At 38.7% G+C, this 288,358-nt stretch overlaps 3 protein-coding genes across 4 annotated transcripts; 1 reads left to right on the top strand and 2 right to left on the bottom strand.

Annotated features, from left to right (window-relative positions):
* Nucleotides 1-107,808: 107,808 nt before the first annotated feature.
* On the top strand, nt 107,809-133,482 carry LOC308052070 (oncostatin-M-specific receptor subunit beta-like; the record flags this gene model as incomplete). Its single annotated transcript, XM_080362833.1, has 17 exons — nt 107,809-107,893; nt 111,772-111,935; nt 114,461-114,620; nt 117,111-117,392; nt 118,037-118,166; nt 119,346-119,503; nt 121,763-121,899; nt 123,129-123,288; nt 123,829-123,905; nt 124,503-124,719; nt 125,334-125,534; nt 126,528-126,629; nt 127,080-127,259; nt 128,967-129,131; nt 131,795-131,873; nt 132,160-132,232; nt 133,036-133,482. The coding sequence occupies exons 1-17, from the start codon at nt 107,821-107,823 to the stop codon at nt 133,480-133,482; spliced, it is 2,805 nt and encodes a 934-aa protein (XP_080218959.1). The 5' UTR covers nt 107,809-107,820.
* Nucleotides 133,483-137,832: 4,350 nt separating this feature from the next.
* On the bottom strand, nt 137,833-224,459 carry RICTOR (RPTOR independent companion of MTOR complex 2). Of its 2 annotated transcripts, XM_080362156.1 has the most exons (38): nt 224,366-224,459; nt 224,157-224,204; nt 206,689-206,786; nt 197,637-197,701; nt 191,883-192,014; nt 190,797-190,860; nt 187,304-187,430; nt 186,171-186,340; nt 185,847-185,914; nt 184,695-184,762; nt 183,301-183,383; nt 182,560-182,647; nt 181,481-181,571; nt 181,279-181,345; nt 181,093-181,173; nt 179,189-179,289; nt 176,556-176,718; nt 176,059-176,160; nt 173,723-173,769; nt 171,425-171,560; nt 170,647-170,846; nt 169,764-169,890; nt 161,219-161,383; nt 160,691-160,767; nt 160,495-160,573; nt 159,510-159,619; nt 156,295-156,382; nt 155,420-155,512; nt 154,429-154,535; nt 153,551-153,780; nt 151,863-152,892; nt 148,207-148,384; nt 146,840-146,924; nt 145,222-145,455; nt 143,606-143,758; nt 142,743-142,866; nt 141,668-141,806; nt 137,833-141,499 (listed from the first exon to the last, which is right to left on the bottom strand). In XM_080362156.1, the coding sequence occupies exons 1-38, from the start codon at nt 224,412-224,414 to the stop codon at nt 141,425-141,427; spliced, it is 5,142 nt and encodes a 1,713-aa protein (XP_080218282.1). In that variant the 5' UTR covers nt 224,415-224,459; the 3' UTR covers nt 137,833-141,424. The 2 variants fall into 2 exon arrangements, with proteins under 2 accessions (XP_080218282.1, XP_080218283.1); XM_080362157.1 differs by lacking the exons at nt 197,637-197,701; nt 224,157-224,204; nt 224,366-224,459 and having other exon boundaries at nt 206,689-206,788.
* Nucleotides 224,460-236,531: 12,072 nt separating this feature from the next.
* On the bottom strand, nt 236,532-282,737 carry FYB1 (FYN binding protein 1). The gene is made up of 18 exons (XM_080362434.1): nt 281,603-282,737; nt 261,281-261,461; nt 259,456-259,505; nt 258,316-258,335; nt 257,404-257,450; nt 255,954-256,071; nt 254,167-254,323; nt 251,930-252,074; nt 249,188-249,216; nt 247,973-248,042; nt 247,291-247,431; nt 246,574-246,605; nt 244,946-245,054; nt 243,226-243,331; nt 242,739-242,901; nt 238,311-238,344; nt 237,154-237,185; nt 236,532-237,038 (listed from the first exon to the last, which is right to left on the bottom strand). Exons 1-18 carry the CDS (start codon nt 282,720-282,722, stop codon nt 237,016-237,018), a joined length of 2,577 nt encoding a protein of 858 aa, XP_080218560.1. The 5' UTR covers nt 282,723-282,737; the 3' UTR covers nt 236,532-237,015.
* Nucleotides 282,738-288,358: the final 5,621 nt, after the last annotated feature.

The raw sequence follows: 288,358 nt of genomic DNA, 5'->3' as shown, positions 1-288,358 counted from the left end.
ACAATCAAACATACTGCCTTGCTCTGTGCAACTTTCAGCTGTGCTCCTTATTTAGTAATTCTTGTCACTGTGGTGTTGGCTCTGTTTCCAATGCAGTGCTATTCCCGTTAGTCCTATCTTTATGCTCACCAATTTATCAGCTAAATATTGCTATGCTTTCTCTATTTCTATGAATCCCACAAAGAAATATACCCTGTACTACAAAGCTTAGGAAGTTGATGCTTCAGATTTTCTGTGCTCTGGTACATGGCCTGAACATGTCTGATGAATGTCAGATGAATTTGAAGCACCCTAAGCTGTTATGAACTTTACATGCACTCCAGAGTTGATCTCTACATCAACAGGAGCCATTCAACCAGAATTCATGTAGCTCAGCTGAGCTGCTAGCTTCAGCGAACCCTGAATAAGTGGCTAGAATTTTCAAATTCTCCCTTCACAAAGTTTCCAGGCAGCAACACCCTCTCCCTCTGCTGAACCATATCCAGGGAAATGAGTATGCCTTCTCCCATACTGTCCTTGGACTGAGCTGTAAGCCCATTCACTGCTTGGAACAAAATTTCTATGCATCAGCATGAAGTAGCAAGACAAAGACAGTTCTGCCAGAGAGGAGGTGGGGATATGTAACAAATGCTTTTCAGGAGAGTATGAAGATCTATATTTGCATGGTTCATGGCAATCATCTTGTCAGTCTTTCCATGTAATTTTTCAGATGTGGGTTTCAGTACTGCTCAGCACAGTGTGTCAGAGTTTGGGATACTATAGCATTAAATAATGTGCAAATACCTTAAGGTATATACTGAAGACACAACAGCAAAATCAATGTATTAGAAGCAATTTTATCCTTTCTGGGCCTGACTTCAGAAATATTATTGTTTAATGTGTCTCAGCTGCCCTGGTTAAACACAGTTCTCTTGCAGGCTATTAAGAGATTTGTATTTGTACATAAACAGAAATTCTAATTCTAGTGAAGAAGACAATCCCCCCACATTTGAAAGTCGGGCTGAAAGATGTTTTCATAAAAGTAGATGGTTACACTACGTTAAATATTGTGGCAAATTCTGTAACTGTTCCAGGAGTTTCCATCAAGGGGGATCTATTTCTGTCCTCCGTTGTGTTTTTCTTTTTATACAAAAACATCTCTACCAATGATGTAAGATCCTAACCTAGTACTCACTTAATTACATATCTGCGTACATCCTTAGGTCCTCCCTTCTGGTATAACAAGCACCGTTGCTTTCACTAGTTTGCAGACTGGCTGCAATCTCCATCTGCCTCTGCACATCCCTAGTAAAGCAAAGGAGCTGCCCACCCAGGGAATGATTTGTTGTAGCATCAAGGCTGTAAGATTAAGCTTATTCAGGCAGAAAAGTATTTTCTTTAGAACACTTCTTAGAACATGTGCAGACAGCACTGGGGATACCAGAAATGTATAATACATACATGCTGAAAATTGTGCGACTGAGCATGCTCTGTCCTGTTCCCCATCTTTGTCAAGCTGGATGTCTGGGCAACTTCCTTCCCCGCTTGGGTCACCTAAGATGTGGAGAAAAACCATCCCTGTGTTATAGAACCCCATTTGTCAGCAATGAGCTACAACTGATTCACATTTATCTGTGTTTGGTGCTCCCTGTTCTGAAGCATAGCTCACCAGGGAGGCTGCAAAGCACGTTCTTGAGGCAGTCACTGTGAAGGCAGGAGGCACAGGCTGAGTTAACACATCTATGGGCCTAGATTAGGGTTTGGCAGTTACTTTTTCTGACAGCAGCATGAACTCCAGCATCCATTGTATTGCTTCCCCTATGATCCTCTACTGCATTGTAGCATAAATCTTTGCATACCTCCACACAGTAATACAGATCAAAGAAACAATTACTTTTTTTTTTTTTAATTAAAATTCCCTCAATGTATTTTTAACTGAATAGTTCTCCTGCTGTGAATTACACTGAAGACAAATATTGAGCCACTGGAAGGGTGGTAGGAGGTAGGAATAAACAGGAATAAACAGCCAAGGGCAAAAGTTGAAGGACTATAGGTCTGGAATAAATAGCTGAGGGCAAAAGTTGAAGGAGCACTCCTGCTGTGTGTCAAACTACAATCCTGGGCTCTAGGCTATCCTTAGACTGGGAGAAGTGATGAGTTCAGCCTTCAGTTATGTGCCTTAGCCACTAGACTGGAGTATTTCAGGCATGGCCAGGGACTCAAGCACACTTGCAATAGCCGGGATGAACTTACAGTAGGGACCTGGGGAAAACAGGGAACTTGCCTTTTGTCCGTTGTCTGAAGCAACATAGACACAATTGAGGGAGCAGAGCTGTGCCCATAATTGCAAAGACTGGACTCTGCTCTTTGTGACCCCATATCTCAGCACTAGAGTAATGTTCATCTTCCACAAACCTCTATAACCAAGTAATTTGGGTACCCCCTGGAACACAGAAACTACCTTTCCTGGGAGGAGTACCTGCCTTTAGGACAACATATATCCAGGAAGCCTTTTTTAGGGTCCTAGTTCCAATTTTAGAGGTACTTCAGTGAAGCCCCAGTAAAGGTGTTTGGTTCTGGCATGCTGGCTTTTGCAAGTTTCAAGTGCTGAATGCCTCTTCAGCCTGTGCCTCTTCCCTGTTTTATGCATGGTGCTGCTGTGGAATGCAGCCTGGAGAGGAACATGTGCAAGTTATGGGCATTGCAGCACTCACACTTTGGTTAGGTTGCTAGTTCTCCTTCATTTAAAGGAAAATTGAGAACTCAAAAAATCAAAACCCAGACACAGTCTTTGCTGAACTTAAAATATATAATTATGCATCCTTACAGACATCTAGTGAACAGGGGAAAAGGCTCACAGGAAGCAACCTGCTGAGCACAGGGCACTTGTTCTAGCCAAAAGGAAATTCCTGTTGTCCTATTTCTTTTTTCAGTTTTGCTTTCCTACACAGCTCTGTAAACCGAGGTATTGTTGTCTCCCATCTTTTAATACACAGGCACAAGTTTCACCATGCCTTGTTCCAGACCCATGGCCTTACATGTAGTCTTTCTTCTTATGTATGTAATTAGCAAGACTGATGCCAAGGAAAACTCTCTTGACCTTTAAAATGTAGAATATACACACTGTGTAGAGTCGCATTTAGATGGAGTCTCTCCTGGCTTTGAAGATGATGACACTAACATCAGTCTTTTGTGTTACATCTTGTGCTACCTAGTCACAGTCCTCAGGCCTCCTCAAATGGCCTTTGTGGCCTGAAATCCTCTTTTGGATGTAAACACCAGAGAACTTTCTCCCTCTGAAGTCACATGAGAGAAACAACAGATGCCATCAGATGTTGGTGAAAATATCACCTGCAGCTACAATGGCGGTTAAAGACTTGCTTGGGAAGTGGAAGAGCTTGGGTGCAATGAGTAAGGGTGCTCCGGAGTACGTTCCCCATTTCCACAGGGTGCTCTGACCACCTCATCAGGCTAGAGGGCACTGTCCACTCTGCTTTTGAAGCATGGACATCTGGTAAAAAACCACAAAAGTGAAACTAGAGGGGCAGAAAAAGCTGCAGCAGAAGTGAAGGTGATTGTGCAAACAATAGTGCCTGGGCAGGGAGGGGGAAGTTCAAACTTCTGGTCCCCATTCCAGACTATGCATTTTTTTGTGTATTCAGGTGCAGAAGCCATGTATTTTTCACACAGAATACTTAGACTTGTTGAAGAAGTTGGAAAGACACTTGTATTTACCTATGACAGTCACACAATGATTCACCCTGTGCCTTATTACAGGCAGCAGACTTGACCCATCTTGTGCAATCCTATCACTTTCCCAGACTTCAGAGGAACACAACTCGTTATGTTGATCTATTCCAGAATGGCCTGATCTCTGCCACAGAGAAACCCACACAAGAAAGCCTCGACAGAAAGACTTGCTGAAGTTTCCACTCCTTCTACAGTTGAACATCAGCTATGCCAGTGACAGGTTTTTATTTAGTGTCCAAGTGGTAAAAATTTACCCCAAACCTTCCATATCTGAAGGAGGCAGGAGCTACAGTAGCCATTAGTGAGTGCCAACCAGAGCTCAGCAGCAGTGAGAAAATGCGACTCTTGGGAAGCAGGGACTGAGGCTACTGGTTTGAGCTGGGAGTACAGAGCAGCACTGCCCCGCAGTGATACGAAAGCAGGTATCTCACTGCCTCCATGTCCACAGCTCCAGAGTGAGAATCTCAGATTAGCTTATACGCTCCACAGGTGGTTGCATAAATGACTGTTTTTTTCCAATAAGTGGTTGCCAGAGAGACTGCAGGCTGGGTGTTACTATTTCACATGGATGTGAAGTCTGTCCTGGTAGTGCAGCTGGCTCTGGCTACAGAAAGAGAGAGTTTACCAAAGGCTTCAGGGGGAATTTGTACCAGCTCACCTGTGGGATGGGTTCCCAGAGAAAGAACAAGAATAAGGTGTGCTTCCAATAGGAACTACTCAGCACAGTCTGAGATCAACCCAGAAGCAAGCACTTCAGTTTAAGAAGAGAAAGTTTGGGGTACAGTATTACCTCAAACACCAAAAAATGTCTCACTATGGCTCTACAAATGCTGTTGCTTCTTTCTCTCTTTCTCTCTCCTTGTTTTTGCTTTTTCCTTTTTGTTCTTCCCCTTTCTATTGCTCTTTCCTTTTATTATTCTGAAGCTGGCTAAAGGGCTACTCATGCACTTTATTGCAGAGGATTACCCTCTGGGGCCCCAAGTGTCACAGAAATTTCTGGAGAGCTAGCCCTCATTTCATATTGTGGCAGTCACTGACTGAACGTGACACTGCTCCTACCTTTTGAGATAAACCACAAGCTGCAGAACCAACCCGATAAATATCCTCGCAGGGATGCCTTAAATTTTCCCCTCTAATTGCAGCTCTGTACAGAGAAATATCTTTCACAGGAAATCTCTGTACTGGAAACAAATGGGAAGCATGGGACTCTCAAGATTAGAGAGGAAGGGTTATCTTTGTGTTTAGCTAGTCATTTGCTGCTTCCAGCAATCTGGAAAGATAAAGCTATGTAACTGTTAAATTTTGTTAAGGGACATAAAACAGCTACATATTTACTAGCATAAATGTTTAATATGAAACCTGGCTCAGCAAAGTGAGTATGAATCCCTTGTCTTTGATGGATGCAGGAACAGATCAAGTCTATGCAAACATGTGCTGTCAGTTTTAGTGAGAAAAGAATTGAACTCTCTATAGTATGACCTATGCCCTCACAAAGCTTCTCCTGAAAAAAGATGAATGGAGCTGAGGGGACAACTTTAATGACATTATCATTAGAAAGATTGGTTCTTTACCACTATGACTCATTCTTCCCCCCATAATTTTATTTCTAAAAGCCAATTAATGATGTTTAAAAGATGTGTGTTAATGCTTGCTCTTGCAAACAGATGTAATTAATACATAATTTGTGATTTTACAATTTTACTTTTGAAATTAATGGAGCACTGAATAATTTTTTCAAGTTTCAAGGTCAATGTATTTTGCTTTTTCTGAAGGAAGGATTTTGTCCTTGAAATCCTCATTTTTAGGCAAAAGAGAAACAACATTGGGCATCTCTTGAATAATCTTAGTACATTAGTATTAATTGCTGACCAATCTGTGAACAATCACTATCTAAATTGTGCGTGTTCCTTTATTTACAAAGTTAGCTTTCCTTTAGTTCAAGCCTGGTACATTTTCCATATTTTTTAAAATTATTATAATAAAAGTATTCAATTTGGTTCTACAGTCCTCAGAAAGTGAGGTAATAATTAACTCTGTCAAGGGACTATATTCCACAAAATTTTACCTTTACAGTCTGTGGTTTTTGTGACCTTCACAATCTCCTGTTTGAGCTTAATTGGTTCAGAAGAATGAATATACGGCATCTAAAATAATACAAAATTACTTAGATAGTGAAGAATCTGTGATGTTCCATGAGCAGAAGAGGACCTCCATTACGCTTTTTTTGTGTGACTCATTCACCCAGCAAAACCTGAGGTGCTGATGGCTTGTGAAAAGCAAGAGACGATGTGCAGATTCAGACCTAGAGAAAAGAAAGTGTGTAGAGCTACCTTAGCCATCAGCAGTCTCTGCTTCTTCAATGCTCTTTTGAGTGTGATTATATTGACATGATTTTGATGACAAGAGCTTGGAATCCCTACAAAGCACATCCTTCAGCACTGATCTCACAGATTTACAAAAGGCATATAAAGACGTAATAGGCTATGCTGTTTCCAGCTGAAGCCACAGCACTGTCTTGGGGTGTTCCAGCATCTCTAAGACATTTGTCTAGCTTCCCACTACTTCAGAATAGCACAACTGAAAACAAAAATAGTCCAGGGAAAGTGTGAGTCTACTGTTATTTTGTAGAAAAGAGCAGAAACTGACTTCAACTAAGATATGTTTTCCTACCCCAAAGGTTTGTAGGAGGACTCTTCTAGTATATATTTGCGAAGGTCTGTATAGCCAATAGACAAATAAATGAGTGGGAAGAGAAAGTAGCATGGAAAAAACAGATGTCCGTGCAGAAGCACTTGTGACGAGCACCTGAGAAAGTTTGATGGCAGCTCCTGAGAGTGTTGGCTGAAAGAGGGAATTATGAGTAGTGAAAGAGATTCCAGCTCTTAGAGCCCAGAGTACCCAAGGTTACAGGGTTATTAGGTTCTTTGCCAGTAAACTAAAATACTTCACAAAAGGTCTGACTCTGTCACTGCTGCATTCTCTGAATAGGAGTCCTCTACAATAGCCTGCATTTTGTTAGTTGCTCAAGTGAAATGGGGGTAGGAGAAGAAATACTGGTTGGAAGGTTCCTATAAAACTACCCAAAATGACAGGAGACATGCATCTTAGAAATATCCTAGATATAAAGTATAACTACTGAGTACTGAACAGTTGCTCAGCATCCAAGGTGATGTTTCACTTTAATACTGAATGGTTACCACTACAGCCTAAAGAGGAGGCAACAAACCTGAAAATGTAGATATCAGTATCTGGTGTGCATTTCCAAATAAATCTTGCATAAGTATGCATTTTTGAAGAGGTTAGAGTTTGGGGTTTTTTTGTTCTTCACTCAAACAATTTAGAAGTGTCAGTATATATGGCATGAGAAATAATTTTCACAGGCAATTTCTTTATTGGAGGACTACTCTGAGGACAATGGACAGGGCTTTGCAAACCCAGTAGTTCCCAGATTTTGGCATAAAATATTACTGTGTTCTTGTCACTGAGCATAACCCAACAGGCATAGTCAGTGTAAAGTCAAGGAGATGAATTTTAAAGGTAAAGGCCATTCATATTTGTTTCTGCAAGCGCAAACCAACAGTTCAGAGTACAGATCCCGCCTCCGAAATTACGTGGAAGTGCTTGCACAAGAAAACTAAGTGAGAAGAAACAGACAGGGAAAAAGAGAGGGGTAAAAATACACAAATGTATACCACTAACAAATATACACAAACACTTTCATATTAGAATAAGTGAAATTTTTAAATAATTTAAAAAATCAACGTCCAAATTCTGTTACAGAAACTGTGCAGATCTTAATGTACCTCTGGAAATATCAGTGCCGAATGAGGGCTAAAAATAATTTATAATAATGAGCTGAGGTGCTTTGCTCAGTTAACTTTTTCAGCAATAATCATACTCTTCATGTTGCCTGCATATGAACTTATAAGAAGAATTTACCATTGACTTCTGAGAGGTGTAACTTGATCATGATAGACTTGATGCTTTCATCATTCAGGGGTGTCCATATACTTTCCATTAGAGTCAAGAAAAGAGTTACACTGGTGGTTTTCATAGATGAAAGCTTAGAATGAGAAAGGAAGTTTTGAATTATTTTAGATTTAATGATATAGACAGATGCCACCTTGGATGTCTGAAAATCCACACATGGATATATGCACAAAGGTGAACTGTGGCCTTGCAAAGATACTCATATTATACATTAGGATTATCAGCAAGATTGTTATGGTCAAAGGTTAATTAATTTATATTTATGCTATTTCTTTCCTATAAAAACATAGAAGTATAGGCCATATTTTTAAAAGCCTACCAACTCACATAGAAACCACTACGATGACTATGAACTTCTAAAGGGGTGAAAAACCTTTTCTGAAGTCCAAAATCTTGAGTTGTTCAAAGTTCATTTGTTTGACTGATGATGCCTGCAGCAACATATCTAACACGGAGGGAACCTCCCAAGGAAACCTGAGTATATTCAAAAGCTTCTGAACAATTCCAGTAAAAGTCTTTGTACAGAAAGTTCCAGCTCACTTCTTGTTTACTTGGTTAGCTGCTGTAGAAGAGTCACATAGGATTTCCCTAACAAATCACATGTTCTCATATTGCAGCATCCTTGAGCCAAATGCATAGAAAACCTTGGGTAACCTCTTCTTTGTCAATATACACAGGGAAAAATAATCTGTTTTCAACATTTTTGGCCCCTGCATTACATAGATAATAGCCAAATAATGAGCTATTTCAGCATATTTCCTCTCGTGCTCTAAACAGCATCTGTATCTTTTTCAGTCTTATCCTTAACACACAGTACTTTACAAGCAAGAAGGCCATACATGTAGTAACATTACATGAATGGAGGTTTACAATTTTGAATATTAGTTTGCAGGAAATTACTCTGTTCCAGATGCTGTAAGCTATTTTCAGATGCCTACTGAGATAAACAGACCTGAGGCTAGAAAAGTCTTTGAACAAATTTTTTGAAAGCCTGGCTTCCAATATCTGCTTCTTTGTTAGGTACTTCAAAGTCACACATTGCCTCGCCCTTGTGCATTTGGCTTTCATAACTGATTCTCTGATCTTCAGGTGCATGGAACTGCCTTACATCAGTGTTCTCATTACAAAAGATGTCTAGAGAGAGCAAATACAAAATACGAATGACACAGATTAATCCAGATTCCTACTAAAACAGGGGAAGATTATAAGAATGACATTTTAAATATGTTAAGTTGGGTACTTTTGAAGAGAAGGGGAGATCTGAATTCTAACCCTTGCTCCAAGGACTGAATCCAGGTACTCTTTCACATAAATGGACCTTTAAACAGGACCAGAACCTGAGTTTCCATTAGTCCATGAAAGTGCGTCAATTACTGCATTAAGGATTCAGGCTCCTACAGTCTTTTTGCTGCTGGATAAGACTTGAAGCCTTTCTACAAAGTGACTTGGCTTTCACAGACAGGTGAAAAAGACATTTACTGCCTCTGTCACACACACTACTTAAGGAATTATTTGCCTCAAGTATGCAGAGTTCTGAGCCAAATGCATAGGACACTTTAAGTAACAATTTTTCAGTCTATACAGAAGAGAGATACTATTAGACTTTTAACTACCTGTGGCAATGAAAACACAATACATATTCAGAATATTCTCAATACAAAATGCTGAAACATAAGCTGCAGTTCACTCTGTCATTGTGAGTTGTTGAGAAAAATTTATACAGACTTTCCACTTGTGAAAGAGGCATGATATGTTCTCAGTAGGTAAAAAAAGTTGCATGAAGAGAAATTTTAGTGATTTCTTGAAGATAACAGTCTAGATAGCAAGCCTGTGGCCACACTAGAGCTCAGCATTATGTGGCAAAAACTAGGATCCTAATTTTTATGAAATTAATAAAATTGTATCTTCTCTGTCATACTGTATCTTGAAATCCATCCAGAAGAGATTTTCTGAACTATAAAAGCAGCTGTACCAAAAAGTATTATTTCTCTTCAACTAATAATTTTCAGGCCAGGTTCATGGTTCAGATACTCATTTCCAGGGTGACCTGTGTGTAAGCTTTTCAAAAGTATATACCCTTCCCACAGTTGTTATGATTACAGCACCGAAGAATTATTGTCTTCAGTAATCTTTTCATTTTTGCAAAGCATGAACTTTGTAAAAATATAACGTTTTGTTTAAAGGATGTGTTTAGTTCCCCTAAACCAACAAAAATTGAAGGTTTTAGAAACCATGTCACTCTCACTGTATAGACTGTGCACAAACTTTGTGGTTACTTTTGCCTCTCCAGTGACTCACTCAAAGTTGTTTTTGTATTCTTAAAATACAGATTTAGCTTCAAATTCATTTCAGCTTGTATGGTCACATTTGCTGTACTCTGTCTTCAAATCTGGAGGGTATTTGTAAAATAATTTCTCTTCTCTCTGTGCTACCAAATCTTCCCAGAAGGCATTGATGTATCTTTTATTTCTGTTATCAGTTGTAGATAGAACTTAGAAGAAAACTGCTAGTTAAAAATAATTTTTTTCATAAAATCACTCACAGAAGGAAAACACCCTTCTCTCCATTTCCAAGTCCAAAGGTGGTGCTCCCTTTGTGGTTCCATGAAATCACACGGAATAAGAGTTTGGGAATTGCTGGTGGTTAGCTGTGTTAGAGTAGACAACAACAACTTATGTGTACCTGCTTTGGATACATTGGGGAGCATCCTCAAGCATGAGCATCCAGGACTTAGACACACTCTTCAAGGAAAAAAAAAACCCTGTATGTCCTGATTTCGGGAATGTGGCGTTGTTGTATGAGGAAAGCCACAATGTAACTGCTTCTGTAATAGTTCAAATTGCTGCAGAGGTATCGTTTGGCTCCAGGGATAATGTTTTAAATGCAAGAACCAGGAGCATTATTATTCACAACTGTGCATTCCAGGGCAGCAGTGGGTGCATTTTCAAATACTTAGGAAAAAAAGATAGAGTTTCCAGAAAATAAGTGGGAAAGATTTTTCTTTCATAATGGCCATTAAATCTGTCTTGCAATCCACAGCCTGCTTGATAATTCTGGGCATATTATCTCCTTGTGCAGCTTCTGCACCATATTATAAATGAGCAGTAAGCTACACTTCAGTTTTTGTTGTTACTTTCAATATTGTGTGTGGCCAGTCCTGCAGTACAGTGTGTATCATAAGCACCTACAACCTAACTTCACTGTCACCTCAGAGGCACTGGCATCAGTGGCAGCTGGACATTCTCCACATCTTTTTGGACTTGACGAATATGTTCAAACTTTTGCTTAAGCTGAAGTTGAACCTCTTACAATATGATGGTCATCTTTTGTTTATTTTGAGATCCAGATGAATGAACTCAGGAATGTTGTAAATGGTGATAATGGCTTAAAATTTGGTTTGCTTATCATTTGGCAGACCATAATAATGATGTCTCTATCTGTTATATGACTGTCTCTTACTATGTGTGGCTATGCCTGCAAAGCACCAGTCTCTGCTGATGGTCCATTCATTCCTATTTACTTGCTTCGTCCACCGTTTCAGAGATCATAAGGACCCATTGTTTCTCAGTTTACCCAAAACCCTTTCTGTTAGAGCGTGGGTTTTTTTTTTTTTTTGGATAGCTCATCACAGACATTAAGAACATAGTTTCAACTTACTGTTTCCACTTCATTTTGATTGACCAGCCTCAAGCAGCAGTGGAAGGGCTTTTCCCACATGCCTCTTGGGCTGTCTTGTATCACTCTGAAGACACACTTAGCCCTCAGAAGCTATGGGGATTAAACAATTACTCATGTTCTTTATTGACCCCTCATCATTCCTGATTAAATCTTACCCACATATCCTTTAGCAGCATTTTATTTCTGAAGTTATTTAGTTTCTTTCTCTGTCTTTTTAGTAAGTGACCAAGTGTCACTTCTGCAAAAAACAAAATACAATGGTCTAGTATGTCCTAAACTCTGTTTTTCTGATTTTAAAATAAAGGAACACACATTTACCTCCTCAGATTTGCCTTAATATCAGTGTTCTCACTGATATTCTGATTGTCAATGCTCTGAATTACTTCAGTGACCAAAGTTTTGATATTTACAGTTAACAGCTGCTAGAGAAGCTGGTCTAAAATCCTCTTCTCAGGTTAAAGCCCATAGTTGGTTTTATCTTTATCTCAAGTCCCATTTTTCTTTCTACTTCCTTCAAGTCTCCAATTATCCTGTGTATCATATTTTCTTTCTTCTGTAGTCACCAAAATTATTAGTCACATCAGAAGGACTGGTGAAGATCATCTAATTTCAGTCTCTCCAGCAAATTTTATAAGTGTGCTATGACTCCCAGGACACATTAAGAAGACATGGAGTCAATCTTTCTGTCTACTCCCACTCCTATTTTCCAGCAACTACATCACTATTCAGCTGTTATCTCTTCTGTGTAAGGGCTGGGTATAAAAAATGTCACAAACGGGAATTTATAAACTGTAATGAGCAGGAAGTTTTGTGATACTTATTACTGTCTACTTCAATGCTTCTTTAAAAATGCTGGAGAAATGCTATTCTCAGTCCAACACAGTCAGTTTGCACAGTCTTTAAGCTATCTTATCCCACCATCCCACAAAGTCCTTTCCATCATTTTTCTGGTTTCAATAAGCCAGTTCTAAAATTCCCAACACTTTGTTTTTCATTGTTGCTGAGAGTTCAAAATGCCTCTTAAATCTCTTATAAATTTCTCTCCTACAAACAGCTCAGCTATCTGTAACATTAGCTCAAAGATCTCCCTTCCTCCGTCCTTAACTGCATTCTTGCATTTTCTCTTTTATCACATTTACAGTTGGTCTTCTTGTCTCCCTGTGTTGTAGCTTTCATAAAATACTCCCACATATATGCATTTTCCTCTTGCTCCATTTGGTCCACCAAATTCTGCATGGTCCTACAATCTTTCAGGTCTTTTTTTGACCTTATCACACGCAGCATGAGACCAGCTTGGAAGCTATATTCTCCCTGTTGCATGTCCGTCTCCATTTACATTCCCATGAACTGTTCCTCCTACCTGGAATTATCCTAAATTATGTTGTTTCAGTCTGTCATGATGTCTCCTGAAGCCTACTTATTCTAGCCTATTTTTCATATACGTCCAGAATGCTGTGTTGTATCTGTAACTTGTCTATTGAATTTTCTTATCACTTTCATGCTGTCGCTCTATGATCAGCTCTTATGCTTCCAATCTTTGGTTTGCATCTTGAGACAAAACATGGAATCTCATTAGTAGGATCCACTTCTGTAGACAAGTGGATACGTTTGAGAACATTTTTGTTAAGAAACTTTCTGTGTTATCAACTGTATCCTTACCTTTGACAAAACCAATTAATCTCAGGTAGCGTTGTTAATTGTTACATGATAAACATTAAGATGCCTCTCACTGTCTTCCACATCTTCCTTTTCTACTTCAGTATTGCAGCCATCCACCACTACTTTGCTGCTACACTTCGCAGGATTCTTGGAAACTACTATCACAACCAGCACAGAGTTAATCTTTTATGTTGTTAAGTATTTCTTTGCTGGGAGCACATTTCTTTATTCCTAATGTATTGGATGTTCTACCAGCTTGAGATTCAGACAATACGCTCCTGTTTGCTTTCAAACCTTATAAAATCTGAGAATATCGTTTCAGTGGGTTGACAATATATCAGTGGAGATACAACATCCTCTTCCTTGACCTTCTTCCAGCACCCTTGCTGGTACGATAAGCCCTTATAGACCACCTGGGTATAATACCTCTCTTTCCATGGCCATGGCACCACTCACTATGAAGTTTATTTCCATGACACTGTTGATTTCCTTGTCTGAGTAAACCAGCATAGATTTCACAAACTTTATTAGCAAGGTTATCATGTGCATGTCATTCTGTATTTGTCTGGAGTGCTCCTAGCCTGGGTAACAGTGTTACTTATATGTCTAGCAAAGATTACTATTCAGCAAAGAGTATTTCTTGCAGCAAATGTTATGTCTAAGCTTCAAAGGCACCTAAAGAACAAAGGCCCCAACTCACACAGAATGTGAGTACCTACATCCTTGCACTCTTTTGAAAATCACAGCCCAAATACAGCACTGAATGCAGCTGTCAGAGACTTTGAGACATCTCACAGAAGATATACATCTATGCTCTTTTCTGTCAGCACTTATTATGTCAGAATAAGAAAGAAATTATCTTTTAAAGCAGATGTTATTCCAAGATTTCTTTTTCTTAATAAAATCAGTTGAAATTGTTTAGGCAAGAGACAGTCTCATCAATGTCGCGTCTAGAAGTCTGTGGGAATTCCCGTAAAGCAAAAAAAACCCCTATGTGTCCTTTTAAGTAATAACAGCATGAATGCCATTTCTCTGGGTGTATCTATGTCTGTGCATATCTGCAGGATGGTATTGCCACTGCAGGTCCAGTTTAACTATTAAAAGGAAACCATGACTTAGAATTTCTCCTGACAATGTTTTTATCTCAAATTCCATTGTTTGTAATACTAGGGCACAGCCTCAGGGCCATACTTTCCTGCTGTTGAGATACCAGGATCACAGCTACAATGAAGTAGGAAGTAAAACACTGTGAATAAAAAGAAGGCTGCCTGTAGAGGACTGATTCAGCAAATTATATAAGCAAGTTTTAATTCAAGTGTATAATTAGGTTTTTTTTGTTGTTGAACACAGGTGGATTTGAGAATAGAATTAAAACATAACTCTATTCTGAAACATTCTGTTGAGTCATCATCTCAAAACCAGTAATGATTCTGTGGGGTAGAGAAGACTTTACGAAGTCCCCCTACAGAGCTCTCAGCAGCCTAAACCAAGTTGTACCCCAAAGTTGCACACAGAGAGTATCTCTATGTGTTTGTCTCCCAGGCTTGAATTCGAGAGGATATATAAGTGTTTCCTTGTCTCCTTCCCCAGTCTGCCCAACTGTGCAGAGTTTTGCAAGACTCCTACAGGTACAAGTGAACAGACACGAGATAAACAGGCTGGCATTAGCAAGAGGCCAGCAGAAGGAAGAGCAGCTGTCTGAAAAAGCCTTTACCTCACATGCCAACATCCTGAAGTACCCAGGGAATATTCTCTGATGACGCTCTGCACTTCAAAAGCTCTCAGATTTTAAAGGGGAGAAACGAGCAAAACTGAGAAAAATTTTGAAATGGGTAAGTACTTGGGACACTTCCTGTGCCATTTTAATAGATGCATTTCTAATGGATTCTTATTGTAAATTATTACACATTAATACAACCACAGGATATACTTGATTGCAAATCTGTTACCTCTAGCTTAAGAATCATTTCCATAGGGCCAGAGATGAGTAGAGAAAAAGAGACCTTTAAAGTGCAAGACACTAGTGTGGAAATCAGGTCTGGGCTCAGTTTTACATACATCCGAAGCTGTTAATCTCTGAGAACATCACTGATGGTGAATACTACAAGTCTCATAATTGAGAATGTGTAACTTCTTCACTTAGACAGAAATAACAGGCTTTGATTGAACATTCAATGTATTTTGCCTATGACAGACCTAAGAACTGGAGGCCCAGAAGCCAACACACAGACCTAGGAGTAGTGAACCTGCTTAGAGCTGACCAAGAGGGAAACAATAAGAGGATGTGTACTTACTGAGTGGGTCACAATCTCCCTTCTCCCCACACCGGTACCATCTAGCAGGACATGTTTCCCATCACATGATGGAGGAGTCTGTGTATGTGTTCCTTCTGTTTCTGCTTGTCAGCTTCTCAGCTGGATCCATTTGTAGCCAGATCAGCTGTTCTCAAGGAAAAATGGCCTCCATTAATAACTTAATAGCCTGTTAGTTAAAGCACACAGCCTGTGACCTGACATCTTCTCTGGTTCAACTTTGAGAGCAGATCTTTCTTATGTCAAATGAGGCAAAATTCCTCCATGTTATCGCTCTTCATATAAATTATTGAAATAGTCTTTGGGCTATAAAAATAGAACTGTTTCTGTCTCTTGATGTTTAGGACACTATTCTGGAGCACTGGGATTCCTGTCTGTGCTCCAAGCAGTATTTCAGCATTTTATGAGAAGCAGAAAAACTTGAATAGCTTAAAATATCTAGCAGCCTAAATTATTTGCTTTCAAGTGCAGTGACTAGAGTGCTCAAATAGGAGATAGCAGAACTAGATTTAAATTCTTTCTTCTTTAAATAATTTGGAGTAAGGTTTTAAAACAAATTCTTCCACTTACAGGGACCCACTCTTGCTGTCTGACTTCTGAATGAAGCCAAATGCAGAGGCCTAACAGTAGAAACTTCAGAAATGTTAAATGCAGGAAGTCAAGCACAAAGATTTTAAGCAGCTAGACAGCTGCATGGCAACTGACTCTGCTGTGGAAGTTCTTACTGGTGAATTTGTACTGAAATATGGGCCCTAATACACAGGCACTTAATGGCCCTCGTAAGTTACTGTGACTTTGGAGGCTATGCTGAGACCTTTTCTCTTCTCTCTCAGTGAGATTCTGCATTGTTGCAATTGGATGATCTTTCCTATTTAGACTGAAAATTTTCCTGGTGAGGATTGTGTGTTCAGTAGATCCTGATTAAAGCCTCAAGATATTTCTGCCTGCAAAATAATCATAAGGAATAAACAACACTCATTGCCTTGCATGTCAGCTCTGAGCAGGGGATCTTGAGATACTGTTTAATAACAAAACTGCAGCTTGTATAACTAGGCTGAAATTATTTTCTCATGACCAACATGCCTAAAACATACATAGTGTTAAAGCTGTAAGTAGTCTTATATCACACTTTTTGGTCAAAAAGTTTGAAGGTAAGATTTTTTGAGTGGTACTATTCTTATTAAATGCCCCAAAATCTTATCTACTTTTTTCTGGGCTGAATCAAAATGGAGCAGTTCTTTCCCCAATAATTCTTTCCCCGTTTAGTGTAGATGAAGAATTACAGTATAACTAGCTATATTATAGATGTTACAATTGTATGAAAGAAGTCTTAGGGAATTTGTGAGCCTTCATTACCTCCAAAATCTGTTGTGCTAAACAGGGTGTACTGAAATATCTTCTTTACTTTTGAAAATCATAATTCCAGAATAAGAATATCTGATTAAAATAATCTCAGGAATCATAGAATGTCATAGAATCATGGAATGTCCTAAGCTGAAAGGGACTCACAAGGATGTCCAGCTCCTGTTCCTGATTAGCACAACCCCAAACACTTTCATAAATACTTTGAATATCTACCTTTATTAGTTTGGTCATATGCAGCCAAGCATAATGGTAAATCTGTGCATTCTGCATTCTAAATCCTCTGTCTAAACCCAAACACAATGGTGAGTGAAACTTGTTTTCTCTCAAGTATGCAAAATGGTTTTCAAGAACAAGAGATACCATCTGCAAAACAGATGCATTACACAAGAAAAGTATGTTATAAATCCTAAAATAACAAACAGTGTTACTTTTCAGATTTTCTATATTTACAACATCATATTTGGTCTATTTCTATTAGTGTATTTTTCAACATGAAAAGAACTCAGAACTACTTAATCCTGTTCCCTGTGTAAAATGGGCAACAACTTCTGCAGCTGCACGTTTACCCAGCTCGTAGGTGATCAAGACTGGAGAAAAAAAAAAAGAGTGTTGCTATTGCAGAAGATGCTCACCTACCTCCAGTACTTCTGTATTGGAACTGTCAAACAATTTCAAAGACTTCAGTGGAAGACCAGATAATTTATTGCCTGACCAAATGAAAGTTTCTTCAGAAAGATTCTGTCTGTTGTCTCTACTGGTTTTATATTCTTGAGATAAATACAACTCAATATTAATGAATAAAAAAGTGCAGTTTTGTTGAGTGGGCCAGAAAACCTGAGCAGATAGTATAAGCTTTTACTGTTGAAAGGCACAAGAGCGATGATAAATATGAAGAGGAGTCAACAAGTCCTACTAGCTTCAACTAGAAAAGTAGATAAAACACTGACACCTCAAAATGTTAAATTTCCTGGTTTGCCAGTCCTGGGTAATAAACATTATCACAGGCATGCTGCCAACAGAGGTGACAGCATGTTGTTTCATCACAGGGCAGGTAACAACTATGAGGTTAATGCTAAAAGCACTAACTTAGGGAAAAGGCAGGTAAGTCTGTCTCCTGTTAGCTGTTATCTAAGACATCTTGCTCCTCACATGCAGAGAAGAAGAGCTGCTGAACAGTGCAGGGACGCAAGTATTATATTCAGACCTTTCCTGAAGGATATTTTGGTTTGTCTTAGCCTGGAAATACTGTCTGATGTAACTGCAGGGGAAGCGTGGGGTTTATTCACTGTCTTATTTTATTTTATTTTATTTTATTTTATTTTATTTTATTTTATTTTATTTTATTTTATTTTATTTTATTCACTGCCTAGGTCATACAAAAAGTCATGAAGTCTTAATTTTCTTTAGCATATTTCACAAGCACTAAATACAAAGTGTATCTATGCAAATCCACATCAAATCAGATATGCTATTGTTGAATACAATGAGCACTTAAGAAGGTAAATAGGTAGATGTGGTTTTGCTTCTCACCTTTCTTTACTGTGTGTATGGTTCTAATTCTTGTATTCTCCTCAACAACCCTTAGTTGCTTTTAGTAACCTCATCAAGAGCTGCTGGTCACCAAAATATACTTGTGATTAGTAATGCTTTAGAAACATCCAGGATTAAGTGAATCTACCTTATTAAGCATCTTAACATCCAGTTACCAAAAATATATTCAGTTTTATGAGTCTTCTTTACTTTGTTGCCCCAAAAGAAGCCTTGTAATGGATATCACTTTTCAAAGGCCTAAAAGATAATATGTAAACCCAAAATGTCATTTGAGAAGCTTTAATTGCTTCAGAATAGTGCAGTTACGTGAACTGAACATGAAAGAGCTACAGCTAATATTCATATGCTGTTTGGCTCAAAGAAAATATCTATTGAAAGGGATAGGGCAGAGAGGTGAATTTGATTAGGCTGGAATTATAGCTAGTAAACAGGATAAACATTCACCCTGAAAGTCCATGTGTTCTAGAGAACGTCTCTGAAAATAAATAAGGGAAAAGAGAAATAGGAGGAAAAGGGAGCTCTGCCAGTCATGGCAAGATTGTTTTGCAGAAGGAGCAAACAGGATTAGCTATAATGAGATTATCAGCTAATTCTGTGAGGCAACACCCACATAAATCAACAGACAAAGGAGAGGGATCTGGACTCTGCAGTCATTAATAGCAACAATGTACTACTAATAAGAATAAGGCTTTTTCCCCCCATAATATGGAATACTGTTCTAGTTGTAGGACTATAAATAAAACTATAATTAAACATGGTGTCTGATAGCAAGTGTTTTTCTACCCAGCATAAGAAGGACATTGGAGCTCAAAGCTCTGAGTTTGTAAAGGAAACTTAGTAGCCAGAATTATCTTTTTAACAAGTTTTATTTTGTCAGTATGTTCATGTAAGACAGCAGGACAAACAATGTTCCTGTGTTGTCCGTTTCCTACAAATCCCTGTTCATTTTCTTCTTCTCTCTCTGGAAATATACTATTAAAGATGCACATGCAGTAAGCCATCAAAACCAAGGTAAATGTGGTTTCTATCTGTTACCACAGAAACAGCTCCATATTAGAAGAGCGTAACTCATCAAGGTAGAATCTCCTCTTTATTAGTGAGAGTCTACCTGTATGAGAGTCAAGCATGTGATAACCTCTGCAAAAATAAATTATCCCACCATCATTCCTGCTACCAGTCTTATTTAATCTCTGGCTTTCCTCTTCCTGTGTTGTCACTGGCAGACTCAGAGTTCATCATACTTCCTGAGCTATTTAAAGAACTTCTTGAGCGGCTACATTATTTTAAGGCTGCCTCCGTGTGCTTTAAAATACCATCAGGAAGCATTTACCCTACACAAACCCCAGTAGTTTACAGTTCTCAGTTCATACAGAGAGACCATATTTGCCATGTTCTGTATATAAAAAAGATTGAGTTTGAAAACAGAGGACTCTGTACCATATAACATTTTCATTTCACAGGCTGCCCATGGCGGTTGTGGAGTTTCCTTCTCTGGAGACATTCAAAACCCGTCTGGACACAATCCTGTGTAACCTCATCTAAGTGTTCCTGCTCCAGCAGGGGGACTGGACTAGATGATCTTTTGAGGTCCCTTCCAATCCCTGACATTCTGTGATTCTGTGATTTTCTGCCTACTCTTTAAACAGCCTTTCTGTATTAGGGAGCCCTACCACAACTGTTCGTGTAGATTTTTGGATACAACTTAGGATGTGGCATTTGTATCATGCAGGAAAGATCCTGTTATTGCAAGAGATGTAGACCATAGAATCATCTTAGCTGGAAGAGACCCTCAGCATCATTGAGTCCAAACATAACCTAACTCTAGCACTAAACCATGTCCCTAAAAACCTCATCTAAAAACTTTTTAAACACCTGTAGGGATAGTGACTCCACCACTTACCTGGGCCGCCTGTTCCAATGCCTGACAAAAGCCATGATTGAGATGCACAAAAACTCTAGCTTCTGAGAGCAACTGACTGCAAAAGTGCAGTTGTGTTTTGCCAGGACTGTTTGGGTCCAACACTTCTAGAATTATTTCATCCATATGCATGAGATCTTTTACCACATTTATTCTGCTTCTGCTCAGTAAGAAAACTGTTGCTCTCTCATACAAGGGTCCCAAAAATGATTTAGCCCTAGGTCATTTTCACATGACCTCTTTTCTCCTGTTGAGTCTAAACAAATAGAATCTCAACTTATTTGAAAGTTTTATGAAAACTTTTTCCCATCAAATAAGCAGAATTATGGCTTATTTATCTGATGAATTTGCAAGGGAAAGGCTATGGAAAGGATCTAGGGTACTTTGCAAAAGCCAGCAGGACTCCTTAGTGGTACGTGTCCTGGATCACAGCCGCCTTCTTTTGAGAAAGAGGAGCAGCACAGGATTTCTTTCAAGCATGGTGTAATAGGAGGATATAGGCCAGGTGTTTACCAAACACACTTCGTTATGAACATCCCACATATGAAAGAAATTCTTATTCTACTTAACTGTTATGAATCATTGCTATTAAATTTGTTTTCTCCTTCACGTTTTTTAACCTTCTGGGTCTGCAACATTTAAAATAAAAAGAAAACAAATGATCTGCAGAACCCAAACCAGCTTGCTGGCAGCTGGGTCCCAGAGTTGGAAAGAAGCCAAAGCAAGCTGGCTCATGGCAGTGCAAACAAATAACCCAACATTGGTAACAGTGAAACAATTTTTCTCAGATATTCCTCTTATGTAGCAGGCATATGGCTCGACTTGGTCCACAGATCCCACCTCCTGCAAGAGCTAGTGCTACCGTGTGTGATAACAAGAATTTGCAAGGACAGCGGCATCCAAGGATAAGCTGGAAGTTATCTCTTCCCCACTAACATACAATAACAGAATCACAGAATGTCCTGAGTTGGAAAGGATCCACTAGGATTGAGTCCAACTCCTGTCCCCGCACAGGACAACCCCACAGTTCACACCATGTGTCTGAGGGTGTTGTCCAGTCTCTTCTTCAATGCTGTCGGGCTTGAGACCGTGACACCTCCGTGGAGAGCCTGTTCCAGTGCTCCACCACTCTCTGGGGGAAGAACCTTTTCCTAATGTCCAACCTAAACCTCCCCTGGCACATCTTCCTGCCATTCCGTCAGGTTCTGTCACTGGTCACTGAAGAGAAGAGATCAGTGCCTGCCTGTCCTCCTCCCTTGTGAGGAAGCTGTAGCCACCATGAGGTCTCCTCTTAGTCTCCTCTTCCCCAGGCTGAAGTGACTTTAGCTGCTTCTCATACGGCTTCCTCTACAAACCCTTCACCAACATCATGGCCTTCCTCTGGACACTCTGCAGTAGCTTTATATTCTTTTGATGCTGTGGCACCCAGAACTGCACACAGTGTTCCATGTGAGGCCATACCAGTGCAGAGCAGAGAGGGACAATCACCTCCCTGCCCGGCTGGCAATGCTGTGCTGGATGCACCCAGGATGCAGTTACCCTCTTGGCTGCCATGACACACTGTTGGCTCATGTTCAACTTGCCGTTGACCAGAGACCCCAGATCACTCTCTGCAGAGCTGCTTTCCAGCATCTTGTCCACCAGTCTGTATGTACAGCCAGGGTTACCATGTCCCAGCTGTCAATCTCTCACACGTGCAAGGGCAGCTTCCTTCCCTTGAGCTTTGACAATTACAGATCCATAGATGCTCTCCAGGCCCACATACACAGAATTTCAGAATGGCTGAGCTTGGAAAGGACCTCTGAAGGCCAACTGGTTCAACCTTCTGCTCAAGCAGGTCACCAGATACCCAGGACCATGTCCAGATGGCTATTAACGTCTCCAAGGTTGGAGACTTTACCACCCCTCTCGGGAACCTGTTCCTTAGCTCAGTCACTAGCACAGTAAAACACTTCACTGTTTCCTCATGTTCTGATGGAACCTCCTGTGTTTCAGTTTGTGCCCATTGCCTCTGGTCCTGTCACTGGGTGACTCTGGAAGGAGCCTGGCTCCATCTTCTTTACATCCTCCCTTCAGATTTTTATAGACATCAGTGAGATCACTCCCTGAGCATTCTCTTCTCCAGCCTTAACAGCCCCAGCTCTCAGCCTTTCCTCATAGAAGAGATGCTCTAATCCCTTAATCACCTTCATGGCCCTTCTCTGAACTTTCTCCAGTAGCTCCATGTAGGTTCTACTACCTACTGCACAAGGCTTCTTTTTATTTTCAACAATAGCAAAGAGCACCCTGTGTGGTCAGTGAAATACTATTTCCCATCACAAACATGCTAGATGAGGAAAGGTTTCTAGAAGTCCCTCTTAGTTCAACTGAATGGTGGAAAAGAGGGTGATAGTGCCTTCCAGTCCCTGATGGAGTGGCCTGCTCTCCAGCACTTCAGATCCCCTTTAAGAAATAAACAAACCAACACCTCCACTCAAACAACCCCATCAAAAAAACCCTCAAAAAATTACCTCTGAGAATATTTATGCTATGAAAAGGCTGTTTTGCAGAAATTTCACATACTTCCTCATTATAAATGTTCCTTACAAAATCTCTAAGAATAACAGAGAAAACATAGTGCATGTTTCCAAGCAGGATACCTTAGCCTTTTGTTTGACACTGGTTATAGCATTTATCAAAAGGGGAAAAACATGTTCCTAGGGCCAACATATTAGGTATGACAATATACCATGTTTCATTAGTCAGTCTGGTAGATGTGACAGAATCTTCATTTGTTCTTTGCAACGTTATCCAGGGCAGCATTATTTTTGGTTTTTTTGCATTGCATCATCAAAACTAGAAGCAAAAAACCAGGATCCTGCAGCCTTGATCTACACATTCCCAGTGTTACACTTTCAAATTTTCTGTAGTACCTCCATCAGGTTTGGTCTGGTTAGCTGGATATCTTGGGCTTTTTTTCAGAGGACAGTGTACTTGCATGTCATGTTATTTCTGTCTAGGATGAATCCATTCCTGCCTCCTAGCAACCACTTGCCATAACAACTCCATCCAAGACAGCCAGTAAACATCCTCTGTGTAAATACCTAATGCAAGTGGAGTTAATAAACTGTTTGTAAGTACTGTTCTCTCTAGCTAGTACAGCCTGAAAATCTACACCACGTACTCCTCTGTCAGCACTGTCAGGAAAGAGGTCTTGAGATTATCAGCAAACACAGAGACATGCTGCTGACTGATATATCAGTGCTTGAGTAACTAGGCAAAAATATGCTGTTCCCTTGAAATACCAAATGCAGAGCTGAATCTAGACTTGTTGTGGATCCTACAAATATCGTGACTACTAGGACGCTGACAGAAATAGCATCTATATTCATCCGTTTAACCAGAGCATCTACATTTGGTGCTCAGTTATTCTAGAATCCTTCTATAGTCAGTGTAGAGAGGGACCTATTGAGAGCAATTTAAATCCAAATCTGAATTGGTCTCTGGGGGTTCCTCCTTCCCTCTCTCCACTAACTCCACAGTGAGTTAAGACAGCTAGACTTGTGACTTGGGCATCTGAGCATCTGAAGCTAGGTAGGGTGAATCTGGGTATCCTCAGGAAATCTCTGTGTTTCACCTGTGTCCCTATCTGTGTGTATAAATAAGCAGAAGATGTGTAACCAGGCTCGTGTCATCAGACATTTTCTCTGCATTATTTCAACCCAAACTGTGCTAAGAATCTCAGACATGCGCCTTTTGTTATGCAAAACTGTGGTCAGTGAGATACTACTGAAATGTGAACATTTACATTACATAGATTGTTTAGCTCCTCATGGGAAATGCCCTCTAACATTCTAGCCAGTTGTGTATGCAGCAGATGGGCATCTACTCTGCTTATTTTACTGATGAAGTAAATTCATTCAGCTTGTAAAAGCTGTATGCCAAACCAGTCCTTCACGCTTTCTCTCGTAACACAAATTTTAGCAGAAATATTTGCTTAACAGATTCCTGTCCCTTGCCCCATGCCATGACACAGAGCTCTCCTTATTGTGCTGACCCTACTGTCTCTGCAATCTATGTTGATCTACGTTGTAATGTAGATTAATAAACAAACGTAATTTGAGAAAAAAAGCCTCCAAAAACTGAAGATCCCTTAGACTGAAGACTACATTTGAGAAAGCACTACCCATTGAAATAAATACTGGGGTTGTCGTGTGGAGAAATCTGTTAAAATTCTCAGCAGGATTCAGGTCAGGTTTACCCATTGGCTTTTGGCAAGTGAGCACTCAGGTCACACAAAGAGCATTGTAAGAAACACATAATATGGTAAACTGTATGTGGAATACTCTGGAGAGCTCAGACAAGAAAGATGGGATTAGTTTCACTTCATGTTACACCTCTGCAACATGGATCTCTGCTGCCAAAAAGGTTGTCCTGTGCTCCTTTACAGATGATAGACAGAAACAACCTTTTAAAAATGTGATTAATTTTGGATTATAAGATGAATTATGCTCTGCTAAGTGCCTGTTTCTTACCATTGACTGTAAGGAAGTGTGGAGTGACTAGCTCAGCTGTGGATGCCTGTATTGTAGACTGCTATTAATTCCTTCCTGCTTTTCCTCGTGGAAACATATTCACACTGTTGCTTTTATGTGTATGTATATACACAATGATGCATATATGTACATAATATACACACACACGCTGACTTTAATTCCAAGATAATATGCATGTCTGCATGTGTTAATCCCCAGGTATATGCCTATTCCCCTCTATCTTCCTGCCAAAGAAGACTGCTCTTTTTAAAGTAAACATAATATGTGCTGGAAGTCATGTGGGCTCTTCAAAGCTGAGAAGAAAGGCAACAAATCTGACTTTCCCTTGCCCAAGCCCTCCTGCATCCTTCCAGCTAAGAAGTGGCAGAAAATCAAACTGCTAGCACCTGGTCTCTCCTCACATGTAATAGCTGGGACTGGCTAAGTGCAAAAATCAAAGCTGCTCCAAGTGTTTGAATTAGCACAAAAACCAGCCATTTCTTTTAGGTCCGTACTCTATAGGCAGTTTAAGCACACCTCCTTCTAAGCCCCATAAAATGATGAAAGAATGTGCAAACTCCAAAATTCCAATGTTCTCCGTTTAACCAAGAGGAAATTTTAAGTTAAAGAAGTTAGCTAATAACCATATAATGAGTCAGAGGTTGTTCTCTGTGGCCACTGCGTTTGACATGTATTCTCCTTGCACAAACATTCATATCTCCTCTGCTGTACATACTACAGTGAACGAAGTATCCTTTCCTATCCCTTGTGAATTAATCCACTTGTTGCAGTCACATATATCTAAAGAGGTGAGGTGCTAGGACTTAGGCACCATTTATACCTAGAGGCATACCTTCAATCTGCCTTGTTCAGCCTGAACTTCACTGTTGCCTCTCTCTCAGCTTACAGCCACTGAATGTGTCAGACCTGCAAGAGCCAACGACAAGCGAAAAATTCCAATACAGTTTCAAAACCAGCAGCTAAGCATATTCACATGTTGTTCAACATATGGAGATTTCTGGGCCTGTTTAGCTGCATTCTATACAAATTCAGAAATACAGGGGATTGAATAAAATTCTGGCCTCCTTCTGGCTGCTTTTCTGTCTCTTTGGACTAAAACCAAATTCTGCAGCACACGATATATTGCTTGACAGAGTGCTTTCCTGCCAGAGCAATTTGCAAACTCAAATATGCATCACAACACTCTTGCAAGGTGAAAAGGAAATTAGAAAGCTGGCAAGAAACCATCACTTGTTGGAGCAATCTCCTGTAGGTCAAAATTTACCTTTAGGCCTAGGGATTTTAAATAACAGGTTGTGGGAACATGGACACAGAGAACCGGACCTCCATACCTCTACCAGTGTGAAAGGGAACGGAGCCTGCTCAGTGTTTACACAATATTGGGCATCCCTCAAATTTTATTGTTTCATCCCTCAGTGTAGCCAAGTGCTTTTGAGAAACCATTCTAAAAATGTCATACTGTTACAGTATTTAAAGCAGCAGCATGGTGACTAACAAGATCTCAAAAACATCTACATCCCGTGCTCCCATCTGAAATCACACAGATACCAAACTGACTCTTCAGATACTTAAATGCTTTTTAAAACATGGCCTTAAATAAGGCACATCAAATAATCTCAGAGGCTGCGATTCTCCATCCCCTCCTCAAACACACTGCCCCCAAACCCTTTTCTATCCCCTTTGAATTGTCTCCTATTGTGTCCCTGCAATGTCTACAGACATTGTGGCACCAGTTTGGGCAGTCTCTAGTGGTAGTCTTCTCTGCCAGTTCAGTGTTTGTAATTTCTGTTTCTTCCTGTTTTTGAAGTGGCTTATCTGGCACAATGTTATTACAACGTTATTATTTGCTGGCCCAATTAAAGTATGAATACAAACAGGCTTTGGAAAAAGATGTAATTTAAATCCTTGCTGATTAGTTTCATTCCTTTGTAAACTACCACTGAGTTTAGAGTGAGAGGTGTGCCTCAGTCAACTTTAACATAAATTCACAACAGTTCCTGTCTTTACAACAAAACACTCACTTCTTTAACCCTAAACTTCCCAGAAATTGGTATTCAGATGCCAGTGAGAACTGTGAAGAAAAACTCCATCTCTGTATCAATGAAGAGACTGGCTTTACCTCCTGAGAGGACCTTGGGTGATGATGCTTCCCAAAGTTACAGAGCACATCAGAGGGGCAGCCAGGAATTGCCTGCTGGTGAAGATAAAGTGTAAAATACGAAATTCATCTCTCCCTTTTAACAAGAGAGTTCGAAGCAGAAGGAAAAACTTGGAGCTTACTGAATACAGTCCTCCAGAAGCTACTGAGTTTGTTCAGTGGTAATTATTCTCAGCTGCCCTTCCTGGGAGGAGCAGGAGGGAAGAACCTATAAGCTTTCTGTAATTGATTTGTGATGAATTGGATTCACAGAGCATAAAAGAAAGAGCCTTCTATTAGGCTAAAAAAACCCAGTCACTAGTGCAAGGAAAAGCAAACAAAAAGCTTCCCTTAGCTCAAACACTGTGGTATTCTCAGCCTGTGAACATTGTCTGACTTGATATTATGCACATATAGCCAAGCTCTGGCCTTCCCCGCATTTGCCCTTTCAGTAGCCACATCCTGGCTAGCCTGCAATGTACAAACCCAACAAGGCCACCCAGAATGGCAGATGCAGGAGGGAGAACAACAGCTGTGGGCAACATGGAGAAGGACACACTGCAAACAGCACAAAGTGCTGAACAAAAGATGCAGGCATGGGGAGGCTGGAATCCTCCAGGTCGAGGGAATTCTCTCCCCACCAGCTTGGCTTGGAGCCACATTCCTACATTCCTGGCCCTGCCATGTAACAAGGCAGTGTTGTAGAGGCAAAGGCTGAATGCTTTGTTGTGGGTAATGTATGTTAGGACAGCTTGAATAGAAAGCCAAAGTTTTACAGTTCCTTTGCTGGCCATATCTTGGGACCTGAGCTTAAAAAACACTTAACAGATTATTACTAGATGAAGTTATTCTGTAGTCTCTTTTGATGTAACCCGCTGAATTTTAAACAGTTCCTCTTAGACTGAACTGAATTTGCTTGAATTAAACTTCAGCCTTCCTTCTTGAAATGTTTCTGACTTGATTTAGCAATGCCAAGACACTGAAGCTTCAAGAATACTTTTCTGCTGAGACTGCTAAAGAGATTTTACCTTGCAAACCAAACTCTGAGAATCACAATTGCTTCACACAAAATATGACCAGAGACTCACACTTCCATTAACAGTTTATATGCCATTAAAGTCTGTTTCTTTTGTGTGCTGAAACAGCTAAACAGATAAGAAACAGGAACAGACATAGTGTTCTGGTATTTACTATATTTTAACCAACCATGTCTCAGGTCAATTACTCACCCACCTGTTTTCCAAGGGGTGAGAGATATGGGAGTTTGACATTGGGGAAAGATGTTCTCATGTGCTGATGTGGTGGTTCAGACACAGAGGCAGGGGAAAAAAATTGGAATCTGGATGTCTTGCTTCCCTATCTTCCCTGAAAAAGTCCTTTTCCTCTTCCTTTATAAGCCACACATGTCTTAGTGAATACAGAGCTTGCAGCTACGCCTGCCAGCATCCTACCACACGGGTCCTTCCCTGGTTAGGTATGTGTAGGAGGAAGAGGAGGTATATCAGAGTGTCAAGATTAAGCTTTGTGATTAACAGAGATCCTTGAACTCAGGTTATTTTATAATTTGAACTTTTGTTGCACTTTTTATTTTGGTATAGTGTCCACAGTTGTTACAGTCCAGGGGACAATCAGGCTGTGTTTATACTAGTAAACTACATAGTGCCAGGAAACCTGTGTGCACATTGAAAATCAACTGCCTTCAGTGTTCAGCTGTCAAAATAGTTGAATGTTGGGGTATGGCTTTGGCTAAGGCAAAGTAGGGCTCTCTCAAACAATGCCCAGGCATGCTTCCAGGAATCAGTCCCAACTGGCAGTCTGTATACATCCAACCTGTTTGGGAGGGCAAAATAGCTTAACAGCATAGACACAGTTAAACTCAGTGCCAAAGAATGATTTTTGTTTCTTAGTATGGGAATTTCCTAGTATACGTTTAGCTTGAGAAGTGTAGCTTTGCCACACTGAAGACAAGTGATAGAAATGGCATATTAAAAAGTTTGGTTTTCAGCTGTGTTTTTTGTGGTTTTTTGTTGTTGTTGTTGTTGGGTTTTTTTCCCAATTGTTTCTGTCCTTCTTTCTCCCTGCAAAATCTATCTATGTACTTCTGTAGTGGTCCCAAATATGCTAAAATCTGTGTCTTATAAAGAGAGAGAGAGAGAACTGTTGAACATGGCAATTTTGAAAGAGCATGAGTAACAAACAAAAAGAATCAGAATGGATGTTTCTGGGTGTGTGAGTAGTACAACTGTGGTTTCTCTTTAGAAATAAATCCATCAGAGGCTCGTTTACCATTAGCTGAGCCAGTCAATTGGAAATCTCTATAATAATTCATTTTTGTTTTTCTCATGAAGTGGACAATACAAGACAACTCCAAACTTACATTTTTCAACTGGTTTCTCTTCAGTTTTTCAGTCTGAGGTGACTGGATCACAACTTTTGAAGAAAGTTTGTTTTCTGAAACAAGATCTGAAGCAAAGGCCATTCAGAATCCTTTTCTTCATGGAAACTGTTCTATTTCTGTTAAATTTGATAACAGCTTGTTTTTACAAAATAAGACATCAATGCCAAATTGGAGCTGGCAACGTAATTTAAAGAAGTGTCACTCTGGATATAAACAGGAAATGTTTAGAGTGCTGATCCCGTGATTAATGAGTGTTTCCACATCTATATAGCAGCCAATTTTCCCTTTCCTTGGAGATTACTCCATTACATAAGCTACAGAAGGGCCAAAACTTTGGTCCCACATATTGAAGTATACAAAAAATAGCATTTCTGTGCAAATGCTGGCATGATCTCTCTCTTTGAAATCAATTGCAGGCATTCTCAATCCAGTGGGAGTGTGAAGCAAGCCAGTGTCTGAAAGCTTTTTGTGCTCACACCTCTTTTTTAAGGCCAAAGCAGTTTTCATTTGTAGGACTTCTTCAGCCTTCCCTCAGTTCATTCATAGTTACCACTTCTTAATAGTCTGGCTACAGCTTAGTGAGAAACTCCTCACTTTCTTCTTTCTTAGACACCCTGGCATTTTTATCGGCTGGGAGAAAAAAGAGAATTTGACTGAGTAGCTCTGAGCCCTTTAGTATGGATCTAGCCAGACACCCACAGTAGTCTTTTCAGGCTGCCCATAACCTAAATACACATTAAAAGAGAACCTAACAACAAAGCCCTCTAATTGCCTGATCTAATTGTCTGACCAAAAAGTAGCAATTTAGGATAACAATAGTACAGGGCAGAACTTGTTAGCTAGTACATGCTGTCCCTAGACCAGCAAACCAGTGAAAACAGAAAAATAAAGGAGAGTGTATTTATGTAGTCTTCTCTATTCTTTTTGCAAGGACATAGAAACCTCAGGCACCCAAGGGAGCCCAAGACCTTCAGGACAGCTGCTTAACTTGGCACTTTAAGTTGCAAGCCAAGCGTATCAGCGTTTGTTTGGTGGAATTTCTGAGAAGCTGAAACTGCACTGACCAGAGCCTCTCTAGGCAAACTTAAAGAAAAATCATGTGGAAAAAGAAAAACATGCTAGTGCTTTTCTAGTGAACTCATAGACAAGTTTAGACTTACCCTTGAGAGCCAGCCAGGTGTTTCAGAGCTTCTGCAAGGTGTCAAGAGATCTCTGCTTTTGCTGGAAGCAGCAGGAGTGAGGAGGACTCCACAGGAGACAGGATCACCATTCAGTATTTGGCTTCCTTTCTCTGCTCTTTTTGGAAATGTTTTTCTTCAATTTTATCAAGCACAAGACTGCCTTTTTCCTGGTTTTGCCATATGCTTGGCATCTGCACTCTCCAGCAGCCCTTTGTTGTCTGAGGAGGAGAAATCTCTGTATAAACATTCACCTACACCATAAAGACCATCTGAGGTAATAACTTGGCAGAAAAACTCTGTTATGTAAGAAGAGTTGCCCCAACCTAAAATGTCTCCACCACATAGTTTTCAGGAATCAAGGGTGTTTAAAGTTAATAACTCACTGCGTAATAGTTAACTTGCAAAAAACGGATTGTTCATTTCTGAAAAAGGTCGTCTTAAGGAAAAAAAAAAAAAAAGAAGAGAAAAGAAAAGAAAAGAGATGTGGTATACTTAACCTTCTTTACTAATGTTTAGTAGATCTGGAAAAGCTGTATGTAATATATAGCTTTATTCTGTAGAAATACATGCATCGTGTATATATTGTGTATTTTTTATGTATATGTACATAGCAACTAAATACTCTCTTGAAGGACATGATCTCAAGTTTGCTGAAGTCCATGAAACTGCTACTGACCTAAATGACTTTGGATAATTACTAGACTCAAATACTTAAATTTAGAAGTCTCCAGTAATGCCATAATAATAGAGACTTAATTAAGGCTTCAGGCTTAAGTAGGACATAAATGAGGCACAAGCACTCTGAAAGTCTGGCACATTCTTTGAGGCACATTGTCTCAAACCAGTACTTCTCTTCTAGTTCTAAGCAAAGACTGCCTCACCTCTTCGAAAAATAATTCAAGGCCCATGTTGTGACTGACTGCCACAGTGACTTTCATTCACAACCAAGTAAATAAACGGAACTCAGTGTTTATCCCTTTCTATTTTTCCCTGTTCTGCTTGAATGTGTGGGAATGTGTGTATTTTTATTTCTTTATTTTCTGCTCACTTTGTGCTTCCTGAAGCCACAGCTTTCAGAGTCAAACCAGAGTATTCCCAGAATAGTCAGACATTATTCAGGGAGCAGGCAAGCTTTTGCTTTCCCCGTTCAAAGAGATTAGCCATGTTGTCATGTTTCTGTATCATAATTTCTTTTTCAAGTACAGACAGTAGTTTGCTCAACCACTTGCCTGTAGACAGCTGTCAGTTTAATCTCCCCCATCTCATCTGAGCAACTTGTGCCATCCTGCCAGCACAGTTCTTGGTATCACACATGTAGGAAAGACCACAGCTGTATGAGTCTGACTATACCAATGGGGCTGCCTTACTTATATACAGGCACATACAGAGTTATATATTTGGAAAAAAGAAAAAAAAAATGCTATTAATCTGTGCAAAATTTACAGCCAAGCCCCAACTTCTCAATATATTTAGGTATTTATACACCAGTTACTTCCTTAATAATGCCAAATATGAATAAAGGATGTATTTATATTAAAACTGGACACTTTTATTTGGATCCTTTCATAGCCTGATTTTAGCACAATGGAACTTGAATTATAGACTGTAGAGGAATGGCACAGATTGTAGTTAAACCCATTTTACTTTTGAAAAAAAACCCAAAGCACTACAAACTGTCTGCAGTCCAGGAGTTTGTCTGAGATCTAACAAAACTTAAGAAGGTCTTCAATATTTCATTCATTCCTTAAAACAATACTAAGCTGTTTTTTGTTTTGCTCAGGCCTCTGATTCAACTATTTAACTTTCCTTCCTTCTAGGAGGTTTTGGAAGTCTTTTACCATTAACAGATACAACTTTTAACATGAACAGAGGACAAATTATCTCTAAAGTTACATTCTTAGGGAGAAATGAATACAATTTTAAATCAGTCATGAGGAATGAATAAGGATCATCCATTCACAATCCACACTTTATGAAAATCTATATTCTTCTCTGCAGGAAACACTCATTCATGGACAACTCTTTCCATCAGATCTGTTAGTTCCATCAGCAAGTCCTCCCCGTGACAGCCTTTGGTAAACACACACATAATGTAACTACATAGAGAGATCTTCACACTAAAATATTTATATGACACTTACATCCATTAGTAATATGGAAAACTTGGGATGTCAGGTTTGCACAACACAACATATTGCTAGAGACCTTAGCTAGTTCCATTGAGCTGATACATTAAGTCTATGTAAAGTCATTTTGGGAAACAGATTTTTCATTTTCGTATCTCCTAGAAGTGTACTCAGCCTAAGAATTAGGATGCACTGGTTATAGCTCCATATGAGCTAATAAGAATACAGAGGTATTCCGTATTGGAGTATTTTAATGCATTACCAAGCATTGAAATATTACACAATAAACTCTGTACAATACATAGATTGCAGAGATGCAGAAAAGAGATTGAAATTACATCCTTTTAGAGGGTCTTGGAAATGTAGCATAAATATTTTAAACTTTCCTGTAATCTAACAGAGTACTTTGGAGAAGCAACACGGGTAACTGTGCTTTGGACAGATCTTTCAGGATACAGTGAGGGCTGGCTGCTCCCTAAGGGAAGGGGACTCAGGACCTGAACATGATAAAAGGCCAACAGAAGTCTGGACCCCACACTGCCCAAGCAAGGTATGCAGGACAGACTGAGAGGTGGTAGCCAAGTTCAAAAAAGCATCCAGATTATCAGATGAGTTCATGGTGAAACAGTGGCTCCGAGGTCAAGCCAGAAGGTAAATCCATAGCTCACGACCAGGATCAGATTTGACCAGGGCAACCCAAGGCAAGACACAGCTGAGTGATCATGGGGCAGGTTCACAGTGATGAGACAGACCTGAGAACAAGCAAGCAAGTGGATCTGCAGGTCAGGATGAATGGGATCCACTGATAGGCTGGGCTGTGTCTGAGTTAGAGATCAGTATTCCTACAGCATACCTCCATCAGGGAATAAACCCCTGACATGAGCTTAAAAAAGGCACCTGGCTCCAAGAGTAGAGTGTGGGTGGAGGCCTCTGGTGAGGCTTGTCAAGGCAATGAAGGCCTATGGATACACACAAAGAACTGACAAGATCTAGTCTTAGCAGCCACAGTCTTTAAGACTAATGCAGTCTCTTACTTTGGAATCTGTGTGTATGAGGAGATAGTTCGTCCTAAATCCACAATCTTCTAGTATGATATTTTATATATAATAATATTAGAAATCTCTGTATTATAAGTTCTTATATAATGAAATTAGCATGTAATTTTAATACAATAAAGGTGTGATCTAATTTTTCCTTAACTAGTTTTGTACTGCAGCTTTACTCACTACTGTGCTATCTGCCTTCTCCTCAGCTTTCATTCACTCTCATACTGACATTATTGGAAGACAATTCATTTTCAGTAGCAACACTTATTTTTCTCTATGCCCTCATAACACTGTTCTTAGACTATACTGCTTTTTTCAGTGCACTGAGCTTATCTGATGTATTACTGTTCATGGTCAACCAGCCATGTGTCATACAAGAAGGCTTTTCACCTAGTGAATATTTGGATGGAGGATCCAGCCAAAAACTATTTCAGAAATAGAGATGTTATAAGTGGTCACAGATATTGCGTGCTCTAGTTTTGCCATATGTTCTAAAGTATGGCGTTATGAAGGTATTCAACCATGACCCTGAAAATGAAACAGACTCTCTGTGGCACCACAAGTAACACTGCAGCACAGACAGGCAGAGAGAAGTAAATGCTCAGAAGGAAAGAAATGCAATGAAAGACTATTTTATCTTTCTCTAAAGTTCACAGAATTTTAGACCAGGTTTTGTGTCTCTATAGCTTTGTAAGCCTTGATCCTGTGTTCTTTTTAGCATGTCTGGTTTGAGTGTCCAAATAATTAAACACCTGATACTTCACAGTCGCAGTTACAGTCAGCACTCTCATTTCAGGTTCCCATTCAGATTTAAGCGGAGAATCAAGAATGTGGAGTACTACTTTGGAATTGTTACAAAGATCCCATACTTACACAGGAACACTCCAAGATGCTTCCAATTATACCAAGCACTGTCTCTCTTTAGGTCATGTCTTTCTGTGATACACACACTGTATGTCTGGCATTGGTCTAGGAGACTGTGCCATGCCGGTATGTATACAGCCTGAAGGTTAAAGGAACTTGGATTACTTGTAGATTTACTGTAGTCAAAAGTGTAAAAACAAAACAAAACAGGAGGCTGAGGGGAGACCTTACTGCTCTCTACAAGTACCCAAAAGGACGTTGTAGCATGGAGGGTGTCAGTCTCTTCTCCCAAATAACAAGCAATAGGACAAGATGAAGTGGACACAAGTTGTGCCAGGAGAAGTTTGTGTATTAGGAGAAACATCTTTACCAAAAAGGTTGTCAGACACTGGAACAGACTGCCCAGGGAAGTGGTTAAGCCCTGGAGGCATTTTAAAAATGTGTAGATGTGGTGTTTAGGGACATGGTTTAGCAGTGGACTTGGCAGTGTTAGGTTAATGGTTGGACGTTATGACCTTAAAGGTCTTCTCCAACCTAAATAATGAGTATTCTATTCTATTCTATTCTATTCTATTCTATTCTATTCTATTCTATTCTATTCTATTCTATTCTATTCTATTCCTAATATTTTTGTCACAAGATAAATGGTGGGCTTGAAGAGTTACTATATTCTTCAGTATTAACTTGCTGCTAAACCACTCAGAAGGGGCACTGTGGAAAGGATACTGACCTAAATCCCTATAAAACACCACACACAGCGGCAGAAAGATAAGCTGAATAGGATAAGTGCTCCTCGTTTGGCTGTAGTCATGCATTTTCTCTGCTGAACAGGACCATCATTCTCACTAGATTATTTCAACTCTGGAAGCTTGTGGCATTTTGTATGACCGGGAGATCATTAGTTCAGCAGGCTTCTATTGTTAATACATCCTTGAAGTAAAATGATATCCCTGATTCTGTGTTGGGAAATGATCCAGAAAGCTTGTTTGTTCTGGCAGTGCTTTGCATGCAAGTTAAAACTTAGCTACCCATCTCCTCACCTTCCTGTCTCAGCAGATTCTGTATCTGGAAAGAACAATAGCCTGTCAGCTACTACTGTCTGACACTCTTCTAATCTGGAGACATTTGACTTGAAACCATCAGCAGAATGCTTTTGCCACAGCCATGCCTTTTATTTCTATACTTAGTTAGCCTGGTGATTACATTTTGAGCATGCTGGTTCTTATTAAGAACTGTTAGTCATGCTTTGTCTATGCTTAGTATCCCAAAGTTAGGTGAATGGTTTCACTATGTATTTATCTCAGTATCTCATCAGCATAAAATTAACGAGGAGTTATGTTAGTGGTGCACAGATAGACAAGGACAGATCATCAGGTAACACACATACTTGACATAGAGGTTAAAAAAATATCAGATAGTCATGCTTCTTTGCACTTTGCTGAAATAAGGGGAGGGGGGAAAAGTGAAGTATTTTCCTGTATGTGCTGTTGAGAAAACCACTACTGTTCCACACCCAGAGAGTAGAAGACTACGTAAGGTGCAATAATGGACTTTAAATTGCAGCCACAACAGAGAAACTTAAATCTTAATGAATTCTTTCTTCTAAAAAATAGTGAAGCTCTAGCCTGGCTTGTTTACAGAATCCAAAGGGGAATCTCCACCTTTGGAGGCTTTAAAGAACAGACTGTGTTCTTTGTGTTCTGTGTTCATCTGTTAAGAATGACAAACTTTTTGTCTTGAGGAAGGAGGTGATCTTACCCTGGGAAAGGAGAGTGACAAAACAACCTCTAAGGGTCTTTTGCAGGATTCTTTTCTAATCCTTTGCATTTCACCAGAGATGCTTCATGGTCTGGAAAATATGGCTTATTAATGGATGTTAAAAATAAATTGATCTACTAAGTTTGTGGAAGAGATTAGAAACTGTGGAGTCACTGCTTTCTGGTATATACCACAAGGAGGGGAGTTCTCATTTACCTAACTGGCAATTTAATCTACCAAGGATCCAGGCAAGTGTTAGTGGTGGGAAGCCATACTTAAAAAAAAAAATTAAAAATAAAATGTGATATGTGTTATTTATTAGAGGTGATGCCATATGTCCACACTAGCACTTGGGATGGCATCTACTTTTCCATTATTGCTTGTGAAAATCTGTCATCAGCTACTTGTCTAGGTTCCCTCTGTAGTGAGTGGGGACAGAGAGACATCTTTTGGAGGTGATAGAGCCCATCATTCTTACATGTCAGACTGCAATACCTGTTTCTGTGTTGACTGCAGAGAGAACCTACACAAACACTAGAGACTAAAGCTGAAATAATGTAAGACAAATTTCATCCTTTAAGTCTTTACATTGTTATGTTTTCTGAAAAATAGGCTGTATTTCAACTGCAAGGAAGACTGTTTGTCCTTCTTACTTAACTGCATGAATGAAAATAAATTCCCTCTGGTCTTGGAGAACACCATGTATCAGTCAGTCTTCAGTAAAATATCAGATTAACTAATTAACATGATCCCACAAAGACTTGAATTCTATTACTCAAAAAAATTTGCTGAGGCCAATTAGATCTCATTGTTTCTACAAATGGGAACTAATACACAGATATATTAAAGATCAGATTTTCAAATGTAAGGGCTTACATTGCCAGTAAAATTTTTTTCATAAGCCTAGAGTTTGTTTATGGTAATAGGCACTAACATACACAAAAAAAATGATGGTATTTTCAAATTTCATGGGGTTGATCTAAATAACACATTATTTGAAAGACTCATTATTCATATTGCCTTCTTGTACAGATGAGGATGCAAGATATTGTAACTTATAAGAAGAACTCAAAGTGGCTAAAAATGTCCAAAAGGCTAAATTTAAAGAATATAAAGCATTCATATTAAATAAATTGTAATTAGAAACAAGCAAGGAAGCAAACAAACAAACAATACAGAACACCATGGAAAAAACAAGTAATCAAACAAAAACCCACTTTGAAATAAACTCATGAGGACACATCTTAGTTTTTTTCATTAAATAAATTATCTTAAAGGCATATAGGGAAAAGCTGCCATATTGGTTCTGACTTATAAACATATGAACATTAGCCTAAACTTTGCATGTTCATCTATTTACTTCAGTTTCTTCCATTTTGCTTGTTTCTTTCATTGTGGGTATCGATATGTATGCTTGGAAACAAATGCTTTTAAAGTACACTTTTGTCATTTGTTTTATGGACCATAGTCCATAGCATTAGAAGGAGGATAGGAAGAACTAAAACAGTGCAAGTTCCACACAGAAAGCTGCTAAGCAATCCTGTGTGATTGTGAGCTCCAGCACCTTTGGCTTCCTCATTCTGTATTAATGAGTTATATAAAATTATGAGCATAGCCAGTGCCTGTACACCAACAGTAAGCTGCCAGTGAATCCTCTCTCACCATTGCTCTCAGTTCTGCCTCACAAATGCACTAGCTAATGACTTATCAGATTAAATTAGCTGAGACTGGTGAGATGGTGTCAAAGGTTTTGATTGCAGGGTGACAATAAAACAGTGGCAGATGTATTGTTAACTCCCTCTCCTCCTGCTTTTCTCTTCAGCCCCTCCCTCTCCCCCATTCCCACTAAAGACAGGTGATTGGGAGGGAAAGAAGGACAGAGAGAAGACAGTTGGAAAAATTAAAAATGTTTTACTGATGCTATCAATAAGAATAGAGAAAAGAATACAAAATATACAAAACCAATCTTGAAAGTCCCAGCAACTGCAGAGCCGGCACCCAAAGTCCTGGACTGGATTTTGCAGCCAACAGGAGCTGGATTCAGTCTCTCACTAGGCCTCAGTTCACAGGGACGACTCACAAGGTCCTCTCCTAATTTGGCCATAAGCAAAAAAGGGGACGAGATCCTTGTGATCTCCCATTTTTACATGAAGTATTCACGTGAATGGAATGTTATACTCTCACGAGAGGTGCATCGATTTGTTATCAATAACTTCGCATTCCATTGCCATGTTTACCAAAACATGTATCTGGTTCTCCAGGAAAATGCAGCTAACATGAAGGCTTTAGCTGACAGGCAAAATTAACTAAAAGAGAAACTTGTTTTTTTAACAAAACCAGGACAGATGGTTACTCTCAGGAAGAACCTAGCAAGTATTCGGCTAAAGTTAGTATCACCAGGTTGACTGTCCAGAATGTGTCTGTTTAAAAGTGTATTTGAAAAGACCTCATACACAGCTCACCATTTTGGAGAATCTGAATGAAAAAGACTTTATACACTATATTTTGTCCTCTCAGAGCCAGATATGCTGTAGTAATGGTTAAAACCCATCTGGAGTTAAATGCTATGTGAGACAATATGCCAGTGACACAGAGACGAATGCCTTTGTAAAAGCCTGCTGCAACACTGCTCCTACATTCTAAGCAATGCCTCTGAGGTCACAAACACTTTTGGCTGTAGAATGGTATTGTCTACAGATTTCCTAACCTTGAAGATGCAGGCATCTGGACAGGGAGTACAGGGCCATGGAGACTGTGGGCATATGGCCAGAGTGGAGGAAGCTTCCCAACGTTTCCCAGCCAGCAAACCTCGGTTGACATTTCCAGTGCCAGGCCACAACACTGTCTTTCATTCACCCTATGAGCAATAGTTTGTTCAGAGAACAGCTTCCTTGTTGCGCTGTTTGAGGCCAGCATAGGACAGAATTGGCAGAAAGCACTGTCTGTATTGGTGGACAGGCCTCCTTCACAACCTGTCTACCCCAAGGACACTGAGAATAACCAGAAACAGCAAGGCACAAAGTGCTAGGGCCTGCCAGGAGTTCAAGAGCGGTTCACATGGTGCAATACAGAAACAGGGCAGATTTCATGTGAATCATGCCTTCATTTCCCTTCATGGTGAGGCACATGCCTTACTAGAATGTGGACTGCATCCCTTCCAGCAACCAAAGCTTCTTAAGACTTGCTGATGAGAGCGAATTTCTTTTGCTTTGGAAGAAATCAGTTAGAAAGATGACAAGGAGACCTGTTTAAGTCAAACGTTCGGAGATGAACATAAAATGAAAATAAAGTGCGTTGCTGGTACTCTTTTTTTTTTTTTTTTTTTTTTTTCTTTTTTTTGCAGTTGCAGAGTCTCAAGAGAGCTGTGCTGCAGACAGAAACCAGCTAGCAAAGGGCAGAGACAGCAATCAGGAATGATTGCACCATACAAAAATGTCAGTGGCATAACATGACTTAACTGTGATTCCACAAATTATAGATGAATGCAGAGGCAGAAAAATCAAAAACAAAAAACACACTGTACCCTTTATATTCCAATCCCCCAAATTTTACCAAATTCCTCGGACCAGTTCCAGACATTTACAGAAATTCACTACTGCTTTTTGCACTTAATCCCCTGAGAAATGGGTTTAGAGTAGAAAAGCTGACTGGAGAACTTGAGAATAAACATATAGTCGTCTTAAAAGTTTGGATAGGTCATATTTACTGAGACTCAGAGAGATTACTACATCACATGTGCTGATGGAAACAGGTTAGAAGCTGTATGTAATGAAGAACAGAATGTTTCAAAAGATGTACAGAACATTGAGGTTCAAAGGGCTGGAACAACGACCTCTAAAACTCTGCTCGTACCAGAAAGAGCCATGTGTGCATGGAGGAGAAAAAGGGAAAAGTGGAAGCTTACTTTCAGTGTTTTATTAACTGCTTCTTCTTAGTGGTAGATTATTAGCATGTGCCAAGGACGGCACTGCGTGTCCTGCTCTCGCATGCAAACAGATCAACTGAAACACTGGTGAATATGTTTCAGCTTCTCACTTTGCTTTAATTCTCCTGATAGGGTTGCTTTATCTTAGTTATGTGAGCAAAGCAAGAATGTGCCTGGCCATCACACAGCCTGGGGTGAGGTGCTGAGGTGGGAGCCTGCAGTGCTCTCCCATAGTCAGAGTCAGGCAAGACAAGCAAATGCTCTCTCAGGCTTTCTCCTGTTTCAGGTTAGGACTGTGTCTCTCTTCATCCTGGACTATGGCAAAAGTTTTGTTGGTTTAGATAGATAGCAATCTTTGCCTTTAAACCCTGCTATTGCCCATCCAAAACAGTTTACTACTGCTTGAGAGAGACAAAAATCAATCCTTTTTTAACATTTTCTCAGGAGTTTGCAAGTATTTCTACAGAAGGAATAGATACTATTCATACTCATGATACTATTAAAAGGTAGAAAAGCATTGCAATATTTTGTGTACAGACTGGGGTGTCTCGGGTACTAGCAGAAACATCACCTCTGGAGTCTATACACTAGATACTATGAGAAGCTTAGAAATCTTGCCCTGCAGACAGTCAGATCCTGCTGCTGCTTTTTCTTCTTATACACCCTCTCTTGTGAGCACTGACACACAGAGATATATTGCTACCTTCATCTTTTCCACATCCTACTGAAACCAGGCTAAGTACAAATTCATGTCCTTGCCAGAAAACTCTCCAAGCTCAAAGGCTTGAGGTTCACAGGTAAAGGACAAATTTCAGACAATTCTGGCCCTTGGAAGATATTTACAGGTTTCCTTCAGCTGTGTTTTGTAACGGAAAAAAAATGGTAAGGAACATAACATGAACAGGTATTATGATTACACAGCTAGGCATGACAGGGCCATAGTTTCATAACCAAGCTATTAAAATTGTAAGCTCATTGTGTGTCTCTTCATCCTGTCATGCTGTTCTTACACTACAGTGTTTTGCCAACGGAGCTTTTATTTCTCTTGAATAATCTTATTGAAAATAAAAAGCATGAAATCTAGGTGTAGCCTTAAGAAAACCTTTGAAAAGGTTACAGAATCATATCTCATTAAGAAATGCATGAAGTATCAAGACCAAAAAGCCTTGGCTAGCCCAACAAACCCTGCAAACAAGGGTGATACCACCAGCCAGGAAATATGTAGTGACCCATCAGGTTGCTGTTGTTAACAGTTGGATTTTTTTAGCACTTGGCTCCCATACTTTTTTCAAAACCACCACTGCAACTGCAGGACACTGTGAATCTCTCCAGTGATACATAATCTTGTCTCAGTCAGCAAATCCTGCAGTTTTTCCTCAGGGGTTCAGAGCTGATTGTAACTGGGCTCCTTCATCAGCTGCAGGGTGTGTGATAGACAAATGGCCTAATTCTCACTTGTACCAAAGTGCTTATGCTGATAAAGCCCCTAATATAAGCATGATGATAAGGCTACTTACAACAGTACAACATAGTCTCCTTCTAATACAGAAACAAACCTTAACGGTACAACTGCGTTTACACTACACCCGGTCTAAACTTGGAAGTTTTACTGGCAGAGGCACGCTTGTTAAGAGAGTGGGGAAAAAACATCACACACATCTCTGACAACTGTGCTGGCAGACACCCCAGAGGTGTCCCTAGATAGACAAAACAAGTTTCTTCAGGATAACTGTAACTGTCTGTGTATGTTCTGCCCACATGAGAAGCAAGGTATTTTGCTGACACTGACGCAAGGTCTAAAGCCATAGTCGTACCAGCCTAAAAGTCAGTAAAGCTATTGAATTCCAGGAACTGGTAAAGGCAGTAACCACAAAACAACTTTTTTGCCAGTGTACATGTCTTTTCCCCAAGGAAGGAAGTGCATCACTATAACTACTATAAATAAGACCTGAAGAGCCTGGGTTATACCTCTTCAAATATAACAGGGAAGTTAAAATAGTCCAGAAGTTGAGATAGTCTGAAGCCACTTTATTCTCTGAGTAAAGGTGATTGCAGTAAGGCATGCAGTAAGAGGTGCTTTAGGAGAACATATCAAAACAGTTGTTAAGCAGATCACATAGAAATACTAAGCCATGGGGACTTATTAGGTGATGGTAATAACACTTTTGTAGGAGAGAGTAAAATTGCAGGCTCAGGCAATAACAGGGAAGGTGTACTCAAACAAGAAAGGGGATTCCAAAGAACAACAGATTTAGACATCTCATGTGTGACTCAGAAGCCTGGGAAGCTGCAAAGCCTTCTTATTGCCTCCTGTACAATACTCTGTCATGTACATTTTTCCTCCCATTGTTTTACAGGGCTAAAATTAGTGCAGAGAGTGACTGTGGAAAATACGTATGGAAACAAGGAAACTTCAATGAACATGGCTTTGTTTTTCAACTTGTGTGTTATGCTCTCAATGAAACAAAATCAAAACCCATTAACTTTACTTCAGACCTTTATCATCCTACTAGACACTCTGTGTTTCTATAGCACCTCCTGGAACAGAAGATATAACCTTTTCAGACTGAAGCACAGCAAAATAAGATTTCCAGTGTGAAACAGCTATAAACTTTATGGTGGTGCTTCATTTAGTATTTCACTGATGCTTTTTTGTAACAAGAAGTTGAGCAATCGAAGATTGTAATCTCTCAGTATGAGGTTACGTCTTCCATCCAGATATCCCCTTTTCCTCTACTGCCTGCGTCCCACAGCATTTCCAAAACATGTTGCTTTCCTTCCTCCCAACTCCCTCTTTGCCTTCATTGCTGCAACAGTCTCATATGGTTCCTTTCTCCTCAGCAGCGATCATCACTACTACCCTAACATTTCTAGACGGCTGTCAGGGCCAAGTGCACCAATAGGCCTTAATTAGCCTGGTCAAGATTTTATTCACTTCCTAACAAACATATTCTTCCCTTCCACTCCACCTTTTCAGTTCCTTCTATCCCAGGATCCTCAAATTCAATGTTACCTTCTTCTTCCCAATCCCAGAGCAGCCAAAAGTTGAAAAGCCATGTTTGTCCCATAAATGTATGCAGCTTAGATTGGCCATCCTTGGGCTAAAGCTAAGACTCTTTTGGGGACCTCAGAAGCACTGCTCTGGCAGACACTTGCTGTCACATATCCCTGCTGTAACGCCTCTGCTAGCACTTGCTTCTCTTTTTCTCTGCCTTAGCAGATCTCATAAAACCTGCAGACAGGAGCAGCTTAGGTCTTCCTACTTACTTTTTCTCACATACATTAGGATGACAATAGAATGGGCCTCCTTCCTTTCCACTGCCTCTAGTTTTAAATATGATAGCTATTTATGAAAGTGTTCATAATTGAAGACACCTGTGCAGCTAGAAACAGATGAGAAACAAGTGTAAATGGGCAGCAATCACAGAGGACAGGAAACCTGCCTTCCTGAAGTGCCTGGACTATGCACAGTGTGGTCTACCTTGCCTTCCAGTAAAACAGAGCAGAAAATAATTTTCAGATCAAAAACAAACAAAAACTGAGAAGTATCTTTTCAACAAACATTTTCATTTTTGAGATTTTTCAGGTCTAAAGCTTCCAAACTGATTATTTTTCAAAAACTTGGAGGGTTAGAGGAGGGGGTACTGTTACCAAAATGCCCTCTGGCACTAGCAAAAGAGGGGGAGATGCTTGCACTGTTGGTATCACTATCTTCCTCTTCAGTCAGTTCCTTCTTGCTCTTCACAAGGAAAAACAATGTTATCTATTTGATGCCCTCTAATCAAGACTGGCTTAAAAACTAGAACTGAGGGATCTAAGTAACACACTGCAAGCCTTTCTTGGATAATCTAGGTGTGGCAGTCCAAGAATGGCTCATGATATACTGGTTCTTGGGAACAACTTTACAGTTCACAGGAAAGCATCTGGTCGATGCTCTTACTGATATGATTTAATTTTAGGTAGCCCTGCAAGAAGCAAGGAGTTGGACTCAATATTCCTTATGGGTGCCTTCCAACATGAGATCCTGTATGATTCTATGAAATATAGGAGCCTAGGAGTAGACACTCCATTACAGAAACCACATAGGCTAAAAGGCTTTGTGCAGCCTCTTATCAGTGCTGGTACGTGTGGATTGGGAAAATAAAAGGAGGAAATTAATGACTGCACAATCAATCAAAAGGTGCCAGACAAGCTTTCAGGGCAAATACAAGTCTGTGTTACAGCTCTGTGCACACAAACCAGTGGAGACAGAATGGTTTGTGCAGGGTTTCACTCCCCACAGCCCACAGCTCCCAAAGGCAAGCTTCACTGGGCAAAATTTGTCTGAGGAAGGATGCAGGGCTTCACCCTGTTTCAGTACAGATTTCTATGAAACTGTCTGCAGTAGACAGAAAAAAACCCCCAAAACATGCAAGACAGAAGCCTAGGAGAAGAATGCAAAGTCAACATGTGGGTTAATTGGCTGGTGTGGGGGGTGGAGATAGGTGGTTTTTGAAGTCCCAATATACTAAAGTCTGAACATAACTGCTCAACAAACACAGCAGTGCAGTGCTTTTGCATGCCTATTTGCCAGTAAGTGTGACAACCAGGATGCCATGTCTCAGAAGAGAAGCTGAATATATGTTATTTTCTTTATATCTAGCTGATGGCTCTCCTGCAAATTACGAGAAATGTGGCACTTTCCTTTAACAGCAAAATTGAAATGGGCTTCTTGTTAGCAGAGAGACACTAGAACTCCCATTAATCTCACTTTCTTGCCACTAAAAAGCAGAGTTCAAACATCCTGCAACCTCTACTGATAGCTAATAACTTAGCTCTCAGAGACCTAAGAATAAAAAACCCAGAATTCTTACCGGAAAAATCAATGTGGCCATTCCTCTTAACTGTAGCTTCTGTACAGTGCATATATTAAATGTAAAGATTTGCACCCTGTTTTGACAGGACTCCATAAAGTAAAAAGCCCACTGTAGTCAGCTGCAGTATCTGCTGCCGGGTAAATATAGAAGAGATTCTATTTCTTGTGTACTGCATGTTCCTAAAGAGCGTCTCACTGCTATTTTATGTGCCTGTCCAGTTGTTCAACATTAGTCGTTCAAAATGAGCATTTGCAAAACTGATCCAGTGACAAATGAAAGTTGAGGACCCTGTGTGAAGGAAGCAGGACAATAAGTAGGACTAAAACGATGGACTTCAGCAGGGTAAAGTTTTGCCTCCTCAACTTCCTGCTTGGAAGAATCCCATGGCTTAGGGCTCTAGAAGGTAGGGGGGTCCGAGAGAGCTGGCTAATATTCAAACATCACTCAAGCTCAAGACTGATGCATCGCTGTGAACAATAAATCAATTAAAGGGAGTAAGAGGCCAGCATGAATGCGTAAGGAGCTCCTATCAAAACTCAGGTGGAAGAAGGTTGTTTATGGAATGAGGAAAAAGGGACAGACCACCTGGGCGGAATACAAGGAAGCTGTTAGAATATGCAGAGATGTGGTGAGGAAGCCCAAGCTCCACTTGGAATTAAATCTGGCCAAGGATATCGAGGACAACAGAAAGGGCTTCTTCAAGTACATCAGCAGCGAATGGAAGGTTAGGGAAAATGTCCACTGCTGAATGTGGTGGGTGTCCTGGTGACAGAGGATACAGCGAAGGCAGAGTTACTGAATGCCTTCTTCGCTTCCATCTTTACCACTAAAACTGGCCCTCAGGAATGCCAGACTTCAGAAGGAGGAGAGAAGATCTGGCGAAAGGAAGACTTGCCCTTAATTGAGGAGGACCAGGTTGGAGATTGTTTAGGCAAACTGGACATCCACAGATCCATGGACCCTTATGGGATGCACCCACAATTGCAGAGAGAGTTGGCAGATGTTATTGGTAAGCCACTCTTCATCACCTCTGAAATATCTTGGAGAACAGGAGAGGTGACTGAGGACTGGAGGAAAGCCAACGTCACCCCGGTCTTCAAAAAGGGCAAGAAGGAGGACCCAGGAAACTATAGGCCAGTCAGCTTCACCTCGATCCCTGGAAAGGTGATGGAACAACTCATTCTGGAGGTCATCTCCAAGCATGTGGAGGAAAAGAAGGTTATCAGGAGTAGTCAGCATGGATTGACTGAGGGAAAATCATGTTTGACCAACCTGATAGCCTCCTGTGATGGTATGACTGGCTGCATAGATGAGTGGAGAGCAGTGGATGTTGTCTACCTTGAATTCAGCAAGGCTTTTGACACTGTCTCTTAGAACATCCTCATAGGCAAGCTCAGGAAGTGTGGGTTGAAGGAGTGCATGGTGAGATGGATCGAGAATAGGTTGCATGACAGAGGTCAGAGGGTTGTGATCAACGATGCAGAGTCTTGTTGGTGTTGCTGATGTAACTGTAGTTAGTGAGGTTGTCCAGGGGTCTGTGTTCGGTCAAGTCCTGTTCAAGATGTTCATCAATGACCTGGATGAAGAGACAGAGTGCACTCTCAGCACATTTGCTGATGATATGAAACTAGGAAGAGTGGTTGATACACCAGAAGGCTGTGCTGCCATTCAGCGAGGCCTGGATAGGCTGGAGGACTGGGCAGGGAAGAACCTAATGAAGTTCAACAAGGGCAAGTGTAGGGTCCTGCACAAGGGGATAAATAACCCCAGGCACCAGTACAGGTTAGGGGTGGACCTGCTGCAAATCAGCATTGAGGAGAAGGACCTGGGAGTTCTGGTCGACAACAGGTTGACCATGAGTCAGCAATGTGCCCTTGTGGCCAAGAAAGCAAACAGTATGCTGGGGTGCATTAGGAGAAGTGTGAGGTCTAGGGAGGCTGTCCTTCCCCTCTATTCTGTCCTGGTGAGGCCGCATCTGGAGTACTGCATTCAGTTCTGGGCTCCCCAGTTTAAGAAACACAAGGAATTACTGGAGGGAGTCCAGTGGAGAGCTGCAAAGGTGATGAGGCATCTGGAGCAGCTTTCTTATGAAGAAAGACTGAGAGACCTGGGTCTGTTCAGCCTGGAGATGAGAAGGCTGAGATGGAATCTCATCAATATTTAAAAATATCTGAAGGGTGGTTGTGAAGAAGATGGGACCAGACTCCTTTCAGTGGTGCCCAATGACAGGATGAGGGGCAATGGGCACAGGCTGAAAGCACAGGAGGTTCCATCTGAATATGAGGAGAATCTTCTTTACTTTGAGGGTGCCAGAGCACTGGAACAGACTGCCCAGAGGGGTTCTGGAGTCTCCTTCTCTGGAGACATTCAACCCTCCCCCTGGACACATTCCTGTGTGGTCTGCTCTAGGTCAACCTGCTTTAGCAGGTAGCTTGGACAAGGTCATCTCCAGAGGTCCCTTCCAACCCCATCCATTATGTGATTCTGGGAAAATTCTTCAGTTCCACTATTAAAACTTTTCCTTATTTCTTCTGTATGTACTTTCTTTAATACAAAATCATTTTGGTTTACCTGGAAAGTGCGCATCTCTTCTAAGTATGCAGGAAGACAAACAATACCAGTAATGACTTACGATTCAGACAGTATGTTTACCTTTACAAGCATAACACAGCATTCTAAATACACACATAATTGTTCAAAGAATAGTAAGATCAAAGGATCATGGTGATACCTGAGTACAATAATAAATGTAAATGTTGATAACTGCTTCCATAAAAAAATGTGATCAAGTATTCGTAGGAAACAGGCATCAAAATTATGGGAAAGTACTTTGACCAAAGCAAAATCATCATAACCTAGAAAGCTTTGACTTTTTATTAATTACTCTTTAAACCTTATTGTCAGTTCAGAAAAGGTCGGGTTTTTTTGTTGTTTGTTTTTGGTTTTTATTCTTTTTGTTTGTTTGTTTGTTGTTGTTGTTGTTGTTTGGTGTTTTGTTGTTGTTGTTTCTGTTGTTGTTGTTGTTTTGTTGTGGGTTTTTTTTTTCCTGATGGCATGATTTGTAATGTGTGCCATGACCCACAGGATAAACATTGATTTGTAACTCTGGCTTGCCTTCAAGTTTGCTAGCCCTTCACATAAGAAGACATCTGACTGCCACTAGTGGGACAAAGTCCTTGAATTAGGAATGTCTCCAAAAAGGTCTGTACACCCAGCACATCAAATCCACTGATTTGTGTGTGTTAGCTTTCAATTTCTGACAGATGGCAATAAAGTGCATTTGCTGAACAGGACCAGTAATCTTGCAAGCACACATCCATATATGCTTACACGCATTTACCATGCTCTCCTCTAGGTATCAAATCTAAGCCTTGAAATGAAGGCAGGTACCAGGAACCAAAATAAACAATTAGAAATAAAATTGATGGCATTTATGTGAAAGCATTAACACCTCTGGCCCAGACCCCACTCAGCCTCCCGTGCTACACAATCTGCCCTTTCCATATGATGTCCCACAGCCCCTGTGCTGCCTGGTCCATTAGCTATGTATGCTGTTTCCCATCTCACAGCCACTCATCACAGGGTCTTTCTGGAGGAGCAACATTTGCATCTGCTCTGCATTTGACCTGGATTTAAGAAGTGCTAAACAGACAGGGCTAAATCCTTTTGACCTCCTGGCTGTCACCCATGCAGCTTGAGAGGATGCCTTAGTTAGAAGCACACCCTGGAAATCTCACCCTGCCACAAACTGCCAAAGCAGGTCCCAGCCTCTCAGTGAGAAAAGCAGGGCTGGGCTGGGCCAACTTGTTCAGGTCTCTAGAAGGTACACTGTGGCCCTTTGGAGGCTCACAGAACAATTCCTCATTTGGAACATATTTCATAAATACTAGGAAAACAAAATTGTCTTATTTTTAGGCTGCTGGAGTATCTTATGCATCCTCTTGCCAGTGTACACTGAGCTGCCCCACCTGACTGCTCTCTTTCCCAGATTATGTAAGAATTATGCAAATTCTTAGTCTGTACCATTACCTCACCTTCCCTCTAAAACTGGGGTTTGAAGTTTTCTCCTTTTAGCCAGATGTACTTGCCTAAAAATTAAAGTCATGCTAGGGCAAGTTTGATATTGAAAACCTGCCTTATTATCAGGCATCTCTTTCATGAAGACAGCTGTAAACTTTAATGTAAATGTCAATGAAAATCACGTTCCAGTGCATACTTTACTTGTTTCATCTACTTTTCATTTTATTTACCTATAAAAAGTTCATATTTTCCTCTGTATGTTCAAGAAAAAGGTGTTTCCTTGTTTCTGTCCCTTCACATGAAATTATTCTTGTATAAATGACTTTTTTATAATAGCAGTTCTTCTCCTATCAAGTTCAATGATTTCCACTTTAAAATAAGAAAAAAAACCACTGAAAGCAAGCTTTAAAATATTTTGAAATAAATTATTCTTTTATTATGTAAAAGCATTAGAGTGTCTCCAAGGTACTACAAATAAAATAGTTTATAGTAAATGAGATTATTATTTCTGGGAAAAGGACCACTTAATGCCAGTTTTCTGTGGGAAAAACCAAATCAGAGTAACCCAATAGGGGTGCTCAGAAACATACAGCAATTACTTCAAAGCTTCAAGGATCCAAAGCAATAAGTGAAAAATATATGCTGAGGCAGCAATTTGGAACAGAATATGTCTGTTCATCCTTATCTTAGGGAGATAGTCTTAGTGTCCTGAAAATGTCAATAGGAAGTCTATTTTATCATTGTGTTCTTCCAGTTTTATACCAACTTGTTCAAAGGAGTTCTACCAGCATAAATGTGAAATAATGCAGTGTTAAGCCTTGCCTGGATGCCTGGACCTGAAACAGAAAGTGTTCAGCACTGTGAGGATGTGAATTACTGTCTGCAAATCCCATAAAGAGACCTGTTGAGCAGATCAGTCATGTCAGGGTAAATTTAGCTCAACATACTGATTGCTACAAAAATCAGCTATTAATGTCTCACCTTCCAAAGACAGCACTACTACAAAATTAGTAATTCAGCTATACAGCCACATAGCTGAACTGTTAAAAATTCAAAACCAGCCTTGGAAATTACAAATAGGTGCATAATATTAGCTAGATATAGACATCAAGGGATGCATTAGAGGTTGATCTGTATTCCCTACCCTTTTTCCTTTCAAAGTATGACAGTTTCCTCTTCTCCCTCAGACACCCTCAATGCCCTGCATATGTCTCAGTTGCAATACTCAGGTCAAAAGGGATGATGACATTTGGAATTTGCAAGATCAATGGTGCGATAGGTTCTGTCCCCATGACTTTGAAGACCTGTCCCTATCCATTACAAAGTACATTCAATCTGAATTCAGTCTCATCTCATACTTGCACTCTCGTGTGCTTTGTTCTGTCTCTCTTGAGTGATTCGTGAGGCACCATGGATGTTCAAGATATTTATTATCAAAAAGTATGGATCTGTCGAGCTTTGCACATCTGACGTTCATGGTTCCTTGCCATTGCTCCTCTGTCTCACCTACTGAGGCACTGCAAGGAAACTTCCCTCGTGTTGACTTTCCACATGCTTGTTAGCGCAGAACAAACAGATTAAACACAAGCACAAGGAGGTGGAGGAATCCAAATGAGTTCTACTGGATCTATCATTCAGCTTATATGGTGTGAATATCCATTCTGATGTCAGGATTAACAGGTAAAGTAACCCTTAGCATAACAGTTTGTGTTTTGTATAAGTTTTTGTTCTCACATGCAATACAAATGTGAACTAATTAATCTTCATGAGAATGCTGTCTTAAAGAAAACAAAGCTAGGAGACAGAGAGATTAAAGCTTAAATGCAATACAAACATTTGCTGACTGAATAAGTTGCTTACTGACCTCAAGGATGTGCTTGAAAGCTTCATGCAGGTTTTTGAAGACAATTAAACAGCTCATTGGATTCTATTTTTGAACTAGGTAGGAATTAGATGAAAAAGCAGAAAAAGAAGAAGCACTAAGCTTCTAAGCACTAAGAAATTAATCCAAGACCACACTGTCAGGACTTTGAGTGTACCAACAGGTCTTAATTGCTCTGACCCACCTCACCTGGGATCTCTACCCTCTGCCCATGACCCAGGAGCTACATGTACCTCTCAGACCTGAGCCTTTCACTCCTTGCTTGAGCTATGCTGTCAGTCCACCTGCCTTCAGCTCTATCTCCTAGATGACTCCTAGACCTATGCTCTAGCCTGGTTTACAGTCCTGCCTCTGGTCCCATCTCTTGGTGCTCCTCACTAGACTCCTTGGATGGACCCTGAACCTCATTTGCCACCTCCTCTTGTGTGCAGCTGTTGATGGAACCAGTTACCATCAGCCTTATTCTGTCCAGTCTGTTCAGCTGTGATGGGGCTGTGCTCTGGTAAGAGCACAGGCTATGTTGTGGTTGCTCTTGGTTCGTCCTACCTTGTAGACTGGCCTGCTCTTGTTCCTTCATGACACACATGACAAAGACAGATTTTAGGGATCCTTCACCAACTAGAGTGAGTTCATGTAAGATCAAATACTAAACTAGCAGTCTTTTTTCATAAATACTTGCACATTTCTATTCAATGCATTTGGCCAAGCTGCAATCTCAGCATATCCATTGTAAAGACCAAGATATTTCCTGAAGTTTTCCTGTACATAATGATACTTAAATGAAATCGGAGTTTGTCCAGAACAGTATATAATCTTATGTAAATGATTAAAAGAACAGGGGAAATGTCACTGACAAAATAAAAAGTAACAGCTCTGTTTTGAAGACCTGTGATGTTGCTTCCTTACATGTTTTTTCAGGTGAAAAGATCTGCTAAAAGCTTTGGAAACATGTAGGCCATTAATATATAATGAGAAAATACTCTCTGTTCATTATACAGTTGAGAAGAAAATCAAGAGACTAGGTAAAAAAGAGGGAAAAGAAAAGCACTTACAGAAAAATAAGATGCAAAACAAGACCAAAAAAACTGAAGGCAGTCAGTAAATTAATAGAACCTACCATAAATGAGCAAAGTCAGGATCTCATTTGGCAGGTGGAGATAGTAGTACAGATCAATGCAGTATGTCAACACTTCATGCCCTGTCCCTTAAAGCATGAAGAGTAACTCTGTTGAAATTCAGCTAATGAGGAAAATACATGATTATGACATAAAATCACAGAATGATAGAATCATTTTGGTTGGAAGACACCCTTAAGATCATTGAGTCCAATCATTAACCTAACTGGCACTAAACAATGTCCCTAAGAACCTCATCTACACATCTCTTAAACCCCTTCAGGGATGATGACTCAACCACTTCCCTGGGCAGCCTGTTCCAATGCCTGACAACCCTTTCTGTGAAGAAATTTTTCCTAATATCCAATCTAAACCTCCCCTGGCACAACTTGAGGCCATTTCTTCTTGTCCTATCTCTTGCTACTTGGCAGAAGAGACCAACACGCTCCATACTACAACCTGCTTTCATATAGTCGTAGACAGTGACAAGGTCTCCCCTCAGCCTCCTTTTCTCCAGGCTGAAGAGCCCCAGATCCCTCAGCTGCTCCTCATCAGACTTGTGCTCCAGACCCTTCACCAGCTTTGTTGTCCTTCTCTGAACTCTCTCCAGAATCTCAATGTCTTTCCTGTAGTGGGAGACTCACAACTGAGACAGGATTTGAGCTGTGGCCTCACCAGTGCCGCTATATCACATATGGACATAGTGACTGCAGAACATGCAAACTGTGCTGCAATTCTTAAAGACGTAGAATGTAAAAAACTTACAGAGAAAAACTCATAAAGCAAAACAAGCTCAAACACCATCAAAAGTGTGTTTTCAGCTAAGGGCATGTGGGAATTCAGCTGAAGAACCTTCATCAATTTTAATAGGTATAATGTTCTCAAGTGTCTGTGCATCAAGTTGCTGAGGTACAGAGCAGACATGCTTCTGAATGTGTATTGAGGAAGAGAATGAAAACAATGAATTCACTATATTGAGTTGAGAGTGTATGGGTCAGGATCAAGGGGCAGGCTGGCAGAGGTGACACTGTTGTAGGTGTCTATTACAGACCACCAGATCAGGCTGAGGAAGTTGACGAGGCCTTCTATGGGCAGCTGAGAGTGGCCTCACAGTCTCAGGCCCTGGTTGTTGTGGGAGACTTTAACTTCCCTGATGTTTGCTGGAAGGACCATTCAGCCAGCCAGCCACAGTCCAGGAGGTTCCTCCAGTGCATTGATGAGAACTTCCTCATGCAGATGGTGGAGGAACCGACTAGGAGAGGAGCACTGCTCAATCTCATCCTCACTAACAAGGAGGGTCTGGTGAAAGCAGTAAAGGTTGAGGGTTGCCTGGGTTGCAGAGACCACAGGATGGTGGAGTTCAACATCTTGTGTGGCAGGAACAGAATAGCAAGTAGAATTGCAACCCTGGACTTTAGCAGGGCTAACTTTGGCCTTTTCAAGCAATTGCAGGGGGGAATCCCATGGGCTGTTTGAAGGAAAAGGGGCCTAAGACAAGTGGATTGCATTCAGAGATTGCTTCTTCCACGCTCAGGATCAGAGCATCCCCACACATAGGAAGTCAAGGAAGGGAGCCAGGAGGCCTGTGTGGTTGAGTAGGGGTCTGTTGGGTATGCTCAAGCAGAAGAGGAGAGTTTACAGTTCATGGAAGCAGGGGCTGGCCACTTGGGAGGAATATAAGGCTGCTGTTAGAGGATGTAGGAAGGCAGCTGGGAAGCCAAGGCCTCCTTAGAATTACAGCTGTCGAGAGGGGTCAAGGACAGCAAAAAGAACTTTTTCAAATACATAGCAGATAAAACTAATACCAGAGGCAATGTAGGCCCACAGATGAATGGGGTGGGTGCCCTGGTGGCAGAAGATAAAGAGAAGGCAGAATTACTGAATGCCTTCTTTGTCTCTGTCTACTCTGCCGAAGGCTGTCCTGGGGAGCCCTGTACCCCTGAGACCCCGGATGAAGCCAGGTCAATGGAGGAGTTTGCTTTAGTCGATGAGGACTAGGTTAGGGAGCAATTAAATAGTCTGGACATCCATAATCCATGGGTCCAGCTGGGATGCATCTGCGGGTGCTGAGGGAGCTGGCTGAAGTCATTGCTAGACCACTCTCCATCATCTTTGCCAAGTCTTGGGAAATGGGAGAGATGCCCGAGGATCGGAGGAAAGCAAATGTCACTCCAGTCTTCAAAAAGGGCAAGAAGGAAGACCCGGGTAATTATAGACCGGTCAGCCTCACCTCTGTCCCTGGGAAAGTAATGGAACAGCTTATCCTTGGTGCCATCTCAAGGCATATCAAGGATAAGAGGGTTATTAGGGGCAGTCAGCATGGCTTTACCAAGGGTAAGTCATGCTTGACCAAACTCATAGCCTATTATGAGAATGTAACAAGGTGGATGGATGATGGCAGAGCGGTGGATGTGGTCTACCTTGACTTCTTAAAGCCTTTGACACAGTCTCCCACAGCATCCTCACAGCTAAGTTGAGGAGATGTGGTCTAGACAATAGAGTAGTGAGGTGCGTTGCAAACTGGCTTAAGGAGAGAAGCCAGAGAGTGGTAGTCAATGGTGCAGAGTCTAGTTGGAAGCCAGTATCTAGTGGAGTGCCTCAGGGGTCAGTACTGGGGCCAATATTATTCAATATATTCATTGACGATTTGGACGAGCAAATTGAGAGCACTATCAGCAAGTTTGCTGATGACACTAAGCTGGAAGGAGTGGCTGACACGCCAGAAGGCTGTGCTGCCATCCAGCGGGACCTGGACAGGCTGGAGAGTTGGGCGGGGAATAACCTGATGAAAATTAACAAGGGCAAGTGTAGAGTCCTGCATCTGGGCAGGAATAACCCCAGGTTCCAGTATAGGTTGTGAAATTACATATTAGAGAACAGTGTAGGGGAAAGGGACCTGTGGGTCCTGGTGGACAACAGGATGACCATGAGCCAGCACTGTACCCTTGTGGCCAGGAAGGCCAATGGCATCCTAGGGTGTATTAGAAGGGGGGTGGTGAGTAGATTGAGAGAGATCCTCCTTCCCCTCTAGTCTGCCCTGGTGAGACCACACCTGGAATATTGTGTCCAGTTCTGGGCACCTCAGTTCAAGAAGGACAGGGAACTGCTGGAGAGGGTCCAGCATAGGGCAACAAAGATGATTAAGGGAGTGGAGCATCTCCCTTATGAAGAAAGGCTGAGGGAGCTGGGTTTCTTTAGTTTGGAGAAGAGGAGACTGAGGGGTGACCTTATTAATGTTTATAAATATATAAAGGGTGAGTGCCACGAGGATGGAGCCAGGCTCTTCTTGGTGGCAAACAATGATAGGACAAGGGGTAATGGGATCAAGCTGGAACACAAGAGGTTCCACTTAAATTTGAGAATAAACTTCTCAGTGAGGGTGACAGACACTGGAACAGGCTGCCCAGGGGGGTTGTGGAGTCTCCTACTCCGGAGACATTCAAAACCCGCCTGGACGTGTTCCTGTGTGACCTCACCTAGGCATTCCTGCTCCAGCAGGGGGATTGGACTAGATGATCTTTTGAGGTCCCTTCCAATCCCAAACATACCGTGATACTGTGATATTATGGGCTCTGAACACCTAAAACTTTTTTTTCAGTCATCTTCAACCTACATTTTAGCAAATGCAATTTGCAGCACAGAAAAATAATCTGTATGTTGTTACTGTGCTGAACCAGGGAATGAGTCAATAAGAAAATACTTCTACTTTTGCCCTTTTCATTTTTTTTACTCAAGAGATTGTTTTTGCCTTTTCTCATCATGCTTATGAATTTTATTGATATTCTCTCTATAAATATTCCTCCTGTCAAACAATAGCTCAGCTGAGCACTTTTCAAATAAGGGCCCACTTTGTCCAGCTAAGTTCAATATGTTGGTTTCTCAGCTGTGACAGGGGGTTAGTGATTTGCTGGCACCAGAGAATGCCAGTGGAAAAACAGAACTTTCTCAAGTTAGCATTCTATTTTGTTCTCCACAACAAATTGATGAAGTGTTGGAAAGCACTCTGACAGTCTTGTGTATTCAGACATAGAGGCATCAAAAGTGATTTATAGGGTGAATAAATTCAGCACTATTAAGATTTAATTTTTTTCTCAGGTTACACATCTGTCTTTATCCTGGCTGTCTTCCTCTTTCCTTTGCAGGAATGAAGTGGTCACTGTAAACGTGAACAAGAAAGTGTTAATATTTCTTACATGTATGCCAAACATGCTGTTATTTCAGCAAATGTTTCTTCTCCTTTTAAATGCTTTTACATTTTTTTGTGCTTTCTTCGTGATCAGAATATTTCTTTTTAAAGAGCTGAGAAATCAACTTTTGTGAGATCAATTATGAAGCAAAATATGTAAATTCAATGACAGAAGACAGGAATTTATGTCTGCTGATAGATAACTTTTCAATTTCCAGAAATAACATATTCAGATTTCTGAAAACAAGAAACAGAAAGAACCAATGTGATTTTAACCACACGTAGCTAGTGCTAGCCAGTAGGAACAAACTGGAAAAGATGTAGTTAAATTCATCGTGTCAGATTGACTTGTCTGAAAATGGTGCCTGGCACAGCTTGGTTGAATCAGTATCATGATAAGAGATAATTGGAAAGGCTATTGCCCTTTGGAGGAGAAATTTATGTCAGGCCCTTTATGGGTGCTATACCTGTGATTAAAGAGTTACTTACATCTCTTGTCCATTAGCCTTTCAGGACTGCATTACCTAGGTTGTGTGGCAGAGGCCCTACTCCCAAGCACTGTGCTATATAAGTTTAATGATCACTAAAAGGAAGTAGTATAGAGGACAGCTTACCCAGGAGTGACTGTAGAATATTACCCATATTTTTTTTCTGTGGAACAAGGCAAATGTTCTGTTCGGGACAGCTGAAAGGTACAGCTCATGTCAGTGATTTATGAGTGTGCCAGAGCATGGGTCTAATGGAGACTTCAGGGTGCTTCTATGAAGGCGTTAATAGTTCGAATTTGGCTAAGCTTTAGTATTTTTGAGATGAGAGGAAATAAATGAGGAGAACAAACTTGTTCCAAAGTAGAGAAGCTCATATGGAAGCAGAATAGATGTTAAGAAGGTCTTTAAGAATCCTGATTATCCTGCTGTTGGACTCAGGCTTATTCTTGCTCCAGCATGTAGTGGACTTCCGACATGCAAAGAGTTGCACACAACTCCTCAGGTTCATTAAAAAAACACTCTACCACCTCTGAGATCTGGCTGGGGGTATGTTTCCCAGTGTTCTCGTCAGTTTCCCAGTGTCTCTGGATCCATTCCTTCTGTTAAGTGACCCAAGGGCAGGGACTGCTCCCATGTCCTAGGCCAAATGGCAGTATCCACACAGCACAGGGATGGCTCCAGGTCTCCTTTGTGTTCCCTGTGGTGATTATGTGGCTCTCAAACATGTTTTACTTGTTTTTTTCTTTCAATTTAAGGTATGAAAGGAAAAAAAAAAAAAAAGGGGCTGTGTTCAGGGATAGGGCTTCAGCATATGAATGTCTATTGGGAATGACCTGGCACATGCTATTGCCTGAACCATATTCGGGCAGTATATTCAGAAAGTGCTAGCTGGCACAAGCCAGAATGTACTTAGTTTTAGTAACTAAGCAGCAGCTCAGTGTTTGAGGTCTTCTCCTAAGCCTGTCTCTTTTAGGAACAGATGTAACACCTTTGTGTCTCTCTTCTGCCTGCTCCACACTGAACTGAGGAAATTGCTGTTTCCCCACCTTTCTGTCCTGCTCCTGGTAAGCACATTCAGGTGCTCTTGGAGGGAGGACCATCAGAAGCAAATGTCCTCTCTGTTACCTGACCTACTTCTCCCAGGAGAATGCACAGACAAGACGCAGTAAAATGCAATGCTTGCACGCACAAGAAAGAAATGAAGAGTATTACGCTGAATCTGTTAGTGGCTGTTAGGCAGTGTCCAGATGCAACCACAGGCTCAGGAGGTCATTAAGCTGCCAAAGACTGACAATTAAGACAGCATACCAGGCAGCAGGTCACACTGTTCCAGCTCCTGCTAGGGATCTATTGCTGGCCCCTGTCAGAGACAGGATATAGGGCAAGAGATCTTGTCTGCTTAACAGGCTTGTCAGCATGACAGTTCTTATAAACAGTAAGACTAATGATTGAACCTTCAAGAGTTGAAGGGGAAAATATATTATTTTCTTGCCTACCATGTTGTTTTTAGGTAGCAGCATGCTGAAGAGGTCTCCTAACAAATACCAAACTTACATGTAGTCTTGTTATCCAGCATATTCTGGGGATTTTCCTGTGTTTATAAACACTGACTTCTTAGGAAGAAAAAGGATTTTAAAAACACGAAATCTGTAATCTTAAATTATGTCTTATAATCTTATTATTTCTAGCTGCTTTGCATGCAAAGGATGACTCAAGTTTAGAAAATCATAACCTTTTTACAGATAATCCCTGCCCAAAGGCAAAACACACCAAAAAAATTACCTGTAATAAATTTTCACTTGCATGCACTCATGCAATGATTCTATGATATTTACTTGGCATTGGGGCACAGCAAAAACATGTCCATAAAATCATCTTCCAGCATTTAATAATGCATGAATTTATTTTTATGCAGTGATAATCCACCTTTGTTTCACCTGATATATTTTTTGAAAATTGTCACTTAAAAAAAAGGATGAGATCCACCCAAAATGACATATTACTATCAGTTTGTAATAATTTTGCCAATATAGGCTTAAGAAAACCTACAGCAATGCAAACTGAGGTTTATTTCTTCTTTGCTATGTAGTTGTACTCTTTAGCTGCATAACATGGGGCTGTAGGAGTCACAAGTAAAACCTATTGCTGACATGGCCCATGAAGCTCATGTTTAACACAGGAACTTAGCACAATACACAACTGACTAAAGAGAGGACTCAATGTTTAAGAAAATCAGCTGTTCACCACAGGACATTTGCAGACCTTGCCAGTGACTTTCACTTTGATATTGACAGACAGAGGCATGCTAGGACACATGATGGGGAGTATTTCCTTTAAAAACAGGGGTCAACATGTGACACAGTGGGGCTGGGACTGTGCCATTTTGGCATGTGCCTCTGGAAGCATTCTGTTGTTTGAAAGGCAATTCTATGAGGTACAGACAAATTCTCCTTTCTTATCATGGCTGCAATATTGTAGAATGACCACTACCCTGCTCAGGGCCACTTGTGCAGATGCCATTGACTAAGTGAAGCTAATTAACTGCATCTGGTATGCGGAGCAGGAGACAAGCAATAGTGTTCAGTTCTATGAGAATCTATTATATAAAACACATGTGCCCATGTGTATTTCTGTAGTTGGGGAAGAGACAGCTAATTTTGTTCTTGAAGGCACAGGATAGCCTTGATACTGCAGAGTACTGTGAAAATGGAAGTCACTGGGGCTAGGTTTTTAAAAACATTTTGGTGACTCACTCTCCTGGTCTTCTGTATTTTCCAGAAGAAGGCCATACACCTACCACGCTCCAATTTTCCTACATTCTCAGAGTCCAGCCACAGATGTCACCATCCCTTTGGTTTGCCTTCTCTCCTTCTCTCCTCTCTCTGAGTCATATGGTCATAGGAGTTGGTTTAGGTTTAGGTTTCAGGTTCGCAAGCTGCACAAAAGGTAAAAGGAATTGCACTTAACCTTTTCCTTGAACCTTTCATCTAAAATTCTTAATCAGGCTAATGACTAGAAAGGAATAAAAAGCAAAAGTTAGAATCACAAATAGTGTAGGCAGGTCTCCAATATCTCCAGCTCCCCTGCTCTTGTCCCCAGATTATCTTAACCAGAGGCATCCAACTGTGCCAGCTATTTACCTCTCTAAGAAGGTATGCAGGAGAGAGCCAACTGATAACATAGTGCATGCCACTTGTCAGCCCAGAGCTGGAATAGAATTTCAAATACTTCATTATTAATAACTTTGGGTTACCTGGCTCTTATAAGAAATGCAAAGGTCATGCCACATTCAAAGCTTAGTTTTCAATGAAGCAAGGTATAAACTTCAAGATAAAAGTTATCGACTCTAAGAATCAGAAATCAATTGATTGATCATTTTTTTTTTCTCTATAAAAATACAGATCTGACCATAAACAAGACAGTTGGCAACATTAAGTGTTTTGTTTCAATTACACCGTTACATACCTTAATTTTCTTTTGCCAAACTTTAACTATTCAAAGAAGTGTTGATACACTGCTCTGTTTTTTTCCTAGTTTTGGTAAAACACCACTTCCATTCCCAATGGTAAAATAAGAAGAAAATAGGTTTTATTAAATTTATTCATTCTTTTCAAAAACTTCAAGATTTGGACTAAATCTTGCAATATGATAATCGGATAGTCTGACAATATGAGACCTTGTATTGATAGCATGGAGATCTGTCCAGGTTTGGTCAAATCACAAACTAATAGAAATACCATTTATAGGAATGTTTAGGGACACCTGAACTAGGTCTGAGCACAACAGAGTGCCCTGCAAACACGGTTATTTGAATTTGAGTCCAGTGTCTCTGAGTGGCATTGATATTTGCACCCTTAGATTATTGCTGCCTAAATTTCTGGACAAGCTAAGTAAAGCAAGCAAACACCATTCTGTTGTATTCTTTCATGCATTTCCCCTCTCAGAGATCCTTATACTCAAGCAAAAAGTCACACCATCGACTTAAGAAGTTTCATGAATGTTCATCATGGAGTCTGAAGGGAAACAGAGACATAATGTTATTTCAAAGACCAGCTTAGAAATGGCGCAGGAAAAGACTGCAGTGAACGGTTGAGAGAGCTATTTCTCTCTACTAAAATACTAACAAGTAGTGAAAAGTAACCTGTTAGTTCTGTGCTCTTGGTGTGTTACTTTACTGCAGAATTAGACAGATCCTTGGCTCCCTGATCACTCTACTCCCTGTGAATCTCTACACATTTGGACTAGCTACTGTTGTTTAGGCATAGAAGAGTCTTGACTATAGCTAATAGCATGTTTGTTTATACATATCATATACAATCCTGAGAATCAGAAAGAAACCCTTAGAAACTGAAATCAGTGATATGGTATGATGAACCACTGTCAATGTTTTACAAAGTTTGCTCCAACTCTACCTTTTCTGCTTTGAACCTGGTGACAATGCAACTTGGCCAAAAAAAAAAAAAAAAATAAAATCAAGAGATGGCAAACACAAGGAGGGAAACAAAACAATAAACCTCTTTATCACACAGGTACTAAAATGGCAAAGAGATGCTCATATTCCACTCAAATATGGGATGCTGAAAAAAAGTTAAGAGGAAAAGAAATCCTGGTTTTCTGTGCAAAATGTTCTGCGCAACCCTAAATCAAGCAGCCCTAAAGATTAGGAAAGGCCCTTCATGACCAGCTTCTAAAGTACACAGCCTTTTGTATTTTATATTAAGAACACAGAAATACCATAAAAACTACTGAAATGACTGCTAGAAGAAAGTGTGAGGTCATCTAGGTCATCTCCCTGCCCATCTATAGTATCAATGCCACCCTCAGTGATCCTTGTCTAATTGATTATTGGTTTCAGTGATGGGGATTCAGCAATATCCTAATTAATTTAACCCAGAGACAGACCAACTAAACTTCACATTAATACTTCCAGTACTCTGTTGTTGCAATACATACCCGCTACTTCTTGTCCTCTCTGCAACATTTTATTCCTTTCCTCTTTTCCACAGCATATAACATATTTGAAACTGTAGCACACCTCCCCACAGTTTTCTTGTCCTCCAGACTAAACAACCAACTTTCCATCATTCCTAACAGGTCATGTTTCAGACCTTTTGACCTGTAACTTTATTGCAGTACAAATCAATCTATGACAATATTCCCTGAAATGATGCAACTCAGTTGGACCAAGGTTAGGCAGTTTGCCCAGTGGAGGCAGCTAGTCATTAGATTAAAACTGTGCTCATGTGCTGCTGATTTTTCATCTCCAGCCCATTCAGTTTGTTTATTTTAAATCATCTGTTGCATCTCATCATAAATGTCTTAATCCTTTTCTCAATACATGTGAGCAGCATGTCATACAGTGAGGCCACACGTCTCCTACTGCAACTTGCCATGGTCCTTTGTGTGGACATCTGAAGGCACTGAGTTACAGCTGAAACACTTTGCAGACTTGCCAGCTGCCAAATTCATCTTGACCTCCAATGGACCTGAATTCACATACTGTTGGTGTAATAGTGCTCAGCAACAGTCAGGTGTAAAACCCAATCAAAGGATCTGGGTTTTTTATAATTTCTCCCTGGCATCTTTCCATCTCTCCAGGAGAAGAGTTGAACCTCACTGCTGTGGTTTGTCAAGTTCAACAGCTTTTCCTGCAATCCTGGTCCTTTTCCATATTAGTACACTGGCATTAGTCGCTGCTTACCAGGCACTGAGAGGTGCGACCTGCGTGTGAAGCAAGTGAGGACCACCCACAATATGCTGCAGCAGTGGGTGTGGTAGCTCGTGCAGCAGGGTTCAGAGATTGTACCTCCTTGTTTGTTAGACCATCCCACCTATTGCCAGTGTCCCAGACTGCAGCTGACCATGGTCTTCTCCAAACAGAGCTTGTCATAAAAAGACTGTGGTGACCCATACAGAGGGCCTTCCTCGAACTGTTGCTGTTCAAGTCTCTGCAGGGAGTGCCAGAGTCTGCTGCTGCCAAGGGAGGAAGGCAGGCATTCCACCTACGTGAGGTGTGAGCAGGTGGAAGATCTGCTCAGCATGGTAGTGAAACTTAAGGAGAAGGTTGAGAGACTGAGGATCATCAGGGAGTGTGAGAAGGAGACTGACTGGTGAAGTAACTCCCTGGTGTGCCAGTCAAGGAGGCCCCAGGGGGATACCCTCCAAAAGCTAATGGACCCCCTAGCCTGTCGGGCAAAGGGGGAAGACCTGGGACAGTCCCTGCCCTGTTGCTGTTGAGCAGAGGTAGGTGACCAAAAAGATGAGGAGGGTTGGAAGCAAGTTCCAGTTCAGTGTCATGGGCAACCCTCCTCCCTTCCTGCTTTGCTTCTCCAGGTGCCCCTCTGTAATAGGTTTGAGGCCTTGGATCTTGATGGAGAAGTGGGTGAGGATGTGGTGCAAGACCCACCTACAAGGTCACGTAGGAAGAGGTGGTTGACTCCACACCTCAAGACTGCCTCCAATAAGAAAGAAACAAGCATAGTTGTAGTAGGCAATTCCCTTCTGAGAGGAATAGAGGGCCCAATATGCAGAGTTGACCCTCATCATAGGGAAGTATGTAGCCTACCAGGAGCTCGGATCAGGGATATTACCAGGACATTCCCCAGCCTGGTGCACTCAACAGACTACTACCCACTGCTGATCTTCCAGACAGGTGAGGAGGAAGCTGCATCCCGCAGTCTGAGGGGAATGAAGAAAGATCTTAAGGCCTTGAGATGGTTGGTGAAAGAGTCTGGGGAACAAGTTATTCTCTCTTCCCTCCTTCTATTTTCAGATGCTGATGTGGGATGGAATAGAATAATTCAGTCCATAAATGATTGGCTACAAGACTGGTGCTACAGGCAGGGCTTTGGATTCTTTGGTAATGACTGGTTTTATAAGAACCATTCCAGACAGTGATATGTGCAAAAGATTTATCTCACCAGGGCAAAAGGACAGGAATTAGCAGAGCTCATTTGGAGAGCTTTAAACTAGATTTGAAGTGGGATGGGGCTGTAGCTGGGCTTGCACTGGTGGGGCAGCACTCTAGAACTGATGAAGACTGGGAGGCCTCCTATCCCCCTAGGGTGAAATCAGTGTGCTCAGCTCGCTCCCTGAAATGCCTGTACACTAATGCACGCAGCATGGGGAATGAGCAGGAGGAGTTAGAAACCTGTGTTCAGGCAGGAGATTATGACCTGGTGGCAATTACAGAAACATGGTGGGACAGCTCACATGATTGGAATGTGGTCATGGATAGCTATGTCCTTTTCAGGAAAGACAGGCCAGCAAAGCAAGGTGGTAGAGTTGCCCTTTACGTGAGAGAGCAACTACAATGTATTGGGTACTGTCCAGGCATGGATGAGGAGTGAGTTAAGAGTCTATGGGTGAGAATTAAGGGGCAGGCTGGCAGGGGTGATACTGTTGTGGATGTCTATTACAGGCCACCAAATCAAGGTAAGAAAGTTGATGAGGCCTTCTACAGACAGCCGAGAGCAGCCTCACAGTCTCAGGCCCTGGCTGTCATGGGGACAACCCTGATGTTTGCTGGAAGGGCTGGCTACTCAGCCAGCCCGCCACAGTCCAGGAGGTTCCTCCAGTGCCTTGGTGATAACTTTCTGATGCAAATGTTGAATGAGCCAACTAGAAGAGGAGCACTGCTGGACCTCATCCTCACTAATAAGGAGGGTCTGGTTGAAGCAGTAAATGCTGAGGGCTGCATTGGTTGCATCAACTATGAGATGGTGGAGTTCAGGATCTCATGTGACAGAAAGAGAATACCAAGCAGAATCACAACCCTGGACTTCAGTAGGGCCAACTACGGCCTTTTCAAGCAATTGCTAGGGGAAATCCCATGGGAAAGGGTACTTGAAGGTAATGGTATCCAAGATAGTTTGCTAGCATTCAGGGACTCCTTCTTCCAAGCTCAAGATCAGAGCATCCCCACACAAAGGAAGTCAAGGAAGGGAGCCAGGAGTCCTACTTGGTTAAACAGGGAGCTGCGGGGCAAGCTCAAGTGGAAGAGGAGAGTTTACAGATCATGGAAGGAAGGGGTGGCCACTTGAGAAGAATATAAGGCAGTTGTCAGAGGATGTAGGAAGGCAACTAGGAAAGCTAAGGCCTACTTAAAACTAAACCTTGCAAGAGGGTTCAAGGACAACAGAAAGAGCTTCTTCAAATACATGGCAGATAAAACTAACACCAGGGGCAATGTAGGCCCACTGATGAATGAGGTGAGTGCCCTGGTGACATAAGATACAGAGAAGGCAGAGTTACTGAATGCCTTCTTTCTCTCTGTCTACACTGTTGGAGGCTGCCCTGAGGAGCCTTGTACCCCTGAGGCCCCAGAGGAAGTTGGGACAATGGAGGAGTTTGCCTCCATTGATGAGGACTGGGCTAGGGAGTAATTAAGCAATCTGGACATCCATAAATCCATGGGTTCAGATGGGATGCACCCACAGGTAGTGATGACACTGGCTGAAGTCAATCTTAGGCCACTCTCCATCATCTTTGCTAAGTCTTGGGAAATGGGAGAGGTGCCTGAGGACTGGAGGAAAGTCAGCGTCACTCCATTCTTCAAAAAGGGCAAGAAGGAGGACCTGTGTAACTATAGACTCATCAGCCTCACCTCCATCCCTGGAAAGGTGATGGAACAACTTATCCTTGATGCCGTGTCAAGGCATATCAAGGATAAGATGTTCACTAGGGGCAGTCAATATGGCTTCACCAAGGGGAAGTTGTACTCGACCAACCTCATTGCCTTTTATGTGGACATAACCATGTAGATAGATTATGGCAAAGCAGGGGATGTGGTCTATCTTGATTTGACACAGTCTCCCACAGCATCCTCGCTGCTGAACTGAGGAAGTGTGGACTGGATAATTGGGTAGTGAGGTAGACTGGGAACTGGCTGAAGGAAAGGAGCCAGAGAGTTGTGGTCAATGGGACAGAGTCTAGCTGGAGGCCTGTATCTAGTGGAGTGCCTCAAGGGTCGGTACTGGGTCCAGTATTATTCAATATATTCATCAATGACTTGGATAAGGGAATAGAGTGTACTATCAGCAAGTTTGCTGATGACATGAAGCTGGGAGGAGTGGCTGACACAGCAGAAGTCTGTGCTGCCACCCAGCAAGACCTGGACAGGCTGGAGAGTTGGGTGGAGAAAAATTTAATGAAATATAACAAGGGCAAGTGTAGAGTCTTGCATCTGGGCAGGAACAATCCCAGCTTCCAGTATAAGTTGGGGAACAACCTATTAGAGAGCAGCGTAGGGGAAAGGGACCTGGGGTTCCTGGTAGACAGCAGGATGACCATGAGCCAGTACTGTGCCCTTGTGGCCAGGAAGGCCAATGGCATCCTGGGGTGTATTAGAAGGGGATGGTTAGTAGGTCAAGAGAGGTTCTCCTCCTCCTCTACTCTGCCCTGGTGAGACCACATCTAGAATATTGTGTCCAGTTCTGGGCACCTCAGTTCAAGAAGTATAGGGAACTGCTGGAGAGAGTCCAGCACAGGGCAACGAAGATGATTAAGGGAGTGAAGCATCTCCCTTATGAAGAAAGACTGAGGGAGCTGGGTCTTTTTAGCTTGGAGAAGAGGAGACTGAGGGGTGACCTTATTAATGTTTATAAATATATAAAGGGTGAGTGCCACAAGGATGGAGCCAGGCTCTTCTTGGTGACAACCAATGATAAGACAAGGGGCAGTGTGTATAAGCTGGAATACAGGAGGTTTCATTTAAATTTGAGAAGAAACTTCTTCTTAGTGTGGGTGACAGAACACTGGAACAGGCTGCCCAGGGGTGTTGTGGAGACTCCTTCTCTGGAGACATTCAAAACCCACCTGGGCACATTCCTGTGTAACCTCATCTAGGTGTTTCTGCTACAACAGGGGGATTGGACTAGATGATCTTTCGAGTTCCCTTCCAATTCCTAACATTCTGTGATTCTGTGATTTCTCAACATGGGTAGAGATCAGGGTTGATCACTGCTGTCAGTGCTAGGTAGTTCCAGTCATGCATGCAGTGAGTTCAAAGGAGCTGAAGAGTGAAAAGAGAAAAATAGAGTTATGAGGATGAAGCATAGGTAGTGCTGCATGATAATGAAATCAATGCGTTTGCAGAGAAGGTTGGATTTAGCCCTTTGGCTGCTCTAACAGAAGAAATATTAAAAACTATGTGCATGGGACCAAGACGTGGTAGCTTTATGTTGTTTCAAGCACCACCTTCTCATTCATGTACTTTAGGCTATCTGTGCAGTCAGAAAATGGGAAAACTTCTCCTGACTTTAGTATTGGAAGATCATTGCGAGAGTAAGTGGATAGACGATATTTTCACCTCTATTGCACAGCTGAGATCTTACTTGTGCACTTCTGTGGTCTAGTACATAACTGCAATACAAAGCCCAGTAGAACTGCTCTGAGACAGTCAGCTTCTTTCCCTTACCACTCAGCTACACTTTAACATTTTGTAGATGGAAGCCAGGCCAAAGGAAAGGAAACATGTTATTATGCATTAAAACGGTGTTTGATTTCAGTGGCTGGAACAAGTCTTCCCCAGGAGACCTTCCCACAAGATCTCTTACAACACTGATGGACTCATGACTTTCACTTGCTTTGTCTTGGAATTTCTAAGTAAATTGTTACTTTCAAGTTTTCAAAAATAAAGTTTTGTTCCAAAGGTGATACTACTGAAACCCTTGGACTCAGCTCTCTGCTAGGCCAGATGCAGAACAAACTTAGATAAAACTCTAGTTATCATAAAGGCAAATGAAGATGTTCCCATATGGTGGCTACACTATATTAAACATACTTAATAATGTATTTTAAGATTTCTCTACAGCAGAAGATACCTACCACTTTTAACTGGCAGTTCTGAATCTCTCCTAGAAAAACAGTATCCTGTATCTTTGAGCTTTCCAGAGAAAGGAAAAGGTATTGAAAAGCTCTAGATATCTTGTCGGCAAAGTTCATCCTAGCTTTACTGGGTAATAGTTCTGACAATCTTGCTTGAGAGCAGTTTGCATGTTTAGGAAAACACCTGAATATTTGTGCTTTTGGAGGGAGGAATATGCTTATGGAATTGAAACAATTTTGAAGAACTGTGCGATTCTCTGATATTTTTGAAGCTTTCTTTTGTTTAAGGGCAAGAAAGGCTTTTGCTGGGAGTTAGTGGTCTTCTAAGCATGCTCTGACTCTCTCGGTTATGATCAGAAGTGCTAAATTTAATGTCCAAGTTGGGACAATGCAGTGATGCTGAAGGACATTCCATTTGGGAAACAAAGCAGAGGTCAGAAATAGATCAAGAATCAAATAAAGCTCAGAATTAGTACTGGAAACTGCTGGAATTCAATGCATATTCTTACTTCTGAAATAAAAATGGAAATATTTCAGGGTTAACTTTTTTTTCACCATGTAGCTTCCTACAATCTTACTACTCAGAGTCTATATGAAAAGAATTTGCTGTTCTCAGAGAATCAACCCCTTTGTCTTTACCCACCAAGTGGAAAAAAAAAGCAAGAAATATGGCTTATGGAAAACATCAGGACAAGGAAGATAAACCCATATTAGTAGCTGATGTAGGGCTCTGAACCTTGAAATGCTAACTTTCTGCAGGAGTTTCCCAGAAACCTTCAACTGCTCCTAGGTGAGTTGGGGCATGGAGAGAAGCCTGTAGGGATAAAAGCTATGCAGGTACCTGCAATGTGAGGACATGGTTCTATTATAGTTATTCCACTTCCTTGAATTTCTATGCAGGCTAGCATCACTAGTGTTAGCTTGTCTGTTGTGTCTCTCCTATTCTGCACTGGAATGGGAAGTGGAATCCAATAGAAGACAAAATAGGCTCTGTTCCGTGTGTCTCCCTGGAGTAAGTCATCATGATCTCCAAACTTTTCTGAAAACAAGGAAGTCCTTTAAACAAAGGAATCTCCAAACAACAGCAAGGGGCTTTGATTCCTCATTGTGACCAATATCCTGGGGTGAGTCAGTTAATGTTAGTGCCAGATCAGTAAGAAAAAGAAAAAGTGGGGGGTGCCTGCACTTACCAGCTGTAGTTTAGTAAGCTGCAACAATACTTGGAGAGCCACTGATTATCTACAGCCAAAAAGTTGTCCAAGAGATAAGTATCATTATTTGATGTTTCTGCCAACCTCTTTCACTTTTCAAAGACAATATGTAGAGGCTTGCATTAGTTGTGCTTTAACATGGAATCAGTGCTGTCATCCTAGAACAGGGTGCTCAGAAGTACTTAAGAATTGCCTAATTATATTTCAGATGTTTGGAAAATAGAAGCGGTAGTTATCCCTAAACTTTGCATTATGAAACTATCATTTGGCAAATTAAATGTCCTCCTTCTCTCACCAAATATTTAGAGAGGGATTAAGACACTGTCATTTCAGTGTGTCAATGGTAACATTACTGTTAGTCATGGCAGTGAAAAAGAGATTATTAAAAGTCTCCAAAGATACCTAAAACTACTTAACAGTCTCTCAGAAACTGAATATTGTGTACAATTTCTTCCCTAGATTGTCCTGGTCAGCCATAAATTAGAAGTTCTAGAAAACAGAGACCCATGAAAAGTCATGAGCTGAGCTCTAAGGAGTTTTGGAAGGTAAGCTGCATGGCAAGCTCTTGACTGAACAGTCAGACAGCAGTCATGACCTTGAATGTGTGGCTTCCTTCCTGGCAGAATACCACAAGGATGGACTTCATCCCTAGAAACATTATATGAGAAGACAGAAAGCATTCTTAAGCCACCAGCCCAAAAGAAAAGACTCAGTTCAACTCTAGAACAAAATGAAATATAGATCTCGGTGTTTGTTCTAGTAGGAGTCTGTGGATGTGGCCTCTCAATGTATATTCAGTGGCTGATATACCCAGGCTGGTACAGCAGTTTTTGCAGTTCTGTGCAGGAAAAATCAGACTTGAGAAGTCATTCACGTGGATATTTCTTCAGTGTGCTTCACAGAACTGTGGAGCTGCTGAATGCCCACAGAAATTACATGTTTGTGTTGAACAGCTGCTCAATCTGTAAAATGTTCACTGAAGCAAATGAGACAAAATGGCTCCCATGGCACTCTAGCATCCTCACAGATGACATTAATTCCCCCTATTTATAGGGAAGGCCTTCTGTATTTCAGATGGGCATCAATGGATACAGATTGTATAAACTTGGATGTAATAGAATTGCAAGTATCTTCAAATCTTCTCAAAGCTCTAAATGAGGCTCAGGGATTTTAAGAAAACATTTGATCCCATGTTAAAAGTCTGAACTCCACCTTCTCTAACCAGCTAGGGAAATAATTGACATTCATACACTGAATGACTCCCTTCAAATCCTTTCATTATTAGTCCAAAAACAGGTGGGGGATTTCAGCAGGTCCCACAGCCATAATCCTCCCTTCACTTCTCTGGTCTTCTTGGGAAAATGTAGCTAAGCTTCTCCACATTCACCAGATTATTTGTTTGTTTGTTTGTTTGTTTGTTTTAATACTTATCCTCAAATGCTCAATTGCTCCTGAAACAATTGTGTAATTTTACACTGAAAGCTTAAATTGAAATATTATCCCCTTGTGAAGGCCCCATTTAAAGCACAAACCACTGGTCAACTGCACCCAAAAGGCTGTGTCACATCTGCTCTCATTCACAACTCTGAGGCTGATGACACTACCTCAATCACCAAGGACAGCCACAGCCTACAACAAAAGGCCAAGAAAAAGACCATTTTCTTCAACACTAAATAAATTGTACACAAATAAAGATAATTCTTATCTTTATGGACAAGAATTTTTTTGCTTCCGGATGCCAAGGCCCAATGATGAGACATCAGATTGCCTGCAAAAGTAAAACTCCAATCACTATCACTTGCAGCCTAGCTTCTGTATCAGAAGTAAGCTGTTGTATCTTCCAGATTGTGTTCCTTTGTTTCCTTTTCCATATCATGTCCCGTTCAATACCCTTCAGTTGAATATATACCATCTTCAGAGAGTATCGGTAGGACTGGCTATTTCAAGTAGCATTTCTTCAGTGCATGCAGGCTGAGCTGAAGATCTGAAGTGTGATATGATTACTGGCATTCAGCTAAGGTCCTATGAAAGTGGTATATGTCATAGAATAATGGAATGGTTCAGCTTGGAAGGGATCTTAAACATCATTGAGTTCCAACTACCCTGTCACAGGCAGAGACACCTTCCACTAGACCAGGTTGCTCAAAGCTCCATCCAGCCTGGCCTTGAACACTTCCAGGGATCCACGAGTATCCACAACTGCTCTTGGCTGTCTGTTCCAGTGCTTCACCACCCACATGGGGAAGAATTTCTTCCTTATATCTAAGACAAATCTACTCTCTTTCAGTTTGAAGCCACTACACCTTGTTCTATCACTACATGGTTTTGTAAAAGTCCCTCTCCAGCTTCCTTGCAGGTCCCCGTTAGGTACTGGAAGGCTGCTAGAAGGTCTCCCTGGAGCCTTCTATTCTCCAGGCAGAACAATCACAACTTCCTCAGCCTGTCTTCATAGGACAGCTGCTCCATCCCTCTGATCATCTACGGGGCCCTATTCTTTACTTTCTCGACCAGGTCCATGTTCTTCTCAGGTTTGGGGCCCCAGAGCTGAAAACAATACTCTAGGTGGGGTCTCACCAGAGTGGAGTAAAGGGCCAGAATTACCTCCCTCAATTTGGTAGCCACGCTTCTTTTGATGCAGCCCAGGATACGGTTGTTTTTTGGGGTTGCAAGTGCATGTTGCTGGCTTATGTTGAACTCCCCCCAAGTCCTTCTCCTCAGAGCTGCTTTCAATTAATTCTCCACTCAGCCTGTATCTGTGCTTGGGACTTCCCTGACCCACATGCAGGATCTTGCACATGACTTTGTTGAACTTCATGAGATTCAGATGGGCCCACATCTCAAGCCTGTCAAGGTCCCTCCAAATGGCATGCCTTGCCTCCAGCATGCCAACCTCACCACTCAGCTTGGTGTCATTGGCACACATGCTGAGTCTGCACTTAGTCCCATGGTCTATGTCTTATTTTCTGAGCAGCTAATCACTCAGAACCAATGGCAAGGATTCAAACAATTTCTGGCAGGAAAGGCACTTAGAGAATGCCTCGTTCTATCTCAACTCTTTGCTGTATATGTGTGGTACAAGCAGACTGCTCCCAGGTCCTGGAGAAGCTATACACCCTGCATACAGCCCTTGCTCAGAGAAACCTTTTTACTCCTTTCCCAGGGAATCCACTGAGTTTTTACCATCTCTCCACAGGTCATCAATTCCTAATCACCTGTAGAGAAATCTGTCCTCAGTACAAGGCAGCGGTTTTACTTCTGTTTAGGTCCAGTCAGGATTCTCACCATCCCATCCCATCCCATCCCATCCCATCCCATCCCATCCCATCCCATCCCATCCCATCCATTTCCTACACCAGTTCCCTCTTTTTCTCTTACGTAATTGTAAGCTCTTTCTCCTTTGTTCCCTCCTTATTTGTCATCCTTTCTTCAGAATCTACAGGTTGTCTATAGTAGTCTCCATAGATCTTGGTCAATATTCAGATCAGTATTCTGAGCTTACATATGCAACCATACAAATCTGTTCCTTCAACCTCACGAATTCTTTTTTCAAGGTCATCTGCTGATGATGTGCTGTGATTACTCTTCACCAGTATGAGAGAGCTTTTCAAGGGATAAGAAATCACCCCAAACAATTGTGTTAGCTTACTTTACTGCTGAAAATTATATTTAATTGTCAGCAGAGCGTAACTAGTACAGCTATAGAAAACAACACTGAATTCTGTTCTGCCTCATATGTCATCAATAAAGCTGTCATCTAAAGCTTCCCTTTTATACTTTAGTCCCTGGAGATCATGACTGACCTAGAAGGAACTTAGCTTGGCTTTTAGAAATACTGGTATGTTTGAAGTCATGAAGAAGGGCAGATGGAATGAAAATAAAATCCCACAGAGTGAGTCTATTCTATAAAGAAGATTTTATTGTTAAGGAATGTTATAAAGGAAGATGAGATTTTGTTTAAAATCTCCTTTCTCAACATTCATTTATAGACACTTGCCCACTCCCATACAGGCACCTTTCCTGCTGCTTTCAGCTGCAAGGAATAAGGCTTGGGTTTTTAGTCAGGCAATTTATGAACTTTTATTTTCTTTTGGAATAACAAGCATTCTTAATCTCTTCAAACTTGACTGGCTCCTTCTTTGGAGCTATTTTATCTCCTCTTCCCTACCACTGAATGTCCTCCTGCTTTCTGTCCTGTTAATATTTTTTTTTTCAGGCCTCTTCTCCTCTCTTTGCTTTCTTATCAGAATGCAATGCATAAGTCTGCCTTACCATCTACTACAATTTAAATTCAGCCACAATTTGGGTCTTCTTTGAACCTTTTGGGGTTTTTTTTTGGTGGTTATTGTTTTTTGTTTGTTTGTTTGTTTTGTTTTCTTTCTTCAATAAGGACTTTTCTCAAGGACTTTCTTACAAAAAAAAAAAACAGAATGTAGAATGAGGAAGTACTAGGATCAATGCTGCTGCCCCTGAGTTTCATTGACTCTTTATCCTTTGCTTGAGCCTTGTGTGTTGCTCTTCAAGAAAGTGCTGTTTTCTTGAAATCAGTCCAAACCTAGAGATACAAGAATACTATCAGAGTGGCTGCAAAAAGCTATTTTGTCAGGATCTTTGTATAAACTTTATTTTCATTAAATTATTTAGATGTTCTGAGTGTTATGAAAGATTTTTCAAAAACCTAAGAAACTAAAGAACCTCATTTGTTTCCATCAGGTTTCTCCTGACCCTCTCTTCAGATATTTGGAGTGATTTTGTGGTTCCATGGAAAGTTCATTAGCCATTTAAAGGTATTTCCACATTTATTTTTTTTCAATTACACTGACGACTAAGAAAGGCCACCTCCTTCACCTAGCAGTCTGAGAAAAACAGAGCTATGACATAGTCTGAACAAATCTGCCTGGTTCCAGTTAACAGCAACCTGAATGGTGCTCATTATATCAAGAATAAATTGGAAAGACTACAGCAACGTAGTTCCATTAATGAGTTTATCCTTATGATACAGTTAAGCTTCTGGAATGTGCAGTTGCGTTATGTTGCCAAAACAAATTACGCTGTGGAACAAAAGACACTATTGTATTTTTCCGGTACTGTACTTCAGAGCTTAATGTCCTTTTCAGATAAACCTGTCTCACTATGGGGGAGAGAGAGACAACTAGATTGTTGGTCAGAGAAAAGGCCTAGAAAAAGGTAAGGTATGATGACTTCACTCCAGATCAACCAACAATTGTTTCTGCAACTTGTACTAAGTAATTTGATCTCTTTTCCAGTGTGTTTGACTGCAAACAAGAAACAGCTTAAGTCTGACATTTAGAACATTTCTAAATCCTGCCTGCTCCAGTATAGCAAAGTTGATTGGGTGTAATTAGAAAATTAATTTGTAAATTCTTAAGAATTAGAAACTGGAGGCTATTTATCAGGGCAAAATAAACATTTCTCATGCTGAGAAGAACATGACTGAGTCTTCATAACACAGACAGCCAGTGAAGGATCGCTGAAAAAAACATAACTTGCAGAGACGTACGTTTGATGGAAGCTCACCATCAGGTCTTGCTGTAAAACCTATGCTCAATGCTTGTCAGACCTGATATCAATGTTATTTTCCAAGAACCTTCAGCTCCTGCAGACCTAAGTACTTTACAGAGCTTTTGTTGGTTAGAATCACATTACAAAAAGTTCTTGTCTACAAAGATAGGGAAATAAACTTGTCCGGGGTCATGTAAGAAAGACAACCCATATCTCCTAATTAGAGTTAAAGCAAATCCAAAAATGGTCAATTCTTAAATATAACCCTGATTTCTCCCTCTATCCATATGAAAACACAGACAGTGGGGAGGAAATAAAAATATCTGCAACAAGATAACTGAAATCTGACTGTATTTGCTTATTCAAATACCAGAAAGTTATTGTGTATAGTAGTCAGCACTCAAAAAGTTTTAAGGATACTTTAAAGGAATAGATAGAATTATTTGATGAATGAGGACCACAATTCCACCACAGATCGGTTTGTGCTGCATACTCAAGTGTTTTATTTTCATGTTGATTCAGGCAAGAAAATTAAGACCTAGGAAAAAGAAAAGTTTAGTAATGCCAGCTACCAAAAAAAAAGGTTATACCTGTATAGTCAAAAATAATACGTGAAAGAAGTGCTTTTAGAATGAAGATACAAAGAAAATAATGTTTCTGAGGGAAAAAATGGAAAATAAACAAGACAGCCATAGGTGCATTTTTATAATAGCATGAGAAGTTACCTGAGTACATAATATGTAGGACTTACTGCACAGAAATATTGTCTGCCTAATACTGTAAAATTAGAAATAAACTTCAAGTCCATTTCTTACAGGAAGCATTTAAAGATATTAATCCTGCAGTAGCATTTAAAAAATAGCCTACCATCTACCTTCTGCTATAAATGAAAATATTTCCTATATGTATTTGCCATTTTTTGAGGAAAAAACATGAAAAGAAAACCAAGCAGTCATCAGCAGTATGTTTCCACTTTCCTCATTCAAGTCCCATGTACTAGTCCTGAGTCTCCCATCCGAGTGCCCACGTGCTGCCCTTCAGGAGTGCTGACTTAGGACTGGCTTAGAAGTACTAGTGCAAAAACAGGAAATTCACTCATCCTAACAGGGTCTGAGACCCAAAGGACTTTCCTTTTTTTTTCTTTAAAAATCTCAGACCTACTCTTTTAACAAGCTTTAAGAGGCTCATAGCATCATAGACCTCTTCTCCTGAATGGCAAGAGGGGAGAGTGGCTAGTGGAAGGATTTTGTGACTAATTAAACAAAAGCAGATCATGAGCGTGTCAGCTAAGGTTTATGGTCTTGTGATCTGCTATTTTAAAAATGGCCCGCAGTTACAACAAGGGACACTTCAAAAGGCAGGCTGCATTTCTCAAATAGTGGCACTGACTCATGCTGAAAAAAAATCCCCATTCTCAGCTCACCCTCAAAAGAGACAACAATGGTGTGATCTCACAACCACTCACAGCAAGAAACCATGCATCTTAGAGCACAGCGTGCTTAGGAGGAAAAGCAAGCTCAGTAACTATAATGCTGCCACCACAACAGGGCTGTGAGAAGACTTTGCCCCACTGCAACCTCAGATTTGACATGCAAGTCCCAATCATTACATGCATTTTTCCTCCACACACTCCTAAAAGACAACTCCAGGTACTACAGTGAACAAAAACAATCTTCACAAAAATAATGATTTTCAAAGCCGTTTTCCAAGCATAAAGATTGGACTAAGTAAGCACAACACAAAACTGGGTCTACGCCACATGCAGCTTTGAGAACCTGAGCAGTGTCTCCCTGTTCCACCCTAACTATCCCCTGAACTAGCAATATCTAATTAAGTAGAAAGAGGCTGCAACCACTTCTAGTGCTGAAGACAGATGACAGCAGATACGCCTTTCATGTCTGCATGTTGGTCTTCTATCTCTGGCTTTCCTTTCTGCCTGTGACTAAATCTTGTAAGGAAAAATTCTGGAGGCTTCTGCCTATTGCTGGAGAGTTTTGTGCTGCCCTACACATGAAACCATGATTTCATGTATGCAAATGTATTTTGTCACAAAGCTGAAGTTCTAAATTCTGAGTGGATCTAGGTAGCCAAAAAGACAGTGTGAAGGTGCAAAATATGAGAGTTACTGAGGAAACCATATTACAGGGGGCCAGGGATCCATTCCTGCCTGTTCTTGATTCTTGGGTGACTGCACTGAGTTGAATTTTTCTTAGCTAAAGGGATAGTCCCTATTGGACTGAGATAAAGACCAAGACCCATCTGCCAGCAGTCTCCAAAAACTTGGTCAAATACAAAGGAATCCTGCTGACACTGGACAACTTGTGATGAGTCTGCTGAGTACACAAATGTCACACAAGATCCACGACTTTTGGCAGCATTGCTGTTCTATCTTAATGTTTTCAATTTAGAAACAGATAGTAATATCCTGTAGCATCTTTAGGTTCATTTTTGTCTCTCCTACTCACACACGCACACACAAATACAGATGAGTCCAGGCAAGTTTTACTGTAAATGAAAAAGTCAATCATTTCTGGCAGGCCTTACCATTCCAGACTTTTCATAAGATTTGCAGGTGACCTGTTACACTTCCTTCAGCCTTACTGCAGCAAATAAACTGATGCAATACTTCCCACTTTAGCCCGGGATAATTAAATGCTTGCAGCACTGATTTCTGGAGACAGACCTGTCTTTATTAAATTCAAATTAATATCTTATTTGAGAAGAACAGTCAAGATGCTCTCTGTATAGGTGTGGATTTTCAAGTCTTGAAGAAAGCAGATCAGCTCTAATATAATTTTCCTTCACTATTACCAAGCTGCCTATGTGTCAAAGTACAATAAAACCCATGGAAAACTCTGTTTACATTGTCACTGCATCTTTGTACTAATAAAAAGAGGAAAATACAGTGTTTCTTTCAATTTAGCATCTCTAATCTTGTACGATACAATCAGACTATTGTTGATATGGATCTGACTGTGGATATTTTTTGTTTGTGTTTGAGTTTACGACTACAGGCAGAACCTGGCTTTTCTGTGCTTGAATGTTCCAGATGTCTTCACTGAAATCCAAGCACAGCATGTTCCAGTGTTCTTCATAAAAATCCTTCTGGTCCAATATTTTGGTAGCACCTAATACATTTGGTAAGCAATGAAAAGGGCAGAGATATGGAAAATGAGGAAAACAAATCAAGTGTTGTACAAGCTAAGAATATAACTAAGAGTGAAACTGAATCTACATGGCAAATGATACAAAATTCTTAATTGCTTACATGCTAAAACAGGGACTCCAGGTAACTAATAAACAGGGCCAGAAATTCCCCTGGACGAGAGGGAACAGTCCAGTCTCTCTTGTTAATTTGTATAACTGAAACATAAAACCACCCTGTAACTGGTAGGGCCAATGTAAAAGGTCTGTGCGGAAGAAATCAACCACTCTGGAATCACTGAAACCTCACACACCAAGGAATACACATATGAATCAGTTCACTAATATAACACTGTAGAAGGTAATAGCGAAGGTCGATAGGGAGTGGTCATCCTGGAAAATTATAACTAAACACTTAATAAACATTCAGCTTAGTAAGAAACAATATTAATGGTTAGGCATGCATGCTGCATTAGAAGATACAAGTTGGATGCCTTCTGCAGATGTAGAGAAAATATTATTAGAATTTCCCAAACTTACATCAAACTGTTTTCATCATGAGCTAAGGGTTTGGGTTTTTTTTCAACAATAGTGAAGAGCAATCATGGAATTAGAAGCTGAGACTTGAAAACTTTATTGGACCTGATTCTGTTCCAGTATGGCAAGCACTTTTTAAATCAAGATGAGTTTTAAATCTATAGATGTACATAGAGCCATATATCACAAGTACTATTTTAGCCAAGCTTAAATAAATTATTATTAGAAGAAAAATAGAAGATTAAAGAATAGGAAAACAAATTATAAAGTTTCCAGGTGGTATGTATTATGTAACAACAACAAAAAAATCTCAAACCATGCTCCCATAATCAAAAAGATGAAATATTTTTCTAGAAGTCTGGGTTAGCATAAGAAATAAATGAAGAATGAAAATAAGCATTAAAAGAAGACTAATTAATATAAATTAGAAGTGAACAAATATGTACAGCTGACAAGGAAAGCAGAAGATTATAGAGAAATCTGTAACTATCAGGATAACAAACATGGAAAAAAAAATTGTAATTGTATCTGAAACAGAAGAAACCCTCTCAGTGTAATAGTTATGCTTCTGGGTGGGTAAATCCTTCTAGAAGACTGGCTGAGCAGAAATTCTGCCTGCTGATACTTGTTTCTAATAAAGCTTGGAAGAACAGAGAAATTTCAGAAACTAGAAGAGAGAGGGTATTGAGCCAAAACTCACTTTAAAAGTATATACTCAGCAGGGATAAAAACAAGTCACTTCCTAGATTTCTAAAAGCTGCAGTCACTAGGAATCATAACTGGTTGAGGCCTTTTCAAGGGAAAATCATCAGTCATCAGTTTCCAGGATTGGATACTATCCCACATTTTCAGAAATAGTTTTCATTTGAGAATAAATATAAAATCACCTTTGTGGATGACACAAACTCAGCTATGTGGCAAGTAAAAATTAAGGTAAGCAGAGAACAACCACAAATCACTTGGTTGAGCTGGGTTTAGAAGAAGAAAAGGAGGGAGAGTTCCCTAGAAACAAAATTTGCAATGGACATGGGGCCAAGTGGACAAGGAACTCCACAGATATGTCAGAGTGATATGGTGACTGAACAGTAAAGCTGATGTGACATGGAGGAAGAATTCAAATAGAGGGAAGTAGTAGTATTGCTAGGGGTAAACCACTGAGGTCAATGTCAAAATGATACAGTGTCACACAGTCCACATTTTCAAGAGATTTTGAGGAACTGACAGGCTGTAGAAAGGTACAACAAAAAGTCTTTGACTAGTGGTAGAAATACCTTACATTGAGGGAGATACTACATCTTCACAGGGCCATTCAAAGCAGCCCAGAAAATGGATCCACTCACCTCTTACCCCTCAAGGATCTGAATGTAACCTGCAAGCCATTTACAGATGGCTAGGGTATGAATTGTGGTAAGAACAACCTAATGGTTTATTCACACTGTGCTAACCAGAAGGGGATTCAAATGACACACAAAAAGCAGCACAGACCAGATCCTTTGATACCCTTAGATTGTGACTGGTGATTGTTACAGATTAAGACATATTATAGCTGAAATACTAACCATGCACCAGTGAAATCTGGATCACACCAATTCAAGAAATTTAAGAGTTTTTAGCCCATTAAGTCATATATACTTCGAAGTTTGAACATAATGTTGCAGATCAAAAACTTTCCAGAAATAATATATCCTTACAATTGTTAGTTCAAATACTGCAGATGTTTTTCTCACTGTTTGCTGGTCATCTTAAAACATCTTTATTTTCTCCTCTCATCTATGGTTTCCTCCTTGACCAACATTCAGACAACTACACTCCATTTTCACTGCTATGTGAGATGTCTACCATTAGGTAAGCCATGGGTCAAATTTCATAGTAGCTTTCAAGGCATTCTATTATTGCACGTTACCAGAAAGAAAACATGCAGCTATGGGCAATCACAACAGAGTTAATCATGATCCCTTCCTCTGAGTCAAAATGAACCAAGCCCAGTGCAACCACAAACTCTTCAAAGTACATCTAAGCATTCACTGAACACTCAAAGGATTAACAACCATGTCAGCTACAGAAGAAAGAGATAACTTGTCTCCCACCATTCCTTTTCTCCTGAGGGGAGGTGAAACAAGAGCATCTTCCACACAGTTGTGTCATCAGTGAGTAAGACTTGGTATTTCAATGATGTCAATGGGTTTAACAGGTAAATTTGAGTTATAAACCATGGCAGCAAACCTCCACTAATATTTAGTTGCCTGGCATAATCTTAATGCTACCATGTACCATAGAATATGAAGAACAATTCCAGAAGAGGCAGAGGATGAGCCAAGGCCCACTAACAAGTCAGTACAAACAAGCTCACTGTGTGACCCATTCAGCAGAATAAACCCAGATATACTAATACTTTGTCCAGTTCTTTTCATTTATCACCATATTACTCATAGATTTTTCCAACTTTAAACTATTTGCTTAAACTGTAAATTTGACGGCACTCTGAATCTTCTCAGAAAGAAACTACACTTCTGATGCTGTCCTTTTATGAGATAACACCACTTAGTCTTCCAAGTCAATAACCCAGGAAATATCCCTGACTATGCTCTCTCATGGCTTTACCTGAAGGTTACATCCAAATTTTTAGCGTCCTTTCCACATATAATTTCTACTTCTTACCCTCTTTTATCTATATAGCTAGCTAAAACTTTTCTGAAGACTGCTTTATCCCTTGTCAGCCACTAAGAAATTCCCCTCTCCAGCCTTGCTTAGCTTGACCTGCTCATATCTATCCAGTATACTATCGCCAGCATTTTGTCTTTGTCTCTCATTTTCACTGGTTACCTTTCTTTCTGTAACACACTACCGATTCCCCTTCTTTGTGATATCAGATACCTTTTCTTTCAAGGCCTTTTGTGGACTAACCCAAGCACAGACAACCTTGTTGACCCTTAAAACAGAGAGCTAGGAACCACAAGACACTCACCATATCCCTCAGAGAGCTGAGTGGAGAAAGCATAGTCCTACAAAGATTAAAGTGGCTCCACCCCGGGAGACCCACAATTCTATCTGTGGTTTGGGGTTAAGCTGGGTCCTGGCATTATCTCACAGTGCCAGCTTCAGAAGCCTTTGTTGGCTTACTTTCTCCCACAGAGAGGAGCTGAGAACACTCAGCAAGCCCAGCCCCGGTGGCATGGCATAGATCTAAAATGGAACTTGAGCAGCCTGAGAAGTGCATGAAGTGTGTTTGCTTCCCCAGAACAGCTTCACACTCAGTGTCATAAGGCTGTTGAAATTTCAACCATAGCTAGACTGTCATATAATCCTAGTACTGCTACTTATCACATATCAAATATTGATTCTTTGTGCTTCCCTTTCTGCATCTAATCATCAGCTGTCCCTTGCTTTCAATTTGCACAACAGTTTGGAGTTTACATGCACTTTGTTCAATATTTGTGAAGGACCTGGCATAGAGGAGACTGAGGTTCCAGGAGAGAGCTTTCTCTGATTTAAACACTTGCCTATGGCTGGCTTTTTCATTAGGGTGTCTTAACACTCAAACTCCAGAATATTTCCCTCATGCAGTTTTCTGCAGGTATCTCTTATGATTACACAGTACAAGGTGTGTGGACACTGGTTCGGTAAAACTGACTCAAAAAAAATGCTAGAATAGGAGTTATTTGCTGTTATAAAGCAGCATCGCCTTGATTCACATTTCTATATCCACCTGGATTCTTTCAGTTGCCGTTGCTTTCCTATGGAATACTACTGTTACTTTTCTTTTGGTCTATAACTGCCAGAAACAGTTTTGTAGTGGTTGAAAACACCACAGAAAGCTGGCAAAGCTCTGGCAATTTTAAGAACGCTAGCACAATTTGGGAACCCTAACAGAACACTATCAAAGTGGATCGAAACCAGCTCCTTCCTTAACCCCATGATGGGACAAGTAGATTACCCTGGAACAAGTTAAAAATACGAGCTGTGAGTGCTGGTATGAGCTGTGTGCTGTGATTCTTGGGGTTTATGCAGAAGTAGCTTGTCTAGCAATTGCATTTCTAGCTCAGGGCAGAGCCTGGCAGCAGAGAGCTAACACCAATGTGTCTGCATACAAAGGACTAGGCCACATGACACTGAGATGCCTGAAGCTGCCTTATGCTGCAGAAATAGATTCTAGCGAAGGGCTTAAATCTGCCACACAAAGATTTTCCTGACCTCTTGCTCTCTTCAGTTTCCCTCTGTTGTCTTCAGCTTTTGTGCTTACCCTGTGCCTCAGAGCAGACAGAAAATATTTTGCTTTCAGGCACTCAGCTCTCAGCTTGGTGTTTACAGAGCGTTGGTAGCTTCTGCAGGTCATTTCAGAAGTAGAAATCTAAAAAAAAAAATAAAAAAAAATAAATAATTGAAAGAAGGAAATGGATTTTTCCTACTATCCATTACCGCCTGGGTGCTAATAGCTTTATCTTGCCAGGGGTTGAAAATCTCCTGAAAGGAAGTGAGTTCCCTCATTATTTTAATGTAATTTGAATGCACTCAGTACCTTACAAAGGCACTTGACACCTCACAGGAGCAGATGCTAAATGCTCAGTACATTAACCATCTGACTGTTACCCTCAACCTTTTTGATAATTGGGGTTATTTAAAATGCCACATACTGATGCTCAAATATTGATAACTCCTACCCTGACCTCTTCTAAAGAATATAAATAACTCATTAATCATCACTTAGTTATCTTCTGCAAATAACAATACAAGAGACGGACACTTATCTTGATCTTTTTATGTAAACAATATTCTTTATCTGAGAAACTAGCAGTCTGCTACAATCTAATTTGGCAACAAAAGTTATTCATTCGAAGCTTACTAAGTAGCTTCACAAAATTGCCCAGGTAGTTGTTCTGAGTTTTTCCAAGCAACACAGCATTTTTTTACTACTAGACTCAGTCTGCTTTTTTATGGTAGATGAAAGAAGCATTGAGGGCACACTAATAATGTATTTTCAGAAATTGTTCCTTTTTGGTGAGGGAAAAAGCTGACGTTGAGGATTTCTTTAATGTTTGGTAAGTATTTGGAGACAGTGGTTTATTGGTATACAAAACATCTATAAACACACCCCTGTGGTATGCAAGAGGGCAGTAAGAATGAAATAAACTCTAATTTTCCCAAATTAGAAGCAGCCAAACTCTGTTTACCCTTAGCTATACTTCTGTTTGGAAGGCAATGTACAAAAAGTGAGAAAAGTATTTATGTTGTTTTGTACAGAAAGTACCTTGGAAGCTTTTCTTTGTGGATTTTTACTTGGATGAAAATGAAAAATCATGAATCAGAAAAGCCACAAAAAGCAAGGAAGTTCTCCCACATTAATCAATGCATCAATGTGTCAATAAACATGTGAGGCTGTGGAAATTTACAGGAATCTGAAGACCTTAAAACGTCTGAAAAACTTCAACGCATTAACCTACTGCGCCATCTAGCCTTGCCTGGAGGACATCTCCCCCTCACATCTGTTACAATGGAACAATGTATAAATCAAGAAGCGTATTTAAATACTGAGTACACACTGAAATACTTCCCTGGGTAACACTCTAGTATGAGGGTGATATTTTTCTAGCTTATGTTTCTTGTGTTGGAAATCTTTATAGCTAGATCAGAAAAGCTACCCTTTTAGAAAAAGACTTGATCTGCAAGCTGCTATAGTATGTCAGCACAGAAAAAATGTCATACTGCTTAATGATAGAAGACTAGCCACATGTGTGGCCTACAGTCAGTGCAAACACACCCTACATCAGCAGAAAAGCCACTGCTAGCAGCACTTCTTTTTTTGAGGGCAGCAGTGAGAGTGAAGACAACAGAACTTTTCTCTAGTATAAGTTGTATCACCAGCAGAGGCTTGCTGATATAACACTAGGGCTGAAATCATAGAATCACAGAATACCAGGTTGGAAGGGACAACAAGGATTTCCTGGTCCAACCTTTCTTGGCAAAATACACATTCTAAACAAGATGGCCCAGAACCCTGTCTGGCTGGATCTTAAAAGTGTCCAATATCGGGGAATCCACCATTTCCCTGTGGAGATTCTTTCAGTGCCTGATTGTTCTCATTGTGAAAACTTTCCCTCTTGTGTCCAATCAGAATGTCCCCTACAGTAGCTTGTATCCACTACCCCTTGTCTTTTCCATCTGATTCCTTTTATAAAGGCAGTCTCCATCTTCTTTGTAGCCACCCTTGAAATACTGGATCATGGTGATGTCGTCTCCCCTAAGCCCTCTTTTCTCGAGGCTGAACAAGCCCAGTTCTCTCAGCCTTTACTCACATAGCAACTTCCCAGCCCTTTGATCATCTTTGTGGCCCTTCTCTGGATCCTTTCCAGCCTGCCCACTTATTTTCTATACAGTGGGAACCAAAACTGAACACAGGATTGTAGGTGTGGCCTGACAAGCACTAAGTAGAGTGGGACAACGACTTCTTTGTCTCTGCTGGTGATGCCTTTGCTAATGCAGCCCAGTGTCTTGTTGGCCTTTTTTGCCACAGCAGCCCACTGTTCACCCATATTGATCTTGCTGTCCACCAGGACCCTCAGGTCCCTTTCTACAGAGCTGCTCCCCAGCTGGGTATATCCCAGCCTCTGCTGCACTCCTGGATTATGTTTGCCCAGGTGCAAGACCTTACACTTGCCCTTGTTGAACCTCATAAGGTTCTTGTTAACCCACTCTTCCAGCCTATCCAAGTCTTCCTGCAGGGTGGTTCTCCCTTTGGAAGTGTCCACTTCCCCACTCAGTTTGTTGTCATCAGCAAGCTTCATCAGGGTACACTTGATACCATTATGCAGATCACTTATGAAGATGTCAAACAGCATTGGTCCCAGTATCAATCCCTGAGGAACCGCACTCATGACAAGTTGCCAGTTAGAAAAGGAGCAATTTACCACCACCTTCTGCATGTGGTCTGTCAGCCAGTTCCACACCCACCGCAGAGACTACCTGTCTCAACCGTAACACGTCAGTGTCCTTAGGAGGAGGCTGTGGGAAACCATATTGAAAGCCTTAGAGAAATCCAGGTAAACTACAGCCACTGTTTGCCTCATGTCAGCTGAGTAGGTTACTTTGTCATAGAAGGAGATCAGGTTTGTCAAGCCTGACTTGCCTCTGGTGAATCCATGCTGGCTATTCCACATCATGTGCTTCAACTGACTTGTGATAGCCCCCAGGAGGATTTGTTCCAGAACTTCCCCAGGGACTAAAGTAAGACTGATGGACCTCTAACTTCCTGGGTCTTCCTCTAAGCTCTTATTGTAGATAGGCATGACATTAGCTTTCTTCCAGTCTTCTGGGACATCTGGTCTCTACAGCTTCTCAAAGATTATGGAGAACAGCTTTGCAGTGCTGTCAGGCAGCTCTCAACACTGTTAGGCAGATATTGTCAGGGTCCAATGACTTGTAAGAGTTGAGCTCCTGTCTTAGTTCCCTTACCAACTCTTGCTTTGCTGACAGTGGGTCTGTATTTGCTTCAACCAAGATTTCTGTTCCCAAGGCCTGGGACCCAACAGTGCTGGTAAAGACAGAGGTGAAGAAAGTGTTGAGAAACCTCTGCCTTTTCAGCAGTGCTGGTGACTACTTCACCTCTACTGTTTAACAACAGGCCAATATTTTCCTTCTGGTTCTGCTTGTTGTTTATGTACCTGAAGGACACTTTCTTGTGTTTTTTTGACATCACTGGCCAATTTCAATTCAAGTTGAGCTTTTGCTTTTCTAATGGCATTCCTGCATACCCTGGCAGTGCCTTTGTAGTTCTCAATAGTTATTTGTCTACTTCTCCACCTCTGATACACTTCTCTTAGGTTTTGGGCAGACTCAGAAGCTTACACTTAAGCCAAGGGGGTGTCTTGCTCTGCCTACTTCCCTTACCTTTAAAGGGGATGAACAGGTTTTCTGCTTCCAGGAGAGCATTCTTGAAAAACTCCCAGCCCTCATCAGCTCCTTTATCTTCCATGTAAGCTTCCCCCTCTCAACTGAGACCTGGGCGAGCTGAAGTTTACTTTTCTAAAATCTAAAACCTTTGTTTCAGTACTAACCTTAAACGTGCTCAAAAAGATGCCGAACTCCACAATATTGTGATCACTGCAGCCAAGGCTAATACTAACTGAGACGTTACCAAGCAGGTTTTCTTGGTTTGTGAGTAGCATGTCCATTAGTGCCTCTTCCTGGTTGCACATCTAATGCTTACGTGAGGAAGCAGTCCTCTATGCATTCCAGGAAACTTATGGATGACATTTGAGCTGCTCTGTTGTTCTTCCAACAAATGTCTGGGTAGTCAAAGTTACCCATCAGAACCAAGTTCTGTTGCTCTGAAACTTGCTTACATGACTCAAATTTTCCTTCATCAGCCTTACCATCTTGGTTTAGTGGTTGGTAGCAGATGCCTACTGTAAGATCCCACTTGGAGATGACCCTTTTTATCTTGACCCAGAGACATTCAACAGGACTTCCACAATCTCCGTAGTTGGCTTCTATACATTCCAGGTTCCCCTTAACATAGAGCATGACCCCTCCACCTCTTTTTCCCTGCTTATCTTTACAAAACTGCTTATAACAAACCACTGTGATCCTCCAGTCATGTGAGTCATCCCACTATGTTTCAGTTATTCTTACGATATCATGGTTTGCTGACTGTGCATGGAGCTCCAGTTCTTCCTGTTTGTTCTCCAGGCTGTGTGCATTGGTATTTATACACTTGAGGTGGCTGGTCTTCTGGTTATCCTCTTGGAAGGCAGCTAAGAAACATTTGTTGCTGCTCTAGTTGGCCTGACTTATTCCTCAGTTGGCTGCATTGTCATGGGTGTCACTACTACGAATCCCGAGCCCCAAGTCCTTCAGTTTAAATCCCACCTTACCAAGGTGGTCAGCCTGCTGGCAAAGATTTGCTTGGATGTGAGGTCAATCTGGCTGTTACATCTGTCACCCTATTGATTGCCAGGATTGATTTGTCTGATCTGGTTGGCTAGACGGCTGCCCCCTTCCTCCCTCACCATTCCAAGTGCATCCCTCCTGAAGCTTGGCAGAAGGGGATGACCTTTCCTGATTGAGGCCTACCGTTAATTAGTCAAGGGTATACGGTAGCTGCACTCTCCCGCTAGAACCTCCAAACAAATAAACAAACAAAGAGTAGCTGGTGTAGAAATGCCCATAATGGACAATACTTGTCAGTATGTTCACAACCAGCTCTAATGACATATTCTTTGGACTGCTCCTTCCAAAATCTGCCTCCTCCCTAGTTGATGGTCATTAACTGGCACTCCACTCAGTGTCTGGTTGCCTTGTGCTCTCAGCTGCCTGCTCCAGGATCTGCTTCTAATGCTTCCTCTTCCACAAGCTAGACTTCCTCAGCCTTGCCTATATGCACTGCTCAACACAACACTGGTTTTGCCACAGAGATTCTTTTATTGGGCATGGCAGATAGGAAACACTGAACTAACTGTCAGCCACTAAACCTCTGAGCCTAACTATCCAAAGAATCCAAGTTGCAATTGTATTTAATTAATATAGCTGGCCTTTTATACATTGCACCATGTATTTACATTGTATCAGCTTCTATTGTGAATTTATAATGAATTTCTAATTGATTAATTATCTTATTCACTAAACACACATTCAAGTTTCAACCAGTAGTTGCAATGTTCATGGTGTGCAAGTTAAATATCTGAGAATCTCAGCTTACTGAAGAAATAGTACATGATATTAACGTACCTAAAATTGTAAGACTTACAATGTTTCAATTTGTTCTTTCTTTAAATCTCATGCATCCTAAGCCAGACTCCGAATTTCAGGGGAAGAGGGAAGAGATAACTCATTAAATGTCAGGGGCAGGAGTTTGGATTTTCCATTTTTCATTTATTCCATGAAATGTTTTAATTTTGTCAACAAGGCTGCTTCAAAACATTATAAAAAAAGGATTCTGATTGTTGCTGAGGTATTTTGAGCTATACGGTATCTTAAAAAGCTTACCTCCTCTTCTAGACCTTGATTTTGCTTCCCATAGACTTTTTACTGAACTAGATTTTCCAGGAACAAGACTGCTGAGTACAGCAATCCAAAACTTACAAAGCCCATTTCCAATTAATTTAATTGACCATTGTGAACTGTCATATAGGCAAGTATATAAAGGTTAGCGTTATCATTTGAATGTGCTATTGCCAAAATTTTATTCAGTAAAATAATTCAGGCTGGAATTTCTATGCCAGTTGTCTGTTGCAGGCCAATATGTTTTTTTGAACCTCAGTTCAAATGACTTATCAGCTTCTGAAAATGGTATTTATAGGAAATCTGGAGACTGTTTAGTGCTGTTCCACTCTCACTAGTGCTTGATACATTGAAAATCCAGCTCATTTTAAATAACTAGCAGACAGTCCTGACAGTATCTGTCTGCAGCAAGCCCATTTAGCTTGCTAGTTAAGATTTCTCAGTTTGGTCTACAGTAGACATACCATCAAACTGTTTGTAAACCAAATAATTCTCTTATGGGTTACAATAGCATAGTATTAATTTGAGAAAGTGGAACACCTATGGAAACAACTGGGTTTTTTTGTAGGAAATCAACACTAACCCTGTGGGAAACAGTCCTTTGCCTCAGTCTCATTTGTGTAACTGTCAGAGAAGCATGCCTGTAACTCCAGCATGTCCTGTCAGTGACTTGTTGTGTCCCAGAACTCAGAAACGGCCTTATGCTAGTCCCATGCCACCAGAGGGACTTTTGCAGAGAAGTAGCCTTTGCATAATTTCTTGCTAACTGCTATCTCCAATTGGAATGTGAGATTTTTCATCTGGAAGCATTACCGTGAATACACTGATCTGGCCACAGAGCATTCATTCTTACATCCCTGATTTTTGCTCTGCAAATGCTCAGCAAAATGGATCTCATCCTACTCCATTACTGCCTTCTTGCCGCAATACCATGTCTGGTTCTCCTCTGGTTACCCCAACTTGACTTGCCTGGTAATCCACTGATTACTTCATCTGTGCTGAATGAAAATAGGTATCAACTAGAGCTCCTCTACTGTTATTGGCTTCAGTGGGAAATACTCATGATTTCTCCATCACATACTGGGCAGAAGAATTCATATCTCTTCTTGCATCAGAGTGAAGGTCCATAGTACAGCAAGAATCCACAGGGAACCTTCTTCTCTTCCTTCTGAATATGCCCAGCTTCACTATACAATTACTCAAAATGTGCTGTTGTACCTGGACATGAGACAGTGCTGTATATGTGACTTCAATGTAACCGTAACGGTCATCAGGTAGCCTTGTTAGCACTACAATTAATGTTCTTATCACACAGACAGAAATCCTGGGCCCATTTTTCATCCTAGTGCATTTGCTCACAAAACTAACAAACAAACAAACAAACAACAAAAAAACCCCACAAACAGACACCCACCCCCACATACTGCCCCTCAGCAAAAAAAACCCAAACAACAACAACAAAGTATCCAGAATATTTGAGCACACAATCTCAATATATGACAGTGGAACAAATACTGTTTCCAGCACACTGTTCTATTTACCCTCCTATTGTCGAGTGTTCCATCACATGCTCTATATTTCATTAGTCCAATGCTCAAAATACAGAATGAATTTTAACCAGGGGTTCCCATGCAAGTTAAAATGTTTACTTTTGGTGTCTCTTCCTCTACTTTACCAGAAGATGGTAGCAGAGAGTTTCTCCTAAGAAAAACTGACCTGAAAATACCGTGTCTGGAATGAGAAGCTAATTCCCCCTCTGGAATCCCAGCTAGCTATCCATTAACCCTCGAGTCTGAATACACTTGGCATTTCTTAATTCAAATTTCCCCAGCGCCTAGACTTTATAAGCACAGAATCGTTTCAGTGTGAGGAGCATACAGCCTGTACAAATGTTTCTGGTGTCAAAAACTATGCGGAGGAATTCCCAGAAAGTTAATCTCTCAGGGTATGTTGCACATACTTGGCCCTCAGCAAAATGTTGAGGACACCCTCTCTTAAAATCGGAAGTCACACACTCCTTTCGTAATAGCCTACTGACCAGAATTCCTAACCTGGAAGTAAACAGAGGGATTCAATTCTCTCTTCAGTTGAAACAACTTCAAATACATGCTTGAAACAACCCCAAAGAATGACTGGAAGCACAGATTTAAGGATGGTACAAATGGAGTCAGCACAGCCCTCCTCTTAAGGCTATGTCATTGTTGAGCTCGTTGGAGTTGGAAAGGCAGTCTACTTGTGCCTTGTGCAATCTAATGGGAAACAATAATTCTGGGACATGAGCAGGTCAGAATTTACCTACTCAGAGGAGAAACCAGGACTTTTAGAGGAACTTGGAAGATGCATGTCTCTAAGCCTTAAACACCTGAGGGGTAAATAAGTGCCTAAATGGTGTAAGTGCTCATTAGTGATTAATTTATTACTGTGCTCAGCTGAAGCCAACTGCATTTCTAATACCACTAGAAAATTTGTGCAGCTTTGGCAATTTTAGATTCCAAGTAAGTTAAGTGGGGAAAAGATGGGAGATTGTTATTAGATTAAATTATTCCAGTATTTAAAGGATGGCTACAAAGAAGATGGAGACTCCTCTTTTACAAGAAGTCACATGTAAAAGATCAGAGGTAATGGGTACAAGTTACTGCCTGGGGAGATTTCAATCGGACACAAGAGAGAAAATTTTCACAATAAAAACAATCAAGCATTGGAAGAATCTCCACAGGGGAATGGTGGATTCCCCAATATTGGACACTTTCAAGATTCAGCTGGACAGGGTGCTGGGCCATCTTGTTTAGCCTGTGTATTTTGCCAAGAAAGGTCGGACCAGGATGTGGTCCCTTCCAACCTGGTATTCTACGATTCTATGATTAAACTGATGTACATAAATTTGGATTATATGACATCATGGACAAGGACTATACATTAAAAGATCATAGAGAATAAAGTTTTTGTCTTCTGAGCTGGGATTGAGCGTAACTAATCTGCAGCCTTTCCACCTAACAACTGGGAAAAAAAACACATGGAAGATCTACAGAAGACGTGAAGTTCTTGTATGTCTGTGTTCCTGGGGAAACAGGCCCTGTGAATAAAACCAGAACTGAAATAATTAAACACTATAAAACCATAAATGTGCATTAAAAAGTGATTCGAAGTTACATATTGATTCTAATGTTGGCTTTTCCTTACATTTCACTGATTTTCATCTCAATAACAATTGTTCAACATAAGGGGTTTGTGCAATTATTAGTTAATGGCAAATAACCAATCTTTTTTAGTTAATTAATTCCATAACTTATTTATGCTACTGTTTTTAGAACAAACCTACACTTGTTACATATTAGCTGAGATCATATAAGTTTATACATACATAACTTCTGCACCATCTCTTGTTAGGAACCACAATTATTGTTTGATCAAAGAGACATGCTTGGAGGAGAGACTGTTGCTGGAACCACACAAGTTTGTATACAATAGGCTGCAATTCAATACAAGCTCAAGCCTTGCCCTTTACAGTGACCTGCCACAGGCACAATGGAAATGTCTGCAGAAAGCTCAAAGCTTATTTGCATAGGTCACTCAGGATGCACCTGCTAAACAAGTGCAGACAATTATACCATTCCTACCTCCTACATTTCATGCAACAGTTCAGGCTGGCAGCAAGGGATTCTAGTTTGGATCAAAGTTGAAAAGTCTATTAAGAAGCAAGTAATATTAGTTCAGTCCAGCATTAATATGGCTGCACAGTTTCAGTGACTTTCCCCAGCAGCTGTGGGATGACGAAAATTACTCTCAGAGGAACTCCACCTCTTGTCTTCCTGGCTTCACTAAAAAGCACACCTGAAACTATTCAGTGCTCAAGAACACTTCACTGTCCTTTGCACTGAAAAAGCATTTCTGCAACTACTGACTCTAAATAGTAACTGTTCCCGGCTAGATATTAAATCTTGCACGTGCAACACTGTTTCTGGAAAACAATGGTTTGCTTTACTTTGGGTTTGGAAGTTGCCACTGTGCAGTCAGAAAGCAGTAAGCAGTGGGTCACTGTTAAGAAGGAACAATGTCTTGAGGGGAGCTGGAAAGAGAGTCCTGGCTGTTACTCACTGATAGCTGGCTGTTAGCTGATAACTGGTTGATAACTGGCTGTTAGCAGTCAACAATCTGTCTGATAAAACAGAAGATGCCTAGGATTTCCAAATAAGATGAAGCTATGAGGGATCGTATCAGAAAACAGGATTAAGATTCAAAAGCATCTTGGCAAATTAGAGTAACGATGTCTCAATAGGGAACACGCAAAGTTGTAGTCTTAAGCAGAAATAATTGAACAAGCAGGAAAGAGAAGAGTTGGCAAGATAAAATGATCTGTGGCTTACAGAACATTGCAAGTTGATCTAATTATAAATAAACAACGTTCTGTTTCTAAGGAAACAGCAAATACAGAGACAGGTAGGAAGAGAACTGTAAGGGAATGCGGTGCTGGTAAAACCCCTGTTGGGAGTTCTGTGTCCTGCATTTCTTCTTTTGGAACTGGACTTCAAGAGAGATGTGAATAGCAGTGATCACTATCAGCGTCCTTTAAACCACTGAAAGAAGTGAACTTGTTTACCCTGAAGAGGTCTGAAGGGATCTTGTTATTAATCTTCAATGTTTCAAAGCCTGCTGCAAAACAGAAAATAATTACTTTGTCTCTTTTAGTTTCTAGGCAGACAGTGGTGGGTACAAAGAGCTAGTAAGTATTTTTGGTTTATGTACTAGAGAACTTTCTACTGCTAAGGATAGTTAGATTCTAGCCAGAGGCTGCCTTCGAAGGCAATGGAGTACCTGGCAGTGGAGATTTTTAAGAAAACGTTCTGTGGATCAGGATAAGTTTCTAGTAAAAACTGCCCAGAATCTCATGCATATGATCATTAATTACCTGGATTCAGAAAATCTCAAAATACAGGCTATTTTTTCTGCTAAATAACATAGTAAATAGTTTCCTGTTAAATAACATAGTAAACGAAAGTCTTTCACTGCATTAATTAATGAGGAACTATTAACTACCCCATTTCTCTCATTTCAAGTCTTTAATTCAGTGCCTAACAAAGGGAATTATCTTTTGTACATTCTGTTTGCAAATTTTTTTGTTTGTTTTCCTTTGAAATAGTCCAGTTAATGTAGGTAGCATTGTTCCAATAGCTTGCTTTCTTCCTGAAGAAGCTGGAAATCAGAAAATTACTTTTTTATTACTCATAAGGGGTAAAAAGCTAAAACTATTAGTGTACCAACATTAGTGGTAGATCTTGGAAATGCTGAAAGTAAGTAATGTAACATCACAAGCACATCATTGAACACAGATCTCAATAGAGAAAAACTAGTTTTAGATGCTGAGAAGCTAGAAAAACCTGAGGTATGAAATAGGAAATATTTTGGTTATGTTCAGTTTACACTAAAATATTAAAAATATGTAATTTAAATAAAGCCTTTCTAAAATTTATATTACTAAAATTAAGAAAATTATAATGGAAATTCAAGCTTAACACCACCAGCAGCAGCTTCTCTTTTCTCTGCTAATGAATACACATAGTTTTTCATTCATTAATTTATCCCTTATTTATTTGTGTGTTTATTTTAAAGTTAGGAATAAAATATACTCCTAGGGTTCATGTGCACTTATATTTTATAGCACAGCAGCAAAATCCATAGATAGTCTTTGGTCTGAAACCTGACAAGAGAAGTAAACAAAAGTGAAAAGGAAATACTATTACTTCCAATTAAAAAAGGAAAACTGACCTCTGGAGATTAAATGGCATGACTATTTTTCTATTCAGAACACTCACCAAGATATTCCTTCCTCTTAGGCTAGGTTGTTTTCTCTGTCTAGCCAGATATCAGCAAACAGGATTTGCAGAATATGCAAAAAATACGGATATTATTCTTCTGACTTGTTTAATGTTTTTACCTCAGAGTTCTCCACAAGTGTCTTCTTAGTGAGTACAGGCCTCCATTGCCTGAATTGTAGGCAATGTGGAGTATTGCTAGCACATTTATATTACTAACAGCACCCACTATCTGAAGGAAGACACTAAGATGTGTGCACACGCACATCGCCCCCTGCCTACCTTTCTTTATGTTCCATGCTAATTTATCTGACACATTTCATCTTCCAAACAACATTGCTGTGGATTTTCTAGTGTTATATATTCTGTGCACTTGCTGTTTAAAATCACAGGTTTGGTTGTGTTGCCAGTTAAGATTTCTTAGACAAGTCCAATAGGTTGCTGTAGTTTCCTGAATGGTACTTTAGGAAGTACCTAAGGCACTTGCCTTCCTAAAGCAAAAGCTCAAAACACTACACCCAAGTGTTCTTACTAATGAAACTTGCAAATAATTGTATCCAGAGAATACAAAGAAAAAAAAAATACATGACTAAATTATGATAGCTAGTGCAAGCAGCTAATGGAGACAGCAGTCTGAACAGCAGTTTCCAGGGTCTGCCCGTAGATTTTCTAGATCTTATGGGAACTTCTGGGTCACTGAAGAACAACTGGGAACTCTTTCAGGAACTTCAGGGTGTCTACCGATGCCAGGAAAAGATAGCTTCAGAAGACCTTGACTTCTAGCAAGGTCTAGTAACTCCTAATGAGTATTGTCAGCCATTCAGGATAAAAGAGTGCTTTGAGCTCTTCTGGCACCAAGAGGATGTCTCCTTCTCTGCCTGCAGATCTGCTGCTACAGAACAGGCTCTGTGTCATGGAAGCAGATGAGGGCCTGGGAACTATTTAACAAAGCATGGGAAGAGCTGGCTGAGCCTAAGCATACAGAGTGTGAGTCATAATGGGAGGGTCCCTGCTGTGGGGGACAAAGGCTCTTATATGATGACCTAATCTACTGTCTAGTGAGTCTTCTGCTTGCTGGGGGCTTGGATCCAGGCCATTGTGGAGAAACTGCTTAGGGTTGACTGGCACTGGTATTAGTATCCCACGCTGATCTTCCACACACTGAAACTAGCATCCTGGGCTGATCTTCCATGTAGGCACCAATGATACTGTGAGGGGAAAACCTGAGTGTACTGAGTGTGACCACTTGGCTTTGGAGGTTGAATCCAAGGGCAAGGTAGCTCAGGTGGTATCTCCTCAGTCCTGCCAGTGAAGGGGAATTGTGCCTTCAGCGAGCAGAGAATTCTGTGGATATATACAGGTTTGCATAGCTGGTGTTGACAGTAAGGAATCAACTTTTATAACCAATGGATGGTTTCTAAGTATTGAGGACTGCTAGAAGGAAATGAGAGCAACCTGACTAAGTGGGGCAAAAGAATCTTTGTGAACAGGCTTGACAACCTGACAAGAGCTTTAAACTAGGAATGATGAGGAGAAAGGTGATGACCGACAATAAAGTGAGGGAAGGTGGATTGGGTTGGTAATCAAAGGGTGTCCATCCCAAGCTTATGCACGCAAATAGGAAAGCTGAAAGGACACCATTATGGGGGAAGCTCTCATGCTTTGGGGGGAGTTATCACACTTGTGTACTTGCCTGAAGTGATGCTATGCTAATGAACAAACTGGAGCCATTAAAGAGCCCTTTGTGCTGATGTAAGGCTATGAAACTGCTTTTAATTAGCAATAAGGAGACTGTCATATTGTGTCCAGTTTTGGGCACCCCAGTTCAAGAGAGATGTTGAGAAACAGAAGATACAGCATAGGGGTACCAAGATGGTCAGTGGCCTAGAGAACATGAACTAGATACCTGGTTAGTGTCCCAAACAGGAGGCTAAGGGATCACCTAAAAGCAACCTGCAACTACTTAAGACAGCTACAGAATGGACAGACAACTCTTCTTGGTGGTGGCAGATGGCACAAGACAGCAAGAGGTAACTGTCACAAATTTTGTGTGAGATGCTCAGGTTGGATATTACAAAAACTTTGCCCCTATGAATGAAGTGCAGCAATGCAACAGGTTACCTAGGAAGGCTGTGAAATTGTCTTTCTTGTAGGTTTCAAGACTTACTAGACAGGTGACATTCTTTCAATGGGAAATCTGTTATGGCCCCTCTTGGTGTCACAGATGGGTGATTCAGACTGCTTAAAGAATCACTGACAAAAGTATCAGCAAAAGTGGTTTTATTGAAATACGATGTTGCAGAAATGTGACTTCACAAAATTCAGTGGTACGGTTCCCTCTGTTACTTACTGTGCAAAGGATATAACAATGATTCAAAGTTACCAAGACAGAATTAAAGTTACCAAAACAAAAACCAGGTTATGCATGGTATCAGTCAGTTACCAAAGACCTATAGTTTGTGGGAGGTCTCTCTGCCTAAAAGACCAAACTTGAGAGGTGTCCCAGCTCAAGAGGAGATCACCACCATGCAGCTAGGTGCTCAGCAGGAAGCGCTCAAAGAAAGCTCCCTTAGGATGTCATATTTATGGAATAAATAGGTTGGCTTGTAGTCAAATTACACACAATGGAAAAGGTTTGCATGAGACTTCTTGTACCCACAACTTTATTTGTTCCTTAACAAACAAGCCTTGGAAAAGCCACCTGTTATTCGGGTGTTAATTACATGATCAGCATTCCAACCTCATATGCATTGATGCTCACTGTGTCACTCTGCTCCTTTGTGGGTCTTCAAATAACAGATTAGAACTACAGAGGTTTGTGGCCTGACTATGGCTTAAGCCTTCACCTCTTTTGGAGCATGTACCAAACTACAGCTAGTTTGGTTAAAAAGTTGAGTGCATCCATCACATTTGGTGAGTTTTAGCCAGGCATAGAGACCCTGAAAGAAGAATATATATAATTCAAAATAAAGCAGTTAGTTACTGGTTAACACACAGAAAAGCTAGCTAGGGTTTAATGAACTATTGGACTAAGCATTACTATACTTGCCACTCGTGTTAAGGTACCAAATAAGTCTTTGCTGAGCCAGCAGACATGAGTCAAAAGGGGAAGGGTCACTTCACATGGCTCTCTGGAAAGGATTCCCAGCATGACCATGTTGCCATCTTCCACCAGCTCCATCAACACTGATATCATGACACAATGAGTCCCAGCTAGTCCCCAACTAGAGTGATTAGCTTGCCCAGGCTTCCCCAGGTGATTTTTCCATTTAGAATTTTATACCTTTTCATGCTAGTACCTTCCCTGCGAAATCCTTGAACTACCAACCATCTCATGTCAACAGCTCTAATTCTGTCTGCACTTTCAACTTTCTTGTTTCTCTCCAGTTGTTCTCATAGCTCTCCCATAGCAGCCTGGATGAAGGTTATGAAGCTATGCTGTATCATATCAGGTTTTGCATACATGTACACAGGCAAGTAAGCATCTGGGAGAGGTGGGAGGAAATTCAGAGCTGTGGTTACAGAGAAGGAGGTTTTGGTGTTGTCTTCTAGGCTTTTCCAAAGAACATTGCTATGATATGATATATAATGAAATTTGGCACCTGACTTGGGACTTTAGATTCTGTAGTCACTGTGAAAACACATTACAGTGTCAAGTTCTTTTGTGGATTTACCTTTCTTCTTTTCTTTCTCTTTCAGTTCTCCCACCTCAAAGATGAGAAAACTGATAACTTGTTTTTTCAAACACTTTCTGACTGAACATCATTCAATAACCGGTCTGGTTTTTGGGTACTAATTAGTACCTTGAACATAATTTCTAGATAACAGTGAGTTCATATGTTCATAAGTCTGGAGTGTTCCAGGGATAAGCAATTACACTGTTCATTCTGGAACTTTTAGATCATGTGGATCAGTCTGAAAAAGCAGCATCAGAGATTATTGCTGCTATCCAAATGGAGAGGCAAGAGCAGGCTGAACCTCTGTCATCCACAGCAGAGTTAAAATGATACAGAAAATGTTAAATATATTGACAGATTTTAACAGATATCTCCAATAGAGGTATACAAGGAGAAACATTTTCAAACACAGATGATGGGGCTCAAAGCAGCAAAATATTCCATTTCTACATGGCAAGACTAAAAGGAGTGCAATGATACCAAATCAAAATTTAAAGTGCTAGAACTAAGCTCTCTTACTTTATTCCCTTTAGTTTTCATTCCATTATTATATGCCATTTTCCCATCGGATCCTTACTGTACAAAAAGACTGTTTCATTTATTGCATATTATTAAAATACAACTTTCAAATGTAGAACTGATAAATTTCCAGTAAGCTTTTCTAATTACACTGTCTAAAAAATTAGAGGAAATAGCTTCTTAGCATGTTACAGGGGGTTGTTAATAAGTGCAGGAGAAAAAAACAGGGAAAAAAAAAAAAGCCAAAATTTTGGCATCCAATTTTAGACAGTTGTGATTTGCCTTTTCAGTAAAACTAAGCAATCAGATGACCTTCCATGTACATACTCCTCTGCATTCTGATGCAACAGTAAATGTCTGGTTCTAGTGCCTTCATGAAAAATGAGTATCCAGGGACCTTCTGTGAAAAGTTCTGTTTGCATGACTCACACCGCATGCACAGAGCTCTGTAGAAGATATAGATATAATTCTCCATAGTAAGGTTCTGAACAATAAAACCATAGTTTGACTAGAAGTCATTTTCTTTACTAGAAAGCAAAAGCTTAATGAGAAAATGGAAAACCTGACTGAAGAAGCAGGATGTTACTCAGCAGAGGGAAGTGCGAGATATCACTGCAATACAAAGAGGCAGAGAGTGAAAGCTAGACAGCAATTCAGAAGAAATGGATCAAGGTGCTGAAGTGGACCACAAGTGAAGTGTAAGCTGGCAACACTATGCTGTTACAAAAAAAGGCAAACTGTGTATCAGCGGGTATAAAAACCAATGTAGTCTGTAAGGCAAAACACTTCCCAGACCACATCCTTCCAAGGAAAAGCAAACAAGCTTCAAGAATTTGTGGCAACCCAAAGGAGAGCAAGGAAAATGGTGCCTTAATAGGTATGTTACATTTAACCTACAAACATAGCTTCAGAAAAGTAAGAGACAGAAGATCTCTTATATGTTAAAGTGCTACAAGCAGGAGAAATCTCCATCACAGACACCCTGAAAAGGACAAGTAACAGGTTTAAACAAAATTTTCTCATGGCTACATCTTCTGATGGAAGCAGTGACCCATGCAGCTGGTGGCACCATGTACCTCTCTGTCACCTGTCACATTGGACCCACAGGTGAAGGGCAGGACAACAGACACAGTGAACTCCAGATCTCCCTTCCTGCCTTATGGTCGTGTGATTCTGGGAGCGGAGAGTTTGACTTTGTGAGCCACAAACTTTCTTAATGTGGTTTCTGAGTGGGATTTCATGGGACAGCTGCACGCGGCACGGCAGCGCAGCACTGGGCTTGGTTATGGCTTTGACCCTGAGCCCTGCTGCAAGCACCAGGCCACCTTCTCACCCTGTGTGCCTTGGTGGCCACAGTGATCGGTCCCAAGGGACACAGGTAGACATCACTCCTACCTGCGGTTTCTGACGAGCGCGGGAGTGGGAGGATGGGGAAAGTGTTGGTTTGAGCAAAGTGCCCCTTCTCTGCTCCTCACGGTCCTCTCAAGCTGCGCCCGCCTGTCCTCCTCTCCCTGCATGGACACCCGAGGGTCGGCCCCTGTCCCCGGCTGATCCCACGCTCTGCAGCCCCTCCTCACCCTGGGGGCACCGGAGCCGCTCGGCCTCCGCCGTCCGCCCCCTCCTCAGTGGGACCCGGCTCCCTCCAAGAAGAGGGAGTTCGCGGCGGGCAGGAGGAGGGCCGGCCTTCGGGAGGGCAGCCAAGGCAACCAGCCGCCCTTCCCGGAGGCGGGGGGAAATTCCCGAAGAGCTGCTCACCCGGGCTCCCGGCGGCGGGCGGAGGCGCCGCCCGTCCTGCCCGGGGGCGGAACGGCCGGTAGCTCTTCCCGGCACTGACCCGAGGAGGCCGGCGAGTCCCGCTGGTGTGGGCTTTTCTCCTCCCTGTTCCTGAGGGAGGTGTTCGGCGGCTGTAGGTGAGTTACGCCGGTCTGTCTCCGTCGCGGCAGCCTCTTGTTCCCCCAGCGATCTCCTCCTTCCCTTCTGGTGCCCGTTAAAACGTCTTCACCTTGATCCTGCCTGCCCCTTGATTCCCGTTTTTCCAGGCATCCCTGGGCACGGCGGGTGCGGAGCCTCGGCACCGCCGTCCCCGCACTGCTTCTCTGTCCTCCAGAAACTGCTTGCCCCCGCAGCACCATAGCTTGCCGCTCAATTTATGGCGTTTATCGACGCCTCCAACCTTCTCTTCTTTCAATATGCCACTATTTAACTACATCATTAAAGCTACTGATTTGACCTGAGCAAGAACTACTGAGGTGAGGTACGTGGTGGGATGAGTACGCTGCAAGCTGTTAGGTTCGGTTTTAACGTCTCCAGTTCCTACTACTTTGAGAAGGTGTTACCTTGCTCAGAAATGCAAGGCCAGACCTTTAAATCCAGCATCATACAGAGAAAAAGTGTTGCTCTTGTGTTCTTTTAAACAGCTGAAATCTGTTCTTTAATCTCAAAACTGTCAGAGTAAATGAGAAAAGGTCATAAATTCCAGGGTGGTTCCTGCATTATTTGGAAATTGACTATTTTTTGGCATAACCTTTTTATCTCTTTTTTATCTAAATATTGCATGCCCAGACTGGTCCTTACTCCAGCAGGTTAAGCCAGATCCTAGCAGCATTAAAAGTAAATCGTGCCTGAAAACGTGATAAAATTCTTCCTCTTGCTATGAGTCATAACTCCATGTTATGTGATTCCTTCCCTACAATTGTTAGCATTTTCGTTCTGATAGGGTAGGAGTAGTCTTACACTGTTGAGCACTTTCAACTATTAGATCCCATTTTTTTTGCTATTTAATTGCTTTTTTTGTTTGGATTCCAGCCTTCATGGGAACATGGAATATATAATGTTTTCCTGCTTTGGCAAACTCTTCAGAAAACCAACAGCATGCATCAAAGAGCTTTCTGTTGTCAAAAAAAACAGGATATAAAGCTGTCCCTAAGTGATCAGATGATTACATGCCTATCAGACCTTAATTGTAGAAATTCTTTCCTTCCATGTACAGCTTTTTAAACTTGTTGCTCACCCATTAGATCACGAAGGCTTATTAGAAGCTTTCAGTGTCTTATATACAGTGGTATTTTGTTTGTGCTAAGTGTAATTGAAGCCATCTTTAAAATTGCTTGGGAGAAGAAAGCCTGAGTACAAGGACTAAAGGAAGGGTTCATCTGCTTTAGGATATGGTGTCTCAGGTATTAATTTCTTTTTTTTTTTTTTTTAAGAATTGTTGAAAATTAGATTTTCTAGAAACTGTGAAAAGGGATCTATTTAGCAGTAGAATGCTTTGGCAGATGCTACTTTTCCAACGCTCGGTAGGTTTCTGATAGATTGACACTGCTCCCTGTTTCAATTAAACTGCCTCAGCTGGATGTCAGCTCTGCACTGCTGATTTTACAAGGGATATAATATTGGTAATTGCAGGAATCAGGAGAGCTGAGGCACACTTCAGTGCCGTCTTTATAGAAATCTTTGACTTAGAGTGTTCTAGCTCATTTTGGCACTCACCTAGTTGTCTGTTTAAGAGGCAAAAAACACCTCCAGAGGACAAGTTAGCCTACTCACAGCCTGGCTTACTTTCTAGGGTACCTGTTTTTCTTTGGTGGCTCTGAAGGAGGTCATTAGGTTTTGTCACTAAACACGTCAGTTCTGTTAGCGACCTTGTATGACGTGGTATGGACTTGAACTGTGACTCCTATCTTCAGTCTGTCTGTCTATGAAGTAGGGGGAGTGAGAACATAGGATGAAAAACGTGATATAAGTCTGAAGTAGTATTATTTCTGCATTTGCTTCACTGACAGTCCTCTTCCACCTCTGGTTTAGGAGAATTTGTCCAATCAATAGTGTTTATGATTTGGTGTCCCTATCTAATACTCTCCTTCAAATGGATAGTTTTCTAGATCATAGCAGCTGAAATTTTGTTTTTCTTCCCAGTCTGTGTATACACTCTGGTTAATTTTAGGATGTTGGTTTCAACTGGCAGCTGTTCAAACAAATCAAAGGCCACTGAGAGAGGAAAGTTGTATGAAGTATGATGTGAAATATGCAGTTTTAGAAAGATTGATACAAAGCAGATTGATTCTATGGTGAACTAATATTAGAAGTTCATAGCAGGGACTTAGTTTTCTTACACACATGGGTATTCCAGGTACTGCAGCAATATGTGCATTGTATAGCTCCAGCTCCCTGCCAATGAGTCCCAAATACTCTGAGCCTGATCTTGAAAGACGTTTCAGCTGAATTTTGGTGCTCTAATGCCTTCAAAGACAGGCCTGACAAAACATTTGTCTTAGGCTTTTTTACCAGATGGATAGTGGGAATTTCTTTTTTGTCTCATCAATGGCATCACAAAAGCATTGGCTTGGATGCGACTTGGGGATCATCTAAGACAGCTTTTTGCTCTGAATAGGTGACAGTTGTTTAGACTTTTCTCAAACTACCTACTGAAAGCTGATTTCATCTTTTCCCAAGGTAATACACTCCTGTGCTTTCTTCACTTCTTGAGTGATCGCTCCTTAATTGTCAGGTCTCTGAGCAATTCTTGTTGCTGCTGAATATTATTGCAATTGCCACCAGGTTTCCAAAATCGTTCAGTTCTATTGAGGTATCTGTCTGTACTGACTGATTTGAAATTAGGCTGGGGAATCCTCGATCCATTTGTATCTGTTTTGTCACAGCCCAGTTTACATTTTTCCAACAGGAAGAATTACAAATAGTCTAAAAAATCTATCAGTGTTTTGGGCTACAGACTAACAAGAATAAGCAAGTCTCCTCTACTTCCCCCCACAGATGTTGTATTTTTGTGAGTGTGAAGAATATAGAGTAAAACAAAAAAATCCTTGCTCAGTTAACTTTTATAGCTCTGACAGATCGTTTTGTGCCCAATCATTCTCAACTTTCAGCTTAGTATTATCTCCCATTTTATAGATAATTTCACAGTGTGTCCCAATAACCAGATTTACCACAGAAATTAGAAGAGTAACTGCTGTTGTTAATGATGGCAAAGAATTAGATCTCAGAGGAGTGATTATTTCCTTCTATTTGGCATTTATGAGGCCATGTCTAAATTACTTGGTCCAATTCTGGGCTCACAGTACAAAGAAGACTGACAGACTGGACTGAGTCCAGTAGAGAGACACCAGCAGGCTGGTGGAGGCTGGAGGCTGGAACACAACTAAGAGTCACTGAAGGAGCTGAGTTTGCCTAGTCTTGAGAAGAGAAAGATCAGGGCAGTTTTAACTGCAGGCCTTCCCTGCAGTAACTAATGGGAAGTTACTGACAAATTTTCTGTGATTCTGTGATAGACTAAAGAAATGTCATTGCAAAATCATTGTAATGACAAAAGCAGCAAAAAAAGAAGAATTCAAATTATGTCTCTATATTCAAAATCACTGGCAGAAGACCTTTTTGTTCTTACCTGCAGTAACAAAGTACACAGGCATTCCAGGTTGAAGCATGGTGACAAAACATGACTTCTCTGAGGCTTAAAAAACCTTAGCAGTAATTCATTCTCAGATGAGGAACTGTGGCATACTAGTGTGGTATTCATATCTTTTCAGATTGACAAATCTGAACAAAGCTATTTACCAGAACAGTGGTTGTGATTGTTACTTTTCTTATGGCATTTGATAGTTGTTCATGATTTTTCAGAGGTAGTACTTTGCCTCTTCCAAGGTGATGAATTATTTAGGTACCTAAAAACCTTCCCTGGCCATCTGTCTTCATTCACTTTGTTGTTCAATTGTTTTCACTTTTGGTAAGGATGTAGTTAATCTACTGTCATCTTTTTCAGTTTCTTGTTGGTTTGTGTTTGTTTGTTTGTTTGTGAAATTGTTAATGTATTTTGTACAACTGTTTTGATTCTTTTAGTCTTTGTAACCAAGACTCAGATTTTTAAATGATGATTTAAAAAATGTACTTCATTATTGATAATACAAGAAAAATGCTGAACATTAGTTGGTAGTAGTTGCTGTATGTGATTAATTTGTTAGTCATAGGCAAAAGTTTCTGCATAAAGATGATTTAAGTAAAAATATTACTTGTATATTAAGGACTGTATTTCCTTTTCCTCAACTAGTGTTTCACTGGTTTAAATTTACTCCATATTCTCTGTTGTTAGAGAATTCGAGAACTTTTCCTGTGAACACTGGTTTGAAACCTACAGTTGCACATATTTCCCTGGGAAACTGATGGAACGACTCATCCTTGGTGCCATCTCAAGGCATATCAGGGATAAGAGGGTCATTAGGGGCAGTCAACATAGCTTCACCAAAGGCAAGTCATGCTTGACCAACCTCATTGACTTTTATGAGGACATAACAAGATGGATGGATGATGGCAGAGCGGTGGATGTGGTCTACCTTGACTTGAGTAAAACATTTGACAAAGTCTCCCACAGCATCCTCACAGCTAAATTGAGGGAGTGCGGTCTGCATGATCGGGTAGTGAGGTTGACTGTGAACTGGCTGAAGGGAAGAAGCCAGAGAGTCGTGGTCAATGGGGTGGAGTCCAGTTGGAGGCCTGTATCTAGTGGAGTGCCTCAAGGGTCAGTACTGGGGCCGGTATCATTCAATATATTCATTAACGATTTGGATGAGGGAATAGAGTGCACTGTCAGCAAGTTTGCTGATGACACCAAGCTAGGAGGAGTGGCTGACACGCCAGAAGGCTGTGCTGCCATCCAGAGAGACCTGGACAGGCTGGAGAGTTGGGCAAGGAAAAATCTAATGAAATATAACAAGGGAAAGTGTAGAGTCTTACATCTGGGTAGGAATAACCCCAGGGTCCAGTGTAAGTTGGGGAATAACCTATTAGAGAGCAGCATAGGGGAAAGGGACCTGGGGGTCCTGGTTGACAGCAGGATGACCATGAGCCAGTACTGTGCCCTTGTGGCCAGGAAGGCCAATGGCATCCTGGGGTGTATTAGAAGGGGGGTGGTTAGTAGGTCAAGAGAGGTTCTCCTCCGCCTCTACTCTGCCCTGGTGAGACCCCATCTGCAATATTGTGTCCAGTTCTGGGCACCTCAGTTCAAGAAGTACAGGGAACTGCTGGAGAGAGTCCAGCACAGAGCAACGAAGATGGTTAAGGGAGTGGAGCATCTCCCTTATGAAGAAAGACTGAGGGAGCTGGGTCTCTTTAGCTTGGAGAAGAGGAGACTGCGGGATGACCACATTAATGTTTACAGGTATATAAAGGATGAGTGTCATGAGGATGGAGCCAGGCTCTTCTTGGTGACAATCAATGATAGGACAAGGGGTAATGGATACAAACTGGAATGCAAAAGGTTCCATTTAAATTTGAGAAGAAACTTCTTCTTAATGTAGGTGACAGAACACTGGAACAGGCTGCCCAGGGAGGTAGTGGAGTCTCCTACTCTAGAGGCATTCAAGACATGCCTGGACGCCTTCCTGTGTGACCTCATCTGGGTGTTTCTGCTACGACAGGGCGATTGGACTAGGTGATCTTTCCAGGTCCCTTCCAATCCCTAACATTCTCTGATTCTGTGATTATCACAATCCATTATACAGTATTAAACTAGATTATTGGCATATTGAATAGTGAAAAGCATTGTAGCTGTGCAAAATATGTTTATATTCTAATGATCATTTATTATGTTACACTGCCCTTTAGTGGAACATAGACAAAAATAAACTAATAAAAATGATCTAGGCTGTGTCATTAGTGAACTGGAAGTGTAAATGACTGGAGAGATACTTAGATTAGACATTCATTTCAATACAATAGTTGAGAATGCCTCCTAAGAGCAGAAAAGAGTTTGGTTTTACTTCCCAAATGGGATGTAATTTAAACAAATAGTCTAATACTTCATGACTTCCACAATACTTTCCCACTGTATTTGATGTTGAATTTAAGTGATACACAACAAAGAGGGTAAATAGCTTTGTGTCCAGCCCCAAAGATATTTACAGAATCAGGAGTCCTGTGGGGCCATGTTTACATTGGGCTGATATAGTTAAGTCAGGAGTTATGCTGTTGAACCTAACTGACCATCCTTGTATTAAACTGGTCTTCAAGCAGACAGTCAACTCCCTTGACTTTATGGGCAGCTTTATTGTCACTTTTTTTTTTTTTCCTGAAAAAAAGGCATGCAAGATTTAGCTTTGTGTGTCACTATTAATTTTGTATCATTCAGAAGAAGAACAACTTAGTGGAGAGTTACTGGAAGTTTTAATATAATTTATGTTGGAAAGACTTCTTTTGTATCACTTACTTTCCACTCGCTGCTTTATAATAGTCATTCTATCATGTTTGTTCCAGACAAAACATATCAAATTATTTTCCCTTTTAGATATTAAATTTGATCAGGTGATTAAAAAAGGCTAAACTTAGAAAATATAGGAAGAAGCAGGTTTCCCTAAGTCAGTTGTTGGAACTCTTTATTAGTTGCATGTGAATCAGGCCTAGGTTCTCAAAAATATTTAGGTTCTTTATTCGTGTTGATTTTAGTGTTGTCCAAATACTTTTGAGAATATTGGTATAATGTCAAGAAAGACTGCAGAAGCAACACTAACCTTTCAAATACAGTGGCCTTCGTGGGAAGCATTTGTGCTTGCAGGAAAGAATTTGGGGCACCCTGGAGTAAGGGTGCTTGTGAGTGTTGAGCCCTGGGTTGCAGTGCTGCTCACAGGGCTCTTCTAAATTTTCTCTGTGACCTTTAGAAACACACACACACACAAAAGGTTGAAATATTTTCTTCTGACCCTATGGACAAATTCAGAGCTTTTTAAAACCATTGGCAGTCATTAAACTTCAGTGTCTGTAGCTCTGATATATTAAATTGGAAGCTTTCTGTTAGAAAGAAATTCTGGAGTGAATTTCTGGACCATCTGAAGTTGTTAAATGTCCTGTTCTTGGCTTTAGTGGAGACAGAAGGTCATCCTGGTTATCTGCCCTGCTAAGCAGTTTCATCTTCTGTCATGGAAGCAGTGGTAGAAGACTTTATCAGTATTCTACACAGCTCCAGAAATGTAAAATGTGGAAATTAAAGATAGCTGTATCCATAGTCCTGTTCCTTTTGTTTGTACTCCTGTACCCTTTTGTGCCTGAGTGTTTTTAACCATACTGCTGCTGAATGTCTCCCTCTCCCTTCTAGACAGGGAATTTGCAAGTGATTCATGTGTTATGAGACCTGACATACGATCAGTCCCTCAGGACTGGGTTTTACAAGTCGAAAAGAATTTCATCCTGTCACAGCGTGAGTGTAAAAGCTGTAAAAAGAAAGTTAGATAGAGCTGTGTGGTGCTTGAGATGACAGTCCTTATAGGAATGGAACTTGCTGAGACTTTGATCTTTGTATTTCAACTCCAGTCTGACTAAAGCTCTCCATGTAGTCTCCTGGGTGCTGGCAAAGGGCAAGACCATGCTTGCCAAAGTCTGCTGGGTTCATCAGTCAGGTTATATGTGGAGAAGAAGCCAGAAGGCCTTTCACACTTTTGAGACTCTTACTTTTCCTTCTTGTTAGGATGGATATCTTGTCATTTGTGCTGGAGAAAACCCAAAAATGTATCAGAACAAACTTCTGTTTTAATATTCCTTGGAAATAAGTGGAGGGAAATCTTTGAAGATATTGTGTATTTTATTTGTTTATATTAAACTGAATTTTTTGAGTGTGTTGTATTTTTCCCTATTCTACAACTAGATCCTAAGAACAAGGGAGTTTTTTTGTTCTTTATCTTTCTTTCTTCATTCTTCCTGAATTTCCCTTAAATTGCCTGGAGTCTATGTGGTTGGGTTTTTACTTAATCATTCTTAAATACAGTCATATTATATGGAATATTATCTGGCATGAATTTCTCTAAAAGAAAAAACTAAATAGAAATGTCTTGTTTCCTGATAAGTCTTGTGCAGGAAAGGGCGGATGAATGATGAATCACTTCATAGTTCTGGCAGTACTGCTCCCCCTGAGGACTTGCTACACTACACATTCACAGCAAGGTAAATATCTGAACATTCACTTTTTTATTCAGAAGCAACTGTAACAACAGAAGCCTTGGGATTGCTCATATTTAAGTCTCCTATGATTAAGCAAGATGTTCCACACTTAATCAAAGTATTCTCTTCGCTAAGGTAATTATATAACTTGTATAATTACTTTTTATGACCCCATCATGCAAAATTGCCTGTTGAATAAATAATTTGCAATGACGTGTCTTTATTTATCTGCACCCTCTCTGTCTCATGTGCTTTTGATCTGTACTCTGTCATCTTCAAATAATTTGTGTCCTTTTAGACAACTTTTCTGATTTTCTACCTCTTCTGTTTACATTGTCTTTCTTGTTTGTCTGATCTATGAAAACTTTAGCACTTCTGTTGGCTCTTTTCATCTTGTGCCACAATATTCCAGAACCAGATTTTTATTTCTTATGATTCGGATGTGTCGAATACAAAGAAAAAATGCAAATATGCATATTCAGAGGGATGAAGGACAAAGGACAAAGCTGTGTATGTTAAGGTAAAAGTACTGCTTGCACACCTGCTGCTGGCAATGGCATTAGGCCATCCCTCCATTAAAAACAAAACAAAACAAAACACAACGAAACAAGAAAAACTGAATTAATATTTTTATTTGAATTTTCTGTGACCACCAGTAGGAAGGCAGAACTTATCAGGCTTTAGTTTGCTTTATAGAAGTTGAATTGCCTTGATTAAGTTGGTGAAGGAGACAGAGGAGTGCTTTTTGTATAAATGTACTTGATGTCATAGTGAACATAGTGTATCTGTTCCAGACTTCTTTGCCTCTCTTCAACCTTGAAATTCATGTGTTCACACACCATTCACCCAAGGTGCCAGTTCCTCAGTTTTGAGACTCTATTACCAATGCCCCTAGAGAGGCAGAACTTTGTAACACAGGCAAGTCCAAACAGTTACTGCATTACAGTAACTTGGTCACTTGTTTTCACATGCAGTTGTTCAGGAATAAAAGTACCCTATGTTGTTAATCATAAAACTATTATATAATCTTGAGTCAGCTTTCAAGTTGAAACAAGTTTTAAGATGCCTCAGTTGTTGAACTTTACTAGAAGAGGAACTTTGCTCTGTGAATGCTACAAATATTTCTTACATGTGTAAATTATACTACAAAAGCCTTTGAGTCCCACATTGTAATTCAGTGGCTTTCAAGATCTCTGGATATATCCTTAGCAATATAGTTTCTTCTGTTTGCTGGTACTGTGTAAAATCCCTGATTGGTGACCTAGACTCTTATGCTAGGCTTTGAGGAAAACATAAAAAGTGATATATTGTCTAACTAAAAGAAGAAAGTGGAGGGACACTCATGCAGATGGAGAAAAAACAGGAACTAATGAGACCTTCAAGTTTTTTGTCAAGTTAATGAAATATAGCAGGTAAACCTGTTCTCTGTGGTAAGAAAGGGGATGAGATTTTAGCTTGAACAAAAAGAGACAGATATAGAGAAGAGAGGCAAGGTCATAATCAATGCAGTAGGCATAGTACTGACAGTTGCAATTAGAATTGGCTAGAAAAGCAGCAGAAAAGAGGGCAGGGCAATTCAGAAGATACACACAGAATTGTTTCAATGGTGCACCCTGAAAAAGGAAAGGGTTTCTGTCAACTGGCTGGCTTTTCTTTCAGTCACATTTGTTTCCTTTCCCTGGGAGTCTTACTTTGCACCTGTGAGTTCCATTGAGAGACTAGCCAGGTTTCTTGCTTTTGGTGGGGTTTTTTTGTTTGTTTTTATTTGCGCTGGGCCCATCTGTCTCCCCTGGGTTGCTTCAGCACTGCAGAAGGAAAACCTAAGAACTAAGAACGGCAAGGCTCCAGAGCTTTAGATCAGCCATCGATTTGCATTTGTGAAATGAGATCCCCTCACAGGCATTCCCTCTGGTAACAGGGTGATGAACTTACAGATAAGGCTGACAAAAAGGTGAGCAGCTAACACTACATACTGGAGAGGAATAACATTGCAGTCAATTCCTTAGCATAAGTGAGATTTTAACAGCCTTTACCTTGTTTTGATGTTGGAAGTCTGTATAATTCGGGGAGCTAAAATGTGTCTTATCATCTCAAAATATCATAAGGTACTCTGCTTCCACAGTTAATTTTATGTCTCACTTTGTCGCTTTGTTTTTTCTGGCTCCTTATCTGGTCAGTCTTTGGTGGTGAAGCTAACAATATTACTGTTTTCCAGTAAAATCTAAAATTGCTGCTCCCTCATCATTTAGGCAAGTGAAAGTTATCCCCAGGCCTTCTGCTTTGTTTATTCAGTACCAGATATCTACTAATTGTCATAGGTTTCCTTATTGTAGTATAAAACTGATCGCCATTATTTTTGAAAAGTAACTTTCAAGCAGCAGGTATGTTTTTAAGGACCACGCCATAACCATAGCCAAAAAAGAAATTTTACTTCTGCACTTGAAACATTTTTTTGCATTTAGAACACAGAAAACACAAATGCTGTCAAATTCCACTTGCATGTACTTTACTCATCTTGATTTCTCCCTCCAAGCATATCTGAAGAAGCCCATGACAGTAGTTTCCTCTAGATTGAATGCATATGGCTTTGGTTTTGCTTTGACTTCTAGTACTTTTCAAAATAGAATGGATTAAAAGTATACCAATGGAGACTGTAGATGATTTTCTAAGAGAAACAATCCTTTCTTTTAGCAGTTTTTTGTAAGCTATTACTTATGGTATAATACATACTTTCCTCCACTTATTATTTAATTATAGGCTGGACTTGTATAAGCCACTAAGCTGTGTCAGTGCCTATATTCTCATAGTTAATAAATATGCCTACAAAGTGTTATTTGCTTCCTTTGATTGATCAGGGTTGTTATAACCAACTGCATCTCTTGAGCCTTTCATTTTCTACAGTTAATGTAAAGATCCATATGCAGGGAAACTGCTGCACAGACATTAGTATAGAGCAGGCACCACAGGATAAATTGCAAACCAGTTCGGATATTTGATTGCTACCAGGAGCATCTATCAAAATGTAGATTCTTAAGCTAAATTTCCTGAATTCTTGCCTTTCTGCCAGTAGTCATTGTGTGGGTGGGTGAAGCACATCTGGGAGAAATGACTGAGGTGGCTGTTGTATGAGAAGAAGCTGCTGAGGCCTCTCAACCCAGCATGTCCCTGAAAACTGTGGCTGTAGTAGGGCAGGAATACCCAGAATTAGTTCTATTTTGTTAAAATATACAGTTATTTCTGTGTTTTCTTTTCTTGTCTTGATCAGTACAAACATTCTGACCCTGTCATTTGTAACAAGCAGAAGCGTCTTGGAAAGCAACTATGGCAAAGGAAAAGGCCTAGTTACCTGACCATTTCAGTTCCTTGGCTTCATTAATAATCAGATAAAGCTTAGGGGTTTTTTTTGTTTGTTTTGTTTTATTTCTTTGTTTTTCAGGAAGGAGAAAAGATACAGATCAGTGAACACCATATTTAATCTCTTCCTAATTGTGAGAAGGATTGTTCGACTTTGGGACCTCTTGGGATTCAGTCCCTGTTAATGCATTATGTTATGACTCTTCATAAGACTATGAAGGGATGGGTCAATATGCCCATAAAGTAGCTAGTAAATTGAGGTCATATAGAAATTAAATAGCATACCTAATGTCATGGTAGGGGGCTATTGAGTAGATTCAGGAACCTCACTGTAGCCTGCTGATGCCTTAAGACGAAAGATTGTCTTCGCTTTTGATATCAACAGCATGGGTCTTGATCACTTTTTTTAAATTGTAATTCAGAACCATCTGGTGTGGAACCTATCATACCCCTAGCCACTGTTGTTTCGAGTTTGCTTTGTGACTTAGGTAAACATGAATATTTTTGTGTCCTTTTTGTGCTCCTAGAATCCACTGTGTTTCCAGTAACGTACCTTAATGTTTCCAAGGAACTGGCTTTTCAGCGGCTGCTGGTGGAATGGGATGTTGGCAAGTCAGCACATGATGCTGAGCTGGCAATGTCGTTTGAAATACAAGTCCGTCGAATAGGTGAAACTACTACTGTGTGGACAGTAAGTGTGTTTTTAAAAAGGCATATTGCCTATTTGCAATATAAAGGAAGCTAAAGGAAAATCAAATGTTTAGATGTGCATGCAGATAGCCTTGCTGTATACGTTTACAATTTACAATATAGTAATAACCAAACTGTTCTAGAAATACCTCCGTATTTCACTAGGTGCCAGACTTGGCCTAATGTTACACCCAGGTTTTGTGGAAAAAAAAAAAAAAAAGAGTCATGTGAAGAAGTCATTTCCATCTGTGCGGAATATAGATATGCCTTGCATACCCTTATTGAGGGATTGTGGTGGGCAGACTTAGGAGATCTGTTTTTGAAGGCCTCTGTTTTCCTTTCAAGGTGCAGGTCCCCCAAGCGGCCTCCCAGAAAAATCCCTTCCATTGTTCCTAAAGGCAATCCTTTTTGTTGCTTGATTACTACCCTTCACTGGCAACTAAATGAACATGATTCACGTTGCTGCAACTCCTCTCACCTTATGAACCAAATGATAGTCTCAGTGTGAGTGAAGCCTTATAAGAATTGTGCTTGATCCTGTTAGCAGTTACCTTATATCCGCCTCTCCAGCTAAGGAAGAAGCAGTGATGTCTCTTTTCTGAAGTACCTATACTGCTAGTTTTCCTTAATACCTAAACCAGCCAAATTTTCTGAAGAGGCAGAGATCACCCAAATCATAGGCTTAAGCCTGCTCCCAATATTTTCCCCAGTTTGTGACTTCAAAATGAGAACTTTTGTCTCCAAAGAAAATTTCCTCTCCTTTGAATATGACAAAAAATTTTCATGCATTTTATTGGATATTATAATCCATTATGTCATCTGCTGATTCAGCTATGGAAGAATATGAAATGCACGTATTAAAACTTAGGAAAACTGGAAAACTGCTCTAGCTCTTTTAAAGCTGCTGTCGTCACTGCAGATGAGGTATATGCAGTTCAGAAGATTTTGACCACTTTGATCCATGGGGTAGGATTTTTAGCACCCATCGTAGAGATCTAACCCTGAAGTCAGAAACTGGGACCATGTAGCTACAAACAATTACAAAGTTTTTTTTTTTTTAGTACCCTTGCAACAAACTCTTATTAACTTGCTGGAAGAAAGAGTTTTTTGAATCCAAGGATGTGGTCTGTTCTGTCACTCATAATAAATATGACAAGGAAAATAAACAGGGTGTTTTGGATGTCACTACCACACAGGAATGTATTTGCTTCCATGTTTTTCTGAAGAATGTGTACTAATAAAGACACACTGTGAGTCTACTCATAGCAGAGCACAGACAGTCTATGTAACTTCCAAAGCAGTAACTACATTTACCAGTGCTACAAATGAGGAATTAAATTGTAAACTGGCTGCAGAGTTTTTCTCAGAGTGGTGGTATTAGGAAAGTGCAGGTGTTGCTGATGGAGAGCAGTTGTGGAGAGTGGTTCTCTAGTTGTCAGCATGAACCAGGACTCTGGTACAGCTCATATGAGCAGCATGGATCTATATGCTAAGAATCTAGTATGGTTGCTTTATTAAGAAGAACTGAAATATACGTTCTGTTCTAAAATGTATCCTTAACTACAGGTGATTAATAGAATTCTTTGAGCCATTGTTTCCTGCTACTTATGGATTCTCATGCCAGGAGAGATCCACAGTTTGGATACATTTTAATCTGCTTGGCTGTGTGACTACATGGTGTCCTGGTTAGTTTGAGTTGCTGTGCCATGCATTGCTGCAGCTCATTTAGTGCCCAGGTGGGCCTTAAGGATATAATCTTTTAGAAAGCAGCATAACATTTTATATTCTTTGCTGGTTTTCTGCATTTATATAATTCAATATGAAAATATTTGTGAAATTACAGAGCATTTAGGTCTCATGATTTTTGAACTCCATTTTATATCTTAGGTTATACTTCTCCTGTTACCATCATGGAGCTCTAGCTGTTTGAGATGTATTTTTTCAAGTTCTTTGCATGTGCTTATTACAGCAGTGAACTATTTCAGGGAAATCAGCAGATATCTTCTTACTCTGTCTGTCACAGATGGTATTGTACTGTCCTTAGATGCTGTGCCTCAGAACTACAATGAGATATCTGCATAAATCCTTACTGGCCAGTGCAGATTCCTGCTGTACCTCCGAACCAGGGATATGTAACCCAGAACTTCAGCCAAGGTGTACTTGCAGGGAGCAGCATCTGTGCATGTTATTACTCATGTAGCAGCAGGCACAAATAACATACTGAAAGTCTCTGAGGGTGAATCCATTTAATGACAAGCAGGGCTGACTCACAACTATGCTGTCAGAATGAAGTAGTCTTCTTGCCAGCACATCCGTCACTCCACCACTGCTAGTGTAGATTTGTAAGAAGTTACTTAGCTTACTAGTTACTTAGCATGAGATCAGGTGTAATGAGTGGGATTTCAGAGATGCCCTTTTCAAAAGCATTTTCTTCCTTTAAGCCTTCTCTCTCACTGATTTTGATTGTACTTTCAAAATGTCTACATGTTGCTGTTTTTTCAAGACCTTACTGGCCTTTGTTTCTAGGAGTTTCATAATGTCACACTAGATAAATCAGGAGACCCTCTTCATTGGATGTGGGATTCAGACTTACCTTTGGAGTGTATGTCACACTCGGTTAGAATCAGGAGCAAAGCAGAAGCATCAAAAATCTGGAGTGAGTGGAGTCCGTGGAAGACTGTCTTGGGTAAATAGAACAAGATGTTGCAGTATTGTTATTGATGTGGATTTTTTTGTGTGGTTTAGGGAGGGAGGTTGGTTGGTTTGTTTTGTTGTTTTTTTTCAGTACAAAGTTAGATTGTAATTCACCAGTGACTTTTATAGTAAAGTCCAGTTCACGAGAGATGGCACGGATTTATTTTGAGCTCTTTTGTGTCTAAGCACTAACAACTCTCTTTTTTTTTTTCTCACAATGATACCAATGCTTCAGCTGTTGTTTTAATTTGCAGACTATCTTCCTAAGCTAGTAGACCAAAAGTTTTAGAGCTTTTCTTGCTCATACATTAAAACAATGCAGTACATACAGTGGCATGGGATCTTGGGTAGACTCTAGTATAGCTAATCACCAGGTCAGACACAGCCCTGGCCCAGACTGGGAGAGAGGAAAGTGGAAGGAGAGGAAGCAAATAGCTATGGCTACATCATCTGGTGTACCTGTTGCTCTTATCTGAGGATCATAAGTTTGTTTGGTGTTAAAGAAGCAGTGAGACAGGAGCAAGCGAGCTCCTTATGCCACTTGGAATGAACTTCTGTGAATCATATAACAGTAAGCAAGGAGAGAACCAACAATGTAATTAATGCCTTCACAAAATCCTTTCTTTTCAGATTATGATGTCTCACTAGTACAGCTTGGTATCCAGAGAATTTGGTTTAAACAAAATATGTAACTGCTTTAAGAAAAATTACTACAGTGATTTTGTAAAGAAACACTACTCTTGCTTGGAACAGCAAGGGCTTTTAGTTATGAGAGACATCACGGGTAGCAGAAGCATCACAGGGACCTTCAAAGGTCACCTAGTCCAACCCCACTGCAATGGGCAGGGACATCTTCAGTGAGATCAGGTTGCTCAGAGCCCCATACAGCCTGACCTTGAATGTTTCCAGGGATGAGGCATCAACCACCGCCCTGGGCAATCTGGGCCAGTGTTTCACCGCCCTCAGTGTAAAAAAATTCTTCCTTATATTTAGTCTGAAGCAGAAAGTTCAAAAGCTCACACCTTGCAGAAGTTATTCGAATCTAACTTAGTTATGCTAAGCAAATTATATATAAGCAGTTTCTAAAAGAGTTCTATCAGAAGCAGTATACTGAACAATCCAACAAAGTACGGCAGTCTATTCCCTAACACCTCTTTAAAAGTGTGTGCAATGTTTCCCTTTTTCCAGTCTCCAGGGACTCCACCTAACTGCCATGACTTCTCAAATATCATGGAGAGTGGATTGGCAACATCAGCCAATTCCCTCAGGACTCTGGGATGCATCTTGTTAGGTCCAATGGACTTCTGTATATTTAGGTTCCTCAGGTGGTCATGAACCAGAACTTCTCTTACAGTGGGAGGGACTTTCGTCCCCCACTTCCTGTCTTGAGGTCCATCTACTTGAGACGTGTGGGAAGAGAGTTTTCCAGTGAAGACTGAGGTAAAAAAGTTGTTGAGTACCTCAGCCTTCTCATCATCTATTGTTACCAGTTTGCCAGTCATGTTCATCAGGGGGAGTATACTTTTTTTGACCTTCCTTTTGTGGCTGACAAGTATAGAAGTCCTTCTTACTATTCTTTGAATCTCTTGCCAAGTTCATCTCCAGCTGCACCTTGGCCTTCCTGACCCCATCTCTGCACAACTGTACTCTTCTCAGGTGTTCTTCTCAGTGTTCCTGTACTCTTCTCAGGACACCTGTCCCTGCTTCCACTGCCTGTGCATGGGCATAAATTGTTCTTCTCCCTCACCTTATGTCACGGGAAACAGGATGCAAGACTCTCCTTTCTCACTGACCTCAAGCCTGGAGAATTTATTTTTTCAACTGAAACTGGATAGGGATCAAAAATTCTATTTCTTTGTCACAAACTGATCCTGCATTACAGGCCTGATTTAGAGCTTTCAAAGTGACCATAGACTTCATTAAATTTTTGGAGAGCAGATTTTGTCTCCGACCTGTGCAAAAGCCTGTGAGTCACTTAAATCCCACTAATTTTTGCATCCAGCAAGGAGTCCAATATTGAAAGCAACACGAGTCTCATTCCATGTTTAGTACCTCCTTACTGATCTGGTTCATTCAAGTGCTGACTACTCTTAGCTGAGTTCTGCATGTTTTTCTAGCCCCCTGCTCACAGGAATTTTCACTGTAAGCATCAGCCGGTTCGTAACTTGCAGGAGGTAGTGTTCATCTGTAAAGGCAGTTCTTGAATGCACACTTTTTGTTTTCCCTAAGTGAAACGCAGTGAGATGGATTCAGTCTCTTAGGTTGCTGGTTGGACTACATTATATGTTTATGGGCTTAAGAAAAATATAGGTATGATTACATGTGAAGTTGATCTCTGTCTGGGGAAGAATACTGAATAAAAGTCTGTGAATGGATAATGTAACATTAACAGATCCTTGTGTTAATGCTCAGTTATCTGTTCTGGTGGAAGGCTGCTGCCACATGCAGATTTGGAAATGGTTTATTATGTATTAATTTGCAGGCCTGGACACTTCGAATAACAGTGGACCACAAATCTTTCCAAATGAAAAAATCATAGAGGAAGGCTCTGATATCACTCTTTGCTGCATTGGAAGGAAAGGGCATATCATTGAAGAATTCTCTCTATACCGAGCTCCCCATGTTTTCAACCACACAAACAGTCAAATTGGACTTCTCACTTTGAAAAATGTGGCACATCAAGCAGTACCTCACATCACAGTCTACTGTCGTGAGTCTTGCACTGAAGAAGAATGCTATGACCATGCAGTTTTATTTGTGGGCAGTAAGTGAATGCTTTATTACAGTTCTATTTTCCTGTTGTTATTAAGTCAAGAATGCCTGTGGGAATGGGTGGAGAAACAAAAAAGCTTGCTTTAAGTTTTCATTATCCTATCATGTCCAGCTGAACTCTGTTTAATGTCTGACTTCAAATCTGTCCACTTGCATATAGAAAATATCAAAGAATAGCAGAAAATATGTTCAGATTAATCTCATTGATTGATCCTAGGACAGGTGACTGATTTTTAAACGTGTCTACTCATTTAGGAGTTCAGCTTCATTGTCTGTGTGCATGTGGGAAGAACTCAGCACAGTCCGCCTTTCGAAGGCTGGTAGCAATTTTTACAGATATAAAGCAATACAGATTAAATTAATGAATGTATTTATATAATAAAAATAATAACACAGAGAAGCTTTTAGAATTAGTTTCAGAATTAGTTTTAGAAGATTTTGCAATTAGTTTATGCTGTTATCCTGATTGTGCTCTGCAGTGTGGTAATTGAATAGCTATAATTGAAATAACATATGTAGTAAACCAGACCTTGCACATACCCAATATTTCTAGTTTGTTAATATAGTAAAAAAGTTGATGACTTTTGCCTTAACTGCCATGCTGTTGGTGTTTTTTTTATTATTTCCTCTGACAAGAACCACCCAATACACCAAATGATTTTTCCTGTGAAACTCAAGACATGAGGACAGTAACATGTACTTGGAGCCAAGGAGGAGACACCTACCTTTATGGAAATCATTCACCAAAATATACCTTGTCTGAAGAGTAAGTCTCCTTATTGTTATATTAAATCTGCCCTGTGCTATACAGAATTATCACATTTTTTGCTTTATAATCTGTGAAAATTTTTTTTATCCTTGTTGCAATTAGCTGCCTGCCTCTTTACAGCTCCCTGATCAGCTTGTTTAACAAAGTTTGAGGAGTGTAGAACTGCTCGGTGTTAGACTACCTGTAACAAAGTTGTAGGTCCATCAGACCCAGTTCTACTTGATAAAGCTTGTCATTACCATTCTTTTGGGTTAATTTGTTTGGATATCTTTGAGCAGGTATGTGAACACTCTGCGATAAGGATATAGATAAATTTAAATATAGTATAATCATTGGGTAACACACAGGACAGATAACTAGGATTTAATCAGTTGGTAGGCTGAGCATTAGGGAGTTCACAATCCATTAACACTAGTGCTGACTTGAACTGGTGATTGACAGCTAAACCTGTTAGCCCAATTAGCCTCTCTGGTTCTTTTTCTTTACGATTTTAAAACATTACATGCTGTTGTTTTCCTTCTTGAGTCCTTGAGCTACTGACAATTCTCTCTCAAATATCCTACTTATGTCTATAATTTCAGCTTTTGGGTTTTGTTTTGGCTTTTTTTTTTTGGACAGATGCCTCATCATTACAACAAACTTTCATCGAAAGATCTCAGCAGAAGGTCACCATTGCATATACCTTCATAGTCTCTGCATCATTCGCTTCCATTAAGATACTACGATGGGTTATATAAAAATGGGAATTTTGAAGATGTATTTGAAATTACTGCTCCATTTAAAAGCATAATTGTAGATATCTGAATGGTTTAGTTGTTGGCAAATAAGTCCCTAGTTTAGAATTTCCATGAGGAAATCACTAAAAGCAATTGAACTATGTCTTATAGCGAAGTTTGCTTTACCCTTTTATCTTAAAATGATAGCAATTTAGCTGGATCTTAAAAGGATTAAGTAAACTTAAGCTTTGCAGAAAACTTTCTTCCAATTGTAAGAATACTTCTGTTCATCCTACTTCAGGCTAGAGGAAAGAACTGGTTGCATTCTTTTAGTTCCCCTCAGTCTTATTTTTTTATGATGCTGTATTCTATTAGAGCATCAAAAATTTAAATGTCTACATTGATCCTACATAACGGAAAAATGTTTTTGTCTCTTCTCCCCGCTCCTTTTCTTTGATAGGTTTTCCCAAAATCCGATTCCATGCACAGTAACTTGTTCTGAGCAGTGCTCATGTTCTTGGGATATAGGCCAGCAGAGGATCTATAATATCACAATGACTGTGGAAAACCCACTAGGCAAGAAAACTGCCACGGATGTTTTTGATGTAACCCACAGAAGTAAGGACTTTTCTGTGTCTTTGTTGACCTTTTTTTTTTTTGTTGCAGGCCTTGTCCTCCTTCTGTTCTTAATACTTGAGTGCCCCAGTTTAAAGTATGGAAGCCCTTGATTTTTGTCTTCACGGTTTTTATTAGTTATATGTTCCTGTGCTATAGTTATGTGCTGTCACTTCAGTTTCAGCTTTGCGGGGTTCTGATAATGGTAGAAAATAGCTTCACTCCAAAAGTAGATTTGGTTATTGAAATGACCCCTTAATGCTTCAAAATCTGCTGCTTTGGTGAAGCTGGTTCATAGTATGAGAAGCATAGAATCGTAGACTTATAGAATCATTTTGGTTGGAAGAGACCCTCAGGATCATCGAGTCTAACCATAACCTAACTCTAGCACTAAGCCATGTCCCTAAGAACCTCATCTAAACGCTTTTTAAACACCTCCAGGGATGGTGACTCCACCACTTCCTTGGGCAGCCTGTTCCAGTGCCTGAGAAGCAACATGATACAAGAATATCAAATGGGGAGTTCAAGAAAAATATCTGTGAAGGTTACTCAGGAATTCAGTCCTTTGTCCAAAATATTTTTGCTGATGTTACTGTCTTTCCAAAATAAAATTGATATGCACATTTTGAAAAGCAGGTAAATAAAATGACTAGCACCTCTGGTACAGGTGTAAGCAGCTATTGCCAGGAAAGACGTGATGGTGCTAATATGAGACAGTAACATCTGCTGTGTTGCTGTATGGGAGGAAGAGTAGTTCATCAGTGAAACGAAACAGCTTATTCTGTGTGCAATAACTGATGGCTCTGGTTCCTTCTTCCCTATTAGTCGTGTCCTTTATGGCAGTATACCCCAGGCCCCATAAGTTCTACCTACTTCTGCCTCAAAACACCTGAGTATTTTCTGCATCTCCAGTAGTATTTCCAGTTCTGCTTGTGTCCTCTAGCCCCACCACATCCACCTCTGTGTTCCCAAGGTCCTGTGGCCACCTGACCTGTTGCAAGAAGCAGGAGGCAACTCGTGCTTCACTTGGTTCTCAGGTTGACAGGCTGATGGATGGGAAGGCTGCTGGTGTATCTACTGTGTTCTGGCAGCACTTCCTTCCTCACAGGCACTGATTTCAGTTTTGCTAGACACACTTTTTCATAGGACTGGTAGGAACATGTGTTAAATGCCTGTCTCTGTTATATTTGTCTCAGAGAGGCATGAGAGTCCTAAGAGTTGATTATTTGATTGTGTGTGGGTGGAAGAAATAGAGTGGGAGGAAAGCGGAGGAGTAAACTGACAGGTTGTAGTGAGAAAACGCAATATTATAAACTAAGTTTTCATGGGACATCAGGCTAAAATGGGTTTCATTCAATGTGATAAGTACATTAAAGTTTTACTACAATTTTCTTTTTTCAACTTCTAGTGATTGTTACAAGTTAAAGGAATTATATATAATTTATTATGAGATAACTGTTTAAATACTGATTGCTGTGAAGTCCTGTATGTTTTCTCTGATCCTGGACATATTTACAGCAGAATTTTCCTTACTTACAGTACGTCAGCAAGTAAAGGAGAACTGAAGTCCATTGTTTCCAATTTTGTGTGTGGTAGCTGGGACCTTCTGTATCAAATACAATCTCCTTTGAGTCTGGAAGTCCTCAAATTGTAATTCATGTTCCATGAATTCCTAGGATAATGACCAAAGCTGTAAACATAGCACTCACTCACATTGCCGTGTCTTATTCCTTATAACTGGACTGATAATATGGGATAGTTTGAGATCTGCTGCTTTCACTGAGTGCTGCTTACATACCAGCAAAGGATCTCAGAAATCTTTGGAAAAAGTAGCACTGGCACTGTTTACCAGAGGGTAACTGCTGGCAGGAGTCAATGTAAGTGTTATGAATAAAATTTCTGGAGAAGAGGCTGAACTCTGAGGTGTAAAAATGTGGCAAATGTTACTTACTCACCATGCTGCATCAGGAGTCCCTGACAGGCCCTGGATTACTGAATTTTACTGGATTTGCACTAGAAGTCTCTGATTCTTTCCTTTGTTCATAAAGTTCTAAAATATTTCCAAGTCAGCACAACAGGCTTTTTAAAATCTTGTATAACATTTACATTCTGAAATTAATTTTTACTAATTTATGTCTGCTTCTCCTAGACTGGCTGTAAAACCTGTATCTTTTTGTTTTTACTACTTAGCTAAAATACCTTAAAATACTTTTGCATATATTTTATGTTTTACAATAGCTAACTCAGATTTTCCATTGGCAGTTTATCCTGCTGCACCTTTCCAGCTGTGGGAAGAATGCAGAGATACAGAAATCACATTATATTGGAAATATCAAAACAAAGGATTTGAACTCTTTTGTCAGACTGAAGTGGTCCAACCCGATGGGAAAGTAGAACTGGTATGAAACCTGAATTCCACACACAAAAACATAGCAAGTATCTTTTTGACATGAGATTAAATAATAATTCCCCAGTAATATGAATACAGTCTAAATCTTCTGAGTGCATTGATGTGTCTGTTTTCTGGCTTTGTTTGCTCTGAAACTGTAGAGTGACTATACGGCCCACATGGGCAGCCATTGTTGGCACTAATTCATACTGCCCAGACTGCTGGCTGAAATGTACAGTGCAGCGTGTCTGCATGTGTGTCTCTGTCCTCTGCTGGATGAGTTCTGAGATTTTGAACTAAATGAAAATAATGATGGGACTTACAATTGATGTTAGCTTTTGCTAATCTTGATTTGTCACGTTTTTATGACTCCTTATCTTACAAGTGGTGGAGAGGTGTGTTGAAGGCTTTTTTATATTAGTCCAGAAGCTTTCTGTCTACTGTTGAGTGTACTTGATGAAGTGTGTCTGTTTTCTAGTTACGGAACACCACAAGAGTTTTTTTCCCATCCTCTTCCATGTCCTTGAAGATTATTTGAGTAGAGTCCTTGTCTTGTTCCACCTCTTTCACAAGCAATGGTGTTGATTGACTCATTGCATACGCACTGTGGTTTCTCTGTAGCCCTTTTCTTGTGAGGGCAGCTTGCCTCTAGCACATTAAAAGGCATTAGGAAGATCAGGAGCAAACTGTGTTCTGTCTTCAGTATTGCTCAAGCTGTTAGATCAAGTGTCTGCCGCAGCTGGCCATTGCAGAAAACAGTTTAGAGGAGAGGCTTAAAGCATGCTCCATTTTCAACTCCTACTGGAACTCGCCCTGCCTCTTAAGAAGGAGTTGGGGAGAAGGCTGGGGAAAAAATGGGAAGAAAAGGGAGCTGTAGTTGCTGTGCATAGAGCTGGAACAGCATTCTGCTTACATGAACTGACTAAGAGACTCAGACTTGGTGAGGGTAAGATCACACTAAATTCCCTTCTTGATGTAAAGAGTAGTGATTTGGCAGGCTGTTAGTGACTCCTACTCAGACAGTTACACAGAGACAGCTTGCAGACCTCTCTTTGGATCTCCCAGGCTTTGGGTCTTGTGCTTTTTAAATTTCTTTTCTGTTGTTCCATGGTTATCTTTTCCAATTCAAACTTAACTGGCTGTCACAGGATCTAGAGGAAGAACTATTTTTTTCAGACAAAAATCTCTTGCTAATTAGGTTGAACTGAGCTCTGACTGTTCATTTTTTGTGTCTTGCAGCATAATAGCTCAGACTCACACCTCCATTATGCCAGCATCACCCTGAGAGGACTGCAGCCATACACTGAATACACAGCTAGAGTACACTGTGCGGCAGCTCAGCATTTCTGGAGGTGGAGTGAATGGAGTGAAGCCCAAACCATCAGAACAATGGAAGCAAGTATGTCTAGCCTATCAAGAAGGCTCACTTGTTTGCTGCTTGCTACTCTTCTGCCGTGTAGCTAGAGCCTGTTGCATGCATAAAATTAGGAGCACGCTAAGCGAACTCTGGGAAGGTGGCTTGTTAAACAGCTCTCATCCTACCTGCCCATCTCTGCCATTTCATCCAGTGCAGTGGGAAATGCAGATGACTGGGAGGATGGACAGACTGAGTCACAGTGTTCTACAAGTGCTGGAGGAACTGTGCAGAGGTGGGAACAAGCACCTGGGAACTGCAAGCAAAGAAAGACTTTTCTAGGGAAATGAACCAGACACTCATTCAGGAAAAAAAAAAAAAAAAAAAAAAAAAAAAAAAAAAAAAAAAAAAAAAGAAGAAAGAAAGAATAAAGGGAGCAAGAAGTTAAAGAATATTTTGGCAAGACCTGGGAATGATGGGGAAAGAGAGCTCTTGGGGATGAGATTTCTTCAAATGAGAGGAAGCAATTAAACAGTTTACCCTTTGCGCACCTAGAGTATTTTTGTTTTGTTTTATTTATTGCAGCTCCATCAGGGAAACTGGACATTTGGAGAGAAATAACACAAGTTCAGGGGGGGCGGAATGTGACCTTGTTCTGGAAGGTGAGACATGGGTACAGAAATGGAAGCAAAACCCTTCAAAAAGGAGCTGGAAACTTCTCCCATGAACTTTAACAAGTTTGTGTGCACTTAATAACAATTCAGTATGAAAATGTATTTTAAAAATCTAAGACAAATGTTACATATAACATATTTCAGAATGTATGTAGCTGTATGATGGTATGGTATGATGGTATGATGGTATTTTAAAAATCTAAGACAAATGTTACATATAACATATTTCAGAATGTATGTAGCTGTATGATAGTATGGTATGATGGTATGATGGTATTTTAAAAATCTAAGACAAATGTTACATATAACATATTTCAGAATGTATGTAGCTGTATGATGGTATGCCGTCCTGGCATTTCAGACGTATACATCTGTTTTTCTAAGCATTATAACATGACAAATCCCACTACTGAGATTTCTGTTTCCATTTCAACCAGTATGTATATGCATGTTTGGAAACAAATATTTATACTCTAACAGAAATAGTACATCCAATTGGTTGTTTAAAGTTCTAATTGCTTCTCTCATATATTTTCACCAAAATCTACTGAGTAATTGGTGGCTACTCACATAATTTTTCCTCAGCAAGCACCAGGTTTTCGAGCAAATGGAGGAAGTATTTCATATGAAGTAACCTGGGAAAAAGAAGAAGGTGACTCTAAGCTTGAACGCATGTCCTTTTCATCAGCCTGCAATAGCACAAGGATTTCGATTGATAACCATTCCTACAGAGTCAGTATCATGGCAAAGAATGATGTTAATTATTCACTTCCTTCAGTATTGATCATCCCTAGAGGTACAGGTAACAGTGGGAGTATTTTCAGTTAAACTTAGACACCCATTATGAGAATTTTGTTTCCACTTATTGTAAATGGAGTGAGAATTTATCACCTTGGGGGAACCAATTAACCTGGCCTGTTATTGCACATCACTGCTATCTGGAAATTATTGCTGTATTTTTGTATATAGGGTGGTAACTGTATGTCTATTAAATGCCTTGATCCATCAAGGCATTTAATCCATCCAACAAAGTCTGTTTTCCATGGAGAGCATCCACAGAGCAAAACACATTTAGCCTTAAACTAGGACTTCAGACCTCTGGTGGGTACCATGAAGGTGCAGCCAGGGATCTCTTTGTGTGTGATTAACCTTTTGCAACTTTCTGCTTATGACTCCAGGTTTCTTCAGTTGAGATATTTTTATTAACATATAGTAATAATTACTGGATGTTTTTTGAGTTGTCAGATTCAGCATACAAAGAGATCAGCTTTCAGCATGTGAAAGAGCCCATACATCTTATAGCGAGGGAATAAAACTATTTTATTATTGTTTTAATAGCTTAGGATAGAAACTATATTGATCTTCATCTGAGGTCTCATGCAGGAAAGTAATAGAAACTGTTTTGTTTGTTCCCAGGCACTGAAAAAGAGCTCAGTGGTTCAGAGCTTCAAGAAGAACAGATTAATGGTACAGATTATGGCATTTTTATTTCCTGGGAGCCCAGACATATGTATGACAGTTACATTATTGATTGGTGTAACTTTCCGACGTTGCAGCCTTGTGATTTGCAGTGGAAGAGATTCGGGCCCAACACCTCCAGTGCTCTGATCAACTCAGGTGAAAGCCAAACAGCTTTTCTTTGTGATGTCTGTGCTGCAATCATTTATGCTGTGGACATGAATTGAATTTAGAAAACAGATACTGTGGGATATTGAAGTCTGTGTAGTGCAGGTGTAATTCTTCAAAGGCATGTGGCATCATGTTTTGCCTAGTAAATTACTTAGACACCACAAACGTGCCAGCACCATTAAGTCTTGGAAGTCAGCATAGTATTTTAGAAAAACACTCTTCTGAGTAGTTTGTAGAAACATCGTTAAGGAGCATGGCTGGGTTAAGGAAGGAGTTAAAAAATCTTTTAGCAGGACAGATGCACAATGGAGATTTGCCTTGTCTGTAACATGGGTCAGAAGTTTAGATTTGGGCAATTTAACACCCACTGCATAGTGAGAGTTTAGTGCTGACAGTGTGCCACAAATAATGTGTCTCAGCATCTGTCCTTGCTTAAGACCAGTTGTGTTTTTGTCCCAGTGGTGGCCAGTAGACCTAAGTCCTTTCTGACTGTGTGAAAGTTGCTCTGATATGCTTCCAGAGCTGCAAGAATATAGTCTTCCTTCGGTCTTCTTCAGTTGGTTGCAGTTGGTTAATCCAAATGTGAGTGGATGGCAGTGACAATAACATGGAATCCTGATGTGTCTGCATTAAATGGTCTGAAACACAACCTTTGCCAGTGCCAGGAGCAGAAATTAAATTATCTTGCTCTTTGATGCCTTCAGTATATTGTGCACTCATTTTGAATACTCTAGAGCAACAAAAATGTATTCAAGCACCCCCTCAATTCTCTCTTTCAGACAGAATAAATATGTACAATTAAAATTATGCATCCTAAGATGCATAATTTTGGTCTGTGTCTCCTTCAGTGGCTTTAATAGCACAATAGCAATAAAAAAGACTTCTAATGCATTATAGACCTTTGTAGAAAGCAATTAAGTAAAAGTAAAAGCAAAAGACAAACCACAACCTATTTTTCTAATCAATTCCACTATTTTCTAGCTGCTTTTGTTCCAGGGGTGAGATACAACTTCCACATCTATGGATCTGTTGGTAATAGAGTCTCCTTACTGAAGAAGAAGACTGGTTATCTCAGGGAGCTACGTAAGTTGGCAGCATATTTAGGGTTCGTGTATTTGCTAAATTCATCTGTCACAAACAGACGAATTCCATAGCCTTCCTCCTGCAACTAGATAAACATGTACTTGCCATCTTCTTTCTGTATCAGCAGTGGAGCATTTAAAAGTCATACAACAATGTACGTGGCCCTACATCAAGGATATTTGACTAGTGCACTGGCGGGATAGAGATAATTCAGTCCATGTTAATTAGAACAGCTAAACAAAGCTGTGATTAGAAGTCACTGCTTTGTGTACAACGTGGACTGTGTGAAGGCTCTGTGAAGTTGACAGTTTTGCTTTGGTTTTGTTCAGATTTAAATAAAACCAAGATGTAAACAGAAATACCATATGGGAATTTACACATTTTTCAAGTGAGAAGATAAACATTCTTGAAGTATAATGGCAAATTTAACTTTAATTTCCTTTCTTTCAGCTCCTCTGTTTGACCCTAAGGTGGAAAAAGTTGAACTGACTTTCAATGCAGTGACATTATCTTGGGATTCTTATCCCACAAATGAGTCACAGTCTGGTTTTGTAAGAGGCTACCATGTTTACGTGTCACCTATACAAGAGGTCTGCAGTTTGCAAGGATCCAAAAAGCATGTTCTTCCAGGTAACTGAGCTCTGGGATTTAGAAAGTTGTGTTGTTGATATAGGTAGAAGACTTAGTGGGGGTTGCTGATATTGCAGCTTCCTAGAAAGTTCACAGTAGACAGGCAAATCATGCTCATTAGGCAATACACAGATTTCAACACCTGCTGGTTTTGACTCCCCTCTCATGCTTGAAGTGCTAGTGGGTAGAAGTGGGTTGTGGCTTTATATAGATTTATAGCCCCTGTCCTATTGTCCATAGCTCCTTTTAACTCCAGTGTAAGATCCAGAAAGGATTCTTGCATTACTCTAAGGTGGAGTCAAGTTTCTGCCTCTTGTGATCTGAGTTCTGGATGAATTTTGAAAACATCTGTTTGCGGTCTACTTGGATGAGAGTCACAGGAAGTGTGTTAGTTTTACTAGAATTTGGGGTATTTTCGAAACAGATGGGATATGATTTATTTCTTTCAGAATTGGAGGACTGTGTAAATTCCGTGTTTAAATTCTTTCGTAGTGAAAGTATTTGTGGCTGTGCTCTACAGTGGAGTTCCTTCAGCAGAACTGAGCTGTGGGGTGGCACAAAGCCACATTTAATCTTTTGTGTCTGATTGTCCTGGTCTGCACTCAAAACTGCTCCAGATGACTTTGCTCCATTATAATCTTCAGATGTTTCCAGTATGTTTAAGGATATTTTTTTCCCCTGCCTCTTCTTCCAGTTGGGTTATGCCCTGTGTCAGATCGTTATGCTGATTAGATTAGTACTAGGCTAAAAAGCTTAGTTTGGACTGAAGGAGGCTTATTTACAAGGTTCTGTCAGAACTAAACTAACCATAGAAGTACCATAATTCTGCAAGTAATCCCAGTTAGGCTTTAAAAGGCTTAAAGCGAAGACTTCCTGCTTTCCAGTTTGTCTGAGCTAGCAGACAAGGGGTGTGACCGAGAAGGAATAAGCTAACCCTTTTCTCTCTGGGGTCTGGAAGTTGCACAATAGCAAGGAGGCAAAATACTTTTTTTTTAGGCAGACATTTCTTGCTTTCAATTATCTTCAAAAAACTTGACCTCAGCTTAAGGGCTAAGTGATTCTGGAGAAAAAGGAAATGGCAAAACCCAAATGACTCTTTTAAAAACCTCTAAAATAAACAGTTGCAGGTTTTGGCAGCAAGTTATTAGGTGACCTGCCAAAGGATGGGCAATGCTGTGGACAGTGCAGTGAGAAGGGATGTGAGTTCAGCCCAGTGGTAATGAGTCAGGATGCATCATCCTTCTCAGAAGAAAGTGTGCAAATTACAAAGAAAGTGGGTTGCAACTGGTCTGTCATTTCAGTGGTCTAGTGATCTCGGTTAAGCTGATTTGTAAGATTTTGAGGAGACCTTACTGCAACCTTTCATGTTGAAAGGGGGCTTATAAGAAAGATGCAGAGATATTTTTTTACCAGAACCTATAGTGATAAGAAAAGGGGTAACAGTTTTAAACTAAATGAAGGGAGATTTAGATTATATGTAGGGAAGACATTTTATTCCTGTGGGAGTGGTGAGGCACTGGAACAGGCTGCCCAAAGAAGCTGCAGATGCCCCATCCCTGGCAGTGTTCAAGGCCAGGTTGGACTTTGGGTAACCTGGTCTAGCGGAAAGTGTTCTGACCCATGGCAGGGGAGCTGGAACGAGATGGTCTTTAATGTTCCTTCCAACCCAAATGGTTCTGTGATGCTGTCTTACCTGTTTCATTTTAGATAATTCAGTGCTATGTAAATACACAATTGAAAACCCAGAAGAAAAGAGATACACCGTGGAGCACCTCTTGTCAAACACAAAATACAAACTAGCAGTTAAAGCATATACAGGTGGAGGAGAGACTCCCATTGTGAACTTCATATACATAGATACACCATTCAACTGTGAGTATTTGCTGTGGAAAATTTGTCTTCTGGCAGAAGGATGAGATGATTTCAGAGGTTAGAATCATCTTCCTTTCTCAAGGGAAAACATTTAAATCAATGCAGCTGTCACGGGGGAGTAATACAAGGTTCTGCTTGCTGCAGAACAATGTTTAGATTTCTTAAAGAGAAGTGCGACTTAAAAGAGTTCAGTGTCAGGTTCACTCTGTTATTTACTGCATGGGGGAGATATGCCAAGCCAAATGATGCTCACCTTCTTTCCAGGCGCCTGTGTCCATTCATGAAGCAAACTTTCAGGCGTCTTCCCTCCCTGATAACCGTTCACTCTGGAGACTATGTTTAAAGTTCCAGTGGCAAACTTTCAGGCAAGGTCCGTTACCGTATGCAGAGCAGACTTTCAGGAAACAAAATTCCCAGGAGAAAAAAAAAAAAAGTAATTTTAATGGAGTAGAATAGCAGGAGGGCTGGCTTGAGCTGGGTACCTGCGCAGAGGTCCAACCGAGTGTAGAAAACCATAGACTTCTATATCTTTACAAACCATTCATACAATGATTCAGTCCAATAGCAATATTTAAATTTGAGGTCTTCTTGCTTCTCATTGGATCTTTTTCTCTGATTCCACATGGGCCATTGTTTTGTTCAGCTGTAGACATTGTTTATTGTTCATAACCTTGCAGATACTGTTTTGTCTGAATAAATCCTTTCTTCTCAGCAAAGTGAAAAATAAGCCTTATAAGTGTTCAGTGTAGTTTGTAGTTGCTTTTGGTAAGCATGAGCAGAACTTTACAGCTTAAAATTTTAGCAAATCCAGCTTACTAAGTAACATGAAGCAAAGAATATACTGAAAATCATACAACCTTACATCTCTAAAAAATTAATTACATTTAGTATGCATCTACTTAAACTAAATTATTAATATTGAACTTGAATTGGGCTCATCCACTGACCTGTGAGTAATAAAACCACTGTAATACAGCTCACTTATTTAGCAGGAAGATCTCAAAGTGGGCTCATCCAGGCTGCCTTATTTATAGAATGAAGTTGATAACTCGTAGTCAAATTGCACAGTAGGAAAAGTATGCACGAGACTCCCTGTACCCACAAGTTACTGGTGTCCAGTGTGCAGTTCTGCTTCCCTGTGGGTCTCCTGGAAGGAGTTTTTGGCCTGGCTGCGGCTCAGGCCCTTCCCTCCTCTGGAGCCTGGAACAAAATGATGCTGGTTTGGCTTGGGGAGGGGTTGAGTGCATTTGCCACAGCAGCACACACTTGAGAAAGGACCCCACTGAGAAACAAAATGTGCATACCAACATGATCTTTTGATAATTTTAAGTAGCTATGGTTTTTATTTTAGAATGAAAATAATTCTACATCCTGTTTAAGTCTTACATCTTTCTGGGAAGTAGCTTATTACATGCATATTTGCATGACTAGTGAGTCCTGTTTGCTAGGATATATGAAGAATTGCATTAGGATTCAACTGGTTTTCTGATATGGGAAAAACTACAGACCTGTGTGCAAACAGGTGATTTCTGTATGGACTCTTGAACTTCTAATGTTGATTCATATTCTCGTCAGTCTTTAAATTCATTGTCAAGTTAACCCCTTTGTATGTCAATAGGAAATGTTGTTGGCTTGAGCATTGTAGTTTGCTAACTGGGTGGATTTGATCTTCAAATCAGAAGAGGAAATCGCTTGTAGTTCTGTTCCCTTGAAAATACTTCTCAGTAGGCATGGTTGTGAAACTTACAATACGAAACACAGATGCCTGGTTTTGAAAAATTTCTTGGGGGTGGAGGTGGAGAGTGAGAGGTAGAAAGAGTGAAGAATTGGCTCATGCAAGAAGACTTCATGTTTTAGGCTAACTAGCAGAACAGTGTCTAAACCCTCATGGTACCTCATGGTTCTGCCTCTTGCACCTGTGTTCCAGCTCTTGTGTTCCAGCCTCCTCTTGCGCAGGCACAGGCATTTGTACAGCCATGCAGGGAACCAAAATGGGGGCTTAACTGACGCAGAAAACATAAAAGGAGAATGTAACATGTACCCATTCTCTGCTGTGGTGTGTGGTGGGGACACACAAACTCACTGGCGTAGGGCAGGGGGGAAAGTGAGTGCTAACCACTGCTCCCCCTGTGCCTCAACTGTTCATGAAAAATGTAGCCCAAGGCTGCACTTTCCAACCAGAAAGAACTAACGAGATTCTTATGTCAGCATAAATCCTAGGAGAGCATGAACACTTGTGTAGTGTCTGTCTTGCTATAGTCCATCCATGTTGGAGGTACAGATGTTCTCTCAATACCTCATGACAAAAAACTGTCTTTGGGGACCTGAGAGAAAACCTAACATAAATAGTTGAGTGAGGTTATAATTGTCTTAACTTTTGGAAATTTACGCCTGTAGTTAAGATGCCAACATGAGGGCAAATTAAAAGCAATCTAGTAATAATGCAATTTTGGTAAAGGAAATCAAGATCCAAAGTTTTACAGCTGTATCCTAGAACTTCCAGCATAACTATCCTGCAATCACCAAGCACACAGTTTTACTGCTGAGTTAGTGGCAGGTATTCCATGTGTTTTGATGTTATTTTTGTCCCAGAAACTCAGGCCATATTGACTTCAACAGGTTCAAAGTTGAAAACAAATTTTTAAAGTATTTTTCTTTTACAGCAAACATGCTGTACCTTCTAGTCTTGCTAGTGATAGTTCCATCACTAGTAGCAGCTATATGCCGCTGGAAATTGAATTGGTAAGTTATTGTAATGCATTTTTCTGTTGTAGACAGAGAATGTACCCAGCGTAATTCACAAACCACAGCTGCAGCTTGTTGCTTCCAGCCTGTTGTAAGGCCTCATTCACTTTTTTCCTTTGGCTGTCTGGCTCTGTGGATGTTGTATTTGGCTTGTGGCATTTCTGAAACACTCATCATCTGCTGCTGTTTCTGTACACATCTACGTGTGGCTTCTGCTGATATTTCTTTTTCTTTTTGATGAGAGAACAAAAAAAACTAATTTATTTTGCTTTTGTATTTTCAGGGTGAAGGAGTGCTGCTGTCCTGTAATACCTAGCCCTAACAAGAGCGAAGTGCTGTCTTTCAAAGAGTTTAAGGTAAGACCACCAAAAACCTAGTATTTTTAATTTTTCTGTTCTTTGATCAGTAAAGTATCAGAAAAATATTTTTGTTGTGTTGACTACATTTAAAAATGAGTGACGCTCATGCAGAAATTAAAATACTTTTTCATCATTTAGTAGAAAATTATCCTTTTCATGTTCACGTGACTCTGAGTGATCAATGTACATTCTGCAGCCTGCTACTGCAAAAATTCAAAGCATAATTGGAGAATAAATTAAATCTTTTCATACAGGGGCATCTGTCTGGGAGGAAGGGACTGGCAAATGCCCTTTCCCTCCTCCTGCGGGCCCTTTGACCCAGGAGCTGCTGCTGCCACTGTGCTGTCTGCAAGGGGGTTGCAAAACGAGGGTGGGCGCATGTGGGGCTGCTGTTGTTTTTGCTGCTGGTGCGCACAGAACTCTGGCACCAGAGAGAGATGTTCAACCTGACAGCCCGTGCTGCTGCCTCCCAGTTACTAGTGGTTCAGACTGAAAACTGCACACATCAGAAACCTGGCAAAGTCTTTAGAGGGATATGGTTCCTTCTTCAAATATAGTCATGTTGAACTTACTTAAAAAAGAAATCTCTAAATAAACAGTCTTATAAATTCCACATAAAATACACCTTCTATTGAATGTTCTGTACCTGTTTTCCTTCGAATTCTGTTCAGTTCTTTGAAAAATCCAAATTAAAAGAATTTATAAGACCATATTAGAAGTCCTTTAAGTAATCACTTTCCTTTACTTTGGGCTTCTTTCATTGAGTAATTTTTTTTGTTTGTTTTATGCTTCTCTCGTAGATCGGTTCTGAGAAAGTATTGAAAATAAGTGACTGCATCCCTGACATGCTAGCAGTGGACAATAAGGCTGAAACCCAGGAACTGCATCCATGGAGCCAGTTGTCTTCAGCACCAACAGAAGCAAAGACTGATCACAATTCTTCCTGGATTTATCCTAATGAAAATGAAGAGAGAGCCTTTACACACACACCTACACATCAGACTCACACTTGGTTTGAAAATTTTGCTTATTCTTCTCATTTTGCAGATGAATCTTGTCCCTGTCAAATACCAGAGACACTAGAGACAGGCAAGCCAGAACTATCAGTAGTGTTGTACCAGCCACACTACTACTTTGATATTTTTAATGAAGATGCTGTCTCAATACGCAGAGAAACACCTGGCAGAAAGACCAGCCTGAGGTATATTTCACAAACAGATGTGCACTGCCTAGGGAGAAGGCTTTGATGTACTCTTTTCCATAAAGTCCATCCAGTGTTTGGGTTACACAATGTAAATGAGAATTTCTAAAACCACAACTTCTCTCGTTGACAAAGGCTTTCACTAGCCCAGCTTCTGTTAATGCTTAAGAGCCCTTGCTTCAGGGCTAGTACTAAAAATACTGACTTTTGCAATGGAATGATGGGTGCTATGGTTTCATCACAAGTTACAGGCATTTTATAAGATGTAAAGCCTGTTTTGTGGTCTTTATTATGTAGGAGGTTTGATCACAGCAGTTTCTCATAGCCTGATGAAAAGAACTACTGTATTTTGAAGAGATTAAAAAATTATTCAGAAATTAGAGTAGCAAGTTAAACAAGCAGGTAGGTATATTTCACTTGCAGCATTCTACCTGCCTTGGTCACTCCTGGCCAGGACACAAGCACTAGGCAACTTCAGAGTCTGCCTTAGCACAGTAACATTGGGAGGGCAGTGGGTTGTGTTTTCTCTTTCTCAGATGACATAAGGAATCAACACGGAGGGGTTACCTGCATTCAGTGTGGTGCATTACTGGAAAATTAGAAAGAACTTTGCCCAGAGTGTTACTGTGTGCACCAAAATCCAATGATCTTCCTGCTTTTATTTCACCTGTCTTCTGCACTTGGTGGGTAAATGACCATAGGAAACAGATCTTTATAGTTCAGGACATTGTTACTGGGCTGCCACTCCCATTTCTGGTAACTGGGGTTCCTTGCACTTCTGCCTTCTCTGCCTGGAAGAATGACCCTTTGGAATCCTAAACAAAATCATCTTAACTAAACCAAGAAATGTAGGGAGTCAAGTGGAAAATAACTGTTTTTCCAGCAGCACAGCTGTTTGCAGAGGTGTTACCATGGCACCATCTCTCCGCTTGTGTACATGAACTTAACATCTGGCATTAACCCTTGCGCTTGTGTAGCAAGCCCTGAACAACCACTTAGGCAGGCTCGGTAATTGGACACATTTGTGAAGAACATCATATTCAGGCTGCGTAGCAGCTAGATCTTCCAACACAACTTGTGCATGTATTATAAAAGAACCCAAACAAATCACACAAACTTCCTTCAGCTAGTGATGAAAGGCATTGCTGTGATTTCAAAACTCAGCCAAGACATTCCTCTTGCAACCATACTTTTTGTCTTGCAATATTTGCAGAAAGATGAGTAACATAGATTTTTATTGTAACACTCAGAGTCCCTATGGTAGGTAGCTATGAATTTGGTCTTCCATTTTGATTTTTAAAAAATGTACTTTTGTAATGGAGCAGAATAGTTGGAATTGTATCTGAAAGTCTCAAATTAACCTCCTTGGTGCAAAAGGAACCCTTTAGTTTCGCCAAATTATGCTGCTGTCTGGAACCTTTCACAAATTGAAGCATTGAACTTAGGGCACCGAATAATCAGTTCTCAAAAGGAAAAAAAATCAAGTGTTTTTTTACAATTTGATCTTCAGCTCATTTGTTTTACTCTTGTTTCATTTAACTAGCTAATCACACTTCCTAAAAACTAAGCAGTTGCAGGCAGAAATGAGTTTTGATACTGAACCACATCTAGGTTTTATACTGTTGCTTGTAGATATTGTTGTAATGTCCATGAGCTGTGTTACAACAGGAAAACCAACACCTTATGTATGTAGACTTTGGCTGAGAAGTGTTGGCTGCAAACATGGAGAACAAGCCAACAAGCGTTGGCTGCAAACACGGAGAAGTCTTGAGGCAGGTGAAGGAGAGGTACAAAGCTACAAGCACACAGATGGCTAACTGGATGGCATCCAGTCAACACACACTGTGCTGTGTTCATGTGTAGGTTGCACACAAGTTTACTTAAGTAGGAAAAAAAAAATCCAGTTGCTGTCTTTCCTTTCAGCCAGCAGAGTAACGAAACACGGCTGCTCACATGTAGCTGTACCGCAGTTTGACGGAGAGTAGGGAAGTCAGAGAGGAGGCTGCTCCTATTCGATGAAGACATCCCAGAGATTTTTCCTCCCTTTACATTATTCTTCGAGTTACAGTGAATTCGGAAGTTTGATACCAGTTATCTTTACAGCTTAGAACATTTCCTTCTCCAAGTGTTTCATCACGTCATATGAACTTGCGTAGTTTAAAAGCATTACTGCTGGGAAAAAAAGCTAATAAACAAAAGAAAGCTGTTTTGCCATTACTGAAATAAAACTACCTAGCTGTGCATTTCAAAAAAAGGTCTAGTTAAAAATTTTTAAAAAGTATCCTAAATCAAGAGTTACGCATCTAAGGAATTCTGATACAAAAGTCAGACAAAAAAGTCCCACAAAACATTGTAAGTTTCAACACGCTGCAGTTCCTTATGCCAGAGGGGGTGGCTGTAACAAATTCCCACTTTTGAGAAAGCTGCTGTCACCGGGGCTTGGCCACTGTAATTCAGCCTAAGAACAGGGGTGTGTTGGCTGGGGGGCATCCTGATGGTGCAGTGAGACACAGTGGCCTGTTGGGACATCCTCCCTTGGTCTTTCCTGGGGAGATCATGCACTGATGAAACTTCTTCATCTGGAAGTGAGGCAACACTTCAGCAGGTCCCAGGTGCCTTGGAGAGGGGATGAGAAGTTGGGTCCTCTCCATCCACAAACCTTTCTGCTTGCTGGCCTTGATGGCACCTGTTCCGTGAAACCACCTCTGCTTAAAAACACAACAACAGGATTTTCAAACAGGATAATATTTTCGTGCCAAAGTGTACAGCCCAGGCACTACAACTAGAAATAAAGATTAGAAAAGTATTTTTGCATAGGTGAAGCAGTATGTATAATTTTTATATTTTTAAGACATCTGTCTTGCATTAATGGTTGAATGAGTTCAAAACGGCAAACTTCTGGCTGTTGTTTCTAATTCAACTTTCACAGCTGTTGCTGAAGTGCTAATACGTAAGCCACCACATACTGGAAAATGATTCTCAGTATCAATATGCTGAAATTTTAAAATAAAAATGGTGTACAAACTACTAGAGTCCCCTTCTATTACATAAGACACCTTACAAAGCATGTAAACTATAATTTTGACAAATGTTGATTTGGGAGGCTTCAGGTTGTTCTATTTAACTAGTAACTTACTGATATAAATAAAATTCCAACCCATTTCTAGTGCTAAGGGGTACATATGAGACCAGAACAACTATAAGAAGTTTAAGTACATTTTATTAACAATGCATCCCTTCGATAAGATTATGCTTCAGGAGGCTTTTAATGCCCATTGACAGGAATGGTACATACTATACCATAAAAAGAAAAAAAAAAAAAAAAGAATGAAAGAAGAAGAAAAGAAAAGGAAAGAAGAAAAAAAAGAAACATACACACGAAAAAAATTGAGGTGGGCAATACCATTCTGGGACAAGCCTCTGTTTAAATTATAAACAGCTCAATGCAATATTCTTACGGAAAATATATAAATACTTTTTCTTTTTATGTTACAGGTATACAATATAAATCAGATTTCAATGTCTGTTCAGTGACCTACAAACACTAGAACCTCCAAATATGTAGCAGCGTATTACTAAATAAAAAAAGACCACATGGGACATGGAGAATAAGTCTTGAGATTTTTCCTTGATCCCCTCCCTCCTCAGAATGATTAATTTTGATAATCTCTTGTAATGCAGTTTTAGGGATGCTGACAGCCCAGAATTGGAACAATTTTTCAATAGAATCTACAAAATGTATGCCCTTTTCCCCCTAAGACATTGCATCTTGTGCTAAAACACTCTATGCAGGGACAAACTGGCATGTTACACTTTTTGGCATAAATTACATGTCTCAAATAAAATAGTGCACAAAGCAACTCAAGCAAAATGTGCAATTTCTGCATGCTGTGGCATTATTGCCCATCTGTTAGAAAAACAGTCTAAAGAAAATCCACATACTTTACCGAACATACAAATCTGTTGAATGCAAAACTATCCAGGGAACAACAATCAAGAGTTACACAGCAACCAAGGAGCTGGGGGCTTGTAGCACGTTCCCAAAGGTCTTTTACAGTTTTTAGATTTTACTCTCAGCTAGTATGCCTCTAATAGGCACACGAGACTAGAAGTGTTAATGGGACTTGCTTTCAGCTTGCTCCAGGGAAGCTCTGAGCAAGAGAACTTGTGCACAAGCCCTGCCAGGAGGTGAACAGAGACCTCAGAGATGCTCCAGAGCCTGGCAGGAATTCCTCCACTGTGACTGCTCAGCCTGAGCTCTCCTTCACTTACAAGGTTACACCAGCTTCCAGCTGTCCAAAAAGCCGAATACCAAGACCAGGACACAGACTGAGAAGAGGCAACAATTCTTTCATCTCTCACTAGGCTTCAATTTTTACCCATTTCTTGAATAGCTACCTTCCTCTTCGGGCACCTGGTAAAGGTGCTGTAGGTTTTTTCAGTCTCTCACTGCAAATTACAACTCACTTGTTCAAGTCCACTACATAGTTTTCAAAATAAAATGACAAAAAGAGGAGTGAGATTCTCACTGCTGCCTTTTTAGAAATATTTATAAGGGCATCTTACCTCTGTGTGGCAAGGCACTGTGCCCTAAATGACCACATACTTTGAGACTTCATTGTGTCTTGGGAAAACACAATAAAACCTAATGAGAGTGCATTTAGGGTACATATGTCAGGTCAAATAAGAACTGTCAGACAAGGAAAAGTGACTGTTTTAAGCACAACGTGTCAAGGGCCCAACATTCAAATTAGGCATCTCAGAGCCTCATCACCTCCAGCTCCAAGCCATGTCCAAGAGAGCTGGGAGCATTCAGCACCTCTGATCTCAGGCAGCTGAAAAGGCTCCTCTCTCCAGGACACTGGCAGCTCCCAGCTTTGTCCTCCTCCTCCCCACTCCATGGAGAAACACAGGGCCCTAGGGAAGTCACCAGGAGCCCTCTGGCTGGCTCTCTACCCTTTGGAATGGGCTCTGCCATTCCACCAACTGTGAAAGCAGCCTAAGAACACCAAACAGACGCCCTACTAGACTAAATGCAGTTGGTTTCACAGCCAGCCTCTCCTTCCCACAATGGCTCTCGCCTCACAGCTGCGTATTTTGTGTAAGCACACTGAATCACTCAGGAGTTTTCTTTGCCACAGCAACCACAGTGTATTTGTATAGAGTGTAAGCGAACGCTGTATGCTTTGTCATTTAGCTTTACCATTTATTTGATAGTATCACCAATCATTTGGACTGGAAAAATACAAAGCAGGTGGTCTGTCAGCTTCCCTTGCAAACCCTTCTAGCTAAAGTGGAAAGAATCTTTATTCAGGTTAATATAAACACAATTTTTATTTACTACTGTTTTCTTTTGAAGTCTTATCCTGAAGCCAACAAAACTCCAAAACAAGAACCTTGAAAGGGATCTTTTCAAAAAGAAATCTATAGAATTAGACATTCACAGTTTATAACTAGGCCAATATCAACTTCCTTCAATAACAGCATCCCTTCATTTGTCAATTAAAATGAAAGTCATGTGAGCTTAATGTGTAAATATGTAAATTAATTCTAGAAATGTTGTATGTTATGTACAGTACAGACTTTACATCCTTGATGCATACTTGTTGAAATCTACTGACACTCATACACTTTCAAAAGAAAAATGTTTTGTAACTGAATTTGCAGCTATAATTTGTACATCAAAGTTTCTGCTGCCACGGATCCCCATACAAGCGAGTGCTTCAGAACACATAAGCATTTCAGGATGGCGATTCTTTCAAAAGTATATTGACACTGCTTTTGCTTACCCTTTTATAATCAGAGGCCTTCCTATGGTTCTTTCTACATTAAGTGCTATCGGTTAAGCAGGTAACAAATAAACAAAGGGGTTTTTTTAAATACAGGTGAAAAAACTTGTTTATTTTGCTTTAACTGCAGAAAATAACATGGAGTTGTTTGATATAACCCCATCTAGTTATTCAAACAAATCTCTTATACTCCAGCCTAACTGAGGTAGTGTTTGAAACTACTGTATAAGATATGCTATCCCCATTTTTGGGCAAACTACATTATTTCCTTTGGAGTTTATACCACTATTTGGTCTACTGTGATTGACATTTTGGTTTAGAGAACATTTATTTCTTATGACCAGAGAAGTCCAATAGTTATTGGTGTGGTATGTTTTCAGAGCATTTCAAATATGCCTCAACACAGAGATATATTACTTGTGTCACTGCCCATAGAAGAGTTGAATCAGTTTCTTTTTGCTCCTTCTTTCAGTGGGAACTCACAAAAAGATAATCTTGGGAACTAAAATTTGACTACGAGCAGCAACTTACAATCTGCTTTACCAGAACCTGGTGGTATGCAGTGCACGTAAGAACTCAGTGAAGTGATAGCTGCGAAGCAGTGCTTATGTGGCAAGATTAAACTTCCAATAAGAACAAATAAATTCTACATTTCACTAGGAATCGTGTTTTACTGTTCACAGGACTACTTATTGAAATCCCCAGTAGCGTAGCTAGTATGAACAGAATTACGAGCATAAGGATAAATTTCACTTATCTTCACTTAAGTATTAATCTCACAATTATAAAAAATGGTAGAAGTGAATGGATAAAAATACGTTCTACTTAGTACAGTCCAGCTGAATTATTCACCTATATCAAAATCAAAGGGTAACCCCTTCTATTACAGGCATTCTAACAAAGGTGGCCATGCTACTGTATATACACATTTGCATATATTTATATTACCTTTGTATAAAGGCTTCTGAATCTTTAGCTCCATTATGAAAGTGACAGGGATTCTTGCCTTTTTTTTTTTTTTTTTTAAGCTTGCACTCATTAATTTCAAAACCTCACTAGTAACGTGATAGAAGCAACTATTTCAGTCATTAACAGTCACTGTATCATTTAACTTTTGCAACAAGTCTTAAACACCAATATAAAATTATAAGTACTGCTGCTCCAAAATTTGGTACTTAAGGCTTTTCACTACAAATATTAGTACTATGATGCTTCATCACTCATCCATTGAAAATTCAAATAAACCTTTGTTTTTATAAAAGGCTGTTTCTATGGAACTTGGAAAACACTCATATTATGTCTTCTCACAAAAGCTGCAATGATTAAATGTCCTTAGTTTATACAATATTCATTTATCTGATACAAATCATGCTTTTTAAAGGATTTTAGTTAAGAGTAAGACCAACACTTGTAATATGAGCATGAGTGTAGAAACTGCAAACACATGCATATAATTCAGGGAAAACTATCTGATTTCAACAGTTTAAGTTTAAATGATTTGTTATTTTTAAAATCAAACTGTAGTGAAAATCCTTAACTGCTTCAGGTAAGATACATGTACATAAATGTAATGAAATTGGAGAGACTGCTAATAAAATGACTTACAACTATAGCAATACTAAAATAACTTAAAGGAAACCTCAGATTGACAGAGGCTTTTCTTTCTGTCTGAAGTTACAAACCCCCAAGTAGTGTTATAAACAGTACAAAACCCAACAGAGAAGGGCTGACATTAATCCCCTTGGTGTCCGCAATTACAGCGCGGCTCCCCATTGCTGTCAACAGAACGCACCCTCATCTCCCCTATTCTTGGTATCCAGGGGTTAAAAAACAAGGTATCGTTCTGCTTCTCTGCAACAGAGTTGGAAGTCAATCAAAGAAGATGTCTCTGCACATTGTCCTGTTTTTTTTAATTTATGGTAGAAAATGAAATGAAAACTTGTGGAGGTGTTCAGTGCTCGGCTCTTGCATATACTGGTAATTACTATTATTAAAACTATGGTACTGTTTAATAAATCCCCAAAGAGCTCAAAAGACAAGGGTAGTAATTGGTTGAGGAAGAAAAAGTTTCGGTTCAGTCTTCAGGTACCAGTAGCTTCTGGAATGGTCTGGAAGATGATGCTCCAAGCTTTTTATCCAGTCAGAGGTTGTCTGAAGATTTCAGAAAGTCTATATGCAACACACGGCACAAGACAGAGGTCAGGATTCAGCTGATGTATCGATTACTGGCTGTTTTGTGGGTGTTGCTAAAATAGCCTCTGCTTCTTCATGCATCTAAAAGAAAAAGACAGATGAAGTATTAACGTCAGAGATTTTGCTGGAGAGTCATGATAAAGTGGTTTCCTTTAAGACATATCTGAAAACATCTTTTATTCAGAACAAGAAACCTGCACCCAGCTGGCACATTTTGCTGCATCCAACGCATATGAACCCTGCACTTACTTGTAAGAACTGTACATCTTGGAATAGCTCCTGAATGAACCTTCTAGATGGAAGTCGAAATGTACAATGTGCTAACAAATAGGACACCTCAGAGTAAAGGCAAATGTCATCAAATGCTTGGGGATATTTCTCCTTAATTCTGAAAAACAGAAAAGGAAAAAACTCCCAAATTTTATAAATCTTGAAAAGATTTCCATAATTTTAAAAACTCCTCTGTTAGATTTCGATTGTCATCATTAACAGATTAGAACTCTTTAGTAACAGGCATTATTAATTCTGGATCTGACAAAGCAAGAAAATCAGAACAGACAGCACTATTTTGTTCCAAACTTGAAGAAATCTATATTAATGAGATTAAACAGAACATATAATTTGAAAGTTGTACAGAATCACTGAGACCACCTAGTCTTAAAATAATAAATGTACAAAGAAAACAGTATAGCAAAGAATTGGCATCCACATGTACAATAGTAATAAAAAATATGAAAAAGTTAAGTTAATTAGCTGTAAGCATTTTTAACACTAAAATGAGCATTTCTGCATTTTCTTTTAGCAGTTGCATTAACAGTTTCTGCTGGCACTAGCCCAGAAACATTCAGGTTTTATTACAATATATGATCTGTCAGTTTATATTTCTATATTTTAACATCATTTTTCTATAAATTAATTCCAGTAGTTGTATGCTTACTCAAAGTAGATTTGTGTTACTCAAGAGGGTACTTTCACTTTGTTATTCTGCTTATCTGATACATATTTATTTGACAAATATAACTAAAAATAATTGTTTCTGTTTTTAAAGAGGAATGATATACAGGGTATGTAATGAAATATCACTACAATTGAATTACTGATTTTAAAAAGACTGAGGAAGAGTAAGAAATCAAAGACAGAGCAAAAACTGAAAAATAAAATTCATTGCTTAGCTTTTACATTATATTCAGTTATTCCAAGTAACCCACAATAACATCTGCTTGACAATTTTGTGAGAAGTCAGAAGTAAGTTTAATCACTATCAGAGATTTTAGACACTAAACAAAACTAAATGTTCCAAAAGTCTAAAATGTATTTAACTTACGTCAGGAGTCCAGTTTCATGGCCTTTAGTTCCTACTGAACTACTCAAATTGATTACTAAACGTAAGACTTCTTTCCGCAGAAGTATTCTGCACACTGGTGTGTCATCTGGGATTGATTTTACCCCTGGAAAAAACAAATTAAACAGTATGGAGTTCAAACAGAATAGTCTTTCATCATTCTAATCTTTCACATAAGTTTGTTTTAGCATTCCATAAACACACAGAGACACGCATTTATGTATGCATTCTGAACTACCAACAAGTATTTCCATTGAAATTAAAACTTAAAAAATTAGTTTTCAGGAATTTTAACACGGAAATATTTTAAAAAGGTAAGCTACCATTTAATAAATGGAAAAATATGCACAATTCAACTACAGTGCTGTCTCTACCGCTAGATCATGTTGCAAACTGAGCGAGTGATTACCTATTCCATTTCTATCAGATACTGGAGAAGTCAGCAACCAGGTGCTTCACAAGAATTTATGATACTTCAAAATGTAAAATACAAGCCTAGAAAAGAAATGTCTTTCTCCTTATAGAAATTGTATTTTCCTTAAAATAAAGGCAATCAATTTGCTTATAATGACAGACACAGTGGTAGTCAATTACCTGTGGAAATGCCTTATAGCAAAAGGAGAAGAGTTTAAAAGTATATTCTTCCATTTGCGATAACCCTGGACAACACAACTACCTTCCTGTATACTGATTAAATCATCCAAAGGCAGATTTTTTTTTTAATAATAATGGAAATGAGCATTACTTTGTTTCAGTATGTATAAATAAAATATTATTTTTCCACAATAGCTAAAAAATATTTTAAGAGTTATAGTCTCTACTAATCATAAGGCTTTCAAACTTACCTAATACAAGCTCTGTACTCTTGGTGCTGCCAGCTGAACCATGGGATACTGCATCACTACAGCCTGAAATTCCAGAAAATTTGGAGGAATGCACATCTAAGTGATTGTGTATGGTCTGCCCACACCAGTCAGTATATGGAATGTCTGAAAAATCTGACATAAATAAGATGATGCATCTTTATTATTCACACTTTTCCTCACTTTAAATGCTTTTCTTATTTTTCAACAATCCTAAGCACGTAAGACACCGATGCACTACGTACTGTGAATATATACCAGCTGGAAACTAGATGTTGGATTTTAGACAAATCATACTCAAAATGTCTAAAAATGATTAAAAAAAAAACCTTAAAATATTTGAATGAAAGTAATCAGCTCCTTTTGACAACGACAGAAGTCTAAAAACTGTAATAACACATAGAGCTCTTATTGATATGTCCATGCTCTATTTCACATCACATGATAAAGATGCTCTTGCATACCCATAACTTTTTTGCTCATACAGTTATCACACGTGTCACAAAAAGGGCTCTGGCTTCATCGATGGAAAGATGTGGCAAGTAAGATTCTTCTGCAGGGTTTCACTATCCACAGACTTCAGCATTTAGATGATGAACATAAAATTGAAATTTTTAATTGTTGCGCAGTCAAAAGAACCATGGAAAACATGGGTCTGAAGGGACTTGTGGAGACCACCCAGTTCAACCTATGGCTCAGAGAACAGCTGACCTCAAAATGAGATCAGGTCACACTGCAAAGAGTTTCCCCTTACCTTCAAGGAGAATTTCTATTCCTACAGAATGTGTTTGTGGCCTCCCATCCCCTGGCTGTGTGCTCTGCTGCACCTGTAATCTCTTTATGGTACTGGAAGGGTACAACTGGGGTTTTGTTTGCCATCCATCTCTTCTCGATACCAAACCCAAGTTCCAACTCAGCTCTTTGGGCTATTCCTCACATTTCGTACATCATCCCCCTTGCCAACAGTACTCTTTATGTGTTACTAACTGAATGTGCAACACCGTTGTAAAATGATGACAATTCCCACTAAGCATCCATGAATGGATTCTCTTGTTATTATAGACATAGCAAAAAGGCATGTAATGGCAAGCTCTGTAGAGAAGGTTAGAAAAAAGTAATTCTGAGTCTGATCTGAATCTCAAAATACGAAGAAAAGTGACCAAAACCCAGAAATTACTGCTCAACTTCAGACTCCCCAGATCTCCTTTCTTTTGCTTCATGGTACAGACTTGCTTTGAAGTCAGACTTTTCATTAGTTTGCCAGCAAGTATCGATTTTAAGGACATGGACTTCAAGTACTAACTACGGCTTCAGATTTTATATTTTGATAAGCTCTAAGGAAGATTTAAAAAAAACCAAACCACAAACCACAACGTTTGCACCTAGACATACTAACACCAGCAGAAATCGAAAAGCTGGAAATGACTGTAGAAATACCACTGCTTGCACAGTGAGCTTATCACGGAGAATTAATTTAAGGTCAGTAATTTCAAAGTCAGTAAGAAAAGAAAAAAAAACAACCTTACAGATTAATCAATTTTAAAAATTAACAAAAGCCATTATTTTCATTTAGTTCTATCACACATCCCCACACTAACCTGTACGACTATATGAAGAGTTCACTTTGTTGTTAGGCTGATATCCCAGTATTTGAATACAGACACAGTAAAGGCAGTTCTCATCTGTGTGCTCCTGTAGCCCCGTATCCTCTGTATCTTCTAAAAACTGAGAGGCATCCGAACGGCTGGTATTCATTATTTCTGTGAGACTGATTTGCTGTCGAAGCATCTGGAAAGGGCTTTTGACAACATCACTTGTACCTGATGGAAGACCTGTAGATAAGCAATTCGACATCAGAAAAAGACAAACTGTGCAACCAATACTATTTCAACTAAATTTTCCCTCATAAGCCTTTTAAGGCTGGGGAGGGTGTGTATAGGAAGATCTAGAAACTTTTTTTTTGAGTGGTTAAGCTCTAATTTGCAAAATAGACATCACATTTTAGTCTTGGCTTACCATATGTAGCAAAACATTACAAAGGACAGAATTCAACTTCTAAAGCTGTACACACATACTGTAAGAAGATAGGTGGTAAATCCTGACATGATATCAACACCCATGTAACACTAATATGTTACCAATTTTCATAATATCAGACAAGATTAGTACAACAGGACACTAAATGTTTAAATGACATGTGCAGCAATGAACACAAACACAATTAAAAAAAACCATGACTTCGTGCCTATAATAAGAATAAACTAGACTCAATAATGCAGAAACAAGCCAAAGACACTTTAGTGACATGGTCTTTCCTGCGTCGAAAATATCAACAAATACAATTTCGGACAAGAGTTACTTTATGTTGAAACGTAGCAAACTACAGAAACACACTTTCAGGAAATTCAACTTTATATATTACACTGACAAAAGAAAAAAGAAAAAAAAAAAATCAGTAAAGTGTGTCTTTTTGGATGTAAAACGTGCTTGTAAAAAAAGTTCCAATTAACTAGCAGGCAAGACAACAGCTATCCTACATTACTTTAAGACCAGTTTCAATGCTTCTTTTCCAGTTGTCCTACTGAAAAGACACATATTGACACTCTACAGATTTCTGACTACTCTGGAGTAAAAAAGAAAGTATATTCCAGAACAAGCCAGGCATTTCAGAGCACCTGCAACTCTCTTGTACCATGTGTCGTCACCTCTGCTGATCAACTGTCATGGCAACATCATAGAAAGACAAAATTTACTTTCTGAAATATACACCTAACACTTTTATTGGTTCCTATAAATTCACATATAATTGAAGGAAAGTAAAAATGTAACAGCTCAATGTGAAATACATATTCCATTTTAGCTTAAATTTTGTTACTTTCTTTGCAGCAGTACCACTACCAGTCTTCGATTAGCATTAGCTCACACTATAATCGAAGATGTGTAGACTTTCCCCCACTGCTTATTAGCACAGGATCAAGCTCATGTTGTTTTGAAGCAACATCACATTATCTCAAACTAAATAGAAGATGGAATTAGTGGCCTGCTATCCTGAATCCAGAACACAGCTCTCAAAATTTTACAGTTAAAAATAACACTTTCTGTAAAAAAAAAAAAAAAAGAAAAAAAAAAAGAAAAAAAAATCAACAATGAAACCAAGACCCCAACCAATGTCCAAATAAATAACAGAAAGGTACACAAGAGGAACAAAAACAGTACCTCCTGCATCAGGTGCAAAGACCCTGGCTCCACGGTCATCAAATGGAGGTGAAGTTTTCTTCTGGAAATATGGAGTTTCCTTTACCTGGATAATTCAAGTGAAAATTAAGAGTAGCACAGGTGATACCTACACACCAAGGAAAAATAGATTTTATGACGAAATAAAATGTCATCCATTTTTCACTTCAGGAAAAAGATCTAATTAGAGGAGGAAATTAAGAATGGTTAGTGAGTAGTAAAGAAAAGTCAAGTGAGAAAAACTATACATTTGTAAATGAACATTTATTATGCAAGGCTTATGAACAGTCAGTAAATGTTAAAATAGTGGTGATAGGCTGTAAGGAAACCAGTGACCCAGAAGTGACTTTTAATGATCTGTCCATATCACTATATACTACTGGAGATCTCTGGAGAACAGTGCAAAAACACCCAGGACATCTAAAGTGTTGTCTGTAAGAAGTTGTAAAGTGAAGACATGCCACAGCTCTACAAAAAGAGTTGAGAGAGAATATATGAGGCAACACAGATATGCCACAACGACTGTGAAGAAGAAAGAAAAATTAGTCATTTCATAAAGGTGGAGCAGCAGTAGGTATGACAGCAAATCTTGCCTTTGCTCTAGCTTTAGTAATTTTTTGAGATAAGTTAAGAAAGTAATTTAGGTTTGAAAAGCAAAAACTAAGTAAACTAAAGATAAAGAAGCCCATCAAATTACCTTTGACACAGACCATGTCCTGTTTTTGATAATTAAGTAACAGAATATCAAACCCTGTGATCCATCAGTGTGTTTAAACCAAGTAGAAAGAGGAAGGCAATTGATAAGACACTTAAAAGAAAATAATTTGTTTTAACTGAAATACATATATCTGTGAGGTTAAGACAATATAATTTAATACTATGATTATATACATACAAATAAAGTAATATTTTATTAACATCACAGTAGCAGGAAGTTAACTCTGCGACTATGCACATCATTTATAATTGACAAATGAACATATTAATTAGTTGGCTAAAGAGGTATTAAAAAATGTCCACAGACTACACTAATTTTAGTGTAAATGCTAGCTGTCAACTAAAAATCTCACAACAGCAGGTTTATGCTACCATTGTTTAACACTGTTCTAACCTAGTTTGTATCACTATTTGCCTAAAAGTATAAAACAGACTAGCGATTTTCTGTAAATAGGGTTAGATTCTGTGATTCTGTGTGAAAAGAAACTCTTGTTCTCCAAAATGCACTCAAATAAACCCTATCAATTTTTCCTCTTTTTTTCTCCATCTCATCTCTTTCAGTGAAAATGCAACGGCTGACTACCCATCAATATGAAAATGCAAATAAACCCAGAAGGGTATCACATACATACCTGAAATATTTCATTGATATCCACTGGAAGAGCAAGGCCAATATAATCATCAGAGCTACCATATGTAGCATTAGAAACCATGGAGCGAACAGAAGAGGAACGCTGAAGTGTGTTTTGGTTAATAGGACTTAATAAATCTTCTTTATCTAATGAAGCATAGCTTAAAGCTTTCATGAACCTGTAATATTGAAATAATAAATCACAATCTTGGTACATCTCTCATTCTGAAACATTAGAAGTAAGAAGGATTGCTGACACAAAGACTATCCTCATCGCCCCATTGTAGTATCCAGAGCTTGTTACTGTGTGAAATTACAACTATAGGCTCATTGCTTTTTTCTGTCTCATACTACAATTCACAGTTTGGCCATTCCTTGGGTAAATGTTTTTTTCTTTAAAAGTCCTGGAACTGGGATCTGAAAGATAGCAGAGTGGAACTTATGAGGTTACCAGGTTCTGAAGATTTACAGTCCAGACATGATCAGTAAAGGCTTTTAAACTGCTAACTGTCCTGTTTTGAAATGTACCTATACACTGAATACAGCTTCCCTCTATTTTCATAAAATCTGAGCTGAGCAGGCACATCCCTGCAAACACAGAGCCTGAGCCTGCTAAGGAACCAGAGATGCAGAAAAGGAACATTTTTTTCCTGTACTCTAAAAGGGCCACCCATCAGATCACTCAAGTATGGAGAAGGAATGCACAATGAACAAACTTGAATCTGCACAGTGAGTAGAGCTGGCTGTGACAAGCAACCCAGAGAACGAAGAAATAGGTTGGGAAAACAAGATAGGAAAGGGGAGGCTGGAGAATAAGTTCTCAGTGCTAATTAGAGTCCTGATGATGGAAATTTAATGTTTGTCCACCTGACATTTTACTTCTCATTGAAGATAAAAACCTATAAATGTTTTCTGCTAATCAACTGGTGTGGATGGTCTCTATGTTGTGGATTAAAGCTTCCTAGTAAAGAGACACCTCAGGAACAGTAAATTTTTATTATATTAGTGCAAATAATCATACAATGGGAGATAAAGAACAGTAAATATTTGATTTATTGACTTTCCGCCTTCAAAATAATCTTCTATCATTTTTGTGGTTTAGATAGGCAATTAAAACATCTTCTTATCCCTAACAGGTTTAACAGATTTATGCTGAGATGAAATTAATTTATCGAGGTTTGACCATGCAAGGTTCAAGACACTATTATGCAATGGGAATGCATAGAACACAAATTATAGGATATGAACATTTTTATTGCTACTAAATAATTCTGACCCTTGCTAATGACAGTGGCATTGGACTTAAAAGAAAAGTCAAGCCATACTTGAAAAGGATGAGAGGAAATAGTCTCGAGTTGTGCCAAGAGAGGTTTAGATTGGACATTAAGAAAAATTTCTTCATGGAAAGGGTTGTCAGGCATTGGAACAGGCTGCCCAGGGAAGTGGAGGAGTCACCATCCCTTGAGGTGTTTAAATTATATGTAGATGCGGCACTTAAAGACATGGTTTAGTGCTGGACTTGGCAATGCAAGGTTAGCAGTTGGATTTGACAACCCTGTAGGTCTTTTCCAATCTAAATGATTCTAGGATTCTATAACCCCAAAAAGTTACAAATTATTTAATAATAAAGCATTCTACAATTACTCTTTACAGAAAATTACAGAGAGAAGTGTTAATCCCAAACAGTTGTCCCTGCTTTTCCTGGAAAAGAAGTGATCATCATTAGAAGTGGTAAGTTTTCATAACAGCATGTCTGCAGATGATAGGGTGAGAGCCCTGATCATGATTTGAAAGATGAACATTAACATTTTTGGTTGGTCTTTAAAGACAGAGGCAGAAAATTTAGCCCCATAAAATAATTTATGCAAAGAAATAAGTTTTTCAACCTTTTGAATGAAAAGACCAAGTGGAAACATCACAAAAATCAATTGCTATGAAGCCACTAATCTGTCAATGAAGCATGAATCAAAGAAGTTTTTCTGAAGACTGAGAGAAAACTAGCCTTGGCAGACAAAAAGGACAGAATGTTTCTTTCCAATTTATCACTTAAACAGCAGTAAAGGATAATATTTAGAGAGAAGCTGTAACATACTCTGAAATTAAAAGGACAATTATTCAGTGCAGACACTCAGCTGTAACTAGTAAGAAAAACACATATACTAGTTACATCATAGTCTTTCCAATCAATCACTTTAGTAAGCAGCACAATCTGGTAATCTCTCGTAATATGAATACCTGCAATTTAACCTTCTGAGAGATAGGAGCACTCTGGTCATTTCAGTTCCATGTTAAAAAGGTCAGCCCAAATCCTTGAGCCTAACCACTGACACAAGAGAAGAACAACTAAGCACCCAGAGTACTGTTAGTACTGCATGCAGAGACTCAGGATTGAAGTCCACTTCAGGGAAGTGGTTTTGCATATCAAGGGCATGACTGCAAGGAATGGTACAACATCACTAGAGCCAAAGCAGAACGTGTACTGCTACTAAAATGACACCAGTATGTTTCTGCACCAGCACAGGACTGGTGCAGCACTTCTGATTGCCAGGATAGTGTAGCTTAACTTGTATTGCCACGACAGTGTAGCTTAACTACTGAATCATACTTAATATCATCAGCACACTCGGTCTAGTTCTAACTTAATTGAACAAAGACAACAAAACTTACCTTTTACAGCACCTTTGCACAATCAGATTAAAATCTCAATCAAAAAATGTTGCTCTTAATCAGGACAAAAATGAATAGTAATCAACAGGCACTATATACACTCAACTGGGTATGTGGCAGTTCAGGGACCGGGCATGTCTAATATGCTAGTAGCTTCTCACCTTCTTCTCACATGAGAGATGTTCAGGTGAGAACAGAGAAAGAAAGTGTCTTTTCCCTTTCAATAGTAATGTGAAAATCCAATGCACTAGCTAAAAGAGGATTTGAAAGGAAAAACTTGGTAGAAGAGCTTTTAAGAGAAAGTTGTTAAGCACTGAGTGCAGCTGCTGGGAATGGTATCAATGTCAAGAGCTAGATTCCTTATGTAACTATCCAATTAGTCTTCAAGAACATCTACTATTATGCAAAAATAAAGAGGTGACATTGCTGTCTAAAAATAAATGCTATGAGTAAAATCTTTGCTCTGTTGCAGCTAAGCAGCCAAACTCACATTCATAACAGTGGTACCAGTATCTCATCACTGGTCTCAATGCCATAGTGAACATGAATACGGCATCTTGGCAGGAGTCCCTGTCCTAGAACCTCACTGTCATCAAGAAAATTCTATTCTGAAATATAGTTCTGACTATATGGACAATTTTGTGTGATTGCAAATTTAGTAATGTTAGCAATATAACTGCATTTAAATATTAAAAGTTAAAGAGGAAACAAATGAGATAAAAGGATATAGTTTCCTTTGTCATTAACAGCATTAAAGGGGCTGAAAGAAAGGGCCTGTGAAAGCTGTGCTTCTCTGACAGCACTTACAAAGTTGAGAATTCTCATTCTATTACATTATTCTCCTAATAACGATACTGCTTTCAATGAAGTTATGAATCATCCTGTCACTTTCAGGTGAAGGTGGGAAAAGACCCAAACATTAGAATGATACTTTCCTTTAATTGCTCTTAGAGCTCTGAAGTAAGAACTGAGCACATAATAATCTCTTACCGACTTGGGGTTAGCCGAGAATCCAGGCTGCCAGACTTCATGGTAATAGTGTCAGTAAACAGCACGTCCTTGGCTGGAGATGCTAGGGCTTCTGAATGAGACAGTGAGGGATGCATTCTCTGCTGTTGTAAGCGTTTTAGTGTAGCGTAGCCAAAGGCATCTCGAGAACTTGTGTAGCTGAAGTTATAGTCAGCAAGACTTTTTATTGTAGCAAGAGAAGGAGCTTTAAGAGACTGGGCTCTTCGGGGAAGTGTATGAGAAGACCCTGGTGGTACCAGGGATACAGAGTTGGATTTTGAGAGAGGCAGGTGGTTAGGCTGTGGTGTTGAACAGTGACTTGGTTTAACTGTTTTTGTGCTTACCACAGTACTCAAACTTCCACAGTCAGTATCTGCATTTGTAGTGTCCACACCTACAGTCTCTCTTGAAGGGCTAGAGCTCATTGAGCTTATGCCACTTGTTGTCGTATCTGTATTAAAACTTAAGCTACGACTCTTGAAATGTGTTTGTGTAGTACCATCCCCTATTAGCCTTTCTCTGCTCATGTTTTCCCGGTGAATTTCACTTCCAAGACCTTTTGGCAGCTTCAGATCATTTTCTCCAATACTTGGGGTACTATCAGTATCTTCCATGTGCTTACTTCCAACAAAAGAAGTTTCTAATCGTAAAGTCTGGATTTTAGGAACTCTGAATACAGGGTTGATTTCTTCCCCAGGAGGAAAGTCTATGCTACCAGAAGGTTCTGTTACTGTACGATTTCGCCTCAGGCCTGATTTACTGTCAGATGATGACAGCTTTCCTCCTTTTGGATCACTGCTACTTCTGTGTTTTTTATTAGGTAGAGTAAGAGAGTTTAGAATGCGATTTTTCACAAGTCTACTAGAAGAAAAAAAAGGAAAGGGACTACGGTCTTTGTCCTTTGAAGGCCCAGGTCTGTCATAAAATATTTGTTCTGTATCTTCAGTAATATCTAGGAAGAACGTACTAGTAGAAGTACTACCAAAACGGTCATCCTCCATGATGAACATACCTGAAATTATATGAGAGTTTGTCACTGAAAAATGGACATTTCTTTGAAGTATATACACTTGTTGTGAAAAAGTACACAATTCTATAGAATCCAAAGTGGAAGACTATGCAATTTACTGTAAATTAAGTATCCTGAGGAGTACCTGAGCTAAAGGTCTCACTGCTTCAAAAGAAAAGCCAGACTATCTTATTTCAATGCAAATATCCAGCTACTAGGATCACAAGCAATGCACTCCTTTAATATCTAAATATGGCATACTTCTGGATTTAAATTCGAAATATCCATAGTAAAATTAAAATCTATTAAGATACTCAAAATATACAGGAATTCAAATATAGCAATATTCTCTGTGTGAGTATATATACATACCTAAGCATAGAAATTTCTGCAGCAAGCTGCCATGACTTGACATAAGAACTAGTAACTTACCCTTATGTTAAAATTTCTGTTTCTACATCAAATGCAAACCTAAGACACTGTTCTCTTCCTTTTCACTTGTCTGTGTCTCTCTGAATGCATATAAGTCTGTCCCATTGCTTGCACTCTTCTTTCTTGCAATAGCACATTTATACCATTTGTCTGAACCTCGTCCTACCAAAAGGCTGGTAAGAACAGTTTGAGGTTTTTTTGTTTGTTTGTTTATGTTGTTGTTACTTACTTGAAGGAGCAGATTCACTTTCACTGTTATGCCTAGAACTGGTGGACTCAGAGTTCAAGCTAAGAGTGCTGGGCACAGAAGAAAGTTCATTGCAGAGCTGTTCCATATCATCAGGAACCACCGGCCAAGGCTGTCTACGACTGTGTCTCACTGCATCCCAGTTGTGATGCTTCAAAATGTCACATCCTTGTTTAGTTTTGGCTATTAGACCAAGCACGTAGACACAGGTTCTGTATTTAACGTATATATAGAAAAAAAGAGCAACAATAATAGTGTCTAATGTAACTAAACTTATTTTTCTTTTGAAAGGAAACAGTTTCACAACAATCCAGCAGAAACTTCACATTAAATTGCCAAGTAGCTTTTTATTTTTTATTTTTTTTAATCAACAGAAGCTTAAAAAATGCACTAAAATATCTGAGAACAATACACTATTCAGAAACAAAAACTGATTATTACCAGAGCCCAATTACATAAAGCAGAAAAGTACTACTTTTTTTTTTTTTTTTTAAAAAAAGACAAACATTAATGTGACAGCCATATTAGGCAAAAGACCACCTATTCATGCTTTTAAAGATTAAGATATTGAATGAAAAAGATGGGACACTAATTCCAGAGATATAAGTAGGAAACAATTTGTTTTTTAAAAAAGGAGAAAAGTAGTATGTATTGTTTTTTTCATAGGTTTAATTTGCTTCTTTCAGACTTTTTATCTGATTCGGCAATTGTATAGGACTGAGATTGATACTCAGTCATCAATGATTTTTAATAACTGATTTCCAAGTGCAAAACCATATTAACGTAAATTAGGTAAGCCTATACGAAAACTTACAACAACTACCATCTGTAAATTTTATGTATAAATCAGATACACATACCCTCTAACAGAAAGAACCTCACAATGTTGAGCAAGTGCCATTATATCAGGAATTACATTCTCCTCTTGAAGCAAGTTAAGACCCCAATTGGATGATCCAATATTGCCCTGCAATAAAAATTTGTCAAGTGAGTTTTGATTTTGATGTGATCTGCAGCACCATTAGTATAAAGCCTCTGGCATTTCTATTGGTTGGTAGTACAGTTTCAAGCCACCTTCTCAAAGTAATTAAAGATGTGAGTACTATTTTTTACATTTCCTAGTTGCGAAAATTCAAAAAAAGGGTAGCTGGCATGCTACGTGTACTACCTAAAACTGCCCAGAGTTAACTACTATGTATTCTTCACTTTACCCATTCCCTACAACTGGCAGTATGATCTTGGTTTACTCATTTTCCATTCCTCTTACAGAAGCATTTTATTACATACCTACAATATCTTCCAGTAATAGTCACCTTGCACAAATGTTCCAAAATAAACTTCGGTAAAGGCAAGAAAGAAGCAGATTAACAGCTCAGGTGGCAAAGCAAATTTAGAAGTGTATCTTGGATAGGCACAAACACTAGGTTTTTGCTGACCCCAAGTACCAGGGGTGTCACAACCACATGCATCAGTGGCAGACAACTTTCTTCCCAAAACAATGACTTTGGACCACTGCAGGAAATACATTAAAATCAGACCACTGCAACCTCTAACTACTGGTTCCATACTAATACTGCTGCTACATGTGGCAATCTGGTTGTTTTTTTTTTTTTTTTTGTAAAAAGGAAAAAGAAGACAAGGTGACTATTAAAAACTTCAAAACAGAAAAGATGGAGTGAATAATTTTCAACTGGAAGTCTAGGTAGGGTGCAGAATGCCAACTTAGACAAATCGCACACATTTCATGACAAAACCTCTCAACTATTTTATGGAATTCTGCTTAGCAATTTCAGAATCAAGAATCAAAATAGAACACAAACAACTGCAAAAAGTTTTAAATTTATTACTAACCAAGGCCCAAAGGGCTGCTTTCAGCTGCTTAATTCCTTCCCACTTATCCAGCATTGGGGAACGAATAGTGTAACTTAGATCTGTAACAATACTCTGAAGGAGAAAAACAGAAGAAAAACAAAAAAAACAAACTCAGTTGAAAATGAAAAGGAGACTTCAGTCAAACAAGTTCTTTTGCATTTTTAATATAAGGTAAAGTACAAATTTAAAGTATGCATTCTAAAATCAACAGTGGTAGTTCTGGAATAATAAGCATAAATTAATAGCAACATGGTAACGCAAGTACAAAATGTTAATGTAACTACTGACAGCATCAAGCTAATTCAGATTTTAAAAGGAAAACAGATTAATGAGCCTAACACACTGGAATATATAAGCTTTCTCTTGAACTTTTCAACTCTCATTATATCATCTTGCATACACACATTAAAAGTGAATTCATTTAAGCAACTATGAACTGGCTTAGTGTTTGTTTTCTTAGCTTTTTATGATATTAGAAAGAAGACTTTATTCCCTCTTCTCTATGTTTTTGTATCCATAAAAGGATAACACAGTTTTACTTGTCAATACACAGTTCAGTCACAGACAGAATGAAAAATTCTATTGCCAAGTTGCTTCTGGTACTAATATTTTGCTAGCCATTTTGAGAATAATGTTACGAAGTATTTCTCTGATACTTCATGGTCAGGATGGAATTTTACATGAGACTAGACGGCAAAGACTGTCTTCACAACTTTTTTGTCCGTATGACTTAAGACTTGCATAACCAACTTATTTGCAATAACTGTTTAAATGCCATCTCTTTTAAAACATTTCATTTAAGGGTTACAGTACTCTTCAAAATCTTTCAAATTGTAAATAGTTATTATCCTCACCTGAGACTCCAATAAATGGCAACCTGTTTTATGGTGCACCAATTGACCATAAAGGTGAACCGGTAGGTAGACGTGTGGTCGCTGTAATCTGGTAGAAAGAGAAATCATGTGCTTTCTCAGCAATTCTGACATTTTCTCTTGAAAGAATGTCTAATGCAATTAGTTACTCTTGGTATTTTTCAGATTAAGAGGATTATTTTGGAGAAAAATAGAACAGAATGGAATAGAACTATTTCAGTTGGAAGGGACCTACAACCACCATCTAGACCAGCAGCCCAACCACTCCAGGGCATGTTATTAGTGGCCTTGTCCAAATGCCTCTTAAATACTGACCTGCTTGGGGCATCAACCATCTTCCCAGAAAGCCTGTTCCACTGTTTGGCCATCCTCTTGGTAAAGAAATGCTGCCTGACATCCAGTCTAAACCTCCCTGGTACAGTTTTCAACCATCCCCATGTGTTCTGTCACTGGATAGCAGGAAAATGAGATCAGCACTCCTATCTCCACCTCCCCTCCTCAGGAAGCTGTAGAGATCAATGAGGTTGCCTCTCAGCTTCCTTTTCTCCGAAAGAGACAAGCCCAAAGTCCTCAGCATCTTCTCATAGGAGATTCCTTCCAGCCTTTCCACCAGCTTTGTTACTCTCCTCTGGATGCACTGAAGGACCTTCACATCCTTCTTCAGTTGTGGGGCTTGGAGCTGCACACAGCGCTCAAACTGAGTCCAAACCAATGCTGAATCCAGTGGGACAATCCCATCTCCTGACTGGCTGGTCATACCATGTTTGATGCACTGCAGGATGTGGTTTGTCCTCTTGGCATCCAGGGCACACGCTGCTGATTGTGTTAAGCTGCTGTTGACCAGCATCCCCAGATCTCTTTCTGCAGGGCTGCTTTCCAGCCACTCCTCTCCCAACCTATACTTGTACCTGGTGTTACTCTGTCCTAGATGCAGTATCTGGCACTCGGACTTGTTAAATTTCATCCCATTAATGACTGCCCAGTGGTCCAATCTACCCACATCTCTCTGCAAGGCCTCTTGTCCCTCAAGAAAGTCAACAGCACCTCACAGTTTGGGATCATCAGCAAACTTGTTAATGGCGCATTCAATTCCTCCATCCAGATAATATCTAAAATGAACAGCGCTTGCTCTAGAATTGAGCCCTGTGGAACACCTCTGACGACCAGTCACCAGGTACATATATAGCCTCCTTCAAGCCTTTGAGCTCTGCCCTTCAGCCATTTCTTCACCCAGCACACTGTGAACCTGCCCATCCCACAGCTGGAGAACTTGCCCAGATGTATGCTGTGAGGGACAGTATCAAAAGCCACACTAAAATCCAGATATATCCACAACCTTCCCTTCATCCACTGGGCTGGTGACCTTATCACAGAAGGATATCAGATGAGTTATACAGGACTTTCCCTTTGTGAACCCATGCTGACTGTGCCTGATGACTGCATTACTCTTTAAATGCCTTTTAACAGTACCCAGTATAATCTTCTCCATAATTTTTCCAAGAACTGAGGTTACACAGATAGGTCTTTAACTTCCTGGGTCTTCTCTTAGGCCCTTTTTGTAGATTGGATTATGACTGGCTGGCTTCCAGTCAGCAGGGACATCCACAGACTCCCAAAATCTTTGGCAGATGATTTGAGAGATCCTGCCATAACATCCGTTAGCTCCTTCACTGCTCTGGAATGAATCTTGTCAGGCCCCCTGGATTTCTGAACATTCAGCTGATAGAGCTGGTCTCTTACAACTTCAGTGTCCACAAATGGAAAGACACTGCTCTCACACTTATGGTCCTCCAACTGAGGGGACTGGGCAGGCCAAGGTCTATCAGTATTATTAAAGACTGAGGTAAAAACACATTCAATGGTTCTGCTTCTTCTTCATCCTAATTAGTCACACAACCACCTTCAACAAGTATTGGTCCAATATTTTCTTTATACCTCCACTTACTATTAATTTACTTACAGAAGCCCTTCTTGTTATCTCACACAACACCAACTCAGTTTCAACTCTAACTGAGCTTTGGCCTTTCATGTCTTCTCCCTGCATATACAAAGCACAGCTCTGTAATCTTCCTGTGAAGTCTGACCTTGCTTAAAGAGATGATACAATTCCCTTTTCCTCTTGAGCTCCGTGAGGATTTTCCTGTTCAGCCAAGCTGGTGCTCTGCCCCATTTGTGTGACTTACAGCACAGTAGAATTGCCTTCTCCTGTGCTTCTAAAAGGTGGTTCTTAAAGACTGACCAGCACTCATGGGCTCTTAAGCCCTTAAAGGCAAATTCTCAGGGCACTCCACTAAATAGCTCCCCAAATAGCTTCAAGTTTGCTCTCGTGAAGTCCAGGGTAGCAATTCTGCTGTCCCTTCTTCTCATTACACTGAAAATTTTAAAAGTCAACCATTTCATGATCACTATGGCCAAGCCAATCACACACCATCACATCTCCCACAAGTCCTTCTCTATTCACAAACAGCAAGTCTAGGAGTGCATGTTTCCTAGTTGGTTCAATGAGTACCTGTGACAAGAAGTTCTCCTATGACTCCAAGAATTTCCAAGACCTGCTCATCACAGCAATGTGATATTTCCAGCTGATGTCTGGGAAGTTGAAGTCTCCACAAAGGAAAGGGGTACTAATCCAGAGATTTCTCCTAATTGCTCATAGAACAACTCATCAGTGCTAACAGCCTGAGTAATCATTAGTAAACATCCACTAAAATATCTCCTTTGTTTCCCATTCCCCTAATCCTCAGCCAGAGGCTCCTGAATACATCATCATTAACTGTAAGTGCTGTATAACCAAACCTCTCCCTTACATGTAGGGTGAAAACTCTCCCTCGCCTGTTTTGCTTATCCCTCCTGAACACCCTGGTGCCCTCCATCCCAGCACTCCAGTCTTGGGACTCATTTCATCAAGTCTAGCTAATACCAGTGGTATCACAGCTCTGTGAGCAGTTCATGCTGTTTGTTTCTCATACTGCATGTGTGGGTGTACAAGCATTTCAGACATGCTACTGAGCCCTCCGTGCTCCCAGGAGCAGTGTAAATGTTACCACTAGCATTGCCACCCTCAGGCAATGCCATGCCAACCCTTGGCTTACCTACTGCAATTCTGTTTGTATCGCCTTCCCTCATTAGCTCTAGTCTAAAGCTCTCTTGATCAGCCCTGCCTGTTTATGCCCAAACACACTTTTTCCCAAATTCACCTTTGGTTGCTCCGACGAACATAGTTGTCACCATCAACAGGTTTGCGGTATGTAGTAAGTGCTTCATTAAGTTGTTCTTCAATCAATTCAACATACTTTAAGTTATATTCCTAAAAGAAAACAGACAAAGGTTGACAAAATACATTTAGTGGTTTATGTTTTTACAATATGGCACTTTATAAGGAAGGAATTACTGAAGTACCCCTTAAGGAAGGTTCAATTTCTTTATGATCTGAAGGTGAGGCTCATCAGAATTACTGCACTTCATACATACAGTCAGTTTTCAGCGTTGACAATTGATACCATAAATATTTCAGTGAATTTGTTAAAAAAGGAAAGAAGGCAATACCTCACATCTGATTTTAACCTGAATAATCAAACAGACCACCACACAGTTCAGTATTCCTAGAGAAGTGACAAGCTTATCAGTCAGTAAAAAAATTGCCAGCAGAAATGAGAACAAGCACTTATAATTAATCATGAAAACAAAATAATTTATGAACAGTTTTATTCTAGTAATAACAATGACACATTTTTCTTAATGATTTTGTATTCCTATTTATTTCCTAACAGCATAAGCTAATTCTATCTTCATGAGCTATATAGGTTTAACTTTAATTAGTAATGACTGGCAGTAATGCGTATCTTGAAAAAAATAGTGCTTTTTTTACACATTTCTCTAGATAAGATCTTATACAATAGCCTTTTTTAGGAAGTCACTACACTCCTCAAATACTTGCTGAAATATCAAAATGATATAAAAGACCAGGTAAATCAAAAGCATGAATTTACAAAGAAACTATGGAACTATGTCCCTGTCAACGTTTTTCAACAAAATCTTAAGTCACTGAGGCAATAAATGAATTGGCATTAGCAACACACATATATGAAGATGCAATATTTTTAAGAATCTTTGACCTGCTAATCCTGCACATTCATACCCTCCCCCTTTGTAATACCAAGTACACTTTATTTATGCCATTACCTTTTGCCATTTTTCCATTTGTTTTGTTACATAACCTCTTTCATTTAGATATGAAAATCCCTTTGGGATGGACAGAAATCTGTAAAATAACATCAGACAGTTAGTACTTCACTTAAAACAAATCACATAATTTGAATAAAAACACACACTTGTTTGTTTCTGCAGTGTGAAGTTGAACAGTATATTTGACATGTACCTTAGGAGTAGAAGCAAACCCTTGTCTCCAAGATGAGAAAGAGCTGGTTTCATTTGGATAAGGGCATGAAGATTGGCCTAAATAATTAAAAGATGCATAAGAAATATATGAGTGCTATATAATTCTCAGAACTACAACAATTACAACAACCTGCCAGCAATGAAGCAGCAAGTTTTTAAGAAAGGGAAGTATCAAACAGCACTAAACTCATCATAATATTATGCATTTTGTGCACCTTGTCATTAAATATAGATTACTTCACAAGGACTACAATGTGCAAAATAGCTGGATTAATCTGAATATTTAAAAGTAGGCATAATCCAGAAGACTACATTTTCTTGCCATTAATACCGCAGTATTTTCAGCAAGGAGGTCTATAAGCTATTTTGACATTCATCAATGACAATCAAGAAAGGAAACCATCAGCAGGTTCTTGCATACTTTAACTCTGCTACTGGGGCAAAGGGGTGGTGAACAGCTTACAGAGTAGCATACCAAAAGGATATTGACAACAGGAAGGATGCTCACCTTGTCTTCACATGCCTCATCTAGAATATCAAGTGCTTCGGAAGAAATAGTTTTATTTTTATCATGTAACTGGGTCACCAGTAACTCAATTCCCCAGTTGCTGAAGAACTCTACATTCGCCCTCAGTAAGACTCGTAAGTGTTTTGTTGCGTACAACCTGCAGCTCTGCAAAAGTGAGGAAAATTTTTTTAACAGAAGATGAAAAATAGCTAATCTACTGAATGATTTATCACTTTTAAAAAGACCTTTCAATTATTGCATTTTACAGCAAGTAGCTGTGATGTGCACCTCACATATTAAAATTATGGTCTATCAGAGTTATTTCTGTCTTATCAAATGGGAAATTTGAGTCTGAGATAACAAATAATCTGGTCATTGCAAGTCTCCTTGAAAAATCTTTATCAATCAGTCATTCACTGTGATAGTATCACACAAATTCATCAGGCTTAGCATGAAAAATAGGTTATAAACGGCCAGTGAGATTGCATATACTTTTATGTATGCAATGTTTTGAAAAAAAAAAAAATATTGAGCAAATATTAAAACCTTTAGAGAATTTATTTTAGTAAATTTTACATTGTTTCCCCGATACAAGTATCTGATCTTCAAAACTCCTCAGAAAACCTTCTAAATAGAAAAATGCTATTTTCTGTAATAAGACAGTTTCCTGACAGTTTGCTACATTAATTTCACCCAGTGACAGCAGAATGAAGTATCTTGTCAGTTCCTGCACTGCTGTTCAAAAGTTGCTGAATAAAGAGCATAAACTGGCTAATACCATTTTCTATTAGAAAAAATACAAAATCACAGAATCACAGAATCGACTGGGTTGGAAAAGACCTCAGAGATCATCGAGTCCAACCCTTGGTCCAACTCTAGTCTGTTTACTAGATCATGGCACTAAGTGCCATGTCCAACCTCACTTTAAAAACCTCCAGGGACGGTGAGTCCACCACCTCCCTGGGCAGGCCGTTCCAATGCCTGACCACTCTCTCTGTAAAGAATTTCTTTCTAATATCCAGCCTAAATTTCCCCTGGCAGAGTTTAAGCCCATGCCCCCTTGTCCTATTGCTGACTGCCTGGGAGAAGAGACCAATCCCCACCTGGCTATAACTTCCCTTCAGGTAGTTACAGAGAGTGATGAGCTCACCTCTAAGCCTCCTCTTCTCCAGACTAAACAACCCCAGCTCCCTCAGCCTCTCCCCATAGGTCTTATGTTCAAGTCCCTTCACCAGTTATGTTGCTCTTCTCTGGACCTGCTCCAGCACTTCAATGTCTTTCCTGAACTGAGGGGCCCAGAACTGAACACAGTACTCCAGGTGTGGCCTCACCAATGCAGAGTACAGGGGAAGGATCACTTCCCTTGTCCTGCTGACCATGCTATTTCTGATACAGGACAGGATACCGTTGGCCTTCTTGGCCACCTGGGCACACTGATTGCTCATGTTGAGCTTCCTGTCAATTAGTACCCCCAGGTCCCTTTCTGCCTGACTTCTCTCCAGCCACTCTGCGCTCAGCCTGTAGCGCTGCAGGGCGTTGTTGTGACCGAAGTGCAGCACCCGGCACTTGGCCTTATTGAACTTCATCCCATTGGAATCAGCCCATTTTTCCAGTCTATCCAGATCCCTCTGCAGAGCCCTCCTGTCTTCCAGCAGGTCGACACTCCCTCCCAACTTGGTGTCATCAGCAAATTTGCTGATGATGGTCTCAATCCCCTCATCTAAATCATCAATAAAGATGTTAAACAGGACTAGACCCAACACTGACCCCTGGGGAACACCACTAGTGACTGGCCGCCAGCTGGATGCAGCCCCATTCACCAGCACTCTCTGGGCCCGGCCCTCCAGCCAGTTCTTAACCCAGCATAGACTGCACTTGTCCAAGCCACGGGCTACCAGCTTTTGCAGGAGTATATGATGGGAGACAGTGTCAAAGGCCTTGCTGAAGTCCAGATAGACCACATCCACAGCTTTCCCCTCATCCACCAGGTGAATCACCTGATCATAAAAGGAGATCAGGTTGGTCAGACAGGACCTGCCCCTCCTAAACCCGTGCTGGCTGGGTCTGATCCCTTGTCCATCCTGAACATGCTGTGTGATTCCCTTCAGGATGATCTGCTCCATAACCCTGCCAGGCACCAAGGTCAGGCTGACAGGCCTGTAGTTACCAGGGTCAGCTTTGCAGCCCTTTTTGTGGACTGGGTAACACTGGCCAATTTCCAATCATATGGGACCTCCCCAGTGAGCCAGGACTGTTGGAAGATGATGGAGAGCGGCTTGGCGAGCTCTACTGCTAGGTCCCTCATCACCCTAGGATGGATCCCATCTGGTCCCATAGACTTGTGAGGATCCAGATGGCTCAGTAAATCACCAACTATTTCCTCCTGGAATACAAGGGGCCTATTTGGCTTCCTATCTCTGTCAACCACCTAGAAGCAAACAGGCTTAATCTGCAAGAATTTGCAGTATTCTGGAGTAGGCACAGAACAAACCTGTCAGTGTATGCTTACTAGGAAAGGTGTTATCTACACTTAGACAAGCACAGCTGGAAAAGAAAAGATTTCATGCCCAAATCTTTCTTAAGGTCTTCAGTCCCTACACCTTTAAGGCTATAATAGCTATAAACAAGTAAATTTTCTATATGCTAAAATATAAGTTATCTATGTTGGGATGCGTGAATATCTGCACTCAAAGAGACAAGTGAGTTGGTCCAGGTTGGACAGTACTACCTAGATTAACAATAGCTTCTGGATTGTTTTTTTTTTTCCTGCAGAAATACTTGGTAGGCAGGACTTGAAAGAAAATGAGAATCTGAGTAGTGAACATGCACAGTTCATTTCAAAAACCTTGTCTTGTTATTTTAACTTCAAATACCACGTGCACATTTCTATTCACTCCATCTACAGAGGCTTATTTTTCAGAAGAGAGGCAGGAATGTCATGTGTTACACATATCAAGAAAGACTATGGAACAGTGATTCATAACTCTGATCGAAGCTGCAAAACCATTTTGAAATGGCTTGCATCCCATTAGTGTATGCCTTGTACATAGAATACAGAACTAGAATATTTATTAAAGATGAGAACAAGAGCTATTATGCCAAAATGATGACTTGATATGGATGTTAAGCCTGTGGAATAACACAATTATATGAAACCAGAATTCAGTGGCAAGTATTTCAAGTGTTAAAATCTGTCTACAAAGAATTGTTGTTACTACTATAACTACACTGAGTGTGATACAGAGAAAAAAAGGTAATCATCTTCACTTCCTGAAATACTTCCTTAACATGTATTCATCTATCCAGATAGCTAATACAGAATTAGAACCATTTTTATTTTCTGTTTGCAGAAGGAAAACATAAAAAGGAACCAATGACTGATGGGACAATTAAATGGCAAATAAAATTCACTGCAGATAAATTTGAAACAATGAGCTAAAGTGAAAAAATAATCCTAGCTTTACAAAGGGAAAAAGATCTTGGGGCACATGTTAGTTTCATGGAAGTATTAGAGAGAAGTTCAACGGCAAGCAAAACCACTGAAAGTAAACAGAACAAAATGCATCAGCATTGCCAGTAAGTAAATCCACTGGATACTGACATCTTGGACACTGAGCACAGTTCTGGTTTTCCTATCATCATCAGAAAAAATAAGAACAGTTGGAAAGGTGTGAAGAACAGCAAAGCAAGGTTTTAAGAAATTGCAGGTATGGAAAAGGGACTTTACAACAAGGAATAGCTCAACAGACTGAGACATTCGAACCTCAAACCTGGGGCTGCAAAACCACTGCATGCATTTCCAACAGACTTAAAGTCTTCAAGTGGGACCACAACTTTGTGCAGCAAGATCACTCGTATGCATTTCCCAGATCAGAGGAGGAAAGCCCAGCTTTGCTCTTCCAGGTAAAGCAAAATCCTGGAATGTTTTTACTTTTGATAAGAACTGATATGAAAACCAGTGTAAGAGATAACTGAGGAAACAGACATTCCCCTCTTTCCCTCATACATGAACCACATGAAAAACACAGACAAACTCTTGTATTAAATCTGTCAGAGGATTTTCACTTCTACTGTTAATGGGCTTTGAGACCCCTAGAAGTGAATAAGCAATTCAGAGATCACTATGCTCATTTAATTACATACAGTTCAGCATACCTACTAGAAGAGGTAGGAAACGTTTACCCCTTGCCCACCTACAAAGATAAAATTTTAGGTCACGAACTGCAACACTTGAGAACACACTGGCTACTCTCACATGTTCCTACTACGAACTGGCAGAAAGGCAGCTGAGGAAGTATTAATTTCCTTTAGCATGAATGACCAAAGCACATCTGGAAGTAGGTTAAGATGTGCTTCTCCTTCACTGATCTGCAAGCATATTACTCTGCAACTGTTTTCATTGTATACAGTCACCCCAAAATGCTACCCTTACCTTCTAATGCTAAGCTGGCTACAGAAACTAGTTTTCCTCGTTCAGAGACACTCATTAGCAAATGGTTCAACAAACCTGCTTCACAACTCTGGGTAGCTTTAAAAGGTGTACAGGGCTATAACATCAGTTAAATCAAAAAAGAATCTTCAGCTTTTGAAATAAACAGATAAGGTAATACATTAATTAACATGAAGGGAATTAAAATTTCTGAAGGGAAGAAGCCTTACTGGAGATGGTCTTTTTTCCTTACAAAACACAGCTTTTCAGAAATTATGTCCAGTTCCATACATTTTTATTGCTTTTAAACTGAATGTAGAAGCCAGAGGTAGCATCAATCACAATCATCAAAATCACAATTTGTCTTCTAGATTATGAATTAACACAAACCCTTTCAGAGCCTTGCTATACACGCTCCATTCATTCTACAAGGTCCTCATCAGAAGTCCTTGAAAAGGGAAGATGGAAAAGCTTATAAATGCCTTATCTGAATTTAACTTCCAGTTTAACTTGTCCAAGGTGACAAAACATCAGTTCTGGTAATATTTAAAAATACATTTTCCTTACAGGACAGAGCAGTGAGTGGTGTAAACTGTGCCAAGCATCAATTTTTTCCTATCATCCTTGCTAAATACAAAGGAGTAAATTTTCTTTTGCTGCTGACAATGCTCTTGTTTCAGAATTCCAGATGGTAAAACCCAGAAAATTGGAGACAGCTTCTCCTAACATCTCAACAGAGGCATTTCCAAATTACTCATGAGTCAATGGAATGGCCCATGCAAATACCTATCAGTTCAGTATTTCCATATTCTTTCAGGTATTTTATTTTCTTGGAATTGACAACTATTTCCACATCACATGAACATTTTAATTTCTGGAAGACATCTGTGGTTTTTGCCAATTGTAGTTGTTAATACCAAAATAACAAAGGTTTTATCCTTTGTATTAGCTTTTTACACTTTGGTCTTCTATTTGGAGCATAAACACCAAAAACATTGAAGACAAGCATTTTGTCTAAGAGATGCTATTCACAATATTGTGTACACCAAACACTGACAAAGGTTTCTTCAACAGGTCAACGTTTTGACTTTTTATCAATCAGTACTTAGGGAAATTTTCTCTTTCAAATCCTATCAGTTCTGTTTTCACCATAAGAACTATGCAGTTGGCCACACAGTAAAATGGGAAATGAACTTAAGGAAGTAAATAAATTTTATCCAAGTATGAAATCATCTGTGGATGATGCAAATGCAGACCCATTTCTGCTGGCCAAGACAGTCCATTCTATTTGTGATTTTCCTCTTTTAGATGAAATAAACAAATATTTCCCCATGAATTCCAAGAACTCCAAGCAGGTCAACTAATTCAGGAAACACAACACCCTGAAGTAGTTTTATTCATCTCTTAGTGTTCAATATATTTCACAAAGGAAGTCAGGCTCTATTCAAGAGGTTAATAAAGTCAAATTTCCTTTTTTTTTTTAGTATCCCGACAGTAAGAGATACATTTGCATTTGTGCTGAACAAACAAGATCTATTTTTTCCATATTTCTTAAATATGTGGGGTTTTTGTGTTGTTTTGTTTGTTTGTTTGAAGAAAATATTGAAAGGATTCTCATGGTATTGCAGTATACATAAATCAGGGGGTGGTCTCACCCAGTGCAATTCTGAACTATAAGTAGCAGAACTTAAGTCACAACACATCTCAGCTATGAACTTGCCTGGAGATCATTATGGCTGGAGATTTGCTATACCTGAATGCACACCTAACTCTGACATGAAGGAGCATTGACCTATATTGTGCACATATGAGAGAGGTTACACTTTTACTTATAGAGTATGTCAGTGCTCTGCAGTTGAGAATAACATTCTAATAATTTATATTCTTTCACATTTTAGGAGACTGCCAGAAACAGTTACTTATTCTCTGCTGTTTCCCTAGACAGTGTTGCTAGATCATCACTGTGAGACTGGAAAATGGAACCATCGGCATAGGCTACTAACATAGGCTGAAACCTTAAAACATCATGGATGTGAGAAGGTATCTGGCAAGAAAGATCTCTAATTTTAAAACTAAGTTTTTAGGTTTGAGCTCCAAAATTTGCATTCTTAGGTTTCTGAGCCTGTAGAATGTCTCAGCATTCTCCAAGGAGTTCTACTTCAACATCTGTCCAGGTATGGCATTAAATAGTCAAGGTAATGCCAGTGATCAGATAATGATTACTGATAGTTTTCACAATCCCAAACAGACCAGAATTGAAATGGATAAAATTGAGAGAGCTCTACAAGCTTTCTTAATATCTAAGGTGCCAAAGAGTGATGTCTATCCTCTTCATTTCCAAAGTACAAGATGTATTTACTACCTGTTGTTCGTTAAGGTGAATTAGAAATAGACATTGTATTTTTAGTTATTATCATTAAGAGTAGCAGTAACTCTCAACTGCTTTGTGTGTGCTTGGGACACTACTTTCAGACAGTATCGGCATCCCACTTGAAGCTAATCTGCTTACAGCTGGTGGCACATGTATCACTGTTGAATACATTCTGGTTTTGGCTTCCCTCCTCACCCTGCCAGGTAAGATTAAAACAAAACAAAAAAATGTAGAAAAGTAGCTCTTTATAGAATATTCAGAAGGAGATCAACTCACTCCTACTTACATAAAGCTTCTGGTGCTTGAAAACACTCAAGCACTATATGCCTGAAAATATTTGGAAGTATCTGTTTCAAAACTGAATTTAATTCTTCATACCTCAGGTATCAGAATATAAGAAATCTTTTCCCAAATCTAAACCACAAACACTAATTCACAATAAAAGGCATCAGATTATTAGTTAACGGTGTATTTTGTTGAAAAGACTGTGACAGCATGCCTGGACTTTTTTTCTAGTTGTTAACTAGCTGCGTTTGGAAGAAACTGAAGTGTGGGAATGCTCTTACCTCACGTATGACCTCTTTTTAGGAGGTAAAAATAGCTGGGAAGACGTGGAGGGGGCAGGGGGCAGTACCCCTTGACACAAAATCTCAACAGAAACAGCTAAACGAGGTTCCACAATCTGATTTTTTCTTAATTGACAGTGATCTAGTAGGAGCTTAGAAGTCTAATAAAGACACAGGCATGTGTCCTCACAACGTTGTAATTTCTGTTTTCTTGCTCAGACTAGCCACAAAACAATTTTGGAGAAAGGATATCACAGTCATAACTTCATTGAAAGATTACTTTAAAATTATTCAGTAGGGAGCTTCAGTCTCTACTTTCAATAAATCATTCCTTCAACCTCAACGATCTTCATAACTTTCAGACTCCAGTCTGATAATCCCAGATAAATATCCTCCATTTATTTCATTATTTTCCTCTCCTCTTTTAAAATACAGTGAGGGACACTTAAAACTGGCATATACTTTACTTCCTTTTCTATCAACTCTAGAATATATATTGGCCTCTCCAGGTGACAGAGGAATAGCTGTCCCTGACGTAACTGAAATTCTTTCCTAGTTAGATTTCAACTTACTAATTGTAATTTCCCTGATATCAATGCTTGTTTGCCTACTATGTTACACCTGATTGATTAATCTTTTCTTAGAAGTTCAAGAGTTTCCCTTCCCAAGCCTACAGAAATCTGGGTTTTATTCCACTCACTTTCTTTGATTCAGAAGTACAAATCCCAACGCCCACTTCCAGGAGCTATAGCTTCTACTCAGTTCCACCAGTGTAACCTCACTCATCATCAAAACATGATCTACCACTGGAAGATTAATCAGTTTTTAATTCTAGAAATACACATTTCTGTTTGAGAAAACAATGCCTTCGTGATTATTTTAGGATGTTCACTGACGTAGACAATAATGTTACACTTGGTTTATGCATTTAAAGACTTTAACCCCACTCATATAGGAGAGAAAGCCCTAGTTGAATGACTTAATTTATTGAGCAGAAGTACAATATATAGTGTGAAGTACACAGCAAATTCAAAAGCTACATGACCAGGAGTTTCATTTATTTGAATACAAAAATAAAAATCTTTCTAGTTTAGCTTAAAATTGAAGTCATACATTTTGAATAACAAAATAAATGTTTAGTGGCAAACAACAATGGAAAATAAGTTGAATCAAACTTACATCAGTAGCTGCTGTCAGGATTTTAGAAAGGATGACTCTTGCTAGCCCATCTCTGCTGTAATCCAAACTCGAAACAGTCAGTTTTAGCAAGTGATCCTGGTTCTTCAAAGAACAAAGATTAAGAAGACTGGGGGACGGGAGACAAGAAGAAACAATTAGTATTTGAATGCATTCAAACTAATTTATTTATTCAATCAATAATTTAAAATTAAGTCTTTGAAAGAGACTTTCATTTCTACAAACACACAATATAAAGTAAGCTCTCATATGAAATGGAGTAACTTTAAACTGTTACAGCTGTTAAGAGTCAAATGAGGACCAAATAAGGCACTAAACTGCAAGGGAAAAAAACCCCAAATGAACGTTTTTAATAATTACTCTATAATAACTTTTTGAGCATACTTTAGTTAGTGATTATGAGTACAAAAATCAATGTTCATGAAGCTCTGAACAATTCCTCATTGTAAAACAATCTGTGTATAAAGCCTGCCATAAGGTGAGTCTTACTACATGTCTAGATTTTATTTTAAAACAAGTTTCCTGAAGCCAGTAAATAATCAATGAAAACAATTAAATAAAGAGCACATCAAAACACCTGAATTTTCATTTAAATTTTACTATATTTAAAATACACCGGTATTAGTCACTAGCCAACTTACTCCTAAAGGAATTTAAGTTTATTTGATTGCTGTTCAGTGATTACGGACCAAAAAGACCTCCTCTTAAACAGAACATTGAAAATCCCCACAACTGGGGATCTTGTAAGTAAATCATAAGAACTTTAAAGTTTTCAGCTTTACAGGCAGTAGTCCTCATGCACAGTTTACAATTTTCAAAACTATTTTACCTGTAAAAACAGTTTAAACAGAATAAAAACACTCACCACTGAAACACATTACATTTTTCAAGCATTTTCACTCCATGAGGGTGACACGAGAGGGTACCAAAAAAAAGAAAGTAGTGCTGGCTAAGGGTATTTAGTAACCCATTATTTTGAAGACTACGTTCAGGTTTCATTCCTGATGAAAAGTTGAGCCAATGTACAATATCTTTAACCAATTCCTCCAGGTAACCTTGTCCATCCTAAAAAAACCAAAAGAGTAATAGCATTCACTAGGAACAGAATTGGGACTCACTTCTTTACTGAAATCCATAATTTTAGATTTCTTAAAATACAGAAACACAATACAGAAGCAGAAGAGAAATGCTGGCTGGCAAACACAATTCAGACTAAAGAAAAACATTCAAGGCAAGTAAAAGGTATTTATCTTAGAGACATCTTAGGACCAATTATATTCTTTCCAAGAAAAGATTTTTCAATGACATTTTCCTCCAGTCTGAGGCATAGAAGTCTTTAACACACAAGAAGAAAGGAGCTGAAGGAAAGATATACATAGCAAAAGTCAAAAAAACCTCTAAGACCTAAGTTACATTTCATAAAACTCTATTTAATAAAACTTCTACTTAAACATAGCCATCTTCCTCAGTGTCTCACCTGGACAATTCAAAATTGTAAGTTCTATTTCTTTACTACACTGATCATTTTAGATTTAACAGCAGAAGTCTACAGAAGTCTTTACTAAACTTACAGTTTTTCCTCTGAGTGGCATGCAGCAGCACTACTCATTCTACCTCCAGTCTTGTGGCTGAAGATTGCTTACCTCTTCTGATTCAAGAAGAAATTCAGTAAACTGACAACCCACCACAGTGAGTTGCTTAGCCTTGGCATAATCCAGATCCAGGTTGGCATACAGTTTACTGCTAGGCTTGTAAAAATACAGCAGTCTCCTTACAAACCTAAGGAAAGTAAAGAAGAATTTGCTATTTTTCAGTATGACAAGGACAGTTATCACTAAACTAGCTTATTGGCAATAAAAACTTATTACAAGAGTAGCACATAGCAGTAATGAGTCTATCCAGACACAATTTTGGAGATGCACATGTACTGTGTGTTACAAAGGGTTTTCTGTACCATGACTTAAAATAAGCAAAGGAACTCAAAACCTTTATGCTCTTAGAAGCCATCACTTTCTCCTCATTGTCATGCTTACAATTTACTATGCTGTAATTCATCCTGTGGTAACTTTAAAACACTATATTATCTAGACTTACAAAGAGCTAAAAAAGAATTTGTGACAAGAGTTTTCTTCAGATATAATAGACAACACTACTGTGAAAAATACATTTCTGTTTTCTGCCAGGAAAATGCAGCATTTATTCAGCAACAGTATTTTCATTCACCCCACCTCACCACTTAAGCATTTCTGAAGCATAACAAACTGATTGCAAACACAGACTCTTACTCAAGACTTCTTAAAATCATAGTGAGCAATATAGTTTGAGTTTTGCATGGCAGGAATAAATCTTCAGCAAAGAACTTCCCCTCACCAATTCGTAGTCAAAATAAAAAACACGCATTTATGCTTTAAAGTAGCACAGTGTTCTGTCTGAAGGTATATATGCCAAGCATTAAGAAAAGTTAACTTAAAAGCACTTAAAACTTAAAAAAACTTAACTAAAGCACTTTAAAAAGTGAGAGTAAGCCATTATTCCCAATTCCAAACACAGGACCAGTTATACAGGAAATGTGAGGGTTTCTTCAAATTCTGTCAAACGAAATGTATTTTATTCTGGGTTATTAGCAGCAAATATATTACATATATTAACACACATTTATATGTGTGTGTACTTATGTACATACTTAAGTGTGTATATATGCACGTGTATACACACACGTGTATATAGACATAAAAAAACATATGGAAGGACAAAGAAATGTATTTCACACTTTGAAAACTAAGTGGCTGAATTTGGGTTGTTTTTTTTTTTTTAAGATCAGCAGTGAAACTACAGAGATTTGGGGCTTAATTAATTACAATTAAACGAGCAATGGCATTTAAAAGCCATTAAGCATTTAACCCACAATACTGCAGAAAAGATCAACCAACTGTAGATGTTTTAGACTAACTCAATCCTAGATTTTATCTTCATTTGGAATTACATTACTTAGGCACTGAACAATACTTGGGTGCAGCACAAAATCACAGAATCATAACACTGTCCCCGGTAGGTTGGTAAAGGGATGGGTGTAGGTGTCACAACCTAGTACATATTAGCAATTAATGTTTAAGAAAGAAAAAAAATAACATCACATTGAAAAAATAAAAATACAAAATTAATTTATGGCTATGATTACAATGGCACTACCATTTATACTTGGAACACTATCTAAAAGTAGCCTGATCACTTTTTAGTAAAAATTTTAAATGGAGCAGTGTAAGCCTTTCAGGATGTTCTTTAGCTTTAGGTTTTTCCTCTAATGCATGTAGAACCTTTTTTCCATGCCTAAAAATACAGAACTACTCTTCAACTTAATCAAACTAGTTTCTGAAATGCATGTTAATAGGGGCATCCAAGAACTAATTAGTAACACTATTACCACACATACACAAAAGTAATAAATATGTCTTAATGCCAGACATGAAAGGAACTGGAGCTACACTGTTTTTTGTTTTTTTTAAATCAAACATACTTCCCTTGCCATTAATAGCAAGTAGAAATAACTTCCTCTTAATTTTTGATCAAAGCCACAATTGTACAACTGCATATCTGTCAAACATTTTCAAGTGCTGCCATCAAACCCTAATGCATGAAATATCAGAGAGGCAATACTTCTAGGTTTAAAATGAAACAGGGTGTTTGCAAAGCTGCTATGATTCTTGCTGAGGGAATAAATGTATAAGGTATCTGTGCACAGAAAAGAAACCACTAAAGCTTAAAGACCTGTTTATTTGAAGCAAATATTGCAACCTAATTATCTAAATTTTCATCTTTTGCTGCTTATCTATAGATTAAGGTTTAGAAATGTTACATATCCAAGGAATAGTTTACTGCACTATTAAAAAACAGTCTTTCAAAATTTATTTATTCAGAGGAAGTCTACATAATTTTTTACATACCTGTGCAATTGTTCATCTTTATAGTTCCTTAGATTTACATTTGGCCACTAAAAAAACAGCAAATATAGCATTATATGAAACTTGTACGTAATTTCTTACTAAGTCACTAAAATTTACTCATTTCTATTACAATTATATTTACATAATTATTAGAAGTGTAAGTTTTCTTGCATCTTATGTTACCTATAAAAACCCATTACTTTATTGAAAAGCCCACACTTCTTGCTCCAGGAACTGTTAATTTTTTTATTTTTTAGAGAAGGACAGAGAGGAGTGCCAGGCATGTGCTATGAGTACAAGTACACACTTCTAATAAAAACAGCAAAGTATGACATGCTAATGAAAAATAAATGCTTTTACTCAATTTCTTCTCTGTAAATTATAGGTTTTCATATGCATAACAGGGAAAACTTTTGTTATTTTCACTATTTATCAGATTTGTTTAAAAAGTAATAATTATTTTGTTATAGCTCAATTAAATACTGCTCGTTAAAATTGTATTTAAACTTCTCTGTTCGTACTTTTTAAGATATTTTGAAAAGGATCACATGAAGTCCTAATACCCCCTTCTGGACCTACCCTTTCTTCCTACTATACATGCCTCTGTTTTTACAGCCATCTGTTGTATCTATGGTTTCAGATTTATTCTTGTTGCTACTAGTATCTTCTTGGAAGGGATGGAAACAAGTGCATAAAACATTTTCTTTTTGTAATTGGTACAATTTTATATCTCCAATTGTTATATTAGTATTAAGACACACAGCGCACTAGATAATAATTAGTAAAACTGACTACCCTAGTAGCATTGAACACACATTGCCAGGTAAGTATGAAGCTCTACTGTCAAAACTGCCACTGCCACTTTTGCTGCTCTTTTAGCAGGTTAGACAACAAGTTGAGCAAGTGAAAAATGCAGTAAGGGACCAAAGGAGATACAGATGGTGGTAGAGGGGGTAGAAAGCTGATGCTCCACAGCCGTAAGGCTGTGAGGGAGACACAGGGAGTTGGACAGCCACATGAGAGAGAGCAGTCCAAACAGCAGAATCAGGATCCTGCTCATTCGAGGATTAAAGACGGACCACTCTGATAACATTATCTTAGTTTATACTGGCGTTGTGCAGTTTACCAGGAACGGAAGTGGCTAGAATTAAACAAGAAAACACAGAAACTTCTCATTCTGAAAGACAGAAGTCTCTGATTTTGAGATATTAGCAACTCTTTGACAGGACATAAGAAAAATATACTGTTGGGGAGGTTTGAGAGAGCAGTGAAACTGATAGTTTGACCTAAATTTCTGGTAAAAAAACCCAACATCTTAATGATCAACTACATAAAAATCTCCATTGTCAAAGTACTACACAGACTAATTAACAGTGAGATTCTGAAAAACATTTTCTTCCTAATATCTTTATACTGAATCAAAGGTAAAATATCTATGATTAATAATCATATCTACTAAATCTACTAATTGCAGTAAAAAGCCTATAAACAGTGACATTTGGTGGAGCAAAGCAATTGTCATATACATATTCAGGTTTTTATACCAGATTCTTGCCCTCTCAAGTTTATCAGTCCCTGAAAAAATACACAGAAAATTAGTTTCTTCCTTTTTTTTTTTTTTTAATTCCAAATGTAATCTTGATTATGATTGTCACCATTAACACTTTTTTGTGCTTTCACCATCTTCATAACAACAAAGACGACAGTAAGAAAACATTACTTGAAGATAACAACAGGATGGCTTTGATGCATAGAATGGCTGGACCTATTTTGGTTTGAAGGCTATATACTGAGTACTCCTTCAGAAAGATGTCTTACTCCAAGAAAGTAAGTTTTCTGCTTAAAAAAAGAGAGACATTATATTTAAGATAACACCCTCCTTGCTAGAGATACTTCCTTTATTTCATAAAAACTAATTTTGTAATGAACTTGATGTTATGGACATACTTGTATTAGTTCAAAAGGCACTACGAGATTGCATGCTACTGAAGTTTCAATATGCAGCTCAATCTAAGCATCTGAAGTTTGATCTATAAACCCACCTCCAGCTTATGAAGTATTAGCAACTTTAACGTCATTACAACAAATTCTGTAAAGTCTATTTATATACAAATAAAGTTATATAATATTTAATACATGCTTATGAAAAAATTTGTCAATTTAACTGTAGTGTATTTTTGCATATAGTTTAAGGGTTGTGTACAAAGACTATATCAGCACTGATCAAACCCATGAGACCCTAATTTTCGAAATAAGACAGATTATGGGACATAGTAGAGAATTAATATTAGAAAGTCTATTTCATAAAAATAATATCACAGCCTTTTTAAGCTCACCTTCAGTATGGTCCCTATGAGATTCCAATTCCAGTCAAGGTTTTCTTTATGATTGAGAACCTGGCTGTCTCGAAGATTCATTACAAGTGCTTCTTCTGTATCCTGGAATACAGACATGAAAAACTACAGTAAGTTTCCTTGCACCATTTTTTTTCAGTTTTGTCACATTATATGCTCACTATTCGTGTAACAACCATTAAACGGGCTATACTCCACAGTAATTTCCATGGTTATAGTACTGCATTAAGAACGTAATAGTAAGTGGTCACAATTGATCCTAAAAAACATTTAAAAATATTGTAATTTCACTCCTTAATTTCTACAAATTCAACATAGCATCTACAAGTACCTATAAGACAAATTAAATTAAAAAAATACTACAAAGCTATCACATAAATGGCTCTGAATTAAATAAGAGAGTGAAGCTTAGGAGGTAAGATCTAAGCCTCCAAAATACAAAGTCAAATTCAGTTTTGAAAAAACAATAATGGTAATACCTTTAAAATAAAGATGTCTTTCTGCACACGGTACTGATCTCTTTTTTGATGAGTTGAGATTGCTTTCTGAATAATATGATCTAAATGGAGGCTGTATGGTTTAGGTCCTCTTTTCTTCATCTCATGAAAACGCTTTAAGCAGTTGAGTGCGGCACTTGCTCGTCTGATGCAAAGAAAATACTATAATGAGTATTTGTCATTTGTTATCCAACTAAAGAACACTACTGCTTTATCTTACTTAAATAAAGATAGCTCAAGAAAGAATTGACCAACAATTCTGAAGCAAATAAAAACAAGTTTCTTGATATGGGTTTTCGTACTTCCTTAGGTCTCAGTATTGTATTGAAATTAAAGAGAAAATTATCCTTCACAATTTCTAGCACTGAAGAAGGAGCCTTACTGATACATTTTTTTCTACTCTGGAATTAGTGGTGTCTATCACAGTTCATAGAAGATATCGTAAAGTTTAAAGCTGGTAAAATATTGTGACACATCACAGAATATCAATGTTCTCCAGTAAAGCTGAGCGTTGAGGGGTCTAGCTAGGACTTTGACTAACAAAGTATTTCTTTTAAATTCTCCCTTTTTTTTTTTTGTCCCCAGAGGGTGGCAGAAATATCAGTAGGATTTTCTTGCTCTTCATATCTAAACAGTTCAGCAGCAGTGTGTAACAAGTTTTAAGGGAAAAGATAGGAAGTGACAGAAACAACATTTCACCAGGGCAGAAACAGTTAATTACAAAATTGTGGTAGCAGAAAAAACCCTGCTGACCAAATAAAATAAGGAAGTCTACAATTGTGGTGGTAAGTCTACCTTTCTTCCCCATGAACAGAAATTCTCATAGGGTAGGAGGGTGTTTTTATATAATCTTCAAACAAACAAATATCTTTGAATCTGGCCACTTAAATATATTATGTATATTTAATCCATAACAGGGCTTAAAGATTTTCAGAGTATGAAACAACACTGCCTATTGACAAAAATCAAGATCCCCATATAAAAAAAAAAATACTTCCACAAAATCACTTTCTTCCAAGAAAAAGGAGTCTTCTTACTTCTCTATCGGGTATGTTTACAAATGCCAAAAAGCAAAAAAACTGCAAGTATATCAAAAATGTATCCCTTCTGCCCTTCATCCTTCCTCTTCTTCCACAGTGCTGAACAAATGAAATATTCTGTGATGGAGTTTCAGATATGCTTTTTTTTTTTAAATATCTGTGTTTTATTAATAAAATATCTTCAACTGACATATATAAAAAAAATTTGAAATTAAAAAGCAGAAGAGCACTACGTTTCTTGGAAGCACTTTACAAGCAGCATTTTTAATTTCACAGTAGCAGTTTAGAAAGCTTCTGTAACTTACCACTGACAACACAAGGAAAGAAAAAATACAAAGTTATGATATATTTACCAAAATACTTATTGGACAAGGCAGATCAGGAACAGCAATAGTAATTAACAAAAACATTTCCCACAATTTATTATTAGGAAAAAAACTAACACACTCAATTTAAATGGTCATCTACAAAGAAGAAATGCAAGTAAGAACACTGAGTTAGAGAAATATGTATTAAAGACACAAGAATCTGTCAAATTATTTGACTTTTTTCCTCTGGAGATGTAAATGATGTGAAGTGCCCAGGAGATGGTATTTTATGACATATCACTTCAGAGGTTACATTGCAAGATTAGTAGATATACAGAGAAATTCTAAAAAAAAAAAAAAAAACCTAATTAAAAAAAAATCAGTAAAATATATAAGCCCATAGGTTTTTAAAATTGCAAAATTCAGGTGTTTCTAGTTCAAAGAGGAAGAATAGGCTTCTATAAGCATTTTTTTCTTCAGGTCAAATCCCTAAGTATACCTCATTTGATTGGCATCAGGAGGCTCAAACAGCTCCCTAATATTGCTTAACTACATGCCACTGCAGAATGCTGCACTAAATTTAAAATTTGTGTTCATACATTCTTATGCTTCAATGGAACTAAAAGGAACTGAAAAAATATCAGCGTAACTTGAAACAACAGCACCACAAAGTTTTAACATAATTACACTGTCACAATTTAACCACTTTCTTCTGAAGAAAAACAGGTTTAACACACAAACACGGCAATACTATATTTTCTGTTCTTGCTCACACTAATAATGACTCATTGATTTGGTCTATTACTATTTAATTATCCACAGATAAACAAAAAAAAAAGAAAAAAAAATGGTATGGCCTTTTTTAGTTTCAAAAGTTTAATTGTATGAAAATGCCAAACAATAAGTGTGAAACGACAGAGAGGTCAAACACATAGAACACGTCTCAGATACTGTCTGGCCAAACAGTGCCTTAGAGCTCGTTTAAGAAAAATTCTGTGTAAAAATCTTGCATCTATGCAAGTGTTCTGAAATCTACTATCAAAACTTTCCTTTTGAATTTCTAAATTGTTATCGTAAACACTTCTGGAATCATACACTGGAAACTATTTCCTTAGTTATGTGACAGAGCATTTCTACATGTGTTTGCTTTTAAATAAAGACAGCAGTGGTTTTGGCCACCAGAAAACTTCTCATGTAGGTTTTCACTGTATAAGTGGAAAATGAGATGAAAGTATTTTAGCTTTTAAGGTTAACTTAGAATTCTTACAGTCTTTTCTCTTTCAGGATGTCAAAAGACGCTGCCATGTTCATTAGCGTTGGTAAGCAGTGCAGGTGATGGCTGTGAGAATGAGGAAGAATTGTGTTTGCCTACAAAACAACAAAAGACCAGTTAGAGTAACTTACTACAACATTTTCATCCATCTCTTTAGGATCAACATTTGAAAGTCTTGTGAAAAGTGGTAGATTCTTCACAGATGTATCACAAAAAACCTACCTTTTGCAAACCAGAGCAATAATTACACATCACATTTTGAATATTTCTTAAACTAATCAATCTGAAATATAATTGAAAGTAACTTCAGACAACTTTAGATTTCAAAACCTTCCAATATATATTGTTTGCATTTGTGTTTTTTTCAGTGGTGACATCATGTGCGTAAAAGTACTAAAAAAACCAAAATCAGAGACACAATCTAAGCTGATGATTTCTATTAAAAACTTTTGATTATCAGTGTTTCTGCCCTCCCCCCCAATCTGATGAACATATAACTTCAATTTAATTGCTTTTTTTTCTTTTGAAAAAAGTGGGTAGTTCTTAAAATACTTTTGGAAATCAAATAATTAAGATAAAGAAATTACCTCAATGCCTTAAAACTAATAAAAGTACAAATATTTTTTTCAGTATTTTGATTAAGAGACATCCCTGACTAACAAAGCACCTCTTCAGAAAACTGAAAAATACCTACGCTTTGCAGCCTACCCAGATCTCAGTAACAGTCCCTTGCATTCAAAAGTACTCCAGAACCAGAAAAATAGCATCTATTATTACAGATTCCTCTTTTTAAATGACATGGCTGACTGAGTACTTCAAAATTCCACCAATTCCCTGGAGAGACTAAGGCACAGACTGGTTATATTTGTGACCCATGCTGTTCCGCAGAAATGTTATAAATCACTGTAGTAATAAGCAATCCTATATCTGAAGATCGTGATTTTTTTTGAGCACTAAGTACCACTGAAATGAGTCAACTGTCTGAAGATGCATACTATGTCTGCTAAGTCACATTCCAATTTTTGTAAGACAAAGTCACAGTTCACAATCTTACTATCTCTTATAAAGTAGTTTATTTGGAAATAAGATCAAAAAAAACCCCAAGAAAGGGTCAAAACATGGTCTGCTGGATACACTATTCTCGTCATCAAGAGAGGACGTAAAAAATAAACTGTTTTGCAAGAAAGGTAAATTATATCACTTAATATGACTCACAGCTCCTCGGGAGGCTGAAGGTGGCACTGGATTGTATACCAATACACTTACATCATCTCTATATCAAAATAGTTCAGGTTAAGAGAGAGAAGCTATTGTAAAAGATACATTAGGTAGGGGGAAGTGGAATGAAGCAAGGTCCCTTCAGCTTCTCCGTAGCAGGGCTACCCACAGCAGTGCTGAAAGAGCACTCTGCCAACATGGAGTTGCCTGAGTGAAAAACATTAAGTGCCCCAGCCACATCAAGCTGAAAACTGTTTCACCTACCTAGCCTGTGAGACAAAAAGCTAAACCATGCTGCCAGAGGGCTACCATTATTCTAAGAAAAGCAAAATTCAGCAGTGGTTCTTTTCCCAAACACAGTAACAGGTAGATTTGCAGGACTCCAACTTAAAGATACAACTGGCTACTGAGGCAAGGAAGTGTACTGGTGAGACTTTGAGAGCTGAGGATTATCCTTCGAGCATAAACCCCAGTACTCTGAATACTTTCTAAATGGCCTTCCTATTGATGTATACCGCTTTTAATACACGAAGTGCCAAAAGATGGAATGTAAATTAACCCATTATTCTGATGAAAAGTAGATGTTTCAAATTAATAACATAAATTCAAAGCTATAATAGGAAATATCTATTTACAACTAGCTACCAATACTACTTATCTCAGCAAAATGTTTTACTTACCATGTGCAAAAGTTCTCCTAAAAGGATAGTTGCTCTAACAGATACATGGTCATCACTACTTGTGATCACTTCAACCAGACCCTTCAGAAAGTTAAAAAATTATTACATCATTTAACATATAACATCTCATTTTAGTGTTTATAGGAAAAAAAGCAGCATTTATTCAGACTTAAAGCCACTAGTTACCTCCAGAAGCCCATTGGTAATAAAAGCTGAGAGCACTAAAGCCAAATAATTATCCATGAGATCAGGCCTAAGTAGAAAAAAAAGTATGGAAACAGTTTAGAAAGTTCATTTCTTATTATGTCCTCAAAAAAAGAAGAAATACTTTGTCAACAATGCCACAAAACAAAACCAAGGGTTTATACTAAATTCATTAAATGCTCACCTTGACCTGGCTCGATGGGGTAGTATGGTCTTAGCTTCAGCAGCTACAAAGCCATCAGAAAGTCTCCAGCAGTCCTGAAACCTGCTTGGATCTAAAATAAGAAAATATGGACAATGGTCATTATACCACAGGATTTCATATTGTTATTTTAATGGTTGTCAGTAGGTAAGTAATAGTTCTTGCGAACAAATGTTATTTCATGTTTCAAATTATATAACATTTTGTCAGAAGGTGTGTCTAACAAGTCATCTACTCCACATTCCTGGACAAAGCAAAGCTAACTTACATACAGTCTTTTTCCTGGCATTGAAGTATGAACCAAAATAATGACATTTCCAGTTCATAAACACATTAAACTTGTTTAACAGAAAATATCATAACACTTAAATTTTATAATGTACATCCATAGGTCACAAAGTAGGAAGTTTGCAACAAAGAATGAGTTTATTTACTTATAAACGTGGAACAAGGACTAAGCTTTTATAATCAACTGCATGACAGAACATTTATAACCAGAGTTTGGAGAAGATAATTTCTGGAACACTAAAAGCTGAAACTTGCTCCTTTTGGGGGGTCATACTTTTGCACTGTGAGACAAAGCAGAAGACATTCCTGGGTTTACAAAGGAGTAATTATACAGATAAAAGACTAATTCTGCTAAATATAAAGACATGAAAAAGCATACACTTGCTCCACGAAAAGCAAAAGTCAGCAGAAGTGCACTGAAGGTAGTTAGCAGATACAAAATATATAGAAAATACTCTTTTTCTGTAACATTCAGTAACACTGTTACATTACTAATGCTTTTAACGCTTCAAAGAAGTCTTATTTTGTAGTAATGTGTTTACAGTCTTTGGTGTAAATGCTCCATTATGTTCCACTGCTGCTCTTCTATCAAACTTACAACACTTAACAGCTGGTAAAGAATTTTAAATGGGACTTCAGAGCATCCAGTGAATTCAGCAATGAAACAGTTAACACTGATGTAATTTACAACACAGAGGAAACACTGAAGGGTTCAAATTTGTAGGAGAGCTTAGCATACAGAATTTTTATGTCAACAGGTTGTATATACGTACCTACACTGAGAAGCGCCTCAATAAATTCTTCTGCGATTACAGGGAGAGGAAGGCGAAATATATCATAGAGAACTTCAAGCAGACCTCGCTACAAAAAAAACCCACCACACGATATGAATTTTATAGGTTTACAAAAATTGTCCTGTGTTCACTATTAACATTGAAGATTTCTACAGAGTGCTAAAACTGGTGTCTTTACTTCAGCATTTCTTTTTTTGATAACATGCTTATTTTCATAAACTGAAATAATCGGGAGAAGAAGGGAAATGGGCTTGTTTGCTTTAGAACCATGCCTTACTGTCACTATGAATTCTAGAGAAGTCCAGGCTACTTGGATTATAGATTTTTAGAAGAGTTACTGCTGCCACCACCAACTTATTGGTTTAATAGGTAATTGGAAAGAAACATTTCTATTTTTCTTTAATTCAGTTCTGATTATTATGCTTTAAACTCATAACTGCAGCTACTGTGAACTTGCTTTGACTTGTGACAAAAGCAAAAATTAATCTATGTACCTTTGTCTCCTTCATTCCACCTCTTTAGACACACTGGGTATGTTTCTGTTATCACAGGAATTTTATAACGGAATTATAGACTTGAACTTGGGGGTCAAAAACTCAACAGTAGTGGTCACATAACTAGAGTCTGTGTTTAAACCACTAAATCATTAAAATGTTACGAATATATTAATGGAAACATCCAATATCATTCCTTTATTGCTATTAAATATTTACCACCTACCCGTATTTCCATATTTGGTATACAGAGTACCCCAATAAGAGACTGAATCCCAGAATTTCCAGGTTTGCACAGACTGATAATACCTAGAAAACATTAAATACATAATGATATTCCTTCGACAAATGAAAAAATAGACATATTGATAAACTCGATTTCCAGATTGAGCACAAGTACAGATGATAAAAATTACTAATCAAAAATATTTTCACCTTTACGTTATCTCTTCTCCCATCAGTAATATCTAATAAAACTTTGTAATCACAAAACTGTAGCTACTTTTGCCCTTTTTACTGTGAACAGTACTTTCAAACTAACTGCAAAAACATTTATATGCAATAAGCAGCAGAAAGAAAAGACGAAATTGTCAATAAGGAATGAATATTAAACTGAAAGATCTGCATCATTTTGGCAGTTTGTCCATCAAAAGCTGTATTTTAACCTAACAAATTATTCAGTTTCTTTTAATCTCAGGTGAATTCTAAACAGCAAGTTTAAACATACTTGGAATAACATTCTCTGTGCACTATTTTAAACTACGTTTTCCTAAATGACCAGTGCTCATCTCCAGAAGTTTCATCACAGCAGATGTAACTTTGCATAAAATCTGAGAGCCTCTCTTACAGGTTGCTCCTTTCACACTGTATTTTTACTCAATTAGTTTAATATTTCAAAATTAATAATGAAAATCTTTAAATTGCTGCTAAATTTTACAGTATACCAGTCCCTATTAAGAATATGGCTGCAAAGACAGTAACCTTGCCCATGTCCTTGAACATTTCCCTTCCTGCTTCACAGAATAAACTAAAACTTACAGAAACATACTATCCAGAATATAAAAGTTTCTCCAAAATGCAACTTTAAATGAACAAAGCCTGCAGGTTTGTACACCTTTCTTTCTTAGATATTATAAATACATCCAAACCTTAATTCTTTAAAAAGATGAAAAAAATCTCACCTACTGATTTATTTATTTTTGCTAACAAGTTTTTATTTAATGACATGTACTTTATATGAACTTGAAGAAAATCCTCAATTCTAAAACAAGAACTTAAGCACTCATAGTCACTTACACACTATGGGCATTTAAATATGTTTCATAGTATGTCTCAGAGAATTTTTTTCCAAGAGCATAGTGACTACATCCCAGTTGCAATGCAGGAATAGAGCTGGGTGCACGCAGTCATTGCTACACACCCCAATTTTATCTCTAATGAGATCACACATAAGGATAATTGACAAAGAAACCATCAGCTCTGAAGAATAATGTATTGAGAGAAGACACACCAAATGAGACAGATCATGTGTTTAAATGAACCACTCTTTTATACTACACAGTAAAATTCTCCATCCAGTCATCCAACGTCAAAGAAAGAAAGAAAGAAAAAAAATCTTACCTGCCCATGATCGAAATGCTGCCACTATTCCCATTTTACTAGCTAGGAATCGAGCTTCTCTGTCCTCCCTGTCATTAAAACAGTAAATGTCACAATACAGTTAATTACTATAAAACAAACAGTGTTACGTAGTGTAACAGTAACAGTGTTACATAGCTAGTAAAAAGCAGTTAACTGAGATTTCTGATGTGGGATAGAATCCAGAGTAAGAAAAATCTTGTGTGTATGCATATACGTAATGTGTATGTGTGTCTATTCAATGCATATAAACACATACACAAAGATTACCTCTAAAGATTAGGTTTTTAAAGTATTGTTACTTTCGTTTGTCAGGAGAGTTTCCATTGCAAGAGGGTAATAGCCCAAATTAAGCACATACATGTTTTTGGTTAAATCATTCTGCACCTCCATAAGCAGTGAGTCTACAGCAGATACCTAAAGATTTGAACCTTATTGCGTTACCCAGACCTAAGCATGTAATGCCTTTTGATGAGAAATAAATAAATAAATAAATAAAATATAGACTAATATAATATATAAATATATAATATACGACATATAATACAAATATTAATATAATATAATAAATATAATAAAAAATAATAATTCAAGCAATCTCAGTAGGTGTCTAGTCCAAATTCTGGCACAAAGTTGTCAGCTATGAGGCCAGACCACATTATACTCAAGGCTTTATTCAGTTGCGTCCGAGAAACAATCGAGGATGGAGGCTGCAGGACCTCTCTGGACAGCCTGTTCCAAACGCTTCACTGGACTCACAGAAAATCCCTCCCCCTGCTCCATGCTTATATCAAGGTAGAACCTCTCTTATTTCAATTTCCTGCTGTTGTTCCTTCTCCTCCCACCATTCACCACCATGAAGGGCTCTGTCTACATCTTCTTTATAATTTCTTCATACGTATTAGAAAGGCTGCTATTGAGGGTGGGGGATGTGTTCCAACCTTCTGTTCTCCAGACCAAACAAGCCCTTTTAAATCTTAAATGCTTAACAATATTTTAGAAGGCTGCATTCTAACCTATTGTATTCAACTTCATGTAGTTTAGTATTAGCTCATTGCTTTTTCACTTTGAAAACAGTTTAATTCCAATACCATGAACAAGACTGGTAGCACAATTAGCAGCACTAACACTTACTTGAGTTGTCCTTCTGCTGTGTCTGGATTATGCCTGTAGTGAAAATCTGTGTAAGGAGCTAAAATTCGCTGAACAAAAGAAAAACATGCATTACTTTCACATGAGAACACAGGTAAATGGGTCTTGCCCTTTCCTCAGTCCCACTCCAATCTGTCATGCTATTCCAGCTTTATAAATCATCATGCTCTTAGCCTAAAATGTTACATTTTGAACATTTTGCACTAACACGGGGCGGGGGGGGTGAAATCTGAGAGGAAAATTAAACATTTCAATTAGTAATACAATGTTTAATTTCTGTCACTAAACAAGTAAAACTGAACCTACCTCTAATTCTACATCTGCTCGCACATACTGTCGGGTCTTTGGATGATTAATGAGGTGCAAAACTGTGGTTATCAGAGCCTCATTTATTCGGCTTAGCTGACAATCAATCACATTTTTCAAGATGGTACTTAAACCACCCCGAAGAGCTACTACCTCCGGATTCTGAAGCGCTAAATAAAGAAAAATGTGTCACTTTAACCAGTGATAGGAAAGATAACATGTCATGGCTTACAATTTGACAAACATGTCCTCTCTTTAGTACATATACCTTTTTAGTTTAGTACATAAACCTTTACACTGCTGAGGCATGTGTAAAGGCTTTGATGGAACTGACTGATATTAGTTATGAATTGAGACTTTGGATTAATTTACCATGAACAAAAATACTGGTCAGTCAGTCATCACAGTGCAACAATTCCCCAATCAGGTTTCCATACAACAGTTTCCGGATTTCCTGGCAAAAAGGTTTTGTGCTTCACTGGACTGACATGGATCAAATATTTATACTAGAATATAGAAGAGATAATTTATTTCTCTAAAACAAAAATTTGTATCTTGAAAATATTGCTGAATTTCTCATTGATAGATTTTTTTAAAAAGTTTAAAAATAAGCACCCATGTGCAAGTGTTTGGAGTCAGTATAAACCACTGTCCAGAGAGCTTTTACATGGACACAAATACTGACTTTCAGAAGCCAGGTAACCCACTGTAATTTTTTTTAAAGGGAGATCCTTTGTAGTTCTCTGAACTCTTGCACATTTGTCAGCATCTTATGTATGGAATTCTCATTGTTTCCAATCCATTAGTTTTAGAAACATCAACTGCAGGAGAGAAATATTTTTAAGGTAAATCAAAAATTGGCAAGTGTTTAAGGAAAGAACTGTACCTGAAATCTTCAGGTACTTCACTTAAGAGATTTCGATTTCAAGCTAAAGTGATTCTGTTTTATATCACACTAATGACTAAAATCTAGGAAATCGACATGAAGAACGTTTAACATCTAATTAATTCTTAAGCAAACACTCTTAATTATTTGAATACCATCTATTTAATGTGACCCAGAGAAGAGAATCTCTTAGAAAACTGATGACAACCATGTCAATTTTTTCTTAATTAGCTTATAATTATCTTACCTAGTTCACAGATAATGGCTATACATGCTCGAACCATTCTGTCTCTTTCTTGAAGACCATCATTTCCAACTGCTATCAAAGAATTAGTAATAGAGCTGGGGAACAATGAAGCATTCACAGTGATCATCTGCCAAAAATGAAAGAAAAAGCCTTCTTGTTTCTTCATATTTCTCTAAATATACTCACAGATTTACCAGCATTCTGTTTCCTAGATAGAATCAGACAGACCACTTGATATAGTACTCTGTCATACCTGGAAATCCTCTAAACTATTTATTTTGTTCTTGGAATTTTTTGTTTGTAAATTTACCTTTCTCTTCCCGCTTCAGTTTTTTCTTTTTTATATTATTCTATTATAATAAGAAAGGGTTAAAAAGATGACTGTTGCAGAGAGAATTATGGCTACCTTTTTAATGTATTTTTGCAAATAGTTCAATCAACAGAAGCAGCTGCTGTAGTATTTGGAAGGCAACCGTCAGTAATAACTAGATGTCCTCTCGCATAGTACCTGATCTTAGAACTGTGGAGTAATTCAATTTCATGTTACATAGCTATGGCACAAACCACACACACACTCTTTAAGCATGTTAAACTGAAATGCAAATATGAAAACAAGACATGCATCCACTAATCAACTCATTCTTCAAATAAAAAAAAAAACGCAAAGCAATAAATTTGAGACAGAAGAACAGATTTCAATAGTTAACGTTCATTTACGCTACTGAAGAGCTCCTGCACCACAGAAATTCTCAAAATTTACACCAGACTAAGCTCCAAGATCTCGTGAACACATTCAAGGCAAAAAACCCACTCAAGAACAATAACACCACTCCTCGCCCTCCCCCAAATGAGGCTTTAAATACAAAGGCTAACTAGCTGTTTGTTCATGTTTTTTCACAGTTTGAAAAACTTAAATATACATATCCCCATACTATGGAACACGAGCATGACTAAATGATGTGTTAGTAAAGAAAAAGTAGTTTTTTTCCTCCGACTGCTTAAAAAGGGATAACAATTTGTTTCAGTCCACTCAAACATGCCACATTTTCTTCTACTAACAAAAAAAAATGAGATGTAAAAAAATACTCAATATGCACCAAACATCTAAAATCTTTAGGCTAGATTTCCAAGGTTTTGTTGAAAACCCCCTTTGTTTCCAACAAAAGCAGGTTTATCTCTATTATTTTTCAAAAATTATTTTGTTCTATATTAATTTTACAGCTCCCTTAGATGTCTTCTAGGTATTTGTTCAGACAGAGAAGATTGTTTTACCCTCTTTACAAAGGATGTTAAAATGAGATCAACCATTATGAAAAACATATTTGAACACTTTAACGAGTTTATTTTTAACACGTGTTTTTGAGAAATTTCTTTGTGCATCACATTATCACCCACAAAACAGGAAGCTTCAAGGTAGGAACTCTAAAGAGAAAAAAACAAACTCTTCCCCACCCATGCACGTCTTTCACTTTTACAATGACATGAAGTAAGAAGAACTAGCAACAGAATGGGTGTAATAATCCACCCTACAAAATTATAACTTTTTTTCTTACAGACATTGACATGTACTTAGTGTGAGGACACAAGCAGACTCTTAAGGCTGTTCTGCCTCATTGTTTTCTTTGGTTTTAGGACATGAGAAGGAAAGACTTGCATCAGTAGAATACATACAAACCTTTGCACTTGCCTTCATTCTGCTCTTAGGTATTGAAATAGAATTCTACAGACCCAGGACAAGTGATACAAGGCTACTTTAAAAGCAGCTATGACAAAAGAAGTAAGACTATGAATTTGGTCTTTAATCTTTAGAGAAGAGGAAGGTGGTTCATATTGCAACCTAATCCCGACTTCTGCTTTTAGAATAAAACACCCTACCTACCTATTGGCTTCTGTTAGACAAACAAAAAACAATCCACACTTTCTGAAGAAACTTTATGCCATCCTTTTCATATCTGAAGATACTGCTAAATTGCAAAGCTCTTACTAGGAAATGTAGAGGTGATCACAATCAAAAGAGAATGTAAGCACTCAAAGTCTTCCAAGAAAAAAAAGTATCAGAAACCAAGTTTAAAAGGTTTGAAGTTGTTTTTGTTTTCTCTTCCTATACCACTTTAACCTGCACTTAAAAAAAAAAAAAACCATTAAGTACCTTCTAAAAATTCTTGAAACAGGATTAGTATTTTATATTTTGTTCTTCTACTACAAAAAATGGAAGAAAGCAAGAGAATGTTTTAAAGTTTTCTGTCTCTGGCATTCTGACATAAGGATTTTTGCTATCAAAGATGAGGTTAAATCAAGAATTGCATCCAGACTTTGAAACTGAAAACAACAGATCTGTAATGCTCATAGAGCTCTGTTAAGCTTTTCCATGGCTCACAGTAAATGATTTTCTACACAAATTAATTAATTCTGATTGTTTTCTTTGGCATTCATTCATTCCAGAACTTCATATAATCTTTCAGGAATCCTAGTATCAAACCCCTAAGTCTGAGATACAGAGGGAGATGGAGAGATGGGAAAACAACAAGAGTGAGGTAACAATGAGACTGTGAAAATGTATAACTTGCCATTCAGGATGTGTTTCACAGTATTTTGTGTGAGAGTTGTTGAAGTACTGACTCCTCTACGTCAACACACGCTTAACTGCTGGAGCCCAGATAGGACACAAAAAAGGCATTTAACTTTACTGATAATCACACAAAACAGTTGGAACACACACAGTGCTCCTGGGAAACAATTCTTCTAACTACTTCAAACTTAAGTCCTTGATAGTTTTTCCTAAGATGCTCAGTAGAAGAATATAAGCACAATAAAGAACAGCAAAGTCCAGTACAGAGGCAGAATAGTATGTTGCCTGGAGAAAATACCTTCAGTAGCTGTACATAGGACAAACTTTAAAATGCAGCTACCACAGCTTTAAACACCTCATATCTACAGGCACACAGTACAGTAACCACCACAGACCACCTATGTCTTACTGTGCATCTGAGAAAAGAACTATGAATTGAATCAACCTCTATGGATACAGCAACAAGGCTAGAAGCATTCCTTCAACTAATTATTCCAGTGAAGGCAATTTGCCTCATTTCTCAAATGTCAGAAAACTTCCCATCCTTGGTCCACAGATGCTTCAACACACTATACAATAATGTTAAATCATTAGATGAAACTTAATAATATAGTTCTTATACCCTTGCATTTATAGTTTGCTATTTTTTTTCCTGAATCCTGTCCAGTTTGATCTCTATCACAGGAAAATCAGCAGGATTTTTCTAGTCTACTACTCAAGGTTCTCAGTGGTAACACATTAAAATCAAAACAATGCTCAGCATTACCCCTCCTTCTCTCTTTTGAATTATCAGCTGCAATTTCTTCTCATTTGATAAAGTAAGGTAAGGTATTAGAAACTGCAAAAAAAAACCTGATGGAGAAAACCAGGAGTCAGCACAGATGATTGGTATAGCTGGTAAGACCATATATAGTTAGATTTTACCTTTCTGACTAATCGAAGTGCTTGTGTTCTTTCTACTTCGTTACTCTGCTGTATGTCAATGCACCTAAAATAAGTTAAAAAACACATTTTGTTTATAATAACACTAACTTTTACCTTAGCTGTTAATGTCTTGTGTTAATATTTATACAACTGAATAAACAGAAGAAAAATAATATTACGACTGTTGAAAAATTCTGCCTTTCAACAAGCATACTCATTATGATTGGTCAATTAGTTTAATTTGTATTTTTTCAGTGACCTTCGTTATAATTAAATCACTATAGCATTCTCAAATATACAATGGCAAGACAAAACAGCTTCAAAAAATATTTTGTGAGCTAGTTGCATTTGTCATTTCAAATTAGACTAAACACAGTATTTGTAATGTTTCACATCAACATGTTTTGTGTATGTTCTCAGATCAGAAAAGTCCTTTTGCTCCAGTAAAATTAAACAGCATACTGAAACTGACTATGTGTATATATTTCTAAACAGAAACACACACATCTGTATCAGTATATTAAATCCAAGATTTTAATAAAGGAAGCCCTAGAAATGCTAATATTTAGATCTACTCATCATGCTGATATTATTTCATTGCTAGCTTGTTCTTTGGTATGTATTCTTTTGTTATGTCATGGGCTATACTTAGATTACAAATTCTTGGGCATGAACTGCTTTTTAGCCTTGACTTTGTACTAGAGGTTCCAAAGCACTATGACAATACAAAGAATAAGAACAACTCACGTAAAACAACTTAAGACATGAAAATTACTGCTGTTTCAACCTTCTAATAACACCACAGATTAATTTATGATTAATGGCATTTACGATTGAAAAACATTAAGATATTTTTTAGATTATTCAGAGTATATTAAACATTAGGACAGAGTTCTATTTGGACTAGCACATGATATATTATCCTTCTATTTTTAGAGGATGTTATTCATGCTGAAGAAAAATGGCTTCTATAAAACTACAGAGCATGTAAGACGATATAAAAACACTTCCTCACAAGTGTCAAGCATGAAAAAGCAAGTGGTTTACAATGGTACAACTTACAACAACAGGGAAGACAAAAATTACCTGGCTATCAAGTAATCCACTTTCAATTTTAGCACCTTCTGGAGAATACTGGAGTCTCGAATGAGATAGCGGAGGGCTCGCAATCCTGCTGCTCGCACCTCTTTTGCTTCATTTAGTAAAGCTAACCTCAGACTATAACAAAGAAAACAAAGGGGGACAAATTATTATTTAGCAGCAGGTAAGACTTTACCATCTGACATACAGCTACTACCTGCTCATTTAAAATAACATGTCTGATAATAATAACAACAACAACAACAATAATAATAGCAATAATAATAAATAATCGATGTTCTGTATTAATTTTCTGTCTTCAAGATACTCACCTGTACAACCTAGAAGGCAAACCTTCACCCTGCCAGCAGATGTAGAAATTAATCTGAAAAAGCCACACACTTTTTTTTTAACCCCCAAATAACAGCTTATACATCCATGAAATTATACATGACCATGACCTGTATACAACTTGTTATTTGACAAAATAGCTTATCACAATATTAGTCCAATAAAATTCAAAGGTAGACAGCATTTCGTCCTGTGCTAGACTGCCAACCCACAGTCCTCAAAACAATGTTGACATCTAACAGAGACAAAGTTGCACGTTAAGTAACTATATGCACTGCTTACTGAACAAGTTATGGCACCACGTTATGTTTACATGAAATCTGACAGTAATAAGTTAAATACCTCCACACAGTACAGATTTCTAAAAATTTCATTTTAACATATAATCAAACATATAAACTTATATAATTAACATATAATCTCTTTAAACAGATTTCGAAAGTATTTTGCTTGAACTGAGATGAGCTTTACTAAACACAACTGTTCTCATAATGTAATTTCCTGAATTTCCTACCTAGGTAAAAAGAAATGAGATATTGGAAATCTCCAGAGATGGAGTTTGAAAATAGTAAGTGACACAGTGCTCTTTTGAAGGCCCTCAAAGATCTGTCCCTTTCCTGTGACTACACTGGGTGGGGGCAGGGAACCCCCAACCTTGCAGTGATATATTTTAGTAGGATTCTTTTTTTCTTTTCTTATTCTTGGATTGTCATGCCTACTCCAAGGCCAAAAACCTTCTGAATCTTTTTGGAGATTAATTGGCCTGTGGAAAGTCACTATAAACAGAAATCTACTTTCAGGTGACATCTAGTCAAAGTAGAAAGGCTGCAACACTATATACAAATATAGATCAACTGATTATTACTTTTAGCACCAAGCAGGGAATTACCTCAGGAAGACCATCTGTGCTGTAATACCAAATATGATTCTTTACATAAAAAGTGCCACTAATTGCTTTTATTCATTTAGTTCAAGCTGAACTAGAAGCAAAGAAGAAATAGATTCTCAATACTGTGAGATTAAGAAAAAATCTTCCTCTAAAAAGCTGAACTAGAGGAGGGATGTATTTCCAAAGCCATTCAAGAAAAGTAGACAATAACTCTTTAGTAGTGCTGAGTAGATAATGGGTATTCTTTAGATCATGAATCATTTTTGTTTCCAGTTCTGTAGCTTTGCAGAGATGCAAGCCTCGGGGATAAGTACACAAGACTCAGTTCTATTCCATGGTGGTTTTCTATTTCAACTTTTACCTCGCAATTTGCAGTTGGTTTGGATAGACCAGTTCAAGATGCTTCAGTAGAGTTTCCTTTTAGGGCGGAAGTTACCCACTAATCATGCAAATTGTGTTGTTGCTATCCACAACATTTCTTATTAGGACAGTCAAGTAATGAATCTGGGTATTTTTCCTCTCATCATATAAAGCACAATACTTCTATATTTGAGAGGAAAACGTTTATTGTATGGCAGACCAAAACAATTTTTAGACTAAGAGTTTCTCATAAGCAAATAACGCTTCGAAAGCTTGTTCTACAACTCACAAGGGGAGGATATTGTTAATCTGTAGATAGAACTGGCAACAATGAAACCACCAGAGAGGACAACACTATTAGGAGATTCAACATACAAAAGCAGAAAGTACCAAAAAGGGATGTGTCACTATCTTTAAATAGTGAGTATGCAATAAAAATATATTGCTAGCGAGAAAGATGTATACCTAACATTGCCATAAAATCCACACAGGTCCAATGAAAGCAATCACATACAGAAGTATATAAGGCTGAACAAAAGCTCTCCATTAAAAATAAAAACTGAACAAAAAACCCATCAGTCAATGATTGAACTGCAAAAACCTGAGAGAAATCTGACCTTCTAAAGACAATGAAGATATGCTACACCAGGCATGAAAAAAATATGCAAGAAAAAACGTGCGCCTGTACGTGTTCTGAGTGTTCTAACTTCTCAGCCATATCACAAGGAGAAAACTTGAAAAATTAAATCAGGCCCATGGGATAACCCAAAAGGAAAAGAGGGAATGAAACAATTAGGAGAATGACAGAAACAAGCATCATTTCCTTCATATTAAGTCATTGCTTTAGATATCTGTATGAAGATTCCTATCCTAAAGCCTTTTTTTTACTATACAAAATATGAGTTAGACTAAGAAATGAAAATGACAAAAGACTTGGAGGAAATTTATCAGTAAGTATTGTCAGCGGCCCACCAAGATTCACATCCAAGTGTTTGGAAAGAACATTAATATGAACTATCTGCATATATTCATGAGCACTGTATTATAAACAGTAGTGGTCAAGAAGGAGAAAAGGTGATAAACACGTCTACAGAAAAAGGATTCCAAAGGGCATCCAGAGGACTGTTTAGGATCTTAAAATAAAATTACCTTAAAATAAAACTGGTTAGCCACATGAAGCACTCAGAAGATTTTATATAAACTATATTCTAGTAATCTTTTCAAAGACTGGAAAGGAGTTATTACAATAGTGTATAAAAAGGCATAAGGTATTTCTGAAGACTGTGTTAAGTGACATAAAGAGATTAATAAAGTGATGAAAAGTAGTTTCACAAATGCAAATCTGAAAAGATTAATTCAAAGAGTGAAAGTCAATAGAATACTTTTATCCTGACAATTTTTTTTTGTCCTGATTTCATCCAGGTTCACAATCTCATTCTGTAGGCAGCATTTAATACACAATTCTCGATTTGGAGGAAGAGGGCAGGGCAGAGGGAAATGTTTATATTAGTAAGAACAGGATGGGGTTATGAGAGACTTCAAGAGAATCTAAAAATTATCTGTATGCATAGTTACAATCCTGAATTTTTGTCACTGTCTTTAGATGTGACTTAACGCACATCAGCATTACAACTCTGTTACAAACCCACACTGTATGATTCTAGAACAGCCATCAGAACAAGAAAATTATTTTGATATGCCCACTCCATGTGCACCTGTGGCTGAAAGTGCCAAAAAGACATCATGATTGTAAAAGAGAAAAAGTAGGTATAATACTACTTGTCCCATTATTTTAAGTGTCACTGGAAAAAATGAAAATAACTTCCTAAGACAGTATTAAAGCTGATAAACATTAAGACTGATAAAAGGTCTGGAAGAACTAACAAAGGATGAAATAATTAAAGATATTCACTACCTATCACAGGATTATCCTCACAACTTTTTGTAAAGCATCTCATCCTCTCACTACAGAAATAAAACAAAGGTTTTGGTAAATCTCTATTTGATCCAGCCAGGTAACTGTAAGTATTCTGAATTCTGCTTTTACAGCCAAAGTGTCTTGGCATGTTCACTAAAAGACCTCAAAGATTTCTAAGGCCTACACTTCACTTTCTTCATGGCTCAAGGCTTCCTCTCATTGGTCAATGGTACGAAACAGGAAGACCCATCTCTACTGTGAATGACAATAAAATGTGTCGCTATTATCTCCAACTCCTGACAGGAAGAAACTATGATCAGGCATCTGGACTAACAGTATTCTAAAAGGAGAAAAAAGCCTCAGATTTCTAATTTGAGAATAATTGCAATTATTACAGACTGCAACTGTCTTTGGTTTGGGTAAATGTTCTATCAAGATTAATGACCTCTAACCTAGAACTCTACAGGAAATCTATAATTACGCTAGAAATCATTGATTTCCTTATAGTTTAACGCTTTAAAGTTAGCCACTCATACTTCACAAATGCAGAAAACTCAGAGTATTTCTTGCATCCAAGTAACTTTTCAAATTTTCAAATAAAACCAGGTTTGATTTGTAGAACAAAAAGGCTTCCCTATGGAAATCTAAGATAACATTCAGAACACCAGCAAAGCAAATTACAGAACTCACACGGGATTTCCAAATAAACAATTGTACTTAGCCTACCTGAAGTTCATTTCCAAAATTATTTTAAAAGTGCAGTATTTGCAAGTCACTCAGAATGGCTATATGCTGTATAGCAAAATAATCTGCAAACAGCATACTACTTCAGAATGGCTGTAACACTGTAGAGTAAAATTTTAAGTTTGTCTGCAAAGTCCACATTTCATGAAAAGAATCCATCCTACAAATATTTCCGAAGAACCACCAATCAGCACAATTATAGTTGTTAAAATCTGACTGGGTGGTATCCTTGAGTTACAAAATTATCACTATAGCAGAATAATCTTGTTTCTCATGCACATACCAAGAGGAACCATTGGACTGACCAAAACAACAACACTAAGCAAGATCATTTTCCTGCTGTATGTCTTTTCACTTTTTTGATAAGCCAGTTTTGGCATTTTTCTAAGTGGGGGGCTATTCTTCATGTCTGCTGAGAACATTTTATGTCTTATCAATATCTGTAATTCCTTATCAATATTCTTATCAATATCTGTAACTGTGTTTGGATTAGCAGATCTTTCTGTGAACTTCTTCCTATACGAACAAACACTAGTATTTGCAAAACCTGTTAAGACTTGTATTTAAAAATATTTGGTAAGGAGCTCTGAATTCTTAAGTTATACTCTTGAATGATGTTTAGTCCATCTTAAAGCACTATAATAGATTACATAAATATGATCAGATGATAACCTATTAAAAATTTCAAGAACTATGAATTCACAAAATACAGTAATTTAAAAAATATTTTTTTTAGTCTTTGCAAGGAAAATCAGTTCTATTTAAGAAAACAACTTCCAATATTTCCACAAGAAATTACATGAGTTTACCCAACATTTTACTTAAAGAAACACTGTCTTTTCTAAGCTTGCTTTCCTAAGTCAGATAACTAAATTGAAAGAACACAAAAATCATACTAAATACTAGATACCCAGATACTAGATACTAAATACCCAGTTTCTTCCGCTGATGCTGAGCTTCAGGACAAATTTAGCAATGCTTGTATAAAACACAAACAGAAGTTCTGCAAATAAGCAGGTAGTTACTTTTGATTGTCAGAAACAGTAACAAAATGTAGGAAAATTCCACTTGAAAGTATATACACTGAGCATTTTAGTAGCAGGGAAAACAATGCTAGAAAGACACATCAATATACCACATTAACATAAAAAGCTTATATTTAAATCCTGATTCTACATCAAGAGCATATTCTAATTTCTATCAGAACAATTTTTACTTACAGAGCTCTCTACAAGTACTGACATATTTAGAGAAATTTTTAGATCTATGAAGAATACAGAAATCCAGCTTTTAACTTGGAGGTTACTTCCCCCTCTTTGCTTGAAAGCAAATAATGTATTTCTGATTTTACTCATTAAACACTTGTTAGGTATATGTTTGCACTATGAAATTTCAAACACAAAATAGAAATACAAAATACTAGCTTAAAACTACAAAGAAAATTGATATTGCACCTTGAACAACTGCTATTACTGTTCTGGTGCTCCTTACTACTTACCATATTATGATGCTGTCATATGTAAAACCTAGCTTTTCTTCAGCATGGCCAGTATTACAAAGAAGCTGAAAATAAAAGAAAATATCTATTACTTATAACTCTTAAAAATGATTACGTAAAACTGAAGATTTCTGGCAATGCTTTCAAAGAAATCTGAGGAATTTCATTCAAGTCAGGGGAAAGCGTACTAACTTGAGACTTCCCTGAGAATTTCTGCTGTCAGTGCTCTGTTCCTATATAAGCCAGACACACATACACTTCCTCTCGGAGAAAAGCTTGCAAAATTGTGTAAGCTGCCTACCGGTTAATTTTTCCATTCCATACTGCTCCTCTTGCTGTCTATAAGCTCATTTCTGAAAAGCCACTGGTTGGGCATTTGGTAACCTGAGCAGAGAGGAAAATGACTGAAGTCTAAGCACATCTGCATTATAAAAGAGGGCTCAGGTGAGAGTTTCCAAGCAAGGTTAGACACTGATGGTTCACTGTCATGTTTTGACACAGCAGCAAAGGCTGGGGGAGGGGTAGGGGGGAATAAAAAAAATAGTCAGGAGTTGCCTATGGTAAATGTCCCATAACTGACATTTAGCCTGGCCTGCCATCAATTCCATAGAACTTGTACCTCTGGGGGGGGAAAAAAAAAAAAAAAAATCAGCACAAAGGTTGAATATATGCACACAAAACAACATCTATAAACTGTTGCAAGTTCTGAACATTTCAACCATATTTACCCATTTTGAGCACATGATGGAAGACTTACAAGTGCAGTTTCTATATACAAAACCAATCTCAAAAGGAGCAATCTAGTGTATGCCAGTGTTTTAGCCTCTTGAAGAAAGGAAAACAGTCTTTTCTTTAAGAGCTGATGCTGTTCTACTTTGCAAGAGCAGCAAAGAAATTCCTAGTAATCTCATTCACTATCCACAGCTAAAATTATAAAATACTTTATTGTTATGTCCAAATCCCAAAGTACTTTCCCAAGCACTTCCAAAAACTGAAGTGACTAATACTGATTGCAACAGCTTTGCACTTTGTCCTCCTTTTCTGAAACAGGCATGTGTTCAGTTCTGGGCCAGCACAGTATTAACAGTTTCTCCTCACTGAGGAATTTGGGAATGTTTTGTTTTAACTAATGAATACCTCATGCTCTGAAAGTATTAAAATATATCAAACCCCGTGCCACGTTCTTTATATGTGTTTACTGTTCACAATAAGACATTTATAATAAACTAAATGAACAGTTAAATTAAGGCTGCTGTAAACTGAAATATACATGTTCCATGCTCCCATTCTACTGTTTACCTCCATCTGAAAAAACAGCATATTGTACAGAAACTCTGCTTTTAAGTGAACCTATTTTATTAACATGCTGATTTAAATTTCAAACAATACTTAGGTTTATGTTCAACAACTACAAGTTCTTCTAAGGATCACATTGTATTTGAAGAAATTATTTTTCACATTGTGAGCAAAATCCATAGTGATAATGCTGAAATCCAAAGATACTAGTGAGACAGACAATATTTTGGCTCAAAAAAACTAAGTTAATTGAAATATTTTTCTTAACAGTGGCTATAACCAAAGATTATTACAAAACATAAGGAAAGTTATTATACAACCTCGTTCCCCACACCTCTCAAACTTAAGTGATAATAAAACTAGACAATTGGTGGATTAACTGGTCACGACAGTATGTCACTTCCTAGCATCAATCTATTTTTATGCCATGTTGCTGGACTGCTTAAGGCCACCACTGCTGCTTTAGCATTTCTATTGACATCTTGTGAACTGTAAAAATTGGCTGGCAGAGTGTAAGCAAAACTTACAGTGTGAGAAGATAGTGAGTAAAAACAGTTCATTGTTCATTTTCAGACAAATACATCGATAGCTGTTTAGGCTCACCATTTATTCACCTAAACCTCTCCCCATCACTCCGAGACAAAGGAGAGATCCTAATTTAATATACCAGATTATCCTAGGCAGTCTTTGTTCGTACTTTGAAAAAAGAAGACTGAATTATAATTCTGAAGTAGGAAAAAAATATTTTGAGAAAGCTGCTATTGTGTGCACAAGTGCATTTCTGAAGCGAGTCTCCTATCATCACACTTACTACTGGTAGGCACGTTGAGTGGTCCTGAGATGAAACTAAAGCAGATGACATGTTCAGGAACCCACCTAACCTGCTGCAATGGCCAAAGAGCATTCAGTTCACTGGACCAGCTCCAGTCTAGTTGTCACTGTTCACTCTTACCAAATACACATAGCAGTTATTAGCTCCTCAACACCAACCGTTTTCCTCTATATATGTGCTCCAATTGTGCACACCCTCAGTGACTTAGAAAGAAACTTGATTTTATCTTGAAACTCAAACATAGTAATGTAACCTGGTGATATATAACTTTCATCAAGTTTTACCGCCGTGTAGATACAAATTTCTGAATGTGATAATTACTCTCAGTGTTTAATGGCATCCGTGCATATGTTAAATATTTCCTACAAAGAATGAAAAACTAAAATTGGCTAATAAAAGTACAAGATTAGCAATTTTAGTTATTAGTTTACTCTCATTCTAATGGGTCACCATTACTTAGTATTGGCTTTGTTTGCAACTTACACATGGTAGTGTACTTACAGGATTTCCAGCTAGAAAAATTAAATAAAAAAAAAAAAAAAGACTGACAGCAAGATCAGAATTAAAAATCTTTCAGTGATTTGAAAGGAGTGTCCAAATTCCACAAGAAAATACAATTAAATAAAAGGAATAGCATATCAAATCCTTCAGGGTACCACACATTAATAGATAAAAACTGAAAGGAGATCAGCAGAGAAATACAACATGTACAGAAAACAGATTGTTAAATGAAAAATTCAAAAGGAAAGTAAGATCTAGAAATTACAGCAAACTATAAAACTAAATGAGTTCATGTGATATCATTTCAAAAGAAAAAAGGGAGGGGATTTTACTTTTGGAAATACTATTAGGACTTATTATGTTTGAGTTTAAGAGACTTTTTTTCCACTTCATAGGCTGCTGCCAACACAGCATGAAGAACAAAATTTTGGGCACCACATTTTAAGAGCAGGCAAACTGGAAGAAGTATAGCAGAAAAAAAATGTACAAGGCAGGTAAAAAATATACCATGAAGGCTGAGCCATTTGGTTTATTTAGTCTAGAAGAAAAAAAACAACAACCAACAACTGGCGAAAGTAAGGTTGGATATATATATATATGTTTAAAAGGGCGGGGGGAGGGAGTCATGGAAGCGACTATAAAGAAGATACTGTTTAGCTTGTCTCAGTGCTCTGGGTATTTCCTCAATTATAAATGTCTGGTCTTAAATATATTTAAAAGGAAACCTCTGACACTTTCTTCTCATTTCACCTTCAAACAACATTAAACAGATGAATAATTCTGGCCCAAAAGCAGTGATTTTTGTAGATGTCCAAATTCATGACAAAGCCAAATAACTGTCATATGTTTGACTGTAACATATAAAAATTCATATGCATGTCATTGTAGTATAAGTTTGGAGGCAAGCAATACAAGTTTGGTAAAATCTGCTATATTTTGCTAAAATGTCAATGGATTATCGTATCATGTAAATACACAGAATTACATACACGAAGAATATGTGTATTTGCATGTCTCATATATAAAATGTATGTATTTTTATATGTAAATAACAGATTTCATGTATTTGTACATCTACATACATACAAATGCACATAGTATACTTTGCTTGTTAAAACTGCCAATAAGTCAACTCTAAAATGCAAAACTATTGATATTTGCATCAAGCTGTGCCATGGGAGGTTTAGATTGGATATCAGGAAAAAAATATTCACCAAAATGGTTGTGAAGCATTGGAACAGGCTGCCCAGGGAAGTTGAGTCACCATCCCTGGAGGTGTTTAAAGGACATGTGGATGTGGCGCTGAGGGATATGGTTTAGTGGTGGAGTGTTAGGTTAACGGTTGGAGTTGATGATCTTAAGGGTCATTTCCAACCTAAATGATTCTATGATTCTATCTGGTAGTAAATGAACGGGAACAGCACAGAATTTGTAGGGTATGATTTATTATTAAAACAAAATGATACTTTTGCTAGGCCAGACAGCAACTAACTTACAGCGAAGGTTTTTTTTTAATGTTTACTGTCAGCTATGAGTTTTTCATGCTACTTGGATGAGTCATAGCAATATGAATACCACATCAACTTGTCTTGGAAACAGTAGCTCAAAACAACAAAACCACCGGAGGTCAACAGCACACACAACATGAGTGCACACTGAGACCGTTCAAATTTATATTTAACAGAATAGTCACATCAATTACTAGGTAGAAGTATTATATAATTCTATGCATCCAAAATGTAATTATTATACTCTAGTTTTAGACATAGAGTTTGAACAGTCACTAATAATATTTATGAGGATGCTACACAGTAGATTGTAGGCTTAATAGAAGATCCAGCTGAAACTGCAGCCTCTGGATTTACACCCATTAGCTCTCCAGGTTTGTTCCACAGCTGAATGCCTCTAAAGCAGATATTCTGTTCCTACCTGATACATACTTCATAATGAGTTTTGCCTGTAGTGGTTTATCTGTTTGGATAAATGTTACAGCCAGTCAATACTGCATTCAGATTCTAAGATACTGGGGTTTTGCAAAGCACAGCCATGACTCTAAAATGGCAGAACACAAATCAGACAGAGAAGGAATCTATGAAAGCCTCTGTAGCCCCAAACTCCATTCATGAAATTTAGCAGCATGGTCAAAAGCTAACAGATACATACAGCAGAGTAGTAGACCCTCATTAAATAATGAAATAATTAGGTTTAAGCAGATTGAAAAGATGATTTTTCTGTATCTCTGACACTATTCAATTACTAAGTTTAAGCTAAAATTATCCAAGTTTCATTTTGTCCTTCAAGAAGTACCTTTTTTGAATGAAAACTAGAAACCCCTATAACAGAATCTCTGGACTTTTTTTCCTGTTTATTGTTTAAACACACTTTTAGACTTAAAACGTAAAAAGGATCTCTCAGAAACTAACAGTGGGATAAACCTATAATGAAAGATTCTAAATGAATACTTCAAATCCAAAATATATTTTCCATTAGGCAAACAAAATTGTACAGTTCCTTCTGGTTTTCAGTAATTTATCATTTACTGCTTCTCACGGGGGTGGGGAAAAGCCCAAAGAAGTAACCATGATGTTTTGATATTAATCAGCAGAAGTTGGGAAACCTGAAGGTGCTTAGTGTAGCTGGCTATATAAACGAAAGATGGGTAATTATACTCTGCTTACTGAAGCCCAAGGCACATACCAAGGCTGTGAACTGAAACTGTCAGCGACCATCTACTAGAGGTCAAATCCTCAGTGTTCAGGTCAAAACTCAGATTGGCTTAAATAGTGATACAAGTGGTTTGAAAGGAACAATATTATTGTGTCTAACACAAGGCAGACAGTACTTCATAAACGTTTCTGCCTACAAAACTGCAACTTCACTTATTAAGTGATGAGCGGCAGATTAGGAGAAAAATCAGCCTGCCACAGCTGCAATGCAGAACAAAACATACTCAAGCTGTGGAAAGGTATCACAAGACTGGGAATGCCAACTTCTTGGAGCAGAAAAATTAAGATACCTGTTAAAAATGCCTGTTAAGCGGGAACAGCCCATGTTCTACAGCCACAGAGCCAAGAATACAATCATTAAGGTTTTTACTAATATGAAGTACTAGCTAAAATTTGATGAACGAAATGTGAATTTTTGAAAATTATCACATATATAGTGTACTTTGCACAGTAAGTTTGGGTGTTGTGGGGATTTGAATATCACTAGTTAACACTCCTTTTGAATAGAAAGACGAAGGAAAAGGTGATTACATCTCAGGTAAGCAAGGTTCATACAAAGGTATCATTCTTGCAGATACAGTGACAAATCCTGTTGACTGATGACCAACATTATTTTAATCAGTTTTATTTAAAGTATTTATCTTCTGCATAAACTCATGGAATCTAGATCAGTAATTCTTAACAGGTAACTAATTTCCTTCTCCTTAAATTAGAGGGGGGAGGAGGAGGGCAGTGCAGGCAGGGGGGAAACAAATGCCACCTTAAAAATCCAGTCCTCTTTCAAGGCAAGAAACCTGAACCTAACATACCTCATATATCTTGTAATCAATAGAAAATGCAACATCTACCATGACCTCTGTCAGGAAAGTCCACATTAGCTATTCGTAACATTGTTTCCACATGAACGCAAACATTTTGCTTCCCCTGACCAAACAAGTTGGAACAGTTATTTCTTCCAAATGTGAGAGTTGCCCAGTCTTTGAAAGGAACATTTGGGGCATTGAAGAGCAACTGCCTAGAGTGGTGCTGACATTTTATTTTGGATAAAATTATATTTACAGCAGGAGAGTTGATTTTTATAGATTTCCTGTATTATTTTATCAGAAATACAGTATAAAAAATGTGATGGTCCTTTCCCTCTTCATAGGACAAATACCCTAATTAGTAGCCTTTCAAAAATGGATCACAAAATGCAAGAATTTACAGACAAATCAAGTTAATCTCGAACGCAAATCCAAGACAGGACACAAAGATCCTCAGCTCTTAGCACATCTGTCTTCCCCACAATCCTACCTCACAAGGAGGAACTGAGACTATACCATTTCATAGCAGAATGCAAAAAGGAAATAAAAGCATCTCCCCGAAGCTCCAGGCTTTCACTCTTTAACCACTGGAATGAAAAACACAGAGCTGTTCCAACCACAAGGCACACAATACAATATAATTTGCAACTTTTGTTCTATTTTCATAACTGCATCTGCAGTTCAAACAAAAAACAGGAAAAGTTTTCAAAATCAAATGTACAAGCAGATATTCCAGGGAGATGAATATAAGAATGAGTGCTAAATAATAAAGAGAGTGGGATGATTCCTTTGTACACGGTCACTGTTTCAGGATCAAAAAAGGGTTCTGAACTAGTGTCTCTGTCTTCAGAAGTCATATTTCACTGCAGCAAGTTGTTTTTCACAAATTCATCATTCCTTTTCAGTCTTATGTCCAATTTATGAAAACCTTCCTTGTGTTTTTGTAAGGATTTTCCAATTCTAACACCAGGAAAGTATAAAGAACAAATTATTCAAATAGTCACTTATGAAATTATTCAATTTTTTAAAACTATCTTTTAAAAATAATTTTTAGTTGATCCTTTAATTACAGTATGCTTAATTACTAATTTACCACATTTATAGGTACTTAATATCTGATTTCAGTAGTAAAATCAACACTCTTAAAATCCATAGTTTCAAATATTGATTTTTCACTAGGAGTCTGCAAATGTAATCCAGCTTTTTAATTAGGAGGCAACTCGAGAATTCGGAAGCACTCACATTTGAAAGCTTACAGATTAGTATAAAGAGGAAACACAGTTACGCATCAGTCTTTTCGAGCAGAATAAAGGGCCTTCTTGAGACACAGCTTGGAATCTCAATAAAAACAGCAGCATTTTCTCAATGATAGATGTCTGACAGACATAATAAGGAAACGACTAAAAGAAAAAAATTTAATGTAAGTTCAGTTCTTCAATGAATGCTACGCAACTACATAAGCTCTGAACCAATTTAGAAAATGGTGCATTTACAGATTTGTTATCAATGCACTACAAGACAAATTGATTTGCTATTGCAATTTTGTTCTTAGTATTCACCCTCCTGCTAACTGCATCTAATACACTACCACGGAAGTGTTGTTCAGTTTCACAAGTAGTGCTTTTAACAGCTAAGAAGCATGCCTGCTTCTGAGATTATTATGCATATTTGTCCTTCTCATACCAACTGGTCCCCCAAACTTGCCTTTGAGCATTCACTCTTCCACTTGAGATTGTCTCAAAACTGCCAGCTGACTCACGGTCATCTTACTCGATAATTTGTTATCAGCTCATCTACAACAACAACAATTTAAACCTTACTTTATGCACAAAATTCTCCAGTACTACCTTGTTTCTTAGCCACTGCTGATTGCAGGATCCACACTCTGTCACAGAAACTCAGGTTTCATCCTCAGACCTGCTGTCCTCTCTATGGCACCCTATCAGGAAGTTACACAACTTACCAGCTCCTTCTGAATGTCAGTCCATCCATTTGGGTAACACTCACAGTGAAGCTCCAAAGTCTCCTAGCTCACTGATTGCCATGCACTTTTCCCTTGCCTTGACAAATGGAATGCTAGTTCAACCACAACAATTCAGGATGCTACAAACACCCTTTTCCTACCTGCCTGCCCACCTTCTATGAGTCCTCTCTGGTCCTCTCCACAGTTTGCTCATCTACCCCCAAAAAGTACTTGCTCTCCTCTCTGAAGGCCTTTCATGGCCTCTTTCCTCAGTCTACACTCTCATGCTGCTCTAAGTTTTTAATTCCTGCCTATCAGTTTACAATGTCAGCTTCCAAAATATCCTTCATGTGCGCAAACACCTGTCACATTTCCATGGTTTGGAAGCATCTATTTGGAAAAAGCACCTTAAAATCAGAAATCAGCAATACAGACCATTTCTAGAAATTGACCCTTTAAAACTTTTTCAGTATAAACACTGCAGTGAAACTTGATATTTGCTATTCTATTAGTGCGCAAACCACAGTGTATGCTGATCATTGAGACAGTCCCCTCCCGCCCACCATACTGTGTCAGTCTGCATCCAGGGAGTCTAGCATTTCACATTTTTTATTCAATTCTGTGGAGCATGAACCAACCTTTAGCTCTAGTTGTGCAATTTAACCCATGAATTGGGAGGTATTTTAGGCTCCTAAGTACTCAAAATCTACAAAAATTCAGCCAGTAGGACATATAGACAAACTTCAGCATAACCTTGCATTCACATATTTGCTTGTCTTTATTTGCTCCTTTCCTCTCCCACAGGAGATTTCAAGTGGTGTTCCATGACACCAAGCTGTTTAATCAATCTCCCAGCCAATGTCTGATACAGTACATACATAATATTTTGCCTGTATGATCACTTGATCTGTGACACCATTTGTGCTCTTACCTTAGTAAAGTTATTCAAGTGGCCTAGTTTTCTCATATTTGAAACGCCTTGTAATTTGGCCACATTTTGGAGAATCTCTCTCATATTATCACAGGGTTCTGCAAAAGAAAACATCTTATTAGAAGTTACAGTTGAAAAAAAAATAATATCTAAACACTCATTCAACATGCAATTTCCGAAACAGAACAGGTACTCTCCCGGTCTTAATTAAGGATGCAGCTCTATGGGGTGACTCCTATTTTAAAGCAGATTTTAATCACTACCTCACATTTGCAATCAACAAAGAAACCCATTTACTGTCTGAAACTCCAATCCTAAAATCTCGTAACTGAACAGCTTTATCTTTAATCCCCTTGTAATATAAAGGCAAGAAGTGAACTTAGAGACAGTAATAAAAAGATAGCACGATCCTAACACACCATGTGACTTCTTTTTCTCTTCCAAAGAAAGGGTTGGTGGGATTTTGGGAAGACATTATTCCCTTCTGCTTTACATATTAATGTCTGTCCACAATCACCCTAAACTTAGCAGAAGGCTAGGACTTCCCAGTGACACTGGAAATGAAAATGCACTACAAGGTAAACAGGGGGACTAGGAACATTTTTTTTCCTGAGAGTCCACCATTCCAATGAAAAAAAAAAAAAAAACCAACCAAAAAACCACACACACAAAACAGGACTCAGACACCAAATGACGACCCTGCATTCTGCTGGGAAATGGAAAACAATGACCAAACATGACAAGCAGAGACAATGCTGTCCAATACATGGGAACAAGACTGGGAGTTGAAGCACAGTGGGACAAGCAGGGAAAAGTGGGCTGCATGCAGAGCTATCGTAACATAAACTGCAGTACATGGTGGTATTGCAGCAGGACAGTTTTTAAAGGGAAACACTTGACTGCAAGACATTCATGCAGTTTTAGGTTTGACACTATATTGTGCAATGGGCACTACAACACTATCAACAGCACTGTAGTTCGAAATAAAAGAAACACTATGGCTATGCTGGAGATGTGAACTGCTAGAAAGTACCAAAAAAGAAAAAAAAACACCCTGTATTTCATAAAATTAATTCTTTAGAAAAAGCCTGAAGAGTTCAAACACCAAACACCTGGAAAGCAGCCAAGAGAAGGGTTTTGTATGGTGCCCCACATGAACTTCTGTAAAGAAACTTGCTTCCTACTGCAGTATGAACAGCTACAGCTGAATTTATGGCATATAAAAAGAGTATTTTACTGTTCATCCTGGATATTTGTGTATTTTTCATTATACAAAGGAAATCAAAAGTGTCAGGGATGTAAAGAAAGCAGCTTCACCACCTCTGTGCAAACCAAGCTGAGGCTTTTTTATGATCTTCTTTAGTTTAAACACTTTTAAAAGCAACAAATTTAAAAAAGCAGACATAACTATCAATCTCATTAGGATATATCCAGAACATATTTGGAAAGACAAGATGCTGTATTTGCACTACCATGAGGAATATAAAACAATACTTAAAGATGTAGACACCTACAGGTACTCATCTAAATTAAGGTGTCTAAACCTGCAAATTCACTGTAGTCAATGGAGATCTTGCCTATTAGCCAATGAAACCGAAAACAATTTACCTGACTAGCTGCAAGATGTCCACTGAAGGGTAAGGTGAATTGTGTTTACAACACTGTGTATAGCGAGGCTTTAGCACGTGTACAGACATGCTATTGCCACATCACATAATTGTGATTTTTTTTTTTTTTTTTTTCCCAAAGGTTCAGTGAAATTTTGGGAAGAGAAGATGTGGTCCTAAATGTGGGCAATCACCACCATCACCATCTTGACGTGAAATATCCTCTTCCACAAACCTAAGTCACAGCAATAAGCAAAGTCAATTGTCAAGACACAGAGCCACAAGTACAGAGACACCTTGCACTGCAGAACAGTATGCATAGCTAAACCAAACATCCAATAACTTTGTATGCACATGTTCCAATTTAAATTCATCTCTTTGAACATCCCCCACCAACTCAGTGAATTAAAAAACAAAACAAAAACAACAACAAAAAACAAAAAAAACCACAAACAACAACAACAACAAAAAAACCCCCACAACTTTGATACAATCACATAAATTAGGGGCAGTGAAAATCTTACTAGACACATCCCAAGTTTAGGACCCCTGCATAGTTCACTTTTCTAGTGCTTTACTCAGTTTGAGAGGTTTGCAATGGCACAAGCCATAGAAACAAGCAAACGAGAAACACTGAAGACAAGCAGGTTGGAATAGTTATGGCACTACAAATAGTTTACATCATAGTCCCTAATTTCAAGGGGACGTAACAGAAGAGGAAAATAATTTCCTCATAATTTGCTTTCTCAGAGAATACAGTTTGGCTGATTTCTATGCCTTGGCCTGCCTTGGGAAATGGATGGGAATTTCCCTGGCTCACACCACTTTTGGACCTGCAACATACCCCATTACACCACAAGAAATATCCTAGGTGAGCAGACTTAGAGATCACCAAAATGTTTTACCTCAATTCCCCAGAGAACAAGCAGCAACAATAACTTCCCAAAATGACTGAAAAATATGCCTGTAAGTTCTCATTTTGAAAGTGTAGATGGTCGCATACTCAAGGTAAACCTCTACCAAAACTAAGCTCATTATACAGACAGGAAAGACCATGAGACTAGCCCAGGAAACCTCTTGTATGTCACTTGCAATAAACACTTCTACTCAGCTACCTGACAAAGTGGGCACTAACTCAGAAGCAAGTGAGGTGTGCTGTGCAAAAAGGTAGCCCATTTAGCCATGAAGGAATGAGGACATGTTGCAACCACTTCCCATGTTAACAATTCCACAGCAATGGCAGACCTTCATAACAAAGGTGCCTAATCAAAATGTGCAATGAAAACATTTTATTCTATGTGTCTATGAAAAACTCCAGTAATAGCAACTTTTCCTCACATTGTCCTCTTCTTGCTAAGAAAAACGTTCATTTCCATGGAGACAGAAAAGTTTGAGGAAAACCATCTTGGTAGTGCTTAGCAGAGCAGACAGGTGTTTTCCAGAAGCTTTACTAACAGATAAGTAATTTGAATCTGAGTGGGGACTCCTATATAAGATCTACAACACTGCAAGAAAACTGAGAACATATTTCCACTATCAAATTCATAGTACAAATAGAGTAAGTCAGCTAGCTCGCACTTCAGTTATATCAACATTAGTCCTGTAGAAAAAGCAAGACAGCAAAGAAACAAATATCCTCTAACAGCATATAATCTCAGAAAGAACTAAAGATTACAGAAGTCTTTTCAGTTAAGCCTTGTCAGTTCAAGTCTTGTTTTAAACTTCAATACAACCATTTCACAAAAAATCTCTTCCAGAAAATTAACAAAATAATTGTGACACATTAACTTCAAGGAAAAACTGGCTATCCTGTTTTTCCCTTTCTATAAATGCATCATATATTAGAAAGAAGCAGAAAATTTAGTTACTCAAGCATGACTCATTTTTATTAAAATTAAAGCCAATAGGGAAGATACACAGGCCTAACAGAACTTCACCTGCTGCAGATGCAAAACAATTTAAAATAACACGACTTCACAAATGGAGATGCAGTCACTTGATAGTCTGTCCTTTACATTAAAATGGGTTTGAAAATTTCCTGGATTCTATCAAATAAGCCACGTGCTTTTCCATAACGAATTATCAGATCCAACACCGCATAACTTCATGTCACAAAATCTCATGCAATAGCACCAAAGACCGCAGATTAATGCAGAAATTGAAAAAATATGGCAGAAAATAAGAGATTGCTCTCATTTAAGAAGAAATATCATGGCCTTAATATATCATTGTCAAGCTTAACAGCTCATGTTGGTGTTGACAAGGACTTCTTTTTTTACCACTGCTGTAGATACTTCTTAGCTCTGATTAACCCTTACTCTTTAGCTCTTCCAAAGTTCTTGCTTTTCTATCTGAAAATAAGACAGAGAAACTACTTGTTATAATTTGAAGACCCCATAACAGTCTATTTTTTCCTGACTAATTTATTACTGATACGCTGACTCATCCCAAGCTGGTTTATAAAGACAACCAAATATCTTCACAATCCTCCCCATGGTGTTTTGGAGAATGGAGTTGTGCAAAACAACTGAGCTGATCTTAGAGCTTTCTTCTGCCAGAAGATGCACAATGTCTTCCCACTACTTGATACACCCTATCCTTTACACTAGTTTGGCACCCATCAACTTCACATTAAAATAACTCTGCTAACTAACTCAGCAGAACAGATTTTCTTCTTTTGGCTATGTTAGTTTTCCACTGGGTTACCAAGTCAGACTGAATACCGAAGTCTTAGAAAATTCCAGGCAGAAGTGGCTGTGCCACTGAGCCACTCATTGGTAGAGTGGTAGAAGCAGGACATACCCTCTCCAGAAGAGACTTAGAGGGAAAAAAAAAAAACAAACAACAACAACACAAGCAAACAAAACACAAACAACAAAAAAAAACAAACCCACCAACCACTATTTTTTTTAACCTGCACTTTTACACTTGGCAAACGGTTCTGATGTATACAAAGACACTTTGCCCTAAATGTCATCTAACAACAGCCCACTTGTTTTCTGCAAAAACATCTTAGTTTGCTGATCTTTACTGCCTCATTTTCTACTTATCTGTCTTCTTTTTTTGGACAGCAAGCACTTCGAAGTAGCAGGTTATCTTTGGTCTGTGTAATTCTGTTATATCAAACAGAGTTTCTCATGCACAACTGTCTGCACTGAATAACACCCCGTATACATAATGATAATCTTTAGTACAGAGTGAAATTGGTGGTTTTGAAATTCTAGCGTCAAGAATTCTGTAATTTTCTATACATTAAAATAATCGATAGATGTGCATATATTAAAAATCTTCAAAGCTATGCTGTTATTTGTTTTTAAACTCTCATGACCTTTTAGAGCTTGACTCACTTTTTCACCCCTTCAGGACTGCGACATTGTTTTTCCCCAGTGAGAATCATGATGCATTCTGACAGATCCCATTCTCCAGAGAGAACACCGCAGAGCTCCAGCTACAAAAAACAGCTAGCACTCTATCTAATGCAGGGATGAAACAGGACCAGCCACAGCTCTATGAGCACAAGCGACAACTCCTTTCCCCTGACAGATTTAGCAGCATTGTTTGACCACATTCAGTACACTAGCAGCCCGCCAGTTTGCTATTTTGTTTTGCACATGTGAATAAAAAGCAAACAAAAAGAATGGTAGGCTTTACTGCACAAATAATTCAGTAACTCTGAAGTCAGGCATAACGAGTTAAACTTAGAGTCTATATTTTGTATGCATCACTTGGTAGATGTGAGGACAGTAGCTGTACATAGTAACTGAAGTATGTACAGTAAGTAAACAGAAGTGAGAGACTGCACTAGCAGCTCCTATCACACCTACTAGAATGAGAGTGCCAAAAAGTGTTATAAGAGACTAAGTACGCTGAAATAATTCTCTTAAAGAAGGAAGTTGTAGTTCAAAACAGTTAAGCATTTAATAATTGACTAAGAATGCAAAAGATATCTGCCTCATACTGAAGGAAATAATCGCAATATAAATGGAGATTGTTGTGAACTTACTATACACCTCAACATCTTGTAGAGATTTTTAAAGTCGAAGTGCTGTACAACTGCATATTGCAAAACTGCTCTAGGTGGCTTGTTAAACTACATGCTGCCAAAACAAAGGAAGTTGGGTGACACATACAACTAGGGAAATTAATGCACTGTTCTCCATTTCCACCGAAATAATAATGAGTTATCAGTTATTAAAAGCACTGAAACATTAGAAATCAGTTACTTAAAGGTGTCTATGTAAGCCTAAATGACAGGTATGAAACACCAACGAGAGGTGTATTCTGCCATTATCAGCTTGCTCAGGAGAAAAAAAAATATCAGGGCAGTTATGTAATCTCTCATAACATGAAGTATTCTTAATTTACATTTCATTCAAAATGTGGAAGCTGCACAGAAGAAAGACAATCAGGTTCTGAGCAATGGAAGAAGAGAAAGCTACATAAAAAAGCAAACTGCATGACACAGAGATCACTCCTGAATTATTTATACTGACACATCAAGTTCACTTTGGCAGATTCAAAAAAAATTAGTGCATAAAAAGTTTACACAGCCCATGATTTTCAAAAACATCGTAACATATGTTTAGACTGGAGGTATGTCTCAATTTATAAGGTAAAAAAATAGAAATAATTGTTTGTAATATCAAATTTAGGTAGTTACTAGTGCAGTGAAAAATGTACTGAATACTAAGGCACCCTCTAAGACATCCTCTGTGATCATTGTTGAAACTCGAATCAGTGAGGTGCAAAACATTTGCAATGGCATAGTGTTAGGAACACGTTTTTCCATAAAATTCTTGTAAATTTTAGATTAAAAAAAACCCACAATGTATAACAAATTTTAACAACTGAGAGTATTCCCTTGAAAAGTAGAAGTGACTAAACCCAGTGATTTCTGTAGAATGTACTTAGACATTTATTTAGTTTTATTCCCATAGCTTCCACAGGTGAGCCATACATAAAGGACTTTATTTTGAACGCAGAGAAGCCTCAGTGACTTATGTTCATGAAAACAGAAGGAAATTAAGCGCTATGAACTCATATTATTTCCACTCCTGCTGCTTAAGAAAGCTATGAATAGATGAAATTTGCTCAGTAATATGGAAAAAAGCACACCTCCTCTCTTCCATAGCAGCCAAAGAAAGTAAAAGAAGTGTTCTTTCTACCTTGATCAGGTAGAAATTAACTGCCATATAGAATAGAATAACTACAAAGCAGTGCAAAAGACAGCATATCTATGGTAGGATCCAAGAATCACTAGAACTTCACATAAGAAAAAAGTCTTATATCAGGATTACACTTAAGAGTCTAATGTTTCCATATGTAGCTCTGTGAATCTAGACTTGCACTTGTCCTGTAAGTAAACAGGAAAGTGACTATATAGATTGCTCTTTTGCAGATGTGCAAAAAATATTATAAATTAAAGGATTTTTTTAAAATATTCCTAAGTATGAATAAAAGTGGCAGGCAACATACATTCTAGTGTTGCAGCCATCTTGATGCAGTGACAGCAGATCAAAAATGGACCCCTTTCCAAATTACTGTCTTATAATATTATTTCTTACCAAGACACTAAGATTATATGTGTAGAAAAGCCATCTTCACATCCTCACCTGTGGAATTACGTTAATTATTCCCAGTGTGTGATCTTGTATGCCAAACCTGTAGACAGCATTGCTTTACTACTAAAACTTCTGAAAAACAGGTTTCAGAGTTGAAGTTAACAGCTTTTTATAGCTTTCTGAAGGACTATTTCAAAGGACAGCTACAATGCTGATTTGAAAATTAATTACATACAGCTTTTGATAAACAAACTATTCTTTAAATGCTTTATATTATAGCAGCACACAAACTCCTGTCCTGCATGAGTTTCCTCACAGACCAATTATGAAAATAATACTAAAGTTAAAACTACATACAGTGTCAAGACATGTTTATAAACTGTTGTTCTTTAAATAACTTGCCTGTTCATAGAGAATATAATGTAGCGATAGGACAAGGGGTAATGGGTTTAAACTGAAAGAGGGTCCATTTAGATTAGATATAAGAAGAAATTCTTAACCATGAGGGTGGTGAGGTACAGGAACAGATTGCACAAAGAAGTCATGGATGCCCCATCCCTGAAAGTGTTCAAAGTGAGGCTCGATGGGGCTCTGAGCAACCTGGTCTAGTGGAAGGTGCCCCTGCTCATGGCAGGGGGAGTGGAATTAGATAATCTTTAAGGTCACTTCCAAGCCAAACTGTTCTATGATTCCACGATTTTATCTTCCATCTAAATTTACAGTTAGGTACTCAACTCCCAAGAAGATGTGATGTTAATGCCAAGAACCTTAGCACTTATTCTTGGTATTTACAGTACAATCTTTGTGTATTACATAGTTAATTCTCCTCTCCCCCAATGAAAAACATAACATTTCTAAAATATTAGATACACAACTATAAATATGCACACTATGACGACTAAAACCAAGCTGAGATTGGTCTAACAAAATTTGTCTCATTACCAGCTCATCATAAAACAGAAATATAAATTATTATAGAACATACAGTTAAACTCTAGAAGATCTTTCTCTAAAACTTTCAAAGTTTAGTTGTTGGACACAACCAGAGGCACAAAATGCTGGAAGCTGGGGAACACTCCACAGCAACATGACGTGTTTGCCCTGTTGTTCTGCTCTCTCCTCATCAATTATTATCTACTGCCAAAGACAGACACAAGGCTGGAGTGACCCAATACAGCTGTTTTATACTCAAAGCCAATAAAAAGTTGAAGGATAAGCCTCTCCCAGATTCACAGCACTATTTATGTTGGTGTGAAATCAAAATACTTTACAGAACATTGACTATGAATTTGAATGGTGAATATGATTTTATTGTAATAGTTTAGAAAAATTATCTTTGATTCCTCCAATCCATTTTCTGCCTTTTGCCATGAATTCTAGGAATAGTAAAATTCAGGACAGTCACAGTTTTTAGTTGCTTTAACAAAAGATATCCTATGACCACTTCACATCATGAATCTACCATTTGGTTAGCATGAGCCAAGTCTCCTTTCAAAACTACAAAAGAATTCTGATCAGGTATTCCTCTTAATATTATTGAACAGAGAAGCAAGTTCTTAATAAAACCACTGACATTAGAAGAAAACTTGTGAAAGGGAGAAATACCATTTCTATTTCCCAATTACCATTCCAATTTTTCTCTGCATCACTTTAATTTATTCAAGAACCCAATAACGTGAACATTGCCCAGTCAAATGGCTGTTACTTATTATCTCCAAGGTGTCACGGTGTAGCCAGTGTCCCCAGAAATACCCTGCTATATAGAGCGCCACCATAAGCAGAAATAGCCCAGCAACATTAGCAGATGTCTTCTTCGGCAAACCAGGTGAACCTACATGAATGGTAGAGTGGCAAGATGTGGCAAGTGCAAAGTAATAACAGCCTCAAATCCAAACATTAATAAAGGTACACAACTGGAAACTACAAGCAATTTACACACAGCACGAACTGCAGCAGGAAACCTTTTAACTGTGGCATATGTGTGATGTGATAACTACCCCCCTCAAAATGTTACAACCAGAAGATGTCTAAACAGTGCACAGACTGATGACACTTGGGAACTCCAGCCTTTCCTACCAGTGACAGGACAGATCTCATCCATCCATAGCTGTGACTGTTCAGGCCTTTTGCTCTCTCTCCTGAAAAGGTCATTTTTCAGAGAAGGGACACAAAGCAATGTATTTATAAATTTCACAAAAAGATTTAAACATAATTCTTCAAATGCAGAAGTCACCTAATTCCTTGGTGAATTTCAACTTAGAAAAATCTATCCCACTGAAGTAACTTTTTTTCTTTTTAAAAAGTAATTTTCAGGCAACAGCTGTTCTTGATAGTCCCGTATTTTTATGAAGTAACTATTTTTAAAAATATATTTTTTATTTACAGTCTGTGTACACTTCAAGCAGGGAGCCAATCTATTATGCAGCTATTAAAAAAAAGGAAAATTCCTGTATTGTTCACCATACACCTTTACATGAAGAAATTAATAAAATTATTCTCTTTTATAACTATTATATATTTTTCCACAAATCGAGGTCAATGTTTTGTTTAAATACCTCTATGTGCAAGTATTATCTACTAATCATTCTGTAGTTTTAAATCAACAGCTGTAGTTAATTTATATTGAATAAAATCTATGCAAATGCTGTATTAGAGATGAACCTCTTTTATTTCAATTAAATAAGTGTAGAGGGCAGCCATTTCAAATACAGGTAAGGAATGCCCTAGGTCATCTTTACCATTTTGCCATCCTTTTGGTCTTAGACTCACAAGGTTACTCAAAGTATCACTGGCAAACAGCATGAAACTCTGTTAACTACCCATCTCCCCAACTGAAAGGGAAATAGAAATCTTCGTTCTTCTCATTTTATATCTCAGACAATTAAGTGTATTTAATTTCTATAAAATAAATTTAAAAAATAACAGTAGCTTTCTGAAATGCTCCATAACTAAATAAATGGTCAGATGGTCAAAACCATAGCAATATGCAGCCCTTGGACTAAGATGAGCCTAGAAAAGTCTAGATAGTGAAGAATAAAACCAGTAAATTAAGAAACAAAATATCCCCTTTTACAAAAACTTCCATAAAGGCTCTATCACTCAGACTAATGTATTAGTGAACCATGTTGATACCAAGGATATTGCTCTTCAGGCAGAACTTGGGAAAAGAGACTTCCTCATAATATTTAGTTACCCAAACCTATTCAGGCCACCCTTGAGATGCAGCTTGCTACACTCTGATGAATATAACAGAAGCATAAGAAAATGAGTCTTACAGAGCTTTCAGGTATGTGCTAATAGTAAAGTTCAGTCACATAACTAAGAAAATACAAGTGTAAGTCAGTCTTGTTGTTCTTTGAGGTTAGGGTTTTTTAACTGGGTTTTGTGTTGTCTTTTTTTAAATTCCATTCTCTCTCACTCATGCATCTTTATCAACATTCCTCCTCTTCACCAGATGCAAGAATTTGGTGAATACACTCTCCATTAATCATGCTCTAAAGTTTTGATAACTCCTGCCTTTTTCATGACACATTCTACTCATATTTTCCACCACTACAACCAATGGTTGACAAATGAAAAAAAACAAAACCAACCCACATTTCTGCAGTATACACAAATATACTAATACTACAGATTTTTAAACCAGAATAAAGAAAAATCCATTTTATTGTGAAAGTGAAAGTTACAAGTGCTCCAGCTAAAACAACTTGTCAAATATCACTCTGCACTTGTATAGCAGTGCTATGGCACCCTGTGCCAGAACTCGTCAGAGGAGTGCTGCTCAGTGTGCAAATTCACCTGCATTATGGTATAAACATCTGCCTATCTGCATGCAATTAAAAACATTTCCAAGGAAAAGCAAACTTCTTATTTTATCTGATCTTTTTTGTAGTTATCAAAGCCTAAACTCACATGTTCATGTCTAAGTTGTAGGAAGTTAGCCAGTCTTAAGGTAGATGAGTTGCATCACTTATTACTTTAAAAAAAAAGTCTCAACTGGTAAAAAAGATAAAAGCATATCTGATTTTTCAGTATATCTCCCCAAACTAGCCAGCCACCATTTCAACATTGTCAAGCCATCCTGTAACTTTCTTGAACATAATTCTTTCCTGCAGTATTCGAGTTTATATGGATACAAATAGTTGGAAAACAGCAGGTTTTCACTAAAACCATTTCATTTCTTCACACTTTAAAAACTCTGCCTGTCATCGAGCATGTCTTCTATGTTATTAGGGGAAAACTACTGAGATTGCCAGGTAATTGGTAAAGTATGCACGGAGATCATGAGATTGGGCAAATAGGTGATGCATTTCTTTCTGGGAAAGCTATCATTGACACAACTTCCTTATTTACTGTAATTATGATGAGGCATGTGTTTCTTTACACAGCATCTACACTGGATAGGCTCTAACAACAACAACAGATAATCCTGAAACTAAGCATTGCATTAATCTTCAAGGATGGTGGAGAGAAAGAAAAAAGCCTGAAGAACACTCATGACAAACACTAAAACATTCATAACAACAAGGCAGAAACTAGAGATTTTGGTACTTCAACAGTTCCTAAGATTCAAATGATGAGGGGGAGGGGAAGAAGCAGAATACTGTAATATTGTGGAAATATAGCATTCCTTAAACAAGTAAGAAGCTATTTATACCAATCCAAATTGCAGAATGATCTCCTTTTGTCAAATAGAAATAGAAACCACAAGATATTAGAAACAGTCATTTTATTCTCTCTTCCCTTCAGAAGAAAAGTGCTGACATTTTTTGACCAATTTGAACCACCGCAGCAAAAACATAAAGAACCCACCAAAAAAACAAATTTAGAGATGCTATACACAAAAACTTTGAAAGACAGATATGAATACATATCTTGAAAGACATGGTAGTGTCCAGCTCCTACAGCTATCTTAATGCTAGATAAGCAAGTCATAAGGTTCTAAAGTTGCCTTTTGCTAAGATTTTCCCTTCATTAAAAACGTTTTTCCCACTTTCAATAAATGAAAAGTGAAAATATTGTAAGCACACAGCATTTTAGTAATTCTGAGAAGTCTTAAGATTTTGTAAAAGCAGTAATACCTTAGGCAGCAAAGCCAAAAGTACACAAGTGTTATTAATCTAACCAGGCCAGTGCTCTATACAATCCCAAAACAATGGCCAACTAAAGCACAAGTGCAGACAGAAAATCTAACTGTATGCCCTAATTTTGGAGTGCATGTATACTCAGCACCTCGAACTCTCTTAAAATCTACCAAATGGTTACATCTTGCCCATAAAATTATCAGGCCATCATCACTGATCACTTCCCCTTTGGTTCCCCTACATAAAAAACCCCAATACAAAAGAATAAGGCAGTAGAAAATTTCTCAGCAAGACAACAAAGATCTCTCTGCAGTTGTTTTTTGAGTTGCCCCTTTATATCTCAGAACTTAAAAAAAGTTACTAATTACCTTCTTGCTCCTATTATGGCTTCTGTTACAGATTAATAAAAAAGGAAGCAAAAAAACCAGCTATTGATGTGTGTGATCTGCTTCATCACAAGCATCCTGCTATAGTTACCCACCACAATGATGACAAACTGCAAAGTGAGGATGAAAGGTGCCCACACATCTCGTTTATTCAGGTATTTTTAAAATACTCTTTCTACAGTGCAGTGGAGCCCCACTTCTCCATATTTTCAAGCCTGACTACATACTGCAAAAGTACACAAGAACTTAAAGGCTTTCCATAACAGTCTTGCCATTTAGTGTGGAAGACCTGCCTTTCAGCCACCAAGAAAGTATACACCAGTTACCATCTCTGCACTGGTTCCCTACTGCCTTGCTGCAGGCACTCCAAAAGGTTTGTTTTCCCTCTTCCACTACGTGAGCTCTCAGTATGAGACAGGTGCACAGTGTTTCATCCTGCTTCTTCTATACCGATGAAGGAAGCTGGAAACCTTGTGGTCATCAAATCTCAAGCTGAATTTGGAAACAAAATTCCTCTAGCCTTCTTCGACTATCCCACAAATAACCCTTAAAAATGCTCAACATTTTTGTGGGCTGTAAACTGCAAGCAGCATCCTGAGATGTTTGCCCTGTATGCAATGCATTACAATTTGCCATGTAGGCACTTGGAATCAAACACAACATGGTTTAAAGTGACGCAAGACAGTAAGAAAAGTAGCATAGTTCAGATCTCATGAAGTTAAATGGCACTTCTGTATCTTATTTTTACCTATGCGATTGAAGGAAATGATGGACAACAAAGGTGAAAAAGATATTTCTTCAAGTAACACTAGCCAATTCCATGAAAATGACTTTCAGGGAGAAAAAAAGCTAGTTTTCTCAACTAGTTTATTCCTATCTGTCTTGTGCTGTAACTAGAAGACTCAACATTTACAAAATAGAGAGAACTGGCTGTACAAGAAAAGCTGCTAAATCAAAGTAGTATCTCTTAATGCATGTTTATGAATAATAAATGAAATTACCAAAATTGGAGATGGGTGCATTTCAGTTAATTAAATAGCAGAGTATTAGAAAGTGAAGACCGTTATCCTCAAAAAGGCAGAAACGAAGACAGACATAAACAGTACTAAACCATCAGCAACTGGTACCCCTAGATCCCTCCAAAGTTTCAGTAAGTGAACAAGCTCTGAAAAGTTCCTAATAGTCATTGCAGGCTCAGAGTTACAGGAAGTTAAGAAAATGGACATCCCTTAAAAGGCCATTTAAAGGAGCTTGACTACAGACAGGGCACTGTGAGACACAGTTCTCAACTAGGCAAGTTCTGAACTACTTAGGCCTCCTTCACAACCCAAAGGCAACAGCTGAAACTCCAAAGGAAGAGGTGTCCATCACAAAACAGGATAAGGCAATTCAGTTACAGAAGTGAGCAAAGAACTCAGCAGCAAATGAAGCATGGATTACGAAAGCCTTTTACAGTGCCCACAGCTTTGGGAGGTGTACAAACTCCTGTAACTCAGCTTGGAATACCTGTAAAACAGTCAGAAACAAAGATGAATTATGCTAAAAGCATATAACGCTTCCATTGCGGTTACATACACAACCATGACTGGACTCAATGCAAGAACTCCTACCAAATGCACTAACCTGGTTAATAACTTCTTAAGGCCAGAAAGGACAACTGGAGTTATGAGCTTGATTTCAGTAGTCTAATTAAACCAATCTGCCCCATCCCATTGCTAATTCCTTCCAGATGACTGCAATGGGAGTTGCACTGGTGGCAAGCCTGTCCTCCTTTTCCTTTTCTGTTCTATTCTGAGTAGATCATACAACACAAAGCCAAAATCTGAGTCCCAATTATTAACTGCAATTTTATAACCAACAGAAGACATGACATATACCTTGAGTACACAAAATCAGTAAGTCTAACCTGTATCTGCATAGTTTTTCCTTACTATACCAACATTATGCCCAAAAATATTTGTGCTGGGGACAACTTTCCAGATTTGATCATCCTTTCAGCAAAACGATTTTCATAAGAAAATTATTGTCACAAAACTTACCAGAATCCTCTTAAAAAGACAAGGTATGGCCAGAGCTGAGTGGCGTAGAAAATTAAAAAAAACAAAAAACAAAAAACAAACAAACACAGACAACCCACCCACAAAACCTAGAAACAGCAAACCAAAGACTTTACATTATCATCTTTAACAAGGCTAATCTTGTACATCTAGAGTTCACACACACAATGCATAATAATGTATATGAAAGGCATTTTATAATGTTTTTAAACAGGCAGACAACCAAGAAGCTCCAAAGAATAAAAGCCTACTATACCAGCCATGGTAAAAATACAGTAGAGAACAACACAGTGTGTTCTGGGAAAACATGGGCGACCCTCAAACTACAGTAGCACAGAAAGGAGCAAATGAAAAGCATGCAGAGGAAGGTACATCAGCTCTACAAGCAACAAAGCACTCCCTGAGCCTTACTGCACAAAAAAACAGGAAGAAGTAAGACCCAAAGCAGCACAACCAAGACTAGCACCCTCCCAGCATCTAGTATAAATTCTGAAATACTTCATAACAGCAGTGGACTCTTGCATGGAAAAAGCACAGTTAGTATATAGTCTACAGGTATGGACTAGTGAAGGTCTGACTTGTGTGCCAAGCCATGCTCATCAAACCATCACTAACAGGAATCTGTTTAAAACAAGGCAATGCCAATATAATTTCACGTTTGTAATAAACAGGCCACTGTAAGTAGAAGCATATGGCTGAGGCATTGTTTACAGTAATTCTCTACTTTGCCCAAATCAGATATTTCACATTAATCAACACCAAGTTCAGTTGTCTGGGGAAACAAAAAACATTACCGTATTCTAAGTTACTGACAACGTGAGCCCTGTGGAAAACTATGCAATCCACTCAACACAGTGAACGAAAACAGTGTATTATTAGTAGAGAATTAGAGTAACAATTTAAAATATTTAAACTAATTGCTTATATAACTATTGTTACAGCTGGAAAAACAAACATTCATTGTGTTCACTGTGAAAATCAAGTTATCATCTAGCTTAGTTAATGTCTTTCTAAGCCTTTTTAACTTCTTACTTTTGTTTTCTCTTTAAAATAAAGACCTACCATAGATGGCTACAGGATTACTGATTAGTCAGCTGTAGTTTCTCTGACAAAAAAAACAAACCCCTCACTTTTTTGAGAAGAGGTTCATAACTAATTTTAGAGCAGCTTCTTATTCAACTGCAACCAGCACAACAACTCTTTTTTTAAACAGGGGCTACATACAGCCACCGTGCAAAACTTTTTTTTTTTTTTCCCACTAAAAAAAATGTATTTTGCGTCTTACCTGACATCCTCTTTTACAATACAATAAATGTGAAGTAGTTACACTGCTACTACTATAGGACAAAGGAATCAGTAGGTGGCCAAAAACATTTCACCACAAAAAATCAATATCATAATGATAGTTGCCTATCAAATTCTGAGTAAAAGCTTTCAAACAGACCACATCTAAAAACTGCCACTGCAACACGTAAATTCTGTGTATTGTTCTTTCACATGAAAACACTTTGATATGCCACATAGTATAAAAAAGTTACTAAACCAAATCATTAAAATCCCATTTTGTAAATTTCATTAACAGATAACAATGCTTGCAGTAATAGTTGTGTCATGTGTTTGACTTCTTAAGGCCTTTGTCCCACATTTTGTTGATGAAAATTTCACTTGTTTGAACTGTAAAGACAGTGTCAAGCTATCGTCCACTTGGAGATAGGGTGGGAGGAGACTTAAGAGCCTATTTCTTTAAACTGAAAAAAACTCAACGTTTTTCCTAGGAATTTAATGATATACACCTGTAACTATGATAGGTATATACAGAGATCTCATTGATTCTGGTACTTCTCTGCCTACTTCCTCAAAAAATGAATCTATTCACTATAGCAGCAGAACAGTTATACTGCAAGTCCCAACTTTACTCCCTCCCCCAGACCAAGATCTTCTGCCCTGGGGAAGATCATTGCTCTTAATGTGCTGGTTTCCTGCATTTCATTTGGCTATTTGGGAGAGACTAACCCTTACCCTCAGCAAGGAGACGTCTGGGTGGGGAACGAGTTCTGATTTGTCTGAGACAAAATTAGTTAGTGTATAACAGATGTTATTGTTGTTTCCTTCCTCTTATCCTCCTCCCCTCCCCTCCCCCCCCCCCCCCATAAATCTGAGAGCAGTGGAGGATGTTTGGAGCAATTTAACAAGTGAACGGGTGATGGGCACCTTCTGGTGTTACAGCAAAAGGCTCAAAGCACAGGCGGGGATACACAGCAAGGGCCAGTGGCAGGACCAGCCGCCACTGCCGAGGGTTTCCACGGGGACGCACGGCCCCGGCCCGCCGAGCGAATCGAGGCCGCAGGGAGCGGCGCGGCCAGCCCGGCCGCGGGACAGACACTATAAACAGCCTCGTCTACGAGCAGAGACCCACTCCCAAAACAAGCCCAGGAGCGGCCGAGGAGCTTCTGCCCACACTCGAGCCACCCCTCGCCCGCGGCCCGGGGAGGCCGGCCCTGCAGCCCCGGCACGGCCCCGAGGTGCCTGTGCCGCTCCGGCGGGGGCTGAGGAGAGGCTTCCACCTACGGGCAGCTTCGCTCACTACAAGGCGCCGGGCAGCCCACCGGTGGCGGGCACCAGCACCCACTCCCTCTCCGCCTCCCCCTCACCGCGCCCCCGCGGCCGCCCCGCAGCACCAGGCCGCTCGCTGCCGGCAGCTCCTCCTCCCTCCGCCGCGGGCGCGCAGCGAAGGGCAGGAGGCGACCCCCCCGCGCCGGCCCCCGCCCCGTACCTCGGCTGAGATCGAGGGGGACGTTCTCCTCGCCGCTGTCGTTCCGACCTGTGGGGACGGGGGAAGAGAAGCGCGTTAGGCTGGCAGGGAGGAAGGAGATGGGGGAGGAGAAAAGAAGGAAGGGAACAGGAGGGACGGCTGGACACCCGCGTGGAGAGAGAGCTGGCGGAGGGGGCGGCTGGCGCCGCGGCCTGCGCGGAGCCCCTTACCTCGGATACGGAGGTGCCTCAGCGAGCGAGCGCGGAGACTCACCGCCATGTTTACGGCCCCACAGTCACAACACCGGAAACCTCGCCCGCTCTCGCGAGGAGAAGCCCGCGGAGCCGCCGCGCCCCCCCGCTTCTCCCCGCCCTGTCGCCGCGCCGCCCGCGGGAGGAGCGCGGGGCGGCTGAGGTGAGGCGGAGCGGCCGGAGCTTGAGCGGCCGTTGCTCGTTCACGGCCTTTTTTTCTCCCCTGTGGGAGCGGTGCCCAGTGGGCAGGGTTCAAGTGCTAGAGGGCGGGAGCTGCTGCTCCCCAGCTTCCCCGCGGCGGCGGTGGAGGGCGCACATCTGGGTCACGCTTTCAGTGTGTTTTCGACACTCGAGCGCCCACCCCGCCGCCCCCAGCTGCTGGAAGCGCGGCTGAGGGAGGGAGAGAGGGAGATATACGGGTCTCCTCAGAGCCGCGGGGGCCTGAGGGCCGCGTTGCCACCGGGGTTCGCTGCGGAGCTTCTCCTCAGGCAGCGCAGCCCGGGAGGCCGGAGCGGAGGGCGGCGGGAACGCGGGGGCGTCTGAGCGGCTTCCCTTCCGCGCCAGAAAACGTGGCTGTCTCCTGTGCCCCGCAAAACTGCTCTGTGCCACATCTGAAGGTTTTGGTCTGTCACGTAAAATTCTTTTTTTTTTTTTTTTTTTTTTTTCTTTAGATGATGTTTTCCCACTTAGTTTTCTGGTTTTTTAAGCTGCACTTGCCTTGTGATGAGGTGGTAATTCACGTGTATACGGCGTGACCATTGGCTTTGTGCAGCGGATGTTTCCTGCACTTTGCTTTTTAGTATGTGAAGTAATTAAAAACAGGAAAAAACATCTTTTTCGTTGCTTTCTTGATCTAGTGGCAGTAGGCATCTCTGAAGTCTCGAGTCTTGATCTATTTCTTACCTTCATATTTGCTAGACTCACCGTCTCACCTTGCAAGTGTATATGTAAAAAAAAAAAAAAAGGAAGTCTCAGTATGAGAAACAGTATACTTATATTTATCTGCTCTTCTTCATTTCTGGCGAAAGTTTAGATAGGTAGGTAACACCTCACATTATGTCCTGGTACTTCAGACAGCCATAACCAAGGCAGGTACTTGCACCCGGACTTCCCAGATTCTCAGGAACAACACCAGCAAATAATAATCAAATTGAATTGTAGAAGTAGCCAGCCACATTAAAATTGCTTCAGAAGCTCAGGTAATTGTTTCTCTGTTTTGTGATAAATCATTTTCCACTCTTGAATTTTGCCTTCTCTCTCTTGAGGTCTTCCAATTCAGATTCTGCATTACTTGTAAAAATCTGGATTTATTAAGTGTTCATGAACATTAAGTTTTTTTTCTCAAAAATTAGAAATTATTTTTTATCACTTCTAAAACATTAATACTGAATTGGGAGATTAAAAATAATTATTTGTAAAGCCAGAGTAGAAACACTTTCTGGCTTGTGAGTTCATGATACAAGTAAAATAAGATTGTTTTGATAGGATTATGTCAAGTATATTTAATTTAAAATACCATTTTCAACAACTTTCCTATTTTCATTTTTGGTTCTTAAATATGAAGCTAATTTTCTTGAAGAACCCTAGGTTCTCAAAAAGTGTAAACAGTAAAATCTCATCCATCTATAACACAGGACCAAAGCCTCTCAAGCTTCCTTAAACAGTTTCACCAATATGTTTCAGAACTGCCATTTACAATTTCATGTCCAGGGAACCTTCTACTTCCTGAAAATGCCAAATTAACTTCTGCTTGTGGTAGTAATGTTGCATCCTGTTTACTACAAATTCTGCTGGGACTAATTAATTTCACACAATCTTTGAAGTACAACTAACTGTTGGCCCACTATTAAACTTCTGGATTTGATTTGAACTTATCATCTGTATGTGAAATGCTTTGGACTCTAATGCTAAATGCTAGTTTATTAATGTTAATGCATTTATTTCTTCACTTATAGATACTCAGAACATTGTCTTCCAAAAAGGAGGAGTAGGAATGGAGTAATGTTTGAACTCCTGTGTACTCTTTTGCAGCTTTCTTCCTGCAGACATCCTTTAAAAATGAAAATATTTCACTTAACTTTATGGGTTCCGGTTTTCTCTTTCCTTTTTTATTTTTTTACCCTCTACTTATATGTGAATTACGCAGACGAAGTTGAGGTTCTCTTTGATAATGATACACAAAATAATGCCACGATGTTGGTTGTAGGTGTTAACCCACAAAGCTATGTTGAAGGTAGTATGAGGTATAATTAATATTTGCCACAACTTGGAATAAAGTAGAAAACAGGACATTATATTTTTAAGTTTTTGCTAGGATGAAGTGGAAAATAGTGAGTATGCACTCACCTTAACTACCGCGTAGATACATGGGAGCTCCTCCCCCTCCCCCAAAAAAAAAAGGCATGCTGCAAAGTGAGTCTGTCCCCTAAAATGTCACGGTCATCACTGGTATGAGGAGCCCTCAACCTGTGAGAGCAGAGGATATCTTGGGATCTATTTTTGAAGCTTTTCCTATGTTTTCCCAGTAATGTGGGGAAAAAAAATCACAGAAATTTAATTACAAAATAATGAAATTTCCTTACCTACCACATTTTCTACATGCTTTTGTCAGCTACTCTTACTCCTGAGTATGCAGGAAGGGAGAAACGTGGAGGTTAAAAAAAAAGGAAAAAAAAAAAAAAGCTATTTTCTCCATCTGTAGAGGGGAAATTAATGCCAAAGATAAAAAGAACTACTTCACTGGTTTGATGTCTTGTCTGTGTCACAAATTATGGGTGATCCAACCTAAAGCAGCCTCTTTGATTGGTTAGTTTCGTCTTCCAGTGTCTAAATGACTATAAATGAAATTAAAGATGTCTTAATGGCCACATGGGCAATCAAACTAGTTCAAATTTACTTCTTAGCTTATAATTTTATGTGACTATAGCTCCTCTGTACAGATAAGTAAATCTCCTCAAGCTGGAGACACAGCGTGAAAACAGAGTTTCCTCTGAGCTGCTTATGTGCTTCCTTTACCACCTGTGAAGGACATCATATGAGAACATGACAAACCTCCAGTGTCATCAGAAGGTTTGCAGGGGCAGGTTAATCTTGAAACTGTGATAAAATATTTCTTTGTTTTCAGTTGTGAATGGGGGCTTCTAAAGCTAGAGCTAGTTCTTCACATGTACATCCAGAGGACTAATGAAGAAACTGGTGTGTTCCATCCTTTTCCAATCAAAAGATTGCACCTTTTGTCCCCTCACACATGGGATTTCACCAGTGACAGCCTTTTTATATGCCGAATAGGGTTTTGTAATATGCTGTAGAGGGTACTGTGATGTGAATTACAAATCTTCAAGATTTAAAGTTTAGTATGAAGATCAAAGAGATTTTCACTTGTTTGGGGTCAAATGAAGAAATAGGTGTATGAGGGACAATACTTCCTTAACTGGCTTAAATTGTTTAAATACCATGGAAATAAACAAGAATGTGCAATTTATACCAGTTACAGCCTGCCCTTTATGTTCACATAGAAGGAGAAAAACCATAAACTTGGAACAAGCTACACAGATACGAAGTTAACCTATTTAATTCAACTGAGCTACAGTGATTTGTAGTTGTTGAGCATTTTATCATATCTGAATTATCCAAACATACTTGTAACACTCTTCCTTAATTTGCAAAATCATAAAATAGGCTTTAAATAGATGATAAATTCTGAATGATTGTGGGACAAACAGGAAGAGGAGAAAATTTACTGAATGAGATAAAAAGGTTAAAAAATTGATCACTGCTTCTTTTGCTATCTGTATATTATTAGAAAAAATTTTTGCAATCACTATTTGTTTAATGCTTTTCTTCAGATGAAGCCCATCAAATTGCTTAGGAAGGGAAAAGACAGTGCTATTTCCTGCAGCCAAGAAACAATGGTAATAGAGATCCAAAAAAGGAAGGCATAAAGAACCCATCACTGATTGAATGAAGTATCTCAGAGGCTGACCAGTGGCCAAAGAGGAAAGATATAGAGGTCTGCACCAGAGATGACCAGATACTGGTTTGTCTGATTGATATTGCAAGAATCACTTGACCTGATTGTTCTTATGTAAAAAAGTCACAGACTGTAAACATGTCTCGCTCAGAAACAGCTCAGAGTCAGGTCACGAGCACCTGCTGGTGGGTTTTTGTTTTAGAGGTTCTGCAGTTTGAGACAATTGCATCCAGCTCATCAGCCCATTTTTACCAGATGGACCACTACCTAATATCAAATTACATTATTGGCAGCTCTGTACCACTGGCGGTCACTCTGAAGTAACATACAGGTGCTGCAACAGACCTGCACAATGCCAGGCCCGTGGGCAGTTGCACACTGATGTTCTCAGACCTCTGATTGTCACCAGTGGGTGTGCAGCAGCAAGACCCTGCACCCCGCGTCTCCATCCAGCGACACAGAGCGATCTGCAGGAGAACAACCTGCAGCTCAAGGCTTGTGTGCGTGTCGTGCAACAGAAGGTGTGATGGTGTGCTGGGGAGAGGGTTTTGTTGCAACATTAAAAAGGCTGAGTCTTCAGAGGATGCAGGAAAGGAAATCGGGGAAAAAGGTGACCCTACTAGCTGCAGCATCATTTACATAAATCAAAGTCCTTTAGTGAGCTATTCTGGAGATCTGCGTTCTGTACCTCTATAATACAGCAACAAGCAGAAATAGGAAAGCTCCTTCCTTCTGCATTTGTCATCAGTTGCCTCCTGGCGACAGTGTCTTTTTGCCCTATCCCTTCCAGAGGTTCTAAGAAAATGTGAATGTGGCCAAAGCTTGGTTGAAAACCTAGCAGAATTTGGGATATATCAGGAATAACAGACATCTTCAAACACAAGCTCAATGTGAAAGCATGAGTATTGCATTTTGTATACATCTGGTCCATTGGGTTCAACACCTGGTTCATGGCGTTGCTTGGGGAGGGCCCTGGTGACATGGACATCCTGTAAACATGTGCTGGGCCATCTTTGGACAGCCTTGCAGTAGTCCTGAGACAAAACTGTCCAGTTCAGCCAGTGTGACAGCCAAGACCATCAGGGGCTGGTGCCCATGAAAGTTCATTCCCTGGCACTGTTTTAAGTCACTGGTATGGATGCAGCTGGAGTATCTGATTATAGGCAAGGGATGCGTTGCCAAACTGCTCAGACTGGGACAGTGCAGAGAACAAGTGAAGCAAAGAGGACCACAGTGTGTAACCACTGAATATTTGGTGTTGAACTTTTGAGCCATGTGTTAGTTTTTTGATTCGTCCCTTTTGATCTTGTGTTCACAAGACCGTTTGGAGGAAAAGCAAGGGGCAGTTTGCAGTTCACTCACCAGGGAGGCTCTTTCCATTGGATTTGCTTTCTGGGGTGTGATTACTCTCCTGGCTGATGTGGGGGTGATTTGAGAGGTGACCTTATTAATGTTTATAAATATATAAAGGGTGAGTGCCATGAGGATGGAGCCAGGCTCTTCTCATTGGCAAACAATGATAGGACAAGGGGCAATGGGATCAAGCTGGAACACAAGAGGTTCCACTTAAATTTGAGAAAAAACTTCTTCTCAGTAAGGGTGACAGAGCACTGGAACAGGCTGCCCAGGGGGGTTGTGGAGTCTCCTTCTCTGGAGACATTCAAGACCCACCTGGACATGTTCCTGTGCAACCTCACTTAGGCGTTCCTGCTCCAGCAGGGGGATTGGACTAGATGATCTTTTGAGGTCCCTTCCAATCCAGAACATACTGTGATACTGTGATACTGTGATGTGGCATGTTCCAAATATATTCCTAATATATTCCTATGCTAGCCTTTTCAAATACAATCCAACAGGTGCATTTGTACATGTATTATGGCAAAGGAGTTCTATAGTTAGTCCTTTAAGTTTGCAATAATACAGTTTGCAAAAGCAATATGATTTGGCTAAAGAAAAGACAATTCTTAACCAAATTTTTAGTTCAGTAAATATATTTTCCTGTAATTGCTGTCATTTTGGAAAACAACATAATCTATGTTAATTCCTTGATAGAGTATTCTTAAATCCAGCTAGAAATAAAAATTAACAAAAACCTGAATTGATTGTAACTGGGTAAAATGTTAGTATTTCTTCAGTATCCAGTAATGGAAGAAATGAAAAAGTGAACATACAGCACATAGCAGAAAATTATGCAAGAGCAGCAATAAGTAGCATACTAAAGCAACAACAACCAGCTGCAAAATAACAGAATGTCAAGTGATGAAACAGATCTTCATGATTAACTGTGCTAACTAGATTGATAATTAGTGCAACCTCACATTTAGGCATCCATTAATGTAAGTTTTTTCACAGCATTCTGCACTGCATAATCCTATTGAAGCTGTGAAAAGCAACAGGTGCTGAGTTTGGGTATGGTTGGCATATTAATTAGACCCGAGGAAAAAAACTTTAAAAAACAGCTGTTGAGTGTTTCAGTCCAAATAAACTCTAGTAACAGTGCTGAAGATGTATGTAAGGAAAATGTGTCATAAAATAATTCAAAATCTGTATGGCAGCGGAAACTATTTTTTGTAAGACTTCATGGTCTTTTTTTTTTTTTTTGTAACTGAAGAAACCCATTAGCGTGGGTTAATTTTCTTTGGGCACTGCGTGACAAAAGGCTAGCTAACATTTTAATAGCAATGCTGTTATACATCATGGTATCCATACTGAACTGGATATCTGAGATGCTCAGCAGTAAGTAGGTGTCATTAGAACAGACTTACACAGCCTGTAGCAAGTAGATTCCTGTGAATACAGGAGCAGAAAAAAGTATGTGATAGGAATTTTTTTTTAATTTAAACTGGCAGTAGTAAGTTATACTTGCATGAAAAAAACTCTCCCAAATACTGAGGGCAGAAGGAAGGTGTGTTTGGCCTGATTTTAAATGGTATGGAATAAAGAGTATAGAGTGCAAAATACAAGAATAGTGTTAGTGGTTGATGAGTCATAAAATCTCTGCTGGTGTCACCCACAGAGTTAGGAATTTTGCACAAAAAATGAGCATTTAAATAGAGCAGCTTTTAAAAATCGGATAAAAATAAAAGTTCCAGCAGCAGGAATGCAGAAGTAGGGCCACAGTTTCAAAGGATTAAAAAAGAGAGGTACAAGGAAGCAGAAAAGCAAATGGTCAGAGGATCAAGGAAATGAACGCCATGGTGAGAGGATCGAGGAAAACAGGAATAATTATAGTAAACAGGAAGTAATTGACAGAACAAGTAGAAGAGTACAGAGAATGTCTCAGGTGGTGAAAGGAAGAAATTACAACAAAAATACAAGGATGTCTATAGGTCACTACAGAAGATGAAACTTGGCTTACCTGTGTGAGCTGGGAGGTATGTAATGGCATCGTCCAGGGCTGGAGAACATGAAAGAAGCTGAGATGCAGGAGAAGGGAAGGGATCTTGGCAGAGTGTCCCTTCTGCCAGCAAGAAATGGGGACAGGAGCCCCGGATTCTGTGTCTGTGTTTCGTGTACATTTTCCACCTGACCTGTACCCGCACGCAAGTGAAGGAGTAGGCAGCTTTTCCTGCTAAGAACCTGAAAATCAGGAATTCTGCCAAAAAGAGAATTACAAGGCAGAAAAAAAAAAAAAAAGCTGGTGCTGATTTTTCTTTTCTTTGTCTGTCTCACGATGCTTGAGCTGTAGGATTTGGAAATATTACTGAAGTAATGTAAATCGTATAATGTTTCTTAAAACCCTTGGTATCCATGTAATTCACATTTTGTCCAAGTTTGTGTTGACATTTTGCATACTTCCTTTCTGCCTAACAGTGAACATTTTGTTTAAACAGCATTTATCTGTCTGTGTGTTAAGAAAGAAAATAAACGTACAGTTTCCCATATTCTTTTCAACAAGGCCTGTAATATAAAAAGCCTCAAGCAAGCAACTCTATACATTTAATAGCAGCTTAATCCTCTCTCTCAAAGTGCTTTAGAAGGAAGCAAACAGAGATAATTTAACAAATTCTACATATGTTCAGGAGCCAGCTAGCTAGAATGAAACACAGAGAAGAATTGCTTTGTGAGATCATTGTGATTTTGCTCCAAACAGGCAACGAGGGAGACCTGTGGCTACCAGGCTGCTGCTCTGCACAAGGCCAGGAGGTGCTGCGGTGGCATTCTGCAGTGCCATGGCTGACCAGAGCACCACGGAGACGGCTTCCAACTGGCTCGGATGCTAGAAACTGCTTAGGACGACCCTTCAGCTGAACTACTGCTACTACTACTGCTACTGCTACTGAACTACTAAGGATAGCCAGGCTCAATGGTTAAGGTGAAGGGCTTAGAGGACCATGCTGCTCTCCTGGGCAAACGGCTTCTGATAAATAATTATCTCAGAACAGGTTTGGATGTCTCAGCCTGGTGTATCCCCAGACGATAGACAAGGAAGGGCTCAATTCTGGCAAAAGACACCTGATTCAAAGCCGTGCCAGTAAGCTTTCTGTTGAAATGGGACTTGGGAGTCAGTAAATGGTATAAGTGGAGGTATAATAATAACATAGACCATTCAGTTCTAGAATTTGTTCCCTGTTTCCATTAAGTTTCAGAACATAATCTAAACTATTATTTAAGTCAAATTTTAATCAGTATCCCCTACATGCCCCCTTTTTATTACTGTAAACATGGTATGTTTAAAATATACATTTTGGATGCTAATGTTTTTTAAACCCAAGGTGTTTTTTTCACTTGATTTTTAATCCCAAGTAGAGGCAAGGAAGAGGAAGAGAGAATAGTGAGACACCTAATCTAGGAAAGTACTAAAAATATAATTAATTTGGCTTTAGCAGTTTGGCTTTATACCCAGGATTAATGGATGTGTTCACAAATTGTCTTTGGTTCATGCCCTCATTTCATACGTTAGAAATAGGGATGAAATATTTTCCTGTCTCACAAGGTAAATCCATTACTGCTCATGGGGTCCAAGATACCATTGTGATGAATGCAACGAGAAAGTAATAACTCTGGGTACAGCATAGGCTTGGGAAGATTTGCACTAAATAAAGGAGTGGCCAGAAACTTAATGAGCATGGCTGAACAACTGCCTGTTCTGTTAACTCTCATCCAGCCCATGCACTAAATGAGGCAGGGATCCTGTGGAAAAAAATACTGAGCCGTCGTGTAATTATAGATTGCGCACACAATTAAAGACACATCCATTCAAGGAGCTGAGGCTGTGCAAATACAAAATAATTTCTTGCACCTCCTAGCATTTCAGTAGGTCACTCTGCAGTGAAGCTACATGCAAAATGCTTTCTGTGTAGGATGGTCTGGGGTAGCTATGCATAAGTCATAAGGGTATCCTTTTATGGGTCCATTAGTTTTCTCAGAAGTTGTCTTATGTGACATAAAATGCACACACATACACACATATGCGTACATGCACATACACATGATTACACCTTTATCTGCCATGAAGTAATGTGGTGGTAAGGGCTGATCTAATTCATAGAGTGAATCTAGGTTCCTCCACTGAATTTCCGTCCCCTTACTAAAGCACTGATCTTCACGTTTGAGATGGATTATGCAACAACATCGCACATAGAGAAGAGTTTTGTTACCGCCATGGGAGGAGTAGCCAAGGGATCTGCAATTATGTGGATCGAGAATATAAACCTCTTACAGAGGAATGCACAGGAGATCAGCTGCATTCCTGCAGTCCAGAGCCTGCGGTAACAGCAGAAAAATGCTCCAAAGCTCCTGAATTAGAGCAGTCTTTTTTTCCCTCCCAGTTTTTGTTTTGCTTAGCCTGTTTGCTGGGACAGTGTAGGGGTACAACACAGATGGAAACCAGCTCTATTTGCCTTAACTGGGGTGTTCATGCTGAAATCTAATTTTTGTGTCAATATTTTGATGTTTTCACTGCTGAATGTTTTAGCAGGCGCAGCCAAATACTCCAGAATTATAGACTGAGTTTGGAGAGGGGAAAAAAACAAAGAGTGAATAGCTTGCCTTCTCTTTCTTCATGACTTTTAAAAGATAATAGAGTAAATTACAGGTGAGAAAGCCTTGAAATACAGTCTTTATTAAACTGCCTATGTATAGATTTTCCTGTCTGGAAGACTTTCTGCTTACATTTAAGTTTCTGGATAGTAATTACTGACAAACAAATGCCACATTGTAGTTGTGCTGCTTTTGCAGCAATAATAAAGTTGATTTTCACTCTGTCAGCTGCTCAGTGATAATTTTCAGAACTTATTTTTCAGCTACTGTTGTTCTACTTTGGCAGAAAATGGTGCACCAACATTTCATGTCAGAAAGCAAACTTTTATTCAGAAGAAAGAAAAAAAATGCATCTAGTGACCAGCATTGGTAAAATAATGAAAAAATACACAATACCAGTAACTTTTCAGTGTGTAGTACCTTATGAATGTATTTCAACACCCTGTAACAATCACATTGTATTTGATCTGTACAAACAGTGCAGTTTTTTAGCTTAAAGTATCTTACGATTATTTCTTTTGATGATTTGATGTACCATATGACCAATTCAGTCAGTACAATGAGTAAGGAAGCACAGTACCTACAACACATCAAGGCTTAGAACATGGAAAAGCTATTCAAAATACATGACTGAAAAATTTCGCAAAGAATGAAATTCCCCTCTTTTTCAGGGGGACAAAAGAGGTTTGTGTTCTACTGAAAACCTTTAATACAAGATAAAGATTTAATATATTTGAAAGGAAGGCTTCTTTGTTGGTCTTACTGCAATAAGTGGAGTTCTACTATCAGTTCTATTATCTCCTAAAACAAGACTGGGCATATATGTTAGAATTTAATACTAATTCTTTTTGAGACAACTAACTGTGTAAAGCATGAAACTACTTATCATATTGTTAACTGACAACTGGTTGTGTATTTCTAAATGTCAGCGTTCCCTCTCAGTTCTTTGGCATGTCACTAATTAGATGCAGATGCCCCCTTGAATGCCCTTGAAAAATAAATAAACCACTAGCAGTGACATAGCCAAATAGCCAGACACATTCATTGTACTTAATATACGAGGTCGTGTTTTAAATTTGAGTGCTGGTGCTGATGTTTACACATAAAATTGGTATTTGTATGCCTGGATGCTGGTTGAATAGCAAATATAGAACAGGAAACTCAAGTCTGCATATAGCTTTTCAGTGTATTATCAGTGATTTTAAATACAATATAAAATAGCTTATAGGCTATTGTCTCTACAATTAATTTTATGTTTTATATCCCCATAGCATTATACCTCCTTAGAGATTTACTGCATTTTGAACTGTTAATAACAGGCACTTGTGTAAGATGAAATCTCAGCTACACTAAAAGTAAGACCAAAACTCACTGACTTTATAAGCTAAATCTGGTAGCTTGCTACAGTGCACAGTGTACCTTCCCTTGAGGTTTACAGGAGACTTGATAATCAAGAGGAGTTGCTTACACTGATCCAGCCACAGTGGTTATTACAGGCTTTTTATTTTGCACTTCAGCAAAAGTGTCACACAGTACAAATAACACACTCCATTTTCTGCACATGCTCCTGCTCTTTCTTGGGAGTTCACTGTAAGTGTCTTTTGATTTCCAATGAGTTCTGGTATATAAGTGCAATGTGATATTATTATTATTATTCATGCATTCAGTTTACTTTGATTTGCTGCTTGCTCTTTCAGAGAACAGCATCCCCAATGATCTTCAGGGATAAATGTTTCTACAATGGATAAGCATGGAAATGTTTAATTTCTATACTCTCATTTATCCAAGCCTAGTGTAAAATATAGTATTTAGAAGAAAAAGATATTATTAAAATGGCATGATAAATACACATATATATTTGGTATAAAAGTTATTTCCAGTTTGTCATCAGTCTATAGGTCCATTTTAATGACTAAATTACTATAATGACAACAACATATCTTCAAACCTAGTAATTAAATCTTAACCTAAATATTTTGAATATATTTTGAGCAACACTATACTATAAAGACTTTTCTATGGTTTATATCTCAGAGTTCTGTGTGTAACACATGTAACATTGTTACTATTTTACTATCAATATTAGTCAACAAGTACTTACAAAATGGTCAAATAAATTGTAGAAAACCATATTCTGTCATTAGTACAAAGTAGAAAAAGGAACTTCAGCAATAATCTTCTCTGATGCCTGTTTTGATTTCCTGCTTTTACAACAGGATGTTATCACCAAAGGAATCATTTCTTTTCAGGATACTGCCCTCTCCATAGTGGCAGCTTCTGGTGTTTAATAGACCAGAGCCAGAGTAAAACCTGTACCTAGGCTTTGTTGGCCTCTGTATCCTTCATAGACCTGAACTGGTCTCTTTGTTTATAGCTAATTGAAAAATTGTTTTTATATGGACTGTTTACATGGACTGTCACAAATGTGGAAAGTTATAACCTCAACTTTAGCTGATGTTCCCTGAATTTTAATTGCTCAGATAAATGACAATAAAAAAGTCATAGAAAGCAAGGGATGACAAAACCCTGAAATCCTAAAAAAGCTTAAGTGTACATTTAGAAGAGTGTAACCAATTCCATTGTAATCAGCTTTAGTGACTTCTCTTGCTTTCACATTTAGGAAGTCTGAAATAGATTTTGATCTTCAATGAAGCTCTTACATGCATAGAATTCTGCATCAGTCATTATCATAGATGCAATCTGAAATGGAAATAAAATACAAAAATTTCAGTACCATGTAGAACTTCAACTCAAGGATAAAGTTATTTGGTGTAATTGAATATACTTGTTGTATTGTTTGAAATGTTTGACATACCATCACCAATATCATCATAGATCTCTCCATCGCTGTAAGTTAAAAAAAGAAAAATTATGTATTTAAAAAATGAAACATCAGATATATGTTGCTATTTGCAGGTAGATACAAAGCAGAGTAGCAGTATGGTGCAGATACATTATCAAGTACTTAATTTACTACTTAGGAATTTGCAACGTTTGTGGTAACATAACAGTGTTGGGCAAGATGGTCAGGTCAAAGGATTTTCAGTGAAGGGTAGAGTTGGATACATTTATTTCTAATGTGAAAGACTTGCTTTGTTAGAAGGTCAGGGTTTTTTTTAAATTAAGTTTTTAGGTAACTACTCTAACAAACTCAGAGATATTTCCACAGAAATTAAATACTTACTGATTTTTTAAAATGAAAATCAGAAAAGGTGAGTAAAAAAATCAGTATGCCCTTGAAATTATTTTTTGTTTCTGTACTTGGCAATGTTCTAATGGTTTTGGAGAAAAAGCTTTTTAGATAATGAATTTAAGTAGTGTCTGTAAATAATAAATGCTTAATGAATAGGAATTTTCAAAATAAATCACTTGGGTAGACAAACAGGCCCATAGAAGCTAATACAGCTATTTATAAGTTAAATGTTTATATAAGTGTTTGCAGGCCTCAATTCTAGAAGTGACATCTGATTTGGTATTTAAGGTTAGAACATAATGCCCATTGAAGGAAATGGAAAGGCTTTGGTGAGAGTTTTTGATTAGAACTTAAATGCAGAACTCCACACGATTATTCAGAGCAACACTGAGCCAAATTTGTTCGATCCCAATAAGGCTGAAAATAAACCTAAAGAAAAATGGGTTCATTTTAGTTAAAAATTTTAAAACGGCAACCATACACCTAATCATATTAATGTGAAGTTCAGTAATAGTTTATAGTACCAATAATGCTTAATTTATGTAATATTTCATGGTTTAAACCAGTGCTTATGGTTAAGCAATGAGGCACGTGGCCCTGGGAAGTTTCCAGTAAGGATGTATGTGACTAATTCTTGAGAAATCTGAACTCCATAAAAATAACTCAGTCTGCAGGACTAGAATGACATGCTAAAATAATGACATTTCAGGTTTTTTAACAATTTACAACAAAATTGAGTGTTATAACTTTTTTTTTCAAAAATATCACTTTGTACTTACTTCTGAACTAGATTGCTTCTCAGAACATAGCCATCTGTAAAATGGAAAGAAATATGTATTCAAGTTACATTCAAATATTCATGTTTCTTCTGTTGCTAGAACTAACGAAATGCAGTTTTTCTTTTTCAGGTACTTCAGATAGAATGACATAATAGATCAATAAAAATGCACAGTGGTTTTGTACTCAATGAACATTCTGCTATGTTCAAATTTAGTTTTAATTATTCTTATTTGCTTGTTTAGTATAACGTGTTGCCTTAGATGGGCAATCGGAATACTACAGTAGCTCCAAGACCAGTTAGATGTCTGCTGCGCCAGGTACTTTATGTATTAATAAAATGTCATTTCTCCTGTTTTGTTGCAATAGTTACTGCTGTGTACAAAACTAATACTGAAAAGAGGAAATAGTAATACAGGTCATGCAATATTAGGTTTTCATCTTATATTTTTGTTTCTTGGTTGCATAAGAGGGATGTGAAACAATACGTATTAACACAAAGTATAGTACAGTTCACAAACTATAGCATAAAAATGTGGGATAATGATAACTGCATAATAATATTAATAATAACAAATAACAGATATATGTATAGTTTCCTTCAGGGGCAAAAACATCCTTCAAGATATATACATCAATTAATTATCATTAACTGTAATTTAAAAATACCTGTATCATATTGATATGAGCTGTTTAAACAGATAAGAAATACCTTAGAAAAGCTACTCAGTAGTGAATTATTCTCTTACTTTGTTTCATTACTAATGAAACCAAATGAAACTACACATAATCTTCTTCAATGTATTTAATCTCTTGAAAAAATTACTCACTGTCTTTGGTAAAAGATAGCTATTGAAGTACTGTCAACTGCTATAGCATATACATGCAAAGAGAAAGCTGTAACAATAATTACATATTTGTAGGTAAACATTAGTATGTTGATACAGTTCTAAAGGAGAAATGTGATCCTCTGTTTTATTTGAAATTACAACATAGGAGGCTTAAATGGTCACACTAAAATGGCAGGGTTTTAGTAATTCATACACAATTCACAGGTTTTAGAATAAATTTATTAGCTTGACTTGTAAAGTTCATTGAATTCTTGGAGCTGCTACTGCTTCAGGTACTTAGAGGAACCATGATATACTACATAAATTATCAGTTTTCTGCTAGTATTCCTGGTGGCAATCCTTTAGGTCAGTCTAGCTGAATCCCCATATCTTAGTGTTTTGCCTTAAGGAAATACTTCCTCCTTCACATGAATTTTTCTTCTCCGATACACAAGACATGAAAGTATATTTTTTTAATGGACAGTAATGTCCAGCTAAAGAATCTCATATTTTATGTTAAGCCTTTTTACATCCAAGCTCTAATTTTATTCTAACTGAAACTGCTCTTTTCAAGATCTGTAACTTTACTAGTGGGAGAAATGTTCCCTTGTAAATTGGCATCAAACACAATGAGCTAGTACTGTTGCCCAAAGCTGCTGAATTATGACAGTCATTAGCTGACCAATGTTTTGATACATAAAAATGTTCTATGATTCCCATATGGAATACTGAAAAAGTCATCCAGAAGGACATATCCCTAATAGTCCTAGAAATAGTAATAGTAACTAGTTCTTGCATACAGCTTTTCTTCACAAAGGAACACTTGCACAATTCATTTTAACTTGGTATATTTCCATATTAAAATAGGCAGGCATCAAGTATGTGATGACTCTCAAATATAAATAAGTTTTTGTTCCAGAATATGCAATATTAACTTCTATGTATAGAGCAGATTAGTGATTTGCTCTGTGATGGCCATAATATTAATTAATACATTAAAACCATGGCATTTTTAAAGAAAGCTTTTGTGTTGTGCTACAACTGAAGTTCACCTAAAAAGACATAGATTTGAAGTGATACTATTTTTTGATGCATTTGATTTAGCTTCTATTTAAGACTTAACAGTTATATGAAAGAAAAAAATAGTTATATGCATTTCATATTTTATTTCAGCTATGTAAAGTAAATTTGCTTAATTTGCCTGTATTTATATCTTTGGGGTCATGAAGGTTTGATGCTTGCTTACCTTCTATTATAAATTTTGCCTACTAAAAATGTTAAACTGCAGGAAATTTTCAACAGTCAAAGGACCCAGTACTGCAGATTTTCAGTCACCCAGGTATTCTCTGAGGCTAAATGCATGTAGGTACACACAGGGAAGGCTCTGTCTGCTCAGAATATTCTTTGCCTGGTTGTCTCTCCTCCAATATTTTCATCTGGGATAAAGGTGTGGAATTTTTTTTTTTTTTTTAAAGGTGTCATACTTTTAAAATTCTCTTTAAGCAAAGTCCACTAATTTCCAGGACTCCTGAAGTCTCCTGGGAATAATTTAAAATCATTTGGCTAATTTAATATTCTCTGTTTCTTCTGTTAATTTTTCTCATTGAAGCACATTGAAGCAAAATTTCTTTGCTTACAATCATGGTGTACAAGCATGGTGTACTTGAAAGCCAGATGTTCATGTGCCAGTCCTACCACCACAAAGCATAATCCAGATTCTTTTGACAGCCTCTAGCCCCTAAATATGTGGGATATACAGCCCCTGCTGATCTCACATTCTTTCAAATTTACTAATCCAAAATTACATGTGTAAAGTTTCAGTTTCTAAGTAATTTATTCATATTTATGTGGCTTCTGTAATAGGGAACAAGGCAGCAGGTCAGCACACTTCATCCTGGCAACTTAGCACCACTGAAAGTGGTGACACATTGGGCCAGCCGCTCCCTGACACTGTAAAGGTAGCTTGGAGGGAACACAAGTTATGTTTTCAGGCACTGAAGTTCACTTTATATCCTAATGTTTAAGAAAAATCTGTGAAAGTGAATTGAAGGTTTTTGTGCATTTTTGAAAGGTACGTGGGTCAGACCAAGGCAACAGTAAGAAGGAATTTGGGAAGGTAAATGAGAATCAGTTCTTTGTTTCACTTTTGAAATTTCAAATAATTTCATAAAAAATAAAAAAAGTGATAGCAGAATATGTACCTAGGATAATCAGCCCTTTCTTAAAAAGGTGGGTAGACATCATAATATAATTTGTAATTTCGTTTAACTGCTGGTAGGGGCATGAAGCTACAAAAGTGCTTCATAAGGTAATGATCAAATGGAAGAATTAATGTGCAAGTAAGTAACAAAACCATCTCTAATTGTTGATTTTCAATCTATCTGGCCTTCAAAAGGTAAAATCATCACTTTAATATATGAAGGCCTAGGGGAACTAGAGCAAATAATCAAAACTGTTGTGCACTTAACTAAATTAGGATTCAAACTTCACTAATTAATGTGAAAATTCACATAGATCTATTCAGAGGTTTTCAGAGAGGATATTTTTGTTTGTTTTACCCCTTTATGCATAGCAAAGCAGTAGCTCCTGTCACTATTTGAAAGGCTTTGAAGACTATGTGAGGAAAACCACGAACATGAACTACTTTCTACTTTGTTGTTAATTTGATTCAAAAAATGCAGCATTGAAAATTGCTCTTTGGGAAGTGGGTGCACTAGTGCAATCCATATTTTGAAAAAGATATGTGTCGTTATACAAGAAATTCTTCCTCACCCTGTAGGCCTGCCAGGAAGAAAACTATACTCCAGACTCTAACAGTTGAGTACAGAGGGGAAAAACATAGAAGAAAAGTGACTGAATCCCCTTCAGAGGTTTATGACATCAGACTGTCTTCTACATAGCTCAGAGGTAAAAAGCAAAGGTGAGTGGAAGGATGCTGCTCTGTTCCTACACAAAGTGAATTTTCATTAGGTGATTTGAAAAGTATTGTAACAGAAGAACGTTATGAAATTGAAACCAACAGTAGACAGTTCAGGCTTTTCCAAAAATGCAAAAACTTCTGCCAATGCAAACCCTGGCCAAGGGTTTTAAAGAAACACTGAAAGGCCTTGTGCAGCTCCCAAAGCAAGCAGGCAATAAGGACATATGCTTTGGGTCATCTAGGGGCAGAGGAGATGACTCCTAAGCAGTTTCCTCCCAAGCCTGTTGAAAAGATTAAGCTGCGTCTCTGGCAATCCAAATAATATTGGTATTGATTTTCCCTTGGCTGCAATCAATGGGCAAATGCTGCCCAGAGGTGCAGCAAGGATTTTACTTTTACTAGATTCTGTGGTGCATCATAGCTATACTCTTTTTGGCAAACAAAAGGAGACAGACATAACAAAAACATCTGCTGATCTTAGTTGGTGCAAAGCAAGATTTATGTAACTAGGCTTTCCTTTTTCTCACATTTGCTATCTCTTGTCTACTTGAGTTTTAATTTTTTTAAGACAAGCCACTCTTAAAACACAATAATAGAATAACAATCTACATCTTGTCAACCACCAGAGAAGGAAAAACACAAGTGTTAAGCTCTACTTTAATACGACAGGAGTTGCTTACATTTTCCTTCTTCGTTCCTGCACAGGACCTTGGTATCATCTGTACTTTCTATAATTTCAAGAGACTGCCCTGGTTTAACCTCTAAATCTTTAGATCCCCATCTTCTTTGGGGCAAGTCCTGGACTGTGGTGGTAGAGTAAAGAACTTTAATTTCACCTTCAAACTGCAAAAATAAAATGGATACTGGTTAAAACCCACCAATGCAAATCTAACAATCATGCATTTTTGGACCAATATGTTCCCATTTATTACTATTTTTTTTTTTAAATTAGACAAATAATTGTTTATGCTATGTATTGTGTGCCCATGCTTGCCATTTGGACTTACAAATGCTCATATCACTATTTTTACAGGTAGTAATACTTTAACTATCCAAGGCAAAAGAATGGATTATTTACAAATTGGGGCATACAAATTATGGGAGACCATACAGATATTTTAGTCTTTATATTTTATGTGAACTAAAGTTAATTTGAACAAAACTTACTTTGAACTTTCTTCTGAACTCTTTCTCTTCTCTTTCTATCTTTTTAAGCTTTTGTGCATCTTTTTCACCTGATTTATGGTTTCCAGGGCTTGCTGATTTTGATGACCTATAACAAGAATTTCCAGATAAAAAAAAATTATGAACATGTCTGAGGTATTGATGACCTTTCCAGTAATTTTAGTGAAAATGCATTTGCCTTCACGTGCCTTTAGTATGTTTTTGTTGCTCTACAAAACTAATAGGATAAGACAATACAGATTTGATTTCAAATTAAAGAAAAAGCTGGGATTGTCTTTTTGTCTACTTGTCTCTTTTAATGAGTACAGATGTTAACGTATCTATCACATAAGTGAATATGGAAAATTATTTGAAGTATCTAGCTGTTACAAGCAACAAGAACATTGCATCTACCAAAAACAGTTTAGGTAAATGATAACCATCACTTTAGAATCTCTAGGTAAGGTGCAATTTTTGTAAAGTCTCTGTATCTTTGAGCAATAGACTGAATAACACATGTGCCACTGTGGAGGCAGCAGGAATGTCTTAGCCTTTCATACAGTAGCTGTGTGAGTCCTGTGTGTACGTAGAAATCCTTGTACACCAGGGAATCTGCATTATATGACCTATTTTGAGTCTGTTGTTTTTTATACATCCCGATACTGTTGACTTGTGTCAATAAGCATGGAAGGGTTTCACACTCAAATTCCCCCTCCTGATGATGTACCTATAATAGGAATTTAAAGTCTGACTCTACTTTTCATAGCGTCATAGAATCATAGAATGGTTTGGGTTGGAAGGGACCCTAAAGATTATCTAGCTCCAACCCCCCTGCCATGGGCAGGGACACCTTCCACTAGACCAGGTTACTCAAAGCCCCATCCTTGAACACTTCCAGGGATGGGACATCCACAGCTTCTTTGCACAGCCTGTTCCTGTACCTCACCACCTTCATGATGAAGAATTTCTTCCTTACATCTAATCTAAATCTACCTTCTTTCAGTTACCAGTGCCCACTATTTACTTACTTACTTTTTAATGCTTCCTGATCTCTGTAGGACTTGTGGATGACAGTTTCACTGATGATGAATGTGTGTGTGTGTGAACTAACCTAGATTTAAATTAGGCTATACAGTTCAAAGAGCTCTCTCTCCGTTTTAGTACCTTCAGACTAGATTGTTGTAGGGCACTCTGTAGCTCCACCTGAGTGGAGTTGGTGACAACAGAATGTGACATGCTGCTGTCATCTTCACAGATGCATCTATGTTTATAACACATCTGTGCTCCAGAGATGGGTGTAACTTCCTGGTCCAGGGATAAAAGTTTTCCAAGTTGTACTTTACATCTCCAGATGTGTTTCCTAGTCATGACACAGGGCACTATCTCCTTTTCTCTTAAAATACTGTAGCAACTGACGTACTAACAGTCCTCAAATTTTGACAGGAAGAGGACTGCATGCAGAGAATCTGCAATGAAGTACCCTTAGGCCATGCATTCATTTCTACCTCTTGTCCATCAGGGACTGAACTTATTGAAATTAAAACCATGCTTGTTTGTTTTATAGTCTCATTATTATTTCAGTCTGAAATGGAAAGGATAATCCAACTGCTATTGTCAATAGCAGGGTTAGGAGAGCTACAAAACCTCATACCATCAAAGCAAACATATGTTAGTAGCAATCTACATATAGTAAATACTTTGAAAATGTGTCACAATATATTACAGATTTCTAATCAAGGAGGTAATTCCCGTTTTCACTTGCTTGTGTTCAGGCGGGGGAGGAGGGAAGTCTGAAGAATCCACATCGTCATAAACATCACTGTCTCCACAATCTGAAACAACATTTTTTAAAAGAATGGAAAATTATTTTGCGATCCTTGAGTAGTGAATACATTGGGTTAGAATCTATGGCAGTGTAGCTAAATTGACAAGAAATTGCAATAAGTACTGTAGCCATTTAATCATCTGTAGTAACTATGGATTGTCTGTCTGTTTTGCACAATCTACTGGCAAAACAAACACCAGCCAAAATTTTCAGAATAAGACTCCTTATTAATAATAATTGGTATTCACTGATATTTTAATCTTCTTAGGCCAAAGCAAGTTTTAGCACATGTTGGCTAATGCAATAGCCTTTAATCTTCATTTTATTTAATCCATTTCCCACTGTGTTGCATCAGAGTTTATTTTTTGGGTTTGATGTTAATGTACACTCAGGTATGTCTGCAGCACCCTGGTCAATGCAAGGTTACTGAGAAGTGGAAATACTTCATATGTATGTTAGTTTTTAGTACATCTTGCAATGCCAAAGCAGTGAAAATAATTCTTACCTGAAGAGTATACTTTGAGTCACATATTTATATAGAGAAAAAATTAGTTCAACTCATCAGATCAGTGGCTAGAAACATCACAGTAGCTGATAAAAGATTTAGAACTTGGTTCAGGCAAGAGCCTCAAAAGTTGTAAGAACTTACTTTCTATTCCATGGCTGAGCTGATATTTATGAGTATATGTTATCTTCTATGTTATCACTGCAAGTGATAAGTGTAACAACAAGCATAGGATCATAAAATCATAGAATGTTTGCATTGGCATGGGTAGGGACACCTTCCACTAGACCAGGTTGCTCAAAGTCCCATCCAACCTGATCTTGTCCACAGCTTCTCTGGTCAGTCTGTTCCAGTGCCTCATCACCCTCATGGTGAAGAATTTCTTCCTTATACCTAATCTAAATCAGCTCTCTTTCAGTTTATAGCCATTACCCCTCATCCTGTCACTACATGCCCTTGTAAGAAGTCCCTCTGCAGCTTTCTTGTGGGTGCCCTTTAGCTACTGGAAGGCTGATATAAGGTCTCATCAGAGCCTTCTTTTCTTCAGGCTGAACAACCCCAACTCTCTCAGCCTTTCCTCTCAAGACAGGTGTTCCTCTGATCGTCTTCATGGCCTCATCTGAACTCCCTCCAATAGGCCCACATCCTTCTTATTTTGCGTGCCCTGGAGCTGAATGCAGTACTGCAGGTGGGTCTCATGAGAAGAACTCTCTTTTTACTTTTCTAGTCTTGCACAAAGTGTTTCTTTCCAGGTGTATCTCTTTATATTCCAAATGTCAAATAAAATGAACTGGTGGAAATCTCATAGCAAAATTATTACTCGTAAAAAACACATACTTTTTTGTAGGGAGCTTGTTGTGTATATGTATCTCCTGTCTGTAGCCAAATCAGTCACAACATTTGAAATTTGTTTGCTGGAACTTCTTTAGATATATTTTTATGACTAACATGATAGAAAGTAATGTATACAGACAAAAAGATTGGCATCAATATGGAGACTGAACAATAGGCTCCTAATTACCTTTTCCAAACTGCTTTGTTGAAAGAGACACGCTGGGGGGGAAAAAAAAAAAAAAGAAAAAATGCTCCTTAAGTATTTATATTACATTAATAGTCTATTGCATCATTTAAGTAATATAAAAATCTTGCAGTGCAGAGGCTCTAAGTAATCTCCAGACATTTGGAAGCTCAGCTGACACCAACAATACTCACAGACTAAATATATTTTTTCCACTGAATCAGAGTAGACTGGTTCAGAAATTAATGGGAGACGATGGTGGTAAAAACACCAGTTGCTGATCTAATCTCCAGGCAGGAGGGGTAGAAGAGAATATTTGTGTTTTTCTGTTTGGTGTATTATTCTTAAAATTTGGATTAATAGGACTAGATTTACCAACTTATCTCAGCTGCATTGTACTGGTGAGCAAAGTACATTTTAACTGAGGATGCAGCAAACCTATATAACCAAAGTGGCACAAAGATGATGGAGTATTTCCATGATTTTCACTATTATTTTTTTTGGTATATTTTAATTACCTGATTTATGCAACAAATACAGCTTGTTCAGAGAGTAAGTGCAGGTGAAAAGAAAGGAGGTCAGGGTTTTGCAGAAAAGTATCATCCTAAGCTGCAATTTGATGCATGATTCATTATGCTGCTGTCAGAATGTTAGTAGCATGTGATCAATGGTTTATTAGAATTAGTTAATGTGCACTGTGATTTTCTGGCAGACTCTTACAACAAATCTCCATCATCTTCTGCCCCATTGACTTTAGTTGTTTTTTCTCGTACGCTTTTCTTTCTGTCATCTTTGACCTTTAGTCTCTTCAAGATTCCCCAGGACCAGATATTTTTCTTATCTTCATCCTGTGATACAGACCTTTGGAGTATGCATGCAATTATCACAATGTAAAATGTACATTATTTTTAAAAGGTCGAGTTTAAATTCTCCATTGATGCACATAATTCTCGTTAATGCCAACAATGTATACACCACAAGGTGAGGGTGCTTACCTAAATGCTAAAGTAGAAAATGTTTGTGTTAGGTAATTTGTAGATATTGAGATAGATTTGTAGGTATGGGTATTAATCTAATGGCTTGCTGTTTTCATATTGTTATTCAGCAAACTAACATTTTAGTTTATTATTTTCATTTCAGGGCTATTTTGTCCAGTTGGGAATTTGAGCATTTCCATGATTGCAGCTGCTTTTGCGGATGTACCAAAATTAATTACTGAACAAAACTTCTCCAAAAGACCAAAGAACCCATTTTTTTGGCTTCTTGAGTCCATCCGGATGAATATGCACTTGCTGATCACCCTAATTCTTGCTAATTATTGTGCTTAATTCAAAAATACTAAAAAATGACATGAAAAGACTCTGTTAAAGAAGGAAATTATTTAAATTATATAAAAACATACCTGGTTACAGCATCCTCATCATCAATCCCATCATAAATTTCTTGATCAGAAGGAGGAGGTGGGAATATCTCTTTAACAGATCAAACAGTGAATTAATGTATTTACATTTAATGCTGCTGAATAGGGTATTAATTATTGGCCTCATAAATAACAGGTATGCGTGCAGTTTGTTCAATATTTTTGCTAGGGGACTCTTTCTGAAAACCAGAACAGCCTATTTATTAAAACAGTGATTTAGACTTAACTCAGTTGGAATAGCAATTAAATGTAGCTCTGCTCATCACAATAGTATGACTACTGAAAAAAAGTGCATTTACTCTGTATTCAATGAAATTCTGAATGGCCAATTTTGGCTCAGTCATTATGATGACTGATGGCTTTTAAATTTTTGTGTGTGGCTTGAGTGATGATTGAATATGTCAGACCAACACTCAGCAAATAACATTGTATGTTCATCCACAGAAGCCAGAGGCAAGTGCAATGTAAGCTCCTCATTTTTTCTCAGTTCTGACCTTTAAGCCCCACCTCCTCCAGTGCAGGGTTAGCTCGGTTTCCAATTCTAGCCACTGGTCAGAGTAGTCACTGAAACCTGTACTTAGCTGGCAGCAGCTTCATTCAGCACTGCCAGTGGATGTTTCTGCCATGACTAGTATCTAAACCCTAAGCTGAGAAGATGAGCTGTGCTCTTGTGATCAACAGGGAATGCTGCATAAATACATATGCTACCAAAGGGGAAACTGAGTTTGAATGTGCGTTCTTGACAGTGTGAAACCGCTGCAGTCATACTGGTTAGGACTCCAAGGTACTGCTGAAACTGAAGTTCCTCTTAATTCTGTCAGCAAAATGCAGCTTTAATTGGTAGTGTTACTGGATATTTCAGAACTGGATTTCTCTTGCACAAAACCTCTTGGTCATGTTAATATTTTGCCAATTATATCTGTGCTGTGTTGTGGGATAATTTACATTAACATGTAAAAAAATAAAGTTTTGTCATCTGCTGGCATGCTTTTGATTGACAGTATATGAAGACAAAACTTTTGTCTTACCCAAGTTCCCACAGGTCGAGAGAAAGTTAATTTGCCCACTATACTTCCTTGTTTGTTGCCTGTTAGCTAACATTTAGCACACTTATGGATAATTACTGCATTATTTGGAAGCTGCAGAGGTTTGGATTTGAAGGTAAGCAGTGAAAAAAAGAGTATAGGTAGAACTTACTTCCAGCTCCACTTTGACCTTCACTCTGACTGGAAAAGCAAACAAGAGATGTTTTAGAGAAAAACAGTCATCCTTTAGAAAAAGAAAATACCATGATCATCCATCACTTTTGTAGCTCTGACTTCTAAATCTTTTGGCGTTGGTACTTGTCTACATTGCTAGCTGAGCAGTACCAATTCTGCACTGAAACCTCAGGCACATGCTTATGTTCCATATGGGCAACAACTAAATCTGCCTGATCTTCTTTTCTCTCTGCTTTCACCATCTTCACACCAATTTCATATGGGCAAATGGTGATTGCATCCCCACTAATGCTAAAGAAAATGTGTTGTCAAATTCTTAAGTGAACTACCCCTCAGATGAGGAGAGATTAACTTTCAATAGATTCAGGTGAAGCAGGATTTTTTTTTTTTCTTGGAAATAATTCATTATAAATCAGAAAAGAGTATTTTAAAATATCATTCACAGTAATTCAAAGGGTTATAAGAGAGAAGGAGAGAGGGTCATTAATACTACCTTTAGTTAATGTAAAAACAGGACAGTCTTTTATAAGTAAAGCTATGAAGCAAATTCTCTCTGCATAAATCAACACAGATATTTCAAGCCAATGAAGGTTCACATTTTCATACAAGCAGAACATTTGGTCCTAATTGTTCATTGTTGTTAGCAATTTACAATAAAATGTCATTTTCAAGAAAGCAAACATGTTTACAGCTATAACAATTTACTATATTTATAATATATTTTATATTCATGTTGATATCTTTAAAATAGAGTACAAAATATGACTTAAGATCATAGGATAATTCATGTTGGAAGGGATCTCAGAAAATCATGTAGTCACACTTGGTGGGAATAAAAATATAATCTGACTGAACAGTAGAGATTGCATCCACACACTTTACATTCCTCCTGTATGAGAGGATTTTCTTGAGATGAAATGGTAAACAAATGAATTTATTGCTCAACTACTGTTCATTAGGTGATGCTTAAAACCTCTAACTGAATGTTTCTAACATTTCAAGAATTTCGTATTAGCCCAGTGTTCTAACAGTAATAGAAAAAAACCTGATAGATTCACAGTAGCTGAGATTATTTCCAGGTCACTTAAACTTGTACATCAAAACAAGGTATTTGTTAAACTCTTGTGCCAAGAAATTCTGAAATACAACAGCCCTAGTCAGTTATTAATTTTGGAATATTAACAATACTACTGATAATGAGATAATATTATTTAGTCAAGAGGCTTTTTTAGTACAGCACTCTCACAGTGGTTTCAAAACATGTTGATGTATATCAGACTTTCCAACAATTCATGCTCATGAACTGAAGAGAATGCTATTAATCACTAGAGAAGATAAAAATGTCAAAATACAGCTTAAAGGATTTAATGAATCTGAGCCATTCATTCATCCTTCCAAGTTCCTTACACTGTTATTTCAGTATGCAACAGTGTAAGTATTCTTTTTCCTTTTGAATTCAATACATTTTCTAAATTCCTTGCATTGAGGTAATTAATTGTAATGCTTGCCTTAGTGAAAAGGATTGGCCAAGGATACTTCTGCAGTGAAGTAGCTGATGCTCAGATTACCTCAAACCTCGAAGAATTAAAGCAACTCTCGTGGCTAGGTTATGATGCTATGAGACCAGTGTGCAGGGAGGGAAATTGATATTGAGCAATCTGGAAAAATATCACATGCAAAACTCTATTGGCTGCTTAAAGAATTCCAGCCTGAAGGCAGATCTTTCCAAGTGCTGTTTCTGGAGCTCATGGGCATGTTCTACCAGCTGAGGATCAGCTGCACCCATCAGCCAGCCAGCTGCATTCCCTTTATTCCAGCCAGGCCCCTAAGCTAAGTTGCTGGGAAGCAGTAAAGTAGGTCTAATGGCAGAGTGTTTCAAGGCTGTTGTTCTACACATTGAAATCCTCTACACTCATATGCAGATCTCTAATCTGAATCCTGGGTTATGTGTCTCTGCACATCAGGGCATGTAATGGAGAATAGGCACTGATTTGTTGCATCATGTGACAGAAACAGACTTCTGTGTGGGGTCGAGTAACAGCAGTATCCCATCACAGTGGGTCATGTGGTCACCTTCACTTTTGTCACAAGATCACTAGGAAATTTCCATGCCAGCTAGTCTGATACGCTGCTGAAGACGGCACCTCTCTAGCTGCAGATCTATTTGATGTGAAAAATATGGCGCATACAGTAGAAAGCCTGCAATGTAGTGCTGCGTTGCAAGTACATATGAGGCTGTGCCACAGAGAAGCTTCTGATGAAGTCAAAACAAGTATAGCTCATATCCATCTCATGGGTGGTCAGGAGTTTCCCAGTGCAATGAATGTTTCCGTTGCTTTTAGAGACTTTTATTCTTACATCTTATAAAAGGCAGTATGTGACTTGAAATGACAGAAAAACAGAGGAAGAGAAAATAATTGTACTTCCTACAGGTGATTTGTAATCCTGCATGTTTTGCATTTTGTTCTCTTTTGAACTGCAACACTCTAGGTCCTCTTCCAATAGTATGGATTCCTCCTGAATATGAGCGCTTATGGATGCTGGATTCCAGAATCCATTCTTATTCCTCTGACTACTTCAGTTTGAATACCTCAGTTATACATTTATGACATAAATGGCTGTTTTTTCATGGCAAGACACTGCTTTGTTGTAAAATTCACCCTGTCTAAGCTGACTGGGTTGAATAATTGTTTCTTTTTCATTTATTCCGTATACATACCTGCTTATACTGTCCTGGTCTCCAACATCATCATAAACTTCTTGGTCACTCTCTGGATGTTTCACAGCAGTCCTGAAAGATGGTTGTTGCTTTCTTCTTAAAGAATCATAATCAATTTCCACCATGGTTGTTTTAATGTATCCATCTAAGTGAATGAAACCATATAATTAGGCAGAGATAGTTTTAAAGCTTATGGTAAGGGAATGAGTTTAACAGAAGGTCCAGAATCAGTGGTTGAATTGTTTTATATGATCTTTGAAAAATATCTACACAAATAGAAATCTCAAATACGTCTTGGATCTCCTCCCAAGCTTGCCTCAGCTGATGTCAAGTTAACCTCACCTTTATTTGCTTCTCAACTACAGAAGAAGAATTTTCTGTGTATATTCCAGGAATTATGGGGCAAGTTCCCATTTGTGGCTAACCCTGAGACTACTGCAGTCTTGTGACATATTTTAAGGCAGTCCACGACATAAAGACTCTGACAGGTCATTAGGAGAAAGAGACATTTTTTTTGCATTGATTATACTTCAGGTTGGTAGGCATGCTGCAGCTGTGGTGCTATCCTCTTGTTCCTGGATCTTTGTTAAAAAGATGTGGTTATACCATGGGTGAAATGGTTCAGGAGAAAACTGTAGCAGAGCAGATGGCTTGAGTTTGGGAACTCTGCCTCTGCTGAGGGGCATTTTAGGCAGGCATGCTGCCTGTACAGAAGAGACCATGAGGGGATTTTCTTGACATTAAAAAAATGCTTATGCATTTCTTGAAGATGGAAAAGCTGCCACTCCACTGCTTCTGAGTGAACCCAGTTTTTAGTGTGCTTCCCCTCAAATCTGTAATCTTTTTTTTTTCTTTTATTTAAATGATCAGAATAGATTTCCCTCTGTTGTTTAGTCTTCTTCACAGACCATTATTGGCCTGCAAACACTGAAGGCTGAAGCACTGGTGAAATAAAGTGGGCTATAACATTGTCACTTGTCAGTGAGAAGCCTTATATAGCTTGCAGTTTTTATGAAGCAAGAATCGCTTTATGGAAAGTAAATTAACTAAAGAAAATACCCATCTCCCAGCCCTCATCAAGATTTGTTCTCCTATATACAAAATGATCCATGCAAAAGTCTTATTTACAAAACTTCAAAGGATCACAGAATAGCTGATATTGGAACTTACCTCTTGAGATCACCTTGGCCAATCCCTCTACCCAAACAGGATCTGCTAGAGCAGGTTGCCCAGGACCATGTGCCATCAGATTTTGAAGGACTTTATGGATGGTGACTCTGCCACCTCTTTGGGCAACCTGTTCCCTTGCATGGTCAGCCTCACAGTAAAAAAGTGTTTTCTGACACTCAGACAGAATTTCATGTGTTTTGGTCTGTGCCTGTTGCCTCTTGCACTGTCTCTGGGCACCATTAGAAAAAGCCTGGCTCCATCTTCTTTCCACCATCCCATCAGATATTTGTGAAGATCCCCCCTTGAGCCTTTCCTTCACCAGGCTGAACAGTTCCAGCTCTCTCAGCCTCTCTTCATATGAGACACACTCCAGTTCCTTAATGTCTTTTTACGTCCAGTAGTACAAAATGCTCAGCTGATATTGTCTAGTTCTATATGTGTGAACTGTCTTACTGAACTTATTGTCATTTTCATCTCTTTAAAAATCAAGCAAGTGATTTTCATTATTTTATGGATCAATCTTTTAATGTCTTTGCTATAACCCAAGATCATTAACCTCTTACCATACTCCAGATCTACTGATGAAGTTTACAGAATCAGAGACACATCTTGGATTTCAGACAAAATAAAATCTAGAAATCAGTTAGAAACTTTCCATAGAAGTAGGAACAAGACCAACACTGAAACCAGGACCTAAATATTCTTTGCTTCTATTTTGGGAACACCCGTGGTATTTTTAATGCAGAGACATGAAAAAACATGATCCTTGTTAATTGCATGGAGGCAAGTTCTGATGCTATTTGAAGGCCGACAAGGAATTACCTCTCAATAGGTTCATAAAGATCCAAAGATATTGTTCCTGACTTATTTTAGTGTCTATATATATTACATTATGTTGTACAATAACTTCTTACTATGATCTAAGCCTTACATGCCAGCTAAGGACAGGAAGGTGAGTTGTGGTAATTATCTACTTCAGTGGCCAGTGACTCAGCCTTGGTAAGGCTCACATGTTTGCTGTCATACAGTGAAAACATTCAGGAGCACAGTGAAGAAACAGAACTCACAACATCCTTTTATCCTGCCCAGCCACTTTCCTTCCGGGTTGTCTGTAAGGCGAATTATTTCAATTTCATCCCCCTGTTTGACAGTCAGCTCATTCTTCCCTCCCTTGTGGTCAACACGAGCTCGTGCCTGATGAAGGACTTGGATGGATCCCGCTAACTGCAGAGAAGAAGCAACAAAAGAAAACACAGATGTGGAAAAATTGAGTTATTTCTGGAACATTCAGACAAAAGAAAAAAATAACAGTAATTATGATTATTTGTTTAATTGACGTTTAAAATAGTCTAGGCAAATAAACAGAAAGGCATCACTCCTGTCCACAATTACCCAGTTTAAATTAACAATCTGGAATGAAAAGAGAGAGCAATGGCATAGCAGTGGAGCAGCCGAAGGAGTGATGGACAAAATCACAGAAATACAAAGACTAAAACCAACAGGCTAACCTACTGAGCCTTTCTCAGGTTCACAGAACACACACATCTTTAATACCAGTGGGCAGCTCTACGCATTTCCAGAAGAACTACTCATATGAGTAGATGTGCATTAGCATAAATAAGTCTACCACATAATATTCTGTGTTTGGAATTCTACTCTATAAATGATTCTACAAGTACTCACAAGAGACGATCACATTGTTTACTGGAATTCAGGATTATCTTTGTGAGATGTGCTATGGAGAAACTACATTGTATTTTGTTATTTGTTGCTTTAAGATATATGTGATCTTGCAGAGGTGGGTGTCTGTTGACAATTATAAATGGGCTCAGGTGGTGAAGAGATGGCAAAAAAAATATGTACTGAAGTGTATTTGTTTGCATTTAAGAATAATAGCATACTTTACTGGCCACAAGAGAGCAGTCTGCTGTCTGAAAGCACTCAGTGCACTAATGTGTAGACTTCACAGAAGAGATTTGAAAAACAGGGACTGACAAATGCCAGCTAACCCAATATTATTAACTATTAGCATTTTCCTTTAATATTTGCTTGTCAACTTGTGTCAGTCTCCACAGCAGATCAAGGGCACAATGTGAGAAAATCACCATGGCTTTACTATGCACAGAGCATGATAGGAAGAAAAAGCTGCCAACTATGTAGGGAAGGAAACACAGTGTAGCACTGTAAACAGGCATTTGTTACCAGAAAATGACCAGCAGATTTGTAAACTGTGGTAGCATGCTGACCAACAGCTATATAAAAATGATATAAACCATAAAGACTTGTATCATAATTTAGCCCCTAGACTTTGATGGTGACTGTTGCTCCTCCACACATTCTATATTCCCTTCTTCCTCATTAGACCTGAAATCCCTTTAGATCCCATTAGACCAAGACAAGGACAACATGTGGCGATATAATGTTGAAATCTCTTAAGGGCTGGACACTGTTGTATCTACCTCCAGTGAAGCAAACAACACTAAGTATATGGGATCCAATTACCACTTCTATTAACAGCTTTTGTTGCTGTTCTAGTGATGTAGATGCTTTTCAAACAGAAAAGTGAAAGGAAAAGTTTTTAAGGACTTTTTACACAGACGGAACACAAGAAGGGAAATTAACAAAAACTACATTAGGGCTGAAAAAAGGTCTTTGCCCTCAGTGGAGAATCTGATGTCAAGCACATGCCAAACATAAAAAGGTGGCTTAAAACTTTATTCAGCATTTATTCAGGTACTTGAACTACCTACCAAACAAATATTTTTGTAGCCAGCTGAAAAGTGTATTTAGGACTCAGCAATGCTAAGTAATGCTTCTTACATGTCTTTGGCCAGATTACAAAACAAAACCTTACTTTGAATTTCTTCCTTATTTCCAACTCTTTCTTTTCTTTTTCCTTTTGTTCTTTCTTCTCTTGGTCCATTCTTTTCTTTTCTTCCTTGTCCCGCCTCTTCTCTTTTTTCCTTGATGATCTGAAAGTGCATTGCCAGGACTAAGTGTAGCAGTGAAACAAATCTCACTAGAGTTTTCTTACCCAAGGCTAACAAATAACAATATGTGATAGAAGAGGCTTCTCCAAGTGAAATCAAAGCTACAGATTCTAAACCCTAGTGTGGCTGCAACAGGTAGTATAAACAGCCCTTTCTTTTATATAATTTGAAGTGGCTACCCTCAAGAGGACAGAATGCCAGAAAAGTTTATCTGGTGGTAAGAGACTGGCTCTACATGTGCATGTCCAAATATCTCTGAGTTAATTTTGGCAAGCAAGCTTGGAAGCTGATGGCAGTCTAGGTGTCGTGGCACTGGCTGCAGCAGTTAAATATTTACCCAGGCCATCAGTGGTTGATGCTGTCTGAACTGAAGCCTGAGCTACACTGGACTGTGGTTTTAAACCAAACTGCAATGTATTCCAGCAGTCTGTACAAGTGACAGTTTTCTGCACTGCATCATAAATGTGCCTATCATGCCAGGGTACATTGCCAGCTGTGCCTCATGCACTGGATGGTACTGAGATCTGGGCCCTGAGATTTAATTAGGACTGCAGCTATACCTATGCCATTTGCTGCCAATGGTTTGCTTGAAAACCTGCTTTACAAACCCTATGGAACTAAGTGGGGATCCCTACTCTTCCTTTTTTTTTTTTTACTTTTGCTGAACTGATATGTTGCAATTTTATTAAAAAAAAAGACTGAGGATCAATTGGTTTGTTTGCATAGTTTTTAACTGATCTTTTTTCAAATGGAATTCAACAATGTACTTTTGCTGAAAGTCATTCTACAACTGAAACAAAGTATTTTTTGTATAAGTACTTTAGACTGTTGCTTATTCCAAGAGAATTAGAGCTTTTTTTGGCTATTGTCATATATACATGTGAATCACATACATTTAGATATTAGCAGAGCAAGAGACTCCTCACAGTAAAGGGAAAATTCAGTAGAAATCTTATTCTGGCTCTGTAGTTATACTTGGAGACTCAGGCCATAAGAATTGTAAATCCAGCTTTTCATATAAGTTCTAAGTACATTTATGTAGAAATCAAGAAGAACAACCATAACAGAAGATCTATCTGGATTTCTGTTAGTTCAGTAAGCCCATGATTTTATTGCAGGAGTTTTTTCCAGCTCAGGGCATAGCAGATCTAAACAGGAAAGAACCTGTGAACCTGACTTTCTCTAGGTGAAATGAATGAACACAATAATGCCTAGCAGAGGCTGCAGTAGAATCACACTTTTATGCCAGATGAAGTATGTTATCAAGCTTTTAGTAATAAAGATACAGCAGTTAATGGAATATAAAATTACTACCTGATGTCATTAATGTCTTCATACATCTCTCCATCACTTTCTTGACCCTACAGGAAAAAATGAGTTTTCAAGGGCCTAGATACATTTGGAAAAACATGAAGAAAATGGACCTGCTATGTAAGCTTAATGCAAACTATATAAAAACATTTACAGAAATATGTAAATACAAATTAACTTAGTATTCCTAAACCAAGTTACTACAGTATTCAAAATAACTTGTTTTGTTTGTTTGTTTGTTTGTTTGTGTGTTTGTTGTTGTTGTTGTTTGTTTGTTTTGTTTTGTTCTTTTTCCTAACTGGTTTCACAACACCACAACCATAAATTCCTGAATTGTTATGACCACACTAGCACATAGTTTAATCCAAAGTGGATGTATTAATTGCAATGTTAGTCCCGGGAAGCCTTTATCTGTGTTGATGATTGCACTGCCATGGTGAAGTGCCAGGGTTAGAAGCAGTTAAACTGGAATGCTAGTGATCTAAATGGCACTCAGATTATGGTCCTAGAGACTGTGTTACTCCTGGTATGGCCAGGTAGTCAAAGACACTGATACAAACCTGTGCTTAACCAAAACAAGTGGTTTATTACAAGAATAGAACAAGGCCCTTGTTTCTGGAAATTTTCAATTAAATGAAATGTCAGTGGATATAGAAGGGGTGTTTGTGTGTTTTTTTTTTTTTTCTTGTTTGTTTTAAATTATTTTTCGGTGTCTATCCAGCTCTGATAATTAGATGCAGTTTGGTCTGCTTACTTAGTTTTATTTCTGTCCTTTACAATAGTAAGTGCTTCTACAATTTGCTGTCAATATACTGGATTCATTCTGAAATTAATTTTCTAATGAATTGAAGGGATTTTATTAAATTTGTAAGTATGTGCTAAAAGGAGAGGTTTATCATGGAGGATAACACTTACCCCCTCTGTATTTCTATGACCTGCATGATAAAAAACAGAGACAGGACATTTATCTTTTTCTGTACAGAAAACAATTAATTCTAGTGTTAACTAATTACAAAGTGCTAACAATACTGGAGATATCAACTAGAAATATGTTCAGGCTCCTGGCTTTTAATGAGGGTATGAACACAAAAATCAGAGATTGACAGGTTATTTTTGCAGTACAGGATACACTAGAAACATCTACAAAATAGCATGTTCAACATATATTTTTAAAAAGCAGGAAAATTGTTTTAAAGATTCCTTAGTGACATTGATGAATTTACTTATGTTATTTGTTTACAAAAATGCCTTTTTACAAAAGTAAAAGAAAGTCATGGTTAAAAACCTGATAAATCCAAACAGACCTCAACTTTCTTGCGCCAACCCTACAGCTGAATAAGAAGGCCAAAGGCTCTTTTGCTGAGCCAGGTTCTACCCTGGTCTGCAGGAGAAGAAACTCAGTGAATCTCCTGCTTCCTCCTTACCCCGCAGGTGGTTAGGTAACAAAAGAGCTTGGGCTCAGTTTCAGCTCCACAGCACACATTGCTTTGTGGCAGGGATGGCTAGCACTAAGCGAAGCATGCTGTGCCTGGCACAGACCGAGTCCTCCTGAGGAGAGATCAGAAGGCAGATTGAAATTCTTTGTGTCACAATCTGCTTCTCTGGCTGCTCCTGGTACAACATAATGACTCGCTGCCTCTTATTGAAAGCAGAGCACAAAGCGACATTAAAAGAACGGTCAACAATTTTTTTTTTTTTTTTTTTTTTTTTACTCAAATATAAAACAAAGCCTGCTTTACTAGAGCCCACAACTTTAACTCTATAAGTGCAGCATTCATTTTGGTTCAGATTTCGAAATCTGGTAATTTATGTTTCCAGTATATTGCTAACAGGAAAAAAGTGGCGGAGAGGGGAAATATTTAAAGCATTTCCTGAGAGTCTAGCATATTCATTATGGAACAGGTATGAGATAACCACTTTCACCCATACAATTGCAAAACCCTCATAATTAATTACACAAGTCACTCATCAATACAATATGTTTTTGCTTATCTATAAATACACTATGCTTACAGCTTCATATACCTGCTATTAATTAAAATGTATGCATCTTACCCTGTGAAACAAATTCAACATCATCATAATTTTCTTCATTGTCTGGATTTCTGTAAATACGAAAAAGTGGACGTGAAACCTATGAAGATGGTTTTGTGATTGCATTTTTGTTCACCATTGTTTTGGTGCTTTTTTCCCTAGGTATTTTATACAAGGACTGGATAATCTCTTGGGCCCTATATGATACTTAAGTACCCATGAGATTCTCTAAATTGTTTTTCCTGACTGTGGCTTGTTTTTTCACATGGAGACACATTGATCCTGAGTATAAAAGGATAAAAGAAGCCAAAGGTGCTCAGATAGCATGGAAGAAAGTGTGGTGTGAAAAATAAAATAGGTAGATCAGCTGACTGGCTGAAAAGAATCTGTTGGACTTTTTAATCATCTTCGCAGGTACAAGCTTCTTACACAATGCACAAGCAGAATGCCAGACTTTTGCTCAATGTTAAATATAGCTCTAAGACTAGCTCCTTCACTTGTAGGGCCTGAAGTCTAAGTAAGGGACAAGAGAAACGATGATATAACGTTAGGCCAGCTAAAAGTTCTCTGATGTTGTTAGATTTAAAAGTGCTGTCAAACTGAGAAGCAAGAAACTGAGAATGTAACTAATAATACATCAGGGACTTTTAACTATATAATACCTTATAAGAGCTGAAAGAGAACTAGGACTGACAGTCATCATCAATAAGAGTAATCAAAGAAAGGACTTGAAAGCAGAATGTGATGTTTTAAAATCGGCTTGGTGGAGAAAGCACCGAGACAGAAAAGAAAGAAAATGTGTCAGGACGCAGGCATGCATTTTCAGCAGAAGGGAGAGTCCAGAGGACACAGAGGAATGAGAGAGCAGAAGGAAAATTGGCAGGTAAATTTCATGGGTCCATGAAGGCAAAGAGGGCACACTTGTCTCCCAAGCATTTGGCAAGAAGGTATCCAGGAAGGCTTCTGCCAGCACTCGGTGCTGCAGCCAGGAGACGTGGTGGTGATGGCAGCTTCCTGGGGCCGTCCAGCCCCGTGGAGGACAATTCTCACAGCCGGGACACAGCAGCATGAGGCTGATGTTGTCACAGCACCTCTATCGACACACAAGTGTGCATGCTGACACACACCTCTCTAATGCCTAATATATTTTCCCTAGCTGCTGTTTACTGCTATTTGCAGCAACTGCTGACCAGAGAGCAGCTCATTATTCATTTGCAGCTTGTTTCCAGTCAGTTTTGACAGTAAACCCCAGTGCTTTTAGCTCTTTATCACTATGAGGTTCCCCTGTTTTACGCCGCTCTTCAAAGAAGGGTGAAAAAAGGGGCCCCATATGCAGAAGAGACTTCTCAGTGTTATCGCAACAGGCCATGACGTGGCTTCTGCAGCAGTTTCACAACTACACTGAGCTCAGTACCTCTGGCTTGCAAAGCTGCTTCTTGGAGTATAGACTGATAGACCTGACCCTTCTGGCCCTGTACCCCTAGAAAAATGCAGGGGAGAGTTTCGGTTATTGATAAAACTGATTTCCTACCTGTGCATGCATTCTTTGAACCCTTTTGGAGTAAAGAACCCAGCTGGGTGTCTGTTCCCTCCCCCCTCCACTTACCAATAGGGCAGAAAAAAGTGTTGTTATAGATAAGACATTTTAGGGAAACAACCGAACAGATGGAAGGTTTGAGTTAAAATTAATTCCAAATAGGCCGAGGACAGGGTACGACAAGGAAAGTGGGGTGGGACCTCACTCCCCCAGAAACATGGGACCCCTGCAGCCTTAGTCTGCTGGTTCATGAGCAAAGTAATTGGCAGAAAAAGGTGGGAAAAAATGTGGGTGTTTACATTCACTTACGTTGTTTCAGAGCTGGGCTTGATGTTCCGGGGTGGCAGGCTGGGAGCTGATAGGGACTGCAGAGATGGGTGAGAGGCTGGTGGAGGAGGTGGAAACTGGGTGGCACAGTGTGGTGGAGGTACAGGTGGGGAGAGAGCTGCTGAGGAGGGTGCTGTCTGTTTTGAACCTTCATCTTTAGGGCCTGAAAAAAGCAGAACAAACTGTATTTATCTAGTAAACAGCTGAGAAAGAAGCTTTAGTGTTTACATGAAGAATTAGGATAAAATATCAGTACTGCACATACCCCAGAGCAAATATATTTTGTTCAACCTGCCTCTTAGATATATTTAGTGCCTTATCTTACCAGACTAGAGAGACACTGTCTAGAAGAATGTATTGTTTATAGAAGGCCTTGAAAAAGTCTTTGCTAAGGCATGAACAAGACAAAAAACCTCACCAGTTCATCCAATATATAAACTCGTGTGCTTTAAAACTAAATTATCATTTGATTCTACAATTTGCTTGAATAGAGCAGCGGCAGTTTCACGTGAGCTCTGATACAGTCTTGCTGGAGTTTTCCTTGCTCAGAGACAGAGTTTCGAGGGAAGGGGTAAGAGAAGAAAAGACATTTTGGCATACAGGTCCCTGTGCATCCTCAAATACCTTCGTAACTTAAGTTGTGAAAGGCTGGACTTAATTTTTTAACAAGCCTATACTAGAAAAGTGGCAGTTTGAGAAGCTGCAAAGTAGCTACACCCTCAACAAACAGGTGCAACCTTAAGAACATGATAACACAATGCACCAGGCACAGAAGCCGTAGTTACGTGAGTGGGCTGCTGTGCATCTGTGCTGCTGAATTCATGTTCCGTGTACAAGCCACAGCCAAACCGTAGTAACCATTGCTTTGAGAGTTCACTCTGAGAGAAGTTATTCAAAGCAACCAAATGAAATCGCTGTTTGGATGCGATGATGTCAAACCTAGAATTTTATTTCAAGTATCGTAAGTGGATTAAAAGCTACCAAGAAAGAATTGTCCCCAGTTGTCTGGAGGGAAGTCCGAAAAAATCTAAGGAAGAGGAGAGCAGAAGGAAAAAGCAAATTCACCGTTCAGTTAAAACCAACTACAACTGAAAAAAGCCCTCTTGTCTTCTAGAAATTTTCTTCAAGTTCATACCTGTATGGTAGGGATCTTGTCAACAAAATCTTGTCAAGAAAAACAAACTTTCACTACATCGGAATAAAGTGACTTAGACACAGAACAATGACAAATACTTAGCAATGCTTAATATCAAGACTAAAAGTTAGAAAAAATTGCTGAAAGGGCTTTCTTTAGCTTCTTAGGAGTCTGAAATTCTGACCTTGGGATAGGCAGGAGAAGGGGAATTGGTAACTATTAGAAGGACCCCAATCAAAGCAAAATTACCAAGTCTTGGCAGTTTTTCAGTTTACTAACAAAGAACTCAAAAATTTCTGTATAAATTTGGCTTCATGGCTGATTGGAGCAACTTGTCAACATACATGCCAACAACAGTGCATTTGAAACCTGTTAAGTTCCTCCATTACTTGAACAACAGTGAAAGTCACAGTGCTCCTGATTTCACAGGTGAAACCTGTTGCTTTTATTAAGGAACTTTAATCTTGCAAAAGCAGACCCTTACAATTTATGATGTGCCAATATTAAAGTTGTATGGTATCACAAATCTTTTTATTTGCATATCTTTTCATCACTTTATTCAAAAATATAACCCTAAAGTGAAATAATCCTTTCACTTTGTATTGAGAAGGTTACAGCAGGGTTAATGTGTGCCAGCTGCAGAGAGCCCAAAGGAGAAGAGAGAGAATTATTAGAGGTCTAGAAAACATGAATTCCTGGAGATATTCAACAAATGGTGATTGTGTAGAAAAGTATGATAAGACTGAGGTAGAAAAAAAAATAAATACCTAAGTCTGGCAAAGAAGAAAGGGATTTTTTTTTTTTATTTCCATGGTGGAGTAGGCAAGAAATAATGTGCTTAAAGGCCAACATGATTTGTTAGAAGGCATAGTCTAATAATGTGGAATTTCCATGGTTTGATGTCCATATTGAAAAAGCAGGAAAAACTGATGACAGGAGCAAGTTCTTGTTGTTCTTACCCTACATATAAGGGTGGAACAAGCAACTTCTTTATGTTCCGTCCAATTCAATGACAACATCCTCTGTTTGTTGTCATGTATTTTATAAGGCAACACATTTATAATACTTGCCCTTATATTTGGCTAAAACTTGTCTTCCAGAAAGGTGACACACTTGTTTGAAGACGAGAGAAAGAATGTACCACTACAGAGTTTGTTTGGTTAAGTTTGCTCACTGATAAAATCTGCATCTTATTGTTTTCTAAGTTCATCACGCTTCAGGTTCTATTACTTTTATTTCCATCTTTGCTTACTAGATCGAAAGCCTTTTTATAACCACTGTTTTCTACCCATAAGGTATTGATACCAGTGAATGTAACCATTAACCTTTTAAATATCATCTCAGAGCATTTTTTGTTTTCCATCTAGCAATTAATTTGTAGCTATTTCTGTAATCTCTCTAATCTTTACTGAATTTTAAAAAATCTGGCACTGGAACTCTACACAGCATACACTTGTCTGCTGCATGTGGTGATGACAATTACAAGTCATTCTTCATTTGGCCATATCTCTACTGATCCCATCCAGAAGTTTTCAATATTTTCTCTGATCATTGTCCATTCTCCTGTTTTGGAAGCGCAGACACCTGAATATCGAGCTAAGGCCAATTAGCAAAGAGCTTTTATTCAAAAACTTTATAACTATACGTAGATTCCTTAAGGGTAAAACTCCAACAATGTAAGGTTACAGGCTAACAACAATTATATATTAGACTTTTCTGTCACATCATTGTTTTTACTCAGCTGTAGAATTGTTTATGATGTCTAGATTTTTTTCCCAAGGCATTACACTACTTTCACAGGTGTGATTTACATTTCTTCATTCTACATGTATGCGAGCACTTGAATAAAGGAAACCTTTTGTTTAAACGGGCCAAGATTAGACATGATTGTGCTCCTGTTGTATTTGAGTCTTTCTGGACTATGTGTTCACATTTAACTCTTCACAGTCTTTATTAATCCACAGATTTTGTCAGCTATAATCTCTTACTGTTCTAGAATCCACAACAAAGATAGCACTGACAATCTAAACATGTGTCTGCAGCTGAATCATTTTAAGCAGATTCTACCAAAGAAAGCATCCAGAAAGTTTTGTTTTGTTTTAGTTTTTTCCCCACAAAAGCAATGTTAATTGATATCTCATTTTTTTTGTGTGTGTTTTAAAAGGGAATTCTATATCAGTTTTTCCATGGTTATATTTATGTTGCCCTGACACAGTGTTGTGTACATGCACATCATGCATACATGAATTATGTCGTCATACAGTGTTACTTCTTTGTGATTAGTTTGTAGGACTAAATTAAAAATTCTGCCTAAGTGTCTGTGCATCATACTTCTTCCATCCAATGTCTCTTGAAAGCTGAATCCAGGCAATAGGAAACTGAGCCAGGAAAGGATACCACATGCATTTTAGACTAAGTGCTTATTTTTAAGTATAAGAGCTGAACAACCTGTCCCTTTTAACTTGTACACATTGTTAGAATCTAACAATAACTAAATGATCATCATATTAATGGAAACACTGCTTTTTTGTTTTCTAACTGTTAGAACTGACTCTTTCCTGTCTTTAGAGTTGCAATTACCTACACTTACACTTACTGAGACTGATGTGAGTGTAAACTGTTTTAGTTCTGATACTGAAAATAAGGGGATGAGCTGGGTAGGAAGGTGACATTCAGTATGAAAGAGCTGTTATTATCAGGCCTGTAGAGCCAAAGCTATCATGTTTCGGCAGTGTTTTGTTTCCTGTTTTTTCATTTTGACTCCAGTTCAATTTTTTTATGTCTCTGAAGTACTTAGTACTCTGAGGAGATGGAAAGGCTCTGTGCTGGTAGTGGAACAAAAGTCAGCTCCAGATACTCAGAAAAAGAATTAAACTGAAACTACACCCTGACTTTGCATGCACCCAAGGCACTCTCATCACAGGAAACTATGTTAAGGACCACTGTATGGTGGCTTTGACCACTACAACCTTAGTTTCCAAATAGCCCCATCTGTCTTCTTGGGACTCTCAGCTTTTTCACTATGCCACCCTGAGGAAACAGATGCAGAAACTGAAGCCCTTCACGAAGAAATGAAATAACGGATGAAAAGGAATTAGTTCCTCAAAACCTCTGCAGCTGTACAGTGGCTAAGAGAAACTTGCCATAGAAATGTCCACTCAAAGTACCAAATATCCCATTACACTGCTGCTTGTGGTGTTAAACTTCTTTAATCATGCCAAGAGCTCCAGCACTTACAGCAGAACTGCACAGAAAACACTGCAAACACTTCTCTTGTGTTCTTAGGGAACTTTCTCAAACAACTTTCATACATGCAGTGACTAACAGATCACCTACATTCTTGGAAAATATTTATTTATCAGGAAGTTGAGGACACTGAAGATGTCTTGACGTAAAACTTGTGACTTTGACCCTTCCCAATTTTGGCTTGTGAAAGAAAAATACTGATACCCCTTTGGTAGATAACATAACATCTAGAGTAAAACCCTGTCCCCACTTCATAGAATCATAGAATCACTTCAGTTGGAAGAGACCCTCAAGATCATCCACTCCAGCCATAACCTAACCAACTCTAGCACTAAACCATGTCCCTAAGAACCTTGTCTAAACATCTTTTGAACACCTGCAGGGTTGGTGACTCCACCACTTCCCTGGGCAGCCTGTTCCAATGCCTGACAACCCTTTCCATGAGGAATTTTTTCCTAATATCCAATCTAAACCTCCACTGGGACAACTTGAGGCCATTTCCTCTTGTCCTGTCACTTGCTACTTGGGAGAAGAGACCAATACCCTCCATGCTACAGCCTCCTTTCAGGTAGTTGTAGACCGCGATAAGGTCTCCCCTCAGCCTCTTTTTCTTCAGGCTGAACAGCCCCAGTTCCCTCAGCTGCTCCTCATCAGACTTGTGTTCCAGACCCCTCACCAGCTTTGTTGCCCTTCTCTGAGCTCTCTCTAGTGCTTCAATGTCCTTCATGTCCAGATATTTTGTGTTCAAGAATCTTGGGAGAAATCAACTTGCTTATAACAGTACTCTATCAATTTCAACACCTCTACTGTGTGAACTCACAGAGAAAGAAGCAAAAAAATCCAAAATAAGTCCAGCTGTTTGAAACTCATGTATTCTATGTAGTAAAAAGCACGTTTAATGGCAGGGTGAGAAGAAGATATCCATTCTCACCTTGCTAAAATCTTCAGTGCTGTCCTGAGGTGCTATATTACTCTATTCTGAGATTCTAGTACCAGAAATATGTGGCAAACTGAAGGGAAAACTCAGCAGTGCCTGGAGTCCTTATTAGAGGAATACATGAAACAAGCAGTACTTGGTGGGATAGGATTCTGATAGGAAGCAATACTTTGGTCAGGGCCAGGTCTCCCCAGTCCTTTTCAAAATCATAAAATAAATTGGTGTAATCTTTGAGTGTAATATGGGCTCCTATACTGATTTAATCTGAAATAAAATGTTTCTATTTATCACCTCCCAAAATACTAGAGTATCTCACTGCTTGTGCGAGAGATTGGTGCACAGATGAAGAACAGTAACTCATTAACCTGAGGAGAAGAGAAGCAGTCAAAGAAAAAAGAGAAGAAAAACAAACCCAACACAAACCAAACAAACAATCCCTCCACAAACAAACAACTAAAACCAAGCAGACAGACAAAGACAAAACAAAACAACCCCCCTCAACATTTTTAGCACCCACACGTGCAGCTCAGCCTCCATTGGCTGAAGATGTAAACCCTGCTGATCAATTCAACCTGTACTGCAACAGAATGCAATTACTTCGCACAAAGATTTTAGCTGGCAACAATGACAAATAATAATTTCAAGAATCTTCCTTGAAGTAGGAAACTATCCCCTCCTGGCAGAGTGTGGTCTGGCTTCAGCTATTCATTTGTCTCAAACCTTGGCTGGACTGCAGCAATAATGTATGCCTGTTCCCAAAGTCAATAGTGCTTAAAAAATCCGGTTAACTCAGAATAGCTGTATTGCATCTTATCAGGAACACACTCTCTTGCAAATGTGTTAGTCTGGTCTCCAGTTTCTACACAGTCCAGACTTACCTGAAAGACTTAACTCTTAATTATATTTAATTTACCAAGCTGTAGCATCTAAGCCATCCATTGACTCGACATAGAAATTTCTAGTCCAAGAATACATACTAAACAAAACTGAAACTGAACAGCAGTGTGTATCACATTATCTGCAATTTCAGGTTCACCCTGAGAACAGCTACTTCTCCACAGTAACAGACATATGTAAAAAAGTCCCCACTATACAAGGCAGTCTCTTGCACATACAAGAGAAAAACTGTTTCTCTACTTTGTGTCCTAATAAGCAGTGCATCTCACTCTTTCTTTGGCCTAGAGTACAGTCTTTGGCAAGATCCTGTTCCCTTTAACCCCTTATGCAGTGTGCTACTGATGCGGTTTCTTCCCCTCCTGCTTTTATTGATGTAAGTAAAATCTGACAATGGTCAGCTACTGTGAGGAGAATCCAAACATTCCACAGGAATGAATGGCTGGAATTTTAAATTTCTTAATGAATTTCTTTAGTCTTTATAAAAAAGGACTTCATGATTTTTCAATCAGTTGCATGGCCAAAAGTTTTGCATTTTGAAAGAAGCGTCCTTTTATAAAACAAAATTATTTTTAAGCTACTCTGCAAGTGTAACATTTGTTTTCAGTTTTACTGCAGAACACTTCAGTATTTCTGCATGCAAGATATGAGAAGCGTTCTGGGTTTTACAGGTTTACTAAGAACTTGCAACAACATCTGCAGCAGCTGATCACCCACTTCCTACTTTATTCATAGCTTGCAGAGAGCTCTTGCTGCTCTGCTTCCCTAATCTGCATATTCATTTAGATACAAGCCATGGTCTCAGGTTTCACAATTATGCTGCTTCGAGCTGCTCAAAGTAAGCAGGTAAACTTACAACATTAGTGAAACTCTGTGCTTTTGATCATGCTGTTGTTAGATATACCGTAACAACAGAGCCTCAATGATTATTTAAGACACGGATCACACTTTGAAAACTATTGCCCTACTTGAGCCCAGATGCCCCTTTAAGAAATGCCCGAGTAGAATATTTTTGTTGTTTTCTCTTTATTCTCCTAATTTCTCCTGACTCTACTTCCAGTTAGATCATGAAGCTACTTTTTCAGCTTTGTACAAAGGTAATTACCTCCAAAAAAAGGGGAAATTTTGAAAACAGAGACCTAGTGCTGGTCTCCATCCATTTTAAGACCATTTTGCTCGTTGTTGCTCATACACCATGATCAGAACAGATGGAGAATTTGTCATTTTTCAAGCAGAACTTCTTATTAATCTCAATTAGGAAATCATGTTTTGAGAGCAAATGCACTGACTACCTCAAGGTTATTTCACATAACACCCATTCAATGCCTTACATTCTCAAAGTAACATAGAGATGACATATTAAATCCCAGGCACATACCTGGTAGAGGGGTTTTCCCATTCAGTGTCAGAATGTAGAGACAAAAAGATGAAGGATAAACAATACACGAAAGTGAGCATCTAAATCTACATTTAAGGCTGTCAGCTGAAAAATATTAAGCACACACATAATCTTACTTTCGAAAGAAAACCTACAGGTTTCATCCAAAGTACTATGGTACATAAAGGCTCATGGGACTGAGACTTATATCATGACTAAATATGAGGTTCAGAATGCTTTGTCTGGGCAGTGCTGACTGGCATGAAGAAAATAATTTCAAACTACAGATATGCAAACATGCACAGAAGCCTATTCTTATCTAAAGAGGATCATAAAATTAATTCCCAATTGAAGTATAGGTGAAACTTTTCATTTTCTGATGGAAAGTTTTAATGATTTTTTTTTTAAATAAGAAATATTTATGAACCTGATCCAGGTAATTTTATAATGCATGGTATTATTTCATATGCAAGAAGAAAGAACAACAATTGGTAGTGTTCAGTGATGGAGGACATGTAAGATAACAATAGTTTAAAATAAATCTTTAGTAAATCATATATATTTGAAAGATAAGGCAAAAGAAAATATATATGAGGATACAAAGGCAAACAAAAGAAAATATACTGGAAGAAATGTACTTAAATGTGACTGTTTTTCCCAAACCAACAAAATGGTGATGGAGATGATAATTTCATAAACCTATTCTTCAATCTGAGAAGTAGTTACATCATACATAGCATGCAACTCAAATTAAAAATTTATCATTAGGGTATAAAGACTGGTATATAAAATGTTAGTTGCATAAAAGTTTCCATCCAATGATTTTTTTTTTTTTGCTTCAAATAGTCAGTTTTGTTCATTTTCTCTTCAGGATGTTCAAACAAGGAACATCGTTGTTCCAATGTGCACATTTTAGGAGGGTTCTATTTTGAGTGAAAACCGATTCATTAATAAAATAAAACTTTTAGGATACAATTGTTACTATACTGTTTCAAAAGATTCCTAACATTTTTACTGTGAAAAGCTTAATATTTTGTTTATCTCTATTAGTACTGAATATTTAATTTAATATTTAATAACTAAGATCAAAGCTTTAAGGAAAAACTGGGCTGTTTCCTATAATGAACTATTTGGATGACTAACTTCATTAGTCAGCTTAAGAACTTGTGCATTGTTATCCATGTAATGCAGCCAAAAGATAAAGGTTCATTAAAAGTGTTTCTTCCTCTGAACCAAAATAGGTCTAGGAAATAAAAAGATAGAAATACTTGTTCTTGTATTGTACATATTTTGTCAAATTGAAGCATTATACATATCACATAGTTTTACTTCTGTGAGCCATTAAGAAAATATTATTTAAACTATAAAGAGAAATTCAGACTTCCCAGCTCAAAGAGAACGTACATGCTAAACATTCTTGTAAGTATGAGTAAATAGACTACAAAGCAATTTTTTGGAGCTAGTGAAACATGAGATCTTTAAGGTTCAAGATGCATTCTTCAATAATGGTACCAGCAACATGTCCAGAACTTCATCACCACAATATTTTTGCATATTTGGTAAAAAAGCTGTGTTAGTTTGTTTGGTTTTGTTTTCTGGGTTTACTAGAAAGCTGCCTATAAAGCAATGTGATATGCTGGATACATTTCTTTGCTACCATTAGTTGCAAAGTATATTTTCAGCAACATACATATCAAGTTAAAACATGGGAAACCTTCAGCCAATTCATATAATTCTTATTGACAGCTAAATGTAAATTATTAATATAATTTATATTCGCATTATTTTCTAGGATATGGACAGGCTTCAGAATACTTGCAGCTTTGGAACACCAGAGCTGCTTGTGTACCGTCATGCATGTAATGCAAACAAATGATGAAGGTTCATCAAAAGTGTTTCTTCATGTGCATCAAAACAAGTGTAGGAAATAACAAAATTTCAAAAACTAAAACAACGGAACATAAATATGCAGAGAGAATTATTCAGTTCCATCAGTTTTACTGTTTATATCTCTAGCAGTTTCCTATCTGTCACCTTCCTTCATAACTGTCTTTTTTTCACCTACTTGTAATTCTCATTTCTAACTAGTGTTCTGAACATTCCTTCACAAACATTCCTTTTGTATATGGTGCAAGCCCAGAGAAATTGGGTTAAACTCATCCAGCACTGAACCTGCTGTAGGGTGTACACTGGATTCTAATACAGTATAACATGTCATGTGTTTCACTCAGTTCTTTGCAGAAGCCCAGGCCTATTGATAGAATATATCCGGCATATACTGTGATTCAAACCACAAGTAGCCTTGAAACAATTCGAACTGCATGTCAGCATGTATTTGGAATTGCTAGTAAGTGATTGTTTAGGTTTACTCAGCAAAATTATCAGGTGCATTCACGTGGTTTAAGAGTCCTAAGTTCTGCACCTCAGATTCTGAAGTCTCTCCTCAGGGATGGTTGTAGCTGACACAATGGGATTTAGCCTAGTCATCTGCAGGTATGGTTGACTCAAGAATCCATACCTAGACCACAAGTGTATGCATGAGAAAAAACACAAAATCACAGAATGTCACGGATTGGAAGGGACCTCGAAAGATCATCTAATCCAATCCCCCCGCTGGAGCAGGAACACCTAGATGAGGTTACACAGGAAGTTGTCCAGGCAGGTTTTGAATTTCTCGAGAGAAGGAGACTCCACAACCCGCCTGGGCAGCCTGTTCCAGTGTTCTGTCACCCACACTAAGAAGTTTCCTCTCATATTCAAGTGGAACCTCTTGTGTTCCACCTTGTACCCGTTGTCCCTTGTCCTATCATTGGTTGTCACCAAGAAGAGCCTGGCTCCGTCCTCATGACACTCACCCTTTACATATTTATAAACATTAATGAGGTCACCCCTCAGTCTCCTCTTCTCAAAGCTAAAGAGACCCAGCTCCCTCAGCCTTTCCTCGTAAGGGAGATGCTCCACTCCCTTTATCATCTTTGGTGCCCTGTGGTGAACTCTCTCAAGCAGTTCCTTGTCCTTCTTGAACTGAGGGGCCCAGAACTGGACACAATATTCCAGATGCGGTCTCACCAGGGCAGAGTAGAGGGGGAAGAGAACCTCTCTCAACCTACTAACCACCCCGCTTCTAATACACCCCAGGATGCCATTGGCCTTCCTGGTCACAAGGCCACCGTGCTGGCTCATGGTCATCCTGCTGTCCACCAGGATCCGCAGGTCTCTTTCTCCTACACTGCTCTCTAATAGATTGTTCTCCAACTCATACTGGAACCTGGGGTTGTTCCTACCCAGATGCAGGACTCTACACTTGCCCTTGTTATATTTCATTAAATTTTTCTCCACCCAACTCTCCAGCCTGTCCAGGTCTCTGGATGGCAGCACAGACTTCTGGTGTGTCAGCCACTCCTCCCTGTTTGGTCTCAACAGCAAACTTGCTGACAGTGCACTCTATTCCCTCATCCAAGTAATTGATGAGTATATTGAATAGTACTGGTCCCAGTACCGACCCCTGAGGCACTCCACTAGATACAGGCCTGCAACTGAACCACAACTTTCTGGCTTCTTTCATTCAGCCATTTCACAGTCCACCTCACTACCTGGTTGTCCAGACCACACTTCCTCAGTTTATCTGTGAGGATACTGTGGGAGACTGTGTCAAATGCTTTACTGAAATCAAGACAGACCACATCCACTGCTTTGCTCTGTCCACCTGGTTATGTCCTCATAAAAGACGATGAGGTTGGTTAAGAATGACTTCCCCCTTAGTGAAGCCATGTTGACTGCCCCTAATGACCCTCTTATCCTTGATATGCCTTGAAATGGCATCAAGGATAAATTGTTCCGTCACCTTTCCAGGGGTGGTGATGAGGCTGACCGGTGTATTATGTTACCCGGGTCCTCATTGCTGCCCCTTTTGAAGACTGGAGTGACATTTGCATTCCTCCAGTCCTCAGGCACCTCTTCCATTTCTCATGACATAGCAAAGATGATGGAGAGTGGCCTAGCACTGACTTCAGCCAGCTTCCTCAGCACCCATGCGTGCATTCCATCTGGACCTATGGCTTTATGGATGTCCAGATTGCTTAATTGCTCCCTAACCCAGTCCTCATCAATGGAGGCAAACTCCTCCATTGTCCTGCCTTCCTCTGGGGCCTCAGGGGTACAAGGCTCCTCAGGGCAGCCTCCGGCAGTGTAGACAGAGACAAAGAAGGCATTCAGTAATTCTGCCTTCTCTGTATCTTCTGTCACCAGAGCACCCACCTCATTCATCAGTGGGCCTGTATTGCCTCTGGTGTTAGTTTTATCTGCCATGTATTTGAAGAAGCTCTTTCTGTTGTCCTTGACCCCTCTCACAAGGTTTAATTCTAAGGAGGACTTAACTTTCCTAGTTGCCTCCCTACATCCTTTGACAACAGCCTTATATTCCTCCTGAGTGACCAGCTCCTCCTTCCATGATCTATAAGCTCTCCTCTTCCACTTGACTTTGCCCAGCAGCTCCCTGTTTAACCAAGTAGGTCCTCTGCCTCCCTTCCTTGACTTCCTATGTGTCAAGATACTCTGATCTTGAGCTTGGAAGAAGGAGTCCCTGAATGCTAACAAACTATCATGGGCCCCTTTACCTTCAAGTACCCTTTCCCACAGGATTTCACTTAACAATTGCTTGAAAATGCCAAAGTCCATACTGAAGTCCAGGGTTGTGATTCTGCTTGGTATTCTATTCCTGCTACATGAGATCATAAACTCCACCATCTTGTGGTTACTACAGACAAGGCAGCCCTCAACATTTGCTGCTTCAACTAGACCCTCTTTGTTAGTGAGGATGAGGTCCAGCAGTGCACCTCTCCAAGTTGGCTCCTCCACCATTTGCATAATCAGTTCACTGGAGGAACCAGAAGACTGTGGCTGGCTGGCTGAGTAGCCCTTCCAGCAAACATGAGGGTAGTTAAAATTCCCCACAACAACCAGGGCCTGTAATTGTGAGGCTGCTCTCAGTTGCCTGTAGAAGGCCTCATCAACTTCCTCACGCTGATCTGGTGGCCTGTAATAGACACCCACAACAGTATCACCCCTGCCAGCCTGCCCCTTAACTCTCACCCATAGATTCTCAACTCGCTCCTCATCCGCCCCTGGACAGTACTCAACACAGTGAGTACTCGACCAACAACTCCACCACCTTGCCTTGCTCGCCTGTCTTTCCTGAAAAGAACATAGCCGTCCATGACCACATTCCAGTCATGTGAGCTGTCCAACCATGTTTCTGTAATTGCCATCAGATCATAATCTCCTGACCGAACACAGGTTTCTAACTCCTTCTGCTCATTCCCCATGCTGCGTGCACTGGTGTACAAGCATTTCAGGGAGCGAGCTGAGCACACTGATTTCACCCTAGGGGGATGGGAGGCCTCCCAGTCTTCATCAACTCTAGAGTGCTGGCCCACTTGAGCAAGCCCAGCTAAACCTCCATCCCCCTTCAAATCTAGTTTAAAGCTCTCCAAATGAGCCCTGCTAATTCCTGTCCCAGCATCCTTTTGCCCCAGTGAGATAAATCTTTTGCACGTATCACTGTCTGGACTGGTGTCTTATAAAACCAGTCAGTATTAAAGAATCCAAAGCCCTGCCTGTCGCACCAGTCTTGTAGCCAATCATTTATGGACTTAATTCTTCTATCTCATCCCATGTCGACACCCAAAAACGGAAGGAGAGAAGAGAAAACAACTCGTTCCCCAGACTCTTCCACCAACCATCTCAAGGCCTTGAAATCCTTCTTCATTCCCCTCAGACTACGGGATGCAACTTCCTCTCCACCTGTCTGGAAGATCAGCAGTGGGCAGTAGTCTGTTGGGTACACCAAGTTGGGGAGTGTCCTGGTGATGACCCTGATCCGAACTCCTGGTAGACTACATACTTCCCGATGATGAGGATCAACTCTGCATATTAGGCCCTCTGTCCCTCTCAGAAGGGACTACTACAATTACCCTTCTTTCTTTCTTATTGGAGGCAGTCTCCAGGTGTCAAGTCAAGTGCCTCTTCCTATGTGACTTTGTAGGTTAAAAATATATTTCTGTACCTCCATACTATGATATAACAACCCCCATTGTACTGTTAATTTTACTACAGTCAGATCATCTGGAAGGAAACAAGTGTGCCACATGAGACCGAGCAAACGAAAACGGAGATCTTTAGGGGAAGATCTATGCATGTGCCAATTGCAGAAGCTATGACAGTTCATAGCTGAGAACTGTTCTCTGGTGGCTTGTTGAAAGATACGTTTTATTCCTTTATAACTAAAAATACACATTGAGTTATTTGAAAGATATTGGAGAGTGTTGTAGCTAAGGAAATAATCAATGGTAATGAATTTACATACTAATTTGGGATGTTGGTTTTTTTTTTTCACTTTTGCTTTCTAATGCACAACAAGATCAAGTTGTACCCAGAACAATTTTCTGCAGGAAAATACTAAATGTTTGTTTCCTTCAAGTCTTATTTTATCTATAACTTGGGCTAGCTTTATCGATTTCCTTAGGCAGATAAATAACTCGTCTCATTCATACTTTTATCTGCATGGTTGCATTCATTTTTGAATTGCAGTGATTTATCTTTTTTAGTACTGTAAGCCATACTAGCAGTTTCATTTGTAGTCTTGTCCACATATTTTAGCACAATTATATGGTGACTCCTTGACAAGTTAAAGGTAATGTTTCAAAAACTTCAGTGTGCCAGGGTTTCCTCATAGCATTAATATTATTTGCTGTGGACGCTCTTCAGAAATCTGAAAAAATATTATCTCTTGACTGAAGAAGACCAAAAGTATATATCCACTCTTCACTTTTTAAAAAATTCAGTCTTAATGCATATTCTGTAATTATTGTGGATGTAATTATAGCTGGAGAATGAAGATGTGAGCAAAAAGATCGAGGGAAATTTAATTCAACTGGTATTTTGGAACCGACAGGTTGAACTATTGAAAGATGGCCAAAGAAATAATAATGAAATTATGATGAATTTAAACTTCTTTTTTGAAACTGATCTTATACTAATCCCATGAGCGAGACAACTCGTTCAGGGTCAGAACCACACTGTCATTGCATGTGTACTGAACTTGTACCAAATAATGTGCAGTGTGTGAGATTTCTTATGTTGCAGTCTGATTTTCATGACAAAAGCACAAGTTGGACTACATTTCAGCTAAGTATTGTTCTTAATTTATAGGAACTCCAACAATTGATTCTCCTTTTTCTCAGAGTTGTGAAATATTTCAGTATAATGCTGCTGAAAGAAGAATCATTTGGGTTCTCTCACTTTCAGAGAAGAGAGAGGAATGGCCTTAAATGAATGCTGAAGAGCTTTTACATTCTTTTCTACTAAAGTCTACATACAACTACTCATCCATATTTTGCAGTTGCTTCAAGCAGATCCTGCAAAGTTAATTTCTTGGCAGATCTATATGATCATAATTTCAACTCACTTCCACAGTTTTCATGTAAATGCATAGACGACCAAAACCAATATACATCAACATCATTAAATCTAATAAATGACTAGTTAAAAATCCTTGCAGGTCTTCACATCCCCACAACTAGTCTCTCTCCAGTACATTTCTGATCTTGCTTAAAATGTAATGTTTTAGCTCTGTATAGCAAAAGGTAGGCATTGTGTTGCACGTAATTATAGTGCTATTCTGAAATTATAATTTTGACACTTTCTTGAGCTGTACAGGTTTTTATGGCATGCTGTAGCTCACCTGTGGAAACAGAGGTACCACGTCTTTACACACAGCTACCTCCACCACACCCAGGAGCAGTGTTGTTTGATATTATCACCTACTTTTAGTTTAATCTGAGTTAGAAACAGATGATGTGGTTCAAGTTATAGTTATATTTATCCCCTTGCACCTTAATACTGAGCCGTTGTGTAACTTTATCCAGTTGAGTACTGAGGTAAAAAAAGAAAACCTACATTGACCTTTTAAGTTGAGATTCTGCAGTAAACAACAGTGACATCCTGTGATAAAAAAAAATACCCTGTTCTTTATAACTTTGAAAGCTGCTCTTTCATCTCACTGTCAAGTAAGAACAACAACTGCCTGGTTCTAAGGAGCCTTGCAAAGACAGTTGAGACATCTGCCACCCTCAAGAGTGGTGCTTGATCGTTAATTATTTTGCCAACAGAGTGTTCTGATAACTTTGACAATGCACTTCAAGTTCTAATTCCTCCTTTTACTCTAGTTGTTTGTCCCAACTCAAATAGCCATGTCACTGTGTGAGTACACAATCCATTGCAGAACAGAACCTCAGCAAAGACTGCAGACACAACCATAACCCAAATTATAAATAATGAGAATTTTCTTACGTATTCTTTTCTGTTAGATTCAATAGAGTTTCCTTTTGTTTCTTCCAGCACAACTCAAAATACTCTCCCTAGCTGAAGGCCCAGTGTTGATCATTCATGAGGTGTTCAGAGGTGTGTAGAGCACCAGGACTCTGAGCCTTCAACTGACTTTATGTGGGTGGCCATCTGTACATGCACAATCTCACTGATCGTCAGCCCAGGTGCACTTCTCCCTTGAAAGCAGCAGTACAGTTATGACCTCACATGGAAAACTTTCAGCAAAATGGCTTTGTTGCTCTTATTTTTTTTTTTTTCCTAACAAAGTCCTGTTTGCACTTTGTGTGTTTATTACAAAACAGTATTGTTAGTATTATTTTCTGAATCGAGAAAGCATGTGCATCTCATTGATTCTGAGCTGATGTAAATATAATTGACTCTAAGGGAAAATTACTGTAATGGGACGTAACACAGGAATTTACTAGAGCACCCTGTATTCACATGTCCAGACAGGAATTTCTTTAAGCCTGCGTTTACTGGAAAATAGTGACACATAAATAGTCAGACTTTCCTCAGCACAACACTTGTATATACAGAACTTTTATTGTGAAAAGTTTTTCAGGACCAGGTGAAATTTCTAGTCAAAAGCAAGGCCAACAGCAGAACAACATTCCTTAGTGTTAATGTAGTCATGGTGGACAGTTTAAATCCTTCTCCCACACATGACTAAGACTGCTACATCTAAGGTGAGCCCTTTAGCCTCTAACATTTAAAGTTATTTCATGCGCAGTAATTACAAAAAAAACAGCAAAACAGATTTCAGAGGAAGAGATAGCAACCAAAGAAAAACAGGTGAATTGATACTTCTGGCAAAGTCGAGTTCAAACTCATTATTTAAATCAAGTAATATGAGGTTTTCAGCACTTCAGGCACAAGCCTCTGGCACAAGTATAACAGCCACCATGTGTGCAGCTTTCCTTTTCTCAAACGCTGACCCAAAATCTAGCTTTTGCCCTAGTGCAGATCAAAACCCCCAAGGTTAGGCCTCAGAAAGCTTTGCTGGATGGGAAAACCATTTCCATTTGCTTGTTCTTCTTTTTACTTAGCACCTGAATCACAGCAGCGAACTAGGCAACTATGGCAAGCTCCTGTTTATCAAAGTAATGAGCAGGAAGAATTTGTGCTGTGGGGGTGGCATCTTCCTGGCATGACTTTGATTCTTGAAATGACGGTTAAAGACAGAAAATAATTCAGTTTAACTGCCTTTCCAAGGCAGATATGTTTTGTCATTTGAGTTTAATATTCCAAGAAACTCAGGAGTGATGAATAGCTTTGTTGAGGTGAAAAGGTGTTTGTTCAAGATTCACTCTAGAATACCTGGTCTCTCCACCAGAATTGTTCTGTGAAGAATTCAAGTCACAAATTAATTAATTAAAGCCAATCAGAATATCAAGGTCTATGTGCCAGCTCTACAGGGGAAGGCTGCAGTTCAGGGCCACAACAGCTTTGTTGTTCCTACATATTTCAGTCTTTCTGTGACCCAAAGACTGTGAAGCACATAAGTTAATGTCAGACCATTTAGTTCTATTAATGTTTTCTGCAATGTGTTTGGAGGACAACCTGTGCCACTGCACTGGGCAGCTACATCCTTAGCTTGTGTTCCCCGTTTAACTCATCCAGACTGGTGACTAGGGTAGTGCTGGGTAGTGACAAATGGACATCCTTCTTCTAGCAAATGTTCTGGTATTATCCTTGCAGCCTTATTCACAATATGCATTTTAAATGCACAGGATGAATATTTCTAACCCTCAGGTTTAAAAAGAGGATGAAGGAATGCTTTGTATCTATAAATGCATGGGAACCAGAAAAAACAAACAAACAAACAAACAAACAAAACCCAACTGAACAAAAAACCCACAAAAAAACAACAAATGAAGAAGTAAAATGATTCCTTTACTAATTACTTTAAAAATCTATTTTAAAGAAGAACTAATTGCAGTTTGGGGTGTTTCCAGCCTCTTTTAGGACTTCTCAGAGTTCTAGCTTGCTAGAACTAGATTAAACTTTGTTTAATCAAAATATTTGCTGCTGTCATTTGCTGAAAACTCTGTCTTTCCTATTTGAGGCTGCTCTGGGCACTCCAGTAAAGCCAGCAATATTGATCAGTGTTCTATGGAGAAGGGACAGCTGCTGCTCAGACTGTTGTAAATTGTTAAGTTTCTTTTAAAGAGATAGACAAATTTACACCATTTGAGGATCTGGCCCTGATCATGGAGTTGTGAAAACATTTCCATTACTGTAAGGTAGCACAGGAAAAGCAGAATGTAGCAGTGGACAAGAAACTACATTTTATGTTACTGATGCACTCTTATTTTTTGAGTGGAATGAATAATAATAGAATTTGTAGTTGCATGCATGCTATGCTCTTAGTGTGGCTTTTTGTCATTAGAGAGAGTCAGCTCTGAGATTTTTCATCAGTTCATAACCCCTTTGAATGCCTTCTCTCTCATGAAGACCAGTCTTTTGTGCATTCAGAACTGCTAAAGCACAAGCCATACTGTATTCTAAATACAGAAGACACAATGAGAAATTTTGTATCAATTAAATTACATGAATGTACGTAATGTACTGCACATACACTGTGTGAAATTATTCAGAGTATCTATCATGAGCTACATTAGGCATCTAAATTTAATGCTCTGAATCAAACCATTGGGCATCTCCCTTTCCCACTGACTACACTGAAAATTTAAGAGTAAGTTTGATCTATTTAATTAAATCTAAGAGAGATGGCTAAGGCAGACCAACAGAGGTGAAATGCCCCTCATTATCAGAAATTATTAGTTGTCTATATCCTCTGACACAATACATTGCAGGACACAACTGGTTAAAATTACTTGAGCTAAAAAAATTGCAAGCTTTGTATACATTCTTTGCTTCCAGAGCTCAATGTAGACAACAGTGCATTAAGAAACAAACAAACAAACAAACAAACAAAACCCCAAAACAAACACAAAAATCCAAAATTCAACGTAAAAAATGTCACACCATTATAAAAGTTTATTTCTGTCTTTATTTCTCTCATGTACTAAGATCAAGAACAACTTTCCTTTAGGCCAATACATCTTTCATTTTAATATATGATCAGTATTTCTTCTGCAATCATAGTTCCTAGCACCCAGTGCTACAAGAAAAAAGAGAAAGACTCCTTCAGCTATTATACTATAAAACTTGTAACAGAAACATGTCAATTGGTGTAGTGGCTAATTTTAACTTTTCAGATTTGTCAAAATGTGCCAGAAAACTTTGGAGGAAAATCCTAATCCAAAATTTTGAAGTACAGGTGATTTAAGGGAGAATTAAGGACATTCAGTACCTCCACAAAACTGATTTCTCCTTCATAGAGGTTACAGTCGATTTGTGGGTCTAAGTCTAAGAAATCACATTTTTACATGAGAATTTCAAGAGCATATTTTGAGTGCCTCAGAAATAGCCTATATCGTTGCTGAAACTTGTCTTATGTGGTGAAAAGAACCTGTTGAGGCAAACTCCTTTGCAGGATTAGTGTCACAGCAATTTTTTTTTTTCACAGAGTTTGTGCCCTCCCAGATATTTTATATGTGTTCACAGAAACTCCCATCACACGCACAAGACCATCTCAAATTTTACATAAATCTAGTCTGGATTATGACCATCAGAAAGTTCAGAGGCTTAGTTCTTCACAAAAACAGTGAAGCAGAGCCTCAGGTGCTATTGAGTCTGCCACACTACTGAAATCATGCAAACATAGCAGGAAATACTAAGTCCATGCTTTTGGAGTCTGGATTCAGATCTGGATAAAAAATTGATGCACCTCCACATAGGAACATGGATTCTGTAATTTTTCATAGTGTTTACCTTTCTAAACAAGCTTTAAAATACATTAATTTATAGGGTCACACTATGATTAGTCATTGTGAAAGGTAAAAAAAAAAAAAAGAAGTGATTACTACAAGTTGTATTATACAATCTCTTGCCCAGGAAGTTACTGTTGAGAAAGGATGCACAACTTGAACATTTCATTTACAGGAAGTCAGGATTTAAATGTCTGCTGAGAAAAAGACTTAAACTCCCTGACAGAAGTTATATCTACAGCCAAATAGTTTTGAAAAATAAATAAACTCAATATAAAAAACATTAATCCTGAAGTTCATCATTGAGGGAGCATATTGTTTTAATTTCTGTCCTGTATAGAAGAGACACAAGCATAGGTTAAAGCTTTAGGGGTCTGTCTAATGCACAAGTCTCATGTTATTTCCGAACAGAAAACAGAATTCCACTTGAAACAAATTGGGAACTAAAAACATGAAAAAACAAATACCCAAGAAAGCAAGAACAGAGAGGACTCACTGTCTTTCGGGCTGCTCTTCCGGAACCTTTCCAGGTCCACACTGGGGGGTCTGCTGGGCTTCTGTGGGGGCTGGCCCAGTTTGAACAGCAGGGGCAAGGCTTTCCGCTTGGGGGTTTCTGAGCTCTTGTCCCCATCCTCTTTCTCTTTTGATCCACCTGATGGCCTTTCTGCAGCAAGCGCTGTATTTGTCTTACGGAACTTAGCAGAAGAAGAACCTGATTCTTCCTGCATGATTTTATTGAGAAAGACATTCTTGGCTGCACTCATTCCCTTTTCTTCAGCCTCTTCCTCCACGTTTTTGAGGGTGCCTTGGGCTGAGCTGGACCAATGGCCAGTAGGTTTCAGAACAACGTTAGAGAAATGACTGCCTGGAGCTTCTGCAGCACAGTTACTATTTTCATCTATTTCCTTTGCTGCTTTAAAAGACCGTATATTTGTTTTAGGGCCTGATAGACCTTTTTGCAGGAAAACATTTTTATTAGAAGTGTCTTCTTTGTGAGAGACCTCATGGTTTAGAGAAGGTTTCTGTGCAAGAGGTGGTTTAGAGAAAGAAGACTTGGGCTCATTTTCTTGTGTTGCAGACATGAACTTTTCCTTAACTCCAGTTACTTTTGAAAATTCTGGTTTTGCTTCGCTCTCCTGTGGTGCAAAATTTGAATTTGCTTTTGTTCCCAGTAGATTTTTCTCTTTTTCTTGAGGAACAGAGTTAAGGAATTTGTTCCCTACAGGTTTTGGATACAGAGGCTTTGACTCTTCTTTTGTCAAGTCACCTGTTTTGGTGGGAGGTTTAGCGTATCCAGATTTTCCATCATTTTCTCTGTTAGTTGCCTGAAGCTGAACCCCAAACTTCTGTGACACTGGTTTCAAATATGGTGGCTTTAGATCCTTCTCTGCTTTATCATCAGTTGAAGGCTTGACTGCTAGAGGAGGCTTAGGATGAACAGGCTTATGAAAGGTACTGGGTCCTGAAGAAGTTGTATTTCCTTGACTTGCAAATTTCTCAAGTGCTGCTTTCCTTGTCTGTAATCCCGTGTGGGTAGGTTGTCCTGGGACTTTGAAGGTTCGGCTGTTACCAGAAACATCCTCTGTGGGACTGCTACCTGTGTTAAATTTCGCCATGAGTGACTTCACATCTGCCTTGCTGTCCTATAAGCGTAAAGAAGAGAAAAAGAAAGAGCAGCAATGAGAAAGTCACTGTTGCAATGTTCACACATACTGTACTTTAAAGAGTTTCCTGGTCTGAGGCTTGTAGTACTGCTGATTGGCAGTGGAGATATTGTAGCACATCTTCCTGTAGGGTTAGGCAAGCTGAGCATTTTATTTTATCTTTGCTGTGGCTGTATAATCTTTTGAAATTTTCAGTGCAGGTACTGTCTCTGGAGAGTGGTCAGGCAGCTCCTTCTGGGCATACTATAATTTCTGTTTATTTCTGAAGCTGGAAACTGAACACTCTAACAATAGGAGTGTCCTGCAGTGAGAAGCATAGGCTGCACTAGAACCTGGATTATGTACCAGACTGGAGTTATTCCTGCGAACTCTTTGGAGAACTGCAACTTCTTTGTGAAACAGAAAATATTCTGTTTTGGGCTGTGTGTATCAGTTTTTCTTTCCCTTCTCAGCAATTTTCTTCCCTACTGCTCCCCAACCCTCACTTTGTCCTTTTTTTCTCTTCTCCATTTTTTATCTGAAAAAGAACATGCATATGTGGATGTAAAATGAAAATACGTGGAGTAAAATGGCAGTCAACACACCCAGATACTGTCAAAGATATTTTACTTTCTGGGGAGAAAAAAAAAAAAAAAAAAAAAAAAAAAGATCGAAACCAAAATCAAGTTGAACAATTCCAAGTGGATAAAATCCACCTTCATCTGAAAATGTTTTAATTGGTCCACCCTATTTGATACCTTTCAGGACCAGTCTTTAATATGAACTAGGGTCAAAAGCTCAATACGTTTGAATTCAATACACTTACAACACAGCACAGTGAAGGATGGCGCCAATGGGGACTGGGAACAACCTTTGGGTTCCAAAAGCCCTCCGCAGCAGGGAGTCCTCTCCCACCCAACAGTGGCAGCAGGGGTGCAGCTGTGGCAGATATGGTGGTGATTCACAGCTTGTTTGGATGGGATGTGTTTTGTGTGGGGAAGTTATTAATAAAATGTAAGACTAATGGTATAAAATGGGGATGTTATAACTGGGAAGGGTGCTGTTTGGAAACAAATGAGTATCACTACAAAGCATGATAAATAAGGGTATGAAGAAAATTTTAGAAAGAGGTTGAAGAATGAATTGTGTTTTCACTCAGTACAGTTCAGCAAGTGTTCAGTATATATATATTTTTTTTACTTCATTAACAAGAGCTTCTAAATTGGGGTTTTGCTACTTTTACCCTCTGTTTGATTGTATCAGATTACATGAGTTGCCTGTTACGTTGCAGTAGTTTTACCTGTGACTTCTTCAACTTAAGGTTGCCTTTCACAGGTCTTTCAATATCACCAAGAAATTCAGTTTTTCTGAGCAGCTACATTATACCACAAAATTACTTACAATGAATGTAGTGGAAACAAGATAAACATATATCAGACTTATCCCCAGAGCACCATATTGTTATCTCTTTTGCACATATAGGGAAGGGAGGAAATACACATTTACTATGGAGATTATCAGGTTTAAGCCATCTACTGCTGGTTGATGCATGTGCATTCACACACACACAATTACACTGCAGAGGGATGTAGATATATCAGTAACCATTCAAGATTTCTCCCATAATACCTCACAAGGCACTGATTTTACTGACTTAAACAGAAAGTTAACCTAATCGCAACACCAGAGAAAATAACAAAGCTCTTTGTTCACTTAACTTTGTACTAATGTATGGGTTTTAGTAACTTCTGTATCGGAATATAAACCATCAGAGATACTATCACTTTACCTCAGTGTCTGAGGTCTTCAGAACTTATAAATGACAATCTGATGAGCTGCTTAGTCAATCGAGCACCTAATTTCTTTTGAAAGTTACAACAATAAATTGATTCTTCTGCTGCCTCTGCCATTTGAAATTTAGGAAAATGTACTGTGTCAAACTACAGTAATGTGAATGTTCTGGACAAGAGGCATTTAGCATGTAGACCTTTTGGAAGCTGGAAATGTAGCTTTGAGAGAACTTTTCTTCTTATATGTGGTTTCTGATGTTTTCTACATCCTTTCAATAGCAAGATCAATGACATTCATACGTGCTTTCACATGCACTGAATCATTCACTACTGCCATGTTAGGACTGTCGAGTGATTTCTTTTCATAAACAAACCTTGTCCTAATCATTCAGATTTGTGTACTCTTCAAGATAAAAAGCTCTTGGGCATGTGGAAGGGTTTACAATCACCAGCGTAGACTCTTTAGTAATTCACTTACGCTGAACAGTGTGTGGTAAAGGTAACACTCTAAGAATCAGAAGAGAGTAAGAAACTCCATTGAACCTTTCAGCTTCTCTTTAACGTATATCACCAGTTCCTGCTTTTATAAGCTATGTTATACTAGAAGCCATATTGTGGATTCTAATACACAGTCTGAGTGGCCAGGTAGATAGATAGAGAACTGGGAAAAAGAGAGTATATTTTATCTGTGGCCCTGCTCACAGAGTAATACCCACAGTTTCTATGTTTCCCTTTCCAGAAATGACAGTGGTTACATATTCCATTAGCACATAAAATAGGTTGTAAATCATGAAATGGGAACTTGAAAAGATTCAGAAGTGAGATCAAGTTCAGCCTACCCTTCCCCTCTAAAGTGCAAAGTGCCTGTGGGACAGAGGAGTCTCACATATGAAGTGCTTGATTATTTTCTGAACTTTCTCTTTACACTCTATTGGGAAACTCAGTGCAAAATATTTTGGCTTTTCAGCTTCTGATCTGAAACGGAAGCAGCACATAAGGTGCACAGTAACTTTTGCTTTGATACAAGATGGTGGCATAATTCAAATGTGCTTGAAAAAACCTAGAGCCACACCCAGGTTTTAGTTCCCATGCCATAGATTCATCAAGGAGACTTGATGAATATACATTCCCAGCCTCCCACTGCCTTCAACAAAGGCTCACACAGGTACCAAGATACACTTGCACAGTTCTGTACTGAAGTACAGTGTAATGAGAACACAATAAATATAAAGGTTCCAGCTGTATTCTTCCTGAATTTGCTGTGTATATTCCAGTCTCAACTAGCAGCCTGATTAAAACCCATTTGTTTTGTTTTGGCATAAATATGCTCTCATTTTTTTACTTTCCAGTCTCAGTGAAGCCAAAAGATCTTTTCATTTCAACTTCCCCTTGTGGTTGTTCTTTCTTCAAACTGCAACACTGGATCAATCATTAAGCAAATGAAATATATGTAACTCTTCATGATACAAAGAATTGTGCAATTTTTCAAAATACATGCGGATCTGATTTGTAAAGGAAATCTTTTCACTTCTCAACTGTATTTTTTTCCTTTCTGTTCTCAAGCAATAAGGTCTAAACAGGCTTTTTAAAATTCATAATCTTTTAACAGAATGAGATCTTGATGACTTTGCTAGAAAGTAATGAAATGAATATTATAAAGCTGTCCCTTTAAGAACAAAAGTGTGTATGCTCATGAATTCTGTGGCAGTGAAATAACCACAGAAGCTGTTAACCATAAAGGGAATTGAGCTCTAACCCATGGACAGGATATAAGGAATCAGGAACTGGACAGAAAAGCCAAGGAAAATGAAATATGAAAGTTACAGAAAAATACAGATCTGAAAATTATTTGGCAACATAAAGGCTTTATTTAACTTCTACTGAAGTTGATGGATTTGAGGGAGTTCGGTTGCTTGCACAAGATGCTGGTGCCATTCTGAATTTCTGATAAATTATTGCTTGAATATTTCCTTTTCAGACAGAGAGACTTCAGAATTATCATTATGCACCTTTGTTGTTTCCAGAAGAGATAAATAATTTCCAAGTTGCTTTTCTTCCACTTGAGTCTAGTTAAAATTGCTAGCTAAAGAAGACTTGCTCTAATAGTCAGCGTAGCATTTGGAAAGTGGAGTTAAGATGTTACAAGACTCGGTCCCTGTGAAAGTAGGCAGCAGAAATATGAAAAGAAGGCAGAAAGACAGCATCTGCTCAAACAAAAAGACTTGCTAATAGAAAGACTGGTATACAAGACAAATGAGTCCCCATCAGATACTAAATAATGAAGAGGTAGGCTATTCTGCTGTCAGGGGATTTTTGAAAGGTAAACCTCCAGGATGGGAAGGATAGACAGAATTCTAAAGGGTTCTCTGGTGAGTGATTGGCAGCTTGCATGTTATCCTGAGAGCACTGTTTCAAACCTCTCTAACCGCAGCAAGACAAAACCAACACACTCTTGAGATCATGTGGTTGTCAAAATTAGACAGGACAATGTTCCAGCTGGTTCACACAATATTCCTTATATTTTCTGTTGTGCATTCCTCTACACTTTTTTTGTTCCTCTCTTGTAACTTTTTCTCATCTTTTACTTAATCACAAAACCAACTGCATTATATTGCAGGAACATGAGAGGACAACATAGTTCATCCACTCCAGGTCAGTTTTAGACCAGGACTAGTGAAAGCTTAAACAGAACAGCCAGATGACATTCTAGCTTTGTCCCAATCTATTGCTGAAACAGCCTGCTCACCACGCCAAAGCATCTATCCATGCACAGTCATCTCTTCATCCATGTCCTGAACCAAAATCAGAAAAACTATCAACCATTGGCAACTCAGTCTTCTACAGCAGCAGCCTGGCAGCTTCAATTTTTCGTCAACAACTATTATGCAATAAAAATTGACTAACTAATATCCCTTTCTGAAAAGGTATTACAGTATTATTTAACATGATTTTATGGAAGCAAAGAGTTTCAAAATACTTAATAATTTGGGCTTTTAAAATTATTTTTCTCTTACGCTAATCAACAGCTTTCAGAATTATGTAATTTTTTAGTGAGTCTGCCCAGAAATGAAGCAGACAGATCTCTCTTCACTGAGAACATCATTTATAGATAAAGCATACAGTGAGCGCCTCATGAACATCTTTGATTAGACTCTGGTTATTCCATTAAAGCTAATGCAACATCTCTGAGTCTCAAGCAAGAAAAACACTAGTTCCTGCTACCAAAAAGTTCCTACCCCTATTTCTAGAATTTCAAGATCTCATATGACTTTAAAGGAAATTCTGTGTATTTTTAAGCCATTGGGTACCATTCTGATTCACCACTGGAAAGAAAATTATTTTCCGTGACCCACTACAAACAAAATACATACACTGATAACTCAATCTGGAGTATGCTATATTAAAAAATATCCCACCCACATATCAGCCAGCCAAAAACAATGCAAAAGAAATTACTAGAAATTAATTGTCTTTATGTGATACCATTTCTGTTATTCAAAATGCAAAAGTCACTGAAATTAGGACTGTTTTTAGTAGGATTTCAGGTAACTAAACACAGATCTTTGAAAAAGTTCCATTTTGTCAGTTTGACATCTTTTCAGCTCCACAACAAATTCTAAGTAAAACCTGCAATTAAAATTGCCAGTTATATTAGGTTATATGTAATACCTGGTACTAATTCTGTTTCTCCTGGAAATTTACACTTTTATTCCTAAGACAAACACGTACAACAATTTACCTGGTTTCCCAAAAGCTTTTCAATATTTTGATAGAAGCAGAAAAACTGGCTCGTTCTAGGAGACTATCCACAGGTTTATC

This window comes from Nesoenas mayeri (genome assembly GCF_963082525.1).
Source record: "Nesoenas mayeri genome assembly, chromosome: Z".
In the NCBI taxonomy this organism is placed as follows: domain Eukaryota; kingdom Metazoa; phylum Chordata; class Aves; order Columbiformes; family Columbidae; genus Nesoenas; species Nesoenas mayeri.
The sequence above is the reverse complement of the archived record's forward strand: the minus strand, read 5'-3'. Positions and strand labels throughout refer to the sequence as shown.

Excerpts from the sequence above, each read along its gene's own strand:
- FYB1 (XM_080362434.1), bottom strand. The coding sequence starts at position 282,722 with ATGGCGAAATTTAACACAGGTAGCAGTCCCACAGAGGATGTTTCTGGT. Across the intron at positions 252,075-254,166 it reads GGGCAGGATAAAAGGATGTT|ATGGATACATTAAAACAACC; the intron begins GTGAGTTCTGTT and ends TCATTCACTTAG. Across the intron at positions 246,606-247,290 it reads GAAGATGATGGAGATTTGTT|CGTGTCTCTTTCAACAAAGC; the intron begins GTAAGAGTCTGC and ends TTTCCCCCCCAG.
- RICTOR (XM_080362156.1), bottom strand. The coding sequence starts at position 224,414 with ATGGCGGTGAGTCTCCGCGCTCGCTCGCTGAGGCACCTCCGTATCCGA. Across the intron at positions 186,341-187,303 it reads AGCCATTATCTGTGAACTAG|CGCTTCAGAATCCGGAGGTA; the intron begins GTAAGATAATTA and ends TTCTTTATTTAG. Across the intron at positions 182,648-183,300 it reads TACCAAATATGGAAATACGG|CGAGGTCTGCTTGAAGTTCT; the intron begins GTAGGTGGTAAA and ends TTTTTTTTGTAG.